A 279006-nucleotide genomic window follows, 5' to 3' on the forward strand; every position below is an offset into this window, starting at 1 on the left:
AATTGCGACAAATATGCCAAATATCATTTGACAAATCATCGAGAATCTCAAAGAAAACGTTGCTGTATGAACTCCAAATGAACGTCTTCGCACTTAACCAGAAAAAAACATTCCGAAAGAAAAAACGGCAATTACGTTATTTCGATATTAGATTATTAAGCGTGAGATCCATCTAGTATTTGATCAGGTACGATTCTAAATCGTTAAATTGGCTTTCAACTTGATTTGACGTCTTTGATATAGTAGAGCGAGCGCGTGCTTCCGGACTTTAAGAGTGATATGTGTAGTGATAATCATGGTACGGTAGAAATCAACAGGGGATTCGGTATATGGTGAGTTGTTACTAATTATCCACTTACAGTGTTGTATTTCTCCGCTATTACATATATAAATATGTATAACATGTTAAGAAACTTGGTTAATACAGTCATATTTGGTCATATTTTCTAGATACTCGTCGAATTGACGCTAAAAATACAAATGAATCGAGCGAAGAAGTCAATTTGTATGATCGCTTTGATCTGCGGTGCTATGATAGAAATAACACTAAGCGAAACGTTCAAAATTGGCTACTTGATGGCTCATAATCAGGAGAAACAAGTCAAAAAAGGCCTTGTCGGCGGCTTGATATCGGGGGCCATCACTTACGCTATGGACGTCATAAACAACGACCCCGATTTATTGCGAGGTCACAAATTGGATTTAATATATAACGATACGGCTGGAGATCAGCTGCGCAGTTGTAAGGCTATAACTGAACAGTGGCGAAGAGGTGCCATCGTCTTCTTCGGTCCAGAGGACACCTGCGACATCGAGGCAAGAGTCGCAGCTTCTTGGAACCTTCCGATCATCGCATATGTAAGTGAACTACGCAAATCACTTGTGATGTGAAAATTCCCATAATCAGTTCGAAAAAAGACACAAATTTCTTGCAATAAATGAAGATAATTGTATTTTTAAGCAACGTTTCGGCTTTACTAATAGCCATCATCGGCAGTCGAATCGTTGCTCAAATAATTCGACATCTATGCGAGAACTTTTCGTCTTTAACTAATTACGTAAATATTCAATATATTGAATATCGTGTATCTCATCGACCTAAAATTCATTTGATTTTCAACAACAAAATCAATCATTGTATTATATCTTATATTCTATCCGAACTGGAATATGAATAATGATATTGATTAAGATGAAAAACTTTATAATCCACAATGGAAAACGGCCGTTTATCCAAACGAACGTAATAGCAAAATATAAGACGCGAACGTAATATATGAACTTATTTCGCTCGTGAAACTTGTCTTACAAAAGGGTTTCGTTTGCTCAAGCTATTCGTTTAAAAATATAGCATATGATCTGCGATAATATCAGACCGCTAGATAACTAGTACGGTTTCTTTCTTGACACGGATGTGCATCTAGCTCGCTAATATGCTAATAGAGTCATGTTTTCCTACCATCTCGTCGTCGCCTTCTAAAGCCAAGAAAATATGTCACGCACCAAAGGTTAATACTAATACGAACGGACTTCGTACGCGGATTTCTTTTTTTTCGCGATAACGAGAAATATTGCAATTGATGAATAACGAAGCTAACATGATATAATGGCACTAGGTAAATAACTGTGCCGCTATGAAATGGACATTATCGAATGTACACATGCTTGTCCTTGTGCCGTGCGATTTTTTGCCTGTTCATATCTGAACTACGATGTACAACGAATGCTCTGCACGAACTGATCACTTTGATGTGTCGTACTATGCTTGGTTTTGTGTGGGGTTTATAGTATTGCCGAGTAAACTGAAACGAGTGGTTTTATTTGCCGCCGCGGAATCTCTCTATCTCTCGACCTGACAATTCTTTTATCGTCGAACGAAATTGAGTTAAAATACTGCACATGTAGTTATTTTCATTGAGTTATAACCGCTCTGTGAACTGAAATTGCTTCTGTTTGAAAACCAAGACTCCCGCGGTTGCCCGTACAGTGGCCGCAGATCTGATTTTTTCAGAATACCAGTTCACATCCTCTAGTTCTACTGCTGCCGCACCTGTCTCGATCTGAGCTAATAAATGAATTTAGTCAGAATTCTCCACAGAAATCGACGAGATTTTCTAGGATACCCCTTCACCTGTAAAAAAATAAATCAATTTTTCATTGTTTTTTTATTTCCGAGTAGTCTTCGTGGATATCGCAAACCCCGTACAATGGTCTAAGGAAACACTTTCACAGATTCGTTCTCTTCACGCTATTTGTGGTAATAAGTTATTATCGATGATTCGAGCAAACAGAAGTTGTAAACATAAATATCATGTATAAATGATGAATCGTTAGTAGATATATTCCACGCATCGTTTACTACAAAATGTTCGTGATTCAATCGTAATGACCCCGAAAAAACTAAGTTTTTTTCCTGCATGGATTTTTCTCCGTGATCAATTTAACAGGGAGGTATCCATCATTGATACATTCACTATTATGAATCAGTCTGTGGTATAAGTATTCAGCAATCAATGCATTATATCTGTAATATAATATATCGTGTCCCCCGAAGACAAACATATTTATAGTCGAATTAATAGATTTTATGTAAACATTTGCCAATCAAAACGAAAGGGAATGCCGTGGGTGCACTGCATGTCCGTGTGTTGGCGTATACGACCTTGACATCGTTTGCAACGAAGGTCGATGAAAGTAATGAAATGTTTACGAAATAAGGTGTAACTTGAAACATAATGATGATAGTAACATTGCCTTAATACAGAACAATGGAATCATGATAGATGTACGCATTATCACAAACTATTATCGGTCGAGGATGCCGAACAGTCGTGGTATGAATCGGTTGTATCAAGTTTATTTTTTCTCCGTGATATCGATAAAATGGCCTGAAAATCTGATTAATTCGATTTGAAAACAGACAAGAAAAGTATAAGGTAAATTTAAAAGATATCCTTCGTAAAACGGGATTTTCATAATCAGTCGAATATCAATAATTGTCAGTGTGTTAGTAATGATTAATCTCGGGGAGGATTGTCCGTTCAACTCGTGAACGGTTATTGCTCCTGACACGACGTTTATATGCAGATTAGTTACGCCATTAAGCAGCGAAGAGACTCGAGCAGCGCGCGTAAAAATCACCTAAAAACTTACTGGATGCAATAAATACTATGCGTCTTTATATTCTCCGAATACATTCTTAGAATTATGAAAGTTTTATTTGACATTTCGCCAGAAATTCTTCAGGAATAGGTGACGATTTAATGATCGCAGTTTTCTTTACCCGTCGTTTAATGACTATTGACGCCATCATTTTAATTACATAATTGCGAATCGATTCGGTATACGGCATTTTACATTTTGCAACTATGAATTATTGATGATTCTGCCATTAAAGTTTCCCTCTGTAAATCAGTATATATTATTAATATACATGTATACACTACCCGGTGTCACATCGCGTTACGAAGGCGATTATAAAAGTTCCCTATATCGAAATAGATAGATAAATATACTTTGAAACAAAGATAGGAACCTTCCAAACATTTTGAACCAAACGAATTTTCATCAGTTTGCTACGAGGAGAGGGAATATATAGGCAGGAAACATCGAGTGAAGAGAAACATATTGATCAAAGCTCATCTTCACCACCAGCTGTTTGTTATAACACTTATACGTGAATATGTATAGAGATGGATAATCTTGGTTATCAGAATACTTTTTTGACTATATGCCATTACGCTTACTGTTATCGGGAAAATAGTTTTCTCCTGATGATGTGTCCTACGATATTCATTAGAAAACAACCGATTGATACGTGGGCAGAAATTTCCTGACCATCTTTGAAGAGGCCTTCCCACGAAGAGAAGCCACTAAGTGCGAGGCTGATAACAACTCAAGAAAGGAATATTTTCTTAGTTCATCATCGCTAGTGATAGAAAGATATGATACAAATAGATACAATATAACGAATATCCCGTTCTCACAAACATCTAGAAATATACGCATCGAAATAAGTCTAAATGTGCTCAATTTTCGAAATAACGTGCTCAAACTTGAGAATTAGGATGCATCACTGTCTGTATGATTGAAGAGTTCACAGAGCGGATGGGACGGTGCGGGGATGTGAACCCCCACCTCACAAGTGTTTGTTAAGTTGCCCTGAAATTTCCTACGAAAAAACAAAAAATGAAATAGTTTTAAATTCATAAGCTTGTTCTCTGTATTTCCAAATATAAGTTGATGTTTTCCAATGAGTTTTTTGCCGGGGTGCCCTTTAAATGATATGCCCTCTATTTCGGGGGTGCTCCCCACCCTGAATCAGACCCTAGATCTGCTATCGACGAACATCACTAAATAAGCACATTAAATTGATGTAAATCGTACTGATGATGTATGTGACGTATCGACATCATGTTTGAATTGAAATCAGTGTCAAAGACACGATATTATCACTAGCGCATACGCAGTAAACGTCACAGATATAAAACCATTTCGCTTGACTAACTACAAGTCGCAAGATTTACCCGAATATCAAAACTAGAACGCTTTTAATTTCCGCTTTCTCGCTCAATCGAGCCGAGGTAGCGTAACGTGCCGCTTGTCAAAATATTTATGATTTCGACTTTTCCTCTCTTTATCGGGAATTTCATTTGACGCGCATAGTTTTGTGATCTGTGATATGTAATTATCCTGTCTTTTTATGGCGTCGTTTCATTCAACGCAAAAAAAAGATCCAGTCCTCGTAGCATGTCGGGATTAATACGCTGATTATTGTGCTTTTTGCTAATGACTTGTGTCACGGAGAGAGAGTGGCCAGATATCTTTCGTTCATAATCAGAATGAAAGGGATGTATTTTATCCTGTAATCGCTTTTATCTGGCGGATGTGACATTTATTCCTATAAGCTTATACAGGTTTTTCAACTAAAGTCCACGGGAATGAATCCATCCTGTAAAAGGTTTTCGATGTCAACACCACATCAGATACTCGAGAGAGAAAAGTTGGATCTAGGTTTTCTGACGTCATTCAGAGTCACCGCAACAACTTATCGATCGACATTTTGCGACCATCTTAAAAATTCATTCAGTTATTTTCAATATTTGCCAGCCATCTTGGGCCTGTATACACTGAATTACCGCTGAGCAGAAAAAATAACCGATCTAACTATAACTCGGTCTGTATTTCATCCGTGGCTCTGGTGAATATAGCATATCAATCATTTCATGAAGCAACGCCACTCTTTCTAAAAGACCACGATTTCTGTCTTTAATGACGAATAATCTTTCAACGCTATCTTCAACAAAGGCTTTCAATATTGTTTTTTACGATAATCTTCTTCTAATCGGATATCACTGCGCAACATAACACCAAGTTCAAACCAGATATGGAGAAAAGTTCCGAGTTGATGGAACAAATCAAGTTTTCATATTTCTTATGGATACCTTACAATAATGATATCGCCATTTAAACGACCAAATCTGGAAATATTATACGCAACATTTATGCGCGATCAATGTTTGGCGCTGCAGGTAAATGTAAACGATACCATTATTTGGCACAGTTATAGAGTAATCTAGAGTCGCCCAAGGTGAAAATAGTGAAAAATAGCAACAGTCATTGTTTAAAGAGTATGTTACACTGACGTCTATTGTTCTATCGAGTAAAATATAAATATTATAGAGTGTCGTAGATTCGATATTACAATTGATAAATCAATTATATTGCACTAAACTTCGGGATATGCGTTAGATTTTACTCTGGGATGGAAAACGATAGAACTGAACTGGTCAATTAACGGAGCTCGCAATGATACGAAGATGTCGAAGAGTCGATGGCACTTTTTAATGAAATATAAACACAAAATCTGCCGCACGTAACATTTTATTGTTAACGTTAGAATTGCATCACAGATGTGGATGACATGAAATGACTTTCAAAGTTAATAGATTGCACTATAATTACAGGCGGTATCAGTGATTTCTATATCCTTCGGAGGCGGTGTAAACTAAAAGCACCCGCCCAATGTTGAATATACACGGCACCCACGGCATCATCAATGATTTCATACTGACGCATCATTCACATTCATAGCGTTGAATTCGTTGATATTTTCGATACATTCATTGATGGCGGCCCGTGAAAGCAAAATGGATTATTTTGTTTTATATATAACTAGTTTACGCCGGAATTGATCAAAACCACCTGCAATAATAGTGTTAGAAGGATAATTCCTGTCAACCGTTTTTTTTTTCGATCAACGTGTTTAAGCCGTAATGAATATTAAAAGCTTATTAACGATGTCCTATTGTTTAATACCAATCTGGGGCTAGGTATTTCTCATAAGTTTCTCATTATATGTATATATCTAAGCAGACATATAATAACAACGGGTTAATTTGTTCTCCCGCCTCCCACATACAGACGACTTCGTTCATCGATATCGACGATTACTAGGAATCAATTTACATGTTTACATATGTTTGTCTGTTTGCTTGTCTTTCTCGTGGTTTTTACTCATGTCTGCAGTATAGTGTTTTACAATGAAGAGAAACCAAGATATCGGTTCTGAAAAATGAAATTAGAAAATGGCGGCCACGCCTTACCAGATTTTTGTGTCCTAATTCTTGACGTCGGTTTATTTCAAGCATCGACGGATAGAACGGTTATTTTTACGGTATGGTTTAGAGATTTGCGCACAAAATAACCTCGTAAATTCCACCGATACTAACTACGTCTGAATGCAGCTGATGATTTTCATTTTTGTAAGGTTTCGTCTACAGTAGAAATCCAGACAACGAATCATGCGTCAACACAATATCGAGAAGTTGATTAATCGATTTATGGGTCTATGATTGATGGCGTATGCTTAGAAATCTCATTTCGGTATATCCTAGAAAATCCCGAATGGTGACCCCTGGACCTATTCTCATTTAAATTCTCTGAAACATCGATGTTTTGACAGTCTAAGATGTCAAAACAATAATATTCACTGTCACACTCTGAGAAGTCAAAGTAATACATTCTTCGGTAAGGGGTGTTATTTTAGTGAAAATCCATGATCTAAAGGTCATTCTTAAGGGGTGATTACTAAGTATTCACAAACAAATTCAGACGGCATTAATCATCTATATAATTAGAAAATTAGACATATTGTCTGAGCCTTTGAGACCGTTTCGATGGGTGTTTGATAAATGTCCCTTGCCGAGTTCATCGTGGGTCCTGAGGCCTGCGTTTACTCGTTATCGACTTGTTTCGTTGAGACCCTTCCACAAGATTCAGCGATATACTTCCACAAAAAACCGCGCATCAGTAAAATGAAAGTCGTGCAGTGATTTGCTGGAAATGATCGAATGACTTTTTGCATTCAATCTTATCCGAGCATCTGTACAAATATTCGAGTAGTGATTGAGATTTTCGGTTGACAGATCATCAGATCGTTTGGAGATTCTGAATCATAATTATGTATATGAATAAAGCAGCTTTTCGCCGTGCCCGCCGGGAACCTGTAGCGTAGCGGCTTTCTGATAGATACACGCCGTGTTAGGAGCGCATCAATTAAGGTTTGTCGAGTGGAAAAAATAGATGTGAGAAATGTCCTGTGTCTGGAGCTGTTCAGACGGAATGTATGATCACCACGCTGTTTGATAATGTGACTCTGCCAGCTCCGATTCGCACAAGACACTTTTCAGCTTATCCGGATCCTGCATTTTACTACGACATTATATTATGAAAAATTCATATGTAACATTGCAAATTTCTTTATCATATAATTTAATTTTGAAATGTAAAATAAATTCATTCATTCATTCATTCATAAGCCATGGAACTAAAGTCACAGACAAGTAAACCGAACAATGATACTCAAAGACAGTTATGCACTGCGCTTTTTTCTTATGAAGGATTTCCATAGCTATCACGCGCAACCAATGAACAGAATTTTAATGTAGGCCGATCTCGCAGCTTCAGTGCACTGTAGACTAGACTGTGACATGTCTAGCTCGTTCTGTTTCTGCGGGATTACCATCATTGCAATTAAAAATCTGAAGTCAATCGCTGCAGTCTTTTTCGTGATGCTCGCACTGCACGAGTATATAATTGAATTTAATTATAACCTAGGATATTTAACAGCAATCAAAACCTGCGTGTTGCGTGACTGGTTTTTCTCATGTAGCTTCCGCAATCGTCCACTTCGCGGGGATCAGCCGACTGAGCATGAAGACCGAGTAATCAATCACCGGAAAACAATCAAGCTAGCACCGAACCGGTGAAATGGTGATGAGAAATTGTCCTCTATACACATCACAACATGCTGTTAATAGATCGGTACTTTCATCGCCTCCGTGATTCATACCAACGCAATATCATTGTTAATGTCGTTGTTTATTGGCCAGAAAAACAGTTCAACGAGACACCAGAGAAAGAAGACTTCATTGGGCGCAAAGTGAAACCTTCATCGAAGATTGATAAGGCGTATTTTCGGTGATCCAGTCATAATTAGGGTATATAGAGTAAATTGAACAAGATGGCCGAACACCAGTCCGCATATATATTGCTTCTGATATCTAACATCCAGTTGGTAATGTAAAGTATTCAATGCCACACCTCGGTAAACATGACGTATATGAAGATATATGTTATTCTTCTCATCTGGTTCATCTTATGAGGTATTTATGCACCTGGTGACATAAGGTTCTATCGTTAATTCAAAATGGCGGAAGTTTGATGACGATTCTTTCGTAGAAAACAGCGCTGATTTGACAGATAACACTAAAACTACTAATCATATCTGAAATATCGACAACGTGGATAGATGAATAAATAGTTTGCTTTGCCTTTTAAGGTACAAGCTTTCGGCATACGCTGAACTCGGCTAGATATATGTATAAATCCTCGGTCTCCGGGGTGCGCTCTGTGAATTAAGATATCTTGTTCATTTTCCGCTAGCCATGGGTCACGAGACCCAGGAGGTTTCGCCTTGCATTATCATCTATCACTAACGGTCGGTATATGTAGATATACGCTATAGCAGCACCGACCATCTCAAACCTAAGACTAACACGCCTATAACTAACCTAAAACTGTCAATGAAGGACACAGATTTGTTTTGTTAAGTAGAGAATTCGATATTCGGTTGGTGTTTTCACATCCTCCCTCTGCAGGGACTCGAACCTGATGGCATCGCTACACTCAGCCACGGCACGAACCCCTGCATCAGTAGACCGGGTGCGCAGGTACATGCGCAGCTTTCCGAACGAAAACTGGCGGCACCAATCAGATTGCTCGTTGTATAATCGTTGAGGCAAATTTCAAGGAAGAACTATAAATGGGAAAACCCGGGCTAAAATAAAACGGGATTTCTGATTGGCTAAAAATCACATCATCTGAACTGCGCATGTATCTGCGCACACGGTCGATTATGGCAGGGTTTCGTGCCGCGGCAATCTCGAGGCCATCAGGTTCGAATCCCTGCCGGGGGAGGATGGTGTTTTCAATGAATGTGGCAGGACATCATCTTATAGTGTCTCATCAGTTTAAGTAGATCTGCTAGAACTTGCAGAACAGACACTTAACGTGAAATGGATTTACAACACGAGCCATAAGTTCTCGGGCATCACACAATTCCCTTCCTTGTCCTTCTCTCTCACCTTAGTGACGTGTTCAGTGATCGATTACTGACCCTGAAACTATACCACAAAACAACGGAAAACATCGCGCATCGCTAGTTATCAAATTAATAAATGGAAATGTCAAAATTCTTCGCGCGAAGATAATGGAACGGTCGTCGATGTGAAATTAGAACTGGAAGCTCCGCACAGCGCGACGAACGACGTTCTTTTCATTCCACGTAATGTTGTTGAAATCTATCATTTTCAACTTTCTAATAGTCACTTGAACATTTCACACGATTTCATCGAATCGAGAAATTCAAGCCCGATTTACGACGTGTCGGAAGAAGTTATCATTTTCTTTAATCGCGCGCATGGTGCGTACCATGCCGTGACTGGTCGGGTTTGGTTTGAGAACATCATAAATTAACTCTGAATTCGTTTATATATTCAGCAGATTGCATATATGGATTGTAGATTTGCGACCATCGCAGCGGAGTAGCATATATCTACCAACTTCCGTAGATTCTACAAGACTCGAAATTCGCTATTCAGTCAGATTGTAACAGTTTTGGCAAATAAAAACCCGCTTTCCACAAATTAGAAATCGAAAGCAAGATCTTTTATTCAGAAATTCTAAAACGGAGATCATGAAGTTTCGAACACTCACATCCTCATCAGGTTCGACGATGACGACGATCTCTAGTTAAACAGTTCGAAATGTCAAGTCCTTTCGTTTTGAAAAATAAATCTTGCTTTTAACTCTTAAATCTGTACATACTGGGTGAGTCATATCATATCATCTACTCTCCACAAGGTTGGTTATTCTACTATTTTGTAGATCTATTTTACGTCATGATTTAAACGCATGGATCGGAAATAAATCTTTTTAAAATAGCGAACCGACGGTATATATTTCTAATCTAGTAATGGTGCTTCGATTGATTGTCGTTGTCACGAGCTGGTTTCGGTAATGGTTAATCAGTTAACAGCAGATCAACGCTAAGGTTTGATAGATTAAGCTAGGTTTGGAATTCCACCTGCGCGTGACAGCCGCCTGGCTCGTTTATTACGATCATCACCTCAACCTCCGCCGCCGCCGCCGCCGCCGCAAAACAGAACGACGCTCAATTTTGCCGATGAAGCGAAATCTCGCGAGAGCGCCTTTCAAAACAGTAAAGACGATGTTCGATCGTACGGATGTTTAATTTAATTATGTCAATCGTTTGATGGATGAATGGAACGAAAGAGAGCAAAAACTACTCTGCTGTTAAGCACATAATTGTGTATCGAGTAAGAGAAAAGACGATTGTTTAAAAATGGCGCAACTGATTGTTTATAATTGATTAAACACTCAAAATGCACCGGAAAACCTAAAAATGCACATTTCCCCATATTCTTGAAACGACGTTCGTTAATACTCGGATCAATTCAATTGAAATCTTTGGTACTTTTCAAGTTCTGATGTGTCATTATTTTTTTCGATGTTATCCGCGATTGCTGCAGTTTAGGTTACATCTATTCTTATCCAATATTCGATCTAGACTGCCGGGATAACGGTCTTATACGCGGTGGATTGGAAACTTCAGCTAAACACCGAACCTCCTATTGGTTTTAATATCATATCGCAACTTAAGAAAAAAACTTGATTAATAGTAGGTATCATTTCGCCAGAACTGATCGGGTGAAATCTTTTACGAGGTGATACGTTGTGAAATGAAACAGTCTGCAGTCAATAGCTATACACTACCGTCAGAAATATAACGCCCAACGTTTGCATTAAACATATTGTTCAATGTGGCGACTGGACACTGAATATGCGGTAATTATGCGTCGTCAAATGTATTCTATTATATGATTTATGGGCAAACGTGCCGATATAATACACATTTTCTGCGCTTTGTAACGCTCCACTCGCAATACTGTATAATCATGTGCAATAAAACTTTCGAGTCTGAAGCATATCGCGATATATATCAAAATGAAGTCATGGTTTTCATCAAACGAGTAATAAGTAATGAGTTCATATAAAAATAGTGTTAAAATCAACCGTCGCGTGGACGGTGGAGCTTTAAATATAGAGCACGTGGTGTAGAGTAAGGCCTGAAAGATTGTTTTCATGAATCGGAACCGAAATTTCCAATTATTTACTTAGATGTTTAAAAAAAATTCTGTAAATTCGTCCGATCATCGAACTATCTGTACTTCGATGTCTGATTTCAAAATAAAACTTCCTATTTCGTTTCGGACAGGTGTGGTGGGTTTATAAGTGACACCTAATCAAATCGAAACTAACGATCGAATAGATAAGATGGGCAACCGAAATGTGAAGATCAAGATTGGAGGCCTCGCGCTAAAGAGTTCGCCCCATTTGTCATCCACGTGAAGATGCAACATCGACAGTACTACAGATAAATCTAGGTTGCAGAGTTGTTTTCAATTCGATTTCATTTCTTCATTTCGTCGTGATAACTGAATTCGGCACACTCGCGATCGACAACTATCCAGCCGTTAGTAATGCCGATATTAACATTCAGACGCTGGCAAATTACTTCACATTTTATAAAAACGGTCACTCGCGCGTGAGAAATTCAAACTCGCATGATTCTTTCCGAAGACAAATGACGTATTCGCTCGACGCCGACTCATCCTAACACACTGTGCATTCAACCTCAGTCTCCTCATGAATTCTACATTTCACGTATGCAGTATAGATTCTCTTCGTAACCATTTTTCTGTTGCTTAGAGTAGTTAATGATGCCGAACTCATTTTTCTTCATTCATCTACGCGTGTTTGCTTTTGCTATTATACAAAAAAAAAATATGAAGAAAAACGAACGCGAAAGTTTTGCGCAATGTTTGATTTGCATCTCATACGGTTAGTGTCTAAACGCTGAGATTAATGTTGATTATTTTAGAATTGCAGCAGAAAAACCAGCTATTAATCAAACAGAGAATTATATATCGATTTCCCAGTGGACATGACAAATGAGATGCCATTTAAAAAAATGACTTGCCTGAAAGGCTTCAGGGTGAGCATAGTTACCGCGAGTTGAAATAGGACTGTCTGCAGGAGGTTGTCAGATCGGTTATTTATTGTGCTCTTCAGACTAGACAAATCTGTCCGCTCTTAACAGATTTAATCTCGTCACCAATTGCTTTAAATCGTTCAGACCAAGTTCCACCGTTGACCGTGAATTCATTTCTAATAATATGCAACACCTCAGAGTGACAGAAATAGTACGTATGTAACTGTCTTTAATGTAGTATATCAAATTACAGGCTCACCACATCAGCTCATATATCTAATAGATTTTCAATGATATACGATATGCGATATACGATATACGATATACGATATATGAAAATATTCTTCAATTTATCAGAAAAACGTTTCTGCGAGATAATATGAAGAAGGTGACATCAGTGTTAATGGTTATGAAATATATCTATTGATATATGATTCAATATTCAAGGCTACACGAATGAACGTTACCTGAGTTTACACCTGATATCACTGTTCAGGATAGTCGGTCAAGTTGATGTCACAATGTAGACAAATTGGATTACCCCCATCCGTAACTCGATCACAAGCCAAGAAAAAAATGTCCTTCGTCCTAATAAGATACCTGCTGACTTGAATCATAGTTGAAACGAGTGCCCTATCTATATATATATTTATAATTCTCACACGAAAATCGACAATCGGGGATACGACACCGTTAATGACATTTGTTCACTAGAATTAAGTGTAGAAATCTTGACATTTACATTTCATCTTCTATCGTTATTCCATCCTCGAACAAACCTACCAACCTTACCCCATCCCTCGCAAACATCCAGGTCTACCAACCCTTCTCCCCGCAAAAATCCAGGTCTACCAACCTTTTACCCCCTCGCAAATATCCTGGTCAAACAACCCTTCCCTAAGAACCTACCTCAGAATATGCGATTTCAGAAATCTTTAGTTATAAAACTGGGTAATTGTGGCATATTGATGGCGTATGCGTCTAGATCGTGATCATGCTATCAAAATTCGAGAAACCGTGCACCACTTAATGTTTGTTTCCAAATCCTGGACTCCAGATTCTCTGAGATAAATCCTACTGTAATTGGAACGATTGGCGGCGGAGTCGAGGTGAAATTGTCGTCGAAAACTTGTCGATGTTAATCTCGATTGAGATGAATTATCTAAAAGTCGGTCGTTCTCCGATATATTTAGAAAAAAACACCCGACAGAGACAAATACAGAGGAACCCCTTACAACCTCTCGTTTAACCACGAGTTTCAGAGGAACCCCTTACAATCTCTTGTTTAACCACGAGTTTCAGAGGAACCCCTTACAATCTCTCGTTTAACCACGAGTTTCAGAGGAACCCCTTACAATATCTCGTTTAACCACGAGTTTCAGAGGAACCCCTTACAACCTCTCGTTTAACCACGAGTTTCAGAGGAACCCCTTACAATCTCTCGTTTAACCACGAGTTTCAGAGGAACCCCTTACAATCTCTCGTTTAACCACGAGTTTCAGAGGAACCCCTTACAACCTCTCGTTTAACCACGAGTTTCAGAGGAACCCCTTACAATATCTCGTTTAACCACGAGTTTCAGAGGAACCCCTTACAACCTCTCGTTTAACCACGAGTTTCAGAGGAACCCCTTACAATATCTCGTTTAACCACGAGTTTCAGAGGAACCCCTTACAATCTCTCGTTTAACCACGAGTTTCAGAGGAACCCCTTACAATCTCTCGTTTATCCACGAGTTTCAGAGGAACCCCTTACAATCTCTCGTTTAACCACGAGTTTCAGAGGAACCCCTTACAATCTCTCGTTTAACCACGAGTTTCATATTTTGTTTGAATTTACGAATTCATTCGAACAATTTTCAATCGTTCTAACATACAACCGACACTTAAAGTTTTTTGGTCTCTTCTTTAACAAGATGTTATTCGGAATTCTATGGAATTCTATGGTCTCTGCCAATGTCCGAGGAGTCGTTTTCTTTTTCAAATCAAACAACCTCAAACTGTCTTATATATCTATATTTACATTGCCAGTAAAGTGATACTTCATACAGCGAACTAACGGAAAACTGAACCTGGATAAGAATCTGCCGGTGGTTTATCAATAATGACATGTTAGTCACTTCAGAGCCGTTTTAATGGCATTTGAGTCTCCTCAGCCTTTTCCATTAACGCTACCGCCCTTTCACATCGCGGTCAGTAAACATAACCAAACAGGAACAACGGGTAATTGCGACATAAAAAGGTCATCTAAAGTATGACAGCAACTATTACTTTTCAATAAACCTCTGTCGATGACTTTGTAAAAAGGAGCTGTCAAAAAGAATATTACTTTCCTAGTTTTCTCAACAAGGAAAGCATTTGTATAAAGCTTTCTATCTGGGCCTCGGACAGAAATAGGGCGTATATACTTTTTAAATAGCATGGCCTGGGTATGTGGTTTAGATTTGCTATGAATGTTTTGAAATTGAAACCGATTATGATCCGGGCTGTGGATATGATGTAGTAATGCAATAATTGAGTTCATCATCGAAGCAGTGGAGGATATGAATATTACAGGTTTCTGTCACATCATGTCTCATTAAAATAGTTAGATAGATCAGTGCAGGGTAACGCCTAATGCAAACTATGATTAGGGATCATTAATCGATCGTTTCAACAGAAATGTCGGTATTTATACCAGAACTTCAACTGACAACGCCTGTAATAGCAGTATAGAGCAGGCACAGGTCACATACTCAAGGTGGCATATCGACGGTTCGGTTGGAAATCAATTACTGGTGTCGTGTCAGGTTACCGAAACTGAAACATCCCCGGGGAAAATTGTCCAAGATTCGCCATCGGCACGGTTAGCGTGGTAGAAACACTCTAGACGCCATTACCGTGGTTCACGATACGACAGAAAGGAAGAGCTGATCGGGAGGGACAAACGACACTCATTACCAAATTCGTGCATTTACATATCGATACACCAATAAATAGATTAGCGAGGCTGGGAGTTGTTGAGAACATCGACGTCCTTGTGAAACCATTGAATATGGAATTCTTTCCACAAACTATACGGATTAGAATGCGGGAACCTTCAAAGCGATCTGGCCATTGCAGCACATCTTGAAAAAATATTTCGTTGGAATTGGTTTCGTTGGAATTTCGTTTAAATCGAATCACGATAAACCGAAATTGAAATTATAAACTGCAACGGGTTTTACACTGGTGGTGTAACGATCAACGGAAGAATGGAAATAGGAATGTCAGATATAAGATGGAAATGGCTACTTAAGATAACAACGTTGGATACAATCATGTGATCTTACTATGTAACGGCATACCAGAGACGAAGAGAAGAATATAACCAGGCCTTAAATACCGTATCGCTCTTTTTATTGAAATCTATCACGCCAAACGCCACTCGAAATGCAAATTGCTCGTAGATGAGGCATCAAAGAATAAAATCTAATTCATTTCGCAGTAATGCCATCCCATTCTCGATGAAAAATAGCGCATTTAACCCAGCAACGCTGCAGCTTATGGAACTTAAACCGAAATTGCTCGTTAGATTGAAAAAGTATCGATGAGACGTCAAGAGCCCGTACCACGAGTTATGATGGATTTTTGACATTTAATAATATGTCAATTCGCTACGTGTAACTCGCTTAGAATTAGCTACTTTTCACGCCCTTCCGTGCTTGCAAATATCGCTTATACGTCGCCTTTATATTTCAGTATAGGCCATGTTCCACGGCGTCCGTCTGAAGAACATGAACTTCTTGAGTGTCGTTGTAGAAGTTCGCTTACACTTCTATGGTGTCGTTGAGAAATCTGAAATAAACTAATCACATATACGCGGTATGACAGAACGCGCGCGCCCTGTAGGTACCTTTTTTATGAACACTCCCATGCTAAGACTGATATCAATCACTTTTTTCCTGAAGGCGTCATGGATATAATTGTTAGCGTCGTCAGCTGTCAAAACAAAGCCTATTCTTCACCGTCTATCGCTTACAGGGTCTTCAGCAAACATAATTCACTTAATAAGTACCTCATCCGTTTTATGTAAGGTTCTGTTACGACCAAGGACTTATCATGTCCGGTAAGCTCCGTGCATATCTTTCTTATATTGACACCGAACTGTCAATTGTAATCGAGATAACGTTGACAAAAATAAGCACTTTCTCGTTATTTTCCCGCTTTTTTCGCCAGGCTCTGTATACAGAATTGTTCAGAAACTTGCTAACTACGAACATGGTTTTCGCTATTGAGCTGAACGGTCCAATAGAGTAGTTAGTCCATTGGCCCCCTACTTTGTTTGTTTTCTTCCGCGCCAGTCATGTCAGGAATGTTATCGTGTTTGATTTAAATTGATTACTAATAACTGTACCGGAGAATCGCCCGCAACGTGAAATATGCAATATTTCTTGCGAATGATGATGATTGCGGAAAGAAATGCAATAATCTTGTTGGTCGTTACGTTGATATTCTATACATCCATCTCAATCGAGTTTATTACATATATGAATTAACTAAGTAAGCAATGATAAGATATTATGAAGTAAATCTTTTGATTATAAACTGTTACTTGCCATTACAGGAGAGTTACTGATAAGTTTACTGATAAGTTTGGAGTACTTGGGAATTCTAGGCCTACACAAGTATTTGACTTCTGTATCTGTCGACGCTATCTATAATCAACCTTTTCCAAGGTTACTTTGGTGGTTGACTGCATCGCCCTGTACGTGCTCTAGACTCGGAACTACAAATCCAGATACGAATGAATAATTCTAGAATGAAACAAAATCACTTCCACACTAAAACCGCTGCGTAACAGCTTTGAAAGCAACATACGTCGCAGTTTATTAGATGCATCAATGGGATAGGATATGGCGCATTCCCTTTTCCTTAAAAACTACCATAAAAACCATTAAAGACAGCTGGCTCTGCTAAAACGCATTCGTCGAGGAGAAAAATCAATTAGAAATGTTCTTCTACAATTTTAACGGTGGCCTTATTCCGTTACTAACTGACCTGATAGAATGACGTTTTCTTCTACTATAATGTTCATTGGATTTTACTCTTAATGCAATATGTTCGTTCGACCGTTAAGCAGTTCCCACTCTAGATCCGGGGTATCAACTGGCATTTTCGAGACATAACACGCTGTTAATGTATTATGTGCCGTTATTTGCATTGCTGTTGCTTGACAAATGGTAAAAATGTCGACATCTCGAAGAAGGAGAGGGATTACGACCAGAACGTTTCTAGCCATGAGCGGATATTATCTAGGACTGTACTGACGTACTAAGCCGGACCCAACACCACGTTGAGCCGCGTCGTAGGCGCTAGATATTAAAAGGATTTCGGCCAATGAAATTACGTACGTGAACGGATATTATTGCCACCAGCGCCATCTCTTTTTCAATATGGTCGCCGTTTCTTTGCTACGAAATAGCATCATGGGCGAACTTCGGTTATCAGAGTTAGAGTCGACTACTTGCAAGCCGAGTGAAACTGAAATTCAATCAATCAATTCGAGTCGGAACTATAGTCCGCCACTGAGCACGGTCGCTGTGGACTAGACCTAGTTCCAAGATGGCCGACACATGGAAACTGTAGGGCGTTCGGTCATTAGTTTCACTACTAGTCGACTTACTATGAAAACCGAAGTTCGCAGTGGCTGCATCTACCTGCAGTGTCGTTTTGCTTATAGTCTAATCATGTATGAGGTGATCCAGACGATTGGAGAGCTGACAACTATTTTGGTCACTCCATTTACGTCTAATACAGGAAATGAGTGGAGCATAGTGATGTTGAAGAACGGTATGCGTCGAAATAAGGAAGAAAGTGATTCAAAATGCATCTTTCCAGATTAAGATGGACAGCAAAGAGGGTTACTACCAGTTCCATTGTCACAAAGGAACCACGAACCTGCAATTATCGTTACCACGGCGAAAATATCACGCGTCCTCATCGGTCAGAATAATCTAACCTGTGCCGTTTCAACGGATGGCAAGGTAGTTATGCAGTCAGCTAACGAGCGCGGTTAATATACCAACCTAGAAACCAACTACAAACAGCTACGCGCACGGTCTTTCCGCCTTAGACTTTTCCGCGCTCTGTCATTAGCGTTTTTCTACTTGTTTCCCGGCGTAAATCAGCTTCCCGAACGACTGAATTAAACATGACGTTGACACGGCAGTGACATCAGCCGCCGAAAGACGCCCCTCATCCGGTCCATAGATTGGATTTGTTTTTCAAAAATAACCCAACGAGTCGTAAATATCTATTCTTACATTCACGAATATATGGTGAAACTTAGCGTCTTTTGGGTGTTATGCAAAATAGATATATTATATTCTTATATTGTAGTATACTTGATTTGTCTGAACTCGCTGTCGTCATAAGTTAACTTAATTAGATCTAATCATTCTGACCATAAATAGATATATATTCATAGACAACGCATAGATAAATCCGAAGACGGCATTAAGTAAATCATGTCCGCTTCCTTCATCGCAAATCGCTCGATCAAAGCACCTTTCTAATTAATCTCCCGCTAACATATAGCTTAAGCCATCCGGACTTTGTCCGTGTCAAATTATCTGACGGAAGAAATAGATAAGTCGCTTCTGAGATAGAAGCAGTATAACAGTCCGTCCACGAAGATAATCACTAAATCCTGAAGGCTTAATTGATTGTAAATTGCATTAATTACCTGCGAATATATCAAACTAACGCCACATACGCATTTTTGTATAATAGGGACGTATTTTGGGTGTTGTGTTCAAAGTTACGATGTGACATCGAATGTTTACTGTTTCACGGGAGGTCGAGTCACCGATACCCGGCCAAGACTCGTTTGTCGGATCTTATCTTCAGGCCACCTGAGATCCACGATCTTTTTAAACCGAATGCCTAATTCATTTGATGCATACATCCCTGTTCATTGGCTACGACCTTACGATAGGTCGTAAGCACACTTTAGGCCACACCAATCCGCCTCGGCAAGTGATTTCGATGGTCTAGCGGTTAGTGCTGGCCTAGGACAACATCGGTAGCGTGTTCGAGTCCCTCTTTAAAGATTTTCTTCTAATTTTAATCTGATCAAAATTCATGATTCATGAGCATGATTCATTGAGGTCACTCAGTTCACTGTCCCATTCGGTTTATTCGATGTGTAAATAAAGTTCATATAATTTGTCACAATTTACCGTCGCTTAAGCAAGACGCATGAGTCGTAATAATGATGTATGGCGGAAATCCCATGCACTGTGATTTATCACAGGTTTATTTCCCGTTTTGATAATTATCCTTTGCTCGGAAATAAAACCTGAAAACCGAGTGTGATGCGAAAGTAAGTTACGCCACATGTGGAGGGCGCGTGCGCGACAGACATTTTGTGTTTTGAGGTGAAGGAATAAGGTCTGTCCAAGGTCACAGTCTTAGCAATTTGTTAATTGATAAAATAAATGCGATTTATCCAGACGTCTAGACGATATCGGGGTAAAATGCATAGCGATCTCTAAGGTTTAATTCTATGATTCGTGTCTATTGCGACTATGCGATCAAAAACAGACCCTTTACGTATCATATTATTTTTCTTCCCATCAAAATATTTCAAACATTGGCATTTCTTATAAACAGTTACCGGCATCTCGTTGATTAGACCTGGGATTGCATTTCATATTTTCCCCCGGTCTTAAACTTGTCGCTTAGCTCAGCTGGTATCAATTTGGTGCATAGGTCACACCATCAACTGCTAAAGTCCGTATTAAGATGATAGTATGTAAATGGGTTCAACGTTCGTCCTTTTTTGTTGAAAAACAAGTCAGGTTTTTATGAGAGTTTTTTCATTATCTGATATGGCGTCTTGTGGCTGGGGAGTAGTCTTCCCTATGCGTATGTCGATCTGTTGCCAAAAGCCAAATCACGAAAACGTTGCTTCGATACTAGATTTCTTTTGATGGCGAGAAAAACCGCCATCGCGAAATGAAATGGTATCGATCTTTATTTTGCCCTCTGGTTTCTCAAGTTTTCTTTGAAAATCGTCAAAATTTCGCTCACATATGTCTCAAAATTTATATTTGACATTGGTCATAAACTATAACAAAAAAATCGAGATGAGACTTTTGTGTCTGTATAAACGATTTGATTTACCATACTCGAGAGACATCTTAAAAAAGCTTAATGCAATTTCAAGGAGCCACAATCTTAATGTTTTAGCGATTGTTTGGACTGAAAGCCCGCAAAGCGATCGCCGCCATCTGTAGCGAAAGTGACAAATATTAATCAAACCTTTCTCAAACCTTGAACGTGAGTTCAATAAACTGATATTCTGAGCCTATTCGCTCGCATTTTCAAAGGAATCAAACAATCCTTTGATAACACGATAACTAGAGAGATTAAAATGCCCGTTGGGTTGGTGTGGTGTCTCTAACAACTACACTGCCGTATATCAATCATAACAGAAAATAATGGATATTAGAAATAATTCTATCATAAGCAACTATCATTTTACAAATAACAGGTCATAACCGTGTGATTTTAATAATCAAAGCTTAGAGATTTTGCAGAAAAAGGAAACTCACGACAAACCATCAATAATAATGCACTTTCTAGAAGTTTTAATGAAAGCTAAATTGATACGATGAACGAGTATTCATCTTCCTCGATATATCGGCATTTTGTGTTTCCTCGAGTTTTTGAGTAACATTCTGGTGCACTCGTTGAAAGAATATTTGGTGCAGAAATGGTTTCAGTTCAAGTAAAATTACGAGTGAACTTACGAGACGGCTCTGTCAGTACTCGACAGGGGCAAGTTATATTTAATGCATCATTGGCTTTTGTAAATCTACTCATGTCGGTTTTTTGGTATCATCTCGATGGGGGAATTCGACTGAATCGCTTATTTTTTTCGAAAATACCGATTCGGGTTAACAACAATGTCGCATTAGAGCATCGTCAACGTTTATGGTTGCTGCTATCGTCGACGTGGAGAGTCGCATTAGGAGATAAATCCCGGCGCGTGTCGATCAAACACAAAAGCAAGTCCTGATAAACTGCTGACACGCTGATAAAAGTCAATTAACTGCCTTAATGACGAAAATCATCAATTTTCCTGCAGCCATTAGCGACTCGTTTAATCAAATTTTAATGCAACTGAAGAGCGCGTATGCGGTGTGAGAATTAGGGCATTGTTAGGACATTGAGATTATTATGAAATATGACTTAATGTTTGTGTATTTACATTACACTCGTCAAACCAACTATAATTTTACATTTCAGCGTTTTATGAAGTAAAGCCCGTGCAGTTGAATCGTGCTCAACAAAGGTGATGCTGCAAGCGTGTAGGCATCATAACTATTCTAAAACACATTTCGACCGTGTCAAAGATGCTAAATAACCATTCAAAATATAAATTTCATCCCATCCGGTATGGCGTCACGAGTTACGGTTACATAAGCTATTGGCAACGAAAGCAGCGCAAAATGCGCTGAGTTTGCCGCGCACCTGAGTGAACTTAGCGCTGCAGTGAAAATGGTCAAACACAGATATCATCCTCCCTCGGATTCGAACCTGATGGCAACGAGACTCGTCATGATACGAAACCGTGCCACACTAACCCGTTTTATTTCAGCCCGGGTTTTCTAGTTATGGTTCATCCGTGATTTTGACGCCGCGCACCAGGCGTACATCAGAATGATGCTTCCCTGATTTCAGAGTTGATAAGATTTTTCGTTGTCGCATTCGTTATTCCTGACGTCGTTTTGGGTTTTATCAGTTAATTCTATTAAACGCGGCTCATAAGTGCCGGGTATCTGTTAGATCTGATATGAGTTAAAACCCGCACAGATCGGGATTCCGTCGTGGTACGATTCCTAAGTGATGAGATTGGCGCGCTAGGTGCGCATTGGAATAACACTACGGTTCATTACACACACGCATGCGGAAACACAAGCGCCGCAACCTCGCGTAGCCGTGAGGGGAATATAATCCACAAACCCAAATCAATAAGGTCCGGATAAGAGACTCACATATGGCTGATTTCCAGGATAAATTACCCGCGAGGTGTGAAAGCTGAAGATGCATGGATGGATAGCTTTTAATCCATAAATACTTATACTATATACACGACTTAGTGTATATCAAAATAATTGACCGGGGTTACGGGTTCAAGTATACATATATGTCGCCAATGGTGCTGACGGATTGGTAGATATGTATAAAGAGAATTCTCAGTCATTCGGAAGTTTAAATCATACAAGCAGAACAAGTTTTCATAAAGAAAGTTTGCGGAGTAAATGAAGTTTTATTTACGTCAATGATATCTATATTCTGGAGATTGTTGATTCGAGTATTTTGTATATGAGTGATTTGATTCATTTCTTTTTGAAGGGACAAAAGGAAGAAAAACGGAATGAAACGGAGTAATTTCTGTATTCGATGAGGCAGTAAAATGTTCTCTTCCTTTCAACCACGATCTCCTGTTAAATGATTACTCCAGGTTTCATTCATCCTCGCTTGCCAGAGTTCGATGGCCTCCGGTGGAAACTCACGCCGACACAAACCCTGGCCGCCCAAGATTTCTTTGGCGGACGGGTTGGTTAGATAGCCGCTTAGCGGTAACCTGCCCGCCCGAGAAATGTTGGGCAATGTATTAGATCAACGAAGGGTTAGCGGCCAGGGTTTGTTGGCGTGAGCTTTGTCGCGGGCAATCAAACCCTGGTAAGTGAGGATGGGTTTCATTAAGCTGTCTAGCAATTGGGTTAAGACATACAGATTAAGATGAGCATTATATATGTATTGTGTCTCATTTCTACTTGATTAGATTCTTCGCAAGGAAAGCTTCTATTAACAACCGAACGTAAATAACATTAACCATTAACGATAGTTTGCGGAAATTGAGAACTTTTAAGCCTTCCGATGTTAACGAGAAAAAAACATCTAAAAGCGATCGTCCGGATCCAGTACGATAACAGGAATATTGAATCGATGCGCGCGGATCAATGGCTATTAAACTGTGACATCGACATATACGAACGAGTTCTCAGCCACAAATCAACCTGAACAAAATCTAATCAATTGAATGCTGGATTTGGAATCATCTATCGATAATCAAATAGCGACATCGTCGTGATTTCTCGCGTTAACTTGTCAAAATTTCCCCGAGATTTCTGAAACCTCGCGTGATTTTTAGGAAATAATCAATTCTTAATGAGTTGGAAAATTGAAACGCTAGAAATTCTAGTTTTCAAGTGCAATTCGAAATGGTTAGTATTCATTTAAATGAATGTGAAGTTTGATGAGGATCGATTTTGTACGTTGAAGTGGAATTATGAAATAGATTTCGCTTTGGAGTCAAAAAGTGCAAAACCTCTATTTTAAGACGTGTGTTTTGAGTCGAGCAACCATGTTTACCATTTGAACTACCATTATCGCAGATAGTCGACTATTTGCGAAATGTTAGTCGAAATTATGGTCCGACAACAATGGCGAACAACGTATCTGAGCACAGTCGCTGTAGTCCGAACCTATTTCCAAGATGGCCGACGCTGTGTAATACGTAGACTGCGTTCGATTATTACGTAGCTCCGACCACTAGTCGACTAATTACGAAATCCGTAGAAGTTTACCTTAGCTTCCGAGTATTTGAATCCGAAGCGAACAAGAGCCGGAACAAACCAAAACGACAACTTTTAATTAGTAGCGATCAATTTGGTAGATATAAAAATAGGCGAAAACGCATTCTGTAGGAGACAGGTGCAGGCGACTGTTTGAATCGGTGGTAAGATCCGTCAGGGCGCAATGAGTGAAGTTACAAATTACGAATTAATATTGTCTCAAAATGACAAAATGTCTGAAGACTTTCAGTTGCTGAATTGATAATGAGACTCCGAAAGAAGGTTTTTAACGCAGTCGGAGAATGCTATAGGTCTAGGTCTCCGGGGCGAATCGAGTTAAGGCGTATGTATCATAATGTGACCTCAAAACATTGGAAATTATATTCGATTATCGGCACAAAGTACAGCTATCGACACCATATGCTTCGTACCACTGGGCCATACGACACCATACGCACCGTACCGCTGGGCCATACGACACCATGCGCACCGTACCGCTGATGGGCCCTACGACAAAATGAAATCTGAATAATCAGATTGAGTGAATTCAATTATCTCATAATTTATCTTTACGCAAAAGATGTTTCTAATGTACTCGCGTGCTGGGTGAAGATATTTTACGACCGTAAAAATAATAACTTCAGGGCGATTCGACTATAAAACTAATCGTTCAGATTAAATACTCGTAGTTTATTACAACATTCATAAAATGTTCGCATTCGTCAATAAAGCGACGGCGACTGGCGCTGGACGGCAGTAAAACTACAGCGAATGGCCCCGATGTGGCTGTACGGGAACCGGTTGATGGTCGCCACGACGGAATCTATAGCGAACAGTTAAAGCTTCGTTAGACATAACGTGTTTACGTGACATTATTAGCGAATAGCGAGAATCGTCGCAGTCGATCCGTCGAACGCAACGGACGCAGACCAGAAAAAAATTGGACCTTGGTCTTTTTGTTCATTCGCGTGAACTCAGTCGCAGTTATGGACGGGGTCCACTCACGTTTGAAGTCATTTGTATGACAAAATAAGTCGACAAATCCAAAATATAGAAAATGGGCCAACTCTGTGTTATGTTGTGTCTTGTAAGCCTAGGCTGGCATTATTTGTGAAGATGATGTTATCATAAACTCATATATAATATCAAAAATTCATAGTCTTTATGAATTTTTGATAGATTGATTAGCTTTGTCTTGTGTGTGCCCTGATGACGCATGGGTGAAATATGTTCCCATGAAGATTCTTTGTATGGATATGCCCGCCTTGGCATTCGCGGTATAGAAATCAAGAAATAAAAGATGAGCGGGCTATTTTATTATCTAGAGTGAAAGAAAAAGACATCATGGATAAATAAATCGTTTGCCTACAACATTATTTGATATGCCGAATCGAATCGTTATCAGCGAAAAAAGCCATCGGCTACAGATTTTATGGCGAAAATATAATGACAGATGAAAGTTATACTCGTAAAGGCCAATGATTTATATGTGACACCATTTCTGTTCGCCGTTTCGTCCATGAATTATGTATGATGACTACGGCGTGTTTTGTCTGTGCGTTATTTTTTCTACCGGTATCTTGAGAATTGGCGCTATAACCCATCATCAATCCGCCATCATTCACGGTGAACATGTTCTGACCGCGAGCTATAGTTGATCGTCTGACGTAGCGAGGCCGCGCCGTGCGGTCGTTTTCGATTTGTTAAAACATCGGAATTGTCAAATGAAAAACGCGTCAGTCATTCGTCTAACACGGTTGTAGCGGACGTGTCCTTATTTGTCAATTGATCTTTCAATCTTTGGAATAAGCTGTGATCAAATTCATCGTTAGATAGTATATGGAATATTCGAGCGACGTGTCATTGTCAGTATCTATCAACGATCTTTGCGTGGAATGCCGCAATCATTTAGGTTTAGTAGTAGAAAAAAAATCGAATGCGGAACGCCGTTCACGAGTAACTTCGGAGATTGTGCGTTTGCAATTCAAGATGAAGCAATACGTATAAAAGGAGAAAAAAAACAATTTTACGACCATTTCTGAACGGTGAAGATATAATACCACATCGAGTGAAAATTACTTTCCCTTGAACTTAGTGGAAGCAAATGCTCATCGATTGGGGACATTAAGAGTTGTTGGTGTTTTGATGAATGGCTGCGTTTATGGTTCCCCATCTTTCCGCTTTACATAACAATTAATCGTCTGGTCATTTATGAACCGTGCTGAGTAAACTGCTAAGCGTCTCTTTCGGCACCATTTTCTTCGTCTTCTCTAATTGTATTCCTCAGGTGGCGACACGTGAATTATGCCTCGACGCGCAATAGCCGCGTGCGCGTTTCAGCTATTCGTACAGATATTTTTCTTGTCAATGTGAAAATAAGCTGATAACTCGTGACGGGATAAGATTTAGGCTTGAACAACCCTGCGACCGCTGCATCGCTACAGCTGTTGTTGACGAATAGGCTTTTATTTTTCGTCGCATGAAATCTACACGGGGTTCCGGGTCTCGCTGCGCGTGTTGCACTTAGCAGTTCCTGGAGTTTGTTGCGCCCTTCGGATATATGATCCTTGTAAAACAATATAAAGGTGATCGTATCACAGCACATTACATAAAGCGAGATAGAGAGATAGAAAGAGAGAGAAAGCGCTAATACGAAATGAAACGACTCGGTGTGCGCCGCTTACTTCTCAAACAACTATAACAATACATTCCTTACTCATGCTACACATTTCACCGATATATATCTTAAGGATGATTTCCACTTGAAAAAGATAATTTCCCCTTAATAGGAAATCAAAAACAAGACTCAAGTCTTTCGCTTTTACGAAGAGGAAAGGGAAAAATTCAATACGTGCATTGAGTCCAAAATGACAGGTTCGTCTATTACGATGTAATGGAGTATAAGTGATAATGCACGCGTATCTCCTGTCATTAGATTTAAAGGATTTTACAGCTCAAGCAAGTTCCGCATCGCATTAATCCTTATTCATTGTAAGATCGACACTGATTTTATCTCGTGAGCTCAGCAGACGCAATAACGATCATTCGCAGCAGCTGTTAATTGATTTCAATAAATCATGAGAAGAGTTGCTTTATAGTAAACGTTTCAATTTACAACTGAGCGTTTCCAGTTCATTTCCCCATCGAATATTTTTTGTAACGAAAGGATTTACCCACTCTGATTAATCCCTAAAAAATCCCGTTCTATTTCATGACGCGAGATCGAGCGTGACGAAATAGAACTTAACAGTTTTTCAGGTATTACGCGTAACGAAGCTTCCCGTGTTAACGTGACACCAAGAATCAGAGAGCTGTGTCTGGTTTCAAAATCAGATTGAGGCATTGAGTCTAAACGTAAAGTAAAAAGAAATAGTTTCCGAAAGATCAAAATATTTGGATTTGTTTATGAACGTCAAGAAATTCCAAGCAATGATTGCTTAAACGGACAATTTGGTTACTGCAAAAAGCATAATCGAAAGAACATTTTCTGAGAGGCTTCAATGATCCGTGAAACACATCAGTCGAACATAAGCACATTCTACTTGTAAATGGTAATAACGAGATGATGAAAACTTGTTAATATGCTTTTAATATCAAATGGAAAACTCGTGTTTTATCATGAAAGCACAGTATTTTGCGACCGCAGACGTTCTTCACACGTCGATTTGAGGAGCATCTGGAATTCAACAGCAGATGTAATACTTTATTTCTAATGAATATCTAATCAGGTTACAAGCACACTTAGCGTGATTGCTATCGATTAATGATAGTTTTCGTTATTGCTTTTTTCTGAATACGTCTATAGAAACAGTTCGCAAGACGTGTCTATTGGCTTCGTTTAGTAAACAAACATATTCTTCCGTTAAACGAAGGCAATTTGTAGGAGGAAATAATTGTTTCTGATATTGATAAGAAAAATCCAAACGAACGTTCTAATTTCAACGTTGAACTACGTAAAACTATATAGACATCCCAAATCTTTGGTTGAATCTAGAGCACTGTGTCCCAGGTCAAGTTGACGCGTAATCAGATTTTGAAATGTTGAGCCTCTCGCGGCAAATCTAGTTATGCTTGAGAAAGCTGATGTGTTCTGAGGATGACGGAGATACGTCGTAATTGACCCAATTATTTTCTCGAAACTGTCACTTGTCATCCTGTATCCGACGCGTCAGCTTAATTAATGATTTAAAAACTAGATTTCCTACTTTACGATACACATCGGGAACCAGTTATTTTTCTGATTTCTGAAGAGCTGCGTGTTTCGCCACATTAATTAAAAGTTTCAGGCCGCGGTTATGGATTTTCGATGCACCGCGGATCTCAGCCGAAACGACGGTTTTCGGTATACTGACATTTGCAGAAAAACTCTCTTACTTCCGGCTACTTCGTGGAAACGCGTTCTATTTTTGCTGCGGGTTTCTAATTATTGCACAATCGTTGTCTAATAGAAGCTACGAGGAATCGTTCAACCAGGTGTTAAAACCACAGCGACGCAAAACTCATTCTACTCACTTCACTACAAGGCCATCCTCGGGGAACGATTTTAATTTGGTTTTTTTTTCACACGCAGTCTTTCAGTCTTTATCAAGCGGTGGCGTCGGTTCCGTTGAGAAAACGAATCTCATCGGTCGATTTTTTAATTCATTAATGCAAGCCTTCCGAGACTACAAAAATCAAAAGTAGGCCTATTTTTTACGCATACGCCGATGCAGATCTATACATTCGATTTATGCCAGCGTTCTTCAATTAAAACTTGATTAGATTCTGAGAGGAATTTCTGAGAAAGTCAATTTTACTTTCTAATCAAGCCCTGTCCTGGATGGTTTAATGGTGCGAAGTAAACGGGGTAAAAAGATTTATATCAGACGTTGATTTTTGTCGAAAACGCTCGAAATAATCGTTTGTATTTGGAAATCGGGTCCACAACATTGAGAAATCTCCTCGTAGAAGGGTGTTGCTGATCATAAATGGAAGACCATTTATGATCAGCAACACCCTTCTAGCATTTTCCTTAATACCAGGTCGACAACCTCTCATCATGACGACTCGAACGTTTCTCGTAAGGGTCATCTCACGAAAATCGACTTGAACCAGGGAAATCAGACCTGAATCTGCAGTAAATTATTGATGGCGGACATCCGATCCACGTCAGGAAGCAGCGCCAGAAGTACCACCATACTGGTGGTTGAATAATTAATCCTTACCGCTCGTGAAATTCAGTTGGAACTTTATCCAATCTGCGTTCGATTCGTGGGTTCGATTTGATGAGGTCATTAATTTACGCTGCCAGTCAAGATAGATCTGAAACTAAACTAATATAGCCGCAAAGCAGTGATAACAGGTTTTCGGCATAGCTACATCCTTCACGTTCGAACTGAAGGAGATAATAGAAAAAAACGTCAGAGAAACTGATATCGTTACTGGTACCACTACGTCGGCCTATTGTGATCCTGAAAATAAATTATGAAATTACGGGGTTCGAACTAATGGGATTCATAAGGCGTAGGATTAATAAGGTAAACTATATAGGGAAAGGAGTTCTCAAAACTCAAGGCGTTGAAAGCCCGATTTGAACAAATTTTCTGTGACAAATTCGTACATATATACATATAGACATATATACATAGGTAGAATAAATGAATAACGATTCTACGACTCCATATACGTTCTAAATCTCCACCACGATGAACTCGATATTACTTGAGAGCGATAGAAAAGCCACGATACGGCACGGCTATGAAAGATGGAACATCCCTGTATGAAGATTTATAGATTTCGCCTTATCTCTGTTGATACGGTCGATTTGTCGTAGAGGTTAATCTTAATGACTGCGGTCAATATTTGATATCGTACATGTATATCATCGACTTATTAGATTATCGCGGTTCAGTTGTTATTCACTTATTAAGAATGCCGTTCCGACGACAATAAGCTTCTCGGACGAGAAAGTGATCCATGATCTGAACTGGGGAACATATTGCGTAGGGTGTTACCGTCGATTTGGGCTATTAATCGATTCATTCTCCGCGGGAACTGTCCGCAATAATCCTGAATCCTATCAATATCATCGAAATCGCTGAATCGGTGGAGATTAGTGCTATACGAGCCGTAGCTTTGGCTTAATCAGTCATTACGTAGAGCACTAGATGGTGCTAGATGTTCCATCACCGATCGGTACGAAATGGAAAACACACCTGATAATGGAAAAGATAAATCCACTTTGACCGTTAGCAAAGAATGCCACCGACGTAAGCGTTGCCTTAATCTATATTGTCATTTAGAGCCGGTATTGCGAGAGGCCCGAGGACACGGGATGGCAGATAACGGCTTTAGCATCGAGTAATTACAGAACAAAACTTGTTACCGCTCTTCGCAAATTTTACCTATTACCAACCAGCAGGAGATAAAATGTGCATTACCTCATCATGGAATAGACACACATAACGCAGACGCACTGAGTATTCAACTTGCGCCACTACCAATGCAAATGAACGGTTCCGATGAGGAATTAGCTAGAAACCACGTTGAAACTCAAACATATGCTACTTTCATCCGTAACACGTATCAATATGATATTGTAACGGGTTTTCGGTGTCAAAAAACCAAGTTGGTTTGCACTTTACGTACTAATAATCGTTAACCAAGATATATAATCGCAAGCTTATTTATCTAACCTGTGTGACAGTAATAAACTAGGAGAACAGACGGCGAGATGCAGAGAGCATCGTAACGGTAATCTATTGTCATTATTGTAACTGTCAGCTGGTGGTTGTTTAAAGCCATAAATCAGCTATCGCTAAGCGGCCGGAATTATATGTCTTCTATGACAATTAGCGGACAAACACAACGGTAAATATCTCCAATACAGGAAACCTATAATTTCTACTCGACGGTAAAGCGACTAAGCTCAAGGTTTTGCCCGAGATCTTTACTTTCGTTACTGCTTATACCTATTCTTATAAGCAAGTTTATTGGCAGTGATGATCCGTTTAGTCCATGGTTTCAGGACTCGGTGGCTGGATAGCAGCGTGAAAAAACTTATGCCTTAATAGTTTTCCAAGGGACTGAGATCAAATACTATTCAAACACTGGCTATATTCAAATATAATCTAAAACGATATCTTTAATCGAAATGAATTTATTCTGGTTAATGTCGGCCGGGTATTTTCGATGACTGCGTTCGTTAATGGTTATTCACTTAACAGATCGGGTGTTCGCCAAAGATATCTAATTAATTGCCTTCGATGATGACGGAATTGGGGCGGATGGACTTGAATTCAAAATTCAAGGACCGGATATAAAAATCAGGGACCAATCAAGAGGCGAGTTAAACCAGGTTATCTGTGCAATTAGCGCGGAAGCTGAAAAGTGCAATCGGTGCATCATCATCATCGGATTCAATTCGAACAGACGAATCGAAGAGGTCGTTAATTGTCAATCAATTAAATCACTTCCGACATGGGACAAGGTCGTACTGCGTTAAATCTGAATAGATTTGAATCCAAATTGAATTTGCATCACTGGCGCAATGTCTCGACTTAATCTCTTCTTAAACTAAATCTTTCGCTTGACCACGCTTTATTAATACCCCTAAAAACTATCGATTTTGATTATCGACGTATGGGCTATCATTACAAGAGCGAATCATCAGAAAATCATTAATTTGAATTACAATCTTATTTTCCGTTGACATTTAGATAAATGACTGGTTACGTGCTCGATGAAGAGTACGTTTGAACTGACTGTCAGTTGAAATTAATCACCTGTTTGATTTTTGACCAAACAAGAAGCCGATGCCTCTTTTCATTCTCCTGACGATTCTCTTTACCGATCTTCATCTGTCAGCGAATCTACACATGGCTTTCGCGTGACGGTAGAGGTTTATTCGTGACTCGCAGATCCGAGAGTATGAACGATCTGAAATTCTGCAGGTCTAGCTAGAGCGTATTTGGCGGTCGATGACTTTCTTCCGATCTTTTTCACTAGCTCTGCCAATGGCAAACACTTTTCATTCTTACACATGTGCTCTGTTTACCCCCCAAAAAACTGGAAAAATTACGAAAAGCTCACGAAGATTCATTTTTGTGAGTCACCGCTATATTGACGTTTTCGCAGTTAGCAGTGTCAAGAAAAAGATACTAGGTGCAAATATGAAGATATTCTGCGATGGATAAAGAATGCCTTAAACGTGTCTCACGAATGGCACTTAAAAAATCTTAAATGCAAGAAAGAGAGCAAAAATCCAAAAACGACTTTTAAAGATAATTCATGAGGCAAGATTTCCTGAGTATACTGAATCTAATGAGTTATTGTGTGTGTGTGGTTTAGAATACCAGGTACACTGGGAATTAGTGTTGATTCTTAGTATGTGCCTTTCTAAAAAGTTACCCTATTATCATTGGTGAGGTAGTCAGAATAGGATGCCTCTGAATTATATCATTCTATGATTTTTTCAGAACTGAATATTTTCATTTGCAGAAATGCGCCGATTACAAGACGTCTAACAAAACACTGTATCCTACTTTCACGCGGACGTTACCGACTGATAAACAGGTGACGAAATCCATATTAGCGCTGCTTAAATTCCTCAACTGGCGGAAATTTACGCTGGTTTACGGAAAATCCCGAAAACGTGAACCGATGGTGAACAGTCTGCGCGAGTACGCGCAATCAGAGACAAACAACGTCACTATCAACCAAGAATTCACGTTCAAAGAACCACATTTGAAACGTTTACAAAACCCCTTCCCAAGAATCGCCGATGTCAGTTCTTCCAATACCAGAAGTAAGTTTTTTATCTTTACATTTATGAACGCCAAAATTGGTTAGTGCAGCCGAAATGAAAAAAAAGGAAAATCGTATTCTATCATGGCGAACTTGTCAAATGAATGCTCATACGAAAAGTATCTTGTCACCATAGACAACGTTGATTTTGATGTCGGTTCATGAAACCACGCGAAACCGATATTAAAGTGCTTTTTCTCACACTTTGAACAGCTTGAATCTCGCTGATTCGACCCTAATAACATCATTTGCGACGGCGCCTTGTTCTCGAGATCAGAGCAGGCGGTCTTAATGTGACCATGTACCGCTGTGACAGCTAGAGGAGTGCCACGCTTTCTCTCTTGTCTTCTTGAACATGATATCCGCCGTCGTAAACATATTCTCATTTTTACATGTCACATTATATCCGCCTTGAATAGAGCGATCCAGTTGTTGAAACAGAAATTAAAGCACTGTTGAAAGTTTGCAACGCGTTACGTCTTGACGCATTTTTGTTAGACTGCCGAATATATCACGGCGTTGTTTAAGTTTTGTTTTCTCAAATTTTTCAGTTTATATCTTTCTCGGGGAACACAATGCAATGATAGACTTTATGGCAGCACTGGAGGAAAAGAAGCTGCTCAGTACGGGTCAATATGTGGTTATCCATGTCGACCAAAAACCGTACAACAACGACAGCGGTATCAGATACTTCGACTGTAAGCCTGCACCGAATCTACCGAAAAGATAAATCCCGGACATCACTTAACGTCTCCTAAAATGTTCATATTCCGTTTTCAGACGAGTATAACTATGGTGAACTGACGAATGTCCACGCGTCGAGGTCTTTACTAGTTATCGTTCCTAGTCCTTCAATGAACGCCAATTATACAAAGTTCTTAAAGAAAGTGACGCTGTACAACGCCAAGTCACCGTTCTATTTCTCAAACCCGTTCGGTAATATCGCCAAGACGGCGGAGAAATTAGGCATTACCGAAGAGGAACTACTCGAAACTCTAGGTCCAAACAGTTTAAACACGCAAGAAGTACGTATAAAAGCATTCACGTCCATGGTATATGTCCATGTTATACCATCCTCCCCCGGCAAGGATTCGAACCTGATGGCATCGAGATTGCCACGGCACGAAACCCTGCCATAATCGACTGTGTGCGCAGATACATGCGCAGTTCAGATGATGTGATTTTTAGCCAATCAGATATCCCGTTTTATTTTAGCCCGGGGTTTCCCATTTATAGTTCTTCCTTGAAATTTGCCTCAACGATTATACAACGAGCAATCTGATTGGTGCCGCCAGTTTTCGTTCGGAAAGCTGTGCATGTAGCTGCGCACCCGGTCTACTGATGCAGGGGTTCGTGCCGTGGCTGAGTGTAGCGATGCCATCAGGTTCGAGTCCCTGCAGAGGGAGGATGATGTTACACGTCCAGTTTATACGTATCAACTAGTTTACGTCCGTATATACGACCCAATGTCTAGATAACAGATAATCCATTACGTAAACACGTAACAGGCTTCACAAAACTCATCTAACAATTCTAGCCATTCGTGATTGTTTGGATTCATTTATGATAATGATAAACATGGGCTCTTTAGACAATATCTTGATTGCATTTTTTGGTAAAGTCTTCTTATTGCGGAGACATGAATTACGTTCATTTGAAGTAACCGTCCGTCTTGATGTGTTGATTTAGATGTAAATGCTCCGGATAAAAAAGCAATTGACCATCCACAAATTACGCGACGTTATCGAAAGATCGGAGAAGTATTAGGCATTATCGGAGTGTTTTTCTCCGTTTCAGATACCAGTATACGCTGCGTTTCTGTACGATGCTGTCATACTTTACGCCCACGCGTTAAATGAGATTCTAAGAAAAAATATGAGTCCAACGAACGGAACTGAGATCTCTCGTCTTATACGTTCTCGTGTTTACAGGAGTAAGTGAAATAACTTCCAAAACGACGTGAACCATGTTTTTTACGCCTTCATAATCATTCTCATATTGCTATTTTGTAGGTATATTGGGGTATGATATATCAATAGATCAAAGCGGCGATGCAGAAGGTAATTACACTGTTCTGAAACGGGAACTGGACAGTCGAGATGGTTACCAGATGGTGCCCGTCGGTCGATTCCGTCGAACTATATCTAACGACGATCAGGTATCTGCAGTAAATTAGTCTTTGTTCAGATTTTGTATTTTCCTGTACGGAAGCGCCCGGGAGAAATAGTTATTCGTAAAAGCAGAAAAGTAAAGTTTCGGGTAACATTTTCGATTATTAATTGCAGGAGTTCAAATTGTTTTCCAAAAGTCAAGATTTCTTCGCCAATGTACTCGATGAACCGAGTTGCGGATATCACGGCGAAAAATGCATCGGCCCTCGTAAGGACTTATTTCGCAATAGTTATGAAGAGAAAAATATATTTTCCAACTTTTCTAGTGAAAAAATACGAACGATGAAACCGATATGTAGTTTTACTATTTTTGCCTTTAATTTCAGCTATCGTGGAAATCGTATGCGGCGTCCTGGGAGGAATCATATTTACTTCAGGTCTAATCGTGCTCATCATTTACAGGTAAGCATCAATTCTGACGGACGCTTTTAGGAGGAAACCACCCTCTAAAACCGGAAATACGCCAATTATTTCTTAGCGACTGAATTTCTCCCGTATGACAGTTCGAACTCGTCAATTCGTCGCTGTGTCGTGGTACTTCTTATGGTACTGTGTAAATTGAGTACCATTAATGAAGCAATAACTGACGCCAAATAGAAACTAGCATCACACATTTCATTATCGACAAATGGCTCTTTACGACATGTCCGCATTTAATGTTTATTCACGTTAAAACACGCTGATAAACGACAATCATACTAATTGCCGGTAAAGTACCGCAAAATAGATGGCATTGCGTCTTAAGTTGCACAATTACAGCTTTGAAGTTCGCCACTCATCGGAATGTTATGACAGGCGAGTGACCCGCGAGAGCCTGTTATTTGATGATAGTTCAACGCCAGATCGCTTTCCCGATGAGGATGTGAATTTTTTTTAGTTCCGTTTTTACTCTCGGCATCGTGCTCGTTGCGAAATCATCGAGATTTTCCGAGGTTTTTTTCTGAAGATACATGTTGCAATAAATGTGACACGAAGACGAGATGTGGAATTTCTAACGCGAATATCGGGTAATTTCTGTCGCAGGAACTGGAGAAATGAACAGGAAATAGCTGGTCTGCTGTGGAAGATTAACGTCTCTGATCTACAACCGCTTGAGAACACTTCTCGCGCATTCAGAGGAAGTAGGGTACGTACAAACCCTATACATATAGCGACACTCGACGAAATGCAAACCCACTTCATCCATACATCATCTCTAGAAAGAAATAAACCATTATTGAAATAGAATAGAACTAAATTCCGGATAACATCATAACGAACTCTTTCTAATTTATTCGTGACTCATCATCGTTGGGCGGGACATGTATAAGTTATATAGACCTTCTTGAATTTATAACCGGCAAAGCACGTCTTTTATCGTGGAAAATATACACAAATTTATGTTGTCTGCTTCTAAAACCAGCTCATCCCAGACTATGGTCACGACGTATGGAAGATAATCATTTTTTTCACATTTGAATTATGATAAATGTTGAACGAAAGATTAATGTTGGATTGTAAATGATATTTCCTATCCTTTTATCATACAAGGCACTCCGTTTGAGGTTTATTGAATTTTCTCTGGAAAGTATGAAAAATCGGTTTTCCTTCCGCTTATGAATTAAATCCGTATAAACTGATGACTCACCGGATTCGATCGTATTGTCCTAACGTGATTTATGAGAGCGATTGTTTGTATAATGTATTTTCACATTTTTAGTGTACACTGGTGACACAGGGGTCGCTACCGTCCAACTTCTCGCTGGAACACACATTCACGAAGACGGCGACGTACAGAGGAACGATTGTCGCTCTGAAAAAAATAGAAAGACGTAACTACGACTTAAGCCGAGCTCAGAAGAAAGAAATGAAAATGGTATACTCGACAAGCACTGTGTTCTTTCAGTTGTCTGGGCGCCCAATTTTCATTTGAATCTTTATTACATTTTACAGTCTGGCAAAAAAACAGTAAAAATGACGATGATCATCTCAGAAATTAACTATTTCACTTACAGATTTTTTTTAACGAATATTGGGTGCTTGAAATATTTTCATATTCCGTGTTCAGGGGATCTTTTCATAGAAAACTTGAAGCTTCCTTAAAATTCCATTAGTGTCAAAATAATAATAATAATTATTTATTTTCGTAAACCAGTTACGAGGTATCCAGTGCAAGCCAACAGGCTGTACATAAAATTAAGGCGCTGGAACCTTGTGCAGAGTGCAGGGGAATGTGCAGTGATACTTATAAATAATGCTATTAATAATCTTAATGCTAACAATAATAATTATGCTAATCAATAATAATAATAATAATAATAATAATGATAATAATAATAATAATAATGCTAACAATAATAATACATGTAATGCTAATCAATAATAATAATAATAATAATAATAATAATAATAATAATAATAATACTAATAATAATAATACAAATTCTAATAATAATAATACTAATACTAATAATAATAATAACAATTCTAATAATGATGACAACAATAACTTATACAAATACAAATACAATGATAATCATAATTACGGCAATATACCATAACCATTAATATTTCAGTAATTTAGGTAAAGATACTCATAATGATAATAATAAAAGTGATAATAATAATAATAATGATAATAATAATAATAATAATAGTAATAATAATAATAATAATGATTGATTAATAATGATAATAATAATAATAATGATAATAATGATTGATTACAAATATGGAGGAAGCAAATGCCACAGATAATAATGATTACAAAGATAGATAGTCTAGTATAGCAGTCTAGTCAAGTTTAGTTAAGACTAAACACATACCAAGTTTTTCCTCAACGGGAGATGAATAATTACGCGTATTTCAGTAATATTTGTTTTTTAAATTGGAATGATAGTGAATTTATGCTGGTGGATGAACGGATAACATTCGGACTTAACTTAATGGAACTTTAGGTCATTCTTTTACCGAATCAATCACGAAACTTATTCTTAATCCACCCTCAACTGATTTCAACACGTCGGAGCTGTTATCGATATAATGGCAATATTGGGCAGATGAATTAGAAACTTTTAAGCGAGACTGATACTAAAAGCTTTAGGCTGTTCGAAAATAATCGCCCGATACATATACAGAATTATTGATCCTAGCATCAGTTTGGATGACGATTTAAAACATGGCGAGATTTTCAAACATATATCAGGGACGTATCTGATATACACAAAACTGCTCTAAGAGAATCGGTAATGTGAAATCGATAGGAATTATTGTGTGAAATGCGACACTTCAATCTTCGATATAAGACAAATACCGATGAAACCAACCGGGAATAAACGGTGACGATGACATCGAGAAGACACTTCTTGCAAATAGTTGAAGTGGCGATTTTGGTGATGTAAAAAAATCTCGAAGACACTCTAGTGCAATATTCTCCGCTCATAAGATGTACGTTGACAGAACGATACTTTTTTCAATTCTCCTTTAACCGTATAATAACGTTTCCGACTTGTATTAATGTTAAGCCGGCAATTTTCTGATGTGAATTTTAAAACGATTGCGTTTCCTTTGTAGTCGTTATATTTGAAGTCAATGACGACGGTGCGTAAAAGAAACTTCTCGAAGCATCTCGAGTTACTAAAATCCCTAGTATAAAAATGCGTCAACGGATGCTGAGATGCACGATATTGATCGATGTGTTGACATCCATTCTTAACTTTTCTTAGCACCGAACGTGAACCCTCGATATGAGTACAAGAGCTCAAATGGAAAATGAATGTTACATTTGTTTTAATTTCATTCAATTTCGAAAGTTTTCACTATCGATTCGATGTTTCGTTGTTTTACTGTGCAATGACGTCTCATCGAAAGCGTGACAAACGTTATGTACAGCGATGAAACTTTGAAAAAAAAATGCGAAGTGGAAATCGCAGCATTTTAGATAAAATTCATAATTCAGTTTTCGTTTATTATAGTCCTTGGTTTTGAAATCCGGTGAATGAAATTGTTTCCGCCCGTCAGTGTGTTTGTCAGTTCTCGATCGCAAGGTTGATGATTTTCACGAGAAACTGGTAAAACGTGAAATGTGGTGCAATCACAAACGCGAAATGACAATTTCTTTTCTTGAAGTTTTCGCATCGATCAAAGTTGATTTCAATCGCACCTCGTAACTACCCGGCATTTCACATCAATACTGCGCAGATTTAAAATCGAAAGGAGGAAATAGTATTTCGTGCCAATGAATGAGAACAATTTTAAGTATCTTTTTTATTTCGTGAATCGTAATCGAGTATTTCGTTTGAACATCCTTACTCAACCGTTAATAGGCATGGCAATCTGGATTACAACCGTATTTGAACTTCAAAGAGCCCCGTGTTATTACACCTGGGAGAAAAACGGCCTGAGTAACGACAAGAAACGAATTCGAACAGACAGAAATTCACACGCATCATGAAATAGAAGCTGTTGAAAAGCAAGTGGTTTCAAAGATCTAATTTCGCTCGCGAGTAAAATCATTCATGTTTTATCGGATACGTGGAAAGTGTCGACTTTGGTCTGATATCGTGAAAATATCTAGGCTTATAACGGTTAAGTTTGAATTGTTGAGCTCGTTGAAAACACGGAGTAACCAATTACAATTAAACAAACATTAAACTTTGTTTTTTTCGTGAAAATGTCCTCTGTAACTATAAGAGTATTGAATACACGCGTGTTTTATGTGTGGTCCTGCGAGCGGAGCCGGGGCCGATACCCGACAAATATGCATGGAAAAAAACAGTTTTTTTTCCTAGGAGATTACTGGCGTACGGAAAGATCAATTTCAACTGCGGCTTTGGACATACAATTGAATCCATAACCTACACCATAATACATATTTTCCTTACATATTCTTTTTTCTATGCAGATGAGAGATTTACGTCACGATAATGTTAATTCGTTCGTCGGAGCTTGTATTGAAACTCATCAGATCATCTTAGTCACTGAATATTGTTCCAAAGGATGTCTGCAGGTATTCATAATTCTTACCATGAACTTCACAAACTAAAGCATATCGCATTACATTTACCTGTTGATTTTAAACGCGAGTTAAGAATGATAAAGATCAATATATCAAACTGCAAAAGAGTTACAATTAAAACAAAAAATGATTTCAGAATCTATATATGCTGAGTTTCTAATGAATAAGTCTCTATAATCATCAGTGAATCGGTATTAATGCGATTTTTGACGGATAATTCAATTTACGCTGCAATCGTTTTTCTCCGCGTGTGACTGAAGCGCTTTCAATGCGATGGCGAGTCTGACACAGAATAAATCGACTGATACCTGAAACTTGTTCGTCCACGCTACGATGAGCATCGATTTCGCGGTTTATTAGATGCGAAAACGAAAATTGTCATCTGAAACAATTCATTAGATACCGAATCACATTGCTATCACTTAACGAATGTACAATTAGTTTCTCTCTTGTTTTGCTCGCTCGAAGAATTATCTGAAGAGTTGCTTTGATCTCGCAGAACATAAATCTAACCGGTATGCGAATCGATAAGACAATCTTATCTCCTTCGTTTAGTGGGTGGATGCACCGTTTTTGTCGAGCTGATATTTAAGACACAAATTATTACGACGAACTAATCGATGATGTATAGTCCTAGTGGACAGGCTCTCAAATACATCGAATCGTATCGCATCGATAATCTATCATTTCTATGTTTATTCGAACCGTTGACCATTAAACTACGACGGGACTGAATCATTATTTAGGATTTTTTAAATGTATATATGCATGTACCTCCGTTAAAACGCTTTCGTAGATTTTTCAAAGATTTTCCAAATCCAGATTTTTTTTCGTTCACGGAAATATAACATCCTTTAAGAAAAATGTTTATGATAGATAGATAGACCAGAAAAAGTTCTGGAAAAGTTTCTTTTTCATGTCTGTGGAATGCGCAACTTGCTAAACGAGTCGTTTTCAAGTTGGCGGAACATCGTTTGAGTCTAGGAATAGGTGAAAACTTGTTTCAGTCCGTATTGAACGACAAGTCGGAAAGTCATTTGATCGTCTGCCAATGACAATTCGAGCTGAATGTTCATCGATCTATTTTTTAGGATATCCTTAGTAATGACGATCTCAAATTAGACGCCATGTTCATAGCGTCTTTGGTCATGGATCTTTTGAAGGTTTGTAGAATCAAAAACTATATACTACAAACCTACCATTGCATTTTACTTGATATAATGTACGTTTTTAAAAGGTTTGAACAAATGATTAGACAATGCGGGTTCGAGTCCCGTTGTTGCAATGATAGAAAATATACGATACATTTTTAGGGTATGACCTATATGCACGATAGCGAATTACACGTTCATGGCAATCTAAAAAGCTCGAATTGCATCGTTAGCAGTCGCTGGACTCTGCAGGTCACCGATTTTGGGTTACTGGAACTACGAACTCCAAATTCGCACACCCCGAAAGACCATAAGTATTACAGCAGTAAGTCAAACATTCAAAAAGATTTAGATCTTCATAAAAACCATTAAGAATATTTGTTATCAATTTCTATCGCTTCAGAGTTCGATGTATGGTGTAGCAAAATTGCATCGCTAAGGTGTAACGCACTTATGATACAAATTTACATGACTTTTCATAATGTCGTTGCAATTTTAGTCATCATTTTATTTATATTGATATAATTCAGGTTTATTTTGGACGGCTCCCGAAATAATGAGAACAAACTGGCCAAACCGCGGGGCTACACAAAAAGGAGATGTATATTCGTTCGGTATCATTTTGTACGAGATCGTTAGTAGAATGGCTCCATATGAAGACGTCGAAATAGAACCATCGGGTGAGATATTTGATCTTATAGGAATTGGCCCTGTTATTTATTTGATTGGTAGAATTCGTTTGATTTGTTTTGATTTGGTGTCCGTTACAAACCCACCACACCTGCCGGGAACGAAACAGGGGCTCGGACGAGTTCCTAACGCTCAGTGAATCTAACGTTTCAATGTTATCTATAAGGCCGTGGCTCAATATTACTTTATGCCGAAATTGAAACCGTCCGAATCGGCTTAAGTTGCAGTTGATACGCTGTTCATATTGTCGCGTGTCGAGTGTCATTTTGCGACATATTTCTCACTGATAACTGTACATAACAAGTTCATTATGTCGGATTGCCGGCAGCTCGGGATGAACGCTCGCAAAGATTCGCTAGATAATGTGTTTATACCATGCGCGTTAATTCCACAGTCTTTACGCAGTCTGGGCGATCACTGAGATAATGATAAACCGAACCGTCGCCTACTGGATAAAGAGAAACGCCATTATGTCAACCGTTGTTCTGCATCGTCTGCGACAGAAATGATCAAAGATGATCAACAGCGTTCCACTGCAGGATAAATCCCTAATCATTGCACATACGCATCGTTTTATCGGGGCCTCATTCCTAGTCCATTTAGCTTATCGCCGTATACGCCTGTCTATTCATGGGGGATTCGATCCCAGGTATCTATCTCTAGGGCACCTATCTCTTCTTTACTGCCAATTCAAACTATGCTATAATGTACGTATAAATGTCACTAGGATTGTCTGGATAAACTTGTCTATCGTCGTAAGTGTAAGTAAAATACGATACCAAAGGGACGCGGTTTGGATTAATAGATTAGAATGAAATATATATAACTGTCTTCCAATGTTATCGCCTATTATCAAAAAATGTCAAGAAATTCTGGATATGTTCAGCTTTTCGGGGTTTAAAGACAAGTCTATACTCGCTTATTTCAGAGATTATCGAGAAGATCAAAAACCCGGATGGAATAATCTGTCGACCGGACACGACGACCTTGCAATGCCAGGACTACGTGATGAAGGTCATTAACGATTGCTGGGATGAAACTGTCGATAACAGGCCTGATTTCCGTCAGATACGACACAGATTGAAACCCATGTGTGCAGGAGTGTAAGTTATCATGTCTTTACATTGATAAGCATGTATAGGGTTCACTAAGTCATGGAAAGTAAATGCCGCCAGCAAAACCTCCCAGAAACTTAAGTATCATAGTTCGAAGTTTAGACCTCAACAGAGATTGATGTGATTAAGTATTGGCGTCGGAATTATTTTAGGTTTATAACTAGTGGGATAAAGAACGTTTCAAGATAATGAACTTTAGTCGCGTTATGGTGCCCGAAGCTCATACGTCAGAGTACACGGTACACAGCGTATTTCAAACTCTGAAAACCTATCATAAATGTCTCCGGTGTCTCATCCTCGGGATAATAACGCCTAGTAATAAGAAGCAACAAGCAGAAATTACTATATTTCACAGATACGAGCCTTCAGGTTTCGCCAAGCGCACGGAAGTCAGACTGTGTAATTTTCGGTTAATCCGATCCGATCGCTCAATTATTTTCTCCTATTTTGTACAGTTATTGTGTAATTACTCATTCACGCCTCTCCTCATAACGAACCGTTCACAATTCCACAATTCGTTTTTCTCTTTATAAGTTCATTTATACAATCTTGTATTTATGTTACAGAAAAACGAATATACTCGATAACATGATCGACATGATGGAGAAATATCAGAACAATTTAGAGAAACTTGTGGAAGAACGTACTGATATGCTAGTCGAAGAGAAAAAGAGAACCGAAGCATTACTTCATAGAATGTTACCGAAGTAAGTGCGTCTTAATCAGCAACAGTTCATACAGACTTTACAATATCTACAGATCGTTTTACTAATTTACCACTTTACCTACGGAATTCCGTGAGACTATTAATCATCGAAGTATTCATGTGTTTTGACGGTTAGGTTCGAATCCTACCCCGAGTAGATTTTAGGAATGCCGTGAAAAACCCTTTCATCGAAAAGCAAAGCATTATTGGCATTTTGTCATCACATCGATTCTTATATCCTCAGATGATAAGTCGTCAGTTGAACGCTAGGTTTGATAAAACTTCCTTTCCAAAATGCGTCATCCGGGAACGTTTGCTGAGAAACAGATGCGTTGTATTTAATGTCATAAGAAAAATCGGATCGTTTAAAAGAGGCCTGATTTAGTAAATCTCTACGATTATTGATACGCATGTTTTTATCATCACAGATAGAGCATTCGGTTGACTTCGGTTCGCTCAATTATTTTCTCCTATTTTGTACAGTGATTACTGTAATTACTCCGTCAGTTTGGAAAGTATCAGATGCATTTGTGGAGGATCATTTCCACATAGCTTTAATCAAGGTATTGCTACAAATAATGTGAAACTGTGTTAAATGTGATACCAAGTGAACAAAAAGTTAATCAGTTTATCACCGATGATGATGGACATTGTTAATGCAATGAACGTTACGTCGACTACCGCAATGTGCAATCAATCAGATTTTTTTTCGTGCAGAGAATTTCTTTTCTGCCTATATGGGTAAATATTCGGCATTTCCTTCTGTTACTCTAAAACGTCAGTCATCGGTTTTTCTCCTTCGGGCGTTAGCCGTCGCTGATATTAATTTTCTAGTTGTTTAATTCACGCGTTTATGCTAAACATAGTGCTCTATATTTGCCTTCACGTTGACTGATTTGACACCAGGTTTACAAGACTTCCCGTAACTCTCCTAGTGTAAAGCCACCAACTGACATGTCATCTTTTTCTGTGCATTATTGAGAACCGTATGACAAACTTTTTCCTGAATAAAACGAGGGTATATTTTGTTTGATCAATCTATTCAGAATCAATTCGGTAATACAAATCCCGACCCGTTGTCTGTTCATGACGTCATCGTTAAGCGGCAAGGTTAATCCGCATCGGGAGCATTTGTTTTCGAATGTTGTGCTTCGGTTTTAGGATTAGTGTCACCCGCAGCTCGCAGCCGATCTTAGTTCTGCGTCTCGTTGTACTTGAAAACTTTCGAAACTCGACTTAAGATCAGCTATAAACAGAATAACCGCAACTTCTTATGTTCAAAAGATGTAATGAATTTTATGAATAAGCTTTGAATTCCATTCTAAGATTTAATAATAATCTTTATTTATATATGGAAATTATAACGTAACATAACATATTTTCTTTCCTCCGTATTGGGAGTCAGGACTGATTCTTTTTGATATTTCGAATATGATTTTCTTCCGGGAAAATATGATCGTATTGTTGTTATAGTTCGGTAATTCGTGTGTTGGTTCATGGTAATCAATAGGATTTATCAAGCAACAACCTTGACATCAAATGATGCGATCTTTTTCAGATCCGTGGCTGAACAACTGAAGCGTGGTGAGCCGGTTATTCCAGAATCGTTTAACTGTGTAACGATATATTTCAGCGATATTTGTGGTTTTACTGCCATGTCTGCAGATAGCTCCCCTATGCAAGTAAGTTCCATCGCTTCGGAATCGATTATGAAAAAAAATTGAACGTCGAAAATCTGCATTTAATTTGCTTGTTCCTCGTTCGCGTAATAAATTGTAAATGACGGCTTCGTTTTTGCCGAAACCTTTCCGGCAAATAACATCCGTCAACGTGAACGTCCCGAGGCTTAAAACGCGCGTGAAGGAGATGTTGAAAAATAATGTCAATTGAATTTATGAAAGAATCCCGCGTGTGATGGAGTTTGTTTATAGTAACGAATATCGCCTCGAGGTAAAAACGAGAAAACGTCGTTTATAATCTAATTTTATTCCGCTGGTTTTTGTTGTCGGCTTGTTTAAACACGAATTGGTTAATTCATTTCGTTCGTCGTGAAGGACCTCGCATGTTTTAATGCGTCCGTCGTAGAGTTCAAAATCTATCCCCGACCGACGCTGTAGGTTTCCGTCTGGTGGCTGTTATAAGAACTATATAACTTACGTGGCCGGCCAACTTATAGGCGGTCAATTTTTAAGCTTAGCAGAAGCAAGGTATAAATCTTTTCAGCCTAAACATTGCATTTTGATAAAGGATATGATTAAATACGACCTATGACGACGCGAGATAAAATGCGTTGAATCATTGTTTTTTTTTCTCAGGTCGTGGACCTTCTCAACGATCTATACACGCTATTCGATTCGATCATCGCTAACTATGACGTGTACAAAGTAGAAACGATTGGTGACGCGTATATGGTAGTGAGCGGATTGCCTTTACTTAACGGTAACAATCATGCCGGTGAGATCGCTTCCATGTCATTACACCTTATCAGAATGATCAAAACATTCCGAATCAAACACCTTCCCGACGTCACACTCAAACTCAGAGTCGGTATGCATTCAGGTAAGGTCGAATAATTCGAGAACGTACTTATATAAAGTTAGTCTCCAAAGACCTCTTCCTTGTAATATGTAATATTTGCAATTGTTTACCCTTAAGGATCATGCGTATCTGGTGTGGTTGGTCTTACCATGCCGAGGTATTGTCTATTTGGTGACACTGTGAACACAGCATCCAGAATGGAGTCGAACGGAGAACGTAAGTTCTTAAAACTTCATCAAATTCGAATTAGCAACACTTTATCAGCGTTAGAACATTTAACGAACAATATTCAAAAGAGCAAGTTTCAACCACACGTCACATGGTTGATGGTTTATTCATTATTGGTACAAATAGCATTGTATAAGTAATCTCGGATCTCCTGCGTTTAATTGCCTTAAATCCTATTTTTTTGTGTAGCCCTTAAGATTCACCTGAGTGCCGAATGTAAAACTATACTGGATAAACTTGGTGGTTATACAGTGATTGAGCGCGGTCTCGTCAAAATGAAGGTATTTCAAATGATGTTTCGAACTCTACTCACAAGCCGAATGTAATAATCTGCATTCACAAGTTATCGACATTTTAATTCGGTATTCAGGGCAAAGGTGAACTGATGACGTATTGGTTACAAGACGAAGACGCCGAATATCGACTTCGACGTCTCGAATCATCGAAGAAAGTTCGCCCGATCGTCGAAACGACCGCCAGTACACCGACCGAGGCGCTTAAACGCGGTAAATTCCGTTCGTTTGGCGGACATCCAGCCAACGAGGTTTCCACGCCAAAAGTGAAACTTCGATCACAAAAAAGTGACAATCCTAACGATAAAAGTATTATGAGCATTATTCGAGAGATGGGTATGAACGATAAGAATGCAAAAGGTTTAAAACTATCGGACACCCAGCCGTCGCCCCGCGACCGAACGTCGGCAAATTTCGGCCGGTCAGAAAATTCACCTACATCGTCCAATTGTGATAACGTATTTTCATGTGATAGTCCAATTCGTAGTCCTGGTCGGAATCCAGCGTTACATAGGCGCGGTTTCTCAGAGGACGATAGTAAACATTCTCAACGTAGTTTAAATTCTCTAGGGCCACAACGAACGAACACAGTCGATATACCAGACGCGCGAGTGTCGCCAACAACCAGACCCACTTTCTTGGACGTGGCAGATCCATGCGAAACGGAGCGCCTCCTAGTGGATCACTCGGACGAACAACAAAACAATGAACAATTTAGTTTAGTGACCCTGCATCCGGATGGTCGAAGCGTCATAGAGTCGAATGACGTCACCGTGGATGTTGACGGTTTCAAAAATAACCATACGAGGGGAAACAATAATAAAAGTTCGCTTGTAAAACAAGCAACAATATCTGAGGGTCACACCCAATTCGCTGAACACGTTTAACCTTTTTTCGTGGAATTTATCTGTCTCTAATATGGCGGCTGATTTGGGGCATTAGGAAAATTGAAATCAAGGCCGTTCCGACGAACATTTTTTGCGAGGGAAATTTCTATTTCTCTATGCGAGAAAACAGGAAATACTGTTTTCGCACGTAAAATGATACCGACCGGGGATCAGCCACCATAGTCTTAAGGTTATATAGAAAAATATTGTGTGGTTTTCAAAGGTATTCTAATGTTATTTCATGAATTGGTTTTTGATTATTTGAATATCGTTGTATTAAGTGGTATAAGAATTAAATATTTAGTTTGTTTCTATTCGAGGTGTGTTTTCTTATCAATTCATTATAGATATTCACGTTTTATGAAAGTTAATCCATAGCCTTATTCGTTATCCTTTCGAAATAATCGGTTTTGATTTTTCGAAATCCCTACAAAATTACCAGAACGATCTCAAAACTAAAATGTCAACACATTACTTATGAATATGGGGTTTTAGTTTGCATTCGGAAAACAAACATTCTTCGAAAAATGAACCTACAAATAATTACTTTGAATCGGTGTGTAAACTAGCAATACGGTTGATAGAAAAGATTATTTTATTCCTACGAAAAATAGTACACTTTTTTACCAATTCACCTCCGGGGCTCTGTTTCTAATAACATATAGGAAACATTGACTCGTGTCCAATTAACAATTGAGTACATAATACTGAATGCATGGCACAATCTAAGCAGTACCTTTCACAGTGAGCGGTTTTGCCGCTAATACTTATTTCAAAGTTGACTATAAGAAAACTTGAAATGAAATGTTTTATTACTTCATGTTTAAAGCTGATGATACCGTCTGACAGTCGCTGTTTAGTCGAATCTAGGCCGCGAAAAAGCCAACAGTCATTCGCAGAAATGAAATTGACGGCTCTGTCCGGGTTTGCTCCCCGAACTCGCTTCCACCAGCCCCCAGGGCAAAATTCGGTTTTCGTATCTAGTCGACTACAGGGCGGAACTAATAACCGAATGCGCTTAATTTCCGAACTTTTTCCGGAATATAGTTCCGACTAACTGACATTCGGTTTCATTTAGTTCGACTTAAGTCGGCTAATTCCGATAACCGAAGTTCGCCCAGGCCTCACGACGCGCGCTTTCATTACCAGCGATTTAGCGCATGGCGTCATCAACTCGCGAAATACTTCCTTGTTCGTTAAACGTTCGTTGATTGGTCTATTTAACGGGAAATTCAACAGAAGCCAATGTCGTTTGTTACGAGCGCTGTGATTGGTACGACCGATTCTAGTAGTAACGACACCAACGAATCGCCTGGTCATGGGGTTCGGGAAACGGCTTTAGCTTAGTGAATCGCTTGATGGGTGATGATACGTATAACGATTAAATCGGATTTTCCGTTACCTTATTGAAGTGACGTACGTTAATTCTTACAACAAAAACACGAATTCACAACACACTTTAAATCTATCTGATTTCATGTTTGAACTATTTTAATTCATAGCAATTTTACCAGGAGAAAATGGAGAAAAGAAGCAAAAACAAATTAAAATAAAAAGCAGAAAATAACTATAACATAAATTGGCCTTGTGGCCGAAACACATAGGAATGGCGAGAAATGCGTCCTCGTATGTTTTGTTAGTGATAATGATTTGCGACCGACTGAAGAGACTAAAATCAGAAATTGTGTCCGTGTTCAAAATTTGTTGATATTACAATGTTATGACTAATAAAACATTAACTGCTCACCCATTAAAATGTAGCTCATCACGTCTCATTTCATAACGTTCATTAGAGCACGTGCTATCGCGCTAACACAGAATTTGCATGATTTCATGCGCTTTTTCTCAAGGGCGTAACAACACAGCATGCAACAGCCGATTGTGGGAAAAATTAGAACATATTGTTAATCACAGCTTGTTAATTGGATTATATTATTGCAGAATTATAAACACATGAACTCCAACTTCTCAAAACTTCAGCTGCACGTTTGAATGGACTCACAAATTCGATCATATCATTTCCAGTGTTTTGCACCTTCACATGGTTAACCGTTTCTACAAGAATCCAGATTCTCAATAAAATGCTGCATCTAATTTAGTATTTTACTATCTTTCTGAGTGAAACATGTATAACTTAATTGTACCGTATATGAATACAATTTCATTAATTTGTACATTCAGGTCCTTATCTAAACACTTATGATTTTTTCTATCACCGGTTTGCGTATTAACGACTACTCGAATATACAATATCAATCGCATTTCACTAAAATGAATTCGATCATCACATGGCGTTACTTTCCCTTTCAACAATTTATTAAACTCCTCCATTCGTTGAGGGTTCAGTGTTCATCTAAATGAAACAAGAATCAATACCCGGTACGTACTCCTGGAATAATACGGATTCTACTTGATACTAATTTTCAGGTCGCGTACCCACATTTCGAATATTAAGATAGCGTTATGAAATGATGTATATTCAATTATGGGGCAACATAGAGACGTGTTTGTTTATTATATTAATACTTTGAATATGTCCTCGTAATTAACATCTGTCTGACAGTTCTGACCGCGTTCACAGTTTCTACATTTGTCCTGGTATGTCTGAGACCAAGGGTAAAAATATAGGGGTGAATTTAGTTTAAAAAAGGATTTGTTTAGGATAGGAAGTCTGGGTCGAAGTTAGGCTCGACAGTCGGATTCGGAGCTCCTTTTGCTTCGTGAAATCTACGGGCCGAATATTGAGTCGGTGCTCGACGAATCGAATCAAAAAATACAGATCGTCTTTCAATCATGGAGTCACTATTTACTATATTCTGGATATTTGGATGAAGTTATCGGAACAACGCATCGGACGTATAAGAGAGCAAAGCCAACCTACCTGCTCTTCTATTTCAATCATTTTCAGTAAAGTATAAAGTCTAAAGACTGAATTATGAAAGAAACATAAAGGGTGAGCTCTAGATGTGCTAAAGGCTGAGTAATTGGTTACTCGACTAATTAGTGATATATAGCGATATTGATACGAAGATTATGTATGATATTCCATCCTATCACCGACACTACTATAACGTAAGGAGATTCAATACCAGCCCAGTAATCGTTTTGCATTCAACAAAACGGAGGATTGGATTAACCCCTTCATTAATTATTTAAACTACAGCAAAAACCTTCATTTACACAACTATCCAGCCAAAGAGGAGTGTGGATTCTATTTGTGATGATTTGGCTCTTTGAAGTTAATTTCGCAATCGATGGCTCTTCATGCGTTTATAATAGAAGTAATAATACAGAATTGATAATATCATATTAGTTGTGAAATTGAACTTTGAAAACTCTTCAGATATAATATAACTATTAATATGACAGGTGTTAAACTAAAACCACATTGAATATTATATATAAACAGGCTTTGAGAAGTGTAAAATCGTTTCATTCAACGTGAATGAACTGAAAGGTAAGTTCAAACAATTATCATTTTTCATCTTAGGTATCTCACGTTCGATCTTATCATCCGAATTGGAAATGATAACGGCGGTAGTATTAGATTTTCACTCCTACCTTCCTGGTTACGAGGCATGTATCACTCAAACGTACCGGTATAGAACAGAAATCAAGAACTCTGGTTTTTTTAAAGAAGAAAGCCTTACTTTGTCGATGAACCGAATGCAAAATAAATACAAGTAGATTTAAGTGCACTATATATGTATCTAGTAAACTCAGCTATACGGCGAACAAACTATCTTATTTTATAGAATACTCACCAATATTCTCACTCATGAAAGTTATACACTGAAAAAGGATCAATTTTCTTTATAGAAATGATGTGGAAATTCCTTTGTTCTGTTGTTTTTGCCTTTTGCTGTGTTGAACTGATTTCATCACAAAACCCAACAAGTAACGTATCTTTACGTGGATCATTTAAAATATATATAGAATATTTGATAATGAAATTTTGAAAAACATTGAAAGATTGATAATGAAAAATATTGAACTTTTTCTAACACAACTCAACATTTCTTTGTCAGCATGTAAGAACACTGATGAAGGGACAGCATACCAGGGCACGAAGTCTACGACCATTTCTGGCAGAACTTGTGACTTTTGGTCAAACCATCCCGGTTCTTACTCGTTCCCAGCGGGTGAAACTGCGACGAGTGCTAAAAACTACTGTCGTAATCCCGGAGCAGTTCAGGATACTAGAGTAGTAACTGGATTTTACACCAATCCCATGCGAGCGGGACCTTGGTGTTATACAACGGATGCGTATGTGTGGGATTATTGTGACATCCCAAAATGCGGTGATCCTCCTCGAGATCCTGGTGAGTAAAATGTATAAAGTATATAAATACATAAATATATTCATATTTTGGGAGCGACTAAGATTTCGTCTAAAAAGAACGAAATTAACGAAATGATATTCTACAGGTGTTAACTGTGCCACCTACTTGAAAGGTTATTTCATTTATAATGGATCGCTTAGTGTCGCCAACACCGGTCAGAAGTGTGTTTATGCTCCTAGGCTGGAAGCATTTCGAACAACTATCGGGTATGTATCAGCGTGTAAAATTTTTTCAAATTATCATGAATCTGAATTAGTCTGAAGTTAATCTTTTCCTGTCTTGTAGGGGATCAATACAGACGCAAATCAAACGAGGCGATCGATGTTATTTCTACAAAGGCATGGCGCAGAGGATGTTGGGGTGCTGGGTTTATGAAGGAGATACCACAACCGATGCAACCGCCTTTATGTTTAGACCTTGCACATTTCCAGTTTATTGTAGTAAGTTCGAAGCCTGTCGATCAGTTGCATCATCATAAGATAAAAACCCACTATGTACAAATTAAAAGAATTTTAAAATGGAGAATTAATTTATTGAAATAAATCTAAAATATGAAATACACGACTTAACGATCGCATCCTAGAGATCATCGTCAGGTGTGATTTGTACATAGTGGGTTTTTATCTTACTAACCGTTCACCACGTTTGAGTGTGGTTATTGTACGAGCTGCATTATGGACTCCAGAGTATTAGAGTCCATGGTTGCTTTTAACGCGTTTTTTAAACCGGTGAATTACAGAAGTTTTCTTTCTCCATTTATTTCAGACAAATACGTCCCTCCAGCAAATCCTGTAGGAGGTAACATTGGCTCTATTTTTTAGTATACTTGATATATTCATATTATTCAATCGATGCGATTAATGAATGTGCATATTGAGGTGAATTGAACGTGATTCCTGTACATTAGTGCGTGTGTGTCATTGCATAACAGAATGCTGTTAATTTTCATTTCGAAGATTCATCATAAAATGCCTGACACCGTTTATTTTACCTCTTAGGCGATCCATATATTCTTACTATTCAATTGATTTAATCCAATTTCAGGTACTGCATGCCAACCCGCTTGTTCGGATCGTCAAAGCTGCGTCAATAATATTTGTCAGTGCAAAACAGGATTAGTAACCAGTGGAACGACGTGTTCATGTCCCTCGGTAAATCTTTACTGGGACACAACTACGTTAACTTGCCAGCGTAAGTGCAACAAACTCATAATGTCCATCTGCTTGAAATTTTACCATATTCACCGCATAGAAATTAATTTGCCATTGATTAAACATCAGAATAATTTCATGTTGCATCAATTATTTCTACGTTTAAAGCTGCGTGTCAAGGTCGTTGCAAAGATAGGGAGATATGCGTCAATGGAAATACTTGTGAGTGTGTAACTGGATTCAATAGATCTCCAAGCGGAATTTGTGAACGTGAGTTCATTCGAAGATACTTTTTCATATTCAACTGCATCGAAATGTGACCAAAACCCTCAAATAACGCAATAAGATTATTGTTGTTTTTCATTTAACAGCTCCTCCTACAACATGTCAGAAAATATGTAGAGCGTATGGCGATCCGCATTTCCTATCATTCGATGGGTTGAGTTTCAGTTTTCATGGCTCTTGCACATACATACTAGCAGAATACAATGTACCAGGATCAACGTGTCGGTTCAGAATCTCATTGAGAAGTGTTAGAGCTACACCGAGTGTTGCTGCTACCTTTTCAACCGTTCTCATGTTTGAATCGCTCACACCAGGACAAACATTTTCGACTCGATTCAACCGAATTTCTAAGGAATTAATGGTAAGCTTCTGTTATCCCCGATTTTATCATTATCTTATGATGGCAAAATCTGAGAAGTCAATCTCGTTTAATTGGATGGCTTAATGAAGACGTCTGCTAAAATATGAATCGATTTAGTTATTAATGAACTGTTGAATGCTATTACTGAAAGGAAGTATGTATTACGATTCTATTTGATTATACTGTGGCTTATTGCAAAATCGATAGCACATGTGATTTCGGATTCGACACATATTTTCACTCATTTTCAGATCAATAATAAATTGTCTTCAAGTCCATATGTTGGATTACCCGGTGATTACCAGGTTGGTTATGAATTGGGAATGTTTTTTGTGAGAAGCGCTCAATGCAGTATTGATGTCACATTCAGAGATTATTCACTGATCATACAGCTCGGAAAAGCAACTGTAAATACCTACGCAGGTATTACATTACGAATGTTCCTTATTCTAGACACTAGAAAATCGTTCCACAGTTCTGACTATATTTCATTTTGAACCTCTCAAAGTGAACGGAACTTTAAATCATTCTGTGTCCTTTAAAGTAACACGTCAGTGGGATAATGGAAAGTAATCATTTTCAATCCGTACACAGGTAATCTGATTGGTCTATGCGGTAACTGTGACGGAAATAAAACTAACGACCTCGATAATTGTTCGCAAGGCACGATGACGATCGGTTCTATAGGAAGAACGACATTAAGGGATTCCTGTTTAGCGAGCGATGCAGAATTATCATTAAGGCCCAGGTATTGTGAACGAGTGATTATCATAAAGATAATGGCACATTAAAGCACTCCATATAAATTTGTAAATAAGTAATTAAATTTCTTGCTATATTCCAACTCATACCTTTCAGTTGCGTAAAACCGACACCTCCAGTTACCTGCGAAAAAAGTATCCTTGATGCATTGGGATCGGACAAACAAAAATGCGCTCTGTTGAAGTATGTTCTAACCAAATATATTCTGCTTGTTCTACACATTATATAGCAAGTGATTTGAAAATGATTCTGTTAATTTAAGGTTATCACCGGGCCCATTCGCCCAGTGTTTGGCTAGTGGCGTGGTGGACGTTGCGCCATTTTTCGAATCATGTAAAGCCGACGCGTGTTACACACAAGCAGATATAAACAAACAACAAGAAATAATTTGCGCGAGTCTAAGCACATTTGAGGTGAAATGTAGAGAGGCTGGGTTTACAACTGATGTTTGGAGATCAGCAACTTTCTGTCGTTAGTATCCAACATAAATGTACATGTGTTATGGTTAATGTAAAAATACATGCGATAAGATCGTCCTTCTACAACAAACATGATAGAAAGATAATCTTATTTCCCTAGGAGCAACTTTTTCAATATTTGTTATTTCTGTTACAGCACCGCCTGTATGCCCACAAAATTCACATTACAACCACAGTGCTGTTACCCCTCGACCAACATGCACACAACCGTTCCAATACCATGCAGCAAACGCCGTCAAATTACCATTGTGTATTTGCGACGATGGGTACATACTTTCTGGACAAATATGTATTCTCAAATCAAAATGTGGTATGTATCAATTTCAAAAAGGGACAAAATATACATTGTTTCTATACTCACAGATTCTTTTATATAAACGTCAAGAATTACGTAATTCAACATTACAGATGTATGTGCGAAGTCTCAGTGTAAAAATGGTGGAATTTGTGAACCACAAAACAGTGATTACAGATGTATCTGTCAAAAAGACTATACAGGACAGTACTGTGAAAACGGTAAGGTTATCAGTCTGATTGTATTGTTAGTGCAATTAGTTCACATAGACGAAACGTGGTTTTTCATTTTAGATTTTCTAATGAAATATGGTAAAAATTTGATTTTCTTATGAACTGTTTTCAATTTCTAAGAAAAAGGAAATTGAAACCATTATACGTTTTTTCACAGGTCCTGGTAATTTATGTGATCCAAATCCATGCAATGGTGGGGTGTGCCAGATTGATCCATATGGTGAAGTAGTTTGCCAATGTCCAGAGTCCCTTACTGGAGAAAGGTGTACAATGCCAGTACCTGTTGGTAAGTATTGAAATACCACTTTCCCACTTTTAGAATAACTGAGAAAATCTTTGTACAGGTTTTATTCTATCCTTTAGATCCCTGTTCGTCAAACCCATGTAAAAATGGTCTGTGTCAAATTCTGCTGGTAAATGGCGTTCCGAACACATACACTTGCAGCTGCGATCCGGATTATACTGGGGATCAATGTCAATGCGGCCCTAATGAACCTTACAACGCAAATACTGGTACATGTGTCAGTAAGTATACCAGTATTTTAATGAGGAAATTGAAAATTCTCATCCATACAGATTTATCTGTGTAGCACAAGCCATTACATAACAGATTGATGTTAATTTGATTCAGAAGATTCATCATAAAATGCTTGACACCGTTTGTTCAATATTTTAGGTAATCCATGCTCAGCAAACCCATGTGGTACAAATGGACAATGTGTTCAATCTGCAGCAGGTTACACTTGTAACTGTAATACTGGTTTTACTGGTGATCAATGTCAATGCGACCCTAACAAGCCTTACGACGCGAACTCTGGTACATGTGTCAGTAAGTATACCAGTATCTAAACAAAATAATTGATAAGAAAAATAAAATTATCAGGAATGGCCACAACATTATGGCTATTCATGTGAAGTTTACTAAGATTTATTATGAAACGTCTGAAATCGTTTGTTTAATGTTTTAGGTAATCCATGCTTGGCAAACCCATGTGGTACAAATGGACAATGTGTTCAATCTGCAGCAGGTTACACTTGTAACTGTAATGCTGGTTTTACTGGTGATCAATGTCAATGTGGCCCTAATACACCTTACGACGCTAACTCTGGTACATGTGTCAGTAAGTATACCAGTATCTGAACAAAATAATTGATGAGAAAAAATTCCATCCACACATATTTTCCTGTTAATACCGCTAACAAGCCATTGCGTAGCAGATTGCTGTTAATTCGAGTTGGAAGATTTGTTCTAAAGTGCTTGACACCGTTTCTTCAATATTTTAGGTAATCCATGCTCGGCAAACCCATGTGGTACCAATGGACAATGTGTTCAATCTGGAGCAGGTTACACGTGTAACTGTAATGCTGGTTTTACCGGTGATCAATGTCAATGTGGCCCTAATGAACCTTACGACGCAAACACTCAAGCATGCAAATTAGGCGAGTCATATTCTGACCGACAAATATTCATATGTAAAACATTTGCAAAATAAGAAATATTCTCCTGACCTCATTAATTTCTTACAGTTTGTAATAGCTGCACAGATCGACAAGTGCTCGATGCTAGTGGAATCTGTCAATGTGTATCAGGAACAACATGGAACGGATCGCAGTGCGCGTGTGATTCCAATCGCCTCTGGGACCCCGTAACGAAACAATGTTTTGGTAAAATTTTATATATCTTTGGAAGAGAGTTCAAGTATTCGAATAACCATAAAAGCGATAACACTAACAACTTCATTTTCTAATGAGTAAATAGAGTTTATTGAGACTAACGTTTTCGGGATCATATCCCCCTCATCAGGTGAAATACAAGTAAATGAAATGTTTAAACCAAAAGTTTTATATCATATACAACATAAGTTACAAAATTACAAGTGCTAAATTCAAAGCTACATAAAAACCAAGTATCTAATTACAAGCTAGTTATTTTAATACATTTAAGATAAAGGATGAGCCGTTTTGGGAAAATAGTTGATTTAAAGAGGGTCGTTGCGCTTTGATAAATAGGGCCTCCCTAGTCGGGATCAGATGAGCCTTTGTTTAGAATTTTGAATTTGTTATCACTGAATTCCTGATAACAAGAGTGACAAATTGCGAGATGTTGTCCAATCGCAGAAGTCTTTGATCTGATCAAAGGCTCATCTGATCTCGACTGCAAAAATTAGGGAGGCCCTGTTTACTCATTAGAAAATGAGGTTTTTAATTCTATATATATTTGGAATGATCTTTGCAACATTTTAAGCTCTACCAAAGCCGCAATACCTTCTAATTAGCTATGCCTATCGTAACTTTAGATGATATTGTTAATCATTGGCTATTACTCATGAAGATATTTCTTCTTTTCAGCGGATGTTGCCAGTGCAGGTAATTCTTAAGAAATCCATTTCAAAATTATGATTTGGTCGAAATAATCTAATAAATGCAAATTGTTTTCATTGTGAAATATCAATCCTTTCAGGATGGTGCAGGCTATTCTTTACGAATCCATGTAGCCCAGGATTATGCGTTTCCAATGGTCGAGGATATTACTGCATTTGTCCCAAAGGGCACACTATCACTGGATGCCGGTAGAACTCCAACCATCGAATGGTGAGGTTTACAAGTTTAATCATCTGTTTCGTTGATATTTGTTTTTTTTACTTATGCGTCTCCTTTCTTTCTAGACTATGAGAAATGCGTTCGCTTCTTGTTTTGTTCGTGATGAATAATGTGACATCAGAAAAGACTAATATCCAACAATTTCTTCTCATGTCATAAAATTAATTGTATTTGATTCATTACTAATAAAACATAATTACGCAAACAATGCAGAGTGTCTAAAATTCGTCCATGGTGCATTATATAGAGTTTACCCCCAATTCATCGATAACGATTCATCCCTTCTCCGGAATTCTTGTTGCTACTCGGAAGAATCTATTCATTGGTTCTGCAAGATCTGAGACACAACAAGAAAATTAGTAGTCCTATATATGGAACCAGACCTAGAGGTAAACGCGGTACTAAGCTATAAGACAACTGCTTTTCATCACGGAACTGGTAGATGAACAGACTCCGATAATCTCAGGGCGCTAGTCCAGTATACGACATTATAGTGCGTATGTAGAGTTAAGGCCCGGACACACTGGGCGATTTAGTCGGCCGACGAAATCGCCTCTGTCGCCAGCGACAGAATCGCCCAGTGTGTCCGGGTACGGCGATCAGTCGCCTCGAGCACCGCATTAACCAGCCAATCACGGCTCTTCGATTTATTAAAGGTGGCGCTAGCAGCTGGTCATTTCAAAATAAGCGGCGCTGTTCGTCGATTTCGTCGGCCGACGAAATCGCCCAGTGTGTCCGGGTCTGTCGGCGATCAAATCGGTTATCAAATCGGCGGCGATTCGTCCAGTGTGTCCGCGGCTTTACACTGCGTTATTCGATCAGTGTTCACTGGAGTTGACCGTTGACAGTCGACACAAAAAACGACGAGAACAGATCGCAACCTGTCAACCCGTCAACGAGAACGAGAAGTACCTATGACAGTTTTTTTCAACCCCTTTAACTACCATTTGTGTTCATAATCTTCATTGTCTCTCATAAATCCATTGCGTATTATGAAGTTGCGGATTATTTGGATGATATTGGTATTTCCAAACACGGCCCAAGTCCAATGTACGGCATTATATTGCAACGTGTAGAGATATTTTTGGAGTAACGCACTATGATGTCGTATACTGGATTTAGCGACGGTATTGGAAACATTTATTGTGATTCTGTATCATTATGTTGCACTTTTTTTGCCAACCTTTTTGCAAAATTCTGTTTTAATCTGGAATATTTACATTTCCGTCATTTCTGTAAATAAATTACCTCTTATCAAAGAATCGCACAATCTTCTTAATTTTGCTGCAAATTTAATTCGGCGTTTTATTCTCACGAAGCAAGAGGTATCATAATATCATGTTTTTCTATCACCGGTTTGCCTATGACTATAACGACTACTTGAATATACAATATCAATTGTATTCCACTAAAATGAATTCAATCATAACATCTCGTCAATTTCTCTTTCAACAATCTACAAATTTATTAAACTTATCTATTCGTTGAGGGTCCAGTGTTCCATTAAATGAAACAAGAATCAATACGTTCTCATGGAAAAACGCCGATTTTACTTGATATCCAAATAAAAATTTTGGAATCGCGTACATACATTTAGAATATCACATTCGCCACGGACGTTTACAGTACAGATAGTAAAGAAAGCATTCAAATAATCATATGAAACTAATTAGTACAAATATCATCAATCATTTGCTGCCCAGTGTGCCTCTCATTCGCGTCATTTTTCATAGAAAATGCGTAATTTAGTAAATCGTGTATTGCTCCAGCTTGCTGGGCGTCATTATCTTGAACTGGAGGCATAGAGGAAGACTCAACAGATCGCCTATCTTGGTCATAATAATACGAAATAAAATTAAGTTGTGACTAACTGCTGATCCACTACCAGAATAAAATTACCAGAGTTTATGTGGTGTTATTTAATTATGGGGCAACATAGAGACGTGTTTGTTTGTTATATAATTACTTTGTTTATGTAATCGTAATTAATATCTGTCTGACAGTTCTGACCGCGTCACAGTTTCTACGTCCTGGTATGTCTGAGACCAAGGGTAGAATATGGGGTGAGTTTAATTTAAAAAAAGATTTGTTTAGGATAGAAAGTCTGGGTCGAAGTTAGGCTCGACAGTCGGATTCGGAGCTCCTTTTGCTTCGTGAAATCTACGGGCCGAATATTGAGTCGGTGCTCGAATCAATAAATACAGATCGTCTGTCAATCGTGGAGTCACTATTTACTATATTCTGGATATTTCGATGAAGTTATCGGAACAACGCATGGGACGTGTAAGAAAGCGAAGCCGACCTACCTGCTCTTCTCTTTCAATTGCTCTATTTCAACGCTTTCGATAGAACATAAAGTCTAAAAGCTGAATTATGAAAGAAACACGTACAGTCGAACCTCGCTAGTACGATGCCAGTGGGAAATAAAAAGTCATCGTAGTAACCGAATTTCGTATTAACCATTCAATAAAAACAATTCCATATTACCTCAACATACTAACAAACAACCTTTAAGGAAATTTATTGCACGTGTGGTCAGCGCCACCACGCAATAGATAGCTTAGACGACACATCAATAATGCGGATGAGTTCAACTTTAAAAAAAAAGTGGTAACTCATTATGGACCATCACACTAAGCGTGTTTATTTACTATAGAAATGAATAGGAGATCGTAGATTTTATATCGTATTAACGTGATCGGACATATTTTCATAGGTAAAGCCGGGAACTCTTAAATTTCTCGTATTACTGAGGTTTTCGTTGTAAGCCGAATCCGTACAAACGAGGTTCGACTGTACCACTTTACGTAATGCGTATTTTCAGTATCGTTAAAATGTGCTAAAGGCTGAGTAATTGGTAGGCTACTCGACTAATTAGCGATATATAGCGATATCAATACGAAGATTTTGTATGATATTCCATCCTATCACCGACACTACTATAACGTAAGGAGATTCAATAAGACGAATCGGATCAATAAATACAGATCGTCTATCAATCATGGAGGCACTATTTACTATATTCTGGATATTTGGGTGAAGTTATCGGAACGACGGATCGACGTATAAGAGAGCGAAGCCGACCTACCTGCTCTTCTCTTTAAATTGCTCTATTTCAATTACTTTCAATTGAGCATCATATCTAAAAAAATGAATTACGAAAGAAACGTAAAGGGGAGCTATGCACTAAATGTGCTAAAGGCTGAGTAATTAGTAGGCTACTCGATTAGCTATATATAGCGATATTAATACGAAGATTTATTATATGATATTACATCCTATCACCGACACTACTATAACGTAAGGAGATTCAAAACCAGCCCAGTAATCGTTTTGCATTCAACAAAATTCGATTAACCCCTTCATTAATTGTTAAAACAACAGCAAGAACCTTCATTTACACAACTATCCAGCCAAAGAAGATTGTGGATTCGATTCGTATCGATTTGGCTGTTTAAGTTGATTCCTTAATCGATGGCTCTTAACGCGTATATGAGAGAAGTAATAATATAGAAATAATAATATCATATAAGTGGTGAAATAGTTATTTGAAAACTCTCCAGATTATCATTAATATGACAGGTGTTAAACCAAAACCACATCGAATATTATATATAAACAGGCTTTGAGAGATGTAAAATCGTCTCATTCTTTCAACGTGAACGATTTGAAAAGTAAGTTCAAACAATTATCATTTTTCATCTTAGGTATCTCACGTTCGATCTTATCACTCGAATTGGAAATGATAACGGCGGTAGTATTAGATTTTCACTCCTACCTTCCTGGTTACGAGGCATGTATCACTCAAACGTACCGGTATAGAACAGAAATCAAGAACTCTGGTTTTTTTTAAGAAGAAAGCCTTACTTTTTCGATGAACCGAATGCAAAATAAATACAAGTAGATTTAAGTGCACTATATATGTATCTAGTAAACTCAGCTATACGGCTAACAAACTATCTTATTTTATAGAATACTCACCAATATTCTCACTCATGAAACTGAAAGTTATACACTGAAATAGGATCAATTTTCTTTATAGAAATGATGTGGAAATTCCTTTGTTCTGTTGTTTTTGCCTTTTGCTGTGTTGAACTGATTTCATCACAAAACCCAACAAGTAACGTATCTTTATGTGAAACATTTCAAGTACATATAGAATATTTGATAATGAAATACAAAAGATTGAACTTTTTCTTTCACAAATCTTGATAACATTTCTTTGTCAGCATGTAAGAACACTGATGAAGGGACAGCATACCAGGGCACGAAGTCTACGACCTTTTCTGGCAGAACTTGTGACTTTTGGTCAAACCATCCCGGTTCTTACTCGTTCCCAGCGGGTGAAACGGCGACGAGTGCTCGAAACTACTGTCGTAATCCCGGAGCAGTTCAGGATACCAGAAAAGTAGTCGGAAAGTACACCAATCCCATGCGAGCGGGACCTTGGTGTTATACAACTGATGCGTATGTGTGGGATTATTGTGACATCCCAAAATGCGGTGAAGCTCCTCGAGATCCTGGTGAGTAAATGTATTAATACAAAAATACATTCGTATTTTGGGAGCGACTAAAATTTCGCCTAAAAAGAATGCAACTAACACAATGATATTCTACAGGTGTTAACTGTCACATATACCTCGCCCCGTACAAGACCTACACATATAATGGATCGCTTAGTGTCGCCAACACCGGTCAGAAATGTGTCTATGCTCCTAGGCTGGAAGCATTTCGACCAGCTATGGGGTATGTATCAGTATGCACTGATTTCTCATGATATCATAAATCTGAATTGGCCTGAAGTTTTATACTTGTCCTGTCTTGTAGGAGAGCAATAAAGACGGAAATCAAACGAGGCGATCGATGTTACTTCTACAAAAGCCAGAGGCAGAGGATGATGGGATGCTGGGTTTATGAAGGAGATACCGCAACCGATGTAGTCGCGTTTAAATTTAGACCTTGCACATTTCCAGTTAGTTGTCGTAAGTTCGATGGTTACTAGCCTATCGATCAGAGGCATATAACACGATTAGGTTCAACGCTTAATATTTACTTGCAAGAAAAAAACATGGAATACGCGAATTGATATACGATTTCCGATATCCTCTGTCGCTATGAGGTTGCGTATGGAAATCTTCGAATATCTTTGATTTTAACGGAATGAATTAAATCTAGAAAAGCTACTACCGGTTAATATACTGGGACCGGTTTTATAGACTGGTATCAACTTCAACCCGGGGGCTAACTTAATTCATTGTCAATCGAGTTAACCGTCGGGTTAAAGATAATTCCAGTCTATAAAACCGGGCCCAGAATTTTACTATCTCCATTATTTCAGGTAAATACGTCCCTCCAACTCCAACACCTCGACCAAATCCTGGAGGAGGTAACATTGGCTCTATTTTTTATTTTATCTACTTGATATATTTCAATATTGAATAGATTTATGAATGTGCATATTGAGGTGCATATTTCCCATCCAAACATATTTCCCTATGCTCAAGCGCATCTGTGTCATTGCATAACAGATTGCTGTTAATTTTCATTTAGAAGATTCATCATAAAATGCCTGACACCGTTTATTTTACCTCTTAGGCGATCCATATATTCTTACTATTCAATTGATTTAATCCAATTTCAGGTACTGGATGCCAACCCGCTTGCTCGGATCGTCAAAGCTGCGTCAATAATATTTGTCAGTGCAAAACAGGATTAGTAACCAGTGGAACGACGTGTTTATGTCCCTCGGTAAATCTTTACTGGGACACAACTACGTTAACTTGCCAGCGTAAGTGCAACAAACTCATAATGTCCATCTGCTTGAAATTTTACCACATTCACCGCATAGAAATTAATTTGCCATTGATTAAACATCAGAATAATTTCATGTTGCATCAATTATTTCTACGTTTAAAGCTGCGTGTCAAGGTCGTTGCAAAGATAGGGAGATATGCGTGAATGGAAATACTTGTGAGTGTGTAACTGGATTCAATAGATCTCCAAGCGGAATCTGTGAACGTGAGTTCATACGAAGATACTGTTTCAAATTCAACTGCATCGAAATGTCACATAAACCTCTTAAATAACGCAATAAGATTATTGTTGTTTTTCATTTTACAGCTCCTCCTACAACATGTCAGAAAATATGTAGAGCGTATGGCGATCCGCATTTCCTATCATTCGATGGGTTGCGTTTCAGTTTTCATGGCTCTTGCACATATATACTAGCAGAATACAATGTACCAGGATCAACCTGTCGGTTCAGAATCTCATTGAGAAGTGTTAGAGCTACACCGAGTGCTGCTGTTACCTTTTCAACCGTTCTCATGTTTGAATCGCTCACACCAGGACAAACATTTTCGACTCGATTCAACCGAATTTCTAAGGAATTAATGGTAAGCTTCTGTTATCGCCGATTTTATCATTATCTTTTGATGGCAAAATCTGAGAAGTGAATCTCGTTTAATTGGATGGCTTAATGAAGACGTCTGCTAAAATATTAATCGATTTAGTTATTGTTGAACTATTGAATGCTATTACTGAAAGGAAGTATGTATTACGATTCTATTTGATTATACTGTGGCTTATTGCAAAATCGATAGCACATGTGATTTCGGATTCGACACATATTTTCACTCATTTTCAGATCAATAATAAATTGTCTTCAAGTCCATATGTTGGATTACCCGGTGATTACCAGGTTGGTTATGAATTGGGAATGTTTTTTGTGAGAAGTGCTCAATGCAGTATTGATGTCACACTCAGATATTATTCACTGATCATACAGCTCGGAAAAGCAACTGTAAATACCTACGCAGGTATTACATTACGAATGTTCCTTATTCTAGACACTAGAAAATCGTTCCACAGTTCTGACTATATTTCATTTTGAACCTCTCAAAGTGAACGGAACTTTAAATCATTCTGTGTCCTTTAAAGTAACATGTCAGTGGGATAATGGAAAGTAATCATTTTCAATCCGTACACTTAGGTAATCTGATTGGTCTATGCGGTAACTGTGACGGAAATAAAACTAACGACCTCGATAATTGTTCACAAGGCACGAAGACGATCGGTTCTATAGGAAGAACGACATTAAGGGATTCCTGTTTAGCGAGCGATGCAGAATTATCATTAAGGCGCAGGTATTGTGAACGAGTGATTATCATAAAGATAATGGCACATTAAAGCACTCCATATAAATTTGTAAATAAGTAATTAAATTTTTTGCTATATTCCAACTCATACATTTCAGTTGCGTAAAACCGACACCTCCAGTTACCTGCGAAAAAAGTATCCTTGATGCATTGGGATCGGACAAACAAAAATGCGCTCTGTTGAAGTATGTTCTAACCAAATATATTTTTCTTGTTCTACACATTATATAGCAAGTGATTTGAAAATAATTCTGTTAATTTAAGGTTATCACCGGGCCCATTCGCCCAGTGTTTGGCTAGTGGCGTGGTGGACGTTGCGCCATTTTTCGAATCATGTAAAGCCGACGCGTGTTACACACAAGCAGATATAAACAAACAACAAGAAATAATTTGCGCGAGTCTTAGCACATTTGAGGTGAAATGTAGAAAGGCTGGGTTTACAACTGATGTTTGGAGATCAGCAACTTTCTGTCGTTAGTATCCAACATAAATGTACATGTGTTATGATTTATGTAAAAATACATGCGATAAGACCGTCCTTCTACAACAAACATGATAGATAGAAATCATATTTCCCTAGGACCAACTTTTTCAATATTTGTTATTTCTGTTACAGCACCACCTGTATGCCCACAAAATTCACATTACGACCATAATGCTGTTACCCCTCGACCAACATGCACACAACCGTTCCAATACCATGCAGCAAACGCCGTCAAATTACCATCGTGTATTTGCGACGATGGGTACATGCTTTCTGGACAAATATGTATTCTCAAATCAAAATGTGGTATGTATCAATTTCAAAAAGGGACAAAAATATATATTGTTTCTATACTTACAGATTCTTTTATATAAACGTCAATAATTACTTAATTCAACATTACAGATGTATGTGCGAAGTCTCAGTGTAAAAATGGTGGAATTTGTGAACCACAGAACAGTGGTTACAGATGTATCTGTCAAAAAGACTATACAGGACAGTACTGTGAAAACGGTAAGGTTATCAGTCTGATTTTATTATTAGTGCAATTAGTTCATATAGACGAAACGTGGTTAAGAATTTTCATTTTAGATTTTCTAATAAAATATGGTAAAAATTTGATTTTCTTTATGAACTGTTTTCAATTTCTAAGAAAAAGGAAATTGAAACCATGATACGTTTTTTCACAGGTCCTGGTAATTTGTGTGATCCAAATCCATGCAATGGTGGGGTGTGCCAGATTGATCCATATGGTGAAGTAGTTTGCCAATGTCCAGAGTCCCTTACTGGAGAAAGATGTACGATGCCAGTACCTGTTGGTAAGTAATGAAATAGCACTTGCCCACTTTTAGAATAACTAAGAAAATCATCATACAGGTTTTATTCTTTAGATCCCTGTTCGCCAAACCCTTGTAAAAATGGTTTGTGCACAATCCTGCTGGTAAATGGCGTTCCGAACACATACATTTGCAGCTGCGATCCGGATTATACTGGGGATCAATGTCAATGCGGCCCTAATGAAACCTACAACGCAAACACTGGTACATGTGTCAGTAAGTATACCAGTATCTGAAAAAGGAAATTGAAAATTTTCATCCATACAAATTTATTTGTGCACTAACTTAGTAGCGTTTATTAGCCATTGCATAATAGATTGCTGTTTATTTGATTCAGGAGTATTATCATAAAATGCTTGACACCGTTTGTTCAATATTTAAGGTAATCCATGCTCGACAAACCCATGTGGCTCCAATGGACAATGTGTTCAATCTGGAGCAGGTTACACTTGTAACTGTAATGCTGGTTTTACCGGTGATCAATGTCAATGTGGCCCTAATACACCTTACAATGCTAACACCCGTACATGTGTCAGTAAGTATACCGATATCTGAATAAAGTAATTGATAAGAAAAAAGAAATATCAGGAATGGCCACAACATCATGGCTATCGCTGATAATTGCACTAAGATTTAACATGAAATGTCTGAAATCATTTGTTTTACATTTTAGGTAATCCATGCTCTTCAAACCCATGTGGTACCAATGGACAATGTGTTCAATCTGCAGCAGGTTACACTTGTAACTGTAATGCGGGTTTTACTGGTGATCAATGTCAATGTGGCCCTAATACACCTTACAACGCAAACACTCGTACATGTGTCAGTAAGTATACCAGTATCTGAATGAAATAATTGATGAGAAAATATTCCATGCACACATATTTTCCTGTTAATACCGCTAACAAGCCATTACATAACAGATTGATGTTAATTTGATTCAGAAGATTCATCATAAAATGCTTGACACCGTTTGTTCAATATTTTAGGTAATCCATGCTCAGCAAACCCATGTGGCTCCAATGGACAATGTGTTCAATCTGGAGCAGGTTACACTTGTAACTGTAATGCTGGTTTTACTGGTGATCAATGTCAATGTGGCCCTAACACACCTTACAATGCTAACACTCGTGCATGTGTCAGTAAGTATACCAGTATCTGAACAAAATAATTGATAAGAAAAAAAATTATCAGGAATGGCCACAACATCATGGCTATCGCTGTTAATTTCACAAAGATTTGATATGAAATGTCTGAAATTGTTTGTTTTACTTTTTAGGTAATCCATGCTCGGCTAACCCATGTGGTACCAATGGACAATGTGTTCAATCTGGAGCAGGTTATACTTGTAACTGTAATGCGGGTTTTACCGGTGATCAATGTCAATGTGGCCCTAATGAACCTTACGACGCTAACACTCGCGCATGCAAATCAGGTGAATCATTTTCTGTCCGACAAATATTCATATGTTAAACATTTGCAAAATAAGAAATATTTTCCTAACCTCATTGAGTTCTTACAGTTTGTAACAGCTGCACAGATCGTCAAGTGCTCGATGCTAGTGGAATTTGTCAATGTGTATCAGGAACAACATGGAACGGATCGCAGTGCGTCTGTGATTCCAATCGCCTCTGGGACCCCGTAACGAAAAAATGCTTTGGTAAAATTTGATCTATATTTGAAATGATTCTTGGCAGCATTTAAAACCCTACCAAAACCGCAATACCTTCTAATTAGCTATGCCTATCAGAACTTTAGATGATACTGTTAATCATTGGCTATTACTAACGAAGATATTTCTTCTTTTTAGCGCATGTTGCTAGTGCAGGTAATTCTTAAGAAATCCATTTCAAAATTATGATTTGGTCGAAATAATCTAATAAATGCAAATTGTTTTCATTGTGAAATATCAATCCTTTCAGGATGGTGCAGGCTATTCTTTACGAATCCATGTAGCCCAGGATTATGCGTTTCCAATGGTCGAGGATATTACTGCATTTGTCCCAATGGGCACACTATCACTGGATGCCGGTAGAACTCCGAACATCGAATGGTGAGGTTTACAAGTTTAATCATCTGTTTCGTTAATATTTGTTTTTTTACTTATGCGTCTCCTTTCTGTCTAGACTATGAGAAATGCGTTCGCTTCTTGTTTAGTTCGTGATGAATAATGTGACATCAGAAAAGACCGATATCCAACAATTTCTTCCCATGTCATGAAATTAATTGTATCTGATTCATTACTAATAAAACATAATTACGCAAACAATGCAGAGTGTCTAAAATTCGTCCATGGTGCATTATATAGAGTTTACCCCCAATTCATCGATAACGATTCATCCCTTCTCCGGAATTCGTGTTACTCGGAAGAATGTATTTATTTGTTCTGCAAGATCTGAGACACAATAAGAAAATTAGTAGTCCTATATATGGAACCAGACCTAGAGGTAAACGCGGTACTAAGCTATAAGACAACTGCTTTTCATCACGGAACTGGTAGATGAACAGACTCCGATAAAGCACATGGCTGTTTAATGCGGAATTGACAGCGAGCTAGTTGCAGAGACGATGGAATGCAAAATGATACGGATTCTACGCTGAGTTGCGGGTAAATTCTACACAAAAACCGCAATAACAAAATTCTTAAACTTAACATAGTATCTGAATACGATAGCCGGAAAAGTTGGAGTCCCAGCAGTATTGTGGCTCAAGCCGACTTGCAATCATGTACAAATACGTGCTTCCCGATATATCAACGTTCTGTTATTGTGATTTGTTACTCGAGCCTCACCTCGACGTCTTTGGGTTAGGGGTAGAGCCTTCGTACGTTCCTCCGTCCGTTCGGTCGTGCGTCTGTCACCTTTTTTTCCCACTAATTGCTATTAGTCCTACAGTTTTAATCAAATCAATTCCTAGTATGGTATGAATATTCTATGGACCGATACCTACAAAGAACACAGCCGATTTTGGATTATGACCACGAGGGGGAGCCCCTCTTCAAATCACACAGCGGAGCTATATTAGCCGATATTAGCAATCGTAGCAATACTTTTCTAACATCGTTCCACAACAAAAATTAGACATTTTACAAGTCTTTTGCGGATGTCATACGTTTTTTTGCTACAGTAGGCAGTACAGTATTGCGTTCCTGTATAGTCGGCATACAGACGGACAGCATACTGTTATACATACGATTAGCGATAGTTACTTCTAATTTCATTTGTTTCGAGAAAAATGAGAAATAGATCCGTTGATAAGAGTTGATGAATAGATTTAATATTTGAATATTTTTGAAATTGATATCAATAGTGGATATTCGTGTATTGATTTATTGCTTCACTGAGGTGGTACTTGTCTTTTATCACTCGAAAATCTTCCGCTTGCCACACGTCACCAGCTCGAATCAATACGTTTATTGAATACTATAGACATTTTCAACAAGCCCGATATTAAATTATATCCTCGTTTATAGCGGGATCGATAGATTTCACCGAAATGTTCGAGTATGTCCAACATGTATCGTACGTTAAGTCGTGAAACGTGACGGTTACTGCTGAAAGTGAAAACTTTCAGAACTCATATACAACATTTCTTCTTATTCTTATTCAATTTTGATCTTAATCAAATTTATATATTTAATTCACTTTGTCTCATTCCAGTATTACGTGGTTTTTTTATTCAATTGATGAATCTTTTTGGGACATCGTTGAATGTGACTTTTCGTCATGAATTGAGGCAAACTATTAGTAAAAAATCACAAATCATGTAAATTATGTTATATAAATGTTTGACATAAGATAATAAAAAGTGCAATTCTTTATCTTATATCAACGGCATTCTGTTGATAGATTCGATGAAGTCCGGTCAATAAGATTTGCGTCGTACAATTACAGAAAACGATGCATTATTCTATGTATTACTAGAATGGAAATTAATCATGTTTCATATAATTCATCGAATATACTGATGTTACCGAAGTAGAAATGGTCGACAAGAGAGTGAAAACCTAAAGAATATCAGTAACAAGTTACATTTCAACTTCTAACCACATTTTCTGGAATATGTGGCTGAAGGCCTATAAGTGTGAAAAATAAACTGGTTTCGGGAAATTCAAACTCCAAGAACACGTGTCACAAAACATATGGAATACCAATTTATTTCATTTCGGAACTATTGTGATACCCCGAAGACTCTCCACAATTTGATATAACATGTGTATGATTAATCTGAATGGAATATATAGTAGCTTCGAAATTGGTAAAACTCATTATATTCTTTCACACGCGAGAATATTTTGAAAGTGACGGTAATTTTCATTATAAAAGAATTATCATATCTCCTAGTACTATTCATTCATTTTTGAAAATTTGCAGATTTCATGCTGGAAAGGTAGGGCGTGCAATATTCATTCCTGATTAAATGTATCTTTTTCTTTATTTAGTCCTATCACTCAGCTATATATAGACTAGTGGTTTGTTTTTATTTACAGATGTCGAAATTCCTCTATTCCATCGTTTTTGCCTTTTGTTGCGTTCACCTGATTTCATCACAAAACCCAACAAGTAACGTATCTATCTACAGGGAGATGGGGAAGGAGAGTTAGGGTGGCAAGATAGAAAGACATCTTATCAGATTTACATATATAGTAGTTTTCCTTCATGAAATAACAATGAAATTACTTTTATCAGCATGTAAGGACAGTCAAGAAGGCACAGAATACAAGGGCACACTGAGTACGACCTTCTCTGGGAGAACGTGTAACTTTTGGTCAAACCATCAGGACAGTTCCTATACATTCCCGGCGGGTGAAACTGCGACGAGTGCTAAAAACTACTGTCGTAATCCCGGAGCAGTTCGGGATACTAGGAATATAGATGGTCGTTACCTCTCACCTATGCGAGCAGGACCTTGGTGTTATACAACTGATGCATATGTGTGGGATTACTGTGACGTGCCGGTATGCGGTGAACCTCCTCGAGATCCTGGTCAGTGAATTTGAATTTGATCACATACATACCCGGTATTTTGGGGCAAACAATTGCACTAAATGGTACGATAATATATTTCGCAGGAGTTGACTGCTTTAAAGTTACGAAATCTACTATGAAGAAATACTATTATTCTTACAATGGTTCACGTAGTATCAGTAGACTTGACAATCAGTGTGTCTATGCCCCTAGAGTAGAAGGCTTTTTTCTTTCTGTCAGGTAAGGGAGCATCTCAACATTTCAATAGTTGCGTCAATTAGAATAACTGTCTAATTGGTTTTAACCCCCCATTTGATTAGACACATGCCAAAGTTGGAACTATTGATTTTCTAATGAGAGACCTTAGACAAAGATAAGACATCTCACGAGGGTATTTCGATCACAATTTTTAATTGAAAAAATGAAATAGCAAAATTACAAGTGAAAAACCTATTAAACTCTAATAGACTTTATAAACAAAATAAAATGTATCGAAAATACCAACAGCAACTAAAAGAGAGACGGTTAAATCTACTGCTTGTAATATATATATTTGAAACTGCAATTCAATTCAATGTTATCTTTATTGCGACGCAATAAATCGATAGTTCGGCAGCAGTGATGAATCCGCGGGAGGCCTTAACCTCTCCCCCACCCTCTTCCGCGAGTTATTCTACTTGAAGTAACTATCGAAATTTTGAGATGCTCCCTAACTTTATCAATAGGTTGAATTCAATTTGATAATTTATTTCGGATCCTGTATTGACAAATCTTATGTCTTTTAGGGATTTCATAGCAAAATATATCGAACGGAGTGACGCATGCTATGTTCATAAAGGCGCCACTAACAGACAGATGGCATGCTACGTGTATCTCGGAGATAACGCAGATAAACCATTCAAACTTGAAGGATGCAAACCCCCTGTTAATTGTGGTGAGTTTGAATTCGTTCATCTTAGAAGAAATGTAGAAAAGTCGACTTACAACAAATATCTATATAATATATATGTTTAATCAAATATTTCAAGTTTGTCGCGTATTCAAAATGGTTGATCCAATCGTGGTGTGTGTTGTCATGGTTATAAGTAGAAAATTATCGTCTTCATTCTTAACATGCCTCGATGTTGGTTATTTTTCAGGCCTATACGTAGCACCAGCAACCCTTCCACCAGCACGTAAGATTCACTGATTTAACTATCAATATTCATGCAGATTTCACTATCACTATCAGCCAATATTTCACAAATTAAACTCGATATTTCGACATTCAAATTGGGTTTAAACAGAGAAAAATACTTAGTTTAAGAGCTGCATTTCATTAACAGCATGCATTTCTGTTTCTTTCGTCAAAATTAGCCTGCCAACCCGCATGTTCCAGTCAACATGAATGCATCAATAACATTTGCCAGTGCAAGACAGGATTAGTAACCAGTGGAACGACGTGTTCATGTCCCTCGGTAAATCTTTACTGGGACACAACTACGTTAACTTGCCAGCGTAAGTGCGATTCAAAATTGCCATCTAAATCTCTTCCGAGAAAAATGATTAAGTTCAACATGATTTTTTATTGATGCAATGAACGTAAAAATGTTGAGAATATTTTGAATATAGCTGCGTGTCGAGGTCGTTGCAAACAAACGGAGATATGCGTTAATGGAGATACTTGTGAGTGTGTAACTGGATTCAATAGATCTCCAAGCGGAATCTGTGAACGTGAGTTCATACGAAGATACTTTTTCATATTCAACTGCATCGAAATGTGACCAAAACCTCTTAAATAACGCAATAAAATTCTTGTTGTTTTTCATTTTACAGCTCCTCCAAAAACATGTCAGAAAATATGTAAAGCGTATGGCGATCCACATTTCCTATCATTTGATGGTTTGAGTTTCAGTTTTCATGGCTCTTGCACATATATACTAGCAGAATACAATGAACCAGGATCGACCTGTCGGTTCAGAATCTCATTGAGAAGTGTTAGAGTTACACAGAGTGTTCCTGTTACCTTTTCAACCGTTCTCATGTTTGAATCGCTTACACCAGGACAAACATTTTCGACTCGATTTAACCGAGTCTCCAAAGAGCTTACGGTGAGCAATCTATCCGTTAAGATCATTATTATGAATGATCATAAGATAGTATTGAATTTATACTTGTTCGACAATAAGTTCTACTTGTAACCGTTTACCGTTATCTATTACTGTACATTTATATGTATGTTCTTGTTATTGGGTCCTTCGTATATATGCGATGATATTAATACGCACAGATTTCCTTTCGTTCGATTTCAGATAAATAACGTTTTGTCCTCAAGTCCATATGTTGGATTACCCGGCGATTACCAGGTTGGTTACGAATCGGGCGTGTTCTTTGTGAGAAGCGCTCAATGCAGTATTGATGTCACGTTTCAAACATATACAGTGACCATACAGCTCGGAAAAACAACTACCAATACCTACGCAGGTATATTTCCACAATTAGCAACGAGTGCTTTTTCATACTATAAAGTAATATATCAAGATAACTCAAAACCTACTTAGAAGAAATGCTGAGTCGTGAAATGTTAAAGATTCTCCATGAGTTGATTTTCCATAATGAAGTTGATTTTCTGAAAACAACAGGTAATCTGATTGGTCTATGCGGTAACTGTGACGGAGATAAAACTAACGACCTCGATAATTGTTCGCAAGGCACGAGGAGGATCGGTTCTATAGGAAGAACGACATTACGGGATTCCTGTTTAGCGAGCGATGCAGAATTAGCATATAGGCCCAGGTATTGTGAAATATACATATGCAAAAACGCAATTGTAAGGTGCACATGCATAATCATTTGCTGTAATGCTGCCTTCATGTTTACTTTAGTTGCGTCAAATCGCCACCTCCAGTTACCTGCGAAACAAGTGTCCTCGATGCATTCGGATCGGACGAACAAAAATGTGGTTTACTAATGTAAGTTTTTCAAATCAGACGTAATTTGTATATTCACTGCACATATTCTGAAATTGTTATACAATGATTTTATTGTAGGCCCACAACAACAGGCCCATTTGCCGAGTGCTTAGCTAGTGGCGTGGTGGACGTTGCGCCATTTTTCGAATCATGTAAAAAGGACGCGTGTTACACACAAGCAGATATAAACGAACAACAAGAAATAATTTGCGCGAGTCTTAGCACATTTGAGGTGAAATGTAGAGAAGCTGGGTTTACAACTGATGTTTGGAGATCAGCAACTTTCTGTCGTTAGTATCCATCATGAATGTACATGTATTATGATTAATGTAAAAATGCATGATGTTTTGTCCTTCAACTAACATGATATATAGATAATCTATTTCCCTACAACCAACTTAAATTCTTTTTCAATATTTGTTATTTCTGTTACAGCACCGCCTGTATGCCCACAAAATTCACATTACAACCACAGTGCTGTTACCCCTCGACCAACATGCACACAACCGTTCCAATACCATGCAGCAAACGCCGTCAAACTACCATTGTGTATTTGCGACGATGGGTACATGCTTTCTGGACAAATATGCGTTCTCAAATCAAAATGCGGTACAAATTCGTTTCGATTTTACATTTCATGGTTTATCGCTTTGTTTATAACTATTTGCAGCATTATTTACTATCACTCTTTGATCACCAGATGTATGTGTTCAGTCTCAGTGTAAAAATGGTGGAATTTGTGAACCACAGGACAGTGGTTACAGATGTATCTGTCTAAAAGACTTTACAGGAGATTACTGTGAAAACGGTAAGGTTATCAGTCAGATTCTATCGGTCGCAATAGTTTTACATATTGCACACTTATGTTTTTTCATTTCAACTTCATTCTCTAGTTCGAGACCAAAACATTGTATCATTGAACTTATATCATCCAATATTTTCTTAATATTTTGATGGGCAGCCTTTTCAAGACATACTAGTGTATTTTCGAATTGATGACAAAATAACAAAGAAAAGTCTAACCATGATACGTTTTTCACAGGTCCTGGTAATTTGTGTGATCCAAATCCATGCAATGGTGGGGTGTGCCAGATTGATCCATATGGTGAAGTAGTTTGCCTATGTCCAGAGTCCCTTACTGGAGATAGATGTACAATGCCAGTACCTGTTGGTAAGTATTGAAATACACGTTTAGAATAACTAAGAAAGAAAGTCATTATACCTGTTCCATTCTATTTCTAGATCCCTGTTCGTCAAACCCATGTGAAAATGGTCTGTGTCAAATTCTGATGGTAAATGGCGTTCCGAATAATTACACTTGCAGCTGTGATCCGGATTATACCGGTAACCACTGTCAATGTGGCCCTAATACACCGTACGACATCAGCACCAATGCGTGCAGTAAGCAACCTTTATATCATTCCAGCTTATCAGAGGTGCTTCAGTGCAAGATAATACGAAACAAAAATGTTAAGAAGAGAAGAATAAATAATCAAATTTGCGTAACTTACACATTTTAGACTTATGTTTTCCAAACCCATGTGGTACCAATGGACAATGCGTTCAATCTGGAGCAGGTTACACTTGTAACTGTAATGCTGGTTTTACCGGTAATCGATGTCAATGCAGCCCCAGTGAAACTTACGTTGCGAACAATGACACATGTGTCAGTAAGTATACCGGTATCTAATCAAATTATAGAAACTTCCCATCCAAACATATTTTCCTATGCACAAGGGATTGCGTGTCATTGCGAAACAGATTGCGGTTGATTTTCATTTGGAAGATTCATCATAAATGCCTGACACCGTTTATTTTACCTTTTAGGTGATCCATATATTCTCATTATTTGATTGATGTAATCCAATTTCAGTTACTGGATGCCAACCCGCATGCTCGGATCGTCAAAGCTGCATCAATAACATTTGTCAGTGCAAAACAGGATTAGTAACCAGTGGAACGACGTGTTCATGTCCCTCGGTAAACCTTTACTGGGACACAACTACGTTAACTTGCCAGCGTAAGTGCAACAAACTCATAATGTCCATCTGCTTGAAACTTTACCATATTCACCGCAAACAATATCTATTGGTTGAATATCAGAATAATTTCATATTGCTTCAATTATATCTACACATATAAAGCTGCGTGTCAAGGTCGTTGCAAAGATAGGGAGATATGCGTCAATGGAGATACTTGTGAGTGTGTAACTGGATTCAATAGATCTCCAAGCGGAATCTGTGAACGTGAGTTCATTCGAAGATACCGATTCAAATTCAACTGCATCGAAATGTCACATAAACCTCTTAAATAACGCGATAAGATTCTTGTTGTTTTTCATTTAACAGCTCCTACAACAACATGTCAGAAAATATGTAAAGCGTATGGCGATCCACATTTCCTATCATTCGATGGGTTGAGTTACAATTTTCATGGCCTTTGCACATATACACTAGCAGAATACAATGAACCAGCATCAACCTGTCGGTTCAGAATCTCATTGAGAAGTGTTAGATTGAGACCGAGTGTTCCTGTTACCTTTTCAACCGTTCTCATGTTTGAATCGCTTACACCAGGACAAACATTTTCGACACGATTTAACCGAGTCTCCAAAGAGCTTACGGTGAGCGTTAAAATCATAACTATTCACGAACACAAGATAGTATTAGATTTATACTGTTTCAACAATCATTTCTACTTGTAACCGTTCACTGTTCTTGTTTAAAAAATGTATCTAAGTCCTTGGCATATCGATATTCACGTATGGGATGATATTAATACGAACAGGGTTTTTTTTCATTTGATTTCAGATAAATAACGTTTTGTCCTCAAGTCCATATGTTGGATTACCCGGTGATTACCAGGTTGGTTACGAATTGGGAAGGTTTTTTGTGAGAAGCGATCAATGCAGTATTGATGTCACATTTGAAGAATATACGGTGACCATAAAGCTCGGAAAAACAACTACCAATACCTACGCAGGTATAATTCCACAATTAGCTACAATGGCCTTACAAACTATAAAGTAATATATCCAGATAACATTAAAAATGATTTAAAAGAAATGAGAAAAAAGTCTCCATGAGATGATGAAATCTATCATTTGAAAACATCAGGCAATCTGATTGGTCTATGCGGCAACTGTAACGGAGATAAAACCGATGATCTCGATAACTGCACGAATGGCACGAGTAGAATCGATGCTGTAGGAAGACCGACAGTACAGGAAACATTACATCACTGTTTAGTGAACGATACAGAATTATCATACAGACCCAGGTATAATGAAAGATAAGTATACTAAAATTCAGTTGTCATTTGCATGTTGAATGTTTTTCTTTAATCCTACCTTAATATGTATTTCAGTTGCGACAAACCGCCACCTTCAGTTACTTGCGAAACAAGTGTCCTCGATGCATTCGGATCGGACGAACAAAAATGTGGTTTGCTGACGTAAGTTTTAAAAATCAGACGTAATTTGTATACTGCACACATCTTAAAATGGTTTTACAATAATCTTATTCTAGGTCCACACCAGGCCCATTCACCGAGTGCATAGCTAGTGGCGTGGTGGACGTTACGCCTTTTTTTGAATCATGTATAGCCGACGCGTGTTACACACAAGCAGATATAAACGAACAACAAGAAATAATTTGCGCGAGTCTAAGCACATTTGAGGTGAAATGTAGAGAAGCTGGGTTTACAACTGATGTTTGGAGATCAGCAACTTTCTGTCGTTAGTATCCAACATAAATGTACATGTGTTATGATTAATTTAAAAATACATGCGTTAAGATTGTTCGTCCTTCTACAACTAACATGATAGATAGATAATCTTATTTCTCTAGGACCAACTTTTTCAATATTTGTTATTTCTGTTACAGCACCGCCTGTATGCCCACAAAATTCACATTACAACCACAGTGCTGTTACCCCTCGACCAACATGCACACAACCGTTCCAATACCATGCAGCAAACGCCGTCAAATTACCATTGTGTATTTGCGACGATGGGTACATGCTTTCTGGACAAATATGTGTTCTCAAATCAAAATGCGGTATAAATTCGTTTCGATTTTACATTTCATGGTTTATCGATTTGTTAATTACTATTTGCAGCATTATTTACTATCACTCTTTGATCACCAGATGTATGTGTTCAGTCTCAGTGTAAAAATGGTGGAATTTGTGAACCACAGGACAGTGGTTACAGATGTATCTGTCTAAAAGACTTTACAGGAGATTACTGTGAAAACGGTAAGGTTATCAGTCTGATTGTATCAGTCGCAATAGTTTTACATATTACACACTTATGTTTTTTCATTTCAACTTCATTCTCTAGTTCGAGACCAAAACATTGTATCATTGAACTTATATCATCCAATATTTTCTTAATATTTTGATGGGCAGCCTTTTCAAGACATACTAGTGTATTTTCGAATTGATGACAAAATAACAAAGGAAAGTCTAACCATGATACATTTTTCACAGGTCCTGGTAATTTATGTGATCCTAACCCATGCAATGGTGGGGTGTGCCAGATTGATCCATATGGTGAAGTAGTTTGCCTATGTCCAGAGTCCCTTACTGGAGATAGATGTACAATGCCAGTACCTGTTGGTAAGTATTGAAATACACTTTTTGAATAACTAAGAAAGTCATTATACCTGTTCCATTCTATTTTCTAGATCCCTGTTCGTCAAACCCATGTAAAAATGGTCTGTGTCAAATCCTGCTGGTAAATGGCGTTCCGAATAATTACACTTGCAGCTGCGATCCGGATTATACCGGTAATCAATGTCAATGTGGCCCTAATGAAAATTACGACGCAAACACTCAAGCATGCAAATTAGGCGAGTCATATTCTGACAGACAAATACGCATATTGTAATACATAAGCGAAATTAGAAATATTCTCCTGACCTCATTAATTTCTTACAGTTTGTAATGGCTGCACAGATCGTCAAGTGCTCGATGCTAGTGGAATCTGTCAATGTGTATCAGGAACAACATGGAACGGATCGCAGTGCGCGTGTGATTCCAATCGCCTCTGGGACACCGTAACGAAACAGTGCATTGGTAAAATATTCTTATCTTCTGACATTGTTCAGACTTTTATTTGCACAGATTCAAAGGTTAAATAATATGAAAAGAAATAGACTTTGTTAACATATATACTTAACTCATAATTTATTTGACATTTTAGGAATTGGGTCTTTGACAGGTAATTTCTTTCTTTTTCTAAATACAGTACTCAATTTCACTCACGTCAAGACCTATGACGGATCGTGTTGTATCTGATATCATTCAGAAATCATCTAAATTATTTATATATTCATTGATTCTAGGAACGTGTGGAATGCATGGTAATAATCCATGCTCCCCGGGTGAATGCGTTCCCGATGGGGGGAAATATTACTGCGTTTGTCCCAATGGGCACACTGTTACTGGATGTCAGTAAGACTCCAACTATCATCGATATGTCTACAAGGTGAGTCTGCTACTTTATGTGATTATAGATGACAAACACTTGCATGCAACTTGTTTTGTTTTAAAGATTAATTTCCGAAAGAAAACTTTATTGCATCGAAGTTAATTTAAACGTTGTGCGAAATATACGTGGTATATTGTTTTCATCCTAGTGCTAAGACTGGAGAAGCGTCCTCGTATGTTTTGTTGGTGATAATGATTTGCGACCGACTGAAGAGACTAAAATCAGGAATTGTGTCCGTGTTCGAAATGTGTTGATATTTACAATGTAATTGTTATGACTAATAAAACATTAACCGCTCACCCATAATAAAGTAGTTTGTGTCGATTGTGGGAAAAATTAGAACATATTGTTAATCACAGCTTGTTAATTGGATTATGTTATTGCAGAATTATAAACACATGAACTCCAACTTCTCCAAACATCAGCTGCACGTTTGAAAGGACTCACAAATTCGATCATATCATTTCCAGTTTTTTGGACTTTCACAGGTTAACCGTTTCTGCAAGAATCCAGATTCTCAATAAAATACTGCATGTAATTAAGTATTTTACTATCTTTCTGAGTGAAACATGTATAACTTAATAGGCAAACCAGTGATAGAAGAAAAGTCTTAGATAAGGACTTGAATGTACGAATAGATAAAATAGAATTCATTTACAATAAACGACTACTCGAACATGCAATATCAATTGTATTCTACTTGAATGAATTCAATCATCACATCTCGTCAATTTTCCTTTCAACAAGTTACAATTGTATTAAACTTTCTCTCTTCGTCGAAGGTTCATTGAGTGTTCAATAAAAATGAAACAAGAATCAATACGTACTCATGGAATACAACGGATTCTACTTGATACAATTTCGAGGTCGCGTACACACATTTCGAATATCAAGATAGTGTTATGAAATGATGTATATTTGATTATGGGGGCAACATAATGATGTGTTTGTTTATTATATTATTACTATGTATTCATAATAAATATCTGTCTGACAGTTCACAGTTTCTACATCTGTCCTGGTATGTCTGATACCAAGGGTAAAAATATAGGGGTGAGTTTAGTTTAAAACAAGATTTGTTTTGAAAGTCATCGGTGACGAAGTTAGGCTCGACAGTCGGGCTCGGAGCTCCTTCAACTTCGAGAAATCTATGGGCCGAATAATGAGTCGGTGCTCGACGAATCGGATCAATAAATACAGATCGTCAATCAATCATGGAGGCACTATTTACTATATTCTGGATATTTGGGTGAAGTTATCGGAACGACGGATCGGACGTATAAGAGAGCGAAGCCGACCTACCTGCTCTTCTCTTTCAATTGCTCTATTTCAATTACTTTCAATTGAGCATCATATCTAAAAAAATGAATTACGAAAGAAACGTAAAGGGGAGCTATGCACTAAATGTGCTTAAGGCTGAGTAATTAGTAGGCTACTCGATTAGCTATATATAGCGATATTAATACGAAGATTTATTATATGATATTACATCCTATCACCGACACTACTATAACGTAAGGACATTCAAAACCAGCCCAGTAATCGTTTTGCATTCAACAAAACGGAGGATTGGATTAACCCCTTCATTAATTGTTAAAACAACAGCAAAAACCTTCATTTACACAACTATCCAGCCAAAGAGGAGTGAGAATTCTACTTGAACGATTTGGCTCTTTGAAGGTAATTTCGCAATCGATGGCTCTTCATGCGTTTATAATAGAAGTAATAATATAGAATTGATAATATCATATTAATGGTGAAATTGAAATTTCAAAACTCTCCAGACATAATATTATTATTAATATGACAGGTGTTAAACTAAAACCACATTGAATATTATATATAAACAGGCTTTGAGAAGTGTAAAATCGTTTCATTTAACGTAAATGAATTTGAAAAGTAAGTTCAAACAATCATCATTTCTCACGTTCGATTTAATCATTCGTATTGGAAATGATAACGGCGGTAGTATTAAATTTTCACTCTAACCTTCCTGGGCCAGTTGCTCAAAAGTTGGTTAAAGCTAACCAGCAGATAAATGCCGTAGTAAAAATGAACATAATTGTCACAATGTCAACTATACACTGGTTAACTTTGACTAACTTTTGAGCAACTGCAGGGGCCCTGGTGAAGAGACATGTATGACTCTGCCGTGCCAGTATAGAGCAGAAATCATAGAACGGTGGTTTTTTAGAAGGAAACCTTACTTTGTTGATGAACTGAATGCAAAAAATACAAGTAGATTTAAGTGCACTATATATGTATCTAGTAAACTCAGCTATACGGCTAACAAACTATCTTATTTTATAGAATACTCACCAATAGAACTAATATTACTCATGAAACCGAAAGTTACACACTTTTCTTTACAGAAATGATGTGGAAATTCCTTTGTTCTGTTGTTTTTGCCTTTTGCTGTGTTGAACTGATTTCATCACAAAACCCAACAAGTAACGTATCTATCTACAGGGAGATGGGGAACGGGAGTTAGGGTGGCAAGATAGAAAAGAATCTTATCAAATTAAAACACATAGTAGTTTTCCGAAATGAGATAACAATTAAATTACTTTTGTCAGCATGTAAGAACACTCAAGAAGGCACAGAATACAAGGGTACACTGAGTACGACCTTCTCTGGGAGAACTTGTGACTCATGGTCAAACCGTCCCGGTTCTTACTCGTTCCCAGCGGGTGAAACTGCGACGAGTGCTCAAAACTACTGTCGTAATCCCGGAGCAGTTCAGGATACTAGGAATAAAGATGGTCGTTACCTCTCACCTATGCGAGCAGGACCTTGGTGTTATACAACTGATGCATATGTGTGGGATTACTGTGACGTGCCGGTATGCGGTGAACCTCCTCGAGATCCTGGTCAGTGAATTTGAATTTGATCACATACATACCCGGTATTTTGGGGCAAACAATTGCACTAAATGGTATGATTATATATTTTGCAGGAGTTGACTGTTTTAAAGTTACGAGATCTATGAATAAGTACTATTTTTCTTACAATGGTTCACGTAGTATGAGTAGACTTGACAATCGGTGTGTCTATGCCCCTAGAGTAGAAGGCCATTTTCTCAATGTCAGGTAACTTTATCAATAGGTTGATTTAAATTTGATAATTTGTTTCTGATCCTGTACTGAAAAATCTAATGTCTTTTAGGAATTCCATAGCAAAATATATCAAAAGGAGTGACGTATGCTATGTTTATAATGGCGCCACTCACAGGCAATTGGGATGCTACGTGTATCTCGGAGATAACGCAAATAAACCATTCAGACTTGAAGGATGCAAATCCCCTGTTAATTGTGGTGAGTTTGAATTTAGAATAAACGTAGAAAAGATATATTGCGTATTCAAAATGGTTGATCCAATCGTTGTTGTGTTGTCATGGTTATAAGTAGAAAATTAGCGTCTTCATTCTTTACATGCATCGATGTTGGTTATTTTTCAGCCCAATACGTAGCACCAGCAACCCCTCCACCAGCACGTAAGATTCACTGATTTAACTATCAATATTCATATAGATTTCACTATCACTATCAGCCAATATTTCACATGCATTTATGTTTCTTTCGTCAAAATTAGCCTGCCAACCCGCATGTTCCAGTCAACATGAATGCATCAATAACATTTGCCAGTGCAAGACAGGATTAGTAACCAGTGGAACGACGTGTTCATGTCCCTCGGTAAATCTTTACTGGGACACAACTACGTTAACTTGCCAGCGTAAGTGCAATTCAAAATTGCCATCTAAATCTCTTCCGAGAAAAATGATGATCTTCATCATGATTTTTTATTGATGCAATGAGCGTAAAAATGTTGCGAATATTCTTAATATAGCTGCGTGTCAAGGTCGTTGCAAAGATAGGGAGATATGCGTGAATGGAAATACTTGTGAGTGTGTAACTGGATTCAATAGATCTCCAAGCGGAATTTGTGAACGTGAGTTCATTCGAAGATACCGGTTCAAATTTAACTGCATCGAAATGTCACATAAACCTCTTAAATAAGAAATGTGACCAAAATCCTCTTAAATAATGCGATAAGATTCTTGATGTTTTTCATTTTACAGCTCCTCCTACAACATGTCAGAAAATATGTAGAGCGTATGGCGATCCACATTTCCTATCATTTGATGGGTTGAGTTACGATTTTCATGGCCTTTGCACGTATATACTAGCAGAATACAATGAACCAGCATCAACCTGTCGGTTCAGAATCTCATTGAGAAGTGTTAGAGTTACACAGAGTGTTCCTGTTACCTTTTCAACCGTTCTCATGTTTGAATCGCTTACACCAGGACAAACATTTTCGACTCGATTCAACCGAATTTCTAAACAATTAATGGTAAATCTCGTTTAATTGGATGGCTTAATGAAGATATCTACTAGAAATTAATTGATTTAGTTATTAATGAACTGTTGAATGTTATTACTGAGAGGAGGTAAATGTATAAAGACTATATTTGATTATGTACGAATGTATGTAGAGATATTGCTTTTTGCAAAATCGATAGCACATGTGATTTCGGATTCGACACATATTTTCACTCATTTTCAGATCAATAATAAATTGTCTTCAAGTCCATATGTTGGATTACCCGGTGATTACCAGGTTGGTTGTGAATTGGGAATGTTTTTTGTGAGAAGCGCTCAATGCAGTATTGATGTCACATTTAGAGATTTTACGGTGATCATACAGCTCGGAAAAGCAACTATAAATACCTACGCAGGTATTACATTTATTTCAAACGAATGTTCCTTACTCTTTATTCTAGACACTAGAAAATCTTTCCACAATTTTGACTATATTTCATTTTGAATCTTTCCAAGTGAATGGAACTTTAATTCGTTCGATGAAACTGTCATTTAAAGTAACATGTCAGTTGGATAATGGAAAGTAATCAATCCGTACACAGGTAATCTGATTGGTCTATGCGGTAACTGTGATGGAGATAAAACTAACGACCTCGATAATTGTTCACAAGGCACGATGACGATCGGTTCTATAGGAAGAACGACATTAAGGAATTCCTGTTTAGCGAGCGATGCAGAATTATCATTAAGGCCAAGGTATTGTGAACGAGTGATTATCATGAAAATGATGGCACATTAAAGCACTCCATATAAATCTATAGATAAGTAATCTTTATATTCCAACTATATTCCAATATTCCAACTCATACCTTAGTTGCGTCAACCCGACACCTCCAGTTACCTGCGAAAAAAGTATTCTTGATGCATTGGGATCGGACAAAGAAAAATGCGCTCTGTTAAAGTAAGTTTTAACCAAATATATTATGCATGTTCTACATATTATCACTTGATAAATTGATTTGAAAATATTTTCATCATTTTAGGTCCTCACCGGGCCCATTCGCCCAGTGTTTGGCTAGTGGCGTGGTGGACGTTTCGCCTTTTTTTGAATCATGTAAAAAGGACGCGTGTTACACACGAGCAGATATAAACAAACAAAAAGAAATAATTTGCGCGAGTCTTAGCACATTTGAGGTGAAATGTAGAGAAGCTGGGTTTACAACTGATGTTTGGAGATCAGCAACTTTCTGTCGTTAGTATCCAACATAAATGTACATGTATTATGATTTATGTAAAAATACATGCGATAAGACAACAAACATGATAGATAGATAATCTATTTCTCTACAACCAACTTTAATTCTTTTTAAATATTTGTAATTTCTGTTGCAGCGACACCTGAATGCCCACAAAATTCACATTACAACCACAGTGCTGTTACCCCTCGACCAACATGCACACAACCGTTCCAATACCATGCAGCAAACGCCGTCAAATTACCATTGTGTATTTGCGACGATGGGTACATGCTTTCTGGACAAATATGTGTTCTCAAATCAAAATGCGGTATAAATTCGTTTCCATTTTACATTTCATGGTTTATCGATTTGTTAATTACTATTTGCAGCATTATTTACTATCACTCTTTGATCACCAGATGTATGTGTTCAGTCTCAGTGTAAAAATGGTGGAATTTGTGAACCACAGAACAGTGGTTACAGATGTATCTGTCAAAAGGACTTTACAGGAGATTACTGTGAAAACGGTTAAGTTATCAGTCAGATTGTATTATTAGTGCAATTAGTTCACATAGGCGAAACGTGGTTTATAATTTTTATTTTAGATTTCCTTTCTAATGAAATATGGTAAAGATTTTGTGTTCTTTATGAGCTGTTTTCAATTTCTAAGAAAAGGGAAAATGGAACGATGATACGTTTTTTCACAGGTCCTGGTAATTTGTGTGATCCAAATCCATGCAATGGTGGGGTGTGCCAGATTGATCCATATGGTGAAGTAGTTTGCCAATGTCCAGAATCCCTTACTGGTGAACGATGTACAACTCCAGTACCTGTTGGTAAATAGTGAAATACCACTTGCCCACTTTTAGAATAACTAAGAAAGTCATTATACAGGTTTTATTCTATTCTTTAGATCCCTGTTCGCCAAACCCATGTAAAAATGGTCTGTGCCAAATTCTGCTGGTAAATGGCGTTCCGAACACATACACTTGCAGCTGTGATCCGGATTATACTGGGGATCAATGTCAATGCGGCCCTAACACACCTTACGACGCTAACTCTGGTGAATGTGTCAGTAAGTATACCAGTATCTGAATGATTATAATTGAAAACCTGTATTTTACTTAGTAACAAGTTAGCTGCGCTTATTAGCCATTGTTTATTACAGATTGCTGTTCTTCAATTTCTTTCAGAAGATCTAATTATAAAATGCCTGACACCGTTGGTTTGATATTTTAGGTAATCCATGCTCGGCAAACCCATGTGGTACCAATGGACAATGTGTTCAATCTGCAGCAGGTCACACTTGTAACTGTAATGCGGGTTTTACCGGTGATCAATGTCAATGTGGCCCTAACACACCTTACGACGCTAACTCTGGTACATGTGTCAGTAAGTATACCGATATCTGAACAAAATGATTGATAAGAAAAATCAATTAACACAAAAGCCACAACATCATGGCTGTTAATTTTACTAAGATTTATTATGAAATGTCTGAAATCATTTGTTTTTACTTTAGGTAATCCATGCTCGGCTAACCCATGTGGTTCCAATGGACAATGTGTTCAATCTGCAGCAGGTTACACTTGTAACTGTAATGCGGATTTTACCGGTGATCAATGTCAATGCGGCCCTAATACACCTTACGACGCGAACACTCGCGCATGCAAATCAGGTGAATCATTTTCTGACTGACAAATATGCATATCATAAAACATTTGCAAAATTAGAAATATTCTCCTGACCTCATTAAATTCTTACAGTTTGTAATAGCTGCACAGATCGTCAAGTGCTCGATGCTAGTGGAATCTGTCAATGTGTATCAGGAACAACATGGAACGGATCGCAGTGCGTCTGTGATTCCAATCGCCTCTGGGACCCCGTAACGAAAAAATGCTTTGGTAAAATTTTTACATACATTCGAAATGATTCTTGGCAACATTTTAAGCTCTACCAAAGCCGTGATGCCTTCTAATTAGCTATGCCTATCGGAACTTTAAATGATACTGTTAATCATTGGCTATTACTCATTAAGATATTTCTTCTTTTTAGCGCATGTTGCTAGTGCAGGTAATTCTTACGATTTACCATTTCAAAATTATGATTTGGTCGAAACAATCTAATAAATGCAAATTGTTTTCATTGTGAAATATCAATCCTTTCAGGATGGTGCAGGCTATTCGTTACGAATCCATGTAGCCCAGGATTATGCGTTCCCAATGGTCGAGGATATTACTGCATTTGTCCCAATGGGCACACAATTTCTGGATGCCGCTAGAACCCGACCATCGAATGGTGAGGTTTACAGGTTTAATCATCTGTTTCGTAATATTTTGGATTTTTACTTATGCGTCTCATTTCTTTCTAGACTGTGAGAAATGCGTTCGCTTCTTGTTTTGTTTGTGATGAATAATGTAGCACCAGAAAAGACTGATATCCAACAATTTCTTCTCATGTCATGAAATTAATTGTATTTGATTCATAACTAATAAAACATATTTACGCAAACAATGCAGTGTCTAAAATTCATCTATGGTGCATTTGATCCTAGAGTTTCATTCATGATTTGATCCCATGCGAGGAATAGGCACTTGAGGATTATAATAGACCTATAGAATTTGCTTCCATGCGGCCAATGAATCTACTAAAACCCCCCAAAATTGACTAAATAACATCTACTAAGTAGCAAAATCAATGATAACAAGAAAAAAAATTTGAAGGTATATTGAAAAAACAAAACACACATAGGCCTGAATTGCTTAATATTGTCGACAATTAAAAAGATGATATTGATTATGTAAGCCCTACACATGTAATAGACGTTATTATAGATTTGAATATATCAATAATTGAATTGATCGGCAACCAGGGCCAACTTCGTTATCGGAGTAAGTGGCCCATAGTCGAACTAGTGAAACCATGGACTCTTCGTTTTAGAGTCCATGGTGAAACCGAACGTTAGTCAGTCGGAAATTCCGGAATAGTTCGGAAATTAAGCGCATTCGGTTATTAGTTCCGAGCACTAGTCGACTAGATACGAAAACCGAATTTGGCCCGTCTAACCTTGATATATTGATGACGTAGCACACAGTCTCAAAAGTTATTATAAAAATGTATCAAAAACAAAATAACAGTTATACAACAGTTATGAAGAGTGAGACTTAAATGATTATTTCAGTATCTATATACGGGGTGCACCAGTTTAGTAACTAAAACTAACAGATTTGTCATAATTTGTCTGAATTTGGCGTGCATATTTTTAACCGATCATCCGCTCCGCTAGCCATGAGGCTTGCATGAAGGTGAAAGCATTGATATTCTGACACTCAATACACTTTTTTCCTTACACTTTCTAAACTTCCTTGCGCGAAGCGACGTCTAAGGCTGGCTTAATGTCGACGCCTAGACCAACGCAACCGGCCGGATAATCGCCGATCAGCGCCACATAACTTCAGCGTTTTCAAACTTCCAAGCATTTTCAAACTTCAAAAGAAAAGATGCCATTGACCGCAATTCAAGAATGGCCAGTGACCTACCTGTAATACCTTTTGAAATCATTCCCCGAAGCTTTTGTTATTGGTGATGCAACCAATCACCGGCTACGAACTTTAAGGGGGTCAGTTAAAAACTGGTGGGCGCTCCTACAAGTTGTCATTACACTTGGAAATTCTACACGGCGAAGAAGTCTCTGTCGCTGGTTATTGGTCAGATAGGACACGTTTTAGAAAAAGAGAATTTTCATTAGATTGTAACAAACGCAGCTGAGCTGATAAATTATTTGTTATTAATACAACTGGATTTTGGCAACAGGACACGGAATTTAAAAATGACTTTAAGATTGACTCTTAAATAAAAGGATTACATTTTCAAATTGCTGCTTCATCCGCGTTACAAAGTTGCTGTAAGGTAGGTGGAACATTTATTTAACATTAGCGGTCGAAATTATGTTTTATAGGTTTAGATTTAGGAAGAAATAGTTGCACTTTAGGTTAGGGTTAGGTCAGGTTTAATTAACAGGTACCGGTACCCAGTGTTCCAGCTTCATGGAAGATACAACAGACTCGCCTACCGATGAAAAACAAGAGCGGTCCGAATTGAATAAGGTAGGACATATTTCAGCGTGGACTTATCAACTAGAGTTGATACGTCCATGATTTCAGTGAGAAGAAAAAGACCCCCGGGCCGCAGAAGATCGAACCCGAAGTTCAATGATGATGATAGAGTGGCTTGAAAAATTCAGGTGCGATTTGTATGACATGTTTAATTGTTCTTGTAGATAAATAGAATTGATAGAATTTATGGTAGTTCTAACTAGTTATTTGACCCCCCCAATTAAAACATAATTTCAACCGTTAATTCTTAGGTATTTTGAATATATTTCACGATTATTCAACGCCCCCCACCCTCACCCCTCCCCTTAAAACGAAGCTTCCACGATTTTGTGGGTCAAGCGTGACTTCGATAGGATGAGGAATTGACGATTTGGACTTGACAACTTTTTTCTACATAATAGAAACTACATAAACGTTAACACATGTAGAGCTAGGGGGTTGGACTATTAACCCCCCAAAAACATACAGATAACAGTGATACAAATATAAAACAATGGAAAAATATACACTTATATAATATTACACATTAAAATGATAGAATTAAATTTTTCACGCGCCATTTCATTTTCTCGCGCCATTTTTTCGAAGTCTCATCTCGCGCCGTTTTATTTTGAAGTCTCATCTCGCGCCATTTCATTTTGAAGTCTCATCTCGCGCCATTTCATTTTGAAGTTTCATCTCGCGCCATTTCATTTTGAAGTCTCATCTCGCGCCATTTTATTTGGAGGTAATCTCGCGCAGTTTTATTTGGAGGTAATCTCGCGCCATTTTATTTTTAAGTAATCTCTTTATTTTTATTTGTCTTTTTTGCGCATCCCAGATACATCACTTATTTTGTTGTTCTGTAAATAATCATATATCAACTCACTCAGTTTTGTATTGTAATATATGTATTGTACCATATATTGTATTATGTATTGTAATGTTTTGTATTATGTATTTGTAATTACGTACTCTTCTCACTCGGTTCTCTCTAATTAGTGTCAGTCTGCCTATAAATACTGATTAGTAGCGAAAGCTTGTGCGTCAAATAAACCTATATTGTATACTTATACTTGTCTCGTAATAATTATTCTAAACCCGGTTTATACCCAAGGCTCCTCTACGGAATAAGGGAACATCGTGTTTTAATTCCTGATTCGGACCCACTGTCGCAGCCTTCGTCAGTGGACACAGGACAACTCGGGCTGGATTCGAACCCTTGAAAGCAGCAGGCCCTGCTCTTGGACATTGAGGAAAACTTCTGAGACTAAGATTCGATTTTCAGCCTTCTTTGACGAAGAGAACTTCAGCGGGACAATACTCAGAATTCGAACTTGTGGAATGAACCTGTTGTGGAATTTTCTGCGAAAGCTTCATTTTTCTACTAGAAAGGAAATTAAATCAATTTTATATCGGTAACGATTACGACGAGTAGTATTGAAACAAACACAGTTAACCTACACGGCTGTCTGGAATCAGTTGTTTCGGGATGAAAAATTTGCAGATAATTCCGAAACATATTCATTCCATCACGAGGAGACTGAAATTGACTGGTGACCCACGTACGCTGGGCGAACTTTGGTTATCTGAGTTAGTCGCGACTATAGTTGAACTGTTGAACTGAATCGTCATTCATGAACATGTAGACCGGAAATAAATCGGAGTTACGCATGCGCACAACAAAGCACCGACCTGGTGTGAAAAAAAACAATTCGCGACCAGTCTAACTCCATCTTCACCCGTCAAGGGATTCGAACCCACTACGCTAAAGCTGTTCGCCGAAGCGAGTTCGGGAGTGATACCTGACCCCTGGCAAGCGAGGATGGTCTAACTCCGATAACCGAAGTTGATTAGACTGGTTGCCTGTGCCTCGAAGCATAGACCGGTCACCAGTCTGGCCTAAAGTTTACTTATGATCCACTAGATGGCGCTTTTGACTGACCAATTCAATTCAAATTCATAGGAAAACAATATATTTTGGGGGTGTAGGATCGGTGATGTTTCAAGAGGAGCAGCTCAGAGAAAGTGCCTGTGATGGCGATATCGAACGTGTACAGCGACTTATTCAACAAGGAGTCAGTGTGAACTCGAAACACAACATCAATGGTTGGTGAGTGGGCCCTCTCGCTCTCCTCAGTCTCAACGATCGATATAAACAAAAAGTCAAAAGTAAAAGTGTAAATCGTCTTCCTCTCTCACTCTCAGTCTCAGTCTCAGTTAGTCTGAATACCAGTCGTTGTTACTGTTCCCTACAACCTTGAGACCTTTATCAGTCTGATTCGACTCGGTCTCTCTAAGTTTAACTAATAAGTCGATTCATTCAATTCAACATGTTCAAGGATAGGATTGAAAGGATTGGAAAGGAGTTAATTTTTCATGTAGGTAGTATGTTTATAGGCCTACTAGTTCTCTAGAGACGAGAGCAGAGTAAATCTGTGGGGGTTGGGGTGAGGGTTATTGAGACTTGGGTCACATCATTTTTCTGTGATCACATTAAAAGCGCTGTGAACTGTAAAGCGTTCATTATGTTTTCCTGATCTCCTTAGCGTTTTAACGTAACGCGGCCGGGTAGGGATAAGGGGTCAGGTTTCAGACGATGCAGACGTTATAGTATCACAGAATACTATAGTTAGTTACCTAATCGTTGGTGGTAAGCTTTTTATAATCCGATGAGCTTATACCATTCATGTGGTTTGTGAAAATATCCGATCGTGAAACTAAACCACAGACAGGTTACTGACTAAGAATTCTATTGACAGTTCTGTGTAGTCTAGCTTTTGTGTAGTGGATTTTGTGGCTCAGCTTCGCGGTGATTGCGTCAGTTGACAGTAGATTTTCATTAAATGTTCGAAGCTCGTTGGGGACACCCTCGAATTTCCGATATTTTTTCCGACCTTTTGAATGATGCCTTACCTACTGACCCTAGTTGTCAAGATATTTTCTTTTTTACATAGGACCCCGCTTCATTGGGCGTGTAAGCGTGGGCATCAATCGATTGTTTCATTGCTTCTTATGAATGGAGCTGAACGGAATGTAACCAATAATAAAGGAGAATTACCAGTTGAATTGACTGATAAACTGCAAATTCGCGAAATACTTGGAGGTTAGTCTAGTAGGGCGTTAGAGACCTTTACTAACAAATGAACTGTCAAATGATTGTATTCTTTATATATATGTATATATATATATATATATATTTCAGCATCTAGTGACACACAATACAAGTGCGAAGATTTACCGATAACACCGAACTACATCAGTCATCCCAAATTTCCGTACATCAAATCTTCTTCAACTCCGGCCAACATGAACGGCTACGCTGCTCCTGCTGAGAAGGATGAGATGTTGAGAAGTAAAATGTCTTCAGTTGCAGTACCTTCACCTTCATTAATGCAGCCAAATTATTTACTTCACAAAGAGGGTATTTTAGATGAAAAAGGTAAATTATCTATCGCAGGTTTACGATGTAAGAGATCTTCGGTTTTTCTATTCTGTATTTATAAGCCATAAATCCAACATTGCGTTTCTATGAACTTTTACGTTCTTTATCTTAGAGTTAGTTCTGAAGGTACGAATTGCTTTAGCGGCCGAAACGGATTTCATCGAAATCGAGTTGGATCGTAACAAACTCACGTACGAAAATCTGCTGCTGACGTGTTGTCGAGAGCTCGAGGTCGACAGACATCTCGCGTATAGAATCCGTAAAATGCCGAACACGATTTTGAGAAAGGACAAAGACGTGCGACGATTGCTGGATTTCCAGCAGATCGAACTGATTTTAACTAGTCAAGCGACTAGCGCGATATCGAGACATTACGGTGGTAGTCAAGGTGGTAAACAGATCATTTCTCCTGCCAAAGATTTCAAACCAATCGTTTATTGACACTTACAAATATTCCGTCATTGAGAACAAATTTTACTTCAGTTGTCGATGAATCAACATTAATTCTGGAAATAGATATACATCATGGACATTTATTGCATCGAACACCCGCTGGGTCCGATTGGGTCCGATTACTGAGAATAAGTTGAGATTTGAAAGCTCATTTCAATCATGGTATCAATACCACCAGTTTCGTCTTGAAATTAAAGCCGGACTTCGTTCTAGTCCTGAGAATCCTGGAAAGGTCAGGCCTCTGGAAATAAGTAATGATTTTGGGAAATGATTTAAAATGTTAAGTGTCTAAAACTATTAAAAAGGTATGGAATTTTAGAAATGCGGTCGGGATTAATTTTTCTCATGGTTTTAGTACTGCGTTGTGAAAATTAATTCTGGTGGCTAAGATGGGAACATCTTATGCATTTCCTTATCTACGTAGTAGCTTATGGTACCCTATGGAAAATCAACGACTGCAATTGGTACAAACCCTTGTATGGGTAACTAGATCTTAACAATAGACAGTAGCATGTTTTACCCCATAAAATTATTAATTGTTTACATTGATGAAACATTTTTAGATCCTACGTTTTTTCAGATTTTCAATACCAGGTATATTCTGTAATCTTTTCCCCCGATTTCAAATGTCTTCCTTGATTTCACGTATTAATACTATTAATCATTCAAAACAATCTACTGCTTTCAGTAGGCCCTATCAATTAGGTATTTAATTTTGTTACATTAAATTTTGATAGTGCATTTTATCAATAGAAAATAAATTTTCCGTTAAATTAATAACTAGTGTATTATGTTGTTTATTGAATCGGTGGCAGTTTAAGCTTCTGGTGCTTGTCACGGGTCAATACTTGAGCCAGTCACAAAGATGTCATATTGTATGTAGCAAGCAAATAATCCAGTAGAATATAAACTGAATATAACGTAATATCTCCCCAACAAAAATACAAATACCCTGATACAAATTTACTCTTTGCGACTAATCTATTATAAAAGAAATTCCAGTCCGTTCAGTGCTGTCTTTAAGAGTGGTCATTTTCTATGAATCCGACCTGCAGATCAGTTATTGTTTGTCCGCTGCAGCCGTTTTAAGACATCCTCACTTGCCAGGGTATGGTATCGCTGCTGAACTCACTTCAGAACGGCTAAAGCTTAGTGAGTTCGAATCCCTTGATGGGTGAAGACGTTCTAAGACTCTGGCGAGCAAGTTTATATTTTTAGGGGCAGCTCTAGACACTTTTACTGTGGCGAACACATGATGGATAAATATTGTTGCATTTGCCAATTCCATCAACACTAGTGCTTTATTTAAAGAAATTATTCTCTCAATCAACACTTTCAAGCAACCTAAATAACTCTCACAATATGTTTCATACGTTTTTTCAATTAGGTTAAAAAGATATAGGAATTCGTGTTAGTCCAGTGATGGTCCATGTTAACCGGCATTATCAGTGATGGTTTCACAGATCCTGTTACAATGTCTAGCATGGGCACAATTCACACAAAAGTGCTAAAAACCACGCACCAACAGATATGACCATAAATGATAGGTTTTAATCCATATAAATCTTTTATTTGTACAAATTACATAGTTAATCAACAACTACTACAATTATTTTTGTATTTCTATTTACAACACATGCTTTATAATACACAATCCAACTTGCATACCGGTACTCTCTTACATTTCTGTGTGGAACTACATGAGAAAAAACATTTTCAGTAATGAAGTTTAATCACTTAAATTACTGATCCCTGCAGAGTTGAATAACCGAATAACATGTAACATTTAAGGTCATCCATTTATTTTTAAGTACCAATCTACTTCCTGCGAATTGGACATCAGACACTCGTCACTATTCTTCCATGTTTTTGATCGAAAATGAACTAACAAATGCTCCTCAAAAAGTGATAACCCAGACTTTAAAGAATGCAAACTGATACTTGCATCTTGAATTTTCTAAAACTTCATGGGTAAAGTTTCCATAGATAACTCCTTAGCCACATATCTAATAGTTTTAGATGGATGACCTCTATATTTGAATGAACTACATAACAACAGTGACGAACTAAACTGGTAAAATATCAGTGTAAATGTAGTGCTGCCATCTCTTCCATACAAATGACTTAATCAAATGCGCAGAAAAATACTTCGAAGTTTAAGCAGTCGGTATGTATGTTTACTGTTAAGGACAAGGAACTGTATGTCTTGACTCTGATGAAATCTATTTTTAAAACATTCAAAATAACAATTCTATAATAGCAGACCGCGTATATATGGCTACAGTTTATGAAGCAGTATTGAAGTAACACTTAGTACCATTTTCATCCAGAGGTTATCAAGACCTAGAGCTCAGTTCCATTAGTTAAGAAATTAGATTGCTGCAACCTCAATACTTAGGGTACAAATCCACAGCCTGCACTTCCTTTTTTGATTAGTTGATTAGTTATGGGCCCAAATCTCGGAGATAGTGTTTGTTAAGTCGTGGCAGGCCCTATGAACCGGAACCAGGTGAATTGAATTGTTGCAGTAAATTTTCCTATCATACCTTTCATATAGCTTACAAACCTGAGAACTAATAACAATGTAAATTGTATCAACAACACATTTACGATTATTGACAAGGTTTAGTGTTAATGGGGGAATTACTGCAAGTTTTATTCTACCTAAAATATGTTAAGGTCACCATTTCGTTCATACATGTAAAACCAAAACTTCTGGACAGGTAGGATAGAATATGACATAGATATTAAACAGATTGACAAAGATTAAAACATGATTTTCACAATACAATCAATATAGGCATACGTGCACATGTATTAAATCATGACTTGTCTAACAAAAAGAATTTGTCCAATTATTACAATGACTTAGGAAGAACATATCTTTGAAATAATAAGGAGTGTTACTAATGCTATGTCTATTTTATGTACAGATGAGATTAAAAATTTAAATAAATAAAAAGATTACAATATAAAAACATGGGCACAAATGTATTAGTATATACAGCGTCTATCTTCAAACAACGATAGCTATTCAGTTTGGCGGCGTAGATACAAATTCAAATAAAGTACTCCTCACAGTTGCAGGAGTCGAATTCCAGCTTCCGGTCTGAGATTACGTGGAACCTCGTATTAATCAATGGACACACAAGGCTCAGACATAACAAACCGAAATGTGTAAATCAATAATTGATTTTACACAGCGATATACCGTACAAAATAGATATCTTGGTCCCCTGAAGTGTGATGCAACACGAGGTGCCATTGTAATCATCTATTTCAACCTACTGGTTGAGCAGTACTCAAATTTCTTAATAGATATAAGACAAACTAATGATTGAGGAAGTTTTTTTTACAATTTTACATACATTAACTCTCTAAAAATAATTAACAATGCCCAAAACTTATTTCAAACCCGATTTAGTCAAAACGTTTTTGATATTTTCTCTATAATTTGCATATCAAGGTATACAAGTTCATTTGATTTACACGTATCTAGCATAAATCTTTCATCAGTTTTGATTAAAATTTCTTCAATAGCTAACATTAACATATCATATTGCATTATTAACTCATAACAATTATAGTTGAACTAGAAATTACACACGCACGTTCATTTAAATAACGACTAATGAATTTCTTTCTGAAAATCGACTCATTTTCTAATTGTTCTAGATAAAAAGAATTTCATAACATCTATTAGAATCATTCAAGTCATTTTTATATAAAAAGGTATAGTTAAAATATGTGCTTGCAGAAGTCCTCAATTGAAAACCTTTTAAAACATGTGTACGATGAATCAGTTGACTCAAAGCACCATTCAATATCTTTTTCCATTACATAAGATTCCAATCCATCCATCATAATTTTGTAAAGTGTGAATATCAGTAATGATGCCGTAGGACATGAGACAGACAGACAAATCTATTTCGGGAAGATCAGTAGTCAGATGAACTGATTGTCAAAATGAATACATTATAGAATTATGCCTACCACACCAAACATACAGTAAATAATTTGTTGGTAAAAATAATGTCGAAACTGATTAGCAGGTTAGACGAGAAGATACACAATATCCGTGTATGATGATGACCATCATCAGGCGTACTCAACTCAGTACGCCTGATGATGGCTAACAGTGGTTAGCCGAAACGTCGCTCCTCAAATACAATCATTCTGATATAGAATTTTTCAATTTTGGCTTTGTTATTGTGGGATTTCTCTCGTTATTGGCAGGTTTTCATGTGATCCGACTTTTGACTGATATATTTACAAATCATCATACCAGTACCTGTTTCATATTGGAACTGAAACATACTAATGACGTTTAAACCATGACATTTATGCGACCCATAAAATTAATACGGGCCATAACTTTGTTCCGAAATGTAACACCATAGTTTGAAAATGGTGGCCTACCACGATTCCGGAAGTTATCGTAATTATGTAAGATAAATAAGTATCTCTCTCGTTCTTTAAAAAAAAAACCAACCTATCCTATCGCGCTCGTCCATAAAGTTGCATTTCGCTCGATCATACATCCTGAATATCATATACGTAAATAAACGGTTAAAGTGCACCATTATAGATAAAAGTGTATCATTCTCACATCCTATACCAATCACAGGCATTAAGACGCCTCCGTCGCGTCAGATACAACAGGTCCTAGAATTTCATTCACGAACGGCGAAATGTCAACATTCAAGCCTTCGTACTTTTTAATAAACGCGTGTTCGAGCAGTTTTTTGTAATTCGGTCGTTCGACATACGGTTTCTTCAAGCTATAAATATAAAACAAAATAAGAAAAACAAATACTTGATTATACTTCAAAATTACAGCAATAACTGCATTAATCTGAATTGTAAGTAAAAGTACAGCGAAGTTCCAACCTAGAATATCTAAGAGATTACTTACCATTGAACGATAAAATCTTCAAATTCTGAAGAGAACTGATTTGGTGGAAGTGTCGGAGCTGGATCTTGGACAACTGCTCTCAATTGATCAAATGGCGTGGCCCACGAGTTGTATGGAAACTTGCCAGTTGCAAGTTCGATCTAAAATTTGAAAATTTGTAAATCTGATCAGAAACTTCACGGACCAGTCTGATATACCTGGTACTCCAAAACCCAGTCTGATATACTTCTAAAACCACTCTTACAATTAACCGTTACAGATTCCAATGAAAAATGTCAAACCATAAAGAAGCTACAGGCACCTCATAATTCAGGCCAAAATGATATTTTTGGGCACAAAAAAGGTCACACGATGTCTGATTGCGTGGCCCAATTTTTCTGATGGGCCCTAGAGATGAATAAATAAAATGTTTCAATACATACCATAGTTATACCAAGACTCCATACATCGGTTCTTACATCATACCCTTTCTGGTCTTTTTCTGGATTAATTCTTTCAGGCTAAAAATGGAATGTCGATGTCAAATCAGTACACAGTCAATTAAGCAAAGCCTTCAGTTTATGGTTGTAGGTATTCGAGACTATTTATAGTCTGGATTATAGTTATTTCACCCACAATATAAATTCGACTAAGTTGTTTTTACTTTTGTTTTGACGTTTCGGGAGGATTACTTCCACCCATCTTCAGAGATTAATTTGAAAATAAATGTTAAAACTTGTTTTTAAGTCGTTGTCTAAAGCTTAACTCAGATCGACTGCAACTCGATCATCAACGGGTTGCATGGTTTGTTGACTGCAGATTTGCTACTTAGAACGCTACGCCATGTGAGGCAATACTTGACACTGACTGGGTATGATGTCGAGATCGGTCATAGGAAATAGAACTAGCTGACTGATCGGATCCTAGTCGACCTGAGTTAGGCATCAGAATAAAACTCGTCTGGGATAAGATTGATTTCCAGAAGAATGTAAAGCATAACCTACCGCCATGTAAGGTTTACAACCAGCATCCATTGTTTTAGCGACAGAATCCACTAAATGTCCGCTGATGCCAAAGTCACATATTTTAACCTGTCCGTTACGATTTATTAATATATTCGATGGTTTGATATCTCTGTGAATAACGTTCAACTCTTCTTTCAGAAAGTGCAAAGCATTCACGACCTAACACAGTAAATAAAACAGTTGTTTTGAGAGACACCTGAGACATTCTTGAAATGAAGTTAGAAATAATGTCACGATATCCTTTCCGAACAAAAATCGTTTATACTAATCATTGCTTACCGCGGCGGCAATAGTGCCTAAAATTTCTTCGGGAATTGAATTCTTCAATTTGAAAGCTTCTTTATAAAATTTGTCCAAAGATGTATCCATGAGCTCCATGCAAATCCACACATCACCCTACATAAAGATAACCAACATTAAAAGGATTTCCGGAAGACAATGTCGACCGTTCTTATCGTTCTAGTGTGGGAAAATATATATATCGTTTGATAAATGAAAATAGATTATCCAGCTTACCTCCCGAAATAGAGCACCGTAAAATCGAATGGTATAAGGACAAGAACTGCTTTGCATCGACACGTCAAGATCCATACGCAATCGTTTTTGTTCTTTTGTGTTTACAGTGACAGCAATTCGCTGAATAACGAAAAGAATAAAATTCCAAATTTTCAAACACAAACAATTAATTTATGACAAATTAGACGAGTTTCATCGGTGAATCAGTGTTTTATCGAATTCGCTTAAAACCTTTCAATGCTGACTAATTAGGACTAATACCCAAAAGTGCTGGAGATAATTTGAAGAAAATTCCAGCCCACTGTGTTGAATAACGGGTGTCTACATCACGGCCACTATGTGCTGCCATTTTTCAAAAGATAGAAACGAATTAAAATAACATCAATCCACCTCAAGTCCATACCTTGACAGCCATAATTAATCCAGTTGGTTGATGTTTCATCTTCTCAACGACTCCGTACGCCCCGCGACCGAGTTCAATGATCGTCTCTAAATCAGTGGCGTCTACGTCGTAATCTTGACCGTCAACTGTGAGCGTAGCATGATCCTGAAGGTTACGCGGTGGCCTGCAAGCAAATACACGCATCAATACAAAATAGAATCAATTGAACCCGTAATTGCTAGAATTGCAATTCAACTCATTTATCTATATCCACAAAGGCTTAGTGCAAAATACAAGGTCTGCTTGAGTAAAATCTTATATCGGAAAAACCATGACGTATGATTTTCTCTACACTTATACATGCGAGCAACTATGAGCCACGCAGACCAGACTTTATAACACAGCAGCTCGACTTTAAAAACCCATAATACTAAACCAATATTTTCAAGTATGTTACTGCGGAACATGGCCCAAAAAAAACACCCGGTACTCACACAGGACTAGGCGGGGTCTGGTTCATATCATTGAAGTCAAATTTCAAATTTTGTTTCCTTCTCTTCCCTGAAATGAAAGAACTATGCATTTTAATCCAGGTAGAATATTAAAAGAATTGTCAAAATTTCTCAGTTGGTACCAGCCAGGTGTATGCACACAATAGTTCAACAAGCTATTCTAAATTGACAATATTGACAGGAAGATATTTGTTGTTGAGAGCAAATGCTCAATATGAAAGATCTGTTTGTTTCCATCACAAATAAAAATGCTTTATTTGATCAATTCAAACATCCTTCTGCTTGTAACATACGGAGATAGCATACATGTATGAATGTGACTTTATCATTGTAAGCCGTGGTTTTCCGGCAATAATTCGAGAACATGACACATCTATGACCTCTGCCTTACTTAAGACAAAGGCAATTCAAAGAAAAACCCTAAAACCTTAGTTTATCAAAAACGAAGAATAAGGCATAGGCCATTTATATTAGCCCAGAAATAAATATCAGTAATTCCTTACTTTTTATCTTTTTATCATTATCACTCGAAGATTTGTGCAGTAAAACTGGCGCCGAGGCCCCCTCCTTGTCGCAGACAGTTTCATTCTTTTTAATATCCTCATTAGAACTAATATCATCCATAATCGTAAACAATATCTATCCGCAATATCAGTAAAAAACCAGAAAATCTGGTGCATGAAACTAAACCCGACTGATAGCTATGAAATCAAAGCGAGCACTGAGTGCGCATGAATGTTGTCATCAGTCACTCGCATGTGCTTTGATAGAAATTGGGAATCCCAGGTTGAATTGACACTTCCATGTAGTATATATTTGCAGACACACCTGAACTGTGTCAAATAGGCCTACATATTCATATTCAGTTCGCGCAGACAATAGGAATTAGGAATTCACCTAAGAATAATTGATTTTCACATATGGTATTTGAGAATTATTTTCCTGTTGAATCCGCCTGCCCTATCATTCCCAATGAATAGATGCTATATATATATATATATATATATATATATATATATATATATATATATATATATATATATATATATATATATATATATATATATATATATATATATATATATATATATATATATATATATATATATATATATATATATATATATATATATATATATATATATATATATATATATATATATATATATATATATATATATATATATATATATATGAATTCCTTCCTGGTAACATTAACGTGTATCATTATATATATATATATATATATATATATATATATATATATATATATATATATATATATATATATATATATATATATATATATATATATATATATATATATATATATATATATATATATATATATATATATATATATATATATATATATATATATATATATATATATATATAATGATACACGTTAATGTTACCAGGAAGGAATTCATCAATTTCAGTTGATGATGACAAATAGTTAATTCTCCCCTCGATATCCTCATCCATTTCGATTGAAATCTATTATTCAAAACTTCAATTTAACAAAGCCTCAGTTTAAGTGCTGTATACATGCCAGCAATCTACTTACGTACCGGTACATGTCTACGTTTATATCAGGGTCCCGACAGATCAGTCATTCCTGGATTTTTATGGAGAAAATTTCAAATTTGGAGGAAGTATTTGTATAACTTTCATATCCTCCTAAATCAGTATTGTTTATCTCGATAAACTGCTAATTCATCGGTAAGCAAATATTTATCCTAAACACTACAATTTCTAATTCAGTAACTGCTTAATTTGGTAAGAAAAATTATCCTGGTCCCAACTGTTCAGGCATGGTCTACTGTACAACTAAACTTAAAATTACCTATATCTCAAAATAGAAGGAGTTTCTGGCATTTTGCTCAAATTAATGCAGTTCTAAAAACGTTTTAAAAAGGCAAGGATTTTCGGTTTATACTGAATCGAAATTAATAAACAGGTGACGTATAAACAGAATAATCAATGATACATGGGAATTACAGAATTTATAAGCTGTCCTTAGATCTAAATAACGTAACATGTGCTATCGCAAAAATATCAAGCACTGATCTGTTGTTCCCCGGCAAATCCAATTTCCAGGAAAAAAATGAATTGATGAAAATGTAAATCTATACACGACATGAAAAATCTGATCATCAATTAAAAACAGTTTACAACATTTTTTCTGAATGCTTTATATGTCAAAGAAATTAAACTGACCAAGACCAGGAATGTTTTTGACACCTGCGATTTTTCATACAGGCCCCTACTTAAACAATAGACAATAGATATAGACAACTAAACTGGTTTCAATTATTCTTGTACCTTAAAGCAAACCTTTAACATTATAATTCTTTGTCAAATAAAGTAATACATATATTTTTACAACAAATTTGTACATGGAATCAGATTTGTAGGCCTAACCAATTTTAAAACCGATTTCTGCTTAAATCAGTCGAACTAGTTGACTACCACCCACTTAGACCTGATATCTGACTAAACAATTTACAATGACCTATGAAATATATTTTTACGACGATCTATTTCTAACGCTTTATTTCAGACCCAGAAACAGGGATCGAGGAATGCAATATGATTTAAAATCAAAGTTCAAACATCAACTGAACTTATCTATCCTATAGTCTAATAAAAGTATGTGACGCATTATCAACCAATCCCAGTCTGATACCAATACCTAAAATTGCCTTACCTGCCATGATGAGGCCTGGAAAGAGATACTCGGCGTTGTAATGTATATCCTGAAAATACAAAAATTGATATAGGCCTATATATTTTTATTCGGTTACCGGTACTATATTCACAGCTAGGCCTACTGATTGTGAATAACATATTCTATTAAATCAACTGGATCCAGTTCCACAGTTCTGAGTTATATTTAACCCTAGAGTTAAAACTTTGAAAATGAACTGATGCTTACTCAAGAGTTAACTCTAACTCACAACTGTGGAAGTAGATTTTGGAGGGGTCAGTCTAGATATGCTTGCCCAATGGGCAAGTGGCTTATTCCTTAGATCGAACCCTGCTATTTCATTCCAAATGCATGGATGGATTGGATGTTGGTGTTTAGGCCTATTTATTGGATTTTCAATTATAGTGGGAAGGGATAGGCTCACTGACTGTTATTGTGAATGACAATAGTTCAGTTAAAGCAGGTAAGAGGATCTGATACTCGGGCTACCTTCAAGCTTCAACACCAACCGAGGAAATTCACTTGGCCACTTTGAGCAGGTGAGGGAGAAGGGAGAAATAAGAGACGGGTGTACCTGTTGTGTAAAAGTACGTGGGGAGGAGTCGAGACAACACGAGAAGAGATGATAGAGAAAACCTTTATGTGGCATTATTTCTTATTTAGCTGTTTGGTTGCATACAATTAACACATTCAGAAGCACGAGATATTATAGTTAAAGACCACGAATTCTTACCTCAAACCTTGTCTTGCAGGAATTTCCTGAAAAACTGAGTCATAAAATCGTGTTAGTTGGAAATTGAGAGGATATCACTTGTGAGGAAAACCCACTCTGACGTCATCAGTCATGAGTCACACTCGCTTCCCACAGTAAATTCAATTTCAATTTCAACTTCAATTTATTCATCATAAATCAAGACTACAAGATTGTGGATCTGAAGAAAAACAACAACAACAAACCAACGAAAACGAAAATGCACAATAAAACAATAAAGGAGAGAGAGAGAGGTAATACAACATCTAATATAGGCCTATACATACAATATTCTTTAATTGATATTTACAAACATATCGATAAATTTACCTACGGAAACCGGCCTCGGGCCCCGGCGCGCGCTAGCAAAAAATGAGTCTTCATCGTTTAAGAATGGGGAAAATAGGATAGGTGACAAATTTTCACCTTTGTCTTACTGCAGCTGAAATATTGTGATGTGTTACCGTTAAACTTAACGCATGATTTGACCGAATAGTAGATATTTCTAAATATTAAAAAATTCTCCGTAGGCGTCCAAAATGTAACCCGACGAGCCACCTACCGGAGTGTGCTGCCATCTAGTGAATAAATGTGAAACCAAACCCAATACTTTTCTAACAATGTAATTTTCCTTCACCTTTGATGCGAGTACTCAGGGACTATTGACTATCACAAAAGAATCTCGTTAAAAGTTTCGTAGAACTGTGAAAGTGTTTAAGCTCTGCAGCTGATACTAAAATCTGAATTGAATTGAATTTAGTACCTAATCCAAACACGAGGGAGCGCCGTGGTCGGCTGATGAAAAATAAAGAAAGGCAGTCATTAAATGATGCTGAGATGCGCGAGGTAACATCGACGTCCAACAATTCTTCAGAATTTCATCAATTGTGGATTACTCTCAAACGAGCAGATAGCGTCAGTGGATTTATGGGATAATCTCTTATGGATTAATATAACCTGTGTGCGAATCACCGTGTATGATAATGGCAAAATCAGGATATTTAGTGACCGAAGACAGCTGGAGTACAAACCAAGTGCAACAATATGAAGTTCAGTGGCTTGCGAACTTCTTTCATTCGTTCCCTCACGTAAATTTATCTTTTACGTTAACGGACTCGACGTTTGACCCTCAGAATTCCAGCTATCAAGAGGTTTGTGTCCAACCCAGTTTTTAACGAAATAAATTATCAAAACTCGCTGGTCAATCATCCCGCGTATTTGGTTTTGTGTAATTATCACATAGACCTAATGCTCACAATGGTTCACGATCTGTTATCATTACACAAATGGTTATTGTTCTATTGGAAACTCTAGGTCTGTCAATATTTGATGCTGATCAATCAATACTAGGGAATCTATTAATTTTGATCCTCTATAAATAAAGGCAAGCAACAAGAGTAAGAGCTTTCCCATTGTATGCCTATGATTAATGTTTCTCTTTTAATTGTGTATTTTTTGCAGAGTCTTCTATTTTTATCATGTCTACCACTAGTATGGATGGTGCTGACAATGATAGGATTTATTGCGTATTTTTGTTACCGATGCTGTCAACCGGATCCGACTCCGAAAAAACAAGTGCGAGGTAGATGTCTGAAATGGACGCTAGCGGTTTTGCTAATCGTCACTGGGTAAGTTGAGCTTTAGTTCTTTCCGTATTGATGAGAATGCGCGATACAGTAGTTTCATCTATCTCCGAGAAAAATTTGGGTAAAAGTGCAGATCCGCACCTCTCGTGATTGATGCAATCTACTGAATGACAGTATCCAGGCTAAATCTTTCTAGTGAAGATATATTAAAATTAACCAATGGCAAAGTATGAATTGCTGATGACATTTTGAACCTGAAACGATGATATTTCATGTAATTGATTGAACCGTTTACGCGGAGAGGTGCAGATCTGCACTTTTACCAAAATTTGATTTGTCAGAGAAGGTGCTTTGTTACCCATTAAAATAAATGAATTCGCAATACTTCAATAAGTTAAGTGGACACACTACTGTTTGCCCCCACTCACCTGAGACATGGTTAATTATTTAGGGGTTTGGTAACAATGCAAAGTTATCAGCTTTGAAGCCTAATTACCACTAGCTGTATTTGGTGTTCAGCTACTGTGAAATGTCTTTGATTCTAATCTGTGGGTGTTTAAGCGTTAATCAACCAAGTTACAGGCCTATTGTATTTGGTGACTGAAACTGTGAAAAACTTTCTCCCAGTCAAAACAACATGCCTTGCATGAATAGAACATTATCCTTTATGTTTTTAACTTTTTATAATAATTCGATAATTGCACACTTCTGTCATTTTTGTATCTGGGAAACAATTATAGAAGCTTTGTAGTTATTATCTGTCATATATTTGAATGGCCATGATCTAGTTTGGAGGTAATTGTTTGTATTATTGTTTTTCGCAGCGCTGCGACTGGAGTTGGATTTCTGGGTAATGAAAAATTACATCAAGGTATTGAAACATCGGCAGATGCTGCTGAATCGGGAAATTTAGTTTTCCAAGGAATTTTAAGTAATGTGAGTACCATTTAGAAATCGGTTAATGACAGAGATGGGGTTCGATATCAAAACTTTATTCAATCATTTGAAACATACTAACAAGTAGCCCTATCTGTTATTCAACTGAACTATCATCTGATATCCAACTACATTTGATGTATGTGATTAAAATTGTGATAGAAAATCTATTTGGAAATCTATTAGTTTCTACTTTTGGGTAGTTAATAGACCTACGCAATATTTTTAGTTTCATTGATGTCCATTTACGTGGATGCTTTAATTTAGATATGTCTTTATTTGTCTAATTGTGCTGTGGTTATTTTTACCACTCTAGTTGACTGGTTTCCTATTCTGTTCTGTTCGTAATGAAACATTTACGGATTAGTGTTTTGCCACAGACAGCGTTTTGCCGGCAGATGAATTAGATTTGCTCATAATTAGATTTACTCGGTGAATGATTTATGTATCCATCTGGTCCCCCTAACTCTGTGTCAACTTTACAATAGTTTATGGCTTCATTCAAATTGTGTTAAGGGCTGGTCCATTGATAGAAAAAGAATTGGGCAATAAATGGCTCATATATTGAATTAGTGACAGTAGGTTATATCTTCCATTTAAGTAACTGTAGGCAGCGGTTTCACTATTTTCATTGCTCATTCCAGGGTAATTGATATAAAACCTATATGACAACTCTTTCATAGTTCATCACTTTTCTTCCACTTATAGCCATTGTTTTATGTATGTGGACCGCTAATCACAAATTGATGATTTTTGTTGTGGATCAGGACGATTTCTACAGTTTGAATTGATCACTATCGCCTTACATTGCTTACTTTTACCAATCAGATGGAAACTGCTAACTTTTGCCTCAGCCTCACTAACTACTATGAATCCTATAAATTTGGTTTTCCATCCGAAAATGGTCTTTGAACAGGAGCTTAAAGACTGGGTTCAATTCATAGAAAGATCGATAGGTCTCATGGAGCCGCAGATGTCCTTACAAAATTACACAGTCTTTTGGTGTCTCCCTTGAGATCATTGTCTGGTGTGATTTATTTAGTAGGTTAATGACAGTCGTGTGGTGTCTTTTAACAACGTCTATAATGACAACCCCATAAAAAACCCAAATTAGACCTACCTGTCATCACAGAGATTATTCAGGTTATTGAAATTATAAACTTGTCGGAATTTTCGAAATATGGAATGTCATTTTTGCTTTATCTATATTTTATTGCATATGGAAGCAGATTGGTGTTAGGCCTGGTCTGTTGAAATGTTTAACCCTGCTGCTACACTGTCAATCATCTACACATTTGTTACCAGTAGACTCAGTATTTATTTGTCTTGTCGCATGGTTCCGAATTATCGACGAATCGAGCGCACAGTCATCTGGAAAAGGGATCTGTTGCGCTGTTCCTCGCTGGAAGTTTTCTTCTTATCATACGCAGTGATTTATCCCGCTGATAAATCCTGTCAATTTGCCGTGTGATCGACGTTGCGTATATACGCGCTTGAATTCGATGAAATCTTCTATCCGCGCAAAGCGAGATAATTATCTACCTTAATGAGCCTCGTAATCTGGCTTCTATTTCAAATTTGCTTCCTCGATCTGGCCGTAAATTGGGCTCATTTTCAGTCTATCATCTCAGTCATTTGCTCCCATCAAATCTACATCATTATAAACGCATATTGTGCGTTAATTTCCCCCCCCGAGTTTTTCTTGTAAACATTGGGAGGGGGGGTTTATTTAAACCAGCGTCCGGGTTGTAAAACTAACAGCAATAGTCAAGTTATATATTCATGAAATCAGTGATAATGTCCCCCACCCCCCGGGGTCAGACTATTATGTAGATTGAATTTCTATGCGTGTAGTGTTTGCCATTCGGTCGTATTACCATCAAATTTCATTATTCTCCGTTCCCCGGTATCCGGAGAGCTCGCTCAACCGGTGGCACACCGGCCGTACACGCCGGCTTCGCGAATTTGGATTTTTTCGATATCATCAATTCTACCGATGCAGCATCGTGTACCTTTGGTGATTGAAATGCTGCATGTAACCATGGTGACTGCATCGTTGAACACGTTTCTTTCGATGATTGTAACGAAGGTATCGAGCTGCAGCTACCGTTCCATTCCGTGCTGCGAATGTAGATCATTTCAATAAAAAACTTCCTTGATTGTTTTTTTTATACCCTCAACCCGCTAAGCGCCACGCTTAGACCGAGAAATTCTGTCGCCTGCCGCCAGGGTTTGAACCCATATACCCTGGATTGACGAAACCAGTGACCGGTGGACTCGGCCATTGCGCCTCTCTTGTTGTTTAGTAGATTCTAAAATCAGGTGTTATCTTCTAATACGAGAAATATGAAGTTCACAGTGACTGGTAGGCCTATATGAAAATGTGGTGATATTTATGTTTAGATAATGAACTCATTTTTTCGCTGACAATTGATTATAGTTAGTAGGCCCTACCTCTAAACTTAAACGTGATACACTTCCATGAGTTGAAAGCTATAAACTGACATTAAAATGAAAGTTGAAGTTGTTATTTTTGATTAGTTTTTGTAATGAAAACCTACATGTATTTGTATTCGAGTGTCGCCTGATTCCATTTTGAATATTTATTTTCATTTGAAATGTGATGAAATCTAATGGTGATTTCCGTGTCTGGCGTTGTATGCTGATATAATAATGAAACTGATGATTGCTTCGATTCTCTCTTGATACCATTTCATAAATGGACGTTAAGTGTCTTGTTGAATATTTAATATACTCGAGTGATGATCGGCACATTAAACTCAAGTAGAGAACTGAGAACTGGAATCTGTTACTTCACGACACTTTCTGCTGGCTGAAGTGACTGCAGCCACTATTTTGGATGAAGTCCGCCCCTGTTCCGTCATCTAAGGATCTGCCATCTTGGATGATGTAACTTCCTATTTGCCATTTAAAAGATGATGTCACTACCTGCTGGTTATCAGTATCTCAGTCATCTGTTATCCTATCTCTTGTTTTAGTCATCATTCTGTTATCCTCTATTTTAGGATTCGCGATGTTCTAGTCCAATGGATAATCAATTTTGAAATTTGTCTCATTCTCTTTTATTTATTCATAGAAATGTTGTCTCTAGTTGATAGAATGTATTTGTTTAATAATCTGTCATCGACTGCAAAGGAATTATAGGCATTTTGAAAGGGTTGAATAAATAATTTTGGCATTGGTTGACATATCTCTCTGGAGAAAAACAAGATTTCTACCAATACATGTAAACTGTTTACTTTGTTGGATGTCATGTCAACACTGAAACAGGAACTCTTGTACCCATTCCATAAAATCTTACTCTTTGATGCCCGGTTGAAGTAAGACACGATCAAAACAACAGTTTATGTTTGGGATATTTCTCCCTGGAGGCTTCTATCAAACACGACAAGCACAAATAGCATTCCAATCACTAGACCTCTGCACACTGTGTGAAGATTATGTTGCAAAAATAAATGCACCCGTTTAAATTCATCCAGAGCAAAACACTCGACCTGAATCTCGACCTGAATCTCAAGCCACAGGCTTCGATTCTCCGAGATCTGAGGTGTTTTGATATTTTGTTATGTGCAGCAAAACCTCGTTTTCGGAAAAGATGATTTAATTATCACTGCATCAATAGTGAAGGATGTAGTCGTTACCTCATCTGTGCCAGATTGAAAAATTGGAACTCAAACGTTATTTTAATCAACTAACTATTATCTATACGATGCATTATTACTTGCATCAAGTCTGGCTTTTATTTGCATGCGTGAATTAAATGATGATTAGAGTATGGATAGTGAAATGATCGTGGAATGCTTGACCGCTGATGATGAGAATAACTATGAGATGAGTAAGTTGGTCGGTGATTAGATTTGAAAGTTTGATCTAGGATTTGCAACGCTGATCTGAGTTCGGATCTGACTCAGACATCGTTATATTAACGATATATGTATGTATATACATACACTTGCGAAGGGCTTTTCGAGATGATAGTTCCCAGACAGTAGTTCTTGAAAAATACTTTTTAAGATTGAATGGAAAGATATTGCACCATATGACGTATATAGCCTAGCGTTAAGAGAGAGGATGTTTCTGGTAGAAAATATCTAATCAATTCAGTGTCAGAATGAACATCAAAATGAATATGTTTGTAGATATTTATAAGGTTTAGTTTCTCTCAAATCAATGTTACGATAAATTGGATTGTTTAAGATTTCATACAGTGATCTAACTCCTTCTTAGCATATCACCTTTGTGTGCGCAGAGTTTCCGACCAAGGTCAGACTGTCAGTGCGGTCACCTTGGTTCCGAGATGGCAGCGGTCAATTAGAAATGTCTGAAAGTTTCAGACGGTTCCCGGATAGGTTGTCGTTCAGGTGATTCGCGACCATTAACAGAAGCAGCACTTTCTACTGCAGATTTTTATGAGGGTTTCATCGAGTGGTAGTAGTCTCTGACGAGGTGGCAGAGATCCCTGACCTGTACGCTGTCTAGTTTATCCTTGATGATTCTCGTTGTATTTCAGTATGTTCAGTTGTTTATAGATTTTAGATGGTTGACTGCGATTGATGAGTTTAGATTCAATCTATATTAATCGATATGAAGAGAACCGATGATATAATCAATCAGTGTCTCCCGATTCATAAGTCTTCAGTCATCGTTTACAATCGAAGTCTTCATTGTCAATTATCGGCTGTAGAATATCTTCATTGTAGTCACAATCAGAGCTGAAAGACTACACAGGAACCTATCACATAAAAACCTGTATGAGTAATAACATAATAGTGCCTGGATCAGCAGAATCTTAATCCCACAGAATCTGAAACGTTTAATAATCCAAATAATCTTGGATTTGTCAAATGATTACTCCAAGGAATAATGGGAAACTAGACTTCTATACTTATTTCAATAGACTTCTTTTTACTGTTTTTCTGGTATTTTTGTACTCAATTCCAAATCGAAGAAAGTGTTCATATGATTATTCGCTCATTGCTCAGGTCCTCTCGTATAAAACTTGATGGATCCAGTGGATTTACCGAGAGTTCTAGTGGAGATGAATCATTTCTTTCTGTGTTTACATTTTCCAGATTTATCCGGGAGGTAGTATACCCCCATACAACCTCAGATGAGTGGATGAATATTTATGATTCATACGGAGATAAACTCCCTGAGTGTTCTCTTTTTCACGGGCTACAGATACAAACTTAATTCCTCGGAGACTTATTAGATATCATTTGAAAATGAAGAGTTCTATGAGATTTCACGAAGATATTTTCCTTTAAGTGGCATTTGTTGCATCTTGGAGTTTCCGGGACACTGTTCCCACTTTTACACCACTTGGAGTCCTTTTTCAGGACAATGTTCCCAATATTTGACAACTTGTGAACAATTTTTGGGGACAATATTTCCTCAATGCTTGATGCATATTAAGAGTGTCCTGCATCATTTTCTCTTAGGATTAATGTTGTTTTGACACCCCGAGTATAAAGTTTATTAGTTTGATTTGTAACAGATTGTTACTAGTCCACGGACTCTCTCTCCACGCATTGATTTACGTCAGCAATTGCAAATCGCATGTGATTTACTAACATTTAGCACTCAATTCGCAGCTGATTAGAAAATCTCATTAACTTCTATAACAAGGATTAATCAGTAACTTGATATACTTCTGAGAGATGTACCTTACTGTGGTGCACAGATCTCCTGCCCATGTTCATTTGCCTATCATTCATTCCTTCAGCAAATTCATTAGTGAGGCTAATTGCTGATTGGAGTTATTTTGGTTTCTATAACAGTTTATACACGGTCAAGGCTGCTATGATTTTGTGTATGAATCTACCTATCCTTGCCATATCCGAATCTGTATCACCGTACAATGAGTTTGGACACGTCTCTCAAGCTGGAAAGACTTTTTACATCATTTCGCATTGTCCATTCTCAACCAACTTTTCGATTTCAGTTCAGAAGATAACCTATACAGTTATTGTATATACAGTCATCGATGAACAGCCAGTATTAGAATATAAAATAGTATAGAATTGCTCTTCTTCTATCCGTAGAAGAGTAATGTCCATATTGGGAATAGATTGTTCGACGTGGTTAATTCACTACGGAGTCACTGACTCCCGTAATTGGATGAGTCTATTTCAGGAATGATGTTTTCAATTACATCAATCATTTTCACTGGTTCTGTATTCGCCAGATGCTACTTTTTTCAGTTTCTGTCTGTTATTGACTAAATCGACTACGATGAGTAGAGAAGTTGTTTACTAGATGAGACCTACGAGCAATCATCTCAACAAGACCACGTATTGCAATCCAGTCTTGATTGATGTTAAAAAACCCACTTTTAGGAGTCGTTTGACCAAGGACGAGAATGGCATCATCTTTTATCACAGAGAAGAATAGATTTTACGTCATGAAATGGAAAGTTTCTATTTGCATTATCTAAAAAACTCATAGATCACAATTTTTCGCACGCGTTTGTTAAAACGTTTAACAGCCCTCATTTGAGCCCTCAGCAATCAGTGACATGCGAAAGGTGTAGCATTGTTATTCCGATCAATGGTTTTGATATCACCTTAAATCTGACGAAGCCATTACTGTCGTAACTTCCGGCTTTTATTCCGTCTGCTCCCTGATGGTCGGCCATTATCACGGACGCCGCGAACAACTTGATTAAATGACTGCCGCAAAAAAAAAACCCGGGGAGGAAATATCCATCGGGACTTTTAGTGGATTGTGTTCGACGCCATCACGAACACAACTTAACAAAGCAAAATGTTGTTGGCGCTTCGTTCAGCCAAAATGAATGAACATTTCCCCGGAAAAAATCAGTATACTCAGAAGATCAATTTCGATGTATAAATACTGAAATTGGTTTATATTCCCATCTTGTAGAAGACATCCAAGAGTTGCATTGATCTTATTGAATTTTCTTACAGTTTACTAGCACCGGCATATTATGCAATGAGCTGATCTATGATTCTTTGAATTACTAAAAATTGGAATGCCCTCTTAATATGTAGAGCAGATTTGGCAATTCAAGGACTGGTGGCCTTAGGACAAAAATGGGCTTTGTTGGCCCTTATGGCGGCCCATTTGGATTTATTTTGAAAGAATTTAAAAATCCAGACTTTGGGAGGCACATTCGAATTCTGAACAAAAGGCTACTAAAACTGTAGCTCAAATGGAGTTCCGCTTTCAAAAGATCCAGGCTGATTTCGGCTTATTTCAGGCCGAATGTACAAGTTTTCTACTCACTAAGTGCATATGATCTTTATGTTTTTGACTGTCACATGCCTGAAGGCCGGAAAAATATCACTGTGCCTTAATGGTTGTTAGAATTGTGATCACGATCAGATTGTGTGGCGATCAGATTGTGTGGCTGTGGCTGCACTGAGATCGTAGATAGACAGGTTCAGTGTAAGGTTGGCGTGTCCTTGGTAACAGACTATTAGTTAAACAACGTTGGGGAATAGCCTCTACTTGTGTTTTATCACTGTGATTTGAATACCAGCTGAGTTTTTCTCATCACCTTGGTTTATTGATTGTGGTTTTTTGTGTGAATGGAACGTGCAGTTTATTTTTCATACCCACCTAGCCTTAGGCCTTATAATATTAGTGCCATTAAACCAGAAAAACCACACAATTTAGCCCAGATCAGGTCCCGGGTCAAATTTAGCCCATGCCTAATCAGCGATAGAGTTCACATGTTAATGCTTCAACAAAGGGGCCAACATTAACATTACGATCACAGGGAATTAAATGACCCATGTTAGAATTAGGCATGGGCCTTGTCCCGGTTTGGTCAGGCCAGATTTGGTCCATGTAATGTGGGCATTATGGGCATTTCGAACCAGTATGAACAGCTTATCTAGCATCTGGTAAAAACATTCGTGTGATCAATGCTATTGTCATGCTCCAGAAAATGAATGAGTTGTTGATAAGGGAATTTCTGACATTTTTCGTCACACCAAAACATGCTCAGGAACAGATTGAGGAGGTCACGAGACAATTTCAATATTTCACCTCATACAAATAGGACGCACAGTCTGCATAAACTGAATGGGTTTTTTGCGTGCTTCTCCTGTTGTTTCAGTTCGACTGTTATTTCATTAGAACACGACGAGTCTGAAATAGATGATATACGGTCATATGTCTGATACCGATAATCGATATCCTTGTATCAAAAACGAGTTGCAGAGACCATTAGCGGGCAATATGAAATATGATGATATTGGAAGTAAACATAATTGGTTGTTTGATATGTGCCGGCAAAAAACTGCAGACATTACTGAAATGATCTAGTTTTTGATTGTAGTAGTTAATGGTATGTTTTGCGATATGTTTTAAGTGTTTTACCAGTCATGATTTGTATGTGATGGTGAGGTTTATATACATACGTGTTGTATATACGATAAGCTACAGTAGCTATGAGTCACTAGATGTGTCCAGCATCCACTCGCGCGAGAATTCATTCCCCGGAAGGTCACCATGGATTCGAATGACTGATGAGTTGATGACTTCATTGTTGTGCCGGGCTGCGACTTTTGTACTTTTGTACTCAATGATCCGTTCAAGAGAAGAGTAAACCCGTGTGAAATTCAAGTTAAACTGGATACATCCGGTTTTCAGACCGACACCATCTCCCTTCAAATGAGCTATCACATGATGCATAAACGAAAGCCTCCTGTTTCCTACCTATTTGCTTTTATTTATGTTCAACTCCATCTCTGAGTGCAGCTTTTTCATCCTCGCCCTTTCTTTCACCATTCTCATCTCTGAGTGCAGCTTTTTCATCCTCGCCCTTTCTTTCACCATTCTCATCTCTGAGTGCAGCTTTTTCATCCTCGCCCTTTCTTTCACCATTCTCATCTCTGAGTGCAGCTTTTTCATCCTCGCCCTTTCTTTCACCATTCTCATCACTGAGTGCAGCTTTTTCATCCTCGCCCTTTCACCATTCTCATCTCTGAGTGCAGCTTTTTCATCCTCGCCCTTTCTTTCACCATTCTCATCTCTGAGTGCAGCTTTTTCATCCTCGCCCTTTCTTTCACCATTCTCATCTCTGAGTGCAGCTTTTTCATCCTCGCCCTTTCACCATTCTCATCTCTGAGTGCAGCTTTTTCATCCTCGCCCTTTCACCATTCTCATCTCTGAGTGCAGCTTTTTCATCCTCGCCCTTTCACCATTCTCATCTCTGAGTGCAGCTTTTTCATCCTCGCCCTTTCTTTCACCATTCTCATCTCTGAGTGCAGCTTTTTCATCCTCGCCCTTTCTTTCACCATTCTCATCTCTGAGTGCAGCTTTTTCATCCTCGCCCTTTCACCATTCTCATCTCTGAGTGCAGCTTTTTCATCCTCGCCCTTTCACCATTCTCATCTCTGAGTGCAGCTTTTTCATCCTCGCCCTTTCACCATTCTCATCTCTGAGTGTAGCTTTTTCATCCTCGCCCTTTCACCATTCTCATCTCTGAGTGCAGCTTTTTCATCCTCGCCCTTTCTTTCACCATTCTCATCTCTGAGTGCAGCTTTTTCATCCTCGCCCTTTCTTTCACCATTCTCATCTCTGAGTGCAGCTTTTTCATCCTCGCCCTTTCTTTCACCATTCTCATCTCTGAGTGCAGCTTCTTTGATAATAGCAACCTTTGAAATTGTATGTACCCCGGCAATCATTCTGTGGCTCAATTTATATTACTTTCATGTTTGAAATTGTCTTCTTCCTTCGACTCATGTTGTCGATGATTTACCTGATTGTTTCTCACACCACAATGATATGGTCCATGAAAACATTTCATACTTTCATGTTACGAAGGGAAGTTTCCGTGTAAATGAAGGTCTAATCCTCAGAGCTCGTTTCGAAGCAGCTTAATATTCTAGATGTTGCTCCGGTGTATTTGGAAACTGATTGAAATAAACAGGTTTTTTTTCTAAACGAGTTAGCTGGTAACGAATGGGAATTGATCGAAGTCTTATCTCGGAAAAAAAGTTTGAAATTACGAGCTTAAAAAGCGTTGACTCGGATTAAACAATAGCAGACGCACTTCGTGCGTACATCACCACGACTACGATTTATGAGACACTCGGCTCTGTAATAAACGGCACGTTGGTATTGCGTTGAATTAATGTGACGTGAGTGAGATTCGTAGTTGACTCGATTCTCATACTGATCACCTCCCCACGGTGGCTGTGACAGTGATTTATTGGGTGCAAAGGGTTAATTCAGGAGCGCGAAGTGTACATGATGTGGATGACATAATTACCGTATAGCCAAAAAACAGTCGCAGAGCGGAGAGATAGGAGAGGTCGGGTGAACATCCTCTGGAGCGGAGAGATGGGAGAGGTCGGGTGTACATCCTCTGGAGTGGAGAGATGGGAGAGGTTGGGTGAACATCCTCTGGAGTGGAGAGATGGGAGAGGTTGGGTGAACATCCTCTGGAGTGGAGAGATATGAGAGGTCTGGTGTACATCCTCTGGAGTGGAGAGATGGGAGAGGTCTGGTGAACATCCTCTGGAGTGGAGATATATGAGAGGTCGGGTGTACATCCTCTGGAGTGGAGATATATGAGAGGTCGGGTGTACATCCTCTGGAGCGGAGAGATAGGAGAGGTCGGGTGTACATCCTCTTGAGTGGAGATATATGAGAGGTCGGGTGAACATCCTCTGGAGTGGAGATATATGAGAGGTCGGGTGTACATCCTCTGGAGCGGAGAGATAGGAGAGGTCGGGTGTACATCCTCTTGAGTGGAGATATATGAGAGGTCGGGTGTACATCCTCTGGAGTGGAGATATATGAGAGGTCGGGTGTACATCCTCTGGAGCGGAGAGATAGGAGAGGTCGGGTGTACATCCTCTGGAGCGGAGAGATGGGAGAGGTCTGGTGAACATCCTCTGGAGTGGAGAGATGGGAGAGGTCTGGTGTACATCCTCTTGAGTGGAGATATATGAGAGGTCGGGTGTACATCCTCTGGAGTGGAGATATATGAGAGGTCGGGTGTACATCCTCTGGAGCGGAGAGATAGGAGAGGTCGGGTGTACATCCTCTTGAGTGGAGATATATGAGAGGTCGGGTGTACATCCTCTGGAGTGGAGATATATGAGAGGTCGGGTGTACATCCTCTTGAGTGGAGATATATGAGAGGTCGGGTGTACATCCTCTGAAGTGGAGAGATATGAGAGGTCTGGTGTACATCCTCTGGAGCAGAGAGATATGAGAGGTCGGGTGAACATCCTCTGGAGTGGAGAGATATGAGAGGTCTGGTGTACATCCTCTGGAGTGGAGATATATGAGAGGTCGGGTGAACATCCTCTGGAGTGGAGAGATGGGAGAGGTCTGGTGTACATCCTCTTGAGTGGAGATATATGAGAGGTCGGGTGTACCAAGTGCTGGTTGAAATGTGTCAAGCATGCATTTATTTTATGTCTGGTTGATGGTCAAACAAATAGCTGCGGACAAAGAAGAGGAATATAAGCAGGGTAAAAAACCAGGGGTGAGACGTATTGACAAACTCGCCCAGTCTGTGCCCCACTTTACAGAATAACATAAAACACATATGGCAATTTTTAACAGAATCATTTTAGCAGCATGAGAATTGTTACTAGTTGTGGGTTTGATCGTGACTGACAGCAACATGGATGCAGCATCGTATGTCGAATTCATCGGTGAATTCATCGGTGAATTCTCCGATGATTGGCTATGTAGATGTCGTAGTTGACCAGAATCTATGACGACAATAAAGCTGTCACAGTATCCGCACGGTATCCACACGGTATCCGCACGGTATCCACACTGTATCCACATGCCTACAGCGCAAAAACCATTGATTACATTCTAGGGATTCTATAATATTCGTATCACACGATTGTGAGTGTTTACGATCTGATTAGCCAAACAAGCTTCCAGCTTTCACCGCAGAATTTTTATCACGAATGGATATTACTGCAGCACGCGTGGAAAAGTAGCGAATTCTTATGCACAGTCTTTGGTGCATACAGAGCTCATCTTTAAAAACAAAAGCCATTCTTATATATATATATATATATATATATATATACCTACATATACTAGAATAGCTTTTTGTTTCCTTCTCGGAAAGTAATTGACACCTAATCAATTGTGGTTATTTTGAGTTGATCTTCAGGGTAGAGGTTTTAACAAACTGGGAAATTCGGTAGACAAAGAATCGGGGGGGGGGGGAGCCATTTATAGACATATAACCTCATTAGTAAGCAGAAACTAACTCTGCATAAAATAATCAGATCATTATTGCTCTGATATTGAGTTTAATGTTATCAATTTGAGTAATTAGGTTTTCCACTTGGGTATTGAGTCAGCACGACCACTATTTATTAGTATCTGATATCTGTATTATTCAAACCTTCAACCCGTCAGCGTCTGGGGACGGATGTCATAAAAAAACTAATCAAAATGACTTTTATTAGTGATTACTATAAGACTAAGACTTTCAAGTTCAAAGGCTGCTCGTTCATAAGTTGAAAGTCGTATGTATAAATCTAGAGTTATATTTTAAAAATCTTGTCACAATGCGTCCGATAAAAACTACCCTGGATGGAGGAACGGATTTCTGTCGATGAAATCCGGCTTTCTCCATCCCGGATGCAGATCCGATTTCTTTCACTCACGTATGGCTAGCCGTATAATTGATTCCGGAATTGGTCACAGATTGTCCGCTGTCCACTAAACAGATGGTCACTTGATCACTTCTCTTGTTGATAATAGTCAGTCATTATTGCTTTGACTATTGGTACTTGAGTTAGCGCACTAGCCGTATAGAATAGCAATCTGTGTTTGAGAGCTTGAAGATATAGTCTAGTTTATACGTCCATGGTTACATGAAGATATTGATGTGAATGTCTATTTTGAAGTCGCCTTTCTAAATAAAGATCGCTTGATTGATGGTTTGTTAGTTCTTGTTTAATGAAGAGTGGACAGAAAGCGAACTCTTGAGTTCAAGTTTAAAATCGTCAGATTTCCATGCTCATCATTTCGGAGTTTTTAAGCACTCGGATATCAAGATTTAACCCATCACATTTGTTTATCAAAAACGAAAAAGATGATAGAGGAAAAATGGCAGTGATTCAATAGTCTTTTATCTCAGTTATTAGGTAAACAAGTCTTCAGATACTGAATCAATTACCGGTACATATAGATTATATACCCGAGGCTACGCCGCGAAAAAGGTTATTGTCTGTCTTGCTAATAAATTGGTAACACCCAAATTTGTCTCAGAATTGATGTAGGCCTAAATGGTAGAATTTGTAAAAGGTTTGTTTGTATTGATGGGAGTGGTATTTTAGCCTGAAACTCTATATCAATAGAAGGCTCTCGTCTCTAGATATTATTTTGTTTTACAGTAGAAAGCTTCTTCGTAAGTCTTGTATATAGGCTGACGATCAAGGGAAAATTAGAACAATTTCAACTTTGCAACTTTGTTCAAACGCCCTTTTCCTATAGTTAGCATAATTTTTCTAGTGTAGTAGGAAAACTGGAAATTTTTTTTTGTTGACACGTCTTAAAAATGATATTTACACTAGTGACGCTTTTTGACTAGCAATCTCTGCACGACTCATTAATTTATCTTAATGCGAAAACCAGACACGAGTCGTTGCGATAAAGTGGAGAATAAATACACCGGTTTTTGTCGACTCGACGAGATTTGATGGTTGAATGCATCAGTTTTTATATCGTAGGCCTTGAACGAATCAAAATACTGATTTTAGTCGTAGGCCTTTTGTATGAAAATGAGTATCAAATACTTTTTCGAAATATACAAGGCACCATCTCCGCAGTTGGTCTACTAATTGGCCCAAGTCTGTTCCATATATCAACCAGAACTTACTAAATTCAAGTTTCATTCATTTCATTTTTTATCCCAACTTAAAAATTTCAGCAAAGATTCTAATTAATCATTTCGTCACATAAATGTATCATCCACAATCATTTTACACACAGAATAGACATCGAATTCGATTGAATTGTATTGTAGATATATATATATATATATATATCATTGCTGTGTTTTATAGACGTCTGGGGAACGTTTGATATTGTATGTTTCTATGGAGATGTGATATCGTTGATATATAAGGGGGTTAAAACTTGCCTGTCAGATCTGAACGGCGTTAGTCGCCGTCGTCGTCGAAGCTCTCTTTTCCTAAGTCTTAGCGTTCACTTTTTATCTGACAGATCGTCTATGTATGTGTACATAGCTTTGTATTGTCATCGGAAAGTATGCGCAAACTCAAATACGCCTTCAAACACGGGCCTAATGCAACGATCATACACACTCGTGATGCCCGAGTTATTTGATTTACCAAACAAAGGCAACGAGATTTTTCGATATGATAAAAAATAGTCGTGTTTCGGCTGTTTACATTTGAAATAAAGTTGTCGGAATATTTGTATTTTTTTTCAATACTGGTATAGGAATTGAAAAGTGATTGAAATTGTAATCTATAATCATATATTGAACTGTTAACCGAGAGCAAAATCCCTGAAGGATGGATCGAAAAAAGAGTAATTCGTTAAAAATATCCGCTTTTTGAAAGAAAGTTATTCATGATGTATTGAATTTTTCAAAATGCGACTTGCCCGCGGGCGTTTGTTGTGGTTGCGTAATTCGATTACCACCCATGCCACCTCTGTTATTTCACATTTTCCATCGATAAACTAACTGTCAGCGGTATTTCTGATTTTCTAGATCGAGCTCGGGTCTTATCTCGTAAAGCGTTATTCCTGCCTGTTTCTATCATCATATTCTCGTATTTTCACTGATAATTGTATTGCTAAACGAAGTGGAAGAGTAACATTATTTCCCACTCTCAGCCGCACTTGTGTAAACTTTGCGAGGCCGTTGTTTTTTCTCACTCGATTCGACGGCTGATCAGCAGCAATACGCGGCTAAACGTATTATTGAGCCAAAAATATGACGGAGACCCTCTCCCAATGGCTGCATCACCAATTTCTCCCGCCTGTTGGCATGACGAACACTCGGATTTTCATTGTGAATATTAGTTCATTACCGATGAACTTAGACCTGAGTTTTTAGGCTCCCGAATCCATTTATTATCACATGACCCTCGAAATATACTTTGAATTCATTTTTCTACTCAGATGTTGCTGATTATCAATAATAGGGATCTAATGAAGAAAAAGATTCATTCGGTTTTCATTGAAATGTAGAAGATGAAGCATAGATATGATTTTCAGATTGCTACATCTTACAAACAGGATGATTTTGTGATGATTTTCCGCTATGGTTCCACGACTAGCTTCAATGAATTTTGTATTTATATTTTCAGGTTTACACGTTAGAAACGAAAATCAATTCGACGTTAGAAAAGAATCTGAAACCGATTGAAGACAGCGTCAACAAATCGTCGTCGTTATCGCTGGATCCACCGGCGAAGAACGCGCTGTTGAAAACGATCAAATCCGTTAAAGACCAAGCGAACAGCATCCTGAATTCAATAACTAATATCAATAAACACGCCAAGAAAGTCGATATTCAGAAATTCGTAGATTATACGCGACAGTACGAATTCTACAGGTTCGTTTTGTCTTATTATTGCCTGATTGGAATCGCATGATGCATTCTAAATAACAGATCAAATGTTTTGAGTGATGTTTTTAGAGTTTTGCTATATATGGCGATAAAATGCTGGCTGGGTTGATATTCAACATCACCCGAAGGTGTTTCGAATACTAAAGCTTTGCTTTAGGGTTTATAAACACTAGATCATTCATTCGCCTTCTAATTTCTGTCAGAAATTTGATCTCGATGTATAGTTCAGTTAGGCGTGTATTATTGAATTGTTTGGGTTACCAATGATGTTCATTGTATTCGGCATTGAGAAGAGGTGTTTTCCCTAGTTTTTAAAGCGATCTAAAGTGTTCAGCGTTTATCATGTGACAGTCATATTTGAGTAAGTATTTTCGAATAAATATTTGTGGGTGGGAAGAGTAGGATATGCTAATGCAATCGCGTAGGCATACTTACTAAAACAGGATATATGTAAACAAGAAAACTGACTTGAAAGTTTATTGACGCCTTGAAAAAATAACACATGTACATTGCGTAATATTGTCGGCAAATTATGAAATATAAATTACATAATATTAAGGATCGATGAAGTTATTTTGGTTTTGAATATATCGATAATTGAATTTACCGGCAACCAGTCTAGCTCTGATATCTGGACATCCTCTCAAAAATAATAATTAGAATTTATCGAAAATTTCAAAATGTTGACTTTCTTGAAAAAGAACCTTTTAAGAGACGGGGTACCTAGTCAGATGAATCTGACAGCTTCAATATACGAAAACCTAAGAAGCGTTGGTGCAGTACTAACCAGTAATTCAGATGCAGCTAAAAAATAAATAGACTGAGTATTTTAAACAATGATTCTGTTACAAATGCAATAAAACAAGACAGTATATAGATGAGGGGGGGAGGGGGGAACTTCGCTGAATGTTTTCTCGCATAATAAAACTTCAGGCCAGACATAAACATAACGTTATCAGTAGATATGATTATTATAGCAGTCAGGCGGATCATCTCATCGCAATGCTTCAAATACTGAAATTTTCACAGACCAACCATACCATCGACCTAGAATGCTGGATATGTTATGATTCCTTGCTAAATTTTTTCTGCCATTTTGGCAAAACTATTCCCCTTCACAGAGTCATTATCCTGAAAATATTTTACTTATTTTTCGACGAATTTATTTCAGATGGGTGGCTTTGATCGGTCTGTTCTGTTTACTGGTTATAATATGTCTGCTTTACCTGTTGAGTGTTGGCAAGTCTTCAAAATGTCTCATCATTTCGTAAGTATATAGACAAAGTAGGGATTGACCTTGACCTAGATCTAGCCAATGATATCGAAATATGAAAAAAAAAGAAATCAGGGAAAATGGCTAATCGGGCAAATTTTCTGATTTTTACGATGAAATTGGCCATATGTTTATTAACAATGTTTTTACCAGCGTTGATGGTAATTGATGGATCATGTCGTATTCTCAGGCGGTTATCGGGACATTTTATCACCTGTCAAAATCTCTGAAATATGAGTCTTTAATCAGACGTCGAAAATGAGAAAATGATTGCAAACGAAGATATTGGATATTAGATGAATGAGGAGAGTCTGTCTCGATGTATTCCATGAAATGTGTCATCCTTGCATAAATGAACAATAAGAGTTATTTTCAGGGTTAGACTAGAAATATCCGTTATTTTCGTCGTTGATTTTGTTGCAGCATGGAGTGGGAGTTATGTAGCATTGAGTTGGAGTGAGAGTTATGTAGCATTGAGTGTGTTATGAAATTTGATGTAACAAAACTATAAACGACATCGAAATGTATCCTATTTCATTGTATTGTAGTATAGAGAAGGTGTGACTTCCTCCACTGCTTGTCACACAGCTGTATATAAGATTTCCCTCAGTTATATGAGTAATACTTAAATCCCTTATCATGCTATATTTTCTCTATATATTCTAGATGTACATGTGTGGCCGTATTCTACTTGTTTCTGTCATGGATTGTGACTGGGGCATTCCTGGGCACTGCAATGGTAAGTACACTAGAACCCGAAGTTTTTGGTTTTGAGGCACATTTACTGAAGTATGGGCATATGCGTCTACAGTTAACTTCTGGCTTTTGATGTTAGACTCCAGAATATCTCTGAAACAAATATTAGCATCAGTGCTGAGATAATCAATCGTAATTTAAGCAGTAACTACTGAAGGCACAAGTATAAAGTTAATAGATTGTCTGTTTCCACGATGCACCGACCACGACCACCACCACCGTGGTTTGATTAGCTGAGGTGTTATTTACTGATTTTGTTTATAGAACAGTATCCCGGTGATTTCTCAGAATTCATCCATTTCTCACTGTTCAGTATTGCTGAAAATTACTGCTATTAACAGCAGTACAAATTACCCATACGAACCATTTCGAATAAACAGTGCCGTTGTAGGCATTAGATTCATAGGCGGCATTTCCTAACTGTATTTTTGGAAACATGTTGCAAAATGTGTAATGGATTCTTCATATGCAACATTCCTATTTCCGAATGAATAAAGTGTGATGAACACGATGTGAAATCTCTATTTTATGATATTAAGCTACTTATGTTGAATAATAAATAGTCGTATATTTTTTCCAGGCGACAGGAGATTTTTGCGTAGATCCAGATGAGTATATTCGCAGTGAAAGTAATGCCGTTGATCAAGGTTAGTAATTGTATTTCGTGAGATATGCATCAGTCCCATCGAGGTAATCGAATGATCTGATTACCCCATTACGCAGTGTTAGCAGGCACTACTGTACGGCCAACTAGGCTTCGGAGCTTCGGAGCTGTCAAATTGAATGTGTGATGTATCGAGATGCCTTTTCTATGAGTGTTTCACTCGTATTATCCCAGGGGTGGTCAATATATAGACATTTATTTGACTGCCCTTTGTTGGTGAGTTAGGTAATCAACGCCCTGTTAATCTCATATCAGGGCCCATTTTCTACAAAAATGATTAAGGCCTAAATCGATATAAGATGACCGGAATTAACGAAGAAATTAAACCTTTTTGTGAAACTGGACCCAGCATCTTAAATCCAGAAAACAACTGATTTGTCTTGCTCTACATGAAGCAAAAGTATTTTCTGATTGAAGTTATAAGTATCAATTGAACTGGTTATAAGGTCATAATATCCCCGATTACTTCCTCAGTCTATACCGGGGTAGATCATTCAGTCAGTTTCATGTGAAATTTTATAACCAGACCATTAAACGTTAGTACATATTATCAGTAAACACGTTCTAATCGCGTTCTGTTTGTCTCTTGTCTGGGGGTTTCTAATTACGATGCCATTATTCATCAAACTACCGAGTTTGGATTATACCTACGTAGAGATCATTAATTACACGTAGCTATAAGTGTCAGACTTCAGGGACTGCACAGTCAGCGTGTTTAGATGAATTTAATGACTTTGCCGTACACCTTTCAATGTTCCAGCCGTTGAGATATGCAAGTTCATCACCTCAATTACTGATATTTCATAGACCAAATATAAACATAATCTCTCATTTCGACATATTTGAAGGATGGTGTCTTAAGCTTTTTTCGCCCAGTCTTCGCTTGTCGGGGATACGTTTAAGTTAGAATTTTGTATGATTTTAGGTGTAATGGAGTACTATATGAATTGTGATGGTAAAGTAAACCCATTCAGTAATGTAAGTATATGTTCTTCTCATCCATCGCCCGCCCATAAGTACTTTAAGTACATGCACTTAACTTTTTATAAGTACGTCTACTTGGTTATAATCCATCCGTCATCTTTGATGCTCCGCACTAAAAGACCAAATAAGCACATTCGTGATCGTGTGATTATACTGTAATATGGATGACTGGTTTCACGCTTCATCTTTTGATTTATCAGGAATTAAGAAAGTCGCAGGACTCCATGCGAGAAATCGTGAAGACATCCACAAAGTTATTCCAGGATATGAAATCGTTTTTCAAAAAGGCTGAGCGACAAAAGGTTTGTACAACAGCGAAAGCTAGTGTTAAGTACTGTACACAAATGGAGATTTCTGTTGTTGATCGTGGAATGCTTTAACCCTTTCCTAGATAAAGGCAAATTGTCGAAGTATCCGCACAAATATGGACGAATCGGTGGGAGTGCTCCAGCAACTTACTGCGGCAGTCGACTGTCACGGTATACATAAAGCTTACGTCGATATGTTAAACGGTGTCTGTCATACAGGATTGTAAGTTATAATGAGCCATCCGTCTATATACCACGAGCAAGATGATCCAGAAATACTGACGGATTTATTTATTGAAATTTGAAATTTTGTAGGGCTGGATTAGGATTTTTGGTCGTCGCTGGAATTGGTTTAGGGATATTGCTGAGCGATATTATCATAATCGCATCGCGAGTGTGGAGATATTTCGGCATCAAGTAAGTAATTGACTGATATACAGGAAAAGATAACCGGCCATTTCCTGCTAGTTAGCGGGTTGAGACAATTCTATTTGATAGGGACATGGGTCGATGATGTTACACTAATTCACCTCAGTAAGATCACGCTATCCGTGATGAAACCATGAATTTAGAATCCCACAATTGTTGAAAGACTAAAATGTTTATTTGAAATACTAGAAATATTTTGTATGGTTCCTATCGCCCTCCTTCAGTCTGAAATTATATTTACTGTGTATTTATTCGACATAACATTTTAGACTGAAGAAGGGTGATAGGAACCACCTGAAATATTTCAAGATTTTAAATAGATTTTTAAGTCTTTCTTCAACTGTAGGATTTTACATTTTGTTTGTTTCATGATGTATACAGAAAGCTTATATATTTGAACACAATCAATGCGGTCACAATTTTGAACAACGTCGTCGAAGAAAGATGAAGCCTGAAACTGTGAACTGAACAGTTCACTGCATGTGTACTGAGAGCCTGAGAGAACGTCTGTTAAAGAACGATCGAAACACGAATTATCATGAAAACACTTGTTGATTTTTTTGTTGTTTGTTATTGTCGTTATTATTAACATTAGGGTATTGATATCTTCGACAACGACCACGAGGTCGCCGAACGGCTCAATGCGCAGATTTGAATCCAGGTATTTTCAACGCTAACTACGGCTGCAGTTTAACCAATATATATATTATATACATGTGTATTCATATTCATTGTCGCTATCATAACATTCATACTGTCACGATCTCAGATCTTCGACGCAATTCCAAATCCCAGATAACTACCCAGTACATACGCTCAGAATGCCAGCAAAATAGCATTTCTTTATTTACCAGTTTGAACTAAGTTCAAGTAATAGATTGTAATTTACCTAATTTTCTCAACATTTTTGTACATAACACTCATTTCAAATTGAAAACTGATTTGCTAATGAAAGCCATGAAGATTTGAGATTGTGAATGAAAAGTTGGTGGTTGGTATTTTTTGTGGAAAAAAGTTTTCGGAAAAACGTGTGAAGTGTCGATGAAAAGTCAAGGTCAGTCGCATGAGGGGATGGAATGAAGCATTGAAATTGGGCGGGTGGTTGAAAATTCGGCAATTTCATTCAGTCTCTTGTCAACTGCATGCCCCTCTGAATCTACTATGCAATATTGCTGTTTAATGCACTCCTATTTTCTGATTTTTCAATTGATGAATATCTCAAATGCATGATGGGACGAATTCAGACGCGTCCACGTTCAGGTGCCTAGCAAAATTCAATATATAAATCAAGTACATTACGCGATACGCTGTTCTTACCTCCGCATGATTAATACCTCGAGTATAATAATAATTGTGTAATCTTACCGGTGATTGCTTGCTTGAATTGATGTTTATCACTTGCTAAGAAATGAAGTCATTTTGATAAATAGCCTATATAAAGCCGACCGGAAAAAAAGAAAAAAGTCTTCCCGAAAGAAAAGATTGCAAAAGGAGATTGGAAAATGTATATCTGGCAATTGCTCGGGTTGAATGTGGATGAAATCTTTTGCATAACTTCATTAATCAACAGTGGCACCTGGTTAAAGTTTTCTTCATCGCTGACCCTCAGTGTTGACTGCTTTTGCTCCGAGGTTGAAAGGTTCACGCCACTTAAATGATTCATAGCTATCAAATGTTTATGTTTATATGATAAGATTTGCAGGCATGCAGTAGGAAGAGGCAATTATCTACCGCGTTAAAAAATATGAGAATGTTTTTCGGATCTCCCGGTCGGATGATATGTATACCAAGACAAATTTAGAAATTATTCTCTCAAAATGCTCAGTCCTGATATACAGTATTCTAAATTTCACAGACCTGAATTAACTGTAGTTAACATTGGCATTATACAAAGTTTCACTTCACTCGGTAAAACAAAACATTATCAGCGTAAGCACTAGTTATTTTCAGACATCAGTAAACAATAGGACTAATAAACTGTTATACAGCAGCACTCACATGTGCAGCGCTGCCTGTGAATATCTTATACCCAGCGTTTCCAAGAACTTCAAAACATCTTCAAGAGATGTTAATGCATTATTGACAATTAAAAAAAAAACAGGTTGATGTAGAGTGAATATTGTTCTTCGGAATTAGATTTTCTTCTGGAAAGTAATAACATTTTAGGGATTTATCTCATAGATCTTCAAACTCTGTATCCATTTGAGTGATGTTAAAATCTCTTCAAATCTCCATTCGATCGTAATTTATCCTAAGTATAGAATGAAGGTTTTTTTCTTAGAATAACATGTAAATTAACCTAAGGTTTTCCCATAAAGATAGATTAGTGCTAAGCGTAGAAAGTACCCTACCCTTTCTAAAGGCATTTTCACCTACTACAACCAATGGTAATGGATTTTCCCCTCCCGAGCTCAGTTTGTGTGTAGTTATTTTGATATAATTCTGACCGTTTTAATTTGTGTTACTATTGTGTAACATTTAGGGTTGATGAAGAGTTTACAGAGTGAGTAACAAGTGTATGAAATATTCTTTTGTTGTGTTTTTAATTGTTGTGTGAGATGCATGATACCATTTTTTTCGAAATATTTTTTTGATCTTACCCCGGAGTCTCGAGTCACCTACGAGCAATCGTGATTGCTTGTAACTTTGAGCAATCATGATTGCTCGTAGCTTTCAACCAACAAGCATAACTACAATACCATTTACCTCACCAGATGGCATGACTAACAGTCAGCCTCACAATTAAACCTGTTCCCGTTGAGGCCTGAGACCGTGAAGGGGTATTTTCTTAAACAGTCTTGAATAATCATCTGTATGCATTTTTTTTCAGTGGTCGACTTAATCATTTTCGTTTTTATGATTTTTTCGCATGTCAAACCGTAGAGAGAGAATTAACATTTTACTTTTCACTTTGATATAATTTGACCGCTATAATGCATGATTATGATCTCAACTATTATTGAAAAATAGTATAATCATCCTGAAAATGGCACTAGGCAGCGTACGGTGAAGTTGCCAAATTGAACTACTTACGCAAACTCTCAATTTGTACCAATCGACGAACGTTGTGACACAGAGAAGATTCAACAACCATCAATTATTTATCATATAGAAATCCATCTTCCATCTCTTAAGTAGAAAATTTAGCATGACCTTATCACGAAATCAGTTCAGCTTTGATTTTTACAACCAGTAGATTTATTAAGATTTTGGCAGAATTACACGTGTACTATATGTGTACTATATTTTCAGACGAAACTATTATTTTCCTATTTTTGATTTATTGCCCCCATTTTCATCTTCCCTTTGCTTGCATGTTGAAACGAGAGATCCTGATTTCAATTTTTTGTATAGTGTTTAAATCTAGAAATTCTTATTAGTTTATGCTTTTTCCAATCATTAGCAAATGTAGCATTATTTTCTTGCATTGCTTAGCCTGAATCTATATATAGCCTTTCTAGCATTTTATGGTTTGAATAGATGAATTTGCGACGTATTTGATTTGATAGTGTTCATAGTGATAATAACACTCAAAAAAACTGTGCCTCCGATGGTAAAACATATTTAGTTTTGGTGAATGAATATATTCCATTTCTTTAAGATTACCCCTGTTTAATTTCATTGGTTAAATGAATTTTATCGTTTACAATTTAATACGAAAATCTCAAATAAATCATGAATTGGAAAATTATAAGAATGAGTTTTTATTTTATGAATTTTGTATATTATAGCTATAATTTTGTGTTCTAATTTCTCAATCGTGTGATGATTGTTTTGAAAGAATCGTCCCGCACGGGATTCTAATAGATCGTTATTTTTGCTCGTCTAATTTCAGGAAAGAGTACTGCACGATAGACGAAGACGATCCATTTATACCTCGCGCGTCGAACAGTCCTTCATATCACAGGTACGGATCGGTGAATGATGTCATGTCACCTCACTATCCACACACTACTACTACTGCTACCACTACAATCTCTCCATCGGACAATCATTCCACGTCGTGAGTAGTTACTACCCACACTACTGTCCACAATTTATCGCTCTAACTCATCCTCCCCCGGCAGGGATTCGAACCTGATGGCATCGAGATTGCCACGGTACGAAACCCTGCCATAATCGACCGTGTGCGCAGATACATGCGCAGTTCAGATGATGTGATTTTTAGCCAATCAGAAATCCCGTTTTATTTTAACCCGGGTTTTCCCATTTATAGTTCTTCCTTGAAATTTACCTCAACGATTAAACAACGAGCAATCTGATTGGTGCCGCCAGTTTTCGTTCGGAAAGCTGCGCATGTACCTGCGCACCCGGTCTACTGTGGCAGGGGTTCGTGCCGTGGCTGAGTGTAGCGATGCCATCAAGTTTCGAGTCCCTGCAGAGGGAGGATGGCTCTAACTCAACATAACTCATCCATCCAGACACCACACGTCATTAGTTTGTGCTCTGTGGATAGAGGTGGCCTTAAATCCTCGCTCTTACTGTAGCTGTGGTTGGAGATTGAGTGGTTTCTACTCTGTTCTTCAGATGACAGAGGGGTGTAAGAAATAAACCCACTTTCTTCAGACCAGAACTGGGAATCGATACGGTTTTTAACCACTTATTGGTTTGAAGCGGCGGTGTTGGCTAAGACCTTCATTCACTCGAGCCTCAAACCTCCAACTACCTGACCTACGAATTCATTACTTGATATCAGGATGAGTTTTGTTGAAGAATGTTCTAAACTCGTCGCTCTTGTCTATTTGAATCCTATTTTGAGTTGAGTGTAGAACATTCATGGAGTAATACCACCATGTCATCGGTGTGAGATAATCTTAAAACCAAACTGTAAAAGAATTATAGAAAATTGGCACAAATCTCGCAGCAATGAACTGGTGAACATAACCCATAATTCATTCTGATAATCTTTTTGCTGTGTTTTTATCGATTAATATATAAAACCAAGGTTCTCATTCGATCTGATTTTTGTGCTTACTACGTTCAAAAGATTATCACGACTGAATTGTGGCCATCTTTTATTATGAATTTTTCATACAATCAATTTCTACTTATAGATTTTTTGAGTATATCAATTAAATCTCTATCTGTTATTGGCATTCAAACTTTTTTTCTAAGTTGATATTGTAATATATAATTATTTCGTAGAATATTTTCTTTTTTCATTTTGTTACTTAGTTTTTTTTTTTTATTCTTTATATTTCTATGGAAGCAATTTTCTGGCAATAACATTTCATAAAAACTGATTGTAGACAAATGATAATAATTCGATGATATTAAGTTAGACAAAATTGTGGATACGAAAATGAAATTTGTCCTTCAGGAGAGAAATGTAAGTAAAGTTCATGCATTTCTAAACGCCCGCGAAATGTGGGAACTAGATTTGTAGAATTAACTGTTTGTGGTGGTAGTTGGCACTTGCATATTGAAGACGCTGCACTGTAAACGCACTGTTCAAGTTCATTCAACTAATCGATTGTCTACAAATCGCATGTTGAAATTACGATACACATTTTCTGTTCTGTCTTTAATTTTCTCAATTGTTTATAATAGTTTCTCGGTTAACCATTTATTTTATTCAGTTTCAGTTATTAGTTGATATATTATTGATTTGAACGCAATTATTATTAATCATAGTGATTATTATTTATAATTCATATATGATGTATTTGAAGTAGGCGTGTGATGTATTTGTTCATGTGATGTCTGTCTCTCTCTGTTTGTTACCTGTTCCCTGTTTGTCTACTCTTATCGTTCTCTTCTGTCTCATGATAGCATACATCACTAACCTTTAATCTGTATTGGGAAATATTGTCCTGAATTTCCCATAAAGTCATTAGAGGTTTATCACCGACTTAAAACCCGGCGATCATTTGAGACCATACTGCAATGTTATTAGTCGATGACTATTTGTCGGGTTAGAAGTCTTCACATGTGTGACTTGGTGTTTTATATCTGAAGTTTGTGCAGCTTTGCTTGAATTTAGAGTGAGAAGACTTGAGATATGTTCATTGCTGCAGTGTTTTTAAGCACCAGATATCTTAAATTAGAACTTTCACTCTGCGGATTTATGTGAGATGCTTCATTTGTTGTCCTGGCTACCAGGTAGTCATGCTGTGTTAGGCATTAGCTAGTAGAATAATGGATAAGCTGTAAAATGTAACTGTTCATTATGAAAATCATGCAGTGTTAAATTCCTCATTGACTGTTTAAAAGATTTGTATGTATTTCATGTACCCTGTCTAACACCCCTTTTTAATTTGTTCTGTCATACCCTCCCAAAACTGATTTGATTTGTTCCATCATACCCTCGCAATACTAACAAAAATGAATGTTGATTTTATTCCTACGCTCATCAGGAATTATTCTGTGAAATACTGCGGTCCATCCTATTTATAATGAGTCTCAGTCCTGTGTCAGTTTCCTCACCGAAACCATGTCCGTATTCGCCTATGTAGATTACGTATTTTTATTACTAACTAATATAGAAGATTCAGTAGGCGACTTGTTTCGAACATGTTTGTTGAGTTTTTGTTTATTTCTCTCTAGCAGCCCGCCCCGTTCACCTAGAAATAAGGGACCGTATCTAAGGTAACAGCATGCATAGTGTCGCACGTCTATATGGACTGCATGACCGTTCATTTATATGGAAATCCTCGTTCATCCATCGCACAGCACCGGCGCGCTCTATGTTACCATAGCAACGAGGTCTACCGCTACCGACTGGATGGTCATAGACGTCTGCCTAATTCGTTTTATCCTCGAGGAGACGATTGGAGTAAAATTTATGATTCACCCGAAAAAAAAGATTTTTAATTGCAGTTGACTGCACTGTTTTCGAAATACACTTGGATAATGTCACTGTTGTTCGTTCAAGTGTTTCGTAAACTCTCTGACCTCGACCTTACGAAGCACGCTTCAGTTTTGTCCAATTTAGTGTAGCGCACTAACTAAGCACCGTGAAAAAAATCAAACTTTCCAAGTTCCCCGTATCGAATAAATGTCGAGACAATTTTTACGTTATTCCTCGAATACAAGAATCTTCTGGGTTCTCTGAAAGGATCACCGGATACGATGAGTGTCTTGTAATGTTGTTAAGTTGTTGTTGAAGTGAATATGATGTAAAGAATCAGTTCAGCACAAATTCATTGTGAAATCTCTCGATTATAAGAATCGATGCGTTCAATGTTGTGTCTATGATTCTATAAACATGTTGTACTCAGTAGGTGCCTTTTAAGGATGCCTTCTCAATAAACGATAACTTTAAGCACTGTTGACACAAATATAAGAAAACGAATTTTCTGTACGATTTTCCATTGTTTTTCCTGGATACAACCCTTGATGATTTTACCTCTATATTAGTAGTTTTTTGATGTGGTTAATACTGATGTTATTTTCAGTTGGTTATATAGCGGCAGTCAAAATAACACGATGAACAGGTTCGTCATCTCTCTATCTCTATCTATCTCATTCCTGTTACAGATTTGTGTTCAGATTTCAAATGATGCTTCTCGCTTTCTAATCGTTGCACACGTAGTAGACACATGTTCAACTGCCGAGAAACTAGCCACCACAAGAATGAGATTATTTTCGAATTACATAATACTTACTATCCCCGGGTGGCCACTTAAACTGGAAATCAGGGAAAAGTGTGGGGAATTTTTTAGAAAAAGCGCAAAAAATTTGGTGAAAATCAGCATAATTTGTTGAAATTACTACATGGTTCCCACAGAACAGGGAAATTGGGAAAAACTAAGAAATTTTGAAATAATAATTCCCAGTTTGGAAATATTTGGGAATTTGAAAAACTTTCCTCAAATCAGGGAAATGTTTGGGAAATTCATTACATTTCACATATTGCATTTGCCAAGGGCAACTTTCTTCAGCAATTTCCCTTGAAAATCATATTCATCAACCGGTCACCGCTAAAATGTTGACTGTAGCACGACAATATGTGTTGATTTGCATTTGGGAAAATTGAAAAATCACCCATGAAATACTTGGGAAAAACTTTGGAATTTTGAATTCATATAACTGTGGGAACCATGTTACTTAATCGCGGGTAAAATCAAACAGCTTCGATCTAGGTGTTATGTATTTGACGTGCATATCAGGGAACAGTGAGGAAACAGTCAGGGGAAAAGTAAGTCGAATAAAAGTGGTCGCCCTGTATTGACTTATTATACACATTTCTCCCTGGTACATCATCCTCAGATTTGAATATAGTGCTAATCGAGTTAAAATGACGCTGAAACTCGATGCGCTATCATTCAAATTAATTTTGTCCTTAAGATCTTGTCACGTGGATTGGCTAGCTGTCGTAAAGGCAGTACGCACAAATTTGTTTAATTAACGCTAATTTTGTTCATTTCTAAATGACTAGTCGATATGGTTCACCTGATCATAGAGTTGGACCTCAATGGGATCTTCTAATCCCATATGTTTTTGGTCATTGCAAGCAGTTTTCTAATCACGATTGATACCTCAAACAAAATGGCTGCAAGCATCATTTTTAGTATCGATGATTTTAGTTTTAAATTTCACAATGAAATTCTCTTCATTTTTTGGAATGATATAGTCGCCATAATTTCAAGTATGATTTATTTTTCGTATAAATCTGGTAATATCCGGAAATATCTCAACTGAAACGGCTTCTGGTAATATTCGGAAATATCTCAACTGAAACGGCTTCTGGTAATATCCGGAAATATCTCAACTGAAACGGCTTTACTGTAAAAAAATGATGTGTGTTGAATTGTAGATATTTCTAGGATACAGGTTTAAATGCATCCAAATGAATGTAAAGTATAACTATTCATTTTCAGGGATCACTTTCATTTTCATATGATAGTCGCGGAAGACAAATTACAAGAGTATATTTTATGAGTTTATTCAATATTTTTTTTGGTTACTTACTAACAACTTATCACTAATCGTTTAATAAAACTTACCCGGTAATCAATAGGACTGACACTAATCTGTGATTCTCTCCGTTGTTTTAATTCGGTACATGTCACTAGTCATCCAACCAGATGGTGGGATTAGTTAGACTTGTATTGATGTCCAACTTTCCAATAGAGCCATCTGATGGTTCCTCACCGACTGCCACAGTACCCTTCGAGTGTCTCGAATCTATTTTTTCCTACATTGAGAGGAGTTGCATTTTCGATGTTCTAAGTTCGTGTTGATCTGTCATCTCGGATCATTCTCAATTCATAGCTTTCGGTTTCTTCGACTAATAATAAATGTTGAATATTTGTTATGCTTGTTGAAAGTTTTGTTGAAATTCTTGTATGTAACTGATGGATATGTATATCTATATGTCTACTCATATATTCTTGTTCACTGTGCATTTGCAGAAATAGCCCTTCAATTTACGAGATGTTTTTTGTTTAATTTTTGCAGTGGAACGGGCACGAGCGGTCGTTTTTCACCGGGAATGCGTTTACCGGGCTCAACCCGCCATACAGGACCTGAACACCTACCCCTACACGGGCGACAAACGCCGCCACCTGCTGTAAGTATGAAACACTAGAGAAATCGCATCATTTATCAGATGACTGAGGGGTCCTTGATGGAACAGGCCACGTAGTGTCCACCCAGCACTCAATAAAATCTCGCTTCTTACAAAAAACAGTGCTGCCCCTAGTGGGCATGTGCAAAATTATCTTATATCTATTGTGCACCTTTTTGCTAAATTATCCATAGAATCATTTCACCTTATCCTTAATTTCATTTACAAAATTATCCAGCTAATCGCAGTTATGTATGAAAAGTGTTCACATTTAACCCGGTGTTTTAGGCAGCTAGCTAACTCTCTAAATCGCCAAGCTGATGACTAGGCAGCAGTCATAGTAACCACTTACTGCTTGCATGCTTCATGCATTTATTACACAAAGGCCTTCCACACGTCGAAAGAAATGGCATTCAAATAAAATGTATTTAAATTGGTGTTTAGTGTCAGTGGTTTTATATACGTATTGTTTATATTTGGAATGTTATTTGCGCTTGGTCTCGATGGGATGTTTAGTGAAGTAGTAATATAACTGTATTTTGTTTCACTGTTTATGTTCGAAAGTGTCTATAATCACAGCAGTTTATCAGTGAAGTCTGTATGGGTTGGAGGATGGAAAGGCCTGAATGAGTTCTGAAAAAGGAGCTCGAATCAATAGAATGAAATCATTCCGAATTGTATCTTAAGAAGAAAAGACTTAGATATCAATATTCTCAAAATGGGTCATTTTGAATTCTTTATTAAGATTTGACAGTTCTTCATGTGATTTAGTGTGCTGGGTGTTCCTCATGGTTCTGTTATAAGTCCCCTATCGATAAAGATATCTCAGTTTGCTTTTCTCAATCACAGTACACGCACCAATTCAATTAATACAATCTACTCTACCATAAGTTTATACCAGTATCCATCCAATGTTATCATATGATTTTAAGTTTAAGTATGAAACTTGTTTACGAATGAAGCGATTAAACTCGAAATAATAATTTGCCTAATTGTTTATTTTGATCTAGATATTTTAAGAATGGAGATGATTAAGTCGTCTTGATAAAAACTTTTTGAAAAAGTAACCTAACAGATTTTGTAATATATTGATGTTCGCATGTTTGATTATATTTGGTGCCATTTCTTTCTGTTGTTTCTCACTATATTATAGGAGGATGAAGTGTGAAGGTTTGCCAATCTGTGTTGTATAATTCGAAGAAAAAAATAATTTTTTGGTTTTGTTTTGAGCATGAAAACTTTGGTCTAATAATGTATGTTTTTATGCAAATTAACGCCAGTTATTGTCAATGTGTCGATAGAAATAATGCCTGCAGTTTCAAATTTTCAAAATTTCAGTTAAAGGCATTTGTTGAATTACCAGAGATTTCATGCTCTATTCGTGTCGTGTTCAATCATCTTTTATTAATCTTTGCAAAGACCAGTGAAAACTGTCTTTAGTGTTTGCACTCTTTTAATAAACACTCACGTGAAAATGATTTGACAAATTATCTATTTTATTAACAGCATCTTTTAACCTTAGGAATATCATTCCCGTGAAATTAAAAACCCACATTCTTCTGTTTGATTACCCATACTATAATATGGTTTTGAGTTGTTTTTGGACGTAGCCTAGTAATTAGTGCCCAATTGTCCTTTCATTTTAGATTTAGATTTCAGTGAAATTATGCCTACTCGTATCATTTTTGAAGATTGAAGATATGCATGTAATTTGTTTCAAGTTTTCTTAAAGATTTAATTGAGGCATGTTTAGAAATGATTTTAACAAGTTATTTCAATAGTATCATATATGTTGCTGCATGATTAGAGCAAATAAAATTCTCTATTCGTTTAATCATGTTTTCAGAATCGTATTCCAAATTCAGTTACTGATTAAAACACATTTCTTCAGAAGATCAATATGTATTATTCTATCGCATTGATACTCACATCATCATTAAACGTTTTACTCTATGAGAGATTTATTTGCTGTCTTAACCCCTTCGCTACGTCAATGTTTGTACTCTGGTCTGCTGGGGTCCCCAGGTAAAAAGATAAAGCAATTTGAATAGAAAAAATAAAACATTTATCATTGACACAGTGAAAGGGTTAACCTTCAGTGTTTAAAGACGCAATAATTTAGTATATAATCTTTGCTGTTAAAATCCGAAACATAGAATTAGGCCTACGTGTCTGCATTTGAATTACAAATGATTTATTTCATATTTATACAAAAGAAGCAAAATTACTTCAGCAGCTAAATCATGAATTTATATTGATTTGTTTGGTAAATCTCATTAGTATTTGTATTATATGTATTTTTGTTGATTTTTTCAGTACGGTGATTTCGGTTATGAAGATCATTACAACAGCATTTCACGAATGCGCGGAAATAACGCGCCTGTCGATGTTTAAACTATTCCAACGCCATCTAGTGTCGATAACGATAACCGTAAAACTCTAATCTAACGTCGTGATCATTCACCTGCTGATGAGACTTTCTATGATCGCCGATCGAACTCGTGAAAAAAAGCACATATTCATCAGGATTGATTTAAACCGAATGAAAATGAAAACCGTTTAACCGAGAAACGTTGTCGTCGTTATTGTCGTGTGAATCTTTTTTACAAACTCTCAGACTTTGTGGATTCTAGATTCAGAATCAATGATCGATTGAAGTCATATTGTATCGAATATATGACGTCGATTTCTCGTGCAGGAGTTGATTTAATTCACTGATATTCGCACATTTTTCATTGCTTCCGAAGAACAAAATTATGTAAATTAATGAACACTTCATCCGATCTGGTGACAGAAAAAAAATACGTGCCATCAAGTTTATCGACGAGTGCCTGAACATGAATGAGTTATTTTATTTCATCGTATTTAACATTGCTTTGTACCGCAGGTTTTATTGGTTAAAGCAGTACTGTTGTAGTGTTTGAGAATAGTTGCTCTCAATATTTGAAATATTTAAGTTCTCTTATGAGGTTAAGGCCTATTAATGCTATGATAGCAGTCGTGTTTTATTTTTGATCGAAATGTTTCGGATATTTCGACTTTTCTCGACTAATTCAGTATTGAAGGTGCTATGCTTAATTAACTAAGTTAATTAACTAAGTTTTTTGCTAATATTATGTTTTATTCCTCTGTGAATAGTAAAAACATAATTTTGCTATTAATGTTTTTATTTCGTGAGTCTGCGGATATCGGCTGAAAGTATGAGATTGAAAAATTTTATCATGACAAAAGTTAATTAAATTTTTTACTGTATGCCTCTGAAAATAGACATGGCAATGATGAGATTTTCAAAACGTTAAGATTCCGGTACTTCTTTTACATTTACTAATTGAATGGTCTTAAATAAAGCTGGTTTTGAATGCACCAAAATGATCTTAGAAGACCAGTTGTCAGTTAAAGTCATGACTGTGCAGTTCGCCATCCAAATGCAAAAATTATTTGATTTCAAAATACAGGTATCCATTCCTGTAGAAGTGTGTGTGTACTGTATTTCCTACAGTGGACAGAATTTTGGTAAAATAGGTAAATGTACGTGAAGGCTTTGTAAATTTTTGTAGGTGCAATTTGTTTAAAGATCTTCTTGTAGAAGATAGAACCTGGTTTTTCAGTCAGTTCGCTGAAAGAATGTTCCTACAATAGGCATGAAATAAAAGTGTTTCCTGTGACTTTATGATCTCGCAACAAGGTCGGTGGACCCTATGAATTTGATAATGTTGCTACATAAATTGCCGGTGTTGAAACTGTGCGAAATCTGTGAAAAATGTTGAAAATGAATGACGTGTATCAGTAATCAATGGCAATGCGGAATATCTCGTAATTTTCTGTTGAGTGCAGATCTGCTGAGTTTCAACGCATTCAAAAACTCGTTCGTATCGGGGTTGAATTATATGCAACACTTTCTTATTTTTTTTTTTCTAGTTTATTTTGTCTCCCAGAAAAAATAATTCCAACCGTACCCCACAACGACGCGCGCATCTCAAACAAGAATTATTATCTTGCCTTACATTGATTATCGTTATTAACACGTGTGTGTCGGCACAATTTTGATGACGAAAAAGAAAAGTGTAAATATTTTTGTATAAATTTTTAACATCCGCAAATGTATTTGTGATTTTACTCTTCATATATATATATATATATGTATATTATATATATATATATATATATTGTATTGGATGTATTATATATCATACGGTATATACTAAAAATGCTCTTTTTATCTATAAAAAACTAAAACGTCGAAGATTTTCTTTTCAAACAAAAATGATTCTAGTCTTGACGGAGTATGGAAAGAAACTGTTTTGTAAATAATGATGAAATGGTCAGTCTGTAAAGTGGAACCTCATTACTCCTCGTTATTATGACAAAACCCACGGAACGATTTTTGGCCTCAAATGAGAAAATCTGACTTATTTTAGTAATTCATCTTATTGTATATTATATGAGGAACTATCTAGATTTATGTTATGAGTGGGAGTTCTTTTTAAGAGTAATAAATTTCATTACGTACTTGGGTTTTACTAGGTTCAAGTGCATCCATGCTTGGGAGTACCCCAAAGTTCCAAGTAAGGCAAGGTTTACTGTACTTCATTATTAGAATACTGCTTACCTGTGTGGCAGTCAGGATTGCACATTCCGTTGTGAAATTCTAGATGCTGTCTATGACAATAAAATTAGAGATTTTGATTAATTTTTTTCAAAAATATATCCTATATATGATATATAGTAATGATAATATATAATGAATATAATATCCACATTATCATAGGTTTCATTGGTTCTACCTCATCGTTTGGTAATTTTAAGACCTATTTTGATGAATGTATACTATCGCTGTATTCATTCTGTATGAAGAAAAATATAAGGAATTTACACAAAGACTTATGGTATAATCATCTAGATTAATGATTAAGGTTTTAAATCTAGATTTGAAATCTCTTAAAAGAATGCTTAGATATTCATATATTACGATATCGCAAAGTTAGTTTAGTTTATACAAAAAAATTGTATGTTTTTCATTTGATTTCTGCAGTGTTTTAATTTTCGGATGCCGTTTTTCTGACTGAAAAAAAAATTATATACATTTGTGAAGCTGGTACTGATTTCATAAAGATTTGATGCGCAAATATTTGTTGTAAGATTTTCGCATATGTAAAAATTAAATCTCATGAGCTCCTAATGTGTACATATAGTGTATGTATGTGTTGTCGTTTTGTGCGAGATCCCATCTTGAAAGCATTTCAGATTGTATTTTGCATAACTATTATGAATGTAGAAATAAATGAAATAAAAAAGTAACTCCTATACTAAAAAGTATGTGTTACTGTTTTATGGATCGACTCAAAAGATTTAAAGCCGGAATGCAAGAATTTAAGCGGCCTCAACTAGCCATGCGGATCAGATAAGACAAGAAGTTATCCATAGTGTTGGGCTAATATGAATTATATCAAATTTTTGATTATATCTAATAGATTCTAATCATCCAATGCTACAGTGCAATTCAGACCTTGCAAATCTACAGTCAGTGGTCACCACCGCGGTAAACCCATGACACCGTCCTCACACTAACTCCAACAGGGTCTGTCTTCATTATCTGCATCCAATTTTGAACCCTTGTGAGCCAGATTGATCAGAGTTCAATGCTGAATGTAAACTCTTCCACCGTTTAACTGCCGTGTGAAGAGGATGGGCGTTCTTTAACTCACTCTACCCGACGCACAGAGGTATGAAAACCAGAACAAATTAATTAAAATTTATTCAATAAATTATTTTATTTTCAATTTTTAAATACATGTACAATCTATTGATATACAACAACAATGTACATAATCAGGTATAATATTTACATTTTAACATAAATCAATAGTTTAAATTCAGACTAGAATATTTTCATACAACAATAAATATTTCTTTCTGTATCAACTGACCAAGATTTCACTGAGCGAAATTGGCAAATTAGAGGCAAAATTCTCATTTAGTGTCACACTTTTAAGGAATCGACAAAGTCATGACAAAAACAGATCTCGAAAAATGCAAAATACGAGCTAATGCCAGCGTTACCCTAGTACGTTCACATCATAAAGAAAACCCAAGTTCTTCACAAGTCTTTCTCTCAAGAGTTATTCATAAACCATTGGAGCAAAAATAACTCCAGCTGTAAGATCGTAATAGGAAATGCCTTTAAAACGTCTCAGTAAGGTTTTCAGGAACAATGTTGGTTATTTTTTGGAATGATAATACAAATTGGAATATCTTAATCGGTGCTGATGAGATCCCCGCTGATTTGAGGAACCTCTCCAGCGACCTCGCCGACCTCTTCTAACTCGTCGTCGTCGTCCTCGTCGTTAAACTCGTTTGATTTATCGTAGGTGAACGTGCTGCGGGACAAATCGACCTCGATCGGAAACACATCTGCTTCTTTCAATACCGAATGACAATCCGTATGATATTTAGACATCGCCGAAACGAACCGCTGCAACTGGAATACTATATCTTGTACTGAAAAACAAAAACAAACAACAGAATTCATAGATGTTCACTTGAATGGTAAATTTCTCGATATCCCTGTAAGTCATAGTTTGTAAGTCATATTTTAACGGCTAAGTTGCACTAGGATTTGATGTCCCAATTACGGTAAATCTAATGGCTTAAAGTCACATGTCAATCTTCCTGTTCTCAGCTGATATCTAAACTGTATCATACGCGTACCATGTTTTTGATCTAACAGCTCGAGTTTAACGAGAACGTCACTTCTCATCTTGGCAAATCGTGCTCGAGCTTCTTGTCGGCAACGTAGAATCAATCTAAAATAGAACACAATCACAGGTTTAAGTCGAGGCAGCTGAGCTCATAATGATGAAATACCAATCACTTCTTAAATACATGTATTGATGAATTTGATGGTACCAGTAGGATTCCACGTACCTGTATTCATAGTTTCCAGTCTCAACCCGATACAGAGGTTCCTGTAAGGCCGCGTAGCTGTATTCTTCATCATCCATTTCTTTCACTTTCAAACAATACGACTGTTATAAAAAAATAAAGAAAATGTAGTATAATCGAGCTACCCAGAAACTTATGCCTACCTTAACCTTCAAACCAGCCACTACTTACCAAGTACTCAAACTTTGCGTCTAGATATTTCTTGATAGTTAGTCTTGTATCAGGTACAGCTTTGTTCAAATAAGTGTTCAGATCGCTGATCATCTAGAAAATAATCTCACAACCTTCAAAATCACATGAAATTAGCCACACTAGCAAAGAAATTAGTTAATCTAATTCGCTAATTCGTTTAACTAACAAGCAATCTAATAGCAATTAAAACTACTATATACAATTTGCATTTCACATTGATAAAATATGTGCAGAACAGAACACAAAAATATAACGAAATCAAACTAGATGATTTTAATAAGGCTGAAACATCGAAAATCAAAATGAGACCACATTGCGAGTCAATGTTCAACTTCCGCTCAAAAGAAAAGGCTTGATTTTTTAATCTTCTCTCCATAACAACTCCACTCATTTATCTTATTGATTAATCTTTGATTTCTACTAAACTCATATAGAATTTCAGCAGGTAATAACACGACATAGGGTTTCACAGAGACATAGTACTTCAAATAGCCAATTATTGATGCTACAATTCTTCTACAATGATCCATATTTCAAAATGAATCATTTCATTCCTAGAATAAACTTCATCTATTTGAAATACTAGCACTAGTTTTACCAGGATCATCTCACCACACACAGAGATAAGCCATTTACGGGTGAGTTTATATCGGAATCGGGAAGAGTAGGAGATACGAGAAATTCCCGCCGGTTGAGAGTGAAGAGCGAGAGAGAGAGAGAGAGAGGGGGGAGAAACGATTCTTACAGGTTTACATTTCTTTAAACAGCTAACAGCGAATCGTTCGATATCTCTGTGAGCGTCACCGAAATGTGTGAACGCTTTACTGGCGGCGGGTTGTGGTTCGCGTACCCCAATAGCAGCGAATACATCACCAAACGCTGTAAACACAGTAAAAAACAAAATAATAAAACAATCGCACTAAAAATATCAACTACACACATATAACAGGGTGGCCACTGTTCCCTCACTGTTCCCTGAATCCAATCAATTAACACAGTCAAATATGTTAAGACATAGACGGAAACTGTTTGATTTTAAGCGCCACCTGCAATCGCAACAACTTTCCATGACTTTTCCCTGATTTCTATTTAGTGGCAACCCTGTATAAGAATGTACATGGAGCCACTCATAGTCCAGTTCATATCATATCATTTTAACATAAGGCCTGATTCCAGAGTCAAGTCAAAAATGGGAATATATGTATTGATTGATTTCCAATCATCATGCCTTATCTCTGATACTGAATAACTTCACCTATGGGTGGCTCGATGTTTAGATCTAACAAAGAATAACTGACAATCCGACAGTAGTGTGCATGTGAATTAATTTCAACAGGCACCCAGTCGTATTGTCAATACTGATGATAATGTACAGGGTTTTCACGAAAAATGTTTAAAACGATTCCTTGTTAAACTATTTTGTGAATACGGTAGATACATCCTCTTTGGGTTAAAACGAAGAGCAGCAAATAAAAATACATCAAAGCTTTCAATAATTCTATACAGGAGAATTTGGTATTAATTAAGCGATTTTCAATTCAACCTTTAAATTACTCTGAATGCACCTATTTTCCAAAGATGTGTGCCTGATGAAACATCTGTATCTGCTGCTCTCTGGTCTCATAAACCCTAAATTGTCGAAGCCGGCTTCATTGGTAGGGGGAATATTCTCGCATTCGGATGAAGAAATTATGAATAGCACACTCAGAAACACAAATCAGTCTTAATCAGCTCTTGCAGGGAAAACGATTCTAAGAAAATCAACTAAACGTGTGCATTACATGAAGTTAAAATATGGTGACAATTCATAAGTGCAACACTTTTCGCAATAGTCTTTCACACGAAAACAGGGTTCATATTTCCCATGTTCTGAATACACGGAAATCAATTAGGAATTTATGAAGTTTGTTTCAAATACAGCGATGAATATTCAATTTGTGTCACGAACCAAGACAACATGCCAATCAAGGACCGTGACGATGATTAAAGGATTTTAGAGCAAATGGTATTCAAGGTCTACAATTGACCCATTCCCAAGGACTTTGAAGGACCGCTATGAACCGTACAACAACATTCCCATCGCCTGGTCGAAGTCGCGATGAAAATCTACAGTGCGCAACTACTGCAGAAAGTGTAGCACGAGTATTCAATGCAGGATCTCTTACAGGTTTAGCCGTTTTCAGCAATCGAATAGCAAATTTCTCGATATCCCTGTGAGCATTACCAAAAACAGTAAATGCTTCACTCGCCACAGGCTGCGGCTCTCGGACACCGATAGCCGCGAATACGTCTCCAAACGCTGAAAATCATTACATTCAAACAAATAGAATTAGTAACAGACAACCTGACTCCATGAAGTCAGTAGACATCCCAGATTTTCCTAAAATTGATAAGATTTCGATTTCCATTATTTTGGACCATATTTTTGCGTAGTCAAACTAGCGCTATTACCTTTATGCGTTAACGACAGTTCGAAAAATGCCTTCAGTAATTTTTTTGTATGTTCCATCAGACCTTGATAGGTTCCCGCTACTTTTTCGAGTTCTTCTAACTTTTTCACCAATCCATCTAAACAAAACACAAAAAGTATGTCGATGCCCAATCACTTTCGTCCTTAATTTACTGATTTTTTCTGATAAGACATATTCATTGAAGTACACTAAATAGGCTATTATGATAGAAAAAAATACAAACCATTGCACAGAATAGCACGACTGAGACCAAGAGCGTCAGCAGTACCGGAATTCATTGTCTCCACAACTCTATGTTTGACCTTTTTTAGAACTGGAAAAAAAATAGTTGAGAAATATTTTTGTGCTCGCTTTATATTAGAACATATAAGTAGATAGATATAATCTTGGAGTAATCATTTGTCACTCCAAGGTGTAGGCCTAATTGAGATATGATGTTTAATCTGAGATGAGAGGTGATGCTCCTTCATCTGGCTGAACTTACTGATGTCTAATGTTTTTCCTTGTTTAGGATCAGCATGTAGTTTGTTGTATTGAATAGTGACATCTCCCTAAATTCAAATACATCAAACAATTGTAACTAATAATAACTACCAATTCACTTTACTCCAGCTAAGCAACTGGTAATAAAAACGTACTTTAACCGATTGGATCATCCTCGCGACCTCGACTTTTGTTCGACCTTTCACGGATTGACCTTTGACGCCAACGATTTCGTCTCCGGAAGCAAGCGTAGCATCCTTCGCCGCTGGAGTATTATCGAACACTTGAACGACGTATAAACACGGGCACAAGGGGGCGCCACCGCCAATACTGATACCGATCAGATTTTGAGAATCTTTGACGAGAGTGACCGAACCTGAGGTAACGGTCATACCCCTGAAAATATATGAAACACATCCTGAATCATCAATCTATACGAACATGAAAAAAAACTGTTTATAAATACCGAGGACATTGTTCCACGCGTTTAGCTATTTCCGTGGAGCGGATTTCTAAGTATTTTGGCATTAAATCCATCACGCTTGTTATATCACTATATACCGGGTCATAATGGTGCCTGTAAACTGTTATTATGCGCTAATAAAGCATTACTAATGAAAACCAATACAATGGAAGTAATACGTTTTCACAATATGTAGCCCAACCTATATTTCTGGTCAGACTAACAAATGTCTGGTTCAAATGTTCCAGTGTTTAACCCTTAACCAGTTTGTTGTTTGTGACATGGTAGACCTAATTATTTTTCATAGGCCTATTTGGTTTGGTGTCATAAATTGGTGACATTTCACTTTCCGATTTTCGCAGTAACATTTTAGTGGTTCTTCAGCTATTTTGGCTCTAAACCAGCAGATACGAGAACTGGTATAAAAACCTCTGCCTGGTTTGCCACGTTAGCAAGCTGTAAAATGTTCTGAAATAATGTCAATTGTTTGGGAAAAATCACATGAATATTTCAAGTTTTGCAACTGTCCTATGGCTGAGAGAACATTGGAAATTTGCTATAAGGCCCAAACTTCAAAAAATTCAACTATAGTTTAAATTTTAAGACTTTTAATGATGAAATGATAGAGAAGCCGATGATTTTACATACAATGTGCGAATCAACTAGTGATTAATCAATTTTCATATATGCAAACTTCTGCATGAAAGTTACACCATTCAACAGCTTGTTACAAACAGCTTCCCCATAGCTTGTAGACCGGTTTCTATCTCTTCATGATTTTCTCAAAATAATTATTCTAATAATATGTTGTCAAAACCATTTGAGGAATTCTTAGGCAAAACTGGCTAGGGGTTTATTTACTACCATAATTGAACCTCGGCACCAGCTCTGAGCAAGTGGGCTTAAAAACTTGAATTCTATCCCGATCAATGTCGTCAATTCCTACCAACTTCTTAAAATTGGATTGTTTTTCACAAAGAATTTTACAAAATCTTAAAAGAATCCTATTGTATCAGCAGACATAAACCCTGTGCTACATCGGGATCGTTGCATTCAAATGAGACTTGGTCCTAAATGAACGAAAAAACTTCAGATACATACATATCATCTTCCCAGGGAAGTTGTTCATATTTTGAGGTCGGTGATAATCGATCCATATCATAGGTAGGTACTGGAAAGTATCCATCATAATGATAGTCGTTGTAATCCATTCTCGGTTCAGTTTTTATTATAGTAACACTGGCAATATGCTACTACGTGTCACAATAAACTCATCTAGGGTAGAGTACATCCATCCGCTACACGAGCGAAAACCAGATTTGATTTTCAATGGTTAGCTATGAATATGCACCGTGCAACAATAAATCAAAATGTTTGAATAGCTACCACAGGTAGACCACGACACATCCACTAACACAAGTCAGTTCAAAGGACAAAAACAACTGCTAATGAACAGTTAGTAACACTTTTTTATCCAATGAATGGTAGGTAAAATGCTTTGTGTAACTATCCAGTGACAATCCAGTAACTGACTAACAGTCGAACACTGTGTACGATGTTGTGTATCAACCGATGTCAACTTTCAGGTCAATTATCATAACAGAATAAACTAACAGTCACTGTCAGTAGAGGAGATATATTCAACCAATACAATATGTAGCAGTTGTTAGATTAAATACTATGGCACAGCTGAACGAACGAACAGCTATAATGTGGGTTGAGAGGGGCGTAGACATTATTTACCGCTGGATATGAGAACAGCTGCGAAATCAAACAATCACTGGTGACAGTTGGACGACCCCCCAAATAGACTAAAAGTGAATTGCTTCATGGACCGATAAACAAGAACAACCCATGAAAAAATGCCTATAGGCCTATATATATTCATGTACTATGCTTGACCTTATAATTCACTTACCAAATTAAAGGAAACTTAATAAGTGGAATTAGTTTCAGTGTTACTTAAGCCAATCAAAAACTTTAAATCAGTCCTCGAGTAATTAGCTGCACTAATTAGCTAGAATTAGTTTATTTTGTCTAATTAATTAGAGGTAAATATCTGTGTTACCTTAAGATTAAAAGGATTTAATTTGGGGGGGGCCAATTGTCTGGGGGGGGCAATTGTCCAGGGGATACCGTCCGGTATTTCTTATCTGAAGCCAAGTGCACACAGACCGTAAAAAACACGAAATAATGAATAAATTGACAATTTCTTCTTGTAGTCAATAGTCATCTTGTGTTCTCCTTCGTCCATTTATTTTCGATTTTTCAATTTTTCAAATTCCCTCATTAAGATGATTTTCTTTTTTTAATTTCTTAAATGAATATCTTAATAGTCTTTGAATCAAGAATGGTTAGAGATCGGCTAGTTTTAAGCCTAACTACAGGTGTTCTTGAGACCGCAGACAATTAGATCGGATCTTGACTTTAGTGACCTTAGTTAGGCTTTAAATTGAGTGATTTTTATGACTGAGCTAGACCTAACTGATCCAGGGTCCAATCTAAGGGATGAAAGTCACTTGCCCAGGGGGCAAGCATATCTGAAATTTGGCTTGCCCCCCTCCAAAATTTACTTGCCCTACACAGGCAGTCCGATTGGTGGCACTATCATTCGTTGTATCGAGTGGGAAAAAAGCTTTGTGACATAAAATTGCACTAGCCCGGGGGACAAGTGATAATGATAACCTACTTGCCCTAATGAGAATATACTTGTCCCGGGCAATCGGACAAGTGCTTAGATCGGACCCTGCTGATCCCATTTAAATTGCTTACTGAGTTCCCATTCGAACAGCATACTAAACTGAATAAGTCGATTCAATCTCCCAAACAAACACGGCAATTCATGTGACGCTGAGCTGTATCTACGTGAGTTCACCCAGTCCGAGTGGCGCCAGTTCACGACACTCCCTATACTGCATGTACTGAGAGATTGCATGATATACCATCACTAGCACTAAGGTTCTTAGTAAAAACAGTGACTAGAGAGATGCCGATTTCGTCCATGTTATACTACAGTGGACAAGTGCAGTGGTTTAGAGCTAAAGACATATCATCGCCATCATCATTGTCAGCATTAGACGAGAAGATTCACAATATCCGTGTATGATGATAACGAGAGAAATCCCACAATAACGAAGCCAAGAAAAATTCTATATCAGAATGATTATGTTTGAGGAATACCTGATGATGGCTTACAGTTGTTAGCCATCATCAGGAGTACTGAAGGCGTACTGTATTCTATCAGTACGCCTGATGATAGCTAACAGGTGATAGCTGAAACGTCGCTCCTCAAATATAATCATTCTGATATGGAATTTTTCAATCTTGGCTTCGTTATTGTGGGATTTCTCTCGTTGTCATTGTCAGCATTTCACAACTCACTCATAATTCTAAGTTCTACAGTTCCTAATTAGAATCTTCAACATGATGAATGAAGGGAACTTAATCGTAGGAATAAGGGCAAGAAAGTGACAATTAATAAAGAAAATTTGAATTTGAACAAACCCGGAAGTGAAACACGGAAGTAAATTGACGCTATTTTTTACACAAACGGCTTCTAAGTTAAATAAACATAATTTCAATGAATTAGGACCATATTTCGTTACTTCAATGTTTATTCTATTCATCTATCGCTTACATTTTATCCTCTTCTAATTCATAGTCCATCATTTTGAAGGTTGATTTGTCTTGGCACCCGAAATGTAGACCCTTCTGCAGACTGTGCAGATATAGTTATCGGAGGCTTTAGAGCCTAGTAAGACTGGTGAGGATTCTTACACGACAAAAGTCCGACGTGATAAAATAGTAACGTTAGTTAGCGGTAAACCTACTGTAAACGATGAAAATATCCGATCGTGAAACTAAACGGTAGAAAAACTTCTGACTTCAGAATTAAAAATTAAGTTGTTGAATTATTTTAGTTGATGTGCATTCTTACCAACAGCATATCATAGAATAGCAACGTAAAACTCTCGTCAGTTCCGTTATGAGTTTGCATTTATATTGAGGCACGAGATGGCTGTGGACTTAAGACCTCTCGTGATACACTCTTAATCTCTGCAGAATTTTACTGTAACAGCGATTGTCCCAATATCAAATTTCCATTCCTAGTCATAATATTCTACTTATCGATAATGTCTTACTGATAACTAAATAGAATTCATATTTACACATTATTTTATCATTTTATAGGTCTAAATTCAGATTTTGGGAAATGATCTTGTCACGTCAATTATCGGAATGACAGCTTCATCTGATTTTGAACTGCCGAGTTATTCTATCTTTAAAATAGTGATTTTTGGTTGAAGCTGGTGGTGTCAACTTATAAAACGGTGTAGAACTATTGTTTGTGATTTTGACATAAGGAACTATTTAATTTTTTGCTGAAATGGAAACGTTAAACGCAGTAAATGAGCCAGCTAAAATAATGAAAATTTTCATTCCTCACAATTGCTGTATAGCTCCATCAGGAATACTTCTAGGAACTGTTGATGTCAGTTCAGCTTCAGTTTGTATATCCGGTATCTATTATCCACCTCTTGATTCAAACTACACCCCTGACAAGTGGATTCAAGCTTATGAATCTAACAACACCGATAATGATAGTAGTATCAGAATCGTCGGAATCTGGCAAAACGAATCGGCCAAGAATATTTCAGACCTTGTCAATATTTCAAGCCATCTAGAGAGATTATCGCTGAACTGGATATTCATAAAATCGTTAGATTCAGGAGATATCAGTTGTTCGGCCCGTGGTAACTGGAAGAATCTCAATTGTGCATCAACAGTTTTCATTTTTGTGTATGATTGCGATCGCCTAATTCGTTCTGGAGATCTGATGATCGAAAAACAATTAAAACCCCATCTATCAACTCTAATTGGTTGTATTTGGGCAAATGTGCATCTCGACATGTTAAACAGAATTTCCTGTGGGGAACTAAAATGGTTTTTCCAACCTATTACTGAACAACAAAACTTATTAGAATGCGCTCTTGTTTGGATGCCTAGAAAAGTGTTGAGTTTCACAGAAATGGTCTGGACAATTTTATCCAGAACATTTTCAAGGTGAATTTAATTGTTTAGTAAATTTCTCTTGATGAAAACGATTACGGTAGTTTAATTTCTACAGTCAATTTCAGATGTCCTGGAAATGAATTTGTATCATCTGTGATACAACTTCCTGCATCTGTATCTCAAGTCAAAGAGAAATATCACCAGTTGAAATATGCAGTTGGTGACAATAGAAGAAATGCAGTCTATCAGCACAGGTGAGGGTCTCCTGCAATTTAGTACAGTGTTATAACAGGACCCTGTTTGACTGTTTAGTTCGACTAGAATTAGTTATACTTTGTGTCAAAATAACTACGCCGAGAAGAGCTGAAATCCAAATTTTATGAATATTTCAGTCGATGGAATGCTCGGTTTGGAATAGTTTTGGATGTTCTCATTGGAATTTTCATCATGGTTTGGTTGATGCGAAACGACAGGCATAATCAAATAGCTCATACAGTCATCACTTCAGCTCTAGTAAAATCATCTATTTGATAGAATACTTTTTGATATGAAGTCTCTTACCTTTTATTCCCGCGAATATTCACTGTAGATTTGCTCTTAAATTCTAGAATTTGATAACAGAATTGCACCGTTTGTTGTCGTGGATTATGGGATTTCCGGCAGGTTTGAAATTGAACAATCATTTGGTTCAATTTCTTGGCAAGTTCTTTACTTACCACAATTATTTATGGACAGGTAGATCGTCAGATTTCATTTTGAATTTGTAAGAGTAAAAAAGTGAAGCCCCTATTCTTAAGTCTTTCTTCTACATTCAATGAAATAAATGTTCTATTTGCAGGTTATATGCATTTATTGCAGCCATTATTAGGCAGAGTTTTGTGGTATGGGTCATTATTTGGATGCCTCGGTTTATCAATGCAGCTCAGCTTCACATATGACCTTCTCAGCATGATGACTTTACATATTTACTGTTTCTATGTCTACGCTGCGAGGTGCATATTCAATCTATCTGCGTTTTAAAAGAAAAATTTGAAACTTCACACTCCTTCATACATGTCACTAAGTTTCCAATCTGCAGGAAATTCTATGCAAATGTTATTGTAGCCACCATTTTGTTTCAGATTGTATAGTTTAGAAGTGAGCATGTTGTCGTCCTTGTTTCGCCTGTTTCGTGGAAAGAAATGGAATGTTTTACGTAAACGAGTTGATTCTGCATCTTATGATATTGACCAGTTGTTTATTGGGACGTTATTGTTCACTGTATTGCTGTTCATACTGCCGACTCTTATCGTGTATTATGTAGCCTTTACTGCTGTAAGTAAAATGATATATTTTCTGTATTTGCAGACGAAATATTTCATTTGTGATAAATATGATTAGAATTAAATATATAATGAAAGAATTCAGCTACATTAAAATTAAATCAGTAGTAATTCGGAAGAGGTACATTATTTCAAAGCACTTGTACAATGTAGTAGCCTATGATACTTCATTGTTTTCAGTTGCGGCTCCTGGTTGTCATTATTCATGGAATATTGTGTCAAATAATTCACCTGTTAAACACAGTTCCAGTAGCTAGTCTGCTATTAAGGATTATCTGCCATTCGTCCCTTACTATTGGTGAGTCTATTTACTTGTTTTGTACCTCCTGGATATTCTATCAAAGAACAACCAGAAATACTAGTAATGTTTTTACAATAGATATCAACAAGTATTCGATGCATATTGAAGCCTAGATTCAATTGCGGGTGTGGTAGAAAAATTTAGATATACCTGCATTCATTTATTTTGTACATTTTCGTGAGTTTCTTCATGTAAATTGTTCTGTAGTAGGCATCACTGTATTCGCATTGGTTTCAAAATATTCAATTCATATAAATATGCAATCTATAAGAAATTCAGTCATAATGTAAATTATCTTGATAACAAGTTGGTTTGATATCGTCTTTAAAGTTTTCACAATAACTAAAACGTTTTAGAACTTCTACCCGATATTTTGTGCCACCTGTCAGAGCAATGATTAGAGTATGTTGTGTATTCTATCCGATAGATGTCAGTAGTTGTCTGAGGCGCACAACGCTACAACGGCCTTTCCTTGTACTGGCTTATGCCTCGCTTCCATGGCTTGCTATAGATTTCCCAAAAGATTTTGTCTTTCGAGATATGAATATTATTGGAAGGCTATACAAATGTTCTGTATTGTGCATTGCTTTAAAGTAAATTGTTACCAACACGATTTGGGGTTACCCGTTTCGTCTGGTAATCAGACTGCATGTACCACAAAACACACTTCGTGTTGCATCGTAATCGATGAACTAGACAACTTGTTCGGCCAGGTACAGGTGTATCTGATCATACAGTCTGCAATTCCTGCAGCGAACTCCAACTTAAAGATATTCGCAGTCATTGACTTCATTCTTACGCTAAATACGGTATATAATATCACTTCAAATCAATGGAGTCCCTCGGATGGTGGATAAATCGTCATCGTGGGTAGACGCAGTGCTCTCCCATGACATTGTCACTTTGACGTTCCTAGATTGCCATTAAGTTAGTAAATATTCCAGCAGGGGCGGATTTAGGGGGTGGTCTCAGGGGTCCGGAACTATGCCTTACCATGCATATTGCCGGGCATATTGAGGTTGCCCTTTTCCTAAAAAATGCTCATCCTCCCAAAGTTTGCATCTTTTAGGATGTATTTCTTAAATAAAAATAATTTAACACCGAGAGTGGGATCCCGCTAGTGGCCGTTCAGGCGCAGATCCAGAGGGTGGGTCCGGAACCTCCGCCCCCTTTGGAAAACCACACGTGAAAAATTCCACCGACATTGAGCGATGACAGAAGTCATGCACTAAATAAAAATGTAATAAATTTTATCAATCTGCCGCTCTGTCGCTTCATCCAGGAAAAAAATGACCTTCAGAAACGTCTGAACGCAGATTTCCAGGCATATGAATCTGTCTGGGGAGGACACCCAGACGCCCCCGCGAGCGCTTATGGCATTTTTCGACACGATTCATATCGTTATGATGTTCCGCTATTACGGGGAGCCACCTCCCTTCCCAGAAATACCCGACGCTACGCCCTGTGTTACGTAGACACTACATGTATACTTATAAATGTTCGATCCTCCTTATTTCAGGTGACATCAATTTCCAAGTGTACCGCACTACGCAACAGGATGACCAACACCAAATTATCATGGCAATGCAGGTTAAAAGATTATTGTAGGGCTAGTACGATAGCGTGGGTTTACAAAGAATTCAAATTGTTTGCACCTGTTGATACTGGGACTTTGATAATGGAATTTATTTGTTCTGAAATAGGCCTATATCATTTTGATTTTCTGCACCATGGCCCCCATATAACTCGCCATTCCAATATGGATTTATTTCCCCTATGACCTTCCCATGAGTAACGATATCAGTTTTTGAACGGAGTCGGGTAGTGTGTCATGACGTTTTTTTTTCTATGAAATAGAACTTAGGGCGACTGTTGTTTTAATTCATTTGGATAGAGTGCTAAAAGTGTTTGCTTGGATTCATGGTTTAAATGTCACTTTCTTCAGGTTGTTCAACTGTCAGTGAGTGAAATATACCGTAAATACAAACAGAAGACTTTAGTAAAGAAGCAGACGTACTCATGGTCCGAATTGATCAGACGACTGAGCTTAGGGCACATCATTTATCCATGGATCCCACGTGCCGAGGACGACGCCGATATCATGACGCCTAGAGCTTCTGGTTGATCCAATGTACCTTTTTAACAATAATAAATGACGTTTTTCATTTTACGTAACCACCTTTGCTTTCTTTCTGTCAGCAAATCAAGATCCCCCAAAACCCGACACCATGGGAGGTCCTCGACTTGTTGGAATAGAAGAAGTTGAGTTATCCCGTTGGTCTGAAGATAGCCAAGCGCGCAGCGTGTTTACGTTATTGTTTATGTATGGTGGCGCTATTTCCTAATAACGCTCGTAATACAGCGGCTCATAGCGCGTCCATTGCAAATCAGATTGGAGAAAACCTGAAACATGCACAGCTCAGTAGCTTTGCTTGCTAAAGGGAGGCATGCTTAGAATCGTGATCGGCCCAAGTGGATGAAGGCGGCGTTTACAGAAATGTGGCGGAGGCCATTCTTCCACACTGACGGAGTCGGAGTCTGCAGATCGGTATTCCCGATAGGCCCGCCCAGCCTAGCCGTCTGGGGTAGTGCAACTTCACGAAAGCGCTGTGGCCTAAATAAAACATCCGCAGGGAGTCCAAGTGGCGAAGTGTTTTTGGGCCTCTCAGAAAACATCGCTAGGACCGAGGCGAAGTGCCCACTTTTTAACCCATTTAAAATTTTCCTGGGCTCCTTAATGGACCTGGTCTCCTAATAATATACATTGGCAGATAATTCATCATCCTAAGAAAATGCTGATAGACCGGATGTTTAATGCCGAGGTTGTCTGCAGATTAAATTCGAAATTGAATCTATCATCCCAATGAACACGCGTAGGCCTACGGACACGGTTACACGTGCAATGACCAAGGGGTAGACCCCAGAAACTACAGATCTGCAGTAGCACGTGGTTTGTTAGAAACATGGACAGATACAATTTGCACATGTTTCTGGTCAACCAGCCATGGGAATCACGTGACCTAATTTAAATAATAAAACGCTTGGCGCATGCGTACAGACATAGTATTGCGAACGGACGCCATATTAAATTGTCGAAATTTATGGACCCCAGAAAATGTGACAGGATTATTCGTAGAATAAGCGCCGAATCGTGTATGTATATGCATCGATATAACGCCGTTAGACGACATACATCCATTGTGTGGCGCACGTAAAGTTTCCAGGTCGCGGCGACCTCGCACGCCGGCTAAATCCTCCGTTTGTTGACGTAAAGGTTCCGCCACAAGAGGACTCTACCATCGCTCATGTCGCGTAAGTTGTTTTCCATAATTCTCTGTTATTTTAGAGTAATAAAATAATGACTGTATTTAATGCTAACCATATTGTGTTATCCAACATGATTACACGTTTGTGACTGTTTTAGTGTTATGAGACGGCCCCTTTCATAGGGACTCTGGCGGATTCTCGAAAACGGGAAATGGTGCATGCTGGGATTGATTAAAAACAACTTAAATCAACTTTATTTATTAATTATGCACAACAGCCAATAATAAACCTGAAATTTTTTTTCATTCATTCTGGTTTATAGGCCTAAATGATTGTTATAAAATTGAAAATATAGTCTATTAGCAGAGTACTGGTAGGCCTATTGTAGGCCTACAGCTATCTATTGATTACAACTCTCAGAAATCTCACAACTCGCATTACTCGCGGTACTGCTTCATTGTACTGACTGTACGTGTTTCATTCATTCCCTTGGTTTCAGATTTTTTAATGGCAAATCATTAAATGACCGCAATGTTATCAACAATGTAATACATTATTTTGTCAACCCCCTACTGCTGCCATCTATTGACATAAAATGTTTGTCTAATGTAATAAAGCCTACTCCTTTTAAAAATTACTAACTCATTTTCAAATAGGGATCAATAATTTATTGTGTAGCTATCATAAGCTTACCAGAAACTCACCGATCTAGCATGCACGATGAAACCAGATCAACTTATCATGTGCTCTAAAGCTGATGGACAGGCTCAATGCTTTTTGAAATAGATTTGTGTACTGTGCACAAAAAAATAGAAATTTTATTTTAGGATTATATATCACTTGTGTTTTGTTCTTCGTTCAGTTGGATCACACGCACGTTGTTTGCAGTATTTGATGAAATCTTATCATTTAAAGCCTCATGCCTAACATGATTTATGCAATTTGTTTATTATCCAAGTTTTATGCTGATTATATTTTATCAATGAATCACAGTTAATATTTCAACAAATTAGAAAGGCTTATAGTGAGCTGGTCTACGTTCTATAAACTGGATTCCCATTTCCCATCAGGTTCTCACGTCAATGCTCTACACCACTACAGTGTGCGCATGAACACCACCACAGTGTACGAAGTATAGGTACTTCATTGTAATCAACACGCCATTAGCAATATCAATTTACCGGTACGAGAAATTGGACATTTTTGAATTAGCTTGGATCGAAATTAAACACGTCTTACCATTATTGGGGAGGCTCTCTCAGTTTCCTACCCGATGTCCAATCCACTCAACTAACCACTTTCAATTTGGATCAGTTCTTCGATTGAATCATAAATTTCATGCTACAGTACAATAATGTAGCACCGAAGTGAAACGCCTGTATTTTTAGCTAATTTTGTTTGATTGTCAACTTCTTCATCTACTGATCAGAAAATCATTTTTTCAACCTTGGTTTACCTATAAATGAATATAGGTCATATGTGACAACACTCTGACACTGCTTAAATATGATCTTAATTCCTAATACTAGATTCAAGGAGTAAATCAAAAAGTGAATGATGCTTTGCAAAAGATGGACAGCCATTTATTTTCAACAGTATTTGATTGGAATTTAGGCATCACCACCATTACCACCACCACCACTATCTCCCATAATGTTGAAATGTTCAATTAATTCCTCATCTTAAACATGCTGATTGTAGGGTGAGTGAGCGCCATAGTAAATGTAGGGGTTTTCGATGAACATCGCTTAACATTTATTTTTCAAAAATATTTGAAGGCTTAGCCTCCAAGCTATAGCCGTCATAAGCATAGATAGTAGATTTTGAGGTGGTCCCTCGAGTTGTATGTACGCAGAGCACTGACTGTCAGACAGTTCATGGATTGGTTCTGTTGGTCATGTGACATTGTGTTGCCTGGGATACGAGATTACAGGAGTGTTGCACTATTGGCAGCTTGCCCATGATTATTTAGTGGGGTGGGTTTATCATGCACTGACTGATAGGGGGAGCTGTGCGCATAATTCCCAAAGCACCAGATGTTTTGGTTAAAAAAATAACCGATTCAGCCCCCCACTTGGCCCCGGTGGTTGATGGGCACCGATGTAATGGGCTTGCAATTAAGGATCTCATTTGAGTGTCCAATGATATAAAAAAGATGAAACCATATCTTCCAACCAGGAACTGAAATTGCTAGGTGAAAAACTATAAATGTCTAAGCTTCTACTTTGTTCAGTAAAATTTACAAATACAATGTATTCAACTCTATATTGCCATGTTTAAAAATCGCTTCAATATTGGGTACAAAATGTTCAAGAATTAAATTACTCGTTTTGGCAGAATAATTTTGATAATTTTTTGGATTGATCAATGATTATGCTTTGCCGCAAATCACAATGGCTTCCTTTCTTCGGATTAACCCTTTTGCTATACACGAGAATATTGCTCTCGTTATCTAGGTTAGTTGTATTATAATAACCTGAACGTCATAAGCTGCATTATACAGCTATTGACTTGAGAATGATTTGCATATATATCCAGTGGTGGTCGGCGTGGTAGCAACACTGCCATCTATTGGATTTATAAAACAACCGTTGCTGTTGATGATTACTGCCATCTATTTGCATGTATCTAACTACTGATAGCTTTGAGAGGAACTTTTCATATTTTGTTCCTAAAGACAGGTTACTGCACAACCCTGTATGGACAGTGAAATATGTAATCATTGAGAATGTACTTCATTGCATTACCAGTAAAACCATTTCCTACCTCGACAATATTAGATAAGATAGTCAGATATAAACATGGAGGATACTTTTTCAATCGAATAAAATGTTTTTCATGGTAAACTTGGTCTAGTAGAAGTTTATGATAAAAACAGTGTGTCCAAATCAATCCAAGCAATTAATTCATTAGCACTACCACTTCTGCAATGTTGATAATGGAAATTACATAATGCAAGCAAAATTTGAATGAAATTTAGGGATTTATTATTGGAGAATTGGTATCCACCGTATGCTTTGTATGTTGTAGGTAGTGATACCGAGATGCCTATTACTACTGACGTTGGTGGAGTTCACATTCAGTTTGCAAAAGGTAGAGATAAATCAGCAGCAGCTTGCAGCACGCCATGCATTCATTGAGTGAATAGTGTCATATTCCTCTGGGTTAAACGTGCTAGCTTCTTCATAATGAACGTAATAGGATTTTATATTTACTGACCAGGGAAGATAGCCTTTCATGATGGCTATCTTCATACTTAAACCTAGTTGAGATTATTTTAGAAACTAAAAAGAGAGAACATATAGCCCACTAGTCATGCTATTCATTCCATTCTCTAGCTATTTTGGTATATTGTTAGTATCACAAGTCTCCACCAGCCGGCAGCACATTCTAATTGTGTACAGGTTTGCACGAGAACTTCCCAATAGAATATCTAAAGCCTGGAAAAGGTTCCTAGAGGAAGACTAGAATTTCTATCTATATTCTTTTATTATTGAAATTTTGATAACCATTCAATATCTTGCATGTGTCTTTATGAAAAGAATTGTTTAAATGCTCGGATATGAATAGTAACACTTGGTAAAATATCTTATTTCAAAATTAATTTGAAGCGATCATTTTGCTGCTGAAAGTGATATTTCAATGAATTAGTAGAAAGTAATTTCCATAATATTTCAGATGAGAAAATTTCATCAGAAGAAACAGAGCAGACATTGAATAAGATGGGACCTAATGATCCGAGTTCAGCTATTATCAATGGGGATATTATTGAGTCAAATGGCACCGGTGATGCCACTGACAACGTTATCAAGGGAAAGGACTTACAAATTATGACAAAGTTAACAAATGGATGTTCAGAAGGATCGTTTGAATCAGTTGGTGCAGTGAATTGTCTAAGTGAAAATACGGAACATAAAGTGAATGGTTTAGATGATGGCGGTAAAACCAGTGAAGATGTTTTGGCTACAGGTGAATCAGTGGCTGTTAAGGCAAGTTCGATAGAAACCGTTCCTCACAGTCCTAATACGCAAGATGAAGAAATTGATGAATTGTTGTTGTTGTGTGAAAATAGCATCACGGAAACTGGAATAACCGTCAGCCCATCGGAGGATAAAGTCTTAGACAGCGGCGATGAAGAAATGGCTGCAGATTCCCCGAAAATGTCTAAATCGAAAAGTGATCATGAAAATGATCAGAAAATTGATGTGGATCTAGAAAATGAAGAGAACCTGGCTGATAAGGATGGCGATGTTACTCAGAATGATGAGGTAATGGGCGCCGATGATGAGGTTATGAATGGAAACGATACCGATCGAATCATCGAAAAAACGTCTGAATCGAAACTGTTGCAAATAGAATCAAAATTCGAAGCATCCGGAAAATTGACGGAAAGCTGCGCGAACAATGGATTATCGGAGTCAAATAAAATGACTCATTGCACTGATGATTCAATGAATGATGGCGATGAAAATGTAAATACAGATCTTCCTGGTTCAGTTAACGACAAAGGCGTTGATAATATTCAATTGTCGGACTCAATCGAGAATAACCGCGATGTTGTTGAAGCAGGTAATTCCGATACGAAAATAGATGCTGATGATGCGAGTGTCGTTGGCGTCGACGATTCACAGAAATCGCCCGACGAAATTTACGAACGAACGATCGGCGACGAAATCAACGCGATCGTGAACGGATCGAAAGATGAAAATGCATCGCTGAATAATCCCGGTGAGCAGGATGTGTTAGAGGTCGAGATCGACGCCGAAAGCGAGTATAACATCATCGAATTCGATGATACGAAATTGGACTGCGACTCGGTGGATGAAAACGTATTGAAAAGCCCGCCGCAATCGTCGGACGATACCGAATCGTCCTTTCCGAAGTCGACGAAAGTTACGGAAGATGAAAACCTGATTCTGGACGAAGGAGATGACGAAAACAGTGCCATGTTTTCTTCGAAGGACTCTTCGTTGTCGTCTAGTTGTAAAAGTAAATCATCGTCGGGCGCTCTGCAAATCGGTAAAAGTTTTCGCGACTCGTTCAAATGCGTCGTGGAAAACGCGCTCAACCATCTGTCGCAATCATCCGGCGACGATTCGCAAGTTGAAAAACTCGCGCCGGATAAAGCGTCGAATGAACCGGTCGTATCGGATGTACGGGTTGCATCAACGACGACGACGGCAACTTCTAGAAATTCAGGAAATTTGTTCGAAAATATGTCGTCCGCTCTGGTGACGTCTGCCGAGCATTCGGTAGTGAAGGAGGATGTAGTTGAAGATACGGTGGATGCTGCTGATAATAAAAACGAAGATGAGTCAATCATAGAATTGAATCAGTCGGAAACATTGAGCACTAGTAAAACGGATAACAGCATTCTGATATTAGAAAATAGTGATGAAGAGGAAGTTAAAGGTAAGAATCTCGCTTTTTTTGTCAGTTGATTCGGTTTTTGAAAACTTCATGACGTTTTTTCTTCATTCATTACTTCAGACGATACTGGCAATAAAGAAGTAGGTGATGATGAAAACATTGGAACCAACAAAGATTGTAACCAGATAACCGATGCTAGTCAAAGCGATGCTGTACGCAAACGAGTTGCATCACCCGAGGCGAATGAACCCGAGGCTAAACGTATGAAAGTCCCTCCGCCTGACGTGAACGATGCAAATTCTCAACCAATGTCGGATTTCAGTTCAAGTACGGAATCCGTACCTGTTTCCGATGGCTACGAAGCTATGGACACGTCAACGGGAACTTCCGTATCTAATGATGCTCGGACAAATAATGGAACGGACAGCGGAGATAAACCACAAAATAAAAAGGTAGTTTTAGATATCGGCTTCTACATGCGTTCAATGGATAATAAATCATGTCTGCATTAGGTCAAGATCTGGATTAAACAAATTCAAATGTTTCTTATTCTTGCATATTTGTAGGACTTCGAAGCATTCATGCAAGCTAAATTCAGTTTGTACCTTACGAAACAAATGGAGAAAATAATTGCACCTTTGCGAAAACGTGTGCAAGAGTTGAAAGTGAGCAACGAAGCTTGGAAAGCTACAGCGATTGAACTGCGCAAGAAAGTAGAAGAGGCCGAGGTGTTGATAAATCAAAACGAACTACAATCAAAGACCAATCGTAGGGTTAGTGTCGTTAGTATTCTGTGTTTATGATGAATGGTCGTGTTAGAAGTAAATCAGTATTTGCTATATTTGTTTATGTCATCATTGTAGGTTTCTACTCGTAGTATAGGCCTCCAGGTCGACAATTCAAAGGTAGATAACGAGAAAAATTATCTGTTACAATCAATGAAGATTACTGATTCTTCATATTTGCTGATTCGATAATTATTTCAGGTGGCTAAAATGCAACAAGCCGCGTTCGCCGCGTCGACCGTCATCGGTCACAATCGACCAGTTACTCCGCGTAAATCTCCACCAACGACCACGATACCGATCAGACCTAATCTTATGCCAGCGAATACGACTCTGACCACATCATCCAATACGATGTCTCAGTTAGTTCGTCAAATGCAGGTAAAAAAAACTGAACAGAAAAGAATTATTTGAATGTACCCGATATGAACAATTCTGTACATTCGATAGCATTTAGTTTTATCCTTCCTTACCAGTATTTATTGCATAAAGTATGTGTAAATCCATTACTGACTTTCTCGATGAATTTGACTGCATAAGACTCTGTAAAACGTAAGACAACAGGGCAAATTTAGGGACATTGAGTTTGCCCTTTTCATCAAGACAAAGATCGTTAAAACCTGCCCTTGTTTATCTGAACAATTCCTTATTCATTTCTTCTAGACCTTGGCCTTCCAATTTTCCTAAAATCGACCCTGAGGTCTGTTAGAAATAGGTATTCATTTGCTTGTATGGGGCTTGAATTCAAGCTTCTCTAATAGAAATATCTGATGCGATGATTACTACATGCTTTCTATCAATTTCTTTTTATAGTTCGTTCCATCGCCTGCGACTCCGCCTTCCGTCACTAACTTCGCTAAACAGAATCAGCACCAGATTATAAAACCTGCTGGTAAGGCGATGATGCCAGCGACTCTTCCAGCAGTAATAACCTCAACTGGTCAACGCGTAGTCAATGCCAACGTAGTCAATTCAACAATTGCGCAACAAATCAATGTAGCGACGAGCGGTACTATAATGACGACGAATCCGCGCGACGTGCAACTGTTTCCGAATTCAATCACCGTACCGGTTTCTGCGGTCAGACAAAACGGGCCGAGATTTACGTCGGGTGTCATCGGTCAACCTCGACTAGCCGTACCGGCTCCGACGACGCTGACAACCACAACGCGACCGCCTTCATTACAGGTAATCGATTTAACCGGCGACGATTCGCTGAAAAAGAAACCGACCGGCAGCGTGAATATCGTACGAGGTCCCGCTCCGCCGCAGCTAGTCACCGGAAACATTCAGGGCGTGATGCAACAAGTTCGGCCGCTTCAGCAGTTACCGGCGGGTACGGGAATACTGGTGAATAATCAAGGACAAGCCGTGTATCTGAGACAGAACTCAGCGGTGCCGAACACGACGCCGACGATCATCTATCAAGCCCCAGCTGTTAGCACGTCGTCGCGTCCTCCGATTGTAACTCTACTCCAGCAGCCTCCGGCCGGTAGTAACGTACGATCAACGATAGTTCAGGTTCCAGCGTCTTCACCACTACTACAACAAGCTAGCTTCCCTCAAACTGCTAATGTGGTATGTTGCATATTATCAATGTTAAAGATGAGATTTTTGAAATTGATAACCAGTGCTGTCCAATTGAGTGCTGTCGGTAAGAGGAAAATCTTGCCGACAATCACTCCTTGTCAGTCGAAATAGCTTCTGGGTCCTGTGGGTGATCATTATAATCATTTGTTACCTGTTCAAACTTTTGCTTTACCTATGTAATCATATTATTTGCGCAGAGTTTCTTGAGTTAGATTATTTAGAACAGGCTGTATGCCATAATGTTACTTCCAATACATCTTTTTGTTGAATGTCACTTGTTAGTCAGGATGTTTAGTACACAGAATTCATGTAATGTACGGGTTCATATATTATTTTCAGATGAAGTCTCCGGCTGTGATGCCTCGGCAACAAATTACACCGGCATTACCAGCGGCACCTAAACAAACAGCAGTTCAACTTCCTTCATCATCATCAATCACTGTCGTACGTATCACACCTTCATATCCATCCGAGTCTAGATGCTATGTTCAAATAAATGCCTCTTTCTATAACCATCGATGAAACAATGCCTTGTTCGATGTCCATTGAGTTACTTACCGTTCCTATTCACAACGAGCATTACAATGTTGCGTGTGGCTTTTCACTTTCTCGTTGAATTTCAGACACCACCACCTCCTAAACCAGTCACAGTTCAGACTAATACGACAAAACCGACCCCGATAGCGGTTGAACATCCAGCTCCTTTACCGCTGCAACCGCAATCTACATTAAAAAATGGAAAATCTGTGCCTCCAAAACCTGGTCTGAAAATATCCAGAGTTACCCAAGGTAAAATCCAGATAATATTTTGTATGCTGCTAAATGATTCTAATAGTGATTTTCATCCGATAAATGTGATTCATTTCAATGTATTACAGGAATAGTTTTATCATGGAACATGCAAGTGTCATTGAATCACGAAGAGATCTCTCGTTATCAGCTGTACGCCTATCAGGAGAGTTCAGCGCCGCCTAGTACTTCATTGTGGAAACGAGTAAGTGGAATATTGAGGAAACGGAGTCAGTTTTGATTAAGTTCTATGAATATAAACTGATTTCAATCTAAAACTGTGGAACTAGATGTTTAGGTTCACTCGACCCTTTCAGTGCATCTTGTAAAATTGGTGGACTTCACTAGTGCATCTTTAAGAATTGATTTTGAGTTTGTTTTACCCTAAGTGTCCATCAAATACTGCATCAAATGAAGTCAAATATGTCATGGAATATATTTCATCGAATAGTGAATGTATTTCAGGTTGGAGATGTGAAGGCGTTACCGCTTCCGATGGCGTGTACTTTAACGCAGTTCCAAGAAGGAAATCGTTATCATTTCGCCGTACGGGCGATTGACTCTAAAAATCGTGTTGGACCATTCAGCGATCCATCCAGTATTCATCTACAGCCATCAACGTCATCTTCATAACGAACAATCTACTCAAGCTTACTAATTTCATGACAACAAATGCGGCCAACAACGAAAAAAACAATCCGAGACGAAATGAAAAACCTGTTCGTGTAAACCTTAATTTATGAATTACCGTGCTGTATATATAAATACATATATATATATATATATATATATATATATATATATATATATATATATATATATATATATGATAAATGATTCCGAAGCATTTAACGATATTTTCAATTCAATATATTTCCTTAGAAAGCCAGTAAATAAACATTCCAGAATGTACGGTTAAATCTTTATCAATCGGGCTTTGGTAATTACCGGGTAAAGGATAGTTTAGTCTGCATACCGGGTAAGGGTTATCCTATGACCTATGAACAGTAAAGTGAAAGAAAAGTGAATTTTGTAATTTATTCGCCAAGATGTTAAATAGATATAGATATATACATATGTAAATACATTGTATTTCAGTAAATTGAATTAGTAACTATTTGCAAATTTCTGACTATGGAATGGTTTGTGTAAATAATACCTTTTTGCGAAGCGAAACTTTTGTTATTCCAGATTATTTGGGACCGGTTTTCAGTTTAAAAGTCCAGATTAAATGTCCTGATTTTATGTAGAGAGAGACCACAAATCTTTTTGCAAAAGAGAATACTCTCATCGTATTGCTATCTGAAAATGCTATAATACCAGTTACTACATCTTGAGAAAAAATTATATGATTTATTTTCGTTTTAACAGAGAAAAAGTTAGTTTGCATCTTTCTACTTAAAAATGATGACTGGAAATGTTTCGGACGCTGTGTATACAATTTATCCAGAAAACTACAGTAAAATATATATATATATATATAAATGTGTTTATAGAAATTTATTAATAAAACGAATTCAGATTTTTATATGTGTAAAGATACATGGATATTCGTTCTGATTTTCTCTGGAAGCTTATAATCTTTTCGGTCCGTGGGAGATTTTCTCTTTGAAAGCACGATTTCAATTTCATATTTTATCTGCTGTAGGGCCCTATTAGTGACACTGGTCGCTTAATGAAGCCGGGAGCGTTTGGTCTCGTATTTCTGGGATGGCGGGGCCGGTTGCTTAGTGATGGCTTAGACTTAAGACCAGTCTAATACCAACTTAGTTCTATAGCCAATCTAACAACTTAAGATTTAAGACCACCTTTGGACTTAAAAGTCATGACTGTGCAACAGCTCGAGTGAAGTATAGATGAGTTATATCAGCGAACAACGAAATGTTGCGGCTATTTCCAAACTATAGAATATAAACCATGGACGTATAAATCCTAGTTTATGGTAAAACATATCGCGGCAGTTTACTGCGTACTGGTTTCAGTGGCAGTTTTTTCAGCTAACCGCAGTCACAACCTGACTGTCAAGTGCTGCCCCTATATTTATCGATAGCGGTGAACTTGTAAACTAACTTGATTGGGCATTAATTGGACTGTGGCAAGCGAGCAATAAGTTAGTTCACATATTCACCGCCAACGTTGTGTATAGGGGCAGCACATGACTGTGATAAAATTCACATGTTGCGCGGCGTTTGTGAGTCGTAAATAGGCCAACGAAAAAATTAACACTGGTATTTCAAAAAATATAGTGAAGGAAATTACGGCAGTTTTTATTCAGTAGTGTTTCAAGAATTGCTGAATTTCTTTAAAGGTGAATCCCGGCACTCAGCGGCCCGAGAGAGCGGTCCGATCTTGAAAGACCGGCTGCCGCGGGTCCGCCGCCAAGTGCAGCGGAGGAAGTCGATCCGAACCCCGGTTGACAAATGCACCCACCGGCCCGGCTCGTGTGGGCTCTCGTAAGGGTCCATAGGGAGCAAGTCCCCTCTAAATATGCCCAGCCACCCGTCACTCGTCAAGAAGCGTCGGTCGCACTGACTCGACGGAAGCCGAGGCATTTTATACAGTACTAACGGCGTGAGCCGTGAATGCGCGCAGTACTGGTGTAATAGTACGGGCGGTCGTTATAGCACTTGATATTGTTTTGAGTGTAGATTCCTCGTCTATTGATTTCCCTTATCAGTATTGGCCCGGCATGTACATTCTAGGACAGCTTTATGCGCGTTCACGTTATTAATATGCCTTTGCATATAATACCAGTCTGATATACAGCGGAGAGAGGGGTGTGTTTATCGCAAATCTAGTGAATTTAATGCGGGGTATAACTAACACCCATGTGGAATAAAAAGGATCATATTTTTTCACATTATCAATAAAACTTATGACTCAACAATTAAGTTCGACTTGATATCGGAGAATCTGGAGTTATATAAAAATATATCATTGAGTAATTTTCAACGCGAGTGTGCTCAATTCAGTCGAAATATTCTTGGATAAGAATGGCTCAGGCTACGTCGACTCCTCAGGACCAGAGTTACAATACTCCGAGTCACAATGCAACGATATCAACCATCGCTTACTCTCACGGCGGCTCGCAGTATGTCGACCCTAAAAAACACGAAATGGCAGTTGCTTACCGAAACGAAAAATCAAGAGCGCAAATGAACAGTTTTACCTACGGAGATGGAAGAATTCCGTTTTTCATTGCTATCGGTTGTTTTGGGGTGGGATTTTTAATGTTCGTTATCGGCGCCACGATTACCGGTTTATACCACACCGGTCGCGTTGTATTAGGTCGAGATGGTTCGTTTATAGGACCTATGATCTTAGTTCTTGGTCTCTTGTTTTGCGCTCTGGGGGCCTATTTTATCTACAGGGCGCACATCAAGAGCTCGCAAAGCAGAGCTAAAACCAAGGTGGGTATCTAATGATTAACACATCGATTCCTAAAGGCAAACTACGTAAGTGTGCGCCTGCTCTACTTTTACTTTGCCAAAATAATATATTTCAATGGTATTTTGCTGAAAAAGAATTATTATTTATAAGGCTACGTTCTCGATCAGGTATGTTATTCTGAACTGATCACGTAAATTTTAGACACGTATTTCAAGTTTTTTTTTATATGCACATATATTGCGCTTGAACATGACCCATAAATCTCTCGATTTCAAAAGATCCATTCCAAACACCCTACGAACTATGTGGCCTTGACTGTTATTTACCCAAGTGAAGATAAAAAGTTTCGTTAGAAATTATTTTTTCTGCGAGGAGCTTAGTCAGTCCTACGTAGCAAATGAACAAAACCATGAATTGGTTTCTAATGCCGAAATGAATCCATTGGATAGAAATCAGAAATATTTCATTAAACGAATTTTTTTGTAAAATGCACGCTGAAAAACATATGTGCTAAAATGGATCCTCTATTTTTTTAAGTGTCGTCCTATTTTTATAACAATCAAAGAGTTTAAAAACTCTTATGTCACATCAATGAGTAAGGTAAATATATGTTTGGGTCGCGGTTTTGTGTTTCGCAAATCATAGTCAGGGTCTCAATAACTGTACTGTTTGTACTAAAGAATCTCGTGTCCTTAGTTACGACAATAGCAAAAACAATGTTTTGGCCATCATGCTGGTACGTGGCACAAAAAACCATGCTAAAATGTTCTTAACATTTCCTTTCCTTGGCGATTCCCAAGTGTTTTATGTCTATCCGTGTTATCGACAAATCCCCAGCCACTAGCTTTCATCTGCAAGCTTTAGCGGAGTTAATGCAGTGTCGTTTTAGAGAAAATTGTTCTGCAAATAATGTTTCGGACAGGACGAATTAAGTAATGATGATTAATTCACTTTATCACAGGGAAACTACTTCAAGATCATATTTGGAATCGTCGTCCGAGCAAATATTGATAACCTGAAATCCTAAGCGAAGGCCGCTCGTAGCATTACACGTAGATATTGGGCATGACCTCATGCTGATTAAATATAAACCTGATTTTACATTAAATTAGTATAACACGACACACATTTCGTTCGACGATTAATCAACTTATCACTAGGAACTTATCAGTTCAGTATTTAACATGAATGATATCGAATGCGCGATACTCATGGGTGTATATGTATATGGGTGGGTGCTGGTACGGCCATGCAAGTGTAAATACATACATAACATTTATATATAGAAACTAAGTAATTTTCCGGTTATATATATATATATATACCGGTATCAGAAAACAGGTTTTTATATTGCGTACGATTTACGAACATTTTGCATATTTATTCGAAGTGGATGCGCGATGTACGTACAGTCAGTCCCCGGCATTTGCTTGGAGTAAATTAGATAACGTTATGTCAGGGCAAGCGGTTTAATTTCTTAAGGTTATGTAGATACTTATATAGTATCGATATGCCTGAAATGGTATGCCAAAATTCCAAAACAATGACCGTGAACTGTTTTGTCTGAGTAAATCCGCTGAGAGAATTCTTGATAACCCGCTGTTATTCAAACCTATTTCGAACATATTTTAGTACATTCCTTTCCACGAAGTGTTATTTTCTATTAGATATACAGTTCCTATACGTAACTTGTGTGGCTTTTACTGAAAATCATCAACGAAACCGTGTTAAAAAAAGTTTCACATTTTGTTTTTATTTTAGTTCAAATCAGAAGGTTTCACGACAGTAACCTCATCAAACAGAGCTTTTTCACACGATGAAAGGTAAACCAAATATTCATTCTTCACAATGACAATCTATGGATCTAAGGCGGTGCACGGAATGCGTTCACCAGCCCTGGCAGTGGTTGTATCCACAGTGACCTCCGTCGCTCTACGATCCTAGTGGTACAACAGACAACAGACCATGTGCCCTAAAAATTCCTTTTTTAGGTCTTCTTTTCCTTCTGTTGAAATTGAGTAGTAAAATGTTCCAGAATGCACTAAATGGCATTAAAAATTCCACGATTTTCTAGGGGAGAGCGCCTAGACACCAAATGCCTATTTTCATTAAAAAAATATCACCAGAATGCGACGTGGAGGGCGTTCGATCATTAATCATGTGACGTATTTTAATCTTTTTTCCAGCTATAAAACTAAATCTGGTACATATTCCGATAAGGCCGTTTCGACGGTCAATTCAACGTCTTACGCGAGAGATGCAACGTTTTCGTCGTTAGACTCCAGTCAAGGCTCGATGAACCGTACTCCAGGGGTCGTTAGTCCTGTTAGTTATAACCCGCAAGGGCCTAGAGGTTACTACTACGACAACTACGCTATGCACGGCTACGCGACGGATCCGAGCGGTGGGCCTCTCAGACGGCCGAAGAGTCACGAGAGTTTAGACAGCCATGGTCGCGTCATACGAGCCAGTTTGGATGATTTGTACAAACCGGACGAACTAAATTCGGACACTGGCAAACAAGCGGAAACAAATAGTCGCCATTCTTCAAATCGAAGTGAAGAATTTAGCGAAATACCTTTAGAAAATACGCAATAATCTTACATTGATATTCTACGTATTTTTCGTATTTCATATATTAATATTCATACATACAATTATGTTAAAATGAAGTGAAGGGGAAATTTTTGAATAATTACGAAAATTCCGTGAGCAAAACTATGTCAATTTAAAGATATTGCAGGGTTAATTTTGAAACAATTGTAACTTGTTCTAGAAGTGCCGCTGTTTGCTGCACAGCAATCAATCTGTACCATATCAGCCATGAATCTGTCAATCCATTGTCCGTCTGAATATCTCAGATTAGGGCCGTCATACCCGTATCTGCGCTTATACCTCACATATCTTAAAAACGTATCGCAAATATTCGTCCAGAAAGCGCCACCTACACATATACACTTCTTGTGGTATTTTTCAAAGTTTTTATATATAGCTTTTTATACACGCATTATCTTTGATTGGTTGTTAGTTTTTTGATTAATGTACGGAATGTTTGATGTTTTTTTACTCGTTTCGTCCATGTCAAATATGTGAACACGATTTGTTTCCGTCAAGTTTCATTGTCAGGAAGCTATGATTTTGTAAATAGTAAATCGATAATTATATTTGAATATTCATGATGCAAAACATAGTATATATATTTTATGAATTAATTTAAGATATTTTGCTAATTGAAATTATATACTACTTAAATTATTTGAGCCTTTATAATCGGATATTATTCTAATATATATTAATCTGCGGTGATGAATAGTGAGTATACCGGTATATTATGTATTTGTTTTAATTGTTATCAGAATATTTAGATATATTATATTGTATATTAAATGATTATAGAAAAATGTATTCATTGGTTCATTCATGAATCTATACTCAAACAATGATAAATGCGATATCATTATCATTATCAAATAGTTTGCTTTTTTCAATAAAATATGATACGCCATAAATCAGTAAGTTTGTGTTTTTTGTGGACCCAACTTTATCTTTATCTCTTTTTTATCTTAAGTTAGTTTTAATAGCCAGCTTTTTGTCGTGTCAGTTTAGAAATTGAAGCGCGACTCTGCCTTACCAGTATACTGAGTTGAAGATCAAGGAAATTGAGATATGGTGAATAAACAATGTATTGATTCTACGGTTTCGTTCCAGCTAATCGTTCCAGATGGCTTGACATCTACTTATTGCCTCCTGTTATGTTACAACTAACGGAAATAACACCAGTATCAACGTCGTTTCATCAGTGTTCAGTGTGCATCATATAAACAGAATAGTTCCCTCCCATCGCATAGATATACATAAAATGACACTTAAAATCAGTTTCACATATTTATTAACGTCAAACACCATATGGAACACCAATGCAAGCTTAGCTTCGGGCAAAAAAAAACTAATGGTGATTTTTCTAAAAATGCACTACATCTACTGACGCGGTAATAAACAAGAAAACTAACATCCTTCGAGTCTATTATTATCTGTCTTCTTTCCCCAGACCTGTTTTTCGAACTTTAGCAAACTTTTACAGTACGTATTGCCGAGGTGCAAACAGTTTCTTTTCGATTTCACGAGATCTATCGCATCTTTGAGACTCAATTCCTGCATGTACATGATCGCAGCTACAACTACTGCCCCGCTATGAGCATTTCCATCCTGGTGACAATGCACCAAACAACAACCACCACGTTTCGCACTTAAAGCGTCCGATACAAAAAGTACAGTCGAATTAAAGTGATTGAAAGGGAGTTCTGATTCGTCAACTTTTAGATATTCTACACGTCCCGGAAACGCGTTTCCTATTTCAGTAGAAATATTAACGGTGTGAGTAATTGACAAATGTTTCAGAACGTCCTCGCTACTAGCGTGTTCATCACTACCGAGATAAAGCTTTCCATCTAAAATCTCCGATGGATAAGTTATGATCGAACCACCGTCGTCTTGCGACGAGCGACACATAAAGCTAAATTTCGCGCTAAATCGATCAAAGCCTTGATCCAGAATAGATGGTTTTAGTGCCCGGGCTCGTAGGGCGTCGACAACCAGAGACAAACGACTATCTGTTAAATCATACGTACGTCCGTTTGCATCGTAAACTATGATCAACGAATCATTGAATACAGAAAATTCGATGCCTTCGGAAAAGTCTTCGCTACTTATCGCGGTTTGGACGTGTTTTTTGACGAACGCATCTTCGTCTCGACTATCTATAATGATTAACTTTTCATCTTTCGTTGCTTCGACGTCGTTCAATAAGTTGTACAGGTTAGAACAGGATATATAGATCGGTTCGTCTGACAGACCATCGCTTACATCATCATCCGGATTATTCCACGGATGAATACGATCTTTAATATCGCCAATCGAAGTCCTGTTTGAAATGCAACTCGCTGAAATTAAGAAATATCGATGAGTAGTTATCATCAAAAAGACTTTAAAAAGATTGGAACAACATCATCGAGAAATGGAAATGAGACCTTTTCTATCTTTGACGTCGACGTCACTTTCGCTACCGTCATCGCCCTGCAATAGAAAAATATTACTGCATCGTTTGTATACCTGATACCATTGCACTATGTAAACAGATTTTTTCCACGCAGTTTCATACCGAATGATTAGTCTTTGCGTTGTGATGCCTTATCACTTTTACATCTCCAATCCCATTTCTGTTAGAGTGTTCACTATCCCCAGATTCGAGATCTTCCCAATCGCGTTCTGTTTTCTTCTTGCTTCGTCCAAAAAGTCCTAACTTTCTCTTGTGTTTACTGGACGATTCTCGTTCGTCGTCGCTTTCGTCCAGATCATTGCCCTTTTTCTTCGTCTTCTTTTGCTTTCTCTTATCAGAAGCTCCGTCCTTATCTGAACCACAATCAGACTCTGAGTCACTATTTCTACGATTTTCTTTCTTTTTAGATTTTTGCTTCCCGTCTTTCTTGTCTTTCCTCTTTTTATCTTCATCGCTTTTATCTGCGTCCTTCTTTTTTGACCACTTCGACCTTTTACTTACTTTCCTCTTTCGCTCTTCATCTGAACCTGAATCATCGGAACTCCCATCTTTCTCTTCCCTAGACGACCTTACTTTAGACTTTTGGTTTTCCTTACCAATATTTTCGTATCCCTTTTTCGACTTCTTTTTTTTATCTTCGTTGCCGTGCGGTTTACGCTCTTTTTTCTCATTAGTTTCCTTCCGTCGTTCTTTTTTCATTTCGTTAACAGATTCGTCTTCGCTTACACTTTCTGACTTTTTCTTTTTTCCTTTCTTTTGATGATGTTTTTTTTTTGCCTTACCTCTATTGACCTCATCGCCGTCGTCGTCATTAGAATAATCATTTGTGTACCTATTCAGATGGATCACTTGTATCTCATCTTCGAAAATGCTACTACTTCTCCCACTCTTTCCCGATTTAGACTTGTCCTTCTTTTTCTTGTCTTTCATTTCCTTCTTTGCTTCCTTTTTCTTTGCTTTTCTCTCAGCTTTCTTACTGTCATCTGCCTTATCTTCGAATTCACTTTCAGATCCTGCTTCAGAATCAGTGGCCTGTTTCTCGTTTTTCTTCGATCTGTATTTCAATCTTCCAAACAACGAATAACCTTTAACACTTTCTAAATGAGCATCCCTTTTGTCTTTAACAGCGCATTTTTTGGTCTTCGCGTCCAATCTTGTTTCGTCGTCGCTTTTATGAGAAATTGGCTCACTATCATCGTCATCAGTGGCGTCATCGTCACCATTATCATCTTCATAATCCTTTACACAGAACAGTAGTCTCGGTTTTCCCATGTCAGCTGTAAAGTTAGCAGTGCTTTCATCGTTACTCAAATCTTTAACTTCACCTGTATCCGTATCTTCTGCTTCATCCAGAGACGCATTTACAACACCCAACCCCTGCATCATTTCAACGCTAGGCCGAACGTAACGCTGCGAAAAAAGTGGTCGATCTTTCACGGCTGCTGTTTTGTTCTTCTTCTGCATCAGATAGTTTCTAAACTCTTCATTTGGATTAGTAAGGTGGCTGAATTCTTCCGGCTCTGACTCGGACCCGTTGCCGTTTTCACCAGCCTGTACCTGTTCTTTCTTTTTACGTCGTTTCCAAAACGGAACCTTTTTCTTTGCATTAGTTTTAGAAGCATCCTTTGATTCTTTTTCTTTGCTTTTTCTTATTTTACTGTCATCGTCACTTTTCCCACTATTATGGCGACTTATTCCATTTTTCTTCGAGGAGCATTCGTTGTCACTTTCTTCATCATCTCCATCTTCGTCTTCTTTATTTTTCTTTTTCTTTTTAATTGACCATCTTGATTTTTTATCCTCGGGTTTATGTTTTGACGATGGTTTCTCATCTTTATCTTTATCATTCTTTCTACTTTTTGACGATCTTTTACTGGATGTCTTATCCTCATTTTCATCATCAGATCCGACGTAACTTTCTTTTCTTCGCAGCAAAGACCATCTTCTTTTCGGGTGCTTTTTATTTTCGTCAGTATCCTCCTGATCGCTGCTATTGTGTTTCAAGTGTTTAGTGTGTGAATCGCTTTTTGGTCTTTGTTTTCTTGTCTTCTTCTCATTTTTCCGCGGTGAGTCTTCGCCGCTCTCAGTTTTGGCTCTCGGCTTGACGCCATTTTCGTATGTTTTATTACTCAGTGCTGGACTCAGTTTTTGCGAGCTGATGAATACAGGAGTCGATTCTTGGTCTCCTTGATATGACTTTTCACTCTCAATCGTGTCGCTCTCATCATCTGAAGGAATTATTTGTATTTCTTGAATTTCACCGCGCTTATTCCGCCGTCGTAATCCCCGGGATTTCTTCTGAAAGAGGAACAATTTTCAGAGTAAGTCGATAAGATACACAATATCCGTAAGGTGGCTGTACGAGAGAAATCCTACAATAATTCAGCCAAAGAAGAAACATATATGAACTTTTTTGGCTGTATTTATTGAGTGGGATTTCTCGCGTGAAAATGAATCATTCAGCTAATTTCTTTACAATCTACACCTTATTCAAGATAACCTGCAGCGAACAGTCAAATTCAAATCTATGCGTGTGAACAAGGCATCAATTCTTAAAATCTATATTCAATAACTCAGTTCGTTATTCACCGTGGAACCGGTATTTGGTATCGAAGTTGTTAAAAATTGGGGCAACATTCGGTCGTACATTGACACATATGAACAGAATTCTAATTCAAAGTCTATAACAACACGAGGCGTGGTGTATGTACCGTCATAGAATTCAAATCAAATTGATTTGAGTTCTATGGTACCATATAGGTAATTGAATAATTTAACGGTTACATTATATTTACATATCAAAAGCAAAACCGTATAGGAATATTTAGATTAAACTGCAATTTGACATTAGTATACTAACTTCTGTTCCTCGATATGAGATGCGAGGGCTTCCATCCGAGTGCCCAGCTGCCGTTTCGAAAATTCCTGATTTGGGGAACACTTTCGGAATCGCATTTATATCTGCATCGGCCATTTCAGCCCCTCAATTATCACACGGCCTATAGTTAAAGTAATAATAGACGAATAAATTTCAGCGATTTAATGTTATTCACACATGAAGTTATACAGTATAACAGGCTACAACGCTAAACGTACATATATGAAAATCAAAATCTCCTTCGCAAAATAAATTGTTTATCTTTTAATCATGACGGTTAGCCAGTTTAGTATGAAGAAAAATCTTTATTTGATAGACAAAATCATATTCCATCCCGCAGAAGTAAGTAAATAAGTTGAAATTTGTTTTCCCTTAAGCTAGGTTTCCTAAACTATGCTTCACCTTAAATACAAGAATATAAATTCCAGAAATCTCATTTTACACAAGTCCTTAGGTTCTGGCGAATCGTGTGATTTTGACTGCAATACATACCACCGCCTTTTTCGTCTTCAACGACTTTCTTGGTTGTTTCAACTAACACGTTCGAAGTGTAAGGTATATCATGATTCCAGTTGAAGTTGAATTATGACATATCTTCTTAAGTGCTCATGCGAACAACACTTTACAGTGATCTGTTCTTAGATATATACACAAGTTACTGCAGTAAAACATGACTCTCAAATCATACTCGATAAGAACTATTAGAGCTTGATATTACATTTAAAAGAACAGACTACGAAATGTCACCCCAAACCAAACCGGTTCCTGCAAATCACTGTCAAAACGTTGTCCTGCCATTATTGGGCGTTTTGCAGTCATATTCTAAAGTCTCATTCTAAAGATAATTGTCTAGTTCTCCTTAAAAACTCGTTATCACTTCGTCGGAATTCATTTGCTGTCGTCGAGGTCTCTGCACAGCACAGTCGAACTGGGCGAACTGGGTGCTGATTTTGTGCCTAATCCATATGGAAAGAATCCGATGTATGCACGAGCACGGCTCTCTTACAGATTGACCATCTAAACCTTTATTCTACGTAGTAAATTTTTAGTTTACAATGATAGTAAATCTGTCATAATTCCACTTAATACGAAGTACATTCTGTTCGTATTAGATTATCCGGCTATATTGTTTCACGTGGTGGGTTGTCGGGCATAAAGGTCAAGAAGCCGTTTAGCGCCAATGAGCTCAGTGTTCTTCGTGCAAATGAACTAGTTGCCGGAACCACAACAATCAGTCTCGTCTGAATTTTCTCGCACGATTGTATTTCGTTATAAAATATACGTGATTTGTGAATATACAAGTATTAGGTTAACGTAGAAGAATAATTAGCGATACTTCAGCTCCATTTGTCCAGTCAGATCGCGGTCAACAACACAAATAAACGACTACAACAGAATAGATCGATTGAACCTTTGCCCGCAAAGGTAAATGATTTTATTATATCCGTATAAAATATACATTAATGAATCTACCGACTTAAAACACTATAAAAACTATAGACACATTATCTTGTTATTAGCATAATCTAAAAATCAGAGGGTCAAATATCTATACAACTGCAATTCCTTTATCTAACATCTATTTCATGTAAATGCATTTACAGTTGTATTAGTAATTACTACTTATAAATAAAGAGTTTAGGAATAAATCTAGATTTTCGTTAAAAGTTGAACTCGTTCATCCATCATTTCCATCATACAATCAACTAGAGGCAGTGAAAAATCATTCTGAAATTCAAGAAAGTAAATCCACTTAAAAGGAGGTGAACAGATTTCAGCGTGAACGAGAACAAAGTTATACGAAAGGTTTACTTACTTTGGTTAGAATTCTCTCCCATCGTTTCACCCAGTGTTTATCACGTTTTCGATCTGCTTCTATATCTCCATCAAACTACAACAAAAATGTGACAAATAGACTTTTTGCCTTACATGTTTATTAGTTACGTGATGATTACTCGGTAAGCTAAATACATGACTGCTAGATAGTTCTTCTATTACTAGTTAATTCAATTATCTCATCCAAATAACGTGATTCAAACGAAACGAAATCAACAAACCAATCAATCTTACCACAACTTTTTCATCTTCAACTTCGCTGTCATCATCATCATCATCATCGTCGTTATTAAGACGAGTTTTCATGAAATCGTCCAGCTCCGACTGACTGATGTTTAATATAGATTTAGCGACTCGTTGAGCCGTTAACATCGATGATTCGTTCACCGTAGAAACCGGCACCGGTTGTTGTGAAGTGCGACGTTGTAGTCGGAGTTGTTCTCGTTGCGTTTTACGTTGTTCGATCCGTCGTTGTCTAGCCAACGTTCTGGCGTGTTGAGTCGCGCTCAATAGCACTTGCGCTAATGACTGTAACGATAATGAGATACGATACGATAACTAAAATGAAAGTAAAACAAAGGAAGCCTTCGCTCCATTTCTCTTTTACAATACTGCTTAACCCGGATCAACGGTAGAACCTCGTCATAATGAAAGCGTTTCAAACCTAGATTTTCATTCCGAATAGGTAAAATCTAATAATGTCCTGACAAAAACACATGAAGAGGTATTTTTGGTCGTACTGGATTCTGTTCCCCTGAAGTCCCACGTATATTACACAGTAAACTGGTACCAAGTCCCAGTCTATAGTACCCGGTACACGCACTTACACTTATAAAATGATGATAGTTTTCGTTTTTATCGAGGGCGTTGGCAAGTTTTTCTTGAGCAGTATCCAATGCGACCTCGCTTTTCTTCGCCAGCGCTCGCAGTTGTTGCTGCGCTGTTTGTTCGATTTCAGACATCATCACTTCCACATCAGCAGTTCGTGTTTCCGAGTCCTGCAGCAATTTTGCCTAAAATGGTTTCACAGAATCATTCTCATCAGTATCATATCTACATCATAATCTTTAATCATTTCCAACATTTCACAAAATGCTAGAATATACCTTCTTATCACATTCGATCTTAGATTTACGATATAATCCTTCGTATTCACTCCTTTCTTTACTAATCACTGCCAATCTCATCTTTAGGGATTCAATCTGTAAAAGATTTCAAAACAATGTTTTCTAGTTTTTCTAACGATAACAAAACACAGTTGTTACAGTAATATTTACAGTGGTTCGTTGTCGATCGTGAGTTTCCTGAAGCGATTTCAAACGTTTCTCCATATCTTCCTACAACATGTCAAAAATTTAACATATGTAAAAACAGCATTAACAAACGACTTAAAATCTGTCTCACTGACCACAGGTAGATAACTTCTATACATCTTCAGGGATTTATCATAAACGTCATGTACAGGAAACAGATAGTTTTTCGTTAACATTGTGGGTTTTTTTATATATACTTCATAATGCAACTAGTCTTAACCGATTCCATCAAAAATAAATAAATTTATAATATTCTTGATCGAAGACTTAGCCTCACTCAATAGTGACGGGACGATGAATATTTCACCGAGTTGATAACAACTTGACACGAGGAAAACACATTTAAATTACCATTGTTGTGTTATCGGCATTCGCATTGTTTTGGGCTATTTTGAACTTCAGTTTTGCGTCTTCGAGCAGAATACGTTTCTGCGAAACATCGCGTTCCAGTCGATTGATCCTGAAAAAATAAAATGATTCCACTTCAACAATCTAGAGAGAATATAAACTTTCAAAACTGTCAATATTGCACTAATTCTTACTTTTCTTGAAGAGACCGAATGAGGATTTCCTTCCCATCCAATTCTTGTTTCAATGATTTATTCTGATTATTGAGTTTGTTAACTTCACTCGCAGATACCTTACAAAGAAAAAGTATGTTAAATCTCAGTTGTTATTAAGCATCTGTAGTAACAACTGCGCAGAGCTTTTGACTTAAAGACGTAATTTAGCTTGAGCTGAACCGAGTTATCTAGTAGGACTACTAACAGTCTGTTGGATATGATATATTATATTCTTACACGGAGTCTATTTTCGAGATGTTTCCAGTCTAAATCAGATCGTCTTGTATCTAGCGTGGTCGGTGTAGTTGAACGACTGTTTGTTTCTAGTATTTGTTGTTCTAGTTGATTATTCTGTTGCTGTAACCGTTCCACGTCTGCTGACAATTTCTATATAGATATAAAACAATATTTTCATTATAAATTGTATGTATTTAGTTGTACGAAATAGCTCTCGTCGAGTGACATTTTTACTCACTTGCACTTGTTGTCTGGCAGTCTTTAGGCGTTGATTGCATGAATCGAGTTCCACCGACAATTTCTCCTGAGAAATTTTCATTTGATTGTTTTCTTTGTTCAGGTTAGACTTCGCTTGACGTAGAACTTGTACCTAATTCAGAAAAAGACCTCAATCGATACTGTTTCTTAATTTATTGAAAATACGTATGATTTAAGAGCTGTTTTACCTGTTGATGCAATGAACCGATTCGCTGTTTAAGAGCCTGCATTTGTTTATTTTTAGAACGTATAGGAGCAGTAGATGATCTGTATTTGATAGTTTCATGCACAGTTATCGGTGATGTAGCCATATCTCGATATCTAATAACTGATTCAATTTACGCACAAATTAATAAAGCTAGTCTTTTAGATAAATCAGTATCGTATTTCATCATGAAACTGTTACTTTTTCCTACCTTTTGGTATTTTTTTCTGTTTTTGCTCCGAGTCATCGACATCCTTGACAGGCGTTTCATTCTTAAATGTCATTCTTTTCAAGTGTTCTTCAATGGACTCAATCTTCAGGAATCATATGAGAACATTAACAATAAGAGAATACTGTGAGAACCGCAGCAATTTTACGCGTGATATCAGCTGTATTTTACCTGTCTACGACTGGCGAGTGTTTTCAGTTGACGAGGACTCGTCGGTTTATTATTTGTTCCAGTAAACGCAGCCTGCGCAGCACGCACGATATCGATACCCAAACTACCACTAGTCGTTATAGTTTCACCGCTCGTATATTCGCTTTCAGTTTCACTACAATCAAATCGTAAAACAGAGTTTAAACAGGGTTGGAAGCTTTACTGCATCGTAACAGCACAGTCATTACCTATCAGTGGTCACCTCCTCCCAGTCATTTTCATCGTTCAAACGATTTGATTCCTTGTCTAGAACCTCCTTATACTGAAAATGCAAAACAATCAATACAAACACTGCTTACGCAAAGGATCGAAAATGTATCGAAACACAAACAATTCTAGAATTCAAACCTGGCGATGCAGAGGGCTTTTCTTTTTCAATCTTTTCTTTGAGTTTCGTTTTCTCTTCAACGTAAGAATCTCTCGTTTCAATCGAGCCATATCTCGTTTCAGGTCAGCGATTTCTATTCTTTTCTCCGCTACCTCTCTCTTGCAGCTGTTTATTTCAGTCTTTAGAGCCCTGCGGTAATATAATGAAAACTTTGCTCAATAATGAAAAGGATGCGTAACAAATTCCATCGTAATAGTCAGAAATCATTACCTTCTTTCACTGTTCAATTTGTCATTATCTTTTTGTAACTTGTGATTCTGATCTTGCAAATCTTCCAGAGTGGTTTCTTTGGTTTTCAACTTTAAATAGATGAAGCAGACATTCTCAAAAATCAATGAGTTTAAGAAACAACCCGGCTAACCGGTATGTGTTATATGGCATTTACCTGAGCCTGTGTATTTTCCAGTTTTTCGAGGGCTGTTTCGCGAGGTTGCAGTAAACGTAGATTCTCCTGTCGCAGATAAAGGCATTCTTCTTTCTCCTGCTGCAAACTGACCTGCAGTTCGTGAATAGTCGCTGCATCTTGACTCGCCATCACTCGAAGGTTATCCAATTCTTCTTGCATCATCAACCTAAAAAATATCCAATACAATCTACAGAACATCAAGTCTAAAGAACTTAAAATTACATGAACAACTACCATTGATAAGACACTATATCCGAGTTATGACGATAATCTGTAAAAAATCCCACAACAAAAAACACATCCTCGAGTATAGTTCATCCTAATAGTCCAGAAGATGACCAATAGCATATAGATCCTCTACCCATGTTACATGAACAGTTTCTAATGGAATTAGACTGACCTTTCAGTTTTCAAGTTTCCATTTTCATTTCTAAAGAATGCCAGCTCATTCCACACGGCATCAGAGTTCTCTCGCTGTAAATTTTTCGGTTCAGTTCTCTTCAACGGTTTCATCTTTTTGGTTTTACTGAAACGATGTAAAAAAGCGAGTGTTAACAGTGAGTTTTCTACTTCCATGTCATTAAAGGAAATACTACTGCAGGTAGATTGCGATAGAACTAATTCCGGTCTAGAAATAGTAATTCAGGATAACAAACTCTCTTCCTACATTCTAACAGGTTAACAGATCATGCTATTCCGGAATCGGTAGAAACCAATTGAAACCTGCCTTAGATTTGTACTAAGTTCTACAGTTTGGAGTTGAATTTAAAACTAGAATCATAATCAATCAGTTCCAATCAAAGTGTCAAATCTTAACCCAAAATTCTTGATCTTGTATGTTATATTCTGGTCAACATTCCACCTCAAACACATGCATCTTACCCGCGGTATTCGTCTTCTAGTGACCTGTACTGCTCTTTCAACAGTTTATGATCGTTCTGTAACGATTTCAAACGTTCTAAACGCTTGTCATGAGCAGTTCGTATTTCTTCTAGTTCTTTATTCTGTAATCACAAAAAAAAAACAAAGCAAACTTCCAATGAATTCAATCACAGTCATTTATCCCGATAAAAATTATCTTAAGGAATTATCAAGTTTTACCTTTAAACGCAGTAACTGTTGCAATCCTATTAATTTCCTCGAGAGATTCTCAAGTTTTTCCGGACTGGCGACCCCGCCACGTCTCGGAGAACGAGAACGTGGGGACTGTTTCGTAGGAGTTGAACTCTTCTCTATCAGGTGAGCAGATGAGAATTCCATGTCTAAAACTTCACCACCATTCTCCAACGATTTCAGCTGCCTGAAATTATAGCGCGTCCAAAAGGTAATCGAAAATACAAAGTATCTGCTTTGATATTTTTTCCGACCTTAAAGGTACATGTACCGACCTATTCTGTTCCCTGATTATTTCCTTAGCCTGCTCTAGATCTTTCGAAAGCTCGTGCATTCGTTTCCGTTTTCCATCGACCAGGTCATCATCGGTACCATTACTCAGTCTCGATTCTAAATCGGTGATCTTATCTCCTTTTTCTAATAAATCCTAGAATTGAACAAGCATTATTCAGAAAAATATTTTATCAAATAACTTCAATGGTTTATCTTACCTAGTTCATTCTGATTGGAGCTGGATCAACTGCAAATACATTAAGGACACTCAATATCTGATGTTTTTTTTACCTGTTTCATTTGAATATTTTGACTGCGTATTTCAGCTTCGACTGTCAACAATGATCTGTATTTCTTCTCCATTTCCTCGAACATCTAAAACGATTGAACGAACAATGAAGCAAACGCATCGTTTTGACAACAGAACCAAACAATAGAATGAAATATTCACCGTTCTGAAAGTCTGTGATTCTAAATCATGAGTTCGATCTTGTGTTTTCATCACTACAACAGAAATAGACAAATTAGAACAATTAGAAATTCAACCGTATCGAGAATCGGAGCTTTATATATTTACTTCTTTGTGTATCTTGTTGTAGATTCTGTAACTGTTGAATGACTACAGCCTGTTCCAATGCGTGAGGCTTACACAGTTTATGCGTCTCCCATAGCTCCTCCAATTCGTGTTTCAATCTCGTTATTTCACTCTCACTTTCCTTCTCATTCTCAAAACCGGAAACTTTTGCTTTCATATCTTCGAGCTGTAAAAGAATTTTTTGTGACAAATTAACTTTTACGGCGTGCCAGATTCTGTGGATATAAGACATTTTGTTTCTGAAAATGTCAACTGTACCTCACAATTGATAGCGTTGAACTTTTCTCTCCAGTCGGACATGTCGCGTTCTAACATCTAAAATCAATCACAAGTGATTTCCAGTTAAAGTGGCCACACCCTAATTTACCGAGTTTGCGGGTTCTAGTGATCTATTTGTATTTCTTACTTACCGTGACTTTACTTTCATGTACAATTTTGATAGCGCCGAGGTCAGCGTTTTCTGTTTTCAACACGCTGTTCTCGGCCCTCAGTTGACTAAGCTGATGAACTAATTCCGCTTTATCCTTTTCGAAGCCTTCGACGAGTTGTTTATGTAGTTCGTTTACAGTCTGTTCTTTGTTGGTGGCGCAACGCAGCTATAAATACAAAGTACGGAGCGCGTAATGAATCTGTATTGAACCGGGAATGTCGGGACTCCTAAAGACGATGAGTCACCTCTGAGGATGAAAGAAACTTTATTCCAACTAATCAGTTTTTACCTTATCTTGTAAGTCTTCACATTTTTTCTTCCCTTCAGCCAAATCAACTTCCATTCGAATAACAGTATCTTCCATTTCCATCTTTCTGTAAATTGAGGGATGCTGATAATAAATACACGGCGGCCACTTTTATTTGACTCGCTTCCCCCCCCGACTATTCCCTGACACGCACGTTGTTTTCCCAGACGTGATCTGCTAAGAATCCGACCAATTTACACAGTCAATTACATGAGAGATAGATGGGAACAGTCTGATACAGTCTAATATAACATGCAAGCCTAATTTTGAGGTAAGTGGCCACCCTGATATCATCCTCCCTCTGCAGGGACTCGAACCTGATGGCATCGCTACACTCAGCCACGGCACGAACCCTGCATCAGTAGACCGGGTGCGCAGGTACATGCGCAGCTTTCCGAACGAAAACTGGCGGCACCAATCAGATTGCTCGTTGTATAATCGTTGAGGCAGATTTCAAGGAAGAACTATAAATGGGAAAACCCGGGCTAAAATAAAACAGGATTTCTGATTGGCTAAAAATCACATCATCTGAACTGCGCATGTATCTGCGCACACGGTCGATTATGGCAGGGTTTCGTGCCGTGGCAATCTCGATGCCATCAGGTTCGAATCCCTGCCGGGGGAGGATGCCCTGATATATGATGATTTCTTCAAATCATTTGCTATGAATTATATTATTACCGTTTTTGCCACGATTGGTTGTCAGCAGTTTCTCTCATGAGCTTTCGTTCCAATTCAGCAATCTTATCATCTTTACTTTGTAAAATCTGTAGAACCTTTCGATCTTTCGTTTCTGTCTTTTCCTTCTCCCTGAAATATTGCGAGATTCTTCCTTATCGAGCAGAATTTTACGAAAAGATTTTGAAAAGTATTTTCAATATATATGAAAGACACAGACCTGGCAACTACGAGATTTATGGCTTGCGTAATATCCGGATTGGCAACTTGAAGTCGTTTCCATAGTGACCAAACAAATTCTTTATCGGACTTTGGAAGAAAAATAAAAGATTTCAGTATTTACCCCCCTATCAAACAAGAATAGTGTAAAGCTTTCATTGTTTACCTGCACTTGAGCCAGCTCCTCGGACAAACATGTGTTTTCAACTCTTAGCCGGGCAATTTCTTCTTCTGAAATATTATTACAATTGCAAAAAATATGACCACACAGTTCTGTTTCACAAAAAAAAAGTTTTACCCAAATTGTTTTAAAATTACTATTTTGGTTACTTCATGCTTTCAATGAGGACAACAATTCAAACTCAACCGTTTTAAACACAAAACTCTTTCATGAAAATGGACCCTGAAGAGAGTCCCAGATATTCAAAGATGAAGGAAGATGGTTGAACTTTTAGCGACTCACCAATGCTACTCGCCATTCTCCTGGTTTAATCAAAATCAGTCAAGGTCAATAAAGACAGTCAAGGATCATGCCTCAAAACTTCTAAAACCTATATCAATAATCAAAATGGAATAATTTAACCCGATAAAAAGACGAACAATATATATTTTCCGGGCCTTGAATTTGAATTAACATATTTCTAAAATTTTGAAATTAAAAACCATTTAAATTCCGTTTTTAAACATCTATAGGAATGAAAACGTAAAATATCGACACTTCGTAAGAATGACACACACAAGTAAATACCAGTTGGTAGAACTAAGGTTCAGTGAAATCAAATTTAGACAAACAAAGATTAAGAAAAAACTGCAATTCAAAATTTACCGGTGATAATTTCATTTCCGGGTTCAGAAAGGCAAGGGTTAAGCCTATTCCCCGGTGAATGGACTTTACACCGGATCCGTGGTTTATAGCCTTTTACAAACTTTTTCGACAGTCTCATTGCACCTCATGTTATATTATTTCACCAAGAAACAAAGATTAGGAACTTAAGGGATAAATTTCACCAGAGAAATGTGACCACATTACAACAGCGAGCGCTTGAATTTGGACGAGGCAAATTGAAAATTACCACTTTTATTGCATTGTGATTAATAAACTCAATATTATTATCATTTACTGAATGGTTTTTCTTTTGAGTTTATTTTTCTTCTATCAGAGAGGACCGGCATCAATGATGACATAATTTTTGTAGACTTAAGCAAAATTTAACGCTTAATGCGGAAAAAAGTGGCAGGTGGCAGTTTTTCACTTAGTGAATTGCTTTAATGCCTAACCATGACTAGTCTGACTTACCACAACTAGTATCCTCATGGACAGACTGACCCTGTACGCATGATTTGATACCGCCATACTCTGACCAAAAAATCAAATATTGGGATAAGAGTAAATTGGAACATCAAGAAACGAAATTCTAATATGGACTTTCCTAAATTTACATGATGATGTACCGTTTAATCTCCAGTTGAGTATCAAAATTAAAGAAAACAATTTGGTTCTTTTTTAAATTATGAGTGGTAAGCATGAAGTTTTTGGCAGAATTTCAGCGGATCGGTGCTCCAAGTAATTAAAAATGCCTCATATATCTCCCCTCAATTGAATCGAGGAGTTTTTTTTAATGAAAATCTGTCTATTGACGGGATTCTGTGATAACAGTATGAATGATGAATAATCGTGAAACATGGTATTAGTGGGTTTTCCCCCAATGACTCAAATAGACCGCTTTCCTCGTGCATGTGAGGAAGTTATCTCGGGGTGCATGAACAGTCCGTGACTAATAAACTAATTTCATTAGTAAATGTTTACGCGGTTTCTATGATAGGAAGACCTGTGTTGGTGTGAATCTGAACTGGAAGTGCTATCGGTCGGTATAATTTATAAATTATTCTAGAATTCAAGAAAAAAAAAACAGGCGGATGCTTATAAATTCGGAAGTAGCTGTTGGGAATCAAGTAATTTATTTCATGGCCTTAAAGTTCGTCCACTATATTGTTCAGCTGACTACTGGCGCGTATTCAACCCGGCGGTGGAACCTCATATTAATGTAAATCCATTCAACAATAGAGACACAATTGCGGGTTTTCAGAGTTGTTGATATCATTCTGACACGCGCTATTGAATACGTCACCGGCTGACCACGGTGTACACAAGCATAGACCATTCACCTCAGCTTACTCACACTGTGAACATGCTACCGTGGATTCTCTTGGCGATTTTCGCTGCGCTCCCGCTCCTGCTCCTGTTCCTGCTTCCTGAGGAACGACGTCTTTATGTTTTATGCGTTACTGTTTGTCTCTGTGCTGTCCTGTACTGTTCCGTGTTAATTAATCCGTTCTGTTTTTCAGCAATTAACCCGTTTTGTTTTTCAGGGCCGATTTCTCTGTCGAATTTCAACGTTTGCTGGAACAAAACTAATGTCCGAAAGCGTCAGCTCTCCTTCGCCTGTCATGTGTCGAGGATGTCAAAGAGTCGGTCAGGAAATTCTGCCCTCTACACGCCCTCATACGGAACACGAAACCAGGATGACGAGGCCTCACTGCCCCCACCTATCTACAAAGTGTGCTGAGTGATGTCAATGACGGGCATATCTGCGGGATTGCGCGGGATACAAATGGAGCGGTTATACTGGATTGTCACGCTACTAGCATTCATTGTGTCCTTGTGACCGCCCGGATGAGGGATGATTCTACTGTCACGCTCTTTGTTTCTGGTATTCTGAGTCGGCTGAGGGATGATTCTACTGTCACGCTCTTTGATTTCTAGTTTGAGTGCTAGTTTTCATTGTGTCCTTGTGATAACCTCGGTCAGTGGATGAAGTCTCTCGTCGGCTTGTGAGTGCTAGTTTCATTGTGTCCTTGTGATAACCTCGGTCAGTGGATGAAGTCTCTTGTCACGCTTTTGGGTGCTAGTTGAGATCCTGAATCTCAACCCGGTCAAGCTGGTTGTACTGCACTATTTGTGTTTCGTGCAATTTTACAGGTTTGTCAGTTACTGACGTCGCCCAGTACATCCTGTAGTTAGATGGGGAATGTGAGGCGTTGTCATTCTGGTTTTCGCGTTCTGTGTGAGGGCGTGTAGAGGGCAGTATATTCCTGGCTGGTTCATTGTCTGGTGTTCTCGGCATGTGACCGACGACGGAGAGCTGAAAAGCTTTCAGACATTAGTTTTGTTCCGTACCAGGTTTTCATCGCTCTTCTCTTTTTTTTCATTTCAGGACTCCCAAGATGAAGAAGAAGATGCTGAAGGTGACTACAACGAAGACGATGCCAAAAAAGAACACTGAACTCAGCAATATTGAAAGTTAAGTTGATACACATGTAAATTAGTATGCGTGATACGGAAAGTATTGTGTAACTACAGAATATCGTTCTTTTACTCATTTCAGGTTAATCCGGAAAGGCCCATCTAAAATCTGCCCACCAGAAGTGCCCACAAAAGACTCCACCTTGAAGTACCACCAAACACCGAAAGACCTGTCGCAACCGAACCTGGCATCTTGCATGGCTCATCCTGCATGGCAACAGGAATACATACATACATAAAGCTAAGTTGATTTTTCATATCTGGGGTAGAATGCATAGGCGCTGGTCAAGCTCACCATCTCCACACTACTTTATTGAGGCTCTGTGGCCGGTAGTAAATTGAAGTATAGCTAGGCAATGATTGCTTGAATATTTACAATATTAGACGAAATGATTGAGTGAGGTCCCTTAAATATTCTTTGGTCTGATAATTAAAATGTAGATTGGTCTGTTATTGATTAAAAGATTTTGTAAGTACGTACAATTAAGGTAAATTCAATATCTTATGTGACATTTGAAATTATTCGAATGTACCGTAGATATTTCAGGCCTCATATGACTATTGTTTAACTGACAGTCAAGATCTAGATAGGACAATTTTTACTTAAAGATATATCAATTAAACTTTATCGTTGGTTGATAGATTTTTCTTTACAAATAATTTATTGATAAATTTACTAAGATTGAGGCCATACTTTACAATATATACTGTGTGCTGCCTCACACATAACAGTTATGAATTTCATAAGATAGTGTCTAGGGCTCTATCGAGGTCTGGTGTTATATGGGGAAAACTATGGACTACAAGTCTTTATGAAACAGTGATTTGGTCTCAACACTTAGATAAATCCAGAATAAACCAAAGCTTTAATCGATTTAATTCATTCCTGAAACACTGCGTCTCGTTTGGGGCGACGCATGATAATTGTTGTTTGACTGACAATTAGCATACAGCCAGGAAGAATGGCTTAGATATTCACAATTAAGATGAATTCAATATTTGATGTTACATCAAAAACTTTTTATATCATAAATATTTATTGAAATATAGCTGAAATATATAATATATTTGAGCACATCTATAAGTGAATCAGTCTCATTGACTGATCAGTTCTGTATCGCCAACTGCCGCGCTTACGACGACTAGCCATGCTTTTCATTATTGGCAAAATTTACTCAAACCTAACTGATTCAATTAATATCTAAAAGCCATACTGTGTGTCAAGTGACGCATATAAGATATAGTTTAACTGAAAATTAGAATCTAAGATGAATTACTCATTAACGTATTACTTAGATTGATTAAGGTTAATTCAATTGTTATGTGAAATTATTTCTAATTCCATGGACATTTAAAATGTAGCTGATACATGTGTATCTGAGCACATTTATTTATCTGTATCTAAGTGAACCTATGGTGTCTTCACACAGCTGTATTAGTTTTGATACATATTGCCAAAATCATTTAACGCAGATTTACTTCCGATCGAATCTGTGCACAAATACATTCCTTGATTTGGAAGGGGGAATATTTCAATTTCACTGTGTATGTCAGATTGAAAGCCTTATTCTGACAGGATATCCTAAACTTAGGTCTTATTCCTCTTGCCAATAGCTCTCTTTTACTAACCCCTCTCCTTCAAACTACTTTCTAGCATCATGACTCGCACCGCACCAGGGAGGTCCGGTCATAACAAGGTCTTTTGGTCCTTATACACAGTGTACTATATAAGGTAAATAAAGATTATATAGCCATTCGGCTAAGGGAATTTCTAATTTACCACTAAAAATATGCTTTTTTATCTTTAATTTCTGATGAATTCAAATAGTGACGAATTCACCACATCTGAAATTCTACTCATGTAGATTTTCAGGCTCCATATAAATATTGTTCAACTGACAATTAAAATATAGCTAGTATGATTCCTAATTAATGGTTCGCTTAGATACCTAGAACTTAATTAAAATTAATTCAATGTAATGAATATAATTGAAACTTATTCAAAATTGCACAGTGGATTAGACGACTGTATCGCCCAATGTCATCTGCGTCTAACTGGGCCACATGTGTGTGTGGGATCTGTTGAATCAGTTAGGTTTTGGGGGTTTCTGGGTTAGTTAAGCTAGGTATCAAAAGCTCTGATGCAAAATTAGCAGTTCAAAAAGTGATTAATTCAAATTCGTACCGGATCTGAAATTCTTCTCGGGTAGAAATTTCAAGCCCCATATAAAATATTGTCCGAGACAATTTCAATTATAGCTAGGACATTATCAATTAACTTATTGATTAGGTATCTAATTCAGCATCTTCATATAAGGTAAAAGTGCTCAAATCTAAACCATAGGGGTTGATAAGTATAATTCAATATTGGTTGATATATAAAGAATACTGGGTATGTTTTAACTCTGTCTCTTGTGCGTGGGATTTATTGAATCTTTAAGGCTTTGCAGAATTCTGGATTTGTCGAGTTGTGGGAATGATTCGAGGTTTCTTAAATCTGTAGAACCATGTTACTTATATGATCAGTGTGCTCAATGCTGGCAGCGCACTCACTCTTCAGTTAGTTATATTATCGTAATTACAAAATCATTGTATATATTAGGAGCAATATTTAGAATTAATGAAATGGATTAGAATACCATTCACTGGGTACAGATGTCGCCATCTGTGGGTAGAAAACATCTCTTAAGTTTATTAACTCACGATGAAGTAAATTTAATAATACGAACATGGTTTAGCTGACAATGGAAATATATATAGGCCAATATTACTAGCACGTTTGCACTGTATGATGGGCCTGGGTTTCAATAAAAGACACATCAAGAATTTCAAGAAGATAGAAGAGAAAACAGTTCAAAAACGATTTGATAAGATTGATTATGCATTACTAAATTTGTTGTAACTCTGGTATTCCTAGAGATGACTATAGATGCTTTAGTTGAATTGTTGTTAAACTATAATAATCAACCATTGCTTAGATATTTAGAATATAGATGAATTACTATATGAGTTGAATTTCATAAATATCATTTAAGACTATTATTAAAATCTACGTATCGATCCACGTTGCTGATCTTATATATGAATTGACATGATAATTATGATCAGTGATATTCCAAAGGATTTTCTGCTCAAAAGGTTCTGCTCTTTTCTTCAGCTTGCCGTTTCAGACTAATTGGAAGATAGTTTGAATGAACCGGAATCGAATTTCCCAATTATGTACTTCGATTTCAGACATACTCGAGAAAAACTACAATAAACTTTAAAAAATTAGACAAATTTAAACGGTGAAAATGACAAAAAAATTAAAGTTAGACAAAATTCTCCCACCTTGTAAACTTTCGGACTAGTTACATGAAAAAAAAAGACCAAATATTGTAAAATATAGTTATTTCCAAAGTCTCGATGTATTGAATTAGGCAGAAAAAAAATAGATAAAATTATTCAACCTTGTAAACTTTCGGACTAGTTACATGAAAAAAAGACCAAATATTGTAAAATATAGTTATTTCCTAAATCTCGATGTATTAAATTAGGCAGAAAAAAATAGATAAAATTATTCAACCTTGTAAACTTTCGGACTAGTTACATGAAAAAAAGACCAAATATTGTAAAATATAGTTATTTCCTAAATCTCGATGTATTGAATTAGGCAGAAAAAAATTTAACCCCAATCAGTCACTTAATATGTGCTTCGACTATTTAAACGGTGAAAACGACCAAAAAAATTGAAGTTAGACAAAATTATTAAACATTGCAAACTTTCGGACTAGTTACATTAAAAAAAGACCAAATATTGTAAAATTATCTTCAACAATATAGTTATTTCCAAAATCAGAATTAGGCAGAATAAAAGATTGTTTGAATGAACCGGAACCGAATTACCAATTATGTTCTTGGACTTAAAAAAAAAGATCTGTAAAAACGACCGCCGATCACGCAACTATATCTGTACTTCGATTTCCGATTTTGAAAAAAACCGCCGTATCGCTCCCGCCAGGTGTGGTAGGTTTGTAAGGGACACCAACTCGAAAAGTCAAACGAGAGCTTGAGGTCAACAACTCATCAAAAATCTGCCAATTAGAGAAAACAGTGCACAGAAACCAACCGACTTAGGAGATCCTCGTCGATGATGAAACCAGCAATCATAAAAGGTAACTTGATATACATGGAGTTATTACGATGATTTCTAAATGTCGTGATTACAGGATATATTTATTTACTCATTGCAGCTAAGTTTCAACTATAAGAAAGAGACCAGCTTAAAATCAACTACTCATCTGTAATTTACGGATTTGAACAACCCACAGAAGAATCAAACTCATTAGATGGAAATTACCGGTATATAGAAATTTCAGGCCTCATATGAATATCATTTGATAAGTGATTATCATCGAAATCTATTTACCTGTCCACATGGCTGATCTTAGAACTTTTATCTTTACTAGTCTTGCACCTTGGAGTAATAAATGTTTCAAATGATTACTCCAAGCTTAAACGTTAATGAACTAGTCCTACTACTGCAATTATTTATTGGGGTTTAAATCGGCAATTGACGTCAATGAACCTAATTCTGATTTCGGAAATAACTATATTAACTAAGTGAAAAACACGGTGGCTTGTAATTTGAAATGACATGTAAGTTATGATAAATCTGTCTAAAATGTTTTGCTTTCTTCACTTTGTTTCAGTCAAACTACATCCCGGAAATAATGGCCTGAAGAAGTCACAAGTAGACAAATACCCATTGACCCATTTGCTGATGAAAACTGCAGAAGCCCAGATGAGAAGTTTAGGAGCCAGCGACGGATTAATCACTCAACGATGGAATCTTCTACAATCGGTGGTTGATTTCTATAAAACATTTTATCAGGAGCAGCAGAGATGATAGTGTATCTTATAAACACTGATTCGCACAGCAAAGACAATGGATTATCTTATAAAATCTGATTCAGGATAAACACCGAAGCAGCAAAGACTTAGTGAAGAGAAAGAATTAGTTAGATAATTAGTCCGATTGTGACACAATCATCCCTTGCATCGAGTGGGATAAAAGCTTTGAGATATAGAATTACACAAGCCCGGTGGATGAGCGATAATGATAACCTACTTGCCCTAATGAAAATATACTTGTCCCGGGCAATTGAACTAGTGCTTAGATCAGACCCTGCTTTATTTCAAATGTAACATTTGTGAAATAAGCTAGTTGATAATGTTTGAAGAAATCTCTTAAAGACAAGGAAAATTTGGCAATGTTTTTAGTTTTCTTGTAATAAGTAAGATTAATTAGTTAACCTTACGCTCTCCAGAGTGTGAGTGAATTTGTAGGTGTAATGTATTCATGTTTTTATTCTGAACTGTTTTTAAATAACTCATTAAAAAAAACGACATACATGTTCGTCATTCATGTTAAAACTTTTCAATTGTTCAGTTACGTGTATTGCAACTTTTTCACTGTGGTGCTTTTCAGTGGTTCATAAAATACTACTTTATTAAGGTCCTTATGGAAAATGGAGGAGCAAAATAGAGGAGCATTCTCTTGATTAATGAGGATATATGAACAGTATTAATCAGTAAATTGTGCTAGCTATATATGGACTCTAAAACCATGGCTTAAATATATCTATATGGGTCCTGAAATATCTGCACGAGAAGCACCTCAAAAAATTATTGAATCTAACTTAATTGTAGATATCTAAGCAATAAGTTATTACATGTAGTAATTGACCTAGCTGTGTTAAAATTGACAGTTGAACAATATTTATATACTCGATTTATCTCGCTGAATGCATAGAAGAGAATGCCTCCAAAATACTTTGCAATAAATGTAACATTTGAGAAAATAACCAATTTGATCATGTCTGAAAATCTCTTAAAGACAAGGCAAAAGTGGCAAAACTCTTGTTATCTTTTAAAATAATGTTATTGAAAATTAAATCAAAGACTGTTTAAAATCAAAAACGAAATGTTCATGTCAATTGTTCTTCAAACGCTAAATTAAGGTCGTATCGATTCTAGTTGAGCTTTTTCTTGATAATTAAATGTCATTTGAAAAGTTGACACGGTAGATTCATATTTCATGAAATATAACAAAGTGTCGGTTATATTGACCTCATGAATTGTCAAATTCATAATCTTAGACTTTCAGACTAGTCCAATTTTCTGTGTTTTATGGATAAAAGTTTATAATTCTTTGTGTATTTTTGTTATTTTCCTATTGATGCAAATTGTATAAAATCAGTAGTAGTGGAGATGTATTGTATATTAAAACTTCGAAATACTTTACATGTTACTTTTGTGGTTTAGAGTTATTACAATTTCATTCATAGTAATAGAAATAAAATTACTATTAAAATTTGAGAAAATAAGCTAAAAGTTAATAATATGATATGTGAAAATAAAATGATGTAAAAATGTAAATCAGATTGATTACTTAATCCTGCGCTTTCCAGAGTATTTGGCCAGTTTTATCTCTGGTTTTAGTGCGGGGAGCCATGGACTCGAGAGTCCATGGTTGTAGGCCATAGACGTTTCTGTTTTAGAGTCTATGTTTGGACCATGGATGTATAAACTCTAGTTTATAGTTTATACATCCATGGTTGGACTGTTTTTGAAATACTTTCCACGTGTTTGAGGAGCTTACGTTATAATTCCTCGAGCACAAACCTGGCATTTTGTATGATTGTTGTGCACTGTATGAGAATAAATATGATTGAAATTCTTTATCTGTTTAGCTACTCTGTCTGAACTTTGTTAGTTCACCAGTCAGTGGTTTTTTTGTTGTCTTGCAATCCACCTCTTTTTTCAAACCAATATTCCCACCAACATTGTGCGGAGACGAGGATGTCCGGAAAACATGATAATCGAATATTGGCAATACAGCTTACCACTTCCACCCGGACACACTAACACTTGTTCACCGGTTAGAAGCGAGTGTTGAGCTGCCGAAGAGTAATTACGAAATTAGCAATCTTTTTGATTGTCACTATAGCCATCAGGGGCGGATCCAGACTGTATTGCCCAATACATTGTTCGTACGGTCTAAAATTTAAGTGCCCTTCGGCAATATTTTGTGACGGCATATATATTTCACCACCCGCTAATTTGATATTTTCACTGATGATCGGTTTGATTTTTATATACAGAAGCAGAGTCCTGAATAGTTAACTTTGCCTTTAAAAGTGGCACCCAGTATCCTTCTTTTGGTGTTAACATTACATGATTAATTACATGAGATTTGTGTTTCTCTTGTAAAAATCATTCTTTTTATTTTCTTCATGCTTTCTGTAAATGTAACCGATGACCTCCTGATCGTCTCTAAGGTTCGAACCCAGTAATTACTGATACTGGTTCAGAGTGGTCCTGATGCTGAATAGAGGATGCACAGGGGTGTCCCGGGTTCGAATCCAGTAATTACTGATGCTGATTCAGAGTGGTTCTGATGCTGAATAGAGGATGTACGGGGGTGTCCCGGGTTCAAACCCAGTAATTACTACTGATACTGATTCAGAGTGGTTCTGATGCTGAATAGAGGATGTACAGGGGTGTCCCAGGTTCAAACCCAGTAATTACTGATGCTGATTCAGAGTGGTCCTGATGCTGAATGGAGGATGTACAGGGGTGTCCCGGGTTCGAACCCAGTAATTACTGATACTGATTCAGAGTGGTCCTGATGCTGAATATATAGAGGATGTACAGGGGTAACTGATGGCGAATCCTTTCTAGTTTGACACCGTAACGTGGTACATGTATATCGTTCTCATATTCGAGAAGCATGAATTGGTCAGTGGTGGTCAGTGATGGTCAATTTATGAATTCTCAATATTTATGGCGAATCCTTTCTAGTTTGACACCATAACGCGGTATATAGTTTTCAAATTCAAGGAGTTTGAATTTGTCAGTGGTGGTCAGTGATGGTCAGTTTATGAATTTGCAATGATTCTTCAGTAGTTTGAAAACAAACATGACTTGAAAAATTTCCGAAATTCGAAGTCAAGTGGTCAGACTCGGGGATATCTCAATTGGTCAGTTTCTGACCATCATGGTGTCACCATTGTGGTCTTTAGCTCAAATGAAACATGTGGAACCGACGAATGGGCCCAAAAGCGTAAGTCATTTCCTGAGTTATGTGATCCAAAAATGCCCTAACTGGAAAAGGCAGTCTCTCAATTGGACGAAACCAAATCGGACAGGACAATTAAAATTTGGGAAGTCCACAGGCAGTGGTCTTTCTACGAAGCCCACGCGGTGAGCGTATTATTATGAAATCTTTTTATAAACCACCATGTACCACGAAGTAATAAGCATCGTTGTAAGCACTTGAAACAGCCATTAACCACTTGAAACTGTCAGATCAAACATCATACCGCATCCCCGCAAAGAGGGGTAGTTCAGCAAACCGGGGTTTTCAGATTGGCCTCTCTAGACTACCCCGCCAGTACGGGTAGCGGCCGAGCAAACCGGAAAACTCATAATGGTGCTGAAGTTTGGGGTGTCAGCTAATTTTTCTTTTCTCTCACATGTTTCAAATGTTTTTATTTGTTTCCATAATTTTGTATATTGTGTTTACTTTATTGTATTTGTAACCAATTGCGTTTTCTTGTATACGTACAGAACAATAAAGTATTGAGATCAAAAACACCTGACGATGATCTCTAGGTGAGATCGAAACGTCGTGTTTATTATATATTTTAGATTGTTCGAATAAATAAATTCTTGATTTTAAATTCTTCTAATCTGTAGATAGTGAGTTTTTATGTTATTATCCGTTCACCACGTTTGAGTGTGGTCATCGTACTAATAAAGTATTGAATTGAATTGAATTGAATCGTTTACTAACTAACACGCTAGGCGGTGCTTCGTTAGAAAAAAGGAAAATCCGCGAGATCTGAAAAAATGGCAAGTCGTGAAAGTGTGCGAATTAGACTTTGTTGCGCGAAAATGGCCGATGAATATGAGATTACAGTACCGAACTTCTGGCTGTTAATCGATACAAATATCATAGAAACAGTGACAGACCTTATTCAAACCATAACTCGTCGTTTTCTGACTACTACTCATCGTCGGGCGCAAGCTGCTGGAAGCAACGTCGATACAGGAATCGCGAAAATTGCTTTGGAACTGGATGGTTTTATGTTGCCTTCAGATGAAAATATTCACGTACTTAGAGATGGCGACATGGTCAGGTATTCATCATTTATTCCCACAGTCCAACAAGCAAGGCGATTATATGCCAATGGCATTGCACAATACGCGACCACTGGGGTTAGGCCTAGGACTATGTTGAAAATTGCTTCTTGAATTGTTTTTTTCTATCTTTTAGGGTAATTAAAGATGAAACAAGCTCAAACCCACCATCGGTCAGTGGCCCTCAGTTAACCCGACCAAACAACCCCCCTACAGTACATTCCAGCGATACATTTACCGTAGAAAATGACAGGAATTCTGAATCAGAGATGGAATTGGAAGCGGAGCGACGAAAACTTAAAAAGACGAGAAAAAGAAATGAATCGGCTGAAGGAAGTGTTTCTAAAATGAGTAGTAGGAAAAGAAAGTTGTCGGAAACCGAAAATAGTGAACTTTCTGTACATGAGAAGAAAAAGAAGAAATCTCAGAAAGAAAAAAACAAAAATAAAAAATCTGATTCCACAGTTGTGAGTATTAGTGACAAAAATGATGCGGGATCCACGAATATCATTGATACTGAAAAAGCGTCTGACTCTAATGATAACGCGCGATCGAATGAGATGAGTTTGAGCAGTGTGAATATCAATAATCGAAAGGATAGTTCTGTATCATCTGAAAGAGACGATACGCCTTCGGGTCGTAATCAAAATACGAAGAAGAAAAGAAAGAGAACTCGAAAACGAAAAAAGAAGTCCGAAAATGGATCAGTCGTTACTAATGTAAGTCAATTATCTGTGCCAGCGATAACTCCTGATGTTTGTCAGAGGTCGGTGAAGTTTTTGAACACTGTCGCGAATACGGAACCTCGTCAGAACGCGAAACCTCTCCGTGCCAGTACGCCGTACGTCGGGCCGCGTAAGGGTCACGTTCGTTTCGATTCGGACTCCGATGCGGCGGAGGAAATAACGGCGGAGAATGGCCAGGATGCTGCGGTGAAGGATGTTGACGCGAGACAGCAGGAGACGATGTATTATTCTTTGCTCGATAACGAGAATACTCCGGACATTATGTCAGAATATCAGATCGATAATGATGGATCGACTCAGCAGCCATCGTCTGCTGGAGATTGTCAGATACGTCTCGATTACGACGTCGCCGAACCGGAACCAGTTTCCAAAAGACCCGCTGAATTCTCGAAAAAACAACGCAAACGTCAAAAGAAAAAGTCAACAGTTGCATTGAATAATGCTCGAAAAATGTTAGACGACATTCAGAGTAATGTTTCTGAGGTATATAAGGTATTTGTGTCTTGTTTTTATTCGGCATGTTTTATGTGAGTTGTTCTAAAGCACTTGGGGAATACTTTACTGGCTTTGGTTTAGTAAAATTGAGTATAAATCTACATGTGCTCGTGTATTTTGTTCCTTTTCAGAATCCACCCAAAGGAAGTCCTTACGATTCAGTTGATTTCAGTAAATATCCTAATTTGGAAGGACCTCCGAGAATAGGAGATACAATTGCTTATAAGGTATGATTTTCAGTTGGCTTTTAAAATCTGTAATATCTAGAATCTATTGCCATTGGAAGTATGTGTACCGGTATCAATTCTTTGTTTTTCAAAGATTTTAGAGATTGGTGAGGATTACTGTCCATCGGTATCTGACTATAAGGTAAATTAATCGTTAAAGACCCGTGAATTTTAGTAAATGATTTCATGAATTGTTATTGATAGTAATCCATTGATTTATTTCAGATCGCCCGAGTTACAGATTACGATGCTTCGACGAAGAATCTGCATCTAGAGCATATCAGTCAGACGATATCCTGTAAGTTTTGTCTTAATCTATGCTATATTATGTACTACATTGGAACCCGCTTTAATTCGGATCATTTTGGATCAATTTGAAATTCATCCGGTTCATGAGAAATCTAGATTAAATGTCATAGGCCTATTTTATCATACATTTGTGTATAGATGGATCATAGATAATAACCAGATTAAATGAAAAATCTCGTCCACTTCGAGCGGGTTTGAGTGTAAAACCAATTCAAGTATGATCCTTTCATTCGGATAACTATAAAAGTTTATCCCAATTTCAGCGCGGAGACCAGGAAAATTTGATATCGTAGATGAAGACCAAGCAGTCATTGAAATAGATCCTCAGGTTTGTAATCAATGCATTGAATCGCACAACATCAATTGTTAGTTTAGATAGATAATCATATTTCTGTCCTATTTCGTTTCAGGTCATTATCAATATTGTATCACTACTAGAACCAAAACTTGTGCAAGATGAACAGATTTTGGCTGCAAATTCTGTTACTGTTACGACCGATGTTGAAACTAAAAGTACCGGTATAGCGAATGGCAATCATTGTGATGAATCTGCTGCAAAACTGCAATCATCGACTCCTTCAAAGTGTTTGAGCGTTATTCAAAATTTCAAGTGTGAGAAATCATCACCTGTATAATTTCTTCTCAATTATCTAATTTAGGAATTGTTCATGAAATGATAAAAGAATAAATGTTAAGATGCTTTAGATAAGATATTCCCTCTTTCTTGTCACTGTCTGTCATTCATATCAGAGTTTATGTTGGGGTACTCAAGATACAGATGTACAGAGGTATACTGGGGTTGGTCATTGATACTGGTTTTTATTCATTCACCATCAATTGTGACAGGTCCCTGCGGGGTATTAGCTTGCACTTTATTTAAGACATGAGCGAGTTGTGGGACTGAGTTATGGATGATTTTTAATACAGACACCCCTGTGGAGCGAGCATTTTGTCCCGAGTAAAAGGTAAAGGACGATACTAGTCTCAACCGTTAGGTGCTGCCTCTATACATATCGTTGGCGGCGAATATGTGAACTAATTTATTACTCACTTGCCTCAGTTGACAAAATGCCAAGCCAGGTTAGTTCAAACGTTCACCGCTAGTTATGTGTATAGGGGCAGCACTTGACGGTATAGATCTAATATCACCGGGCGGGCCGGGTTAACTGATAAAATTCTGCTATTTACTACTGAAAATGGTACAGAACTACCAACCTTCTTTAGAAAGTGTCCTCCGTTACAAACTCCAAGGCATCAGACCCATTCCGGGCTAAGTCGACAAGCACCTCTGCCAAGATCCAACTCAGTAGGCCTACTCGCAAAATTAACTGAGCTGTAGCACCAAATGTGGGAATGGATTTGTTAAATGAGGACGTTTGACAGGCCATGCTAGGGTTGCAATAGGACATCTAACTTAATGTGTTCAGAGATATCATGAAAATCATATCCATCTTTTCAAATAGAATATCTTCCCTTGATTCTTCCTCTATTCCAAGAATCATCAGTCACATACAACCAGGACAGTTGCTAAGAATGATGAAGAATAAAATACATTGATTTTCCCATTACTTTGATTTATTTGATGTTGTACAACTGTTTGCACACAATATATCTACATATATTTATATATAATATAATCTGGATACAGGTCTATATTTCTTAAATGTATTTACATTAACACACAAGGCACTGCATTAATAACAAGATTCACTGGTTATACATGTACGATAATATAACATGCTGAACGCTTCATAACTTAAAATCTTTTTAAACAGGTATTTTATCACGTTTCATTGTCTATATGAATCATCGAAAAAGTGGAAAACGAATATTTGGTGCAGATTATTTGTTTTTGTTTCACAAGGAGGACAATCATCGTGAAAGAAAAATTCATTATCTTTATAAATACTATTCAGGAAAATTATGACAAGTAACGAACTGGTAGATTATCTATAAGTTTGATCTGTTTACACATCAATTTCAGTTTTTGAGTTTTCACTTGTTAATCTATAGACATGTTGCAGCCATGTGTTTTTATCACTGCCGGTCAATACAATGAGAGATTTACATGACAGATCCCCAAAATTTGTTAATGACCATACTATCGATTGGTGTTATGTATGGTAAGTCTCCAACACAAACAAACTATGACGTCATGTGCAACATGTCTATATATGGTAAATGATACTCAAGTAAACCTCTGACTAAGTGCATGCTCTACTGCATTAGCATCGAATTCTTTTTAGACAAACAAAAAAGAGAAATGAACAATCAGGAAATGTGTGTATAAATGATCGAATAAAATTCAACACAGGATTGAATGCAGACCGATGAAATGCAGATGTTTATGAATTTTTCTTATCGACAAATACTTAGTTCGAATGCATAGATGTACATGAATTCATATAAACTGAATGCGAAATATGAAGCAAAAGTATGGAATAAAACATAAAGCAGGTACTAGAATGAACATAGGCTATGCTTTAGTGAAACCAAAGAAAACATTCTTTGACTTCATCCACTGTGTGTGTAATATATAGTGAGGTTACATACTATGCAAAGTTCCATAAAAGAAACCTCTGCTGAAAGGCCTTAATGTTATCAAAATCAACACAAGATATTTCAATAAAAACGCTAAGCAAATTTTCAAACCCAAATTTGCATTAAAACCCGATTGTAATATTTAGTACATATTCGTAAATGCACATAACAGAGATATGCCTAGAGTACTGACCCGATATAACACAACCTCTTAAAAAAACAAACAAATTGTGAGATATTTATAGTGAGTAATTAATCACACATTCGCGATACAGAACGAGTTGCATTCACACAGTAATACATCGTAGAATTGAATAATACGATACCTTTAACAATAAAAGAATCATTCCCACAATTTCATTTTCATTTAACACATTATAAGCACGATGTCAATTTGATTCGCTATTTCGCAACTACATATAATATCAAATATTTTTCAGATTCACTGTTTCAACGTCCATTTGTGAGGAGTCAAGAAGTCTTGCATTTTGTGTGTTATTATCCAGCAGGCTATCAACTATGCCAATATGTAAACCATGTCTCTACATAGTGTTTGAATATCACAGAAAGCACTAACTAGTAACTTATTAATATAATCAAATTTAATTTCTCTACTGAACTACGAAAAAATAAATATAGAAGATCATAACATTTCGTCGTTGGATAATAACACTACTACCCTTCAAGGTCATATTGGTGTAGAATGGTGTAGAATCAACAGTTCGCAGACTTTACTTAAACAAACTTGTTCTTTTTCTACTCGGACAATTAAACGATTCAGATCGATTCGGTACGGTTGAGGAGCGAATGTGTTTACGCATCGGTCCACTACGAGCAAACTGAGCATTATCGATAAAGCTTGTAGTCGTAACGATGTTAGCAGTCGTCGCGTTCCCTTCGTCATTCGTATCTAACTCGGAGAAAGCTGCGTTAGTATTCACCGTTAGATGGCTGTAGTTACCGATACTTTCATCTTCTTCGTCGCTATTCCCCGCGCGTGTGAAAACGTTATCTTTTTCACCCGGCAACGCCTTTTTCTTCGAGCTACGCTTCAACGAACCGAAATCGCCGTTTTCGTCGTAAAGTTTCCGCTCGGATTTCGATCGTTTGTCTTTCAACGGCGATTTCGCGTTCGTCATTTGACGCAAATCGTCGGTTGAATTTCCCTCCTGATCCATGTCATCGTCGTCGTCGTCGGCGGCGTTACCCGTTAAATTCGAATAGATCGACGATTCTTTCGATGACCGCGAAAATGGAAATACGTTAACTTTCTTCTTTTCGGAAATCTCATTCGGAGACGATCGACCGGAGCCCGACGGAGGAATGCTGGAGAAGGGTACTGCACCAAATAAATCTTGACTTCGAGACAGATGTGAGGGTTGCGACGATGAAGCCTGGTGAGGAATGTTACTTTGGGGCAAACAAAATGGTTCGGCACCAAACAAATCAGATGATGGCGAAATAGGAGATGCTTGAGCTAAAGGACTAGTAGGCTGTTTTGGTGTACGCTGGCCACTGACAGAAACCGTAATGGGAGAATAATTTGGAGAATGTGGTTGAAATGGAGCAGAACCGAATACATCCACTTCTCTATTTACAGCTAGACTAGTAGGAGGTTGAGGGGTACGGGTTGGAGTCGGAGGAGCGGGGGATGATGGCGACACCGAATCACTACCGTCGACTCGACGAGTCGTTCTCTTCTTTTTCACCGAAAGCGGTTTCTTGAAAGGAACGGCGTCGAAGATATCACGCGAACGAGGATCAGACGGAGAAAGCGGCTGATCGTCTCTCACGGGATTCGCATGAGAATTATCAGACTCCGAAAGCTCGTCGTCGTCCAAAAGAGGGCGTATTCCGTACTGATGACCGACTATGCGATCATCACCACCCCCGATGTTAGCGGCGACGGATGGAGAAATTATAGCCGTTCGCTCTCGTACAGTCGGTGGTGGCATCATTACTTCACCTTCGACAACCTTACAATTAGATACATCCAAACCTGCTTGTTCTACTTTGGTGCGTCTGCTACCGAATTCATCGTCTAACTCTTTATAGTGGAAATGAGCTTTTGAAATGAGCTGTTCATTCGAGTCCTTCACCTCTTCTTCCTCGCATTCATCGTCGGAGCTGTAATGGACCGGCTTCGCGGTGGACGATGCGGTCGGAATCGCTGGTACTTCCTCCTGCATTCCATCCGTCGGATCAGAATCGTAGCCTCCGTCTAAATGATGATAACGCGACTTGTCGTCCGGATCCTTCCGAATAAATCCGAATAATCCGACTTTTGTTTGATCATCGCCGACTTCAACATCTTTCTTTGCAGGTAATTTTTCAGCAGTCTTTTGTTTCAACCTCGAGTATTTTTCTGAAAGAAAAAATCAAGAAGAGAAATGACTACATGATTCTAAGTTTTTCAGCTTATGGCATGGCGAGTTAACGAAGATCAACCATCGATGCTACAAAAATCATGTAACACAATCTGTCTGAAGAATTCCCTGATGAATATCTGCCAGAAAGTTTATTTGTGATACACAATTTACTCTACATGCATTTTAGGAGCCTGCAACCAAAAGCTTAACACAACAACATGCAGAAGAAGGTTTCACGTGCTATGATAGGTTTATCTCATTCCGAAAACACAAAGGTAAAATATCTAATATTACATCAAAATATGACTGACACATTATTTCTTAATATGTAGATTATATTACATCATATAATTCACATAATATGACATGACAGTTGAAGGTATTTGAGTCCATGCTAGTTCTGGCTATTCTTGACTATATTGAGTGTGGCATTCTTCTTATTACCTCCATTTTTTGCCTAGTGAAACATTTGGAGATCGAGACAATCTATAAGAACTGAAGTCATACAAATGATTGAGATGTTTTGGTTATGATAGTATAAATATCTAGCTGTGCACCACTTTCATTGAAATAAAAAAAAGACAAAAGCAATACTAAGTTTAAACTTTGCATAGCCAGTATTGGATTCAACTACTGATATGAGTCTAATAGGCAGGTATAATAACCAAAACTATACCATTGAAAAGCTGCAAACGAACTACATAAATTTCAGGAATTGCTACAAGTAATGAATTATATGTACATTCATATACTCGAATTTGGAAAAGAACGATAGGTAACCCAACAGGATTGACAACATCCAAATAGCTTTTTAGTTCAAAGTACACGAGAATTACATGTTTTTTACAACAAATGAGAACCATGCCCCGGTCAATTTAGATTTAGGGATCATGAATTCCGGACAAAAATAATCTCTGAGCTCTACAGGAGCATGCAATTATACCGAGTTGTCGTAAAGAGAAAAAGAAAGATAGAGAAAAACACATGAAAACATATAAACATTTCATAGATACATAAAACACATCATGTATTTGAATGACTCACTTGGAATTGTGCGCCATTGGCACCATCCCGATTACATTGGCACGGTGGAACAAAAAACAGAGGAGACATAAATTAACAAAATTGTGCCGTTCGCTAATAACATGGCTATGCAAAATTTAGAATTAGTCAGGAACCTACGCAGAGTTGTTCATAACTACAGTTATAACCGACATGTTAAATCCAGTTAAAATCTTACTAAGGAGGGAATGAGAGATCTAGCCAATAAAAAAATCCAGAAATATGAGAATTTTCACACATTTTGTTATACAATTACATTTTGCCTTTATTTTACACGGTAGAATGAGTATATGTCACTTCATACACAGTTTATCATTATTGTACATAGACATTGCATCGATCAATTATGAAAACACGTTTTGTTCGGTTAGACTGTGTCGACAAAAATGAATGGGATTTTCATGAGAAAAAATTAAACAAAAAAAGGCCTGATGATATAACATAATGGAAAAAACTACTCAACTTTAGGTATCTATCATGCCCCGATGGTAAAAGCTTTGTAGACAATTCCAAAGATCATGAATATTGTCTTTTGTAATTTCACAGAATTGTGAAAAAGAAATTATGAAATTGTCATATATTGGTGATTGTGAGCAGAACCTAATTTTGAGTGGATGGTTCTAATATCAGCTGAAATATACACATTATTATAAAAATAAAGTTCATGATATGGTGGTATTCATATAGATTTGAGTGGACAGGCCTCACTACATAAGCAGCAAACCCTTTCATCTCAACGATGTATTATTATTACTTTCAATCATACATTTCATTGAAACTAAAGTACCTAGAAAATCAACAGCATTAAATTCGATTAACAGAAAATGATAGCTGGAAATGCCCGCCCTGCGAGCTACAAGCATGAAATGATCCCGACCAGAACTAAAGACTCGATTCATTGATTACAAATGGATATCTTTCACTGATGTTATGACAGGCATTTATATCACAGCCTACAATTGCAACTAGAGTCGTATGTTTATTTAACATACTGGTAGACATTAAAAAGCTATAATAGTGATAAGTTCTAGTTATTATTGCATTCTAGTTCATCTGATATGCATACTATACAAGTCATTACATTGAAGTTATATTTGCCGACTTATTCAGATTTATTCATTTACATGCATTTTTTTTTAGAACAAAGAACATTAAATCTCCAACTACTACAACCATCTCAAACTAACACTTAGGACCATTTTATTGTCTTCAACTCAAGTTAACTAATATAATGAACCTTCTGGTATATACTACAACTCTTGAAGCTTCATAGTAACACGGTGAAAACCCATAATGCCACTCAGCCTCGAGAGATTTAACGACGATAAAGTTAATTAACCGAGAGTGATTTAAAAACAATGAACCTCCTAATACTAACCACTGCAAAAGAAAGTACCTAAATCTAAGATGCTCCGAGAGACGTTACGTACAATAACACCATGCTTAGATTTTTGGAAGAAAACTCAGATAAGCTAGCATGCGGTTAATGAGGAAAAAACTCAACCAAAACCATCGACACAAGTATACAATCAATTTTACATAAGAAGCATTAGAGAAAGATATTAGCAATAAATCTAATGATGAAATATGTTATCAAAATTACATAACTAATAGCGGATGGGGCAAAAACAAACGTAATGTTCGCCAATTCTTATGCTGTCCACGAAGACAAATTATTCCAAGAATATGAATTCGTTAATCATTTGACATCATACGACGAGTAAAACATGCGCGCTACGGCTATCAATCGACCGGTACTGAAGTTATCCACGTTTGAACGTTTCTCTCAGAGTGCGACGTATCTCAGATAGGGGGCAGCACCGACGCAAGAACTCGCACCGTTTTTAATACCGACACCGACCACGTGCACGTTACACAAGACAATAATATACATTACACTGAGATTACTGTTATGACGGATAGAGAAGATTTTTACCTCCAGTGCTCGAGTGAGAACTAGCAGACCCACTTCTCCCTGAGCTACCAGGACGTGCACGCGTACCTGTAAATTAATGCAATTAAAATGGAGGCCGAATTGTCACAACGAAGCTTCATCTTTTATTACGAAGCGTGTATTAATTAATGTTAGAAAGCGGCTAAGCGGTATTACACCATCACTCATTAACAAAATCAAACGAGGACTTCCATTTCAATTGAAAATATCTTCAAACTTTGTTCCGAGGTGACAGAAACGTCTTAAATGCAGTGAAAGCATGCTGAAGTGCCTAAGTTCGGAGCGTTTAACCGATGCAGTTATATTCTATGTAATCACATTATCTAGATAGCAAGATATCTATGTATTTTGCGGAGTGGAACTACCACGAGTATCTAAACATCAGACTAGATAGATGTACTAACAAGAAAAATCGCAATGATCGATCTATAAATTTGATTAGAGCAAGAATCAAAAATCATTTGTAATGATAAGCGCATTGATTTGAAGATGTCATTATATAAGTTGATGAGAGAAATGAGTGACGTACCTGGTGGATTAAATGGAGCAGCACCGAATGGGTCATTAGATAAATCTGTATTCGACATTACTAGATCTTCTCTACTCTTTACATTAGATATACCTGAAAGATAATAAATAATTAACATCCTGCGTATCAGACACAATGATAATATCCCAGTTCAAGAGAGACAGAAATGTAGTACTTTTGGTTAGATTCAAACGAGACTGAATCAGACCGACGAATGACTTTGCACATCCTATTTCGATGGATAACTTCCACATGATTAAAAGACCGCCGAAGTTTAGAGTGTAGGTGTAGACATTGTACACACGTATTTAGAGGTGTATCTCGATGACGTGAAATGCTCATACAATGACAGAAATCCAGAAAACTGTTTGAATTTTCAGACTAACAAATGACGTACGTCAATATCATTCACAGTATTTATACGCACAAGATATGAAACTATTTCCATGAATTATTTTGTATGAACAATAATGGAATTAAAAGGGTATTTACGGACATCTGGTACGGAAATAATCGCCTTATTGTTATAGATTCTATTTTTTCTGAAGGTATTTATCGATTCAATGTTGCAGGTGCCGAGTATCAATGAAGCACAACGAAATACTTACTACTATTAGAACCTCGTCGTAATCGATCAAACTCTTTTCCGAAAAGATGATCTTCCGTATAAGATCCAAAATCGTCGTTGCCGAACGGATTCCACTCTGATATGTCAGCAGATAGGGGGCGCTGAGGTGTTCTGAAAAGGACGATATACAAACAATAGATTATTTCATGAAACTAATATTTCGTAAATACGGTTTAGTCGATTTCTTATGAAACAATGTTTACAAATGATCACAGAAAACACGAAGACGAGACATACGTTGAAACAATCAGATAAACAGTTAAAGAACTTAATAAAAATTTTAGCCAGCAATGATTTTCAAGAAAACTTTTTAATGAATATTTACAGTTTGAATTATCAAAAGCGGATTAAACTGTTAAACATGCAGTGCATAATCATTATAAGCCTTGAGTAGATAGAAATAAGAAAGAGATGAGAGAGTGCAAAATATGTCATCAATGCTGTTTTTGATTGTTTATAAGATTAAGAATGGCTATGCCTGTCTAAAAACAGAGGCATCAGATATGAGTAAGACTTTTAGCAGAAAACTAAACTTGACAAGTACAACTCTCCTCATGACTGATGACTCTATTATTGTAGAGGAATGGACATATTTAGTTATCTTACCGTGGTGGAGAATGAGTCGGCGATGTAGAGGCCGACTTTGACCTGTTGTGACAACTGTGACTACTCAACGGTTGTAAATAACGTTGACTAGTGACTAGTCTGAAATGCAACACCACACCGCTCAGCGTAATGAAAGATACATAATATACGCATAATGTTCACGCGGGGGGGAGTTTGAGAGAGGTATAGGGTTTGATTTGTGCGTTGAACGAAACAAACCAAAACTGATCGAAAGATTATTCCAAAAATGCCAACTAAACAATGTGAAAAATACCGGGACAAAAAGAATCACACCAAAATAATTGACGAGGTTATGTGCAGGACTGATGGAGGGGTTTGTGCCATGATTCCATCTGATTATAGGCCTTTATGTAAGTGTTTATCAGTAATGCAATGCAACTGGTGTAATGAGAAGTAACTCCTCAACCGATTGATGATGCAACAGTTTACACATAAAAAGAATGCCAAAGATTATGATGCAGTTAGTTTGCGCACACAACATGCATTGTTACGAGATACTGTAGCTTCATGCGTACATGTATTTAGAATTCAAACAGATTAAAACAATCACATGCAGTAATGTAATACACTGATATAATCTTTGTTAAATACTGCACAGTTTTAAGTCTATCATAATCAATTTCTTAACTGAATATAGGACTGACGTGTTACGGGTTGTTAGGATATCTAATGGAAAGTTAGAAACAAACGAACAGTGCATAGCTCGACACGTCGGTAAAACTTACTTCGATTCATTTGAACTTTGCGAATTCTGGTCCATTACTAATGCGGATGTGTCACTCGCGTTGCGTCGGTGAGAACGTACCGGTGGCGAAGGTGGAGGAGTTACATTGACCAAAACATCCGCCGTCTACAATTACAACGATATTCACATTCTAAAGTATAGTATGTTATTTCAAATAAATTTTTCAAATTATTTTTAACGTTGGTTTATACAGTGAAGAATGAGAAATGATTCCATTATTTTTCCCTGTATCTTTCTTGGGATATATTTGAGAATTTCTTAAGAAATTGCCGATTGTAGGGCTGTGTGAAAAAGTAGTAAGTCAATAACGAGAATATTGTTTCCCTCGACTATTCCCGACATCGTAAAAATCTTACCTGTTTATGAGGCAGTTGTTTTACAGGAAGTGGCTTTTTGAATTCCGAATTCACAGAATTTGATGTTCCAGTTGTATCAGCCATCTGAATCAACTCCTGCTGCTGCTGCTGTTGTTGGTTATCTTTCCCGTTGAATGGATCGGGATATCTGGCGTTACCGAACAGTATTGTTTGCGCTGGACCGTGACTAGTCGTAGGTGAAGTCTTTATCAATGTAACTACGGGTACGAGTTTACCGGCTGTTTGTTGTTGTGGTATGTTTGGTGGCGTGTAAGGCTTCTGTGATGGTTGAACGTACGTAGAATAAGAATTAACCGATTGCTGTTGATAATTTTGATAATTATGTAATTGCTGTTGTGTTATAGGGTATGGCTGTGATTGTTGTTGCGGTACTGGGTATTGTTGTTGCGGTACGGGATATGGTTGTTGTTGTTGTTGTTGTTGTTGTTGTGGAACTGGGTATGGCGATTGTTTCTGTTGTTGTTGGGGAATGATGCCTGTATTATTGTCACATCGCGGAGCAACAGCCATAAACGCTGATTGAGGATTATGTACGAATGTCGCAGGTTGTTGAGTAGTAGGCGATGCTCTGCCACCACCGCCGCTGTTATTTCCGCTAGTCAATCCGGTTGTCACGAGCTGCTGGAACAGTTGTTGCTGTGGAGCCGTCTGGTTCGGATACTGTTGCTGATTTGTCGGTGTTAACTGTTGCTGACTGGATGATGCCGCTACTTGGCTAACACCTAATGAATTGCTGGAGCTCGTCTGACCCGGAAATCCCATAGAGGCTTGTTGAATTTCTGAAAAATCATATGAATTTTTTCTTTTAAGGGAAAGTTGTTGGTTCCGGTCAAAACTAAAAAGTTCATGCAAAGTAGGTTTGATTTGGATTTTCATTGTCTAAATCAAAGCTTATCATTCGATGTCCCTGAATCAAATTTTTTCTTATTCTTAGTCAAAATATTTCTAACTCTGACGTGTTTTGCTGGACTCAACTTTTCCAACTTATGATGCAAGTTTTACAATATATAATATTGGATACAGTCCTAACACAGGGTCCTTACAGATCAGTTATTTCTGGATATAAAGAGTGTTAAATTTAAATTTTGAGGAAGTGTCTGCATCACATTGATATCCAAATAACTGTAAGCAAATTCATATCCTTAACTCAAATCAAAGAGTTTCGAACACTTTTAAAAGCATTATCCTTTTAGAAGGAGTTTCTAAGGAATCGAGAGGTCGTAGGGACTCTGTAGTAATGTTACTGGGTAGCGTACCGACAGGTGTTTGAGGATTACTGGCTACAGGTCGTTTACGAGGAGCCACAGATGTCTGTATAGGAATACCGAGCGTAGCTGCAGGTATCGTTTGACCCTTCGGCCGTTGGCGAGGCGTCACAGTCGTGCTTTCAATCGATGGAGCTTGAACATTTCTGAAACGTCGATGAAACAAGAAACGACATATTATGAAATGAAGCCCTACGGGAATTTACGACGACAGAGAAGATTTCAATTGAAAATACTCACCGAGACGATGATGATTTCACTTGCCGGGCTTCGGATTCCATTTTTGGAAGCGGCAATTTGTTTATATCAGGAATGCTGCTAGTCTAGAAAATGAAACCATATCCAATCATAATCACGTACTGACATTTGATATTCTAAACTGGCATATCGCTCAATAATATGAGACATACTTACATCAAGATTAGCCACAGGTGTTTCTTTTCCCGACAATTTGAACGCCAGATAAGAAACTTGGAACACAGCGGGTCTTTTTTCCGGGTCGACCTCTAACATATACTCTGAAACAAATGAAGCGAGCTGTTCGAATCCCGACTAACAGATCAATAATGATAGCATTTAAACACCTCATCAACAACTACGTAATAAGTGTAGCGTCTGTAACACTTCTCTTCACTTTAACCTCATATTCACAACAACAGTATGATTAATTATGCTCCCGTTTCGTGGCTATTTCTACAAAGTTTCCTACATTTAAACACCGTTTACAACTTGTCACATCTGGCATAAACTGTATAAGAATTAGAAAATGCGGTAAAAGCCTTGACTTAGATTCTGGATTAGGTTAAAAATAGATGGGGTAAGAGATCTGGTCAGTAATGTGCTGCCGTCTATAGTCTGCACGTACCAGCAGGAAATGTTTACATTTACTACACGTATATCTAATCCAGCAATTTGTAAATACGTACTTATTAAAGCGAGTAAACCTTGAGAATAGCGTGAATTATCGGGAACTGTGAAGTTACCGCTCTGAATCGCTAACGAACTTTCACCGAACGGCAATGAAAAGTAACATAATCTATACAGAAGACATCCTAGAGACTGAAAAGAAAAAGCAAGTCATTAGACGCACATCGACTTAATAAAGATCAATGCTTTCATCGATCGATCATAATTTGCTCATAGATTTCAGTTTTTAACGCGTGCGACAAATTATCAGCTCGAAAAATATGAGGTAAAATTGATTCATGGTTTCAATAATAGACACATTTCATATTTGAAGATTTATGGGAATTGAATCGGAGTTTATTTAATGGTTTACCCAAATATCGGCCTTGGTAGTAATCGGTCGCCCGGCGTACAGATCTATCATCTCCGGAGCTCTATATGACAGGGTCGTATACCTAGAAAAAAACAATAACCATGTAAAAATAGCATTCGAGCAGAAGATTTCGTAAAGTGCGACTTCTCAATTGTAGGTATTCTAGAGGTAGAGCCTGTCATCAGGTGTAAATCAAATGACTAAAGCTAGATGTATACATACTGTGGATAACAAGTTAGAATGTGTCTTTCTAATTTTTAGATTTTTCTTTTAAATAAAGTGGGTTTATTATCATTTCTCCACGTCATAGAGTACGGGCTATTCTACTGATGGTAGGTATTTCAATTCTTAAGACGTCTAAACGTCAGTGAGTGAATGGCGTGAGAGGAAGACACACGAGATGAGCATCGATGAATTATCGTTAATTCAATATCGTGACACTTTAATCGTTCCCTAGAAACACCTTGCCTATCATCAGATGAATGCGAGCTCGTTAATCCGAGCGAATAGCGCGCGATCCATATAACGTTCAGGTTTTTTATGCTGCCTTCGAATTCAATGCCATACATAAGAGCTTCCTTGCTCTAAATATATCAGCCATCATCTGACACTTATATCTGAGAACGTGTCAGGTATTCTTCAGCTTCCCATCCCTATCCCTACTCACTTGAAGAAACTCAAACGACTGGTTCCGAATGACTTTTATTCAGGGATGAAAGTATCTTTAGAAATTCGATTCGGAAATAAAAATCCGTCTGCATCATAACTTTCGATGAAACTTACTTGGTTATTTCATCTTCTACTTGTTTGATACCGTGCGACTGAGGGTTATGAAACTTGGCAGTCGCGCTTCCGAAATCGCACAATACGAAGTTACCACTATCGTCGATGAGAATATTCTCAACCTAAAAAATATAAATACAGTTCTGAAATTATCTCTTCGCGCATATTTTACATCTCCTGGAGGATATACGGAGTTCTATACGCATTTCTAAATAGATCGGTTTTAATGAAGACATATTTTTCCCATTCTGCCCGCGACGTCGTAAAAATGAAACCGAAAATGAAGGTTTACGACACGTGTCGATGACTATTGCCAGATATCTAATCAAAAGGGAAAGTCCTGAGGGAATAAGAACTTCAGACGAGGTAATTTCATAGAAATCCATAGAAATTCAGTATGCTACATTTCATCGTAAAAACAATCGCAAGACCCAGTTTATATCAATGATTTACTATACGTCAAAGTGACATTTCAATTTTCAAACAATACCATTCAAAATCGTCATAACTTCGAAAAAATAGCTATGTTTCCACGGCAACACGGCTAATGAGACCATAAAGCGCCATCGGCAAAAAATATCTAAACCAATAGGAGTGGAAAAATCTATCTATGCACAAAGCGTGTTCATATGTATCATATTAATAGCGAATCTCAGAAGTGACATAATTTACGGCTTTCAAACATTCTTTGATTTCGAACAATCTTATACAATGTGATAGAGTTGATATGAGCTTGGTTGTATCGTAAAGACTTACATAAACCCATCTTGGATATGTCGACAATTAAGAAACTTATGATGATTTAAGAGCTTTTTAATGGGTTAGGCCGAGTCATTACATCACGACTGGGTGCAATTTCAATTAGAGAGGTCCCCAATAGAAAAGTAATTTCCTTGTGCAAATATCGCAAGAATCAATTTGAAGTATTATCTCAATATTGATCCTATCCGGCAATGAGTTCATTTTTTACGAGTCTATTAATAGAATTCTGATAACGTCAGACGTTGAATGACATCAGTCTTTCCTAAAAACAGCTTTTAACCCGGTTTCCTCGCGTGAAACAGCGTGAGAGCGTGCAGCTGTACCAGAGGGTCGCATCAAACAGATTTTCAAATAGAAAACCTCTATGTAACAGATCAATGAATGTCTGCGACGATGCCCTCTGGGACTACAGCCAACCAACCAGAAACCAGAAACCCATCGTCGCTCGCCAGTCTTTATCAACATTGTCTCCGTCGCGATAACCTCTGAACTTAAGGATATTTCGTAGATTAATTCGAGAAACTGAGACGAAGTCTATCGATAGGAAGATCTTTTAATCGCGTTTCCAACATCGCTAGTCATCTTCATAAACCAAACACAGTCGACGGATACCAGACTCTGGTGGCGCGAATCATCCCTCGTCTCCTAGTCGTAATCTCAGCCAGCCATTCGTTTCTATCCCTCAGCACTTTGAGTATAAGTAACATTGTCAATATAACATGAGACCATTTCTTCTCTCTGTAGCTGCTCACGATGTGATATACATTATGGATTGATTGATCGGTTATAACGTTTATTTCCCTTAGTCATGGCAAATATCTGTAGCATCTCCCGAAATATAACATTTCGATCGTATAAGACAGATTAGGAACCGTGTAAGAACAAACTTAAGGTACCAGAAAATTGATAGTTCGACAAATCCAGTATGGAATTAGTCGAAATTTTTCATCCTGGAATTCAAGATGATGAGATTCCACTATATTGCGTACTGAATTTCAAGGAGGAGTGATCGTAAGTCTTTCTTATGCGCTAATTTTTAATACGAGAATAGAATAAACGATAGACCAGAAATAATCTCATCCCGGCGCCGAAAAAAGTCTGAATTCGACTAAATGCAGCTTGTAGCTCCGGGAGACCACAGAAAATGTCACGATCACATGCTACATCGATACTCCTCCTCCTACATACAGTTAACGCATTGATCATCAAAAAATACCTGACTTATTACATTACATACAAATAGATGCATATAGTCAGAACTAGATTCAATTTTTCAACGTTTTAGCGGATTGAGGAGTACCCCGTATTCGCCTGTAGGATAAATAAACATTGATCATTTGACTTGAAATGGCAGAAGCCACGCTGATGATGCATACTACACTAACAACACACTTCAGGATAATATCAATATTCATTCAAAACCAGTGAATTTAACACGAATATATATATATATATATATAGAAAAGTTGTAAGGTTGATACACGACCAATCGTTCCTTGACTTATATAAAAACCTAAATATGGCAAATCAGTCCCCCACATGACTCCAGTGGGTGTGATTTAGTTTGTTATGGAGCTTTCTACAACCGGCCGCTCAGCTTTCACGGCAAATAAACTTAAGATATATATATATATATATATATATTCAAAAAAGAATGACTAGGTCAGCCAGGAAAGGGTTAACTAGGTCAGCCAGGAAAGGGTTAATTAGGTCAGCCAGGAAAGGGTTAAGTGATGAATCTCTCGGGTCATTTGTATTGACGGGTCAACACCCAGCTTATATTGGGTGGGGTACACAGTAATACTACATTAGTTAAATGGTTCACTGACCATCTATTAAAGCCCACTGATGATCTGTAATACTGACACTGACTTGTCATGAATCTATTGTGAGATGGGATTATTCATCGGTCATCGTTTAACATACAACGATGTCAGAACACAACAAGCATCCACATGATAATACACGTAAAGACTAGACACATCCATAAGAGAAGACCGATATTGACGCGAATATCGGCAGCAGCAAATTCGAGATTTTCGTTTATATTTTCTTCCTATTTTACAATGAATGCATGTAATACCCCACTACTAATATGGCATTGTTTGTGCGCGACCTTTATCCCTATCAATTTTCAACGCTGCATATTTTGTGGATCGATAAACATTCATTAATTTATTCTTCCTGTTGAGGCTTAGAAACATCTTTAGATGTAACACACTTGCTACATTCATATGGACTTTACCAAGATGTGGGTTATGCAATCCTTGATTGAACCAACTTATGAGCAGTTCAATTTCTATAGTTTGACTCGAAATAAACATCGTTACTCTGAACTCAATCTATTTCCTTAATAATTGTGGCAACATTTACGTATATATACATGAAATGCCTACATGCCGAGCCAAGCTTTGACATCACAAGTTAAAACCATTCAATTCTTGTTAATGTCCACACATTAAGGAAAAAGCTTCTCCCCTAAACATTATCCTTAATGCCATTGCAGCACATCTAGAGAGCATCTAAAGAGGAAATCAATGGGACTACAGTTGAAATTCAAACTCATCATCTACGTCAAGATATTTCCGCGAACTCGGTCTGCACTGGCCACAAAGCAATTTAACTTTTCTCGATTAGCGGCTGAAGGCACGAAAATCAGGACAAAACTGACAGCTCTGACAACATTCTTAACATTCTTATCAATACCCGGGTCATTCATAGCTACGTCCAATCTGATAAACGTCATCGTTGTAGACTGAGCTGAAACCACAACTGTATGAATGCAATGATGAAAATCAATAGACCCTCGGAGAAAAACGAAATACTATTGAAACGCATACGATCACAATCGATATAGAATAGAAAGACTGCGACTCATACATAACGACAGAATAAGAGAATTGAAACGGAAACTATAATCATTCTTTACGTGAGAGAAATAGGAAGTCATGACATAAACACCGTTATGTGCAGATTTACAGGAAGTCAATGACAGTCTCTCCCGAGTCATGATATCTGAGTAATAAAGCGTCCACAGATTTTCATTTACTTCGATAAGAAAACGTTGAAAAAACTCGAAAAATTAGCAGTATCGGAAACTTCTACATATTCATACAGGCCTATAATAATATATTTAGATATATATTTACATCGACAGCGATGATTCATAGATTTTAAGAATAATCTTATTTCGCAATGTCGTGACTTGTTAATACTAGAATAGATTCCATTCTGGTTTTAGATCAGTCGAGACGACAGAACAGCTAGAGGCATTCGTTCAGGAAACATTTCGAGGACATGTTTATTTACACGGTGCCATTTGTCAATGTGGACAAGCAATGATCGGAAAGCTAAACGTCTAGTCGAGTCACAATAAATACATCCATCAATATTAACCACCAGCAGTTACCAGAAAGTGTCCATTTATCAGAACTAGGGTGTCCGCACTCCTGTGGAGCAGAGAGTGAATGCTGTTGATATCAGACCGGTAATGCATAGTGTTTAAGATATCTCTAAATATCAGCGCATGTCTACTTAGACTCTAAAGCATTAGACACACTATACGTCCCGTGTGGTAAAACTATCAATTTCACAACAAAAGTTTGTTCGATTTTCAGTCATATCAATAGTGATTTCGCCAAAATAACATTTGACCCTCAACTTGAAACTATTCCTAAACACCACAAAACAACAAATGGGTTTCATTGAGTGAAATTGTCAAGGAGATACATTGGAAGAGACATGCTGCCTGAATTATCAAGTTTCAAATAACAATGAATTCTTCAGATCAACACATCTAATGGATATTCGGGGATGTTCTCTTTTTTCATGATTTACCTTTAAATCTCTATGTATAATCGGGGTTTGACAGTGATGAAGCCTCGATACAGCCTCGCATGTATCTTGAAATATACGCAAAACCTCAGCTTCGTTAAACCCACAATTAATACGTTCATTCATCTGTTGTATCACGGAACCTGAAACGAAATACCACCATACAATCAGAAAATCAAGATAGGCTACCACTTCTTTAAACTGTTGATAATTTTCAGTCAGTCATTGATGAATATTTCATTAAGTATGCGTGAACTAAATAGGGACAACAGCTAGTATTGATTATGATGTGAGTAACTGTGAGGCGGCATAGATTATACGTAATTATAATGTGAAACTATAGACAAACCTATTACAATACTATGACTTCAGTTATTGATTATAATATCAACACTGATTGAATCTTCAAATCATCGTATCATCCATCAATCTTTCTAATTATAACTGTGAAGGAAGTATTCGAATCAAGCGACAAAGGCATGAAAACCCTCGCAACCTATGTACGCCTTTTTAAGACATATCTGACCATTGTCGATATGATTGTTGAGCCCCTACATTACAGAGTATAAAGAATCACGTCTCATGAGATCTCCAATTTATATGCAAACGTTCTAGTTAATATCATTCTAAATGCTAAGAAAGGAAGGTCAATTGCAGTGAAGGTTGTGACGATGCGTATAATCTTTATATAGCAAAGTTACATTCACAATGCAAACCGCAACGGGTCAACGAATGGTTGGTTAGATTAGTCCGGCTTGATTAAACCAATTGGGCTAAACTAAATACGCTGACACAGGAGCTTTGTACGGCATATAAACACGGAAGTCAATATAGAATCAATAAATGACTATCAACCGTTTCAATAATATACCCGACAAGCAAATTAATTACAAACATCATAATGCACGGCTCAGTATTATGACACGAGACATCTAAAGTATCTGCGTATCTATTAGCTAATCAACCAAGAGGATTTAGATGGTTGATTTTGAATTATTGTTAAGGTCTCTTACACACGAGCAGACTTCGATCAAAGGAGTCTTGCGAACCATTGTACAAGACCATCAAATGTTGCTCATTTTTTACTGCCCTATTACATGGAATCTTTTAAACCCCTCTTGGAATATTTATAGGATGAGATAAAAAAAATTTGGAAATGCTATGAAATGCAACTCTCAGCATTATCAAAACTGGTACCTTGCTAAATACACCTTATTAATCAAAATTGCCATTAATGCGTCACAAAACCTTATAAAGTAGTCCTCGGATCGCCCAGAGTGCTTTCACAAAAAATAGAGGCCAGTTTTCCAATAGTGCTGGATGATATTCAAGCTAAACCTAACCATCGCAAGGTTGTCAATTAGTCAGCCAAGTGTAGTGGTTAAAGCCATCAGTCCTTCACTGGTCTTGTCAATCTAGTGTGTATGGGTTTGAACCCTGATTTTTTGGTGGATGGTTCTTCTAAGGCCTATCTCTCTTACAGGAAAAAAAGAACCAACAAACCCACTAATAATGCCCTAAATGGGCTGGCTGAATGAGGGTTGAAAGATTAACAAATGAAAATAGTGTCAATCTGTGAAAGTATCCTTACCTTTACAGTATTGCATAAGAATAAGAACTTCATAAACACCATTACTCGTCAGATTTGTACTCGAATCGGTGTATCTTATTATATTTTTATGTCCGCTCAAACATTTCTGTAAAGGATGATAATCACATACATTTAGCCTACTATAAAACTTGATGACATTTCTACAGATAGAAATGAACGACGCTTACAGCAATTTGTATTTCTCGCTTGCATACATGTAGATCTTGTTCATTATTGACGTACATTCGTTTCAGAGCGTAACGATTTCCATTTTGAGCTTTGACGAGGAAGACAATAGCAAATCCCCCTGAAAAGATAAGAATTTGTTCTTAAAACGCTGAGCCCGGTTTCACAAGTTCAAACATGGTTAAACTACGGAACATGAAGAAATAAGGAACACACAGACCTAACAATATGAACATTTTCTAATATCCATAATTGTAACATACCTTCAGCGATCACATCTTCAACTGTTACAACAAAACGTCCGACATAAAACACTTTTCCGATGAAGCTATTTTCTTGCGATGTCGTGTCGAGTTTTGTTTCAATTTTCGAGAATAACTTCTTCATTTTTTCAGATCGAAACTAGACCATGAGAGTGAACTACAACATCAATCTCCGGAACTTCAATCTCAGAGTTTTTCACAACCTAAATTCAGTGAGGCTGAAACCGCGAAACTAGTATCTCAATTCATGTTTTTATTGCGACAGTCATTCAGTCTCAGACGAGGAGAGGCGCCGCGCTAAGTTGAACTCAAATCATTCACAGATTACAGGACTGGACTTTGCAAATTCAGCCTGTATTTGTAGTAAGTAGTATAGGCAGTGACAGTAGTAGTGTAGACTAAAAAGTAGTTTACGGCAACCTGTCCTCCTCGTCCTGGTCTGACTGTTGTGTGGTGGTTGTGTTGTCACTGGTTGTTGGTTTTCCGAAAGTGTAATTTTGAATCCTTCAGTCCTAGTCAGACCGAATCTTGTAGAAACTAATTCACATCGATGTATCTGAATCTGTATTATCTACTGATAACATGTTACTGGCTACAGACGTCGCGGCATCCTCGTTAAATTACGAATTTTAAGCCTAAATTTGCCATTTCGTTAACCCGGAAATAAAAGAAATGGCGACAATCGATAAAGCGTAAAATCCGTACTCAGAACTGGACTGAGATAAACCATCTGCCGGACTGTGCGGTCTACCTCGCTTCCCTGTGTAGACTATCCAAGCGCATTACTTCATCTTATCAACCACACGGCGGAATGCAATTATCTCTAACAAGATGAACTTTTTTCGGCGTCATTTATTAATCTACGGCTCATTCCCATTTACAAATGTGACACAGTGTTTTTTACACGTCTGAAGCGAGAGAATATTATACCACTGAGTTTCTCAAAGAAAATGTATGAATTCATGGAAAATAAAATGCTCCTCAAAACCGATGAGACAACATATTTTAGACTAAAACAAACCTCTCAATCAACAGCAAACTTATTGTTTCATGAATATAAATATATAATCTATTTACATGTATAATGGTGATTAATCTTGTACATGTATAGAGAATATTTTGTATAAAATATCATTTAGACAATAATCATAAAACATGCTTGGAAAGTTTTATAAAATTCTTGTTCAATAATAATATAATATCATTAAGTATAAACCAAGTCCTCATATGATAAAATGAGGTGCTATATAAATCGGGAAATATAAATATATAATTCATTTACATGTATAATGGTGATTAATCTTGTACATGTATAGAGAATATTTTATAAAATATCACTTAGACAATAATCATAAAACATGCTTGGTAAGTTTTATAAAAATTCTTGCTCAATAATAATATAATATCGCTTAGTATAAACCAAGTCCTCATACGATAAAATGAGGTACTATATAAATCGGGAAATATAATTCCCATATAAATTTTGTGCCACAATTATTGTTTATTGGTCCCAAGTGACGAGAATGTCATGGAATAATTTCTCGTTTAATACACAATACAATATTACTAAATATAAACCAAGTCCTCATATGACAAAATGAGGTACTATATAAATCATGAAATATAATTCCCTTATTTTTGTGCTTCAAAAAATTGGTCCCAAATGACGAGAATGTCGTTGAATAGTTATCAACTTCTATAAGAATCACAGTTCATCTTTAGAGTGTGGCATTTGAGCGTGAATGACTAGAAATTCAACATCCCAGAAGCATCTTCCTTTTTCATCCTTGACACAATTTTGCTCAAAAATATCGAACACATCATCCATGAAGCTGGGCAACTGAGATTTAGGAATGGGCTGTACATGAGGCAGTATCGTTTGAATCATTCCTAAAAAATATAATGTGAATCATTTTTTCAGATAGTTTTGACAATCGCCATATAGTTATGTAGTTTTGGAGAATATATCGCTACCTTTTCCATATTCACGATCGGGGAAGACAAAATCTAAATTACGGACTTCGCAGTATTGAACCAAAAATCCACACGTTCGGAGAATTTGACGATAACCACCGGCAGGGTTTGGTTTACGCCAAGCGTTGTGCTTCTCCCAACCAGGCCGATGTCTCCAACTTGGAACAAAACCCTGTAAGAGTTATAAAAATACAAAGAATGTTTTAAGGTCTTTACAACTTACAGTACGAAAAATAATTACTTAATCTCATCGCTGCACCTTTAAGTACGGCGCCCACTTTTCACTCTTCGTTATAACTTCAGTCACTTTGAGAAAGGCAGCCGGCGGTTTCAGACTTATAACAAAAAGTAGCTCACCTCGCGGTGCCAATAACGTTTTTACCAATTCTAAAACCTGATATTGGTCTGGAACCCAATGAAGAACGAGGAACGATGTGATCAAATCAAATCGATGCTGCCATTCAGATTTGAATGAACTCGGATCTGTGATATCAGCCACCGAGTAATCAATACCGGGTCTAGAATTCTTTCTGCGAGCAACTTTCACCATTTCGTCATACTAACAAATAGAACAAAATACGAAACATTACAATTCATGAGCCAGTTACTCAAAAGGTTGGTAAGAAATAACCAGCGGATAAATACCATAGTAGAAATGAACTTTTAATTGTCACTATGTCAACTATCCACTGGTCACAAGTCAAACCAACTTTCAAGCAACTGGCTCCAGGACTGTAGACTACTGTCTGTCACACCTACTCTCCGTGCGACGTTTTGGTCCGTAATTTCGTTAATAATCGGTTTATCTACCTTTATTATGCATCAATTTGTTCAGTGAGGAATTTGCATTCAGAAATAAACAACAATTTTCACTTAAGTTGTTTTTGTTTTCATTTATGAGCGATAGTTTACTCAGCATACGCTCGCGTAATGCTGAAAAATCCGCTCCGCGGACGCTCGGAAACGTTACAGTGACGTCATCACCTGCTCATTAGCATATCAAAATACAGTAGGTGGCGCCACGTGACGGGCCATAAAAGCCGTTTTTCAGCATTACGCGAGCGTATGCTAAGTAAACTATCGCTGATAGAAGAAAACACAAACAAATTTCTGCCAGTTCATGATTTATTTCTGAATGCAAATTCCTTACTGAACAAATTGATGCATAATATTTACAGATCAACCGATTATTAACGAAATTACGGACCAAAACGTCGCACGAAGAGCATGTGTGACAGACAGTAGCTGCACGGGCTAGGATCCTGAAGATGGTCTCCGGCGGGACTAGTCTAATAGAAGATTCTACCAAGTTTTATGACATGATTTTAAGATGATATTCCTCACCTTATCTACAGCGATCAGCTTTTCTATACCATTTTCAAATTCGTCGAATAAAATATTAGTTACTTCTCCAGTGCCACATCCTACATCCAGGATATTTCTGTAAGTCTTACTTCTATCAAAACGAGTAGCGGCCAATATTTCTGATGCCCATTTTTGCTGTGCCAAACAGTAGAGCGAGTACAATTCACCATCAGGATTCATTCTGAATAAAAAGAAATCGTACTTTAAGTTAATGTTTAGGGGGTGTGGCTTATCTGAATATATTAATCATTCCCTAGCCCTAGGACCGTGTATTCTGGTATTCACAGACCACGTCCACTGGGGCCTGATGGAAAAAGTATTTTACCCCGGTATCCTAGCTAGGTCCTATTTCAAAAAATAAGTCTGTGATATTCAAACTAAATCGCCTTAATTAAAATTATGCCTAGGCCTACTTACTTTACTAGCTTGCTTTAGTAAGTAGAGTCACTATCTATTAAATTATGACTTTTACACGGGAAACCCAGCAGGGTGCAATTCAATTCAATTTCAATTATGACTCAGGTCAATTTTGGGATAATATACATGAAATGCTGAATCAATCCACTTTACAATGCAGTAGGATTGCTAATGGTCCCTGAATACCCTAAAAGTGTCGTATTTTCTGGGGGTTTCTGGGGCCCTAAAATTCAGCTCAACGACCTTCGCTCGATGTAGTCGATACCAATTCTATTCAATTAAATTAAGCTTTATTGCCAATAGTGTACATAACTCGTCCTTGTAAAACCAAGTACATTGATGAAAAAATCATTCTTAGTAAGAGAAAAAAATAATTCATAAAGCGAAAAAACCACAATAACAAGCCTTTACACACACTTGCTAAAATTCTCCCAAACAAGGGCAAGGCCAAGGTCGTGGCAGTGTTTGAACGCATCGCTGGTCGCACGTGCCGCCGTGGCTTTTGTACCCCTGCCGTTTAAAAATAATGAAAGAGTAGAATCAACCCGTACGATTGTCTGCTACTCCATTGTGGTGACTTGCCGCCTAAATGTCGGTACTGGTTCACGCGAGCTCTTTAGTATAGGCAGTATACGGAGCTCCGCGAACCGGCCATTCTCAGGACTGGGTGAAGTCAGTGGCCGTGTCATCAGCACTCACGACTGTTGCTACACTTTACATAGCCTGGTGACGTTCTCACACACAGTACACACTCGCAGTGCGCGGGGCGGTTGAGCCCGGACCGGTTGGCGTTGTACTAGGTTTATAGACTGGATGGACTGTGTGTCGTGTCGGATGCACTTTCCTTCATGGAGAGTGGGAGACTCAACTGGGAATGGATGGGATGTTTTTTGGAAAAAGAATGCCGATATCGCCATGAAAGACTCAGTCTCATTTTCTTCAAGACAAATCCACACACACAGTCCTCGCCAGACATTATTCTTACCTGGTGTCAAGTAATATAGTCTGAATACCAGTTGTTAGGTTCCCCCTTCCTTCCTACAACTGGCTGTGAAGGCAATGATGGCCTGATACTAACTAGATTACTAGTGCTGCAGGTTGAATACAGGACCAACTGTATAGGAACCAGAACTAAACGCCTAATCCACGACAAAACCCAAAAATATTTTGAAAATGAACTGTTTTTTGTGTAATTTCCAAGCGAGGCCAAGGGCCTGAAACTTTCATGATGGTAGCACATGAGCCTCTGGTGCCACTGAATCTCCCCACAGGTTTCATTCGGCATTAGATTCATCGCACCTGACGTTAGTAACTCACTGGTTACTTCTGTCAGCACTAACAAAATAAATGTTCCATAAATCGATTTTTAACTTAAATAAAAAGAACTTCAAAATTGTTTCGAAAAGTTTGATTAGCGACTTCTTAGAATTTTGAAATCTTTGGAAATGATTTTTGTCCCCAATTTGAAAAAATTAAAAAACTGATTGATTCTGTCGAAATATCCCTACATTTAATCAGTTGCTCAAAGAAGGTAGAGTTTTAAAACCATTGTGGAGTGGATGATTGCCTTTAGCTCGGTGCAAAAATGTCATTCACTTTTTTTGCCATTCTCTTACAGAATAGTCCGACTGTTTCTGGACAGATGGCGCTAGCGTGGTTTGTTTTTATGGCCGTTCAATCGGTATTGGGTAATATATGGGTCAACGTATTGCATTAAAGAGAATGATTCAGATGCCGTGAAACATCTGTGAAAAACTCGAGATGACAATTATGAAAGCTGTAAAAGGATTGTAACGTTGAACGTCAGATTCGTCGGTGACAATGTCCACTGAGAAAGGTAAAGATTGCTTAGCAGAAATAACGTACATGATAAACACTGTTTGAAGCCTGTTAATTCCATATAATGTGTAGTTTCCTGTTTGTTCTCATTTCTGATAGTTTGACCTACCGGCCTAGATGTTTTTGTGCTATTTTTTGTATTGATGAGAGATGTTACCGTTTGGTCATAACCAGTATCAATATGTGACAAAATACACTACATATATATAGACTACAACAGTACTATTGATTTAACATAATTCTATTGTTACTGCCATTCTGTATGGTGTATTTGCATATGTTCAATGGTCTATTTAACCAATTCAATTCAATCTGTTCTAATTTCTAGATATTTTTAACTTATTGTATAAAGCCTAAAGCATTTATTTTGTAAACACTCAGAAAAATGGAACAAATGGCAGGCGAGACAAATCAAATAAAAACGAATGACCAAATTAAAATAGTAACGCATTCATAATATAATCAGCTCATTCAATCGGAATAAATGAATATTCCATTTTCTCTAAAATCTTATCTAGAATTCGAGTTTCCCTCTTATCGAAGCTTTAGGTAAAAGATATATTTAGGCAATGACACATCTATGAATAAGTTTACAATACCAAGTTGTCATGGTTAGGTATAATTTGTCATGATACAGCCAATGTAAATGTACATGTATATATATAATCCATTTTTGAATAAATGTATGATTTCGTTTGATTTATCTTATAGATAACTATGTGCTGGACCACGAAGGTGTGAATCATGAGTTCAATATCGAGCAGTGCTTGATCCAAGTTAACACTGACAGCATTGATTGCAAGTCAGAAAAAGCCGATGAAAAGAAAGTTTCCAAGTTCATTTTGTCCCCACCTCCCAGTAGACTGCTTGAAATCATGTGCGCTCCGTTGAAGTCTTTGGGTAAGTATTCGATTTAGAAATTCGAAAATTGGCTGGGGTTTGAGGATGCCCTTGATGACTTATTCCGTCTTTGATGATGTATTATCTTATCTGATCACGCTGAGAATTCATTTAAGAATCAAAATCTTTCATTACAGCAAACTCCTTTCTCCTAAATATCTGCTCATAAATGTTACAGTGATTATTTTTTTGCGGTGTTTTTCGATTTCGCCGATTTTTAACAGCTCGGCAAGATATTTAAAGTTCTAACACTACTGCCGATAAGGCATAATTTATTGTAAAAACCATTGATAAAACACTATATCAGTGATGAGACGATAATATATAGAAAACCTCAAAATGATAATGAAAAAAAGCTTTGAAGAGTCTGAAAATGTTTCCTTAAGCTATTAGTTTATTCATTGTTATGATAATATTCTAATAGTCATTTTTATTCCTGAAGATGACTATTATAGTATATTTGAAACGTTGAATAAACCACAAGCTCTAGGAAAGATTTTTGGCCTTTATATTATTTTTGCGTATCATTGTGGGGTTTCTACATATTCTAATTTACTGTATATATTTCATTATTCATTATATCGTGCATCTTGAAATGTATAAATTTCTTGGTACAACCTTCTCACTAGTATGAGGCCGTGTTAAGAAATTGTATGGTATTTAATATCCATGAAGACATAAGGAAACGCCCTTTTAACGTAGCCGGAAATGCCGCTACATATGGCACACGTTGTATCGATATTGTCGTTCATTGTAAAAACTTCGATAGACGTTTGACTTTGATTTATTCAGAAATGCATTTAATCAATTGCATCTCGGAGAGAGATTGACGACACGACGCCGGGGTTCGTTCATTCATTTAAAAACTTTAAAGTTGTTTTATAAATTGAATCGTGACAGCCTGTCGAGTCAACGAGCGAATACTGCGAAATAATCGATCAATTCCACTAGTCGAAATATCGTTGCTCTTCAATCGGATGAATTGATATGTTTTTGCCGCTTAGGACCGATGACCTTGACCGCATCGACGTCGTATCGATCAAAACCAACCGCGGAGAATGCTGGACTTTTTTCTATCGAGTCAGCAGAGAGAGAGGAGAGAGAGAGAGCGGTGGGTAATCAGTTAGATTTGGTTCGTGAAGGCTCGGTGGTTATTGTTCGGTAACACCGCCGCAGTGAAGCTGAATTGTAATGTATTGGCTTAGTTACCGTTTGATACAGTTTTAATTTCATGGCTCGTTGACGATCGGTTGCGAGCTAGAGCTGACAGTTTTCAGTTTGTTGTCGGTCTCGATGTCAGATGAAAAGACATACTGACGATGTTCACTGCGATAAAACGAGCAATTTTCTCCCCTCGTTTCCATCGCCGAAGAAGAAGTATTTTTATCCAGGTGTTATCAGAATAGAGAAGTTGAACGACGGCGTTTTTTCTTTGTCTGTTCAGTGTTGAGGATCTCACGTGGAAGAAAACCGTATCATCGCGATGATGATTCTCCTCGCAGGCTAATTGTCTCCGTCAGTCGCGGCAGTCGATGAAATGCGAGCAGTTCTCTTTTTCTCTTGAACTTTTTTTTTAAACGACGATCTGCGGCGTCGTCGTAAAGGGGGGTAAAATTAATGGGTCTCCTTCATTGACATTTATTAGGGCTACAGCACTAATAACTTATGATAAATCATGTTGACTGAACTCGCATAAAACACCACAAACAGACGTACGTATGGCCTTATCATTTTATGTAAGGAGGTATTTTTACCCGTAATGCTGCTGTGTCCAGACTGTCATTTACGGGTGACGTCTGGTTTATAGCCGACATAGATCTTCAATGATGCCGGAATTACACAGATGATTCACAAACCATCTCGCATTTTATTAGCTACTGTAAACTCAGGATTAGAGAATTGGGCCTCTTTTCGTTTCCTGCAGATTTATGCGCGCTACCACCGTTGCCAATCGGCTTTTTTTTCAGTCGCCCCGAGCGGAAGAATATTTTATGGTTCTTTATATCTCCACACTTCGTGAACCGCGTAACACACCCGTCGATTATGACCAGTGATCATATATCCGGGTAATTCGGATCGAAGAGAGATTTTGTATCAGGGGTAGATCCAGGGGCGCGCCTCGTGTGAGGAGGCATCAGGCGCTGAAATCTGAAATGCACAATCAAAGCGACTTTGAAAACTTTTTAAATGAAGTAAATCTGAGTTCTCGGGTAGGGGTTGAAAATGCCTCCTTTCACCGGGAATTTGGGTTGATTCCGATGATGCCCTTTTTTTAAAAAAAACTTAGAATTGGACCCCGTATTCGCCCCTGTCGTATAACGTTATTTTTTTGTGCACTTTAATCATCGGCGATATGAAGTATGACCGGTATCGATTTCTACACCAATCGTCGACAGCCAGTAACCCGCGTCTGATAATTAGAACACTCAAAAAAGTATGATCGACATGTGTTTAAGTACTCCGAATAAATAAATCAATGTTGAACTTGTTTCTAGACAAACAATGCACGGTGGCAATTAGAAAGTGAAACGCTTTCAGCCCAATTTTTTTCATGGAGTTTCACCTGAGTAGGCTTTTCAGACGGTAATTGTGAATTTTTCCACGGTGAAACATTTCACAGCTGAAAGACGTCCATACAGTATCCAGTATCCAGTCGTTTAATTTTTTTTGGTTTTTTTTAGATACATCATCAAGTAAGTTGATTATCTGAATGTCTAACAGGCAGGAGTAGATCCGAGCTGTATTCGCCGCATCGGGGAAAGCATCATCTCTACGGACGACCCTGGTTTGAATAAAGGTTTCGTACCGAAAAATTCAGAATTAATCTCAATATTTACAGCTCTCTATAAGAAGATTGCTAGATATCTGATACAGAAATGGAAAAAGATTATTTTTTTTGCATCGTCACAAAGCTTCTTAACGCGAATGTGACATGGGAATAGTTTGTGTTTTCTTCGACCGATGAATCGATTCGAGGCGTTCAGTGCTTTCTGAGAATCATTCGGAATCTTTTGTCTCTATTTCGCAACGGTTTCAGTTTCGTGATATAGGTTTAGGTCGCGATGTTTTCGATTTCCTGTTATTCATAAAACCATAACGTGTCAACTAGTGAAATTTCTCGGATAATAATTTTAGCTTTACCTCGCTAACTACAGTTTATCCTTCGGAATCTACGGAAAAATCAAAATCTACGGTTAGGCTAAACAAAAATGATACCTTGTTTCTCCGCAGCGGCCGGGGCATTTTTGTAAAATATGGAATAATTCATAAACAGTTCATTTCTATAGCGGCCGGGTCTGTTATGGTAAAATTGATCACGATTTAAAAAAAAGTAATGTATAGGGTAGATAGGCGGCCGGCCAGGTCAACATTTAAGCTCAGCAGAGCGGAGAAACAAGGTATCAATTTTTTTTAGCCTTAGATCTTTATTTTAACAGTAGTAATAATGAACATGAAACACTGGAAATAGCTGATGATATATTCAAAGTGGAATCTAGTGCTTGTTTATGCAATCAGGCTCTAGACAGTGATTATTGACCGCGTGATGCGGATGACTTATATTAGTTTTTGCTGATCAACTCAAAATGGTGCTATTCATTTACGCCCGTGCCTGTTTGACTCGGGGGCCAAATCTGGCCTGACCAAAAATGTCGGACCAGTCCCGCGCCAACGGGTCTAATTTATCTGTGTGAATGCAAATAGTGAATCTCCTCACTTGCCAAAGCATCATTTTAATAGCGCTTCTAATTACGGCATGGGCCAAATTAGACTGGAATCTGGGCAATATCGGCTCCCTGTGTGATCATGGTGATATCGTCAGAAATAAACTGTCAAGAAACGTTTGTAACGTAATGGATTCAGATTAAGTAGACTGTTTAAGGTTTATAGAACCGTCGAGGAGGAGATACACACGACACAGATGATGTTGCATACAGTCCAGGTTTATCCTGCCTTGTTAATCTGTTGATGTGGTTTTAGTTCTTAGAGAACAGGTGCATGTACCACATGAACTTTGCCAACTACTATTTGTTGTTATTAGTTACGTGGTTAGCGCTGCAAAGATCTTACGAGAAAATAACTTGAAAGTTTATTGACGCCTTGAAAAATAAGGCATATGTTTCGCTTAATATAGAATATATATTTTAGTAAAGTTATTTTGGATTTAATGTATCAATAATTGAATTGAATTGACCGACAACCGACGTAGTGCATGTACATCCTCTCAAAAAATGATTATTTAAATTGTTCAAAAATAAAACAGGAGATAATGAAATGATTTAATCGTAAAATAAACGCCAAAATTCAGAATTGTAATTGTTATTTTTAAACGCCGATATTGATGACGTAACGCGCTCTCAACATCCGGGTTAACACGGCTTCTTGCGTAACTCATTATGTAAATCTAGAAAACGAGGCCAAATTTATTCATATTCGTTTCAGTCCCCCGTATCTTGATGTTAAAAGCTTCGATCAGCTGATGGAGGCTATTAGATTTAATGACTTTATTTAATAAGATGAAACGTCCTTTTGATGGGCAAATCTGATTTCATATCTTGTGAAATTGCATTAGCGACAGAATCCGTAAAGAATGCGACGCGTGTTTTTAATGCAGTTGCTTGGTTGGTTTTCGATGATGTCCCCCCGGGGCTACGTGAGGGTTTCTCTAGTCTTGTTAATGCGCTGATCAAGCCTCTCTCTCTCTCCCTCTCTCTTCTCTCTCTTTCTCTAAGCTGTCTGTCTGCCACTCTTTTTCTAAGCTGTCTGCCAATGACAGGAGTAAAAACCAATCTTCGTGTTAGCCAGCCATCTGATTAAACATCATCAGGCCATTTGCGAATCAGGCCATTTTAGCTGAAAATATTTCCACTGACACAGTTATAATAAATATGCAGAGCGGTTTTTATAACAGCTCGAAAATTAGCATTTATCAGAAATAATAAACCCAACCCAGAGGGTGCGCAGATGGCATAAAATGGAGGTTAATCAAGGTGATTCACTTTCCGTAAATTGTGGCCTGGTTTTTTTCCCGCTGCCGGTATTAGCGGAGAAAGCTTTCAAATAAAGCATCACGACTGGAATGCTCTCCATCACCTAACGTTTCATGATTAAAATGCTTGTTAGTTACGTGACTTGCCGTGTTGTATTGAGCGAGAGAGGAAACGCTATCGCCGAGCTTGTTTAGCCTATTAAAGACCGCCTGGTCCATTAAACATGGTCGTAATGTTGGTAAGTGTACGATCGTGATGAAACCCGCGTTTTTTTTTTGTGGCTCGATCATAAGAGGAAACTCCACCTTGTTAGAAGCATCTCTCGTGAATGAAATAATAACTTTCTCGAGGTTTCAGTTTACCGTCGGCCCTCGAAGCAAAGTGTTTCATCGCATAAAAAAAAGAAGAAAAGAAATTAAAAACTTGTATTTGTAGAGCTGCCAACTGTCCCAGATTGTCTGGCACAGTCCCTGAAAATGCCTTCATAGTGGTTTTTTGATGCTATTGAAAATCCCTGAAACAATTTTTTTGCTGTTCCTCTAAACGTTCAAATTTGAGATTATATTAAACTCGCTGTAGCGTTTACATTGTTGTGTTTAGATATTTTTGAGTTATGTTACAGAGGATTCCAGTCGTATTACGACATCATGTCTTCGCGCGATCATGAGTCACATTAAAGGCAACAAATATTCGGCAAAAACGAAGACTAAAATGTTCCCTCGCAATCTCGCAGACTAATTAGCGGAGGAAGGTAGCACCCGGCGCTCGCTTCAGTTAATATCAGACTTTTCTAATCTTTCATCGGCAATGACAGGAAGTGCAGAAATGGTGGCTTTTTCGTGTTCAGGAGAATCATTGTAATTGGGCGTGTACGTAATAATCTCGAGTGCCGTGAGACATCATGTGACGTCGTATCACCGTACACCCGTGTCAGGCAATGCTTTTTGTCTGCCACAGTTTTTTTTCTGAGAAACTATCAACGACATTAATATTTCACCGTGACATTGATATCGGATACTGAATTTATGTCGGTGTTCTTCATTTCGGACTGAATATAATTGGCTAACACTCGTAATGACATTAGTTAATGGCAAATATACATTACAAACAAAAGTTGATGAGGAGTCATGTATTTCATATACCGGCTATCCGCTCAACCAAAGTTCTAATGTGATAGGATCCCAATTACTTCAGATTTGTGGAAAATGTCTTGCAAATGCTCAGTTCACATCTGGAGGTTGTGAAATTTCTATATTTTCTGGGAGGGCGCCCTACAACTCTTCTGTGTTGCTGGGATAGTACTCAAGAACTGATACTGAATCCGCCCCTGAGGCCGGTCAAAAAGGTTATTGGTTGTAGCTTGTCAAGTTGTCTTGTCGACCTTGAAGAAAGGTACCATTACACCGACCTCGATAGTTATATTGGAGTGATTTATTCAATCAAGAGCAGGTCGTAATTAATGGATGCGTGATCAGGATTGAATAGTGTTGTACGGATGTGCATTATGCGCATTCTTACAATGATGTAATCACAGCAGACGCATGCGTTCAGTTGCGCGGTCGGTCGACACATCTTCTAGATTTCGGACACATTTGTCATTGACAGTAGAGATCGCTTAGCGCTGTTGGTTAATGATCCATTAGTACATCATATTAACAGTCCGTACAAGTAGAACTATCAATTCTGCTAATGCTAAGATTTAACGGTAATTATCCGGAGTTCCTTACAAATGTCTCTAGCGATCTATCTTTTATACCTTCTCGCTCAATTTTTCTTCGTCGCTTTAACCGAGCCAACGCCTATAGTTGTTTTTTTTTTCGAAATATGGGAGCCATTTTCGACGAGTTCATTACGCAATCGATTAAACTGATCTGCTACGCCGCGTTCATCGCCCCGATCGATCATAATCATTGATTCATCATCTCATCAATGATCATTGAATCGTCGCTAATGACAGATTGTGTAAACGCTGTTTTTACCGACTGTGTTGATAGCAGCCAGTTTTGGGCCCACGGCGCCCGTCTGCCGTAGGATGAGTAGATTGGGTCTCGGAGAACGATATAGTTTTATCGTCGTTAAAATGAACGTTATTGCTAATAGTCGCCGGTATAATCTTATTTTACTACTCATTGGATAGTGGTTCTGTAGTTAGTAGTGAAATGATATCAGTTTTATAACCCCTCATGTGAAACAATGTACACGTTTTTAATAGTGTTAGTATTGATGCCTTTGCACCGGAGCCACCCCGAATAAAATCGAAGTAAAAATAGGGTGACGTCGTAAATTTGATGGCAGGGCAATGGGGACAGAACGCTTCTAAGTATTGATGTTTTATTTACAGTATATCGTTTGTATTTCAGCGATATTTGATAGCAGCTCCCAACAACGACGACGTTTTAATAAGATCATTTTCCTGCGGTTGAGTTAACCAATATTAACCGCGCTGAATGATTATTCGAAGCAGTACTCGGATAACCCTGAAGAGCAGTCAGCAGCAGCAGGCGTGACATGAAAGATTACTCCCTCGATAATCATAACAGTTCTAATTATCCCATACTCTTTATTACTGCTAGTCTCGCCCAGAAAAATAGATCATGAAATTATTTGATAGTAAAAGCTTGTGTCTAGAGCTCATTAAAAATTGATTTCAACCTTTCTTCTCAGGCTGCCATGAGACCCTTATTCTCTTGCTGTCTGTCTTTCAGCTATTTAGTTTTGTCGATTGTGGGTCGATCTTGATGAGCTCAGAAACTCAGTTTTCAGGTCAAAATTCAAAAAGTTGTCTTGACAAAATTTAGGTACAACATATCCAATGCAATGGGAACTAATGCATGGTTATTTCGGCGTTTGAGTTGGAGTCTGAGAACCATTGTCACGTATGGTTTTGTAACTTAATGATTACCATAATCTTTTATAAATTCCTTATATTTCCACGTATTGATTATGAGTAAACAGTGATGAGTATTCGTGTATGTAATAAATATGTAAACTCTTCATTATTGCCTTTCCTTTAACCCTTTCAGTGCGTCTACACCGCAGTGCGGTGTATGAATCGGTGATGGATTTTCCTAGTACACCGCACTGCGGTGTATTGATGTAATTAGTAATTAGTTTTTATCTCTTTTGAAAGATGGTAGCACCTGTCAAACATAGTGAAATAATAGTAACTAACGATACACTGCGCTGCAGTGTAGACGCACTATAGTGGTATTCCCGTTATTCAACGCATTAGGGTGGAATTTTTCAAAATTTTCATATCTCCAGCACTATAGGGCTTTTGATTAGTCAGCACTGAAAGGGTTAAAGCACTCCTCTATCATTTAGTATAGTTTATAGACTTAGGGGGAATCCTCTCCATAAATGAAATATTTGTTGATGTTAATTTAACTTAGTACATCATTTATTACATATTGAGAAACGATATTCATTCAATGAAACTGGAAACTTATCCCAAATTCTAATAACTGTGGAGCTGGATCGGGTAGAACTTGAGTCCTGAACAATGGACAACATCAATTCATACTACCCTATATACCTATCAAAAAACCTCTCGCGTATGAAAATTCTATTTTTTTCAATCATTTCAGTTGTTTCTGTTCTATTTATCTTTGACAAACATGATAATTGATGGTAGATCATTTTTCTGACGAAGGTGGGAATATGACAGCTGATATAGCAGGTTTTGATAAAAGCTGTATTTGGATACTTAAAAAATCGAATGAGTTCATTGAGCTCCACTTTATATATTCAAAACTGTAAATGATACTACAATAACCACACTAAAACATAGCGTAAATGATGTTTTGAGCCAGGTATCAATGTATAAATAAGTCAACCCAGGGCACATCCAAACCCTTCCCAATAGTTAACAATATGATTTAATGAAGAAATGAACACCGAGTATTTTCTATTGTTTTCAACTCAATTAGAGTAACATTTTTGTTTGTTTTTTTTTAGCCAAGCATAGTACAGAACTTCAAGTTAGTCGAAAAGATGAAGTTGATGTTAAAGAAAGTAAGTATCATATATCATCATGTATCGTATCGTTAAACACATCCAGAATCATACACAATATCTACGTATAAATCGATTCTGATTTTTTAACTGGAACTCGACCCAAGACTCTATTGACATCTGAGTAGTGACAATATTATCAATCATAAGGCGTGATCACGATTTGGCCCGGGTCTATGGGCATAGATCAGGCCAGAGTCAAATTTGGCCCATGCCGAATTAGACACTCACTCGATACTAAACAATACTTCTGGAACCAGTTGCAATTCACACCCAATAATTTGACCTAAAATTTGGTCCTACGTTTTTGTCGGTCGGGCCAAACAGGCACGGGACCATTTGTTACCCGCATGATCAGTTGCTCCGAGCTTGATTTAGTCTTTGCTAAAAATGCTCATGTGATCGCGGCTGTAATGGTCAAAGTGTCTAGAATGAAACCTAGATAACAGTAAACAGGGTAAACCGCTCAAGTCTGTGAATATGACTAAACCTGCTTCTATTTCCCTGATTCTCAACTCGATATGCGGTCAACGCTTCTGGATAAGGAGAAATTTTCACACCGACTTCAGTGTTTAATTGGACTGGATTTATCGAGTAACTGTTTAAGTCTTGTCGATGAAACGAAGGCGCCGTATTTTTTGCCGACGCTTTGTTTGAACAGTTTTTCGACGTGTCGTGAATTCTCCGGTAGCGCGCGACCGAGCGTGAACTCGTACACCAATTTCGCGTACGCGTAACCGATATCCGAGCAGTCGTATTTTTTTTCCTCAAATGCGACGTTTGTTCGTTCGGTCGCGTAACTGACCGGCGTGGTCGTCGTTATCGACGTGGAGAGGCTGTCGCCGTCGTCGTCGGCTTGTTTCGACCGGTCGAGTTGTCGACCCGCGACCTGAAAGTCGTCGGAATGAAATACGTAAGGACGTCTTGGACGAGTTTGAACTGATAGCATCGTTTTGCTTTTGACGATCGTTAACGGCGGCAAACGATCGCGGTCGTCGCGTCGATCCGGACTCGCCAGAACATTCTCATTTGCTCGATTAACGGATTTCTTTTTTTCAGTCCGTTTACGTGAATTGGGCTTATCGTTTATCGGTAGTTTGGCGTCGCGCGAACCTACGCTTAATTGCGGCGTGTCATTTTTTGTTTTCATACCTTTCAGTGCCTTCAGCGCTTTCTGTCTGTCGAGGAATATATTTCTGTTCAGATTGTTCGCGTTTGTTTGCGTTGAACGCTCAATATCCGCTGTTTTCAAACGTATATCTTTCTTCGCCGGCGTCAGTTGATTTTTAACGGAATAAACTAATCCCGGTAACAGAAATATCTCCAGTTTCACTAATTCTTCTCCGTTTTTGCCGGATTGTCTTTCACCTTGTCGAGGCATTGCTACTTTTTTCGATACACAAACATTCGCATTCCTCAATATACAGAAACAGTTCTGATTTACTTGTATCAAGTAATGAATAATTTATCGGTATCAGTTTCTTGTTTTCACTATCCTTGATATAAGCTGCACACACATTCAAATCGATCTGTTACAAGTTTGTCGCCATCGTTTTTGTCTAGCTTCGTAGACACAGTTTTTAAGTCGATGCTTCTAAAACCTTCAGTTTCAAGGTAATAATGATCTGCCGTTCAGAATTCCGTTCTCATAGTTTAGCTTTCATTAAATGAATTGAGGGGAACTCAAAATTTTAATATCTAACATTTTATCTTGCGTGAGATAACGATCTTGAATTCCGCGCCCTAATGGATTTTATGAATCCTAATTGATTTAATTGAATCGGTACTGTGGCGTTCACCGCGGACTCTTGGTGGGTGCGCTATTGTATAAATGAATTCGATATTACGAGTATTAGAAGCGATTTCATGAAGTTCACCGATGATTTCAATGGCGTGTACAGTTTGACTCGGATATCACGCATACTTCGTGTCATTATACGGGTCTTAAATTTCATTCATATCATTCCACAAAAATGTCTTTAGCACAGGATTTATCATACATTCATTTTAACACCAAATGGTATTGTTACAAGTACAGCGCAGCACATTGTTGCAAAAATGTATATGATATTACGGGACCTCAAGTTTACGCACCTCAAGCTAATTTATGATATTTACTTAGTTTTACTGATTGTTTTTGCTTATTGGAAAATTCCTTGCGGTTTCCTGTTGTTGGTACAACCCCCTAATAGTGATGTGAAAAAGGTATGATCTTTCATTGGTAGAATGCCCCGATTGCTGTATGTCAATATCCATCAGCTAGATATGATCTCACATGTCCTCTAAATCCAGTATGCACGTGCTCGTGATGTTGAGGGGTATCGTGTTTCTGATCGCGAAATCACTGACCTTCACAAAACTGAACCTAAACCTATTTTCGCGTTGATTTCTCCGACCTTCAACGAACACTCGATATACAAAGTCTGATATTTTTTTCTGAAAATTTTTTTGTCGAAAGCACTTTTAATGACTCTGTGAATTGTTTCGTTGAGTGTGTATGGAGTGGCATGATTACCTAGTTATGTATAGTTGATATATTCAGGTAATGTTGTTGAATTGGAACTAACGCACAGACGGAACAACCTTTTATCGTTTTTTCTTATCATGCATTAATGCGAAAAAAAATTTGGTAAACCGTGATTGTTACGGCAGCAACCTTGACACAATGTCCTTTTTTTCTTATCTCATCGTAACAATGATTTTTAGTTGAAATAGAATCCTGTAGAAATAGAATCCCTTCATCATATTACACAGTTCCTATCGATATGTATATATTGAAGACTCAACAGACATCAGCAACTTTGAGTATAGCATTTTTGGACCATCGTTATTGTGACAACTTTTTACGACTTACTCTTATTGCGTTGTGAATAGCCTATCTACAAGTAAGGCCTCAAAAATAGTGACAACTTCAATCAATGCAATGACTTAGCCGAGTCTTTTCTGTGGATTTTGACAAGTAAAATACGTCTGTCTTTATATCCCTCTTGTTCCCTCTTGACTACAGGTGTGTACACTCAATATTGAATTGACTCTGAATCACAGTACCCGTTGACATAAGTTTAGAATGAAAGCATACTTATTTCACTCTCTTATATCCTACACATTGTTCCTCCCTAGATAACCCCCTGCCTCTCCCTTTCCCTCTTGACTACAGGTGTATGCTTGGATATCTAATTGACCCTGAACCCCAGTCCTCCTTGACATAATTGCGCTACATAATCAACTATAAAATGATTTTATTTTTTCCATTCCATTAGGTTTTGATCGGGCTGTATGTACTAAGCCGGCTTTTTGCTATTGGTTGTCAAACACTGCAGTTGTGTCCCAAATATGACCACTTTGGCCGGATGTTAGGTGTCTTTTTTGTCAATAAATACGGTCTGGATCATGGACTAAATTAGTAGCAAGGCCAAGCGGATGGATCATCTATTTCATATTTTGTAGATGATGCCGTGTAGTGCGATGTAGTGTAACATTCATCATTGAAAATGACATTACACATCGATCGATCGCCTCGTACACACGACCCACTAGATCACAGGGGCTTGTCACGTTAGCTGGGACTCTCAAATCATATACACTATCCTAGGTACCACCTATAAAAAAAGTTTTCTTTTTTAGAGGTGGTACCTGTATTGAATCTTTTATTTTGGACCCCCGGCTATCGTGACAAGTACCTTGAATAACGTATGATAGTTCAATTTACTTACTGAATACTGGTGGCCTGGAAAAAACCTGGCTGCTAATGATTTTGAATGTTTGTCGAAATAATAACCTAGAAATCTGAGATGAAAAAATCAATGTGCTGCTGAGAGATTGAGTAGTTGAATAGTGTGGAACAGATAACAGGTATGGATAAGCCGCGATTACACGAGCCAGTGCCAAATCTAGCCCTGAATCGGCCCGAGCCAATTTTAAGGTATGATTTAGCTGCCATACTTTCTACGGGTAGTCAAGATAAGTACTTAGATATGATAATTCATATGGTAATAGCCTATTGTTATCATGTTTCCCGAAGTTCCTAGAAATTGCGATGGTTCATTGAACTGTTCAGGACTGCAAAAACTAGCAGATTACGGGATTCAACTATTCATTCAGTTGTTTGTTCAGAGAAAAAGCATGATATTCTTAAGTCTCTGTATTTTAGAAACTGTTTTATCTACTGGTAACTCTCTATAACTATTTGTATTGGATATTATTGAAATTTCAGCATTCATTTAAATGATGATTTGTAAATTTTTTACCCTTGTCTCATGTCAATAAATTTGCTGGGAATTATGAAGAAACAGGTGTTTCATTGTAATGTGGATGAAGTCGAGGAACGACCATAGATCATTGACCGACTGAGACTAGACTAGACTCTTCAAACTCTGCATATGATGAATTTCAACAGCTCAGTCCAATGCTAAATAAGCTTTTCGCCTACATTTTCATCGTTGGAAATATTTGAAATAAAATTCTTCCGGCGACACGTCACATGGTGGCGCCAAAGCCATGTTAGGCTCAATTGCGAAGCTAGTTGATTATATATGCGTAGCACCTGAAGATGAACCTAGCATTTACCTTGTCATCGGTAAATCTTATTATTGGTTCGTTCTGTGCGACGACATGCTATCAATTTTCCTCTATCATCTATTTTGCATTTCTCGCTCTCTTTCTCTGTCTCTCTCCCTCTCTCCCTCTCTCTCTCCCTCCCTCTCTCCCTCCCTCTCTCCCTCCCTCTCTCCCTCCCTCTCTCCTCCCTCTCTCCCTCCCTCCCTCTCTCCTCCCTCTCTCCCTCCCTCTCTCTCTCCCTCCCCCTCTCTCCCTCCCTCTCTCCCTCCCTCTCTCTCTCCCTCTCTCCCTCTCTCTCTCCCTCTCTCCCTCTCCCTCTCTCTCTCTCTCTCTCTCTCTCTCTCTCCCTCTCCCTCTCCCTCTCCCTCTCCCTCCCTCTCTCTCTCCCTCCCTCTCCCTCTCCCTCTCCCTCTCCCTCTCCCTCTCCCTCTCCCTCTCCCTCTCCTCCCTCTCCCTCTCCTCCCTCTCCCTCTCCCTCTCCCTCTCCCTCTCTCTTTCTCTCTCCCTCTCTTTCTCTCTTTCTGTCTCTCTTTCTATCGCTCTCCCTCTGCAGGTGACTTCTGAATCCCGTTGACCTTCGTCTGGCTTATTGAACTTCTCTCCCGTTACCTCAACTGCCGCTGCCACATTTTCCCTAGAGGCTGTAAATCCTGATGGCTCGAATCTTTATTCTCGATTGATGAATCTGTGCCTGGTGAGAACTCGCTGCTCATTCTGCTGCAACGGTGGGTGAAAAGTTCATAAAAAACTTGGTCAAACGGTTATCGCTACGTCAAGGACGCCGTGCTGAGTAAGATGTCATTCCATAATTGAATTGCAGTAAAAGCACGATTCTCTATACATTTCAAATTTGTTTTTCGACCTGTTATTGAACCTAACGCGTTGTTACCTTATTATTTTGCAAATCACCTTAACAGGCATTATTAACATGAGTTATGAGATGTGTTGTGAAGTGCAGCTGTAACCAGCACCACCACCACCAGCATTGTGTTGTGCCTTTATCACTATTCAACAACTGAAGAATGAACTTTAAAAAACAAATTTCTTGTTATAGTTGGAAAAACTGTTCTTTTCCTGAAATGGCTGCTAATAATGAATTTTGAAAGTTTCAACACTAAGATTGAAAAAATGATTTCAACTTCTTTCAATACGTCATCGTCGTCATCGTGTGATTGCGTAATGTAGGTTTTTTCCTCGAGAGTCGCTGAATTATTTAAGACCTGCCGAAGAACGCGTAATAAAGATGATTGAAAATAGTCTTGTCATTCTGTCGGTGATTGAGCTACTGTCGGTGATTGAGCTGCTCGGCGCTGTTCGCAATTTTGTTTCTCGATTTGATTCTCATTCTGTTTATTGGATATTCGTATATGTAACGTGTACCTGTCTGTTGTGATGTTGATTAATTTAACCCGGGGACGCCTTCCCCTTCTCTCTCGCCCCGATGATAAAAACTATCGTTGATTGATGGCGAACTCTCTCCTCGATCAGACGGCATTCCGAACATGCGCGTCAGTCTATGAAAACAAGCTAGTTATAATTCCTTCTGTTTTGCACTTAATCGTCGTCGCGCGTTTCTTACAAAGAATATGATTGATCCCTCGGCCTTAACTCGGGGATTAACCGAAAACATAGAATGTTATACGCGATAAAAAATAATCGTCTACAGGAAAGAGACATGCGTCGCCGGTATTAAAGGATTTCCTAACTGTATTTAGAGGGTTTGACCTTGACTCGAACAGATGAGGAAAGAATGATGAATGAAATGTGTAGTAGTTTCATGAAACCTAATCCTTATCTTGAATGAAGCTAAAATACTAATCCATGATTTCTCATATGAGTTTAGGCCCCTAAAACATTTTTGGAGTGGTAAAGCCCAATGCACACAACGCAGGGAAGCATGGAGACAGGAAACATGTTTCCATGTAGTAGTTTCATGAAACCTAATCCTTATCTCAAATGAAGCTAAAATACGAATCCATGATTTCTCATTCGAGTTGAAGCCCCTAAAACATTTTTGGAGTGGTAAAGCCCAACGTGCACAACGCGGGGAAGCATGGAGACAGGAAACATGTTTCCATGTAGTAGTTTCATGAAACCTAATCCTTATCTCAAATGAAGCCTAAAATTGAATCCATGATTTCTCATTCGAGTTGAGGCCCCTAAAACATTTTTGGAGTGGTAAAGCCCAACGTGCACAACGCGGGGAAGCATGGAGACAGGAAACATGTTTCCATGTGTATTAGTATAAAAATGAGAAACAAATTATCGAGATCAAACATGCTTGTTACCATGTTCTGTGTTTCCATGTTTCCCTGCATCATTTGTGTGTGTAGGATTTTAAATGAATTTTTGTCTTTCGAGTAGAATCTAACCCGGAAATACTGAACCAGGTTCTATTTCACTATCTCCGGCAACATTACTGTGGACCAGCTGGTAGGCGTATTTATTTCTGTTCTACATAAATGTAATTCATTTTCTCGGAAAAGGATGTTTTTTTTTTTCATATGAATTGAAAAACATTAATCGTTCGACATCTGTTCTTAGAATTGATTATTGAAAGCGTATGTATGTAAACTGAACAATCCAGTAGAGGGCTCAGTTGTCCAAACATTCATCCTCTCATTATTGCAATTATCACCGAAATGATATTCGATGATATTCATCTACGATGTTCATCTTAAAGCTGAAATATTTGTTCGATGTTTTTCTACATCGACCAAAATGTCCCATCATCACGGAGATACACTGGAATTATGGAAATGAGATTAAGCTTATCCCTGCTTGTTTAAGCTGCTTACCTTCTTAGTAGAAACCCAACATCATGGTTAGGAATTGATTTTACACCGTTCACCATTCATGGGGATTTGGGCTGCATCATCGCTGTGATGGCCTATCTCTGTGATGGCCTATCTCTGTGATGGCCTATCTCTGTGATGGCCTATCTCTGTGATGGCCTATCTCTGTGATGGCCTATCTCTGTGATGGCCCTTCGCTGTGATTACTATGCTAAATGCAAAATACAATTGATGGCACTATATTTTCAATTCTCGTGTGACTTCAATCAATTTATATACGTACTTGATTATCCATATTTGGACGAGAGAAAATTGAATACATCAAATAAATTGAGGTTAATCACTTCCGTGCTAAAATCGGGCCTAGTCCCATGTTAATGCCTGCATGGGCCCATTTGGCACCCATGTGAATGGTTGGTCCGGGCCAAAAATGTGATCGCAACTATATTCTCTCCATGGCTTCCGGGTCAATTTGATTAACGTTATAAGGTTCAAATGTCAAATCCTTTGGACATTTTCCAACTTTTCCCCGATGACAGTAACTGTACTGCCAATCCCCTGTTGTGTGTATCTATGACAATATAGTATTTCATACAACGCACTGGATGGATTTCATAGGCTCAACCGATAGATCAATATTTAACTTCAATTTTCAGGCTTATACGTGTAATTCAGTTCACTTATCTGTTTCTACTGTTCGCGAGTAAGTTGTATCGCGGTTTGATTAAAACTTCTTTTCATCATCGACGTGATGCGGTTTGACTGCCGCGACGACTGCCGACTAGTCGCGGAAAAAAAATCTCTCATTTCAATCTGGAAATTGAAATGAATTTTTGAGTGTCTCCCGTGGTGTAGAACGGTTAACCGGTGATCGTACTCGGCATTTGCATTTGAGAAGCAATTAGTCCTCGGTTGAAAAACCACGATTTGCCGGTGGCGAAATCAACTGCGCCGTCGATGATATCTCCCACTTGTATCAGATTGCTGAAGGGATCATTTTTTTTCTCCACGTATGCATTAAACTTATGTTTACACAAATTGTCTTGCTTTTTGTCATAATCTATCGTGAATATATCCCTCGATACCCGGGGTAACGCGCGAGCAACACCGGCGCGTTATTCTCGTACAAACGCCGCCAGCATTCGGCAAGAAAAGAAATAAGAAACATGTATTCTCATCTTCAGATTTATGACATATAAAACGAGAATATTTTCTGCTTCAGATGGCGAATTTTTGCTCAGACGTGTATTATTCTCTTCTGCTGCGTGACATGTATTAAGCAATCTGTTGGTGTTATGTTTGCTAATGATAAAGAAGATACCACCGGTCCCTGGTCAGTTACCGGTTTCCTGCTACTGTTTATTGACCGATTATGCAACGCAATCACTGACGGGAATTGCAGTTTATTCCAATAGGGACTCTCTCTCTCTAGCGCTGAGTATGAAAGCTTCATATAAATTGAGGCCAAGTGAATGCTTGTCAGTTTTTTTGTTGCTGTCCAATTCTGGTTCACTTGAATACGTTGTAGCTACCCGAATTCATTAAAAAAAAACAAAGCTCACTTAATTGTAGTTCACTGGAATACTTTTTTGCTGTCTATAATTTCTGGTTTAATTGAACACTGTTCTGTCTAGTGTTCTGACTCACTTAACTATTTTAGGGCCACAAAGTTGCCTAACGCTGGTTTCAGGTGAGGCCCTGAAGGTGCTGTCACTGATTTTAGTTGCCTGATTCTGGAATACAATATAGATGGTGCTATATTTAGGAATTCATTACTCTGGGAAATTAATGCTTCGCTTTAATTGAAATTCGCTTTCACTCCTGTCTTCAATCTCTGTCTCAACTCAATCTAACACGCTAAGCCTTCACTTATCAACGACCTCGTGTTGTTCGTCAAACCTTTTTCTAAACAGTTCTAGCTGTGAGAATTACCTCGCGTGCACCTGATGATGATTTCATCATTACTGGTACAGGCAATTTAATTCTAAAAAAATAAAATTCATCTTCATTATCTCACCAGAACCTGCGTTTAGAAATTATCAATGCCATTTTCAAATACTACCTACTTTATTGCATCCTCCCTCGGCAGGGATTCGAACCTGATGGCATGGCTAGACTCAGCCACGGCACGAACCCCTGCCACACTAGACTAGTATAACAAATATGAAATCAAATTATGAACGGTGATTTTCTTGTACTGAAAAGTTGATTTTAACAATCCAATAGACAAGTCAGCATATGGTATAGAACGATGAAAGGAAAGAGATTACCGGTATCAATAGAATAGCAATACGTTTATTCAGTTATCAGTTACTCGTCATAAGAAATTTCCCACCAGCTTATGAATATGGGATAAATTGTGTTTAAAGGCTTTTTCAATTGTTACCTCGGCAAACTGCTTATCGGGGGTTTCAACCAACCTGTGACCTAGAGTATCCAGCTGTACGGGGGGGGGGGTATCCAGTATTACTGGTTGTTCGCAGCTGAGACTCGATAAAGTGAGCCACAGCAAAAAATTCCAAATGTCACATATCCCTTTTAAGATAGCACTAAATGACTGCATATATGGACCTTTTTTCATTCAAACTTCACTTGAAAACAGGCAGAAAAAAACGTGTTTTGTATTGTATGTTCAAACCAGACAGAACGTTTGTCTCAGTCAAGGAAGTCCATGTGTACCTTTAGGTGACAGCCATTGATTACTGTGGACTTTGTTTATATATATTTTTAAGTTTTCTCGGTGAAATAGATCATTTTTGAAAAGTATATCATCTATGATCTACTGAAAGTTATAAAATTTTAGTATTAAAAAACCTTATCATTTACTAATAGACTAAATGATGAAAAATTTCTTAGTAAATAATATAAGTAGGTCTGGTTGGTCGGTCGTTGACAGGAGTAGGGTGGTTCTGTCTGGCATATCTCTTGAGGAATACGTTTATATGTCTGGTGATGTCTACGAGCACTCATGATACTGCCAATTTATAGGATAGATCGATTCTACTGGACAAAAATTTTGATAAAAAGACTGTCTGTCTGGCTGGTGGTCTGGTGGTCTGGTTGTGATCTATGGGTCTGAGTGAAACGAAATATCAATATCCAATAGCATTCATACTTAAAGTGTTGATGGATATATGATATGTGTCAGTGGTTCATCCCATGATCGCTGCCAGCCATAATATTCATAATATTTAGAATTGCCGCTAGAAAAATCTATGACATCTGAAATATGTTTTCATCGATTTCAATACGACGCTAGATATTGTTTGACCCGTTTTTAGCCGTCATGTTTTTGCGGCCGGAATTAATTATCGCTCGGAGACAAAAAATCATTTCGCAGGTCAAGAGTCGAGTTTTAAAAAGCAGATTCCCATTAATTCTTTTGTCTCGTTGCCAGTCTGCTGCCTACCCATACGACCTTCACCTTGCGTCAGAGATATATAGCCGTTGGTAATTGATTGCCACTGGAATATGGGATTACAATGTGTCTCGTTGGCTTAATCTCTTTTTTGCAGTTCACCAGTCCTCTGCTGCACAGTAATCATAAAAATGTCTTTTGTTTGATGATTGCTTGCTGTTTTTTTTTTTGCGCGCGCGCTGGAGACGGAATCGCTGAGCGACGGTTTTAGCCGAGACAAAAAATGCCACATTTCGAGACAAAAAACGAGCCATTTGAGAACATCCGTAATATGAGTGATTTCTGCGTTTCGGTAAACAACATCATCTATTTTAATTACTATGAAATTTATGAGACAATATTTTACGTATTTTGTATTCAATAGACAACCAGAAAGCGATTATATCCAGACTTCAAAACCATTGATGAAACACTGTATCCGCGATGAGACGATGATATAAAGAGAATTGCACAATAACAATGACTGAATAATAATATTAAGTCCAAGAAATGTTTCTTGCAGTTTATTCATTGTTTCGACTATATTCTAATAGTCTTCTTTATATTTATATTCACTAAATGTATTATATAATTACCCCCTAATTTCCTCCTCTCTTCTCTACTGTTTATAGAGTTTAACTGTTTCTATGTTCATTTTCCTTTAGTCTGTATCACTTCTGATTGCTTTGTTCTGGATTGTATATAATGAATGTATATATTTCATAATTTCTATTGTCACTCAATATTCCTGAAGATGACTTATAGAATATTGAATAGTTGAAACATTGAATAAACTACAAGCAGTTTCAGACTCTCTGTTATCATTGTTGGATTCTCGTGAGAGATTTTCAGACTGTTCCGAGTTTTTTTTTCGGGCACCAACTGTGAATGAGGTAATGCAATATTTTCTGCCGGACTAATCGTTGATCAATCATTTGCTGCTGCGACGGCCGATGACGACGACCACGGCAAACGGACTTCAAATAAATATTGATGGTTCGAGAGCAAGTTGTCAATACACTTATTCAATATGAAATCGATCCAATTAGACGCTGGTCGGGTTCTCTTTACATCGTGTATCCGAGCAGAAATCTTTTTTTCCCTCTCTGCGGGGACGTGCGTCTGCAAATTAGGAGATTGTTTAGGGATCCGACGAGAGACTCGTGACCGCTGGCGTCTCCTGTGTCGCACGCACGCAAAAAATAACTGTTTGAATTATTCATCAAATTGACACCGGATATTCGGCTCACGAGTAGGTTAGGTTACATTGATTTGATCCCTATGTTTCCGATGGTTAGATGAAAACGCCCTATCACGGACAGCCTGTTGATTAATTGGATTTTTTTAAACGTCTAGAAAATGGAAATAGGTTTTGTAGATAGATGTTTGTTATTTTGGATTTTTTTTTGAAGCGTTTGATGCAGAGCCATTCAGTAGGCAAGTGGCCGGAAATTCTTCCCAATTTCTAAACCACTTATTCCCGACTTTTGATAAGATGCAACTCGTTGCAGAGATCCACGAAGCTGCTACAATTGAATTTTTTAAAATCAATTCTTTTCGATGGCATTTCCTACATTTCAAATTATTAGTTTTTTTTACAAAAAGTGAATTCTGGTATCGCTCCATACATTTTTGAAGGTTTTTTTTTTCTTGGTCTAAATCTATCTATCAGCTGCATACTCTAAAATACTCTATTAAGCACCCGTTCCCGAAACAGACCTTTTTTGTTCTGCGTGTCTCAATGTTACACCTGTTAGCCCGAAGTTCTGTTTCATGATTTAATATTCAATGTAGCAACAGAAAACTGAAATGACGGCTTACTACTCGAATCATTGATATTCTCGAGCGCTTCATAACTAGCTGTCATTGGTCACGAAAAGCAGCCGTTTCCTAAACTCATGCATTGAGAAAAATGTGTTCCGTTATTCATGAGCAGCAATTGTGCTCGAATCCGTGTCCTTTAAAATGATGACTGATGGATAAGAATTTCAATGCAGTCGTATTGAATGTTTCTCCGAGAGCTGATTCAATCATCATCGAGATTTTTTTATGTCACCATCGTCCGGGGGACTGGCGTGCGCGCGGAGGCATGAGTCAGGTGCACATCGGTCAAGGTCACGCGAATCGATGTAGCGCTTTTGAAAAAGTGCCTCACCTGGAATATCCGAAGCATATGGTACTTAATTGAGTTCACGGTGAAACTGTTGAGTACAAACCTGCGCTTCACGATCAACATATTGAATGCTGCTCGTTTGATTACAAAAAACTAGGAATTCTGATCATATTACTCCAGTTCTCATCATCGATCAACGTTGGGTTCTGTTCCGATCTGAGTTCAAACTTCTTTTGATTTAACTGTATGTATGTACCAACTAGACTTAACTACCTAACTAGCCAAGTCACATTAATTCTAATCCTAACAGTCGAAACTTTTAAATGAAATCTATAAATAAATTTTGTCTTAATGTTTTTAACTAATTGGCAATCATTTTACTGATAATTGTTTTTCTAATCTATTTTCTCATCTTATGTAAAGCCCAGAGATAGCTGCGTAGATATTGCGCTATACCAAAAAATGAATTATTATTATAACTATTATTATTATTATCAGTATCATTATAGTAAGATTAATACACACTTTATACGAAGATTAGAAACCAAATTTCTGATTTCTCTACAGACCTGAAAATGGTCTTGAAGAGAGAGTCCCAAATGTTGTTTTTTATTTTAATTTTTGGTAATAAATATCCTCTTACAAATTTGTATATAGTGAGTTTTAACCTATCTATTCTCCCCGTCTGAGTGACGCTATTCAATAAGTGTATTTTTCGCGAAAACCATCATCTCCATAAAGTGTGTGTATTTCAAAAGGATTTCGCAGTCCGTAAGTTACTCAGTTATGTCGCTGTTTATGTTTGAACACGTTTTTGCCCGGAGCGAGACGTTGCGCACGAGACATATCGATTATGAGTACGAGCTGGTCTCGTCTTGTTGGTTTCCTGATTTTTGTGGCAAACCTTGTTATTAGCTTTGTTAGATAGTGCTAAGAGTGAATTATGTAAATGCTCGTCGATGACGCTGTATTCAATTTCAGTTGTCAGTTTGAGAATTTGGACGTGACGAAAATCGAGATGTACGAATCAGTAGCTGTTTTTCAGTGTGTTTGCGACGATGTAGCGGAATCAATTTCTGATGTTCTGTAAACCGGTGAATTATACGGCGCTTGGATTCGATATCTTATCTTGTCTATACCCTCTGGGCTCGGAGACAATCTGAAATCAAAACTGATCCTTAATACGAGAAATGCGAAATGATAGAAAAAGTTTCGGTTCGTAAAGTCTTGAAACTAAAAAGACTCATCCGAGTTAAGCGATGGTTTGATCGGTCAAAACTGTTGATTCTATCCAAACTGTTACTAATTTTTATATCTTCGTTATTAAGTATATTTAGATAACGTGGGAATTAACGTAATACAACCTTTAACCCTTTCAGTGCATCTACACCGCAGTGCGGTGTATAAATCGGTGATGGATTTTGCTAGTACACCGCACTGCGGTGTATTGATGTAATTAGTAATTATCTCTCTTTAAAAATGGCTGAGCCTGTCAAACATAGTGAACTATTAGTAACTAACGATACACCGCACCACGGTGTAGACGTACTATAGTGGTATTCCCATTGTTCAACACACTAGGGTGGAATTTTTTAGAATTTTCAAATTATCTCCAGCACTATAGGGGATTGATTAGTCAGCACTGAAAGGGTTAAAGGTTGTTGATTAATGAAGTTTTCGGATAAGTTAGTTAATTGTTTATGACCTGTGACCCTGATTGAAAGTTGATACGTCGTTAATGGGTAATGCCCGCAGTAACTGATATCAGTAAGTCCGTGACAAACGTTAATTGCTCGTATAAAACGCATTCGTAGTCAGCGGATAGAGACAAGTTCTCGCTGGTATCAGCAGCAGTGGTCGCGTGGCCATGACCTAACTGCGTCATGACGATTCTTTCTACATTAACACAGCTAAATACAAGTGAATGATTGTCATTCCGGGGGCCATAAAAATCCACTTTGGGGGTGAAAAATAGCTGTGACCTTACACTGAATGATTAATGTTAGGGACGACGGTGTGCTGCGTGGTCATTAATACTAAGCTTATTTCCCTTCAATAACGAGACATTCTCCGGCGTTTTGACCGAGGCTAATAGACTTATTTATTTAAGTCGGACAGGCAGAAGATTTGGTTAAAATTACGAATGATTAGGCTACTGTAAGATAGACACCCGATGGTTCTCGGTAATGATGCAGATTTATCGATTTTGCCAAAAAATGCGGGGAAAAAATCGAACCGTTCTATCGCGAGATGAAACACTTGAAACTGTCGGCGTAATCTTCAATCTATAGATGAATATTGAATATTTCAGATGAGGTTTGAACAGATTCTGCGCATAATGGATCAGCATTAGACTAAAACATTGAACAGCTGTTTATTTCAGCTTTGGTAGAGGGGCCTATAAAGTCACTCCGGGAGACTATCGAGGTGAAGCTGTGGATTTGTTGGACCACCTGATCTGATCTCATTACATACGTTGTTTTCCGCCATTCACACGCGTTGACAAGAAAAATATTGATGAGCTTCCCCCATCGTCACCTGTATTTGTGTCGGGAAAAAGCAATTTATATCAATCTGCGAGCAATCCTGAACGCAAAGGTCACATTGTCGGGAGGTCGTAAGGCAGTCAAGGTTTGCCTGCGTCGCAACACGCAAGCCGAATTCTGAATGGGGAGAAGTCATTGGTTGCGGAGTCTAATGTAATCGGGCTTGAAATTGTTCGCTAACCTGCGGCTTAATCGTTAGGAAAAACAATTTGACGGTTGGTTGCCGATGTCGGTTATTGCGCGTTCCCGTGGGCTTATTGTTTTTGCGACTCTTTGACACTTCATTACGAATACCATTATGATCAATAAGCCGGTGTATGATTCCTCCAGGGGGCCTGTTGCCAGTCGTCGCCTTCAACATATATGTTAAGTGGCAGAGTGTTGCTGAACATTGACGTTTTTTAATCATCTATAACGCAGTCTTCTCGACATGGAGTATTATGTTGTTTACCATTACATTTTTATCAAGTATTTATGGAAGTTTGAAAATCTGCATCCGTGAGATATTTGTACGAGTACAAAAATCCATGATTGGACAGATCGTCTTCAAAATTGGTCCTTGAGCTTTCGGTTACGAAGATAGAACTTCTTCTAATTATATTTGTCCCCAGGTTTGACAAGGTCTACAGTGTTATCCTAATAGACATTGAAAACCAGTTGTAAATAGCTCGTTGCTGTATTTATTCAATTTATCGGGTTAATTATTAATTTTTTAGTAGTTTCTCCAGTGTTGCCTCGAAGGGCCTGAATTTCCTGGAACTCTTGTTATCAGCAATTGATAATTTATTTGAAACTGATTTAAATTTTTTTCATGATTAGTTCGAAGGGTGTTGAGCGTTATCAAGGCAATGATTAATTTTCTAGATGCGCAATATCAATTTTGATATTGTTTTTATTAATGCGTTTTATCGCAAATTTTATCAACTTTGATCTTTCGCTTCCACGTGGCAAATGAATAGAGGAAATTGGTACTGGCAAAATATAGCATTGTATAATGAGATCTGAAAGTATTTTTTTGACGTTGTGAAAAACATTACAGTAATATTTATACACATTGAAAGCTAGTATGCGTTATAAAGGGATTCAGTGTGAGTTGTTGTGCATCAATATTGGCGTTTCAAAATAACAATTACTATTGAGAATTTTGGCATTTACTTTGTAATTAGATATATTTCGTATCAAAATATTATTTCATTTTTGATAAATTTTGATAATTATTTTCGTCATCGGTATATCAACGCTAGACTGGTTGCTGGTCAATTCAATTCAATTATTTAATTCCAAAATAACTTAAATAATCCTTGATATTAATTTGATTTATAGAGGACAATATTAGGCAATGTGTGTGTTATTTTTCAAGGTGTCAATAAGTAAGGATTCTTGTCTAAATTGTCAAGTCGATTCGAGTTTACGAATAACACAATGGCTGTGCTGGATTTCTATTCAAAATTTTCGAATTGCAAATAAGGGATTTTAATACGCTTACACTATGGGTTAACATCAACTTTTTGCACTTTCCATGACAGAAATTGATTCATTCTTTCTCGGAAATATGTGAATTTGAGTAGAGCACTGCGACATATATTCGCTGACCTATTTGTTCTCTATCGCCGGCGTGTTGTCGATTGAATAAGGTTGATTGATGACACATTACGGGGCGCGACTGGAAGCAAAACCCAAGCTGTTCATGTGTTTTCTGCGCGGTGTTCGTTATTGGAAATCGCATAAAAATGATGACAGTAGAAATTAATTTGTGGTACTGGTGACTGCATCGGTTGTTTTCTGATCAATAGCTCGCAGCAGTGCTTGCTGCGCATTCCACTGAATTAATTGTCGTCCTCGTTAAAGAAGTTGAAGTTAAAACACGGCTGTAGTTTTCGCCTTATTATCGAATCGTCGTGCTCCGGTTTTCAAGCAGAAAACAACAATCTTCAATCTTCTTCTCTGCGCTTTTCGTATTGTTTTTTGCTGTTTTATAATCTCGTAATCTCTCGTCTAGACGAATTCACGTTTTAATAATCTCATGCCGACAGCTCTTGCGAATTCCTTGAACTCGAAAACGAAATCTAACGCATCGATTATGTATTCAATAGACAGCCCTTGATATTCGCATTATCTGAGAAATTGTTAACGCTCAAAACAGCGCAGCAGCTATCCGACCATGATCTCTTACAGGATGGCTTATACATCTTATATTAAGTATTTTAGGGTGAAACAATCGATAATGCCTTGTTTCTCATTTCTGCTGAGTTAAAAAGTTGACCCGGCCACCTATCTACCCTGGACATTACTTTTTGATAAAATCACAATAGCCTAGATTAGGAAATATCTATGAATGTCCTGCCCTTTAGCAGTAAACGGTATCCTCTTTTACACATGGATGCTGAGATATTGATGTAAGATAAAAGAAATGGCTGTAGTGGGCAGTTTATACCAGAATGGCTGTAGTGGGCAGTTTATACCAGTATGGCTGTAGTGGGCAGTTTATACAAGAATGGCTGTAGTGGGCAGTTTATACCAGTATGGCTGTAGTGGGCAGTTTATACCAGTATGGCTGTAGTGGGCAGTTTATACCAGTATGGCTGTAGTGGGCAGTTTATACCAGTATGGCTGTAGTGGGCAGTTTATACCAGTATGGCTGTAGTGGGCAGTTTATACCAGAATGGCTGTAGTGGGCAGTTTATACCAGTATGGCTGTAGTGGGCAGTTTATACCAGAATGGCTGTGGGGGGCAGTTTATACCAGTATGGCTGTAGTGGGCAGTTTATACCAGTATGGCTGTAGTGGGCAGTTTATACCAGTATGGCTGTAGTGGCGATTTATACCAGAATGGCTGTAGTGGGCAGTTTATACCAGTATGGCTGTAGTGGCAATTTATACCAGAATGGCTGTAGTGGGCAGTTTATACCAGTATGGCTGTAGTGGGCAGTTTATACCAGAATGGCTGTTGACGTCTTGGGGCTAATTCTACAATTACCATTTATCTTGGAGGTTCTTGCGCACGTGGCGGTGACTTAATGGCCAACTATATCATCATTGTCGGAAGTATTATTGCGTCCCTGAGGTGTTATAAAGAGCTGAAGCAGCAATTATTTGTGAGAAATTTACTTTGTGGCCGCGTCCGAGGTCAGCGAAACTTGCTCGGGTTAGCATGAATCTGTGTTCTGGTTTTTGCGCATGTATCAAATATCCCTTTCTCAGTGACGGATCTAGGGTCTGATTCAGGGACGGGTGCAAACCCAAAATAGGGCATATCATATAATTAAAAGGGCAAGGGAAACATTAACTCTTTCTTTGAGATAGGGAAAAAAGCTTATGAACTGTTTAAGATATCAGTGTAAAAATTTCAGGGCAAATTGATATATTTGCGGGTGCAACTTCCCTTTGGATCGGCTTCAGCTTCCTCTATAGTGGGTGACTCTGGATGGAGTTGAATTTTGATGCCATAAGAACTGTTAAAACAATGTGATTGTATGTTGATTGGCCGGAGGGGGGGGGATAGTATATGGTTAGAGGGGGGTTAGTGTATGAGTAGAGGGGGTTAGTGTATGAGTAGAGGGGGGATAGTGTATGAGTCAATGTGCACTAGGTCATCATGGCTAGACTGGTTTTTGGTCATTCTATTCAACTGTCCACAAACTCAAATTCAAAATAACTTTATTGATCCTTGATGTATCACATTATGTTGTTGATTGTCAACATTATTAAGCAATATATATATATATATATATATATATATATATATATATATATATATATATATATCAATAAACTGTAGAAATCAGCCACAAGGGAGTTTCTATTTGCAATTGCACCCATTTCACCGCGCGACAAGTACTTTCACATCTAAAAAACTCCAGGCATTGTGCAATTCTATCTTCATCAGAGAGAGAGAGCATGAATAATGAATGTTGTGATTCAATATAGAATTAAAAATTGCAGATTCAGTTACGAAGCTGTCAACAAGAAACAAAAAACCTATCATGAAAGTTTATTGACACCTGGAAAAAATATCACACACATGTATATTGTGTGATATTGTCGACAATGATATATAGATGATGTTAAATAAGAAATATGTTTATTACAAATACCAAAATTCACAAATGTAATTGTTATTTTGAAACACCGATATTGATGACGTTTTACATACACATCGACTCAAACAGAACCCATTACATAACGCTATGTATCAATGTATATAAACATTATTGTAACGGTTGGCATCAAAAATCAGCAGTTTTCACATTTGGTAGATAGGCCCTGAGAAGAATCAGCGATATTTTGTCGATCCGATCTCCATCGGTCAGCACGTTTATTACTATGCGGTTCACGCGGAAAAAACACATTGTTTACGGATCGATTTGAGTTGCGTTTCCTGTCTGCGCGTCGTTCTGTCGTCATCATCGCGGTCCCTCGATAAAACACCTTTCATCCATCAATATTAGCGAGAGACACGACAGAGATTAAGGTCAACTCTCGGCCACGATACCGTCAGTTGATAAATCGTGTTGTTTTTCTTCCCCAAGCGCCCGAACCAGAGATGATCTCGCTGAACCACTGCGAAACACAGGTGATAATTATGAAACTCAGTATCGGCACCAAACAGTAATCAGCTTAATCTTAATGAAAACTCTTTATCTTTGTTCGGTAAACGAGTCTTATATTACAAATGAAGAAATCATTCCCCTGGTCTGAAAAAATACCATTTCAGAGGCTTAACTAGGTGCTTTGATGAACATTTACTGATAGTACGCTGAACAGTAAACATGTCTCGATGTTACTGATTTTCGATTGCCTCAGGTGTTCGATGCTGAAAGTTTCTAAATTTAAATGATTCAAATGAAACTTGTTTCGTCAATCAATATGAGAAAAAAATATATTTAAGAATAAAATGTTATATGTAATGAAAAAACGATGATTTTTTAAAACATTACCTATATTTAGGTATGTGTGATAGATGTAGGGTTGAGTGGTACATCAATACTGTTAATAAATATAGAAACCTACGCGTAATTATTGATGAGACTTCGTATCGAGTTGATTGACAGCTATAGTCAACCTACTATTTCCATATGCATTATTATCATTATGTTTTTCAGTAAGGCATGTTTGTCTGATGTGCAATAAGTAGTATCAATACTACTTGATATTGACATCTGTGTTTTTGTCGTATCGAAAAACACTTTCTACAAATTATTTTTACCGAAGTCCATTCAGTGATTGTTTACGCGAGCATCTGCTGTTTTTATCGAATTCAGAATCATGAATCGGTTTTTCTGGCGCGCGTGGTGTTGTTGTTTTTCTAAATAGAATTGAATCGTATATTCACCTTTATGATTGAATTTTTAGACACAAATTTTGGACTCTCTTTCAAAAGTGAAAGACCGATGTTAGGTACGTGACGCCTCATTGTCAGGTGTGACGCCTGACAATGGTCTCTAGAGAAAGTCCGAAACGTTGAGTCTCTTATTTTTGATTCTTGTGGAATAAATTTTGCTTTTAACCTTTTAAATTTTGAATAGTGGGTTTTAAACTAATCATTTTCAATGAATTATTATGCGTGAATTTTAGTTCATTTTCAATTAAACCAACATTTTATGCAAAGAATTGTGGTGAATACTACTGCAAAGTTGGATATTAGGTCTGAAATTCAATTTTCTAGGGTACCCAAGCTGTTCGCCATTCTCAGCATCTTAACGCGATATTCTCTGTATTTCGCACCTTTTTAATTTACTCATTGACCCGGTATAGTACTCATAGTACTCATAGTTCACACCTCTCGCCACCCGAGGCTTCACTAACCAGGACGGCACAATTAGTCTACACTCTGTGATCCTATTCAAATTCGACGATGTGCTCGTTTTCTTTTCACAAAAACATTTGACGCTCGACGCGAACGAACCCGTCGAGAAAAACAAGCGGTACTCCTCGCTCCTCCTCGCTCGGGTTGAATGAGTTAGACGAACTCGATGAACCAGCCCTCATCATCGTAATAATTACGAAGCAAATAATCATGCAAGTCAGTCGCCATATTTATTTAGCAGTTCGCGCCGTTCGTTCGTTCGGTATTATCAATCCATTGAACGAGAAATAAAAAAAGAAAGCCAAACATCACCTTCCCATCGTACGCACCAGCGCGCGATAGTTTATCATATCGTTCATATCTTTACAGAATCGAATCATCCAGAAAATCGGAAATTGCCAATGAATAGCGGGCGTGGTAAGATCGGCGAAAAACGCTTTCTCGAGAGATTTATTCTGAAATAGTCGATGAAATATTTTTCGTCGTCGTCATTATTTGCGAGTGAATTCGTTCATCGTCGACTAATTTTAGATTTCTCCTGCGATTTCGAATCATGTTTTTTCGCGCTCTTTCGTTTTGTTTGCGTGCGTTTATTCGTTTCGTCGACTCGTCGGATCGAGCTCCGTGAATAGCGAGCGTCTGATCCGATTTACGATTCGCACGCGGAAATAGAATCGTCACGTTTAAGACTTTTTGAAAAACGCACTCGAATAATCTCGAGAAAATATTCGTACCGTAAAATCTTGACATAATTCGCGAAGATCTCACACGAAGAAAACCGTGGCAGACACAACCCCGGCGGCGGATCAAACAAAGCCTCGCGACGACGACTACGACGAACGTTTCGCAAAACCAAAAATATAACATCGTTTTCTTTCTCGAAAAAGATCTAAAAAGAAGAAAAACGTTCAAAGTTTGCGTCGAAAGATACGGCGATGATCTTCTTAGATTTATTATAGCGATTTTCTTAGATGTTTAACTGGCGGCAAGTCGACTAATGCTTTAGGGGGAGAATCCGATGAAAGCGTGTGCACACCATTAGACACTAGTTCTCGGTTAAAACCATAATACATAAGGGTGTTTTCTATTGCTTCCCCATATCGTAATCTGTTTGATGACGACGGCGGTTTCGCAGACAGTGGCGACGCGCGATTTATTGCGAATTTATTCGTCACGCAATCTGTCGGCTTCCCAGCTTTTTTATCGAATTTCAGTATGTTTCAAATTATAAATTTACGATAAACCGAACGTATGTCGGACGATGACTTTCCCCGAGTGTCTTCGTATTAATGTCATTCGTAGTTTGTTCTATTAGCGACGAATGCTCAAAATTTCAAACGATAGGAAATAATTCTAATCCCCACAAGAGAAGCAAAATAGCTCGAATGGCTCCTCACAACACTGTGTTTGTCTTCATTGTTAGGTCAAACCGAGTACAATTTTCATGATATAACATATGAAACATGTTTGAATTACCGTTTCTGCATTCATATTCTGTGCAAGTATTTTACATAGATAAATATGATAAAAATGATAATTTTCTCTGTTTCAATGTCATTATCATCAGCTGATTAATTTTCATTATACGTGGGCGTTCATCGCCTATTTCATAGATGTCAGTGGTGTATCTATGTGTGTGTGTGTATGTAGGCTTATAAGCGCAAATAGGGGAAATAACAGAATGGTGACTGTCATGTTAAAAAGATTCTAGGCAAGCCATAAAAAAGCCATTAGGATGTCTTTGTCAGCATTCATTTTTTAGACAAAGAGAATTATGATAGACTTTTAACACATTTAACCTGTTAAAGAGGTCTAGGTTGTGAGGTCTAGGTTGCTGCAAGTCTCGTTAAATTCATTTTTAAACCGAAAGGATTTTTATGATAAAAAACATATAAAAATGGTATTTACTACACGGCCTTTATGGCTCGGAAGTAAGCAGTCCCAGGGGCTTAGTAAATGATTATACAGTGTCCTCCAAAAAAGCATTTATGGGTCAGCGACGTAATTACGATATAGCTGATTATGAAAGCCATCTTATTATTACTGAGATCTTGTTTCATGTTGCTGTAATGATAGAACGAGTGTCAATAAAATAGAAACAAACATAATATGAAAGTGTGCTAAAAATTGTCTTGATTGAAAGACGAATAATGCGAGAAATAATCGCCGATTTGAGTCAATAGCTAACGAGTTAATGAGGCCAGTAAAGACGAGAATCATTACTAATACATTCGTGATCAGTTAAATCTAATGTGCTTTAAAACAACTCATGATTTGATGACTTATTTGCACTGCTAAGCAACGGCAATAAATCTGACTTTATCTGAATCTGAAAGTGTGTAATGATAATACTCGCGAACGCCCCTCCCATTTAGGTCTTAGTGCCCGTTTTGAAATAATGACTTTTTTAAAATAATATTTTTTCTACCTCATAAATCAAGCAGTCTACTTCAAACCTCATTCACGTAGATGTCGCCCCGGGATTTAGCAGTCTTTTCTTTTCATCTAACGGCATTGTGTGCAAGAATCTAGTGCATTTCAAAGAAATCCAATGCCTCCTTGAAAACCCGTGGGGGACGCCCATGTAGCATATTCTTTATTTATCCGGTAAGACAGTTTGATAATCAAAGAAACCGGAACGTTTTTGTCTCAACGATCGGAAGAATTGTCACGCGTATGAAAAATAATCATTTTCTATATTGTTTTCTGTTTACTATGAACATTATCCGTATCATAAACCTGATCTTTTTCTGACACGTTTTCATCGAGGCACTTGTTGCATTCTCGTTATCTCGCTAGAAGGTGCACGGCTAAACTAATCAAATATAAAACAGAACACATCTGAAAAGATGAGAGAGATAGGCTTTGACAGAATCGAAGTTTTTTATCCAAGGCATCAAGCTCCGTCTACACTAGCTCGCTGAACCTAAAAAGCCGTGTTGTCAGTAAGTATAGTCTACACTGAACTCAGCTTCGGTCGATTGAATCCACATCCGTACATCAAATCAAGTTCAAGGTCAATTGTGGAACTCGAACAATAGAAAAGATGCCGAGTCTGACCCGAATTCGGGTTTCATGCGAGTTAGCTCTTGTTTTTCAAGAAGGGTTTCTAAAATGCAGGTATACAGTAAACTCTGCATTGAGCCTGTCTGTCATAGTGTAGACATGTAGCCCGGGTCTAAGAAGCAAGTGTAGACGAGGCTTACGTTGATTTTTCCGTAACTAGATTTGATTCCGTAACTAGATTTGATTGACAAACCGTCAATCCCATGAGTGAAGAAAAGGTTGCAATTTTATGCACCGAGTAACTGGAAAGAATTTAAAAACGATGCGAGATAAACCACACGCTATGTAGGTAAATCCTTTCAAATACCAGGATTTACCTATTTAACGTATGACATGGGTTGAAAGATAAACCACAGACTAAATAGGTAAATCCTTTCAAATAAGCAGCAGAGATTAACCTGATATATGAAATATGCAATATCTCATAACCTTTTATACGTTTCATAATTTTTGGCTCCCAGATTGTTTTTTTTTTTTGCTGGGGGATTTACCTAGATAGATTAATCATAATTATAAACCATGTACGCCGATGGCTGACTGCATTTTGAGATTATCTGTTTATGTAATGGTGAAAATTGTTGAAAGTTTCGTTGGAAACGTGACGAAAAAACGTAATTGGGTTTGATAACCTATTGCGTAAGGATCTTTCTGATTGGTGGAAAACATCTAATGAAAATTTAGCTCATTTAAAAACGCATGAAGTAATTGATATTTATGGGTTCATTAATCGAATGATTTCATATTTTTATCTATGTTACATTGTTATGCGGTTACCGGTGTGTGTAGGGTTGTTTATTCCGCGGGTCAAGGTCATTCCGAACTGATAATTATAGTCACCCAGAGACGATGTACTGAATATTTGTATATTTCTTTTATCATTTGATGTTATTATTATTGCTTTACTTTCTTTTACTAATTTCATATTTCATTTATCTTTATTCTTGATGATTCCAATACAGCGCAGCACACACCAGTCGTGTCCAGGGGCAGATCTTGCCTGCATTGTTGAGTACTGCTTAGATTTCATTTCTGTTCTTGGACGACCGTGAGGTGCGAATTACTCGAGAGCGATTTCATCTTCGTCGTCCTTCTCCCCGGTAAACTTTGTAAATTAGCACGCGCATAGAAGCATTCTGTCACTTAATCTGACATTCATTTTGTGATTGAAATAACCGATATATCAAAGAAAAGCTTAACCAGAATGAAACGAAAAATACTAAAAAATAATGTAGGCTGAATTTTTTTCTTAGTACTGCTGAAGCAGATTTAGATCTTACCCTCGGTGTTAATTTATAGGACTAGTTTCACCGTGAGCCTGGTGAGGATACATTTTAGTCATATATATATCCTTAAAAATCTGACTTGAGACTTCGGCCATATTTCAAGACACAAAAAAATGAAAAAATTTCCATGAAAATGAATGATCTTTCATCGAATTCTACAGAAGTTTGATAACTACAAAAAAAAACAAGGTATGCATTCATTATGTTTTGTATGATGGAAATTCTTAGTTTAAACCTCATGGTATAAACGTAGTAGGCGTCTAAGATTCCCGAGCTGGCTATGTAAATATTGAGTGGGAAATTGAGATAGGGGCTTACCATATCGGAGTTATATACTTTTTAATCTTGATCGAACGAACAACGCGATTTTTATGACAGGAGTAACGATGCTTTGATGATACGACGATGAAAGAACGCGTAGAAAGGTTGGTTGTTTCGGTGAAATGTTTATAGTTTTTGATGATGTGAGTTTGTAAACGGTTTATTATTGGCGTCATATGCGAATTTAATACATTCGTTGTCGTAGTATAGTCTTTCTATTGAGTAAATGTACTGTCATTCGGTGCAGTCTTAATTGAACAATTTTTATGACATTGTTTTTATCATAGACATTGGTTACCGAGTACACGCGGCGCGCTGTACTTACAATCATTGCGCTGTGCTCGAAGGTGTGTGCTCGCAGACCCCGAGTATCTTTAACCTTGAGTCATTTATTTTCGGAAAGCTATATCCTATCGATATAACCAAGGAGTCCATGATATGACAATCGATAAGAGCACGTAACAGTTTTAAGGGTGGTGAAAATATCATCGCTATCTGCTGATTTCGGCCGTAGAAAAAAATCATTTCGTTTTTTATATTACGAATGTTTCATTCGAGAAGCAACTGAAGTTACCTTTCGCAAGTGCATTATTTTAGAAATTAATTCCATCATCGTTCTTAGCAGTCTCTGCGATTAGGAAGCAGGCATCGAACTTAATGGCTGTTTTTAAACCGTGCTGGTTTCGACTGGAGCAACCGGGCATTTATCGGAAAACAGCTTATCGTGCAATAAACCGAAGCCGAGCGCCCCAACGACTGAAATTGTTATTTTTTTCGCTCAGATAATCGTTTCTTTAATGGCGTATAAAAACTTGCTTCGCCAGACTAGGAAATGTATGTAATTAGGTTGACGTTATCATTAATGGGCGCTCTGTTGTATGACGTTTACATTTATCTCCTCTAGTCTATCCTCTCTGATCTTTCGTAGCTATTTTCGAAATGCGCCGTTTATTAAATCGAAACGATCTGTCTTCGACCGGAGCGACCTGATTTATTCGTTCATTTGAAGCGCGGGGTTTTATTGAAATAAACATGAAAAGAACCATTCAGAAAATCCATACTAAGCGTCTATGTATACAGTACACTAGAAGGATGTGGAATCATTTCTTGCGTCATGAATCTTTCATTGACCGCTGACTCTTCCGTTCACTCATAACATTTTATCACTAATAATTAAATGGGCGCAAAACGTCCAGAACGATCATTTGACATATCTGAACTATCATTGAAATGAACGTTCATTGCCTTTGTCAAGCGAGTAAGCACCACTACTTTCTATATGAGTTTCCGTCCACTGAGAAGGGAGAAGTTTTCTTCAAGAACTTCCATTGCTAATTTTTCCATCACTGCTTGAACTAACAAATTTATTTGTACGTACGTTTAAAACTACTAGATTAATGGTCTGACGATAAACTATATAATAGCCCCCAACAATCTGAAATCATAATCAGGGTACCTCAGCTTCTCTCAGTTATTTTGTATTCGGTGAGTGATGTATTTCGCTTATCGTTTATTGTCTGTTACGGTAAAAAGATCGCGCCGACCTTGACCTTGACCTCCATGAAATTTATCGGTTGGCTTTTTTCGCCTACAGCACTGTACGGTACGTCGCTGCTGCTGCTGCTGCTGCGTGCATGATTAGATTTTCTCGGTGACCTACTTTTTTGAAAAAGTTTCATCGGCATGAATAAATGAAGTTAGGTCACCCAACGTCTTTATGAGCGGCGGCGGCTGGTTAGGGTGAGTCATCGCCGGAGTGAGGGGAGAGAGAGAAACGTGACTCACGGGGTTGAGAAAAAACCGGCACCATTAGACACGATGATACAGCCATACTTGTCAAACACATACCAGACTCGGTGTGATTATATCATCTCTCCGATTAACGTATGCGCGTTTTTTAACGGATGAACATTCGGCAAATACAAACGTTTCTGGGTTAATCTTCGCAAATATACCTTCCACTTTCATTTATCATTATCGTTATCAGGGCGAAAACAAGTGTCAGTTCTTTATAAAAGCGGTTCGATCAATTCATTTCCACCACTTCTTCTTCGCGCCGTAGAAATCTCCTCGTGACTCGAGATATCTCGCACATCTGCATTCGTCGTTACTCTCGATCCGTTTCCACTCCGCGCCCCGCAGATTTTTAACGGATATTTCAGCAAAAAACGAAACACTCGCAGCCATTGTTCGCGCATCGATCAGGGACGTACTTGACGTATTCGTATAGAAATGTTTCGATAATGCCAGGTCTTTTTTTAGATATTCATAGCTCGGAAAGAGACCGACGATAGATTTATCAGGTGAAGTCGGTTCTGGCTTTATTATACGCGAAACTTTTCTATGCTTTTGTCTGAATAATGTCGGTCGATTTAATGGCATCGTTTTGCTTTAATTATCCGGCAGCAATTGATGACAAAGACGAATGTTTGCCGGTAATTACCTTCGATAAGCTATTTATTATTTTCTAATCGTCAATAGTTACGGCGTCTAGTCAGTAAATGATGACGTGTATAAATGATTGTCGGTTGTGTTTTTTAATAATCATAAATCAGAGACGTTGCTGCTGTTTAATTGATTTCAGTTCATTCTTATTCGGATAATAGTTGGATGAGGAGATATTTCGGTGAATGCCATCAAATGATCTTTCTAAAGCGAGAAATAGAAGTATAGAGCCAATCCCACACCCACATAACGAGAAAGATGGAGTCCGCAAAATTTTCCTTTCAAGCTGATGAGTTATTGATTCGAAGTAGATTTCAACCTAATATTCATCTTGCTCAGGAATATTTAGTAAACAACAAAAAACTCATTTTTGTTTACTCATTCCTGAGGAAGATGACTATTAGGTTATAGTCGAAATGTACGATGCTTAAAAAGGATTCCATCTTTCTCGTTTAAACTGCGTAGGATTCACATAGCGTTTCATCAATGGTTTAGAAATTTTCAAATCAAAATCCATTCTAAATCCCGGCGCACATTGGGTTATAATCCTCATCGGTGATCAATATGGCATTAGCATTGAGGAAATTTATCAATTTCAAACGTTGCTTAATCACAATTGAATACGGTCGATTTTTACCAACGGATTAGAATCGCACGCCGCAGTTTTTTCATTATTTTGGTGATTGAATTCACTTTTCATTAAAAGCTAAGATATTAATCCGCGACAGTCTATTTATACCGGCGAAGTCATTAGTCAGGATTATACCGGAAAATCGGGATCAATTTTTTGTAAATCTAATGAAATATCGTTGATATCATATTCAGCAAATTATCAGACTCTGTTTCCAGGTCATAGAATTCAATAATGATAATAATTTATTTCTTAAAAGCGCTTTACACTAACACCACTCACAATCTTCAATACTTGACTCGGGACTACTTCTAACTACACTACATCGATATCAATATCTACACATCAATATATCACATCCCACCCTCAACCACTAGCTAGATCCCCCTCAACCACTAACTAGATCCCCCCTCAACCACTAACTAGATCCCCTCACCCACTAGCGCTAGATCCCCTCAACCACTAGTTAGATCCCCTCAACCACTAGCTAGATCCCTCCTCAACCACTAGCTAGATCCCCTCAACCACTAGCTAGATCCCTCCTCAACCACTAGCTAGATCCCCTCAACCACTAGCTAGATCCCCCCTCAACCAATAGCTAGATCCCCCTCAACCACTAACTAGATCCCCTCACCCACTAGCGCTAGATCCCCTCAACCACTAGTTAGATCCCCTCAACCACTAGCTAGATCCCTCCTCAACCACTAGCTAGATCCCCTCAACCACTAGCTAGATCCCTCCTCAACCACTAGCTAGATCCCCTCAACCACTAGCTAGATCCCCCCTCAACCACTAGCTAGATCCCCCTCAACCACTAACTAGATCCCCCCTCAACCACTAACTAGATCCCCTCACCCACTAGCGCTAGATCCCCTCAACCACTAGTTAGATCCCCCTCAACCACTAGTTAGATCCCCCTCAACCACTAGCTAGATCCCCCTCAACCACTAGCTAGATCCCCCCCTCAACCACTAACTAGATCCCCCCTCAACCAATAGCTAGATCCCCGTAACCACTAGCTAGATCCCCCCTCAACCATTAGCTAGCCACTATTGCTATCCCCAACAAGTAAACATACTTGATTACCTACTCCTATCCCTGTAATAAATGGATGAAAGTGTTTCCAATCTTTATTTTTTATTCAATGTTATATTGTGGACGGTGAATGAATAATGTAATCTATCTGGAATTGCAAAGAATTACATGTTTCAGCCAGACAACGTGGTGATAACCCAACTTCTCAGTAACTCATGTAGGTGAGTTTCAACTTTCATTTTCCCAGCTATTTTATCCTTCGCTTTTTCGCGAAAAAGAAAATGATAATTTCTTCTTCTATTTCTCGCTGTATGTTTTATGATATGGCGTGGTCGCTGAGCAGAAATACGAAATAGGTCGTCTTCTTCTTAGCCGCATCGATCGCGGCGTTTCTCAAGGTGAAATCTGCGAAGGATGTCGAGGATTAAGCGTGGCTGGAGAGAATCGATCATATTAATCGGTTTCGCAATTGATCAAGACTTAAGCAGATGTTGCCCATTCTTTCTGTAATCCATATATGAAAAATGATATATCAACAGTTTCTTGTTTGTTTCACCATCGTCTGAAGTGATGATAACGTATAGATTTATCGGTGGTGGCCTGGTCATCTTCATTTCCTGTCGCAATGTCACTTGCTGTTAACTCTCTTCTCCTGTGTCGCTGTTCGGCGAGTAGAAAGATAAATTGGATCAAACGACTGCTCGGATTTCATTTGATTCTATCTCAACGAATCGGGAGACTTTTTCATTTTTGATCATCGGGGAAACATGAACTGAGAGAACATCAAATAAAATCTGCCAAAAAAAAGATGGGTAACCGATTTGCCTGGATGACAATGGGTATAACAGGACTGCTAGATGAGGCTTCTTGGATAAGTCAAGCGTGCATGAGAAAAACCTCAAAACAAACAAAAAACACTGTGTTTAAGCATTTCAATATTTAGTTTTTGAAACATACGACTCTTAGTAATCAGATGACAGCAAAATAGCAAGTGATTCTGATCAGTTGCGATCCATTCATTGTCACTGCATCGGAAAGCACAGCAACAATGTTTCTTTTTTACAAAACTAGCATGTTGCAAGCAGCGGTTCGACAAACTGTGTTTCATGCGCGCTAGGCTCTACTTAGTTTTCCCCTGTTGATGCAAATTGATCCTTAGTGACTGGAGCATGGAGTGAAAAAGATAGCGAACTGATCAGGGTATTTATTGCGCTCAAACCAAGAACCCAATGAGGGTAGGACCAATAGTATTCATGCATTTTTGGTCAGACAAGTAAGTCATTAACAAGTTTGACTACTGCACAGAGTGGTGAAAATTGCATGTTCAGCCGTATTATACTTTATTAGCTCTCCGGTTCAGATAAAGTAGATTTAAATCGAGCAGGTGTAGCTTTAATTGGATGAGAATTTATCGATTCTATCATATGATGATTAAATGACTAACATGTTAGGAGATTATAAGTGTTGTTGCTGACATTTTTGTCTGTCTGGGTTTTCATGATTCGCCGAGTTCTTTCGGCCGACGAGACGCGGCTTACCGGTGTCAACTCTTAGCCGACGGCGACGGCACAGGTACCGAGCAACATACCTAATTGGTTTATTCTTGGTTAAGAACGAAATTCGTCACTTGTGTCCGAGAAAAATGAAGCTGTCAGTTGGTCCTCGAAGTTATCTGACCTTTTCCTCCTTTGCCGATCCAGACATCGTAGGATGTATACCTTCTAGTCAAGTACACGTGAAAACGGAAGTAACTGTCTTTTAGATCAAAACGTCTGTACTGACGCCATACACTTATGTATTGTATCGATATCTTGATATATATGTTCGCAATATGTGCATATATATATATATATATATATATATATATATATATATATATATATATATATATATATATATATATATATATATATATATATATATATATCATGTATATATATATATCATGTATATATATATATCATACATATATACATGTGTCTGGCTGCGATAGAAATTGCCGGAAGAATCGACAATAATCGAAGTCATCGGTTGACGTGTAAAAATATCAAATTATCATCAGCTAAAGAAACGTCATATGAATCCTCGCTGATATTGTGACATTATAAAACAGGATGGAATATGTTTCGACCTATCGGTTCGTCCGTCAGTGACCTTGGCATCTAAGAGTGACACTTGAGTTTATCGAATTTTTTCATGGTACTTTCCGTTCACCTAGAAACCAGTGGCACTGATCACTTGATTTTGTTAAGAGTTTACGAAACCTTGTTTCACGAATCTTTGCCAACATAAGACGTCTTCTGTTTTCTGTTCGCTATGATTTAACAACTCCTGTCAAATGTCGATGGCAATAAAGGTAGCTCTTATTTCTGGATAGAAGGTGAAAATATGATGACATTTCAACGGCGAATTATTTACGATTGAAATCCGGATGTTTATTGCCGTCTAAGGCATTGAAAGATGATTTTATCTTTATTTGAAATGCTACGTTGTTGAGTATTCAACATTGCTGAAATGTTCCCTGAATAATTCATCATTAAACAGGGCGAGCTCGGCATGTTTTTGAATGAAATCATTAATGCAAATTAGCTTTATGAAGTTCATTTGACTTTTTTGGATGCGATTTGAAAACAGTTTTATTGTTTGTTAGTTGAATAGATTCAGAAGTACACACTTTGAATGAATCGATGATTTTCATTGATTTCAGCGAAATAATGATTTTTCTCTTCTCAAGTATAGTCATTGTTTGCTTTATTTAATTCTATCTTTTCCTTCTGTTTTTTCCAGATAGGGATATGAAAACACATTCTCCAGTAGATGAGATAGGTAACTAGCAATTATTCTAGCTATTCTTTTTAAATTGATTATCACCAACATGTCCTCATATCTGCAAATGAGTCAAAAGATCATTTAGACAATTAAAGCCAACACAAACCTTTTGATATATAAGTGATCATAGGCACTGCAGGTAATTTTTCGAAGGGTTTTAAAAATCAAACATTACGATTCTTTATCAACCTTGCTACTGCTTGAAACTGATTATTATAATGTGGTTCTCTGCAACTATTAAGGGCTATCGCATCACACAGGCCTGCGCGCCCTTGCAACTGTCAGTGTCACAATGAGTGAAGGTTATACTTTATTGGAGGCAACCACCCCAATCTCAACCTATGCTGCTGTTGCGACTGACTAGTTCCGCACTATTCCACACCATCACTGACAATCTCATTGCAATCGACTTATGCTCCCATTTGCGACGGGTTACACCCTAACAACATTTTTGAAATATATGAAGGTTCGTCATTATTCTGGTTCATTTATACATTCAGTTTTCAGCTGTACACTCCGAGTCCATGATCAAATAAAACGAGGAGCTGTTGTACTCTCTACTCAATAAACATGCTGTCAATAAATTGGTTCATCCATAAATGAGGTGACACTGTTTTCTGAATGATGACCTTTTCGTACGAATACAAACTGATCTGAGATCGATAATAATGAAAACGATATTCAAGAGTTTTGATTTGACCTTGGACTCGTTATTTATTACGCGGATCACTAATTAGTCATTGATAGTTAGTAACAATGACGGCTCTTCAGTTGAGAAATGTGACGGCGTCAAGATGCGACAGCGATGCGGAAATACCTTTGGGCTTTCACCTTACTAAATCTTGTATAACTGATAGCATGTACCTTACCGAATGCGCCGTTGGGAACATTGCGCGATAAGCATAATTTTTTTTATCTCGCAGCTCATCACGAGTTTCGTGAAATGGTAAAATATCGCATCTGAACAAACATTACGCCTTAACTTAAAGTTTTATGAATGCTCGGCTATTGTCAGCATCTGTAAAAAGTGATATTAATTTGATTCTCGATAAGAAGCTTGAGAATCCTCGGATTAGGATTACCGCTGTCAACTGTTTATCATATGACATGAATTGATATCGCTTTTATTTTGTAGCAGTTTCTATACATGGTTCATAGAATTCATAAGTAATTTATTGTTGAATGTGTTTTTTGCTCAGAAAATATTACTGCCTTTTTTCTGCAACAGCACTTTTAATGCTTTAATATTTCAACCTTAACGCTTTAAATAACAACTATTTCAATGAGTTTAAGTCCGATATCTGAATAATTCAAATAGCTGTATATTGCAAACAGTCGTCTTATCGAACGCAGAAACCGAATGCTCGTGGTTTTTTTGCGTATTGAACAAACACTGAAACCTGAGCAATCGGCTTTTTTCAATGGTGCTTCTCGTAATGATATTACTATTAGCAATATGATTCTTGAGTAAACATAATCCTCGGTTCTCTGACATTTCTAGAGATATTAAAAACATACAGCGCTGCTATCGGGGCTCGGGTTTTATCGAATGACCTGGATTTCTTTTTTTTTCGACCCAATTCTGTGCCTTTAAATAGGAGGGGTTTTGTAGCTACGTTCCCAGGTCGATTTTAATTCCTCTACAATATCCGTATCCAAAATCTATACCAAGGTGAAGGTTGAAACCTAAGTGAAGGTTAAAAGATTACCATGAGAATATATATGCGATGACCAACTATCTTCAGCGGTAATACGACTACTCCTTCGTGGTTGCTGTTTATATCTTCATGAATTTTCATTCATTGAAAACGCCCCCAAATCATCTCTGCTTGAAAAATCAGAATTTATATGCTAAAAGATATCCCAATGTTTTTCACATGTAAAAGTACCAGTGACTAAGTGGTTTCGACGGGTCTGGTTCCAAGTTCCACCTCCGAGGAACAGTTTTAGCATATTTTTTTATTCCTCACTTGCTTCGGTTTTTTTCTACATTTCCCCACCTTAGGATTAACATCATATTGAGCTATACTGGTAACAAAAGATATTTCATTCGATGAATATCGTTTAACAACTCAGTCCCCCACCCCCTCCAGGGCCGGATCTAAAGGGAGGGTGCAGGGGATGGAAACTTGTCCTTAAATTCTAGAATATCAACTGCAGAATATCAACTGATACTTATAAAGTTTAAATTCATAAGCGTGTTATCTGTACTTCAAGAAATTAGGTATTATGTTTGATCGGGTGCCCAATTGTTGGATATGCTCTATTTTGGGGAGTACCCCTCCCTGAATCAGACCCTAGACCCACCCCTTCCCGCCCCTTCAACTCTCCCTGCTGTAAATACTACTTGTATGAATAGCAGTTTTGTCTAATCACCTCCTTTCGGGGATTGATTGAAATTTGCCGAAGCGTAAAAACCCATCTTCCAACAATCAAAGACAATTTACCCGAGGAGCTGAGATTGACTAGATGACAAGCAATCATCTTCAACTATTGATTCGCCTTTAAATTTCTACATTCTAAATTCCGACACGCTTCCTGTCGCATCGACTCAACATTCCCAGAATATTGGCGCCATAATGCGGTTCTATCTAGAATCTATTTTTTTTAGGCCTATGAAAATTGATAGTCGCAAATGTTCATCTTCAAAATATTTTTTTCTTATGTCTGAATTGATATTAAGTGGTGTTGTATTGCGATAAAGGAAATATGATTTATGATAGTTCATTACGTTTATTGTTATGCTATCACGCAGGTATCAGCTGCAGGAGGTCATTAGTTTTATATGAAGCAGCTGTTTTAAAAATTATGAATTCTAATATCAGCTGAACAACAATAGACATCATTCTTCGGTTATTTCATGCAAAACAAACTCGCAAATAGAACCAACCGACTGACTCTATTATCAAATACGAAAAACATGTTTTATGATTTTATAGAATTTTCTTAGCCCAGCCCAGATTGTTGCATGAATTACCATATAACGATCGATGTTGTAGAGGTTGTTTTTAAGGTAAATAATGTAGTTTTTTCAATGAGTGCTCAGTTAATACTCATGAGCGACAATAATGTGATTATGCGTGTATTCATGCTTCGTACTCGGCTCCAATTTATTCTCTACATTTCAAGTAAAATAAACTTTACTCACTAAAATCACTGACTTTACCATCACTCTTATAAACCATTCTTGAGCTCGTACGATGATAAATAGAGAATCCCTCACTAATACGATGGATGATGAAGTCCGAAAAATGTCCTTACAACAGATGGTTTTTTAATTCAAATTTAAAATTTTTTATTTCAACTATAACCTAATTAGTCATCTTCAGGGGCCAGTTGCACAGTCGTGACTTAAGTCCAAAAGTGGTCTTAAATCGTAAGACAGGTCTTAAGTTGTTAGATTGGCTATAGAACCAAGTTGGTCTTAGACTGGTGTTAAATCTAAGCCCTGACTATGCAACCGGCCCCAGGAATACTGAGTTAACAGAATGTTGAAATATTTATGTTTGTCATCAAGAACAAAGAGACAAATGAAGTTATTAAGAGTGAAGCAAACTAGGGGTATTACAATATAGAAACATTGAAACGTTGAATTAGAAAATTATCTGTTCTAAGGAAACTTCACACTTCATCTTTTGTCACACGGAATAGTGTTTCTTCGATGGTTATTTTATATGATGATATTTGGATTTCAGGTCCTAAGATAAAGTTCAATGTATATAGGATTTTTACTTGAAGCGTTGAATGAACCCTCTCCGGTTGTTCTAGCCAACATTCTCTGAATTTGGATTGATCGCAAAGTTGTTGTTTTTTTTTTTCGGAAGTTCCGTTGTTCAGACTAGATTTCGCCCAGTCTGATGTTACGTGACAACGGAGATCACGCGAACAATGGTCGTTGTGAAGTTCTGAGAGACGATTCTTGTTCCAGTTCACTGTGTCTGAAATCATCTTCGGTTTCATATCATGTCTTATCGAAGCGATTAGTCGTCTGCTCTTTACCTTAGAATCGTCACTCGGTTGATGATCGATTCAAAAGCTCTCCTGTCAGATGCAAATTGCCAATTTCTCCCGGCAGTATCGCTAAAAACCCCGATGAGAGAGAGAGAGCAAGAGAGAGAGAGAGGAGATTGCTACCGAGACGGCAATGGCAGAATCTCGGGAAATTCATCGACTGACGATGAAAGATCAACTTATTCAAAAGCGTGAAACGATAAGACGGATGAAGTTTGAAGGTTTTCTCATCATCATATTTTACGCCGCGCGGTGAGGTTCGGGAATCGAATGAAAATAAAGCATCGCACGATTCTCATCCGTCGTTGATTCGTCGTCGTTGTCGTTAAGGTCGCGTAATTCGGTCGTAAAACTCGATTTCGATTTTTTTCGAAGACGTAATTTCGTAATGGTTTTTGATTTTGATTTTCATCAAAATTTTTACGTTTCGCCGCTTATGGAGTAATGTTGATAGAAAATTGGGTTTGTAAAAACTGTCGTTGGCAATTACCTCATACGGTGACTTCGATAATTACTAGTTACATGCTGTTTATTGCATTTGTTACAGTATACATCGGTGACATTTACCACATCAGACACTGTGCACCATTGCCAATGCATTTCTAATTGCCCGCTGTATTTTTTTTCACCTTGACCCGATTAAGATGCCGGTATCCCGCGTGTAGAATTTCTAATATCATTTCTTCCAGTGCTTTTGGAAATATGATGAACACTCGAGCAAAACGACAAGCGTTCCGCCATTAGAATTTTAACTAATGGGAGAATTATTGGTCTGACGGGGATCTCAAAGACTTCAACGTATTCGAGCAGCGAATAGAAATGAGAATCTAGTCCGGGACCTGTTTAGCGCGATGTTTTATAATCGTAAAGTGGATTATCTGGATTATTGCCTAATAATTAACAAGACAGCTTTAAAACCCTCGATCAGAAAAACGGCTGTATTGACTGCAAATCATTATTCAAGCGTTCTTGACACAATTAAAATTGCTCGCTATGTTCTAGGGTAATAGAAAATTGATATCTGATATTGCTCTTAAATTGGCAGGCATAGTCGCATTATTTTCATCGATATGTTTTATGACCATATGAAAAATATGTTTTTCATGTTCGGTTCAAACCTTCTAGACTCAATCGAAAAATACATGTAAAAAACTATCTATTGGATTATAAACTAAATTGATATTGACGATTATAGCTTTACCAGTTTTGTTACGGTTTGAATACAAAATAGACTAATTCCTTCTACAGCTGTGCCAGATTATAAAGGCTTACATATCAACATAACTTAATACCATGATGAATAGTTCTGTCTGCCATTGGTACCGGGAGTAGTGGTTGAAGTCATTCAGCCTTGTCCTTGAACCTGCACCAAACACAGGACCGCGCTCTCCGCAGTATTTCATCTTTCTATATTTGCTTCGATTTTATGTGGAAACCAAACCGGTATTTTTGTCGCCAGCCTTATTCCCCAGGGGTTTCTCGGTTCATCGTAATTGGCACAAAAGCTTTCATCACTCTCGACGATGATGATGGGAAATACTGCAAGCGATCATTCCGACATGTCAGTTAAAAAAATCGGGTTTTTTCCGTGGATACCAATGAGTTTATTGTCGTCGTTCTTTTGATATTCAGACCTGCCCTTGTTAAACAACACCGCCTGACTTACAATTGACATATTTCTTTTTAAGGGCAATAATGTAATTTTCCAAGAAAAGAACCGAGTGCCCTTTCGGCATTCGAAGACATACGATACAAAATGTATCGAGGGTCTGTCGTATAATTTCTGAGTGATTTCAAAGTGGCAGGAAATCTTTATTCCTGAGCTTAAGTTGATAGTTTTTCATTGATTTATTTGATTCTCTAAAAATACACGTTTCTACTTCAGAGGTCGTCGTCGTTGGGTGTTTTATTTTTTTACCGATTGATTAGAAAAAAAACCCACGAAACAAGTTGCACAGCCACGTGCTGATTGTGTAGGCTATATAGATTTTATCAAGGTGAAGGTCATTGTTAGTATAAATTATTCAGCGTCGAGCAACAATACGTTATGAAAAATGAGCAAAAGTAACACGTGAATGATCATATGAAATTAGTCACTGGGCTGGCCTCTTTTGACCTTGACTCAATTATGATTTATGGATTAGAATATTGTAAATCATTTCACTGGTGCAAGTGAAGTATGGTTACAATTCGAATGTGTTTATGAATAATGGGTGTGGCTTGGCTCGATCCGTAAATTCCCCAATACTCATTTTGATTTAAAAATATCAATTTTGTTCAATCTCAGTTCGCAGGAAAGTCGCTTTATAGCCGCGATCACGCAAACATTTCTGGCCAAATTGGGCCAGGTCGGAGCCAAATTTAAGCACGGGCCAAATCATTGCGTGTCAGTTGCAACTTGTTCCGGAAGTGACTTTGTGTAGTATCGAGTGATTAACGTGTGAACCAGCACGGGCCAAATTTGATTCCGGCTTGATCCGTGCCAGTTTGGCCCGGGTCAAATCGTCTCCGTATGTTCACAGTCTATATTTACCAGGCACGTTCAACTTTGGCATTACAAGGGTGGATTCAGGGACTAATTACGAAGGTTTTGTGACAGGCATATTTGGAGGCGTATTAGCTAGGCAACGCTTTTTGAAATTTGTGAATGGCTGAAATTTAAGAGCAATTCCAAGTTTAAAACCTTTCCCTAACGCATCCTATCAATAATGCAAGAGGAGTTTATGAATTTCTATTCAATTAGGCAGTACAATAGATTTTAAACATCGGATCCTGCAATGCATCGATATTCATTTGAAAAAAAAACGATGTTGTAAAACGGAGAAAATCTATAAATATGGAATCCAGGTTAGCAACGACAGCGGTTCTATTGAGATTGATGTGCCTGAGGGAAAATTTCATTTACTGGGTAAAAGTCAGAGGTAACCGATAAACTGAAATCTGATACGCCGTGATTTTTCACGCGTTTTCATGGAAACCGTATCTTTATCTCTGTGGAGTCAATTGATGCTTTTTTTATCGAGTCGTGGATGTGTTTTTTTTGCGGTAATGAAATTTTGTATTTACCGTCAAGTTTTTATTAGTCGAATCAGGAATTAATTGTCACCTGAATTATACAATACTTACAGTAGTATCGAAATAATGTTGAAAAAACAGCTCACTTTAAGAGATCTTCATTTACTGTTTCTTATTCGATGAATTAAAATCGAAAATGTGTAATCAGAAAAAATCTATTAGCAGTTTCACGCTCAAGATTTCTTTCGTTATGTATAAATCGACTATTGTCTTTATCGGATTAAATTCTCTTCATGACGTGAATAGAACAGTTCTCCTTAATGGAAGAACACAAAAAACCGGCATCGTCGTTTGAAAAAACATAATACTTTCGAAATGTCAAGGCCGCAGTTCACGTCCTGAAATTTGCTTTAGGTGACGTCGAGTAGGTTTTCTCATCGAGACATCGTTTTTATGAAACTAATTCAGTTTTCTGCTCAAGGAAACGCTTTAATCCAATATCAATCCTGTCAGCGAAAAAATTGAACTGGATTTGAATTACTTCTGATTGCGAAAATTAAGCTTTCATCTGCGAGGTTTTATTCGTTCGAGTCTGGTTTTGCCCTCGGGTCTCAATTTGAATTACTACTCGCGTTTTCAGTTCAGTCAAATCAATGTTCGCGAATTTTGAAGACTTTTCGTGACGCGGTCTTGTGTTTGCACGAGTTTTATCGAAAAAATCTTTCCTTCTCGTCGAGCTATCTCGGCGAGGTACTCTCGAGCTAAACTGATCACTAACGCCAGATCATTTTCATTCTTGCAGATAACCTGCCGAGCCAAACAACACCGACCGAGAAATTTACAGAAGGTAAATGATCAGACGATCTTCTGAAGCGAGATTTTATTATTCAAATTTTTTAAAATTTTTATCTTTCCATCAATTATTTTCCCTTCGTTTTTGAATATTTTGCATAACTGAGTGAATAACTGAAGTACATCCATTGAAAACTGAATGAGTGATTGATTGTATTGCTATTACTACAAATGGCAGGTGTTTTGTCTCGCCGCTACTCTACTCACAGTTACATAACTTTTTACCGGTAGTTGTCGGTAAAAACGCTCGTCAAAAATCGAAACACCGAAGTCATTGCACCAAAACGTTAACGGTGAACCTTTCCACTGTAAAAAAATAAGTGCAGATAGTCTGCCATATTAGTCTTGATAAATATTCGATCGGTGAACGTATTAAGAATATGAAACAAATATTAAAAATACTTCAGAGATAGTTAACTACTTGTGATACAGGTTTGGGTTTTAGCGTGTTTGTTTTACGATACAACCGTCAGTCGAAAAGTCATTAGCGAGTCATCGGGTTTTATCTACATATATCGTTTTGAATTATGTACCGGTATAACCTTCTAGCTATCGGCTAATGCCATCTAGTAACGCACACCTGAACTAATAAACAGAATGTTCGCTGTTGCAATTGAAAAAACGGAACCGAATTTAACTTACCAACTCTCAAAAGTTCGTGATGCAAAAATCGATAAATAGAGAAACAAAAATGCAACTCGGTTCAAATCAATTCTGTTAGTCGCGTGACACTATTTTCTACTTACATATGGGATATTAGAAGAAACTTGACTGATATGAGAGGAATATTTGACCAGGTTCTTGACTGACATAATATAACAGTTTTGAAGTGACGGCTGACTGTGGATATTGATCGACTGATGAACACATGAAGCTGTAGTTGCACGCTTTGATCTTAACCAGAAAAAAAATGTGGGCGTTCATGTATCGTCGCGATGATCGTCGGTACATATTCATTTTCAAGTGGACAAAAATGAATCGTAAAATTGAGATCGTACTATCGCGATGAGATACATTCTGAAATATGATCGAAAATAGGTCATCATCTTATATAACACGGATTCGCTTTTATTTTTTGTTCGATTGAGGTTATTAGATGATATGCATATTTGAAATTTCGAAACCGCGTGCTGCTTACCGGGATGACACTAAATACCTCTTGGTGACAATATCAATCGCGCTAGAAATAATTTTCTTTCAGACACAACCCACACAAGTGTGAATCTATTTATTGATGGAGAATGCGGCGAATGATATCTTCGAACGTAGCTGCGCTGTTAAAAAGAATCAGTTTCATTTTCATCTTTTTCTAGAAATTCAATTGCACAGTGCTGACATCTGTTTGATTACTCGTAAGTTAATTCAGTACAGCTGAACTAGCCCGAGTAAATACTTCTTTCTCGTTAGATTAATATGTTTGTCATAAATGAGCGTTTGTTTCTGCTTTCAATTGAACATATATATTGATGTATGTGTTTATAAATAATGTTCGTTGAATATTGGATTCAGCTTGAATCGAAGTATTTGTATGGTCTATAGAAAAAAACCCAGCGATATTTAAACAGTTGCAACTTCATAATTTACAC

General features: G+C 37.6%; 18 protein-coding genes and 2 long non-coding RNA genes across 38 annotated transcripts; 13 read left to right on the forward strand and 7 right to left on the reverse strand.

Annotated features, from left to right (window-relative positions):
- Positions 1-209: 209 nt before the first annotated feature.
- On the forward strand, positions 210-48085 carry LOC141903200 (guanylate cyclase 32E-like). The gene is made up of 22 exons (XM_074791246.1): positions 210-332; positions 451-858; positions 32727-33033; positions 33584-33730; positions 33813-34057; positions 34830-34965; positions 35045-35190; positions 35318-35411; positions 35530-35605; positions 36227-36329; positions 36903-37058; positions 40086-40190; positions 41291-41362; positions 41513-41675; positions 41881-42030; positions 42969-43143; positions 43722-43862; positions 45420-45543; positions 46177-46420; positions 46517-46615; positions 46817-46908; positions 46998-48085. The coding sequence occupies exons 1-22, from the start codon at positions 330-332 to the stop codon at positions 47805-47807; spliced, it is 3996 nt and encodes a 1331-aa protein (XP_074647347.1). The 5' UTR covers positions 210-329; the 3' UTR covers positions 47808-48085.
- A 3953-nt stretch (positions 48086-52038) lies between these two features.
- LOC141903353 (uncharacterized) lies at positions 52039-58503 on the forward strand. Its single transcript, XM_074791457.1, has 22 exons — positions 52039-52129; positions 52236-52356; positions 52436-52590; positions 52916-52948; positions 53195-53341; positions 53470-53571; positions 53673-53947; positions 54199-54370; positions 54542-54695; positions 54806-54892; positions 54972-55180; positions 55325-55498; positions 55597-55704; positions 55874-56002; positions 56080-56241; positions 56393-56545; positions 56685-56837; positions 57001-57156; positions 57244-57381; positions 58066-58083; positions 58178-58308; positions 58383-58503. The coding sequence occupies exons 1-21, from the start codon at positions 52039-52041 to the stop codon at positions 58288-58290; spliced, it is 2850 nt and encodes a 949-aa protein (XP_074647558.1). The 3' UTR covers positions 58291-58308; positions 58383-58503.
- Positions 58504-62749: 4246 nt separating this feature from the next.
- On the forward strand, positions 62750-69040 carry LOC141903354 (uncharacterized). Its single transcript, XM_074791458.1, has 23 exons — positions 62750-62840; positions 62937-63063; positions 63145-63299; positions 63656-63703; positions 63959-64105; positions 64234-64335; positions 64438-64712; positions 64964-65135; positions 65309-65462; positions 65573-65659; positions 65739-65947; positions 66091-66264; positions 66364-66471; positions 66648-66776; positions 66849-67010; positions 67177-67329; positions 67468-67620; positions 67784-67936; positions 68074-68229; positions 68317-68454; positions 68605-68622; positions 68717-68847; positions 68921-69040. Exons 1-22 carry the CDS (start codon positions 62750-62752, stop codon positions 68827-68829), a joined length of 3024 nt encoding a protein of 1007 aa, XP_074647559.1. The 3' UTR covers positions 68830-68847; positions 68921-69040.
- A 3576-nt stretch (positions 69041-72616) lies between these two features.
- LOC141903356 (IgGFc-binding protein-like) lies at positions 72617-80497 on the forward strand. The gene is made up of 27 exons (XM_074791462.1): positions 72617-72695; positions 73373-73474; positions 73577-73851; positions 74053-74224; positions 74383-74536; positions 74626-74712; positions 74791-75002; positions 75148-75321; positions 75413-75520; positions 75755-75883; positions 75955-76113; positions 76233-76382; positions 76586-76732; positions 76857-76958; positions 77061-77335; positions 77523-77694; positions 77829-77991; positions 78079-78165; positions 78240-78448; positions 78597-78770; positions 78862-78969; positions 79204-79332; positions 79401-79565; positions 79654-79791; positions 79919-79936; positions 80061-80203; positions 80355-80497. The coding sequence occupies exons 1-26, from the start codon at positions 72617-72619 to the stop codon at positions 80171-80173; spliced, it is 3801 nt and encodes a 1266-aa protein (XP_074647563.1). The 3' UTR covers positions 80174-80203; positions 80355-80497.
- A 2924-nt stretch (positions 80498-83421) lies between these two features.
- Positions 83422-87464, forward strand: LOC141903359 (zonadhesin-like). The gene is made up of 11 exons (XM_074791465.1): positions 83422-83520; positions 84773-84944; positions 85131-85284; positions 85403-85489; positions 85572-85780; positions 85921-86094; positions 86186-86293; positions 86474-86602; positions 86680-86841; positions 87006-87158; positions 87289-87464. The coding sequence occupies exons 1-11, from the start codon at positions 83422-83424 to the stop codon at positions 87462-87464; spliced, it is 1623 nt and encodes a 540-aa protein (XP_074647566.1).
- A 77-nt stretch (positions 87465-87541) lies between these two features.
- Positions 87542-88055, forward strand: LOC141903222 (uncharacterized). Its single transcript, XR_012619064.1, has 3 exons — positions 87542-87670; positions 87822-87839; positions 87935-88055. It is a non-coding gene; the product is annotated as an uncharacterized LOC141903222 (long non-coding RNA).
- A 3757-nt stretch (positions 88056-91812) lies between these two features.
- On the forward strand, positions 91813-93773 carry LOC141903215 (ankyrin repeat domain-containing protein 40-like). Its single transcript, XM_074791288.1, has 4 exons — positions 91813-91973; positions 92818-92966; positions 93066-93302; positions 93418-93773. Exons 1-4 carry the CDS (start codon positions 91861-91863, stop codon positions 93744-93746), a joined length of 828 nt encoding a protein of 275 aa, XP_074647389.1. The 5' UTR covers positions 91813-91860; the 3' UTR covers positions 93747-93773.
- Positions 93774-95111: 1338 nt separating this feature from the next.
- Positions 95112-104608, reverse strand: LOC141903213 (dual specificity mitogen-activated protein kinase kinase 6-like). 3 transcript variants are annotated; one of them, XM_074791284.1, is made up of 10 exons: positions 104375-104485; positions 103801-103849; positions 101070-101136; positions 100597-100759; positions 100194-100313; positions 99957-100073; positions 99657-99836; positions 99096-99173; positions 98674-98813; positions 95112-98539 (listed from the first exon to the last, which is right to left on the reverse strand). In XM_074791284.1, exons 1-10 carry the CDS (start codon positions 104447-104449, stop codon positions 98389-98391), a joined length of 1140 nt encoding a protein of 379 aa, XP_074647385.1. In that variant the 5' UTR covers positions 104450-104485; the 3' UTR covers positions 95112-98388. The 3 variants fall into 3 exon arrangements, with proteins under 3 accessions (XP_074647385.1, XP_074647386.1, XP_074647387.1); XM_074791285.1 differs by lacking the exon at positions 104375-104485 and adding an exon at positions 104534-104608 and having other exon boundaries at positions 95113-98539; XM_074791286.1 differs by lacking the exon at positions 104375-104485 and adding an exon at positions 104029-104065 and having other exon boundaries at positions 95113-98539.
- A 749-nt stretch (positions 104609-105357) lies between these two features.
- Positions 105358-140681, forward strand: LOC141903209 (protein tweety homolog 2-like). Of its 8 annotated transcripts, none has more exons than XM_074791268.1 (17): positions 105358-105702; positions 106013-106179; positions 106962-107073; positions 122400-122647; positions 123834-123929; positions 124602-124674; positions 125272-125338; positions 126281-126333; positions 126540-126641; positions 126731-126870; positions 126963-127064; positions 127672-127737; positions 129559-129579; positions 130912-130983; positions 133623-133664; positions 136479-136590; positions 138904-140681. In XM_074791268.1, the coding sequence occupies exons 1-17, from the start codon at positions 105529-105531 to the stop codon at positions 138979-138981; spliced, it is 1725 nt and encodes a 574-aa protein (XP_074647369.1). In that variant the 5' UTR covers positions 105358-105528; the 3' UTR covers positions 138982-140681. The 8 variants fall into 8 exon arrangements, with proteins under 8 accessions (XP_074647369.1, XP_074647370.1, XP_074647373.1 ...); XM_074791269.1 differs by lacking the exon at positions 133623-133664 and adding an exon at positions 134474-134512; XM_074791272.1 differs by lacking the exon at positions 133623-133664.
- Positions 140682-142421: 1740 nt separating this feature from the next.
- Positions 142422-150859, reverse strand: LOC141903212 (PRKCA-binding protein-like). 2 transcript variants are annotated; one of them, XM_074791283.1, is made up of 10 exons: positions 150776-150859; positions 146831-147071; positions 146677-146743; positions 146416-146505; positions 146173-146289; positions 145887-146020; positions 143701-143793; positions 143512-143612; positions 143296-143390; positions 142422-143085 (listed from the first exon to the last, which is right to left on the reverse strand). In XM_074791283.1, the coding sequence occupies exons 1-10, from the start codon at positions 150805-150807 to the stop codon at positions 142841-142843; spliced, it is 1215 nt and encodes a 404-aa protein (XP_074647384.1). In that variant the 5' UTR covers positions 150808-150859; the 3' UTR covers positions 142422-142840. The 2 variants fall into 2 exon arrangements, with proteins under 2 accessions (XP_074647384.1, XP_074647383.1); XM_074791282.1 differs by lacking the exons at positions 145887-146020; positions 150776-150859 and adding exons at positions 144467-144600; positions 148240-148966.
- Positions 148587-155925, forward strand: LOC141903208 (phosphatidylinositol N-acetylglucosaminyltransferase subunit Q-like). Of its 3 annotated transcripts, none has more exons than XM_074791266.1 (9): positions 148587-148622; positions 152277-152405; positions 152544-152664; positions 152760-152886; positions 152990-153143; positions 153273-153465; positions 153654-153771; positions 155294-155364; positions 155720-155925. In XM_074791266.1, the coding sequence occupies exons 3-9, from the start codon at positions 152599-152601 to the stop codon at positions 155897-155899; spliced, it is 909 nt and encodes a 302-aa protein (XP_074647367.1). In that variant the 5' UTR covers positions 148587-148622; positions 152277-152405; positions 152544-152598; the 3' UTR covers positions 155900-155925. The 3 variants fall into 3 exon arrangements, with proteins under 3 accessions (XP_074647367.1, XP_074647364.1, XP_074647365.1); XM_074791263.1 differs by lacking the exon at positions 148587-148622 and adding an exon at positions 151282-152202; XM_074791264.1 differs by lacking the exon at positions 148587-148622 and adding an exon at positions 151283-151658.
- LOC141903221 (uncharacterized) lies at positions 153361-157182 on the reverse strand. Of its 2 annotated transcripts, none has more exons than XR_012619063.1 (4): positions 157154-157182; positions 153925-154038; positions 153705-153808; positions 153361-153463 (listed from the first exon to the last, which is right to left on the reverse strand). It is a non-coding gene; the product is annotated as an uncharacterized LOC141903221 (long non-coding RNA). The 2 variants fall into 2 exon arrangements; XR_012619062.1 differs by lacking the exon at positions 157154-157182 and adding an exon at positions 154140-154165.
- A 2778-nt stretch (positions 157183-159960) lies between these two features.
- Positions 159961-166323, forward strand: LOC141903201 (uncharacterized). Its single transcript, XM_074791247.1, has 11 exons — positions 159961-160134; positions 160720-162453; positions 162532-162863; positions 162978-163184; positions 163275-163316; positions 163398-163577; positions 164010-164774; positions 165126-165230; positions 165410-165575; positions 165665-165780; positions 166041-166323. Exons 1-11 carry the CDS (start codon positions 160011-160013, stop codon positions 166206-166208), a joined length of 3939 nt encoding a protein of 1312 aa, XP_074647348.1. The 5' UTR covers positions 159961-160010; the 3' UTR covers positions 166209-166323.
- Positions 166324-168246: 1923 nt separating this feature from the next.
- On the forward strand, positions 168247-172462 carry LOC141903214 (uncharacterized). The gene is made up of 3 exons (XM_074791287.1): positions 168247-168985; positions 170727-170788; positions 171152-172462. The coding sequence occupies exons 1-3, from the start codon at positions 168569-168571 to the stop codon at positions 171561-171563; spliced, it is 891 nt and encodes a 296-aa protein (XP_074647388.1). The 5' UTR covers positions 168247-168568; the 3' UTR covers positions 171564-172462.
- A 406-nt stretch (positions 172463-172868) lies between these two features.
- Positions 172869-177580, reverse strand: LOC141903203 (uncharacterized). Of its 2 annotated transcripts, none has more exons than XM_074791255.1 (5): positions 177392-177580; positions 176882-177020; positions 174124-176319; positions 173993-174038; positions 172869-173905 (listed from the first exon to the last, which is right to left on the reverse strand). In XM_074791255.1, the coding sequence occupies exons 2-5, from the start codon at positions 176993-176995 to the stop codon at positions 172971-172973; spliced, it is 3291 nt and encodes a 1096-aa protein (XP_074647356.1). In that variant the 5' UTR covers positions 176996-177020; positions 177392-177580; the 3' UTR covers positions 172869-172970. The 2 variants fall into 2 exon arrangements, with proteins under 2 accessions (XP_074647356.1, XP_074647357.1); XM_074791256.1 differs by having other exon boundaries at positions 177302-177580.
- Positions 177581-178378: 798 nt separating this feature from the next.
- Positions 178379-187007, reverse strand: LOC141903639 (uncharacterized). Of its 3 annotated transcripts, XM_074791847.1 has the most exons (32): positions 186986-187007; positions 186623-186710; positions 186326-186390; positions 186161-186249; positions 185944-186072; positions 185245-185329; positions 184936-185121; positions 184784-184840; positions 184508-184691; positions 184382-184434; positions 184222-184305; positions 183933-184084; positions 183646-183844; positions 183427-183548; positions 182945-183070; positions 182524-182710; positions 182349-182437; positions 182099-182267; positions 181939-182012; positions 181712-181865; positions 181523-181625; positions 181295-181434; positions 181087-181218; positions 180849-180998; positions 180591-180688; positions 180400-180508; positions 180013-180072; positions 179842-179937; positions 179563-179748; positions 178970-179263; positions 178716-178790; positions 178379-178627 (listed from the first exon to the last, which is right to left on the reverse strand). In XM_074791847.1, the coding sequence occupies exons 2-32, from the start codon at positions 186636-186638 to the stop codon at positions 178550-178552; spliced, it is 3741 nt and encodes a 1246-aa protein (XP_074647948.1). In that variant the 5' UTR covers positions 186639-186710; positions 186986-187007; the 3' UTR covers positions 178379-178549. The 3 variants fall into 3 exon arrangements, with proteins under 3 accessions (XP_074647948.1, XP_074647949.1, XP_074647950.1); XM_074791848.1 differs by lacking the exon at positions 186986-187007 and having other exon boundaries at positions 186623-186740; XM_074791849.1 differs by lacking the exons at positions 186161-186249; positions 186326-186390; positions 186623-186710; positions 186986-187007 and having other exon boundaries at positions 185245-185325; positions 185944-186055.
- Positions 187008-198334: 11327 nt separating this feature from the next.
- LOC141903782 (uncharacterized) lies at positions 198335-201110 on the forward strand. 2 transcript variants are annotated; one of them, XM_074792090.1, is made up of 7 exons: positions 198335-198648; positions 198786-199887; positions 200022-200117; positions 200212-200259; positions 200343-200415; positions 200690-200754; positions 200837-201110. In XM_074792090.1, the coding sequence occupies exons 1-7, from the start codon at positions 198359-198361 to the stop codon at positions 201059-201061; spliced, it is 1899 nt and encodes a 632-aa protein (XP_074648191.1). In that variant the 5' UTR covers positions 198335-198358; the 3' UTR covers positions 201062-201110. The 2 variants fall into 2 exon arrangements, with proteins under 2 accessions (XP_074648191.1, XP_074648192.1); XM_074792091.1 differs by having other exon boundaries at positions 198786-199878.
- Positions 201111-201993: 883 nt separating this feature from the next.
- Positions 201994-221871, reverse strand: LOC141903265 (uncharacterized). Its single transcript, XM_074791359.1, has 17 exons — positions 221222-221871; positions 220961-221079; positions 220773-220878; positions 219185-219324; positions 214586-214707; positions 213803-213884; positions 213450-213582; positions 212938-213041; positions 212764-212846; positions 212515-212669; positions 211238-212037; positions 210862-210986; positions 210116-210214; positions 209490-209620; positions 208882-208974; positions 208335-208400; positions 201994-205332 (listed from the first exon to the last, which is right to left on the reverse strand). The coding sequence occupies exons 1-17, from the start codon at positions 221343-221345 to the stop codon at positions 203699-203701; spliced, it is 4116 nt and encodes a 1371-aa protein (XP_074647460.1). The 5' UTR covers positions 221346-221871; the 3' UTR covers positions 201994-203698.
- Positions 221872-222478: 607 nt separating this feature from the next.
- LOC141904139 (juvenile hormone acid O-methyltransferase-like) lies at positions 222479-225230 on the reverse strand. Its single transcript, XM_074792661.1, has 5 exons — positions 224978-225230; positions 224540-224741; positions 223455-223754; positions 223196-223367; positions 222479-223111 (listed from the first exon to the last, which is right to left on the reverse strand). The coding sequence occupies exons 2-5, from the start codon at positions 224738-224740 to the stop codon at positions 222927-222929; spliced, it is 858 nt and encodes a 285-aa protein (XP_074648762.1). The 5' UTR covers position 224741; positions 224978-225230; the 3' UTR covers positions 222479-222926.
- A 266-nt stretch (positions 225231-225496) lies between these two features.
- LOC141904692 (uncharacterized) lies at positions 225497-247918 on the forward strand. Of its 2 annotated transcripts, none has more exons than XM_074793323.1 (5): positions 225497-225572; positions 226596-226814; positions 227528-227716; positions 236662-236718; positions 247853-247918. In XM_074793323.1, the coding sequence occupies exons 2-5, from the start codon at positions 226799-226801 to the stop codon at positions 247891-247893; spliced, it is 303 nt and encodes a 100-aa protein (XP_074649424.1). In that variant the 5' UTR covers positions 225497-225572; positions 226596-226798; the 3' UTR covers positions 247894-247918. The 2 variants fall into 2 exon arrangements, with proteins under 2 accessions (XP_074649424.1, XP_074649423.1); XM_074793322.1 differs by lacking the exon at positions 247853-247918 and adding an exon at positions 239979-240137.
- Positions 247919-279006: the final 31088 nt, after the last annotated feature.

This window comes from Tubulanus polymorphus, chromosome 4 (genome assembly GCF_964204645.1).
Source record: "Tubulanus polymorphus chromosome 4, tnTubPoly1.2, whole genome shotgun sequence".
NCBI classification, from domain to species: domain Eukaryota; kingdom Metazoa; phylum Nemertea; class Palaeonemertea; order Tubulaniformes; family Tubulanidae; genus Tubulanus; species Tubulanus polymorphus.

Bases quoted from the DNA above. Each gene is read 5' to 3' on its own strand.
- LOC141903215 (XM_074791288.1), top strand. From the start codon at position 91,861: ATGTTTCAAGAGGAGCAGCTCAGAGAAAGTGCCTGTGATGGCGATATC. The intron at 91,974-92,817 runs GTGAGTGGGCCC...TTTTTTACATAG, and splicing joins AAACACAACATCAATGGTTG to GACCCCGCTTCATTGGGCGT. The intron at 93,303-93,417 runs GTAAATTATCTA...TCTTTATCTTAG, and splicing joins GGGTATTTTAGATGAAAAAG to AGTTAGTTCTGAAGGTACGA.
- LOC141904139 (XM_074792661.1), bottom strand. From the start codon at position 224,740: ATGAATCCTGATGGTGAATTGTACTCGCTCTACTGTTTGGCACAGCAA. The intron at 223,755-224,539 runs GTGAGGAATATC...TCTATTTGTTAG, and splicing joins AGCTGATCGCTGTAGATAAG to TATGACGAAATGGTGAAAGT. The intron at 223,112-223,195 runs GTAGCGATATAT...TATATTTTTTAG, and splicing joins CGATCGTGAATATGGAAAAG to GAATGATTCAAACGATACTG.
- LOC141903208 (XM_074791263.1), top strand. From the start codon at position 151,526: ATGGAAACGTTAAACGCAGTAAATGAGCCAGCTAAAATAATGAAAATT. The intron at 152,203-152,276 runs GTGAATTTAATT...AGTCAATTTCAG, and splicing joins TTATCCAGAACATTTTCAAG to ATGTCCTGGAAATGAATTTG. The intron at 152,406-152,543 runs GTGAGGGTCTCC...TGAATATTTCAG, and splicing joins AATGCAGTCTATCAGCACAG to TCGATGGAATGCTCGGTTTG.
- LOC141903265 (XM_074791359.1), bottom strand. From the start codon at position 221,345: ATGAAGAAGTTATTCTCGAAAATTGAAACAAAACTCGACACGACATCG. The intron at 221,080-221,221 runs GTATGTTACAAT...TTATCTTTTCAG, and splicing joins TGAAGATGTGATCGCTGAAG to GGGGATTTGCTATTGTCTTC. The intron at 212,847-212,937 runs GTAAGTATGTCT...TTCATTTTCTAG, and splicing joins CACCTGTGGCTAATCTTGAT to ACTAGCAGCATTCCTGATAT.
- LOC141903212 (XM_074791282.1), bottom strand. From the start codon at position 148,349: ATGGATTACAACGACTATCATTATGATGGATACTTTCCAGTACCTACC. The intron at 147,072-148,239 runs GTATGTATCTGA...ATATATTTTCAG, and splicing joins CTTCCCTGGGAAGATGATAT to GGGTATGACCGTTACCTCAG. The intron at 143,613-143,700 runs GTAAGTAGTGGC...TTTTTATAACAG, and splicing joins ACGCAAAGTTTGAGTACTTG to TCGTATTGTTTGAAAGTGAA.
- LOC141903782 (XM_074792090.1), top strand. From the start codon at position 198,359: ATGGCAAGTCGTGAAAGTGTGCGAATTAGACTTTGTTGCGCGAAAATG. The intron at 199,888-200,021 runs GTATTTGTGTCT...GTTCCTTTTCAG, and splicing joins ATGTTTCTGAGGTATATAAG to AATCCACCCAAAGGAAGTCC. The intron at 200,755-200,836 runs GTTTGTAATCAA...ATTTCGTTTCAG, and splicing joins TCATTGAAATAGATCCTCAG to GTCATTATCAATATTGTATC.
- LOC141903209 (XM_074791267.1), top strand. From the start codon at position 105,529: ATGATAATGGCAAAATCAGGATATTTAGTGACCGAAGACAGCTGGAGT. The intron at 107,074-122,399 runs GTGAGTACCATT...TTATATTTTCAG, and splicing joins TCCAAGGAATTTTAAGTAAT to GTTTACACGTTAGAAACGAA. The intron at 127,065-127,671 runs GTAAGTAATTGA...TATTAACATTAG, and splicing joins TGGAGATATTTCGGCATCAA to GGTATTGATATCTTCGACAA.
- LOC141903213 (XM_074791284.1), bottom strand. From the start codon at position 104,449: ATGCCACATAAAGGTTTTCTCTATCATCTCTTCTCGTGTTGTCTCGAC. The intron at 101,137-103,800 runs GTAAGGCAATTT...CTTTCATTTCAG, and splicing joins TCCAGGCCTCATCATGGCAG to GGAAGAGAAGGAAACAAAAT. The intron at 98,540-98,673 runs GTAAGTAATCTC...TTATATTTATAG, and splicing joins GAAGATTTTATCGTTCAATG to CTTGAAGAAACCGTATGTCG.
- LOC141903356 (XM_074791462.1), top strand. From the start codon at position 72,617: ATGGCATGCTACGTGTATCTCGGAGATAACGCAGATAAACCATTCAAA. The intron at 74,537-74,625 runs GTATTGTGAAAT...TGTTTACTTTAG, and splicing joins GAATTAGCATATAGGCCCAG to TTGCGTCAAATCGCCACCTC. The intron at 79,566-79,653 runs GCGAGTCATATT...AATTTCTTACAG, and splicing joins CACTCAAGCATGCAAATTAG to TTTGTAATGGCTGCACAGAT.
- LOC141904692 (XM_074793322.1), top strand. The intron at 227,717-236,661 runs GTAAGTATTCGA...GTTTTTTTTTAG, and splicing joins CGCTCCGTTGAAGTCTTTGG to CCAAGCATAGTACAGAACTT. The intron at 236,719-239,978 runs GTAAGTATCATA...CCATTCCATTAG, and splicing joins TGAAGTTGATGTTAAAGAAA to GTTTTGATCGGGCTGTATGT.
- LOC141903353 (XM_074791457.1), top strand. From the start codon at position 52,039: ATGCGAGCGGGACCTTGGTGTTATACAACGGATGCGTATGTGTGGGAT. The intron at 56,003-56,079 runs GTAAGTATTGAA...TCTATCCTTTAG, and splicing joins TACAATGCCAGTACCTGTTG to ATCCCTGTTCGTCAAACCCA. The intron at 56,242-56,392 runs GTAAGTATACCA...TCAATATTTTAG, and splicing joins AAATACTGGTACATGTGTCA to GTAATCCATGCTCAGCAAAC.
- LOC141903359 (XM_074791465.1), top strand. From the start codon at position 83,422: ATGGCGCCACTCACAGGCAATTGGGATGCTACGTGTATCTCGGAGATA. The intron at 83,521-84,772 runs GTGAGTTTGAAT...ACTCATTTTCAG, and splicing joins CAAATCCCCTGTTAATTGTG to ATCAATAATAAATTGTCTTC. The intron at 86,294-86,473 runs GTTAAGTTATCA...GTTTTTTCACAG, and splicing joins AGGAGATTACTGTGAAAACG to GTCCTGGTAATTTGTGTGAT.
- LOC141903201 (XM_074791247.1), top strand. From the start codon at position 160,011: ATGAAATTTAGGGATTTATTATTGGAGAATTGGTATCCACCGTATGCT. The intron at 163,578-164,009 runs GTAAAAAAAACT...TTCTTTTTATAG, and splicing joins AGTTAGTTCGTCAAATGCAG to TTCGTTCCATCGCCTGCGAC. The intron at 165,576-165,664 runs GTAAAATCCAGA...AATGTATTACAG, and splicing joins AATATCCAGAGTTACCCAAG to GAATAGTTTTATCATGGAAC.
- LOC141903214 (XM_074791287.1), top strand. From the start codon at position 168,569: ATGGCTCAGGCTACGTCGACTCCTCAGGACCAGAGTTACAATACTCCG. The intron at 168,986-170,726 runs GTGGGTATCTAA...TTTTTATTTTAG, and splicing joins AAAGCAGAGCTAAAACCAAG to TTCAAATCAGAAGGTTTCAC. The intron at 170,789-171,151 runs GTAAACCAAATA...TCTTTTTTCCAG, and splicing joins GCTTTTTCACACGATGAAAG to CTATAAAACTAAATCTGGTA.
- LOC141903203 (XM_074791255.1), bottom strand. From the start codon at position 176,995: ATGGCCGATGCAGATATAAATGCGATTCCGAAAGTGTTCCCCAAATCA. The intron at 176,320-176,881 runs GTTAGTATACTA...TTCCTCTTTCAG, and splicing joins TCTCATATCGAGGAACAGAA to AAGAAATCCCGGGGATTACG. The intron at 173,906-173,992 runs GTCTCATTTCCA...TCTTAATTTCAG, and splicing joins CGACGTCAAAGATAGAAAAG to CGAGTTGCATTTCAAACAGG.
- LOC141903200 (XM_074791246.1), top strand. The intron at 35,412-35,529 runs GTAAGGACTTAT...CTTTAATTTCAG, and splicing joins CGAAAAATGCATCGGCCCTC to CTATCGTGGAAATCGTATGC. The intron at 41,363-41,512 runs GTTTGTAGAATC...ATACATTTTTAG, and splicing joins TGGTCATGGATCTTTTGAAG to GGTATGACCTATATGCACGA.
- LOC141903354 (XM_074791458.1), top strand. From the start codon at position 62,750: ATGCGAGCGGGACCTTGGTGTTATACAACTGATGCGTATGTGTGGGAT. The intron at 64,713-64,963 runs GTAAGCTTCTGT...ACTCATTTTCAG, and splicing joins GAATTTCTAAGGAATTAATG to ATCAATAATAAATTGTCTTC. The intron at 66,777-66,848 runs GTAAGTAATGAA...TTTATTCTTTAG, and splicing joins TACGATGCCAGTACCTGTTG to ATCCCTGTTCGCCAAACCCT.
- LOC141903639 (XM_074791847.1), bottom strand. The intron at 183,549-183,645 runs GTAAAACTTGAT...TTGTGATTACAG, and splicing joins AACAGTTACTGCGTTTAAAG to AATAAAGAACTAGAAGAAAT. The intron at 182,711-182,944 runs GTCAGTCTAATT...GATATTTTTTAG, and splicing joins GGAAACTTGAAAACTGAAAG to GTTGATGATGCAAGAAGAAT.